This window comes from Equus asinus, chromosome 6, assembly GCF_041296235.1.
Source record: "Equus asinus isolate D_3611 breed Donkey chromosome 6, EquAss-T2T_v2, whole genome shotgun sequence".
Classification (NCBI taxonomy): Eukaryota; Metazoa; Chordata; class Mammalia; order Perissodactyla; family Equidae; genus Equus; species Equus asinus.
The window spans coordinates 5,800,588-6,012,415 of record NC_091795.1 but is presented as its reverse complement, the minus strand read 5'-3'; the positions used below and the strand labels follow the sequence as shown (position 1 = coordinate 6,012,415).

Sequence of the window (211,828 nt, the reverse complement as noted above, 5' to 3'; positions counted from 1 at the left end):
CTCCCCAAACATAGTCTTTGCGGTCTCCTTCTTAATGTATTTTTAATTTTCTCATATATGTCATTTAAAAAAGCATGAGTTTTAACATGTATGCTGCGTACGCACACGTGTCAGACAAATAGATTTAACCAATCGCCTCCAGAAAGGTCGTTCCAATTGACACGCTCACCAAAATGGCGTGAGAGTGCTTTTTACGTCCACAGCATCGCGTAACTATGATAAAGACGGAACGACCGAAACTTCTGAAGACTCCTCAGGTAAAACATCACGTCGTTGACCTAGCCCGGGCGCCGGGTTGGACGTCCCTTCCCCGCGCCTCTCGGCGCCGGCGCTCTCCACAGCCCGCATCTGACAGGGCTCGACAGACCGCGCGCGGAACCCGGGGCGGGAGGGCCGTGCGCGGCGGGAGCGCGCCGTCGTCGGCGTGGCGCACAGTGCTGACGCAACACGCACGCGGGTCGAGCGGCTCCTCCGCCGGCGACGGCGCTGCGTCACGGGCTTTCAAGCGCTTCGCTCCTGGAGACGCCGACCGCCGTGGGCCTCAGGCTGGCCTCCCGCGCGTCAGGAGCCGGGTTGGCGGCGCGATGCGGCGCAGCAAGGCCGACGTGGAGCGGTACATCGCCTCGGTGCAGGGCTCCGCCCCGTCGCCCCGAGAGGTGAGCGGGCCCTGGGGAGACGGGCAGCCTCCGCCCTGGCCCGGCCGCGGCCCCGCGCGGCGCCGGCGTCATGGCTCCCGGCGGCCGCCGCTCCCTGGCGCGTTCCGTTGAGGCGCCGGCCGGTTCGCGCGGTGTGTTGGGCGGCGTGGCGCTCGCGAGCTCCTGGGGACGGAGCAGGAGAGCGCGGCGGCCGTTGGCGCCGGCGCTTCCTCTTCCTCCTGGCCGCTCCCGGCGGTCCGCGCGCCGTCTTGTCCCGGGCCTCGCCGCGCCCGCGTCCCCGCGGCGCTCTTCCCGGCTCCCGGCCGGCTCCCCGCCGCGTCGGCGGCCCCCTGCCGGGCGAAGGCTGCGGGGACCGGCGCGGCGCGGACCGGGCCTTGGGCGGCGCCGGCGGGCCAGCGGGGCGCTCGGGGGCCGTCGCTGCGTCTGTGGTCTTGGGGCTTTTGCCTGTGCTGCTCACGCCCCGCTCCCATTCCCGGCGCTCTGTGGAAGCTGCTTTTATTTGCTTTTTTTTTTTTTTCCAACGGAATGTTGGGAATTCTGAATTTCTTACGGGGCGTTCGTACTGTGACTTAAAATTTGTAACCTTTTCAACAACATGCTCTTGTATTTTTCCTAAGATAAATAATGTGCTAGATATGTTTTGGATTCACCCAGACTTTAGTGACTGGAAGTGGAGGGTGAGGAGAAAGGCGCTGAGGGCGGGTGTGCACAGCACCTTGAGTCAGTTTGCCCGGTCGAAGAACAGCTGTGCCGTTGGTGAGCTGTGGACTTTGAGGCGGGTTAAACCTCCTTCATCAAGAAGACGCGGGTATGGTGGTGGTGGGAGTGTGCAGGGTGCTCGTTGTTGAACATCGAGGGCAGTGCTTCGCACATAGTAAGCACTCAGTAAATGTCGATGTTAAATGGATGTTAAATGGATGTTCAAGGCGTGTTTAGGTAAGGGCCTACGAGAGTAAAGGTGTGAGGAAACTAAAAAGGAAAACTCAGGGACGATCGTGATTGTAATAGAACAAAATTGTGCTTTTTATCACATACCAGGCCTATGTGATTGTGTTTTGTGCTCCCAACAGCCCTGTGGATGTTGAGACCTGGAGAGATTAAAGATACTTGTCCGATAGGTGGCTCAGCAAGGCTTTGGTTTCGGCCTGATTTAGTTTCTTTTAGGAATGAGGAGTAGGTTACAGTCTAGTCCTCTAGAGGAAGGGAATAGGTACTTACATGCAGGTTGTAATTTCAAACTGCCGGCATAGTCGCAAACACAAATGTAGTGCCAAAGTCTAAAACAGAACCTTATTAAGGGTTTTTGTACGCCTGGAATTATGGTTTTTTTTTATTGATATGACTTTTTTTTTTAAAGTAAGTTTAGAGCTTTCATGAGATTGTTAGTGGGCACCTGGCTCCCAAAAGATTAAGAACCATTGGTCTAGGCAGAAGTTAGAATGTTCTTTGAACTACCTAGTCAAATAAATAAAGAGGAGTGGGGGCAAAATTTTAAGGATTGGTTATTATGGCCACCTCTCTTTTACATTTAAAGAGTATTATTTTAATCATGTTTTTCTTCGGACAAGGAGAAATCATTAATTTTAGCACCTGGGAATTACAGTGGCATGTTGATTAGCAAGTAAGTAAGTTTGGAACATGTGAAGGTATTCTGTAAACTTAGGTCTAAGTGAAATGACAAAACAGGGTGCTGTGGATAGCTTGGAAGGGACATGGTGGATGGGGCAGAGACAGTGGCTGTGAAAAGTCGAAAGAGATTGGTTTCACTGGCTCCCAGTTTGGAGTGCAGTAATGGGTCCGTAGTCTATCTTCCCAGGCTTGCGTTGTGCTTTCATTTGTTCATCTCCTCTTGTTTTGCCATTTTCCAGCTCATTCACACTGCCTTTTGCCCTTGGTGAAAATGTCGCCTGTGTTTCTTTAACTTTTGTTTTTTCAGATGGCTTCTATTTAGTTTTCCTAGATTTCTATCTAGTTGAGTTCCTATTCCACGCCTTTGATTCCTACTCCACAGAGGCAACTTGACAGCCGTTTATGGCTGTACGTCGTACTTCTGAATAACATACATACCTATGTGCTTTTATTTCTTGTTCTCCTCCCCATTTTAGACACTTTTTACTGGCCTTCTAGTCTGTTCCTCCACACCTCTGTTGACAGATGTTTTTATTTCCCTCTCATTCATCCAGTTCTGTTATTGTAATTTTTAGTTAAATGTGTATTTATAGTTTATATAATTATAAGGTAAATATTTTTGCATTTGAATTGCCCTTATTGTGTAGTTTTACTTTTCCTATAGTTAATAATTGCTTTATTTTTTGCTTTCTTTAGTTTTCTGTGATTTATTACTAATTCTTTACCCAAACTCTATTTAAACTCTCTAGTGTGATTTAAATAAATCACATAACCCATCAATTTCAGATCTTAAAAAAATGTTTTTTTAAGAGTCTTCCTTCTGGAGCACTCTTCACTCTTGTCTTACTGCTCCATCCTGGACTGGTTTCTGCTTAGCTGTGTTCCTGAGACTTTCCTTTATCATCTTGAGAATTCCCTTTTCTGCGTTAGACACTTGGTTTCTTCCAACTCATGTCCTCTTGACTTACTTCCTCTGTTTTGGTGTAGCACAATCTCCAGTTTGCTTTGAGAAGGAATGGATGGGATTTTTTTTTTTTTTTTAACATTGTATATGAAAAATGTCTTTACCTAATTTAATTGGTAGTTTGGTTATTGAATTCTAGGTTCGAAATAATCTTTTGCTCAATTTTGAGGGCATTGCTTCATTTTCTCATCGTTTGTACTGTTAGAAGTCTGATGTGATTCTTTTTCTTCATAGCTCATAGGTTTTCTGGCGGTTTCCTTTCAATTGGCAAACTCATTTTCTTCAATTCTGGGACATTTCTTGTGTTATTTCTTTGAGCATTTCTTCTCTCTCTTTTTTCTATTGTCCTTCTCATGTTCTGATTAACTGAAAGTTGGTTCTGGTTTGATTCTCTGCATCTTTCTTTTTTGTGTCGTCTTCTGTTTTTTGAGAGATTTCCTTTAACTTTATCTTCCAGGGGAAGGGAATTGGGAAACTCACTGTTCAGTATCTGCACTTTGCTTATTCTCTATAACCCCTGCCATCACCCTTGTCAGGACTCCATAAGTGTGGAGCCCATCATTTTATGCTGAGAACAAACCCATTTTGCCTGAGCTTTTTGGAGGGGGTGTGGGGAAGGAGGGGAGTCAGTTGGCTGTCAAGAGGAAGATAATGTGGCATTTCTCAAGGTCTGAATGTTCCTATTTTCAGCCCCACATCAGTTCTTGATACTTAGCAGCTAAAGTGAATTCAAGCATTTGCTCATAATGGCATAGGTGTCATGGAACGAAGCACTGACTGAATTATGGATTGTCGTTGGCTCTGCTCCTTCCTAGCTATGCATCTTTAAACAAGGCACTTAACTCCCCTGGGCTTCAGTTCCCTTGTAAAATGAGCAGATTGGAGACAGAAGGTCATCAAGTTTCGCTCAGATTTTATGGTTCTGTATATTAGTCTTTAGTAACTGTTGTTTAATTATCTTAAGATAGTTCTCTTTAGTGAGATAGTTGGAAGCCTGAAATAGGTAATGGAGTTGATTTTTCTGTATGTATTGACATTGTACCTTGTGGGAATCTATTCATTTTAAAAAAGGGAAAGAAAACTTTGTTCCTATTAGTGCCATCTTGACTGTTGTGTATTGCTATTATTGTCGTAAACTTCCTGATAAATTTAAAATGTATGAATTCATAGGGGGTGGGAAAGGGAGGCTCTATCTACCCAATTCTGGTGTATTTCTTTCTTTGCTTTTTAAAAGTATTGTTAACTACAATACTTTCCTTCTTGACCTGTTTTCTTGGATGTTAAGAATAATGAAGTTTGATTGCTTGTAGCTTTTTAGTTTTAGAATATTTTCTGTTAAGGATGTGTAGTCAATACTGTCATACTAAGATCATTTGGAATAATTTTCTGAGTGTATAGCACTATTTTCACATAAAATTAGAGTATATTTTTAATGGCTTTATTGATATATAATTCATATATCATACAGTTCACACACTTAAAGTGTACAATTCAGTGAGTTTTGGTATACTAAATTGCTAATGTTTTAAATTGTGTAAACTATATGTAACAAAATTTGCAATTTTAACCACTTTTTTTTTTTTTTTTAAAGATTTTAGTTTTCCTTTTTCTCCCAAAGCCCCCTGGTACATAGTTGTGTATTTTTTTTTTTGTTTTTAGTTGTGGGTCCTTATAGTTGTGGGATGGCGCCTCAGCATGGCCTGACAAGTGGTGCCATGTCTGCTCCCAGGATCCAAACCGGTGAAACCCTGGGCCGCCGAAGCGGAGCATATGAACTTAAGCACTTGGCCATGGGGCCGGCCCCCTTAACCACTTTTAAGTGTGCTATTCAGTTGTATTAATTACATTCATAATGTTCAATCATCACCACTATTTCCAAAACTTTTCATCACCCCAAATAGAAACTCTGTAACCATTAAGCAATAACTCCCCAGGTTCCCCTTCCCCCTAGGCTCTGGTTACCTCTAATCTACTTTCTTTCTCTATGAGTTTGCTTATTTTAGATTTTTCATATAAGTAGGAGTATATAATATTTGTTCTTTTGTGTCTGGCTTATTTCACTTAGCATGTTTTAGAGATTTGTCCATGTTGTAGCATGTATCAGAACTTCATTCCTTTTTATGGCTGAATGATAATCCATTGTATGTATATGCCACATTTTGTTTATCCATTCATCTCTTGAAGGACGCTTGGATTTTTTCCACCTTTTGGCTGTTGTGAGTAATGCTGCTGTGAACATGAGCATGCAAATAACTGAGACATTGTTTTCAGTTCTTTTGAGTATATATCCAGGAGTAGAATTGCTGGGTCATATTCTATGTTTAGCTCTTGAGGAATTGCCAAACTGTTTTCCATGGTGACTGCACCATTTTCCATCCCCACCAGCTATGTAAGAGGATTCCAGTTTCTTCACATCGTTGCCAGGACTTGTTATTTTCTTTCTTTCATTTTTTTAATGTAGCCATCCTCATAGGTCTGAAGTGGTTTTTTATATTGTGGTTTTGATACACATTTTCCTAGTTACTAATGATGTTGAGCATCTTTTCCTGGCTTATTGGCCATTTACGTATCTTTAGAGAAATGTCTATCGAAGTTCTTTGCCTTGGGTTTTTTAATTGAATGTATTTTTGTTGTTGAGTTGTAGAAATTGTTTATATATTTTGGATATGATTTCCAAATATTTTCTCTCATTCTGTAGGGTTGCCTCTTCATTTTCTTTGTCAGTTGATTCAAAAAGTTTTTAATTTTGATGAATTCCATTTTATCTTCTGTTTCTTTTTTGTGCTTTTGATCTCATATCTAAGAATATATTGCCAAATTAAAGGTCATGAAGATTTGCCGGTACATTTTCTTCTAAGAGTTCCATGGTTTTTAGTTTTTATGTTTAAGTTGTTCATTCATTTTGTGTTAATTTTTGTATATGGTGTGAGGAAGGGGTCTAATTGCATTCTTTTCTATGTGGAAAATTAGTTGTACCATCCCCATTTATTGAAGACACTGTTCTTTTTTCACTGAATGGATTGGCACCTTTTTTACAAATCACTTGGCCATAGATTTATGGGTTTATTTCTGAATTCTCATTCCCTTCTCTTGGTCTATGTCTCTGGCCTTATGTTGGTACTACACTGTTTTGGTTGTTGTAGCTTCATAGTAATTTTTGAAATTGGAAAGTGGAGTCCTCGAACTTTTTTCTTTTTCAAGAGCGTTTGTTTTGGGCCCCTTGCAGTTCCATATGAATTTGAGGATTGTCTTTCCCATTTTGGCAAAAAAGGCTGAAATTTTCATTGACTCTATAGATTGCTTTAGGTAGTATTGACATCTTGACAATATTAGATTCTCCTGTCAATGACCACATCTGTCTTTTCGTCTATTTTGGTGTTTAATTTCTCTCAACAATGTCTTCCAATTTTCAATGTACTAGGCTTTCACCTTCTTGGTTAAGTTTATTCCCAGGTATTTTAGTCTTTTAGATCCTATTGTAGATAGAATTGCTTGCTTTGTTGTTTTTTTTCTTTTGTAAAGATCGGTACCTGAGCTAACAACTGTTGCCAATCTTACTCTTTTTTTCTTTCTGCTTTTTCTCCCTAAATGCCCCCAGTGCATAGTTGTATATTTTCGTTGTGGGTCCTTCTAGTTGTGGCATGTGGGATGCTCAGCATGGCCTGGTGAGTGGCGCCATGTCTGCGCCCAGGATCTGAACCAGTGAAACCCTGGGCTGCTGAAGCAGAGCGTGTGAACTTAACCACTTGGCCATGGGGCCGGCCCCTAGAATTGCTTTCTTAATTCTCTCTTGTGGTTGTTCCTTGCTGGTGTGTGGAAGCACAGCTGACTTTTATGTGTTGATCTTGTACTCTTCAGTGTGGCTGAGTTAATTTTTTAACTCTAGTAGTTTTCTTATGGATTCTTTGGGGTTTCCTATTTATAGGACCATGTTGTCTGTGAATATAGCTTTAGTTCTTCCTTTCAATTCAGATTTGGATGCTTTTATTTTTTTTTCTTGTCCAGTTTCTCTGACTAGAACTTCCAGCATGATGTTGAATAAGTGTTCAAAGCCATACCTGATCTTAGGGGGAAAGCCTTCAGTCTTTCACCATTGAGTATGATGTTAGCTGTGGGCTTTTAACATAATGGCTTTTTGTTGAGGTTATGCTTTGTTTTCTGACAGAATCCTTGTAGTCTCAGTTTTCTGAGAGTTTTTATCATGAACAGGTGTTAGATTGTGTCAAATGCTGTTTTCTTTTGGTGGCAATTGAGGTGATCATGTGGTTTTTTTCCTTTTGTTCCATTAATGTGATGTATTATTTCATTCATTTTCCTATGTTGAACCACCCTTGCATTCCTGGGACAAATTGTAGTTGGTTACGGTGTATAATACTTTTAATATGCTGTTGAATTAGTTTTGCTGAGGGTACTTTGTTGAGAATTAGAGTTAAAAATCTTTTCTTATTAGATTATTTTTAAAGCATTTTAGGTTCACAGCAATTGCACAGAAAATATAGAGGTTTCCCACATACTCGCTGCCTCCACACGTGCATGACCTCCTCCATTATCAACATCCCCCCAGAGTAGTACAGTTGTTACAATTGATGAGTCTACACTGACACATTGTTATTACCCAAAGTCTAGTTTACCTTAGGGTTCAGTCTTGGTGTTGTACAATCTATGGGTTTTGACAAGTGTATAATGACATATTATCCACTATTACTGTGTCATACAGAGTAGTTTCACTGCCCTAAAAATCCTCTGTGCTCTGCCTGTTCATCCCTCTTTCCTCCCTGGCAACCGCTGATCTTTTTTACTGTCTCCATAGTTTTGCTTTATCTAGAATGTCATATAGTTGGAATCATACAGTATGTATCCTTTTCAGACTGGCTTCTTTCATTTAGTAATATACATCTAAGTTTTCTCCATGTCTCTTAATGGCTTGATAGCTCATTTGTTTTAAGTGCTGAAGAATATCCTATTGTCTGGATGTACCACAGTTTGTCTATTCACCTATTGAAGAACATCTTTGTTGCATCGAAATTTTGGCTATAAACACCCATGTGCAGGTTTTTGTGTGGGTTTAAGTTCTCAACTCCTTTGTGTCAATACCAAGGAGCGCTATTGCTGAATCATATGGTAAACATTTGTTTAGTTTTGTAAGAAGCTGCCAAATTGTCTTTCAAAATGGCTGTACCATTTTGCATTCCCACTAGCAATGAATGAGAGTTCCTGTAGCACCATATCCTCACTAGCATTTGGTATTATAAGTGTTCTGGATTTTGGCCATTCTAATAGGTATGTAATGGTATCTTGTTTTTAATTTGCAATTAAACAAATTGATGTAGAGGATCTTTTTATATGCTTACTTGCTGTTTGTATATCTTCTTTGGTGATGTGTCTGTTCAGATCTTTGACCCATTTTTTATTGGGTTTTCTTATTGACTTTTAAGAGTTATTTGTGTATTTTTGATAACAGTCTTTTCTCAGATGTGTCTTTTGCAAATATTTTCTCCTAGTCTGTGGCTCATCTTCATTCTCTTGACAGAATTCTTTGCAGAACAGAATCTTTTTTTATTGAGGTCATAACAGTTTATAACATTGTGAAGTTTTGCATTATTATTTGTCAGTCACCATATAAACGTGCCCCTTCACCCTTTGTGCCCATCCCTAACTCCTTTCCCCTCGGGTAGCCACTAAACTGTGTTCTCTTTGTCCATGTGTTTATCTTCCACATATGAATGAAATCATAAGGTGTTTGTCTTTCTCTGTCTGGCATATTTCACTTAACATATGCCCTCAGGGTCCCTCGCTGTTGTTCCAAATGGGATGATTTTGTCTTTTTTCATGGCTGAGTAGTATTCTATTGTGTGTGTAAATATATATATATATATACACCTCGTTTTCTTTATCCAATTATCAGTTGATGGGCACTTGGGTTGCTTCCACTTCTTGGCTGTAGTGGATAATGCTGCAATGAAATAGGGGTGCAGGGGCTGGCCCAGGGTTTCACTGGTTCGGATCCTGGGCGTGGATGTGGCACTGCTCGTCAGGCCATGCTGAGGCAGCATCCCGCATCCCACAACTAGAAGTACTCATAACTAAAATAGACAACTATGTACTGGGCGGACTTGGGGAGAAAAAGCAGGAAAAAAAAGAAATAGGACTGCATAAGTCTCTCTGAATTGATTTCAAGTTCGTTGGATAAATACCCAGTAGTGGGATAGCTGGGTCATATGTTATTTCTATTTTTAACTTTTTGAGAAATCTCCGTACTGTTTTCTGTAACAGCCACACCAGTTTGCATTCCCACCAGCAGTGTATGAGGGTTCTCTTTTTCTCCACATCCTCTCCAACATTTGTTATTTTTTGTCTTGGTGATTATAGCCATTCTAACAGGGATAAGGTGATATCTCAGTGTAGTTTTGATTTGCATTTTCCTAATCATTAGTGATGTTGAACATCTTTTCATGTGCCTGTTGGTCATCTGTATATCTTCTTTGGAAAAATGTTTATATTCTTTGCCCATTTTTTTAATCGGGTTGTTTTATTTGTTCAGTTGTGTGAGTTCTTTACATATTTTGGAGATTAACCCCTTGTTGGGTATATGATTTGCAAATATTTTCTCATAGTTTGTGGATTGCTTTTTCATTTTGTTCCTCGTTTCCTTTGCTTTGCAAGAGCGTTTTAGTCTGATAAAGTCCTATTTGTTTATTTTTTCTTTTTGTTTCCATTGTCTGAGTAGACATGGTATTCAGAAAGATCCTCTAAGACTGATGTCAAAGAGTGTATTGCTTACATTTCCTTCTAGGAGTTTTGTGGTTTCAGGTCTTACCTTCAAGTGTTTGATCCATTTTGAGTTAATTTTTGTGTATGGGAAAGATAATGATCTGCTTTCATTCTTCTGCATGAGGCTATCCAGTTTTCCTAACATCATTTATTGAAGAGATTTTCTTTTCTCCATTGTATGTTCTGGGCTCCTTTGCCAAAAATTAGCTGTCCATAGATGTGTGGTTTTTTTCTGGGCTGTCAGTTCTGTTCCATTGTTCTGTGTGTCTCTTTTTGTATCAGTACCATGCTGTTTTGAGTACTATAGCTTTCTGATATATATATATAATTTTTGAGGAAGATTAGCCCTGAGCTAACTGCTGCCAATCCTCCTCTTTTCGCTGAGGAAGACTGGCCTTGAGCTAACATCCATGCCCATCTTCCTTTACTTTGTATGTGGGATGCCTATCACAGCATGGCGTGCCAAGTGGTGCCTTGTCCGCACCTGGAATCTGAACCGGGGAACCCCGGGCTGCCAAAGCAGAACATGTGCACTTAACCACTGTGCCACCAGGCCCGCCCTGTGTTATGTTTTGAAATTAGGGAGTGTGAAGCCTCCAGCTTTGTTCTTTTTTCTCAGGATTGCTTTAACTGTTAAGGGTCTTGTCTTGCCTCATTTGAGTTTGAGGATTCTTCGTTCTGTTTCTGTGAAGAATGTCATTGGGATTCTGACTGGGATTGCATTGAATCTGTAGATTGCATTAGGTACTATGCATATTTTAGCTATGTTTATTTTTCCAACCTATGTGCATAGAATATCTTTCCATTTCTTTATGTCATCATCACTTTATTTCAATAATATGTCATAGTTGTTTTTAAAATTTTTTTATTGAGTTATTGGTAGGTTACAATCTTGTGAAATTTCAATTGTACATTAATGTTTGTCAGTCATGTTGTAGGTGCACCACTTCACCCTTTGTGCCCACCCCCCACCCCACCTTTTCCCTGGTATCCACTAAACTGTTCTTGGTCCATAGTTTTAAATTCCTCATATGAGTGGAGTCATACACAGATTATCTTTCTCTCGCTGGCTTATTTCTCTTAACGTAATTCTCTCAAGGTCCATCCATGTTATTGCAAATGGAATGATTTTGTTCTGTTTTGCAGCTGAGTAGTATTCCATTGTATATATGTACCACATCTTCTTTATCCATTCGTCTGTTGCTGGACACTTAGGTTGCTTCCACGTCTTGGCTATTGTAAACAGTGCTGCAATAAACATTGGGGTGCACAGGACTTTTGGGATTGCTGACTTCAGGCTCTTTGGATAAATACCCAGTAGTGGGATGGCTGGATCGTACGGTAATTCTATTTTTAGTTGTTTGAGGAATCTCCATACTGTTTTCCATAGTGGCTGCACCAGTTTGCATTCCCACCAGCAGTGTATGAGGGTTCCTTTTTCTCCGCAACCTCTCCAACATTTGTTGCTATTAGTTTTAGATATTTTTGTCATTCTAATGGGTGTAAGGTGATATCTTAGTGTAGTTTTGATTTGCATTTCCCTGATGATCAGTGACGATGAGCATCTTTTCATGTGCCTATTGGCCATCAGTATATCTTCTTTGGAGAAATGTCTGTTCATATCTCCAGCCCATTTTTTGATTGGGTCGTTTGATGTTTTGTTGTTGAGTTGCGAGAGTTCTTTATATATTAAGGATATTAAACCTTTGTCAGATATATGACTTGCAGATATTTTTTCCCAGTTAGTGGGTTGTTTTTTTGTTTCAATCCTGTTTTCATTTGCCTTGAAGAAGCTGTTTAATCTGATGAGGTCCCATTTGTTTATTCTTTCTATTGTTTCCCTTCTCTGAGAAGGCATGGTGTCCGAAAAGATCCTTTTAATACTGATGTCAAAGAGTGTACTGCCTACGTTTTCTTCCAGAAGCCTTATGGTTTCAGGTCTCACCTTTAGGTTTTTGATCCATTTTGAGTTTATTTTGGTGAATGGTGAAAAAGAATGGTCAATTTTCATTCTTTTCCATGTGGCTTTCCAGTTTTCCCAGCACCATTTGTTGAAAAGACTTTCTTTTCTCCATTGTATGCCCTCAGCTCCTTTGTCAAAGATAAGCTGTCCATAGATGTGTGGTTTTATTTCTGGGCTTTCAGTTCTGTTCCATTGATCTGTCCACCTGTTTTTGTACCAGTACCATGCTGTTTTGATTACTGTAGCTTTGTAGTATGTTTTGAAGTCAGGGATTGTGATGCCTCCCGTTTTGTTCTTTTTTCTCAGGATTGCTTTAGAAATTCGGGGTCTTTTGTTGCCCCATATGAATTTTAGGATTCTTTGTTCTAATTCTGTAAAGAATGTCATTGGGATTCTGATTGGGATGGCATTGAATCTGTAGATTGCTTTAGGTAGAATGGACATTTTAACTATATTTATTCTTCCAATCCATGTACATGGAATGTTTTTCCATCTCCTTATGTCGTCGTCCAATTCTCTCAGAAAGGCCTTGTAATTTTCATTACATAGGTCCTTCACTTTCTTAGTTAAATTTACTCCAAGGTATTTTATTCTTTTTGTTGCGATTGTGAATGGTATTGTATTCTTGAGTTCTTTTTCTGTTGGTTCAGTACTGGAGTATAGAAATGCTACTGATTTATGCAAATTGATTTTATACCCTGCAACTTTGCTGTAGTTGTTGATTACTTCTAACAGTTTTCCAATGGATTCTTTGGGGTTTTCTATATATAAGATCATGTCGTCTGCAAACAGCGAGAGTTTCACTTCTTCCCTCCCTATTTGGATTCCTTTTATTCCTTTTTCTTGCCTGATTGCTCTGGCCAGGACCTCCAGTACTATGTTAAATAAGAGTGGTGATAGAGGGCATCCTTGTCTCGTTCCTGTTTTCAGGGGGATGGGATTCAGTTTTTGCCCATTGAGTATGATGTTGGCTATGGGTTTGTTGTATATGACCTTTATTATGTTGAGGTAGTTTCCTTCTATGCCCATTTTGTTCAGAGTTTTTATCATAAATGGCTGTTGGATCTTGTCAAACGCCTTCTCTGCATCTATTGAGATGATCATGTGGTTTTTATTCCTCAGTTTGTTGATGTGGTGTATCACGTTGTAATATCTCATAGTTTTCATTGTATAGGCCTCTCACCTCCTTGGTTAAGTTTTCCTTGGTATTTTATTCTCTTTGTTCTCGTTGTAAATAAGATTGTATTCTGGAGTTCTCTTTCTGTTCATTCATTGTTAGACTCTAGAAATGCAACCGATTTTTGTCAGTTGGTTTTGTACCTTTCAACTTTGCTGTAGTTGTTATTTCTAATAGTTTCCCAATGGGTTCTTTAGGGTTTTCTATATATAAAATTATATCATCTGCAAACAGCGAGAGTTTCACTTCTTTTTTTGCCTGTTTGGAAGTCTTTTATTTCTTTTTCTTGCCTTATTGCTGTGGCCAAAACTTCCAGTACTGTGTTGAAAAAGAGTGGTGAAAGGGGCACCTTTGTCTTGTTTCTGTTCTCAGAGGAATGGCTTTCAATTTTTCTCTGTTGAGTATGTTGTTGGCTGTGAGTTTGTCATATATGGCCTTTATTATGTGGAGGCACTTTCCTCTGTACCCATTTTATTAAGAGTTTTTATCATGAATGGCTGTTGGATCTTGTTGAATGCTTTCTTTGTGTCTATTGAGACGATCATGTGGTTTTTATTCCTTATTTTGTTAATGTGGTATATCTCATTGATTTGTGGATGTTGCACTATCCCTGTGTCCCTGGTATAAATCCTGCTTGATCATGGTGTATGAACTCTTTAATGTATCCCTGTATTCAATTTGCCACTATTTTGTTGAGGATTTTTGCGTCTGTGTTCATCAGCAATATTGGCCTGTAATTTTCCTTATTTGTGTTGTCATAGTCTGGCTTTGGTATCAGAGTGATGTTGATCTCATACAATGTGTTAAGAAGTGTTCCATCATCTTCCATTTTTTGGAATAGTTTGAGAAGGATAGTTATGAAATCCTCTTTGAATGTTTGGTAGGATTCTCCAGAGAGGCCATCTGCTCCTGGACGTTTATTTTTTAGGAGGTTTTTGATTACTATTTCAATCTCTTTACTTGTGATTGGTTTATTCAGACTCTCTATTTCATATTGGTTCAGTTTGGGGAGGTTATGTGAGTCTAAGAATTTATCCTTTTCTGCTAGATTATCCAATTTGTTGGCATGTAGTTTTTCATAATCTGGCTAAGGGTTTGTCAATTTTGTTTGTCTTCTCAAAGAACCAGCTCTTTGTTTCGTTGGTCCTTTCTTCTGTCTTTTTTGTTTTAACTTCATGTATTTCTGCTCTAATTTTTTATTATTTCCCTCCTGTTGACTCTGGGCTTTGTTCTTCTTTTTCTAATTCTGTTAGGTGTAGTTTAAGATTGCTTATTTGAGAATTTTCTTTTTTGTTAAGGTGGGCCTGTATTTGCTATGAATTTTCCTGTTAGGACTGCTTTTGGTGCATCCCGTAAGAGTTGGTATGGTGTGTTTTCATTATCATTGGTCTCCAGATATTTTATTTCTCCTTTAATTTTTCAGTGATTCATTGGTCGTTCAGTATCATGTTGTTTAGTCTCCACATGTTTGTGACTTTCCCAGCTTTTTTCTTGTAGTTGATTTGTAGTTTCATAGCATTATGGTTGGAAAATGTACTTGATATGATTTCAGTCGTCTTAAGTTTATTGAGGCCTGCTTTGTTTCCCAGGATATGGTCTATTCTTGAAAATGTTCTATGTGTACTTGAGAAGAATGTATATTCTGCTGATTTTGGATGGAGTGTTCTATATATGTCTATTAAGTCCATCTTGTCTAGTGTTTTGTTTGAATCCATTGTTTCCTTGTTGACTTTCTGGATGATCTATCTATTGCTGTAACTGGGGTGTTAAGGTCTCCTATTATTGTCTGTTGCTAATGTCTCTTCTTTAGGTTTTTAATAGTCTCTTTATGTGTTTTGGTGCTCGTATGTTGGGTGCATATATATTTATTAGTGTTATGTTGATGGGGTGTCCCTTTTAGCATTTTATCCTGCTCCTCTTTGTCATTACTTGTTTTGTCTTGATGTCTACTTTGTCTGAGTATAGCAACATCTGCTTTCTTTTGTTTGCCATTAGGTTTGAGTATCCTCTTCCATTTCTTTGCTCTGAGCAGCTAAGATGTGTTTCCTGGAGCCAGCATATTGTTGGGTCTTGCTTTTTAATTCATCTTGCTGCTCTGTGTCTTTTTATTTGAGAATTCAGTCCATTTACATTTAGAGTGATTCTTGATATTTGAGGTCTAATGCTGCCATTTTATCACTCATTTTCTGGTTCTTCTGCATTTCCATGGTATCTTGTCCCGTGTATTTCAGACTACCAGTTCAGTTTGGTAGTTCTCTATTATGGTTTTGTTTTCTCTTTATTATTTCTTTCTTCTGATTATTTGTTTAGTGATTACCATGAGGTTAGTATAAACAATCTCATAGACAGTCCAATTCTGATAACCTCATATTTCCTTAGATTAAGCCGATTCTATCCCTTTCCTCTTCCCCTTCTAACTTATTGTTGTCACAATTTACTCCGTCTTGTATTGTGAGTTTGTGTCGAAAATAACGAGATTAGGGCCTGTCCCTGTGGCTGGGCGGTTAAGTTTGCACACTCCGTTTTGGTGGCCCAGGGTTTCGCCGGTTTGGATCATGGGCGCAGACATGGCACCGCTCATCAGGCCATGCTGAGGTGGCATCCCACATAGCACAGCTAGAGGCTCTCACAACTAGAATATACAACTATGTACTGGGGGGCTTTGGGGAGAAGAAGAAGAAGAAAATAAGAAGATTGGCAACAGATGTTAGCTCAGGTGCCAAACTTTAAAAATAATGAATTAACATTGATATTTTCGTTTTATTTTTAATATGATAATTGGTTGCTAACCTGTTCTGATAGAGAGCTGTAAGTTTCTGGCTTTGTCTACCTATTTATCTCTTTGTTTGAGGCTTGTAAACCCTGTCTCTTTTTTTCAGGTATTCTTTTATTTCAGGTATCAAGAAATTTTTGAGAATTTCTTGTTGGGGAGTGGGGTCTTGTAGCAGTAAACTCCCTGAGGTTTTATCTGGGGAAGTTTCTCTTTCTCCTTCATATCTCAAGGATAGTTTCACTGGATAGAGTATTCTTGGCTGAAAGTTTTTGTCTTTCAGAGTTTTGAATATATCATTCTACTCTTTCCTGGCCTCTAAGGTTTCTGTTGAGAAATTCACTGAAAGCCTGATAGGGGTTCCTTTGTAGGTTATTTTCTTGTGCTTTGCTGCCCTTAATAGTTTTTGTCATTGGTTTTTGCCAGCTTTACTAGGATATGCCTTGAAGAAGGACTTTTTACAGTGATGTAAGTAGGAGATCTATTAGCTTCTTTTACTTGAGTTTCCTGCTCCTTCCCAAGGTTTGGGAAATTCTCAGCTATTATTTCTTTGAACAAGCTTTCTTCTATTTGAACAGGCATTCTTCTTCCCTTCTTCCTCTGGAATACGTACAATCCTTAGGTTGCATTTCCTAATTGAGTGGATATTTCTTGGAGAATTTCTTGATTTGTTTTTAGTTGTAGTTCTCTCTTCTTCATTTGAAACATTTCTGTATTTCTGTTCTCCAGACTGCTGATTCTTTCCTCTGTAACATCAGCTCTGTTATTCAGAGAGTACAGATTTTTATTTTGTTCATTGTGTTTTTCATTTCCAACATTTCTGATTGGTTTTTCTTTATAGTTTCTGGCTCTTTTGTGAAGAAGTTCCTGACTTTATTGAGCTATCTGTATTTTCTTGTAGCTCACTGAGTTGATTTATGATAGCTATTTTGTTTTTGTTTTTTTTTTTAAAGATTGGCACCTGAGCTAACAACTGTGGCCAATCTTTTTTTTTTTTTCTGCTTTATCTCCCCAAATCCGCCCTGGTACAGAGTTGTATATCTTAGTTGCAGGTCCTTCCAGTTGTGGCGTATGGGATGCCGCCTCAATGTTGCCTAATGAGCGGTGCCATGTCCGCACCCAGGATCCGAACCCAGGGCCGCCACAGTGGAGCGCGCCACGGGGCCAGCTCCATATGACAGCTATTTTGAATTCTGATTTAGATTATAAATTCCTTGGCCTTCAGGATTGATTTCTGAGTGTTTGTCATTTTCTTTCTCTTCTGGGTTATTAACATCTTTTTTCATACTGTTTGATGGTTTGGATTTGTGCCTCCACATTGTGATAGTATCTGGTCACAGCTTCCATCTGCTGCCACTGGGTTAGGCTCAAGAGCTGTGTATTCTGAGTCCACCGTGACCCCAGCTCACTTGCTCACAGCTGCTGCTTTTTTACCACGTGCACAGGTACTCTGGCTGACAGAGCTTGAGTGCCAGGTTGGGGGAGGGGCACTGTCTTTGGCCTGTGTGTACCTGGGGCCTGTTCTCGCTGTGCCCTCACTATTTGCCCTCCTGGGGTCCTGGCTTGATGAAGACACCCCTGCAATAGCCATCTCTGTGTGGGGCTTTCCCACAGGCTGTGAGGGAACTTGGAGAGCAAAGGTGTTCCCACAGAGGACCACCCCTCCTCTCTCTCCTCTCTGAGCCGCATTGTCCCACACCCTGGGTTGCTGCCGTTGTGGGAGGGAGAGGAGATCCCCTTACCTCCTTCCACTTCCTCCAGTGGGTCCAGCACATCAAACTTCAGATGTAGGGCTGCATGGGTCTCTCAGATGTCTTTTGTGTTCTGTGAATGGCCTCTGTTGGTGTATGAATGTCTTTTTCATTATGTCTTAGTGGGCAGAGTCTAAGGAAAGAGGTCACTCCACCACGATGCTGATGTCACTCTTGCCAGCACAGAAAATATTAATTTTACTGAAGTACAGCTTATCATTTCTTTTATGGATTGTGCCTTTGGTGTTGTATTTAAAAAGTCGTTACCAAACCCAAGGTCATCAAGATTTTCTCCAGTGTTATTTTCTAGGAGTTTTATAGTTTTGTATTTTATATTTATGTTTGTGATCCATTTTGAGTTAAATTTTGTGAAGAATGTAAAATCTATGTATAGATTCTTTTGTTTTTCTTTGCTAAGAAAGATTTGCTGTGAGCTAACATCTGTTGCTAACTTTCTTCTTTTTTTGCTTGAGAAAGATTATCCCTGAGGTAACATTCTGTGCCAGTCTTCCTCTATTTCTTATGTGGGTTGCTGCCACAGCTTGGCAGACAAGTGGTGTATGTCCACACTCAGGTTCCGAACCTGCAAACCTGGGCCACCAAAGCAGAGCATGCTGAACCCAACCACCATGTCATGGGGTTGGCCCCTGGATTTTTTTTTTTTTTTTTGCATGTGTGTGTCCAGTTGTTCCAAAACCCTTTGTTGAGTGACTATCTTTTCTCCATTATATTGCTTTTGGTCATTTGTCAAGGGTCAGTTGACTGTATTTATGTGGGTCTATTCCTGGGTCTGTTCTGTCCCATTTTACTATTTATACTCTTGCTAATACAGCAATCCTCCTTTATCCATGGGAGATACATTCCAAGATCCCTGGTAGATGCCTGAAACCACAGATAGTACCAAACCCAGCATATGCTGTTTTTTCCTATGCATACATACACACCTACCTGTGATCAAGTTCATCTTATAAATTAGGTGCAGTAAGAGATTAACAACTATTACTAATAATGAAATAGAACAATTATAACAATATACTGTAATAAGAGTTATGAGACTGTGATCTCTTTCTATCACAATATCTTGTACTGTACTTAGCATTCTTCTTGTGGTAATGTGAGGTGATACAGTGCCTATGTGATGAGATCAAGTGAAGTGAATGATATAGGCATTGTGTTGTAGTGTTATTTTTGAACTGCAGTTGACTGTGGATAACTGAAACCGTGAAAAGTGAAACCAAGGATAAGGGGGGACTCCTGTACTATGTTGTCTTGATTACTGTAGCTTTATGGTAAGTATTGAAGTCAGGCAGTGTGAGTCCTCCAACTTTGTTCTTTTTCAGTATTGTTTTGGTTATTTTCCCTCTCTGTATACACATTAGAATCAGTTTGTTAATGTCCACAAAATAACTTGTGATTTTGATTGGGATTGCATTGAATCTATAGATGAAATTGGGGAAAACTGACGTCTTGGCAATGTTGAATCTTCCTGTCCATGAATATGGAACATCTCTCCCTTTATTTAGTTCTTTGATTTTGTTGATCAGAGTTTTGTAGTTTTCATGTGGATCTTATATGTGTTTTCTTAGATTTTTAACTCTGTTATTTTTGGGGGTACTAATGTAAATGGTATTGTGTTTTTAATTTCAAATTCCATTTGTTTATTGATGGTATGTAGGAAAATGATTGGCTTTTTTTTTTTTTTAAAGATTTTATTTTTTGTTTTTCTCCCCCCCAAAAAAGCTCTCTGGTACATAGTTGTCTGTTTTTAGTTATGGGTTCCTTCTAGTTGTGGCATGTGGGACGCCACCTTAGCATGGCTTGATGAGCGATGCCATGTCTGCGCCCAGGATCCAAACTGGTGAAACCCTGGGCCTCCAAAGCAGAGTGAGTGAATCCAACGACTTGGCCACGGGGCCAGCCCCACGATTGGCTGTTTTATGTTAACCTTGTATCTTGCAAACTTGCTATAATTGCTTATTATTTCCAGGAACTTTTTGGTTGATTCTTTCACATTTTCTGCATAGATAGTCATGCCTTCAGTTTTATTTCTTCTTTCCTAATCTGTATACCTTTTATTTCTTTTTTGTCTTATTGTATTACTTAGGATTTCAAGTATGATGATGTAAAGGAGTAGTGAAGGTAACATCCTTGCCTTGTTCCTGATCTTAGAAAAATTTGAGTTCCTTATCATTAAGTATGATGTTAGCTGTAGGTTCTTTTGTAGCTCTTCTTTATTAAGTTGAGAAAGTTTCCCTCTATTGTCAGTTCTGCTCTGATTCTTATTGCTGTTAATTTTGGATTTAATTTGCTCTTTTTAATTTACTAAGGTGGAAGATTAGATGACTGATTTTAGATATTCTTTTCTAATATGTGTTTCATTGTTATAAATTTCCCTCTAAGCAGTGCTTTTGCTGCATGCCACAAATTTTGATGTTTTGTTTAGTTTTTATTTAGTTCAAAATAATTTAAAATTTTCCTTTGAACTTTGTATTATTTAGTAGTTTGTTGTCTCATACATATTTTGGGATTATTCAGCTATCTTTGTGTTATTGATTTCTAAAATTTAATTCCATTGTGGTTTGAAAGCATACATGTATGATTTTTATTCTTTAAATTTGTTAAGGTGTGTCTCATAGTCTAGAATGTGTCTGTCTTGGTGAACGTCCAATGAGAGCTTGAGAAGAATGTGTACAGTCACATGCCACATAACGATATTTTGGGTAACAATGCATTGCACATAAGACAGTAGTACCATAAGATTATAATGGAGCTGAGAAACTTTTCTCTCCTAGTGACGTTGTAGCTGTTGTAACATTGTAGTTTCAGCATTATTGGAACTACAATACATTATTCAGGTGTTTGTGGTGAATGCTGGTAAAAATAAATTTTCACTGCTAGTCATATACAAGTGTAGCACATACCATTATGTATGGTACATGATACTTGATAAAAAGTAACTATGTTATTGGTTTATGTATTTACTATACTATACTTTTTATTGTTATTTTAGAGAGTAGTTTTTCCAGTTATAAAAAAGTGTATTGTAAAACAGTATTCCGGTATGCCATGTTATGCCTGCAGCAGCCTCATACATCTTGTGATTACTGCATCTCTTGATTGCATCATTTTTTTTTGTGTTTGATTTAATGTCATGTTGTTTTGTTCATCGTGGCCCCTAAGCATACAGAATCTGCTAACATTGCCAGTAAGAGGCCATGTTGAGTGATTTCTTTAAAACAAAATTAAAAGTGATTTAGGACTACGATGGTGGAAAATAAGTGATTGTTACTGCTTGCCAGTCAGGCATGTCCAATTCCATCATGGCTACAATCTTGAAGAGCAAGAACAAAGTGATGGAAGCTGTTAAGGATCTGCTTCATTGAAGGCAATGAGACTAAGAGAAGTTCGAGAAGGGCCTATATCAGACGTGGAGAAACTTCTAATGCTCTGGATTGAAGAGCAGATTGCAGAAGTGTGTTTTTCTCAGCACCATGATGATTACAGCTAAGCTAAAAAGTTTGTTCGTGGAGCTGGCCCTGTGGCGGAGCAGTTCAAGTTCTGTGCACTGTGCTTCAGTGACCTGGGTTTGCGAGTTCAGATCCCCAGCACGAGACGTACTCCACTCATCAGCCATGCTGTGGAGGCATCCACTTTACAAAGTAGAGAAGGATTGGCACAGATGTTGGCTCAGGACTAATCTTTCTCAAGCCAGAAAAAAAAAAAAAAAGAGGAAGATTGGCTCAGGGTGAATCTTCCTCACCAAAAAAAGAAGAAAAAGTTGTTTGCAATGTTGAAAGAAAAGGTTGTGCCTGACTACAATGTTGAATTTACTGCTAGTTGGGGTGGTCTAAACAACTCAATAGTTATATAATGTGGACGTCAGCGGTGCATCTGAGAGTGCTGATGTGAAGGCAGTTGAAGAAGTTTTGGCAACTCTAGATAAGCTGGTTGTAGAGGAAGATTACTTGCCAGAGCAAATATTCAATATGGATGAAACCTCCCTATTCTGGAAATGAGTGCCTGAAAGGATTTTCTTCCATGAGTTGGACAAGTCAGTGCTAGATTTCAAGGCTTTTAAGGTCAGGATCACAGTCTTGTTTGGGGGCAGTGTTGCAGGCTATAAATTGAAACCCTTTATGATCTGGCACAGTGAGAACCCCAGGGCCTTCAAGCATATCAATCAAGCACACACTACCAGTATACTACGAGGGCACTAAGAAGTCATGGATGACCTAGCTTCTCTTCCAAGATGCCCTCCTGAATTGTTATTCCAGTGAAATGAAGAAGTACTGTTTGGAGAATAACATACTTTTAAAGATTTTGCTTATTGTTGATAATGTTCCCAGACATCTTCCTTGTGTTGATGAGCTTCATCCCAGCATCAGAGTGGTGTTTTTCCCTCCAAATACCACTCTTTGAGCCAACCTATGGATCAAGTCGTTATGGCACCTTTTAAGGCCTAATACCTGAGGAGGACCTTTGCCCAGGTTATTGCTGCAACTGAGGAAGATGCTAAGAAGACATTGATGCAATTCTGGAATGATTGCATCTATGACTGCATCAAGAACCTTGGTGGGGCTTGGGGCTCGTGAGACACTCAGGAGGTTCATCCATAACTTCAAAGGATTTGCCAAAGATGAGGAGATTGCAAAAATCAACAAGGCTGTGGTTGAGATGGCAAACAAATTTAACCTGGGTGTGGATGAGGATGACATTGAGGAGCTCCTAGAGTTGGTTCCTGAGAAATTGACTGATGAAGAGTCGTCGGAACTGGAATAGGAATGCGTAACTGAAGAAGAGGCAAGAGAAAAGAAAACTGCAAGAGAAGAAAAAGAAGACCCCCTACCCCCTGAGAAAATTCACAGTCAAGTGCTTAGTAGAAGCTTTTGCAGACCTCAAGAAGCTCTTTAAACAGTTTGAAAACATGGACTCCAACACCGGGGAATAGAGAGGAATGTTCATGGTGCATTATCTGCTTACAAGCAAATTTATGATGAAAAAAAGAAACCAAGCAAAACACCATGGACATATCTCTGAAAAGAGCGACGCCTTCTCAAGAAGAGCCTCAGGCCTCTGGAGGTATTTCAGAAGAAGCCTTGTTATCATGGGAGATGACAGCTCCATGAGTGATACTGCCCCTGAAGATCTTCCAGTGGGAAAAGATGTATAGAGGTGGAAGACAGTGATATTGATGATCCTGACCCTAGGCTAATGTGCTTAAACAAAAAAAGCTTAAAATACAAAAAAAAAAAATTTAGGAGTAGAAAGTAACTTATAGAATAAGGATATAAAGAGGGAAAAGTTTTTGTACAGCTGTATGATGTGTTTGTGTTTTAAGCCATATTATTACAAAGGAGTCATAAAATTAAAAATATTTGTTTACAAAATAAAGTTACAGTAAGCCAAAGTTAATATTGAAGAAAGAAATATTTCTTTATGAAAAGTTTTTGTAAATTTATCATGGTGTGTAAGTGTACAGTGTTTGTAAAGTCTACAGTGCTATACAATATGTCATAGGCCCTCACCTTCACTCACCATTTACTCACTGACTCACCCAGGGCAACTTCTAGTCCTGCAAGCTCCATTCATGGTAAGTGCCCTATACAGGTATACCGCTTATGTTTTATACCATGTTTTTACTCTACCTTTTGTATGTTTAGATATCTTTAGATACACAAATGCTTACCATTGTGTTACAGTTGCCTACAGTATTCAGTGTAGTAACATGCTGTACAAGTTTATAGCCTAAAAGCAGTAGACTCTGCCAGATAGCCTAGGTTTACCATCTAGGTTTGTGTAAGTACACTCTGATTGCAGAATGATGAAACCACCTGACGATGCATTTCTCAGAATGTATCCCCATCGTTAAGTGACGTGTGACTGTATTTGCTGTTGTTGGATGAAGTAGTCTATGGATTTCAATTATATCCAGTCGATTGATGATATTGTTTAGTCAGCTATGTCTTTACTGATTTTCTGTCTATTGAATCTATTTCTTATAGAGGGATATTGAAGTCTCCAAGTATGATAGTGGATTCATCTGTTTCTCCTTGGAGGTCTATCAGTTTTTGCCTTACATACGTATTGCGATGCTCTGTTTTTAGGTGATTACCACATTAAGGACTTTTATGTCTCCTAGGATAACTTTTTTTTTTAATATCCTTTTTTCTTTCTTTTTGGCTGGGAAAGATTTGGCCTGAGCTAACATCTGTTGCCAGTCTTTCTCATTTTTTTTTCCCTCCCCAAAACCCCAGGACGTAGTTGTATATTCTAGTTGTAGGTCCTTCTAGTTCTGCATGAGCTACCCCCACGGCATGGCTCCTGACAGATGAGGGGTGTGGTTCCGTACCCTGGAATGGAACCTGGGCCACCGAAGTGGAGCGAGCTGAACTTTAACCAGTTAGGCCATCAGGGCTGGCTTGAGAATTGACTTTTTTTTATCATTATGTAATGTTCCTCTTTATCTCTGATACCTGTCTTTGCTCTGAAGTCTTCTCTGTCTGAAATTAACAAAGCTACCCTTGCTTGCTTTTTTTTTTTTTTTAAAGATTTCATTTTTTCCTTTTTCTCCCCAAAACCCCCTGGTACATAGTTGTATATTCTTCGTTGTGGGTCCTTCTAGTTGTGGCACATGGGATGCCGCCTCAGCGTGGCTTAGATGAGTAGTGCCATGTCTGTGCCCAGGATTTGAACCAATGAAACGCTGGGCCGGCTGCAGCAGAGCATGCAAAACTTAACCTCTTGGCCACGGGGCCAGCCCCAACCCTTGCTTTCTTTTGATTAGTGTTAGATTGGTATGTCTTTCTCCAACTGGTATCTTTCTCTAACCATTTACTTTATTTATTTTATTGAAGTGTGATTGACATACAACATTATATTAGTTTCAGGCGTACAACTTAATGATTTGATATTTGTATATATTGCAAAATGATTACCACAAGAAGTCTAGTTTACATCTGTCACCATACATTCTTACAGATTTTTAGAACTTTTAAGATTTCCTCTCTTAACTTTCAAATATGCAATATAGTATTATTAACTATAGTCACCATCCTGTGCATTATATCCCCATGACTTATTTTATAACTGGAAGTTTGTACCTTTTGGAAGTTTGATTCCCTTCACCTATTTTGCCCATATCCCACCCCCCCCATTTGTTCTTTAGTATCTATGAGCTTGTTTTTTGTTTCTATGTTTGTTTTGATTCAACATAGAAGTGAAATCATGTGATATTTGTCTGTCTTTGACTTACTTTACTTAGCATAATGCCCTCAAGGTCCATCCATGTTGTTACAAATGGCAAGATTTCATTCTTATTAATGGTTGGATAGCATTCCATTGTGTGTACGTGTGTGTATGTGTATATATGTATATACATTCACGTGCCACATAATGATGACATTTCAGAAAATGATGGACCACATATGCAACAGTGGTTCCATAATATTAATGTCATATAGCCTAGGTGTGTAGTAGGCTGTACCATCTAGGTTTGTGTAAGTACACCCTATGATGTTTGCACAACAATGAAATCGTTTAACGATGCATTTCTTAGGACGTATCCTTGTTGCTAAGCAGTGGATGACTTGTGCCACATTTTCTTTATCCATTCATCTGTTGATGGATGCTTAGGTGGTTTCCATATCTTGACTATTGCAAATAATGCTGGAGTGAACATGGGAGTGCATATATGTTTTCCAGTTAGTGTTTTGTATTCTCCAACTATTTACTTTTAATCTGTATGTGTTTTATATTTAATTTGAATTTCTTTTAAACAACGTATAGTTGGGTCTTAATTTTTGACCCATTCTGAAATGCCAGTGTGCTGCTGTGTTGTCCTACCTAGATGGGATTCTTAGAAGCGTTCAGTCACAACTAAACCGATCTTAGCTTTGATTTAGTTGCTCCTCAGGCAAGCTTATGCACCAGTTGTCTGAACTACAGTTCCTCTTGTATTGAGCAGGATTAATAGGAAACAACCCAACATCATTAGAGTAAAACCAACCTGTCTCATGAAGGTCTAAACCCAGCTCATGTTGAGTGAAGATCTAAACCCAGCTCTGTTAGTGAGTGAACCATCCAATGATAGGTGAATTCTCCTTCACAGGAATAGCAGAAAGTGACATCAAGGACCAAAAAGTGAGATCTCTGAATGCTTGGCCGCCCAAAGCCAGTATGGTAACTTTTCTGACACCTCCTGCTTGAAACTAAAAAGATTAGAAGGTTGGGAGGCCCTGCTTTCAGGGTCTGTATTTCTACTGAACATCTAGATAAAGTGATTTTTTCTCCCTTCTGTTTCACTGGAGTTTACTCAGCTTGACTTAGGATACCTCTGCTATGCTTTTGACAGGTGTGCTAGACCCAGCCCTGCCTCCCCATGGTGTGGAGGAGAGGTGAGAAGGAGGTGAGTGGCACTGGGAGCCTCTCACTTATTCTACACTTCTCAGTATCTTCACTGTCACAGACTAGAGTCATGCTCAACAGGGTTTTCTTTGTAAGCTGATTCTCTCAAACTCATTGCCCCTTAGCCGTAGTTTCACTAGGATAGTGAGAATCTTGTTCATTCATTCATGCATGTCTCTAATTAGATGGTGGGGCATTTGTCTACCTTAAGACAGTTAATTACTCTGCCATTTACCTGCTTTCATTGAGTTTTTCTCTCTGACATAGAAAGCACTGGACAGAAATCACATTACATCAATACCCTCTATTGGCCTTTGTTTAAACAGTCAGACCTCTCGGGGCTGCCCCTGTTGGAGACATACATTCTGGTTTTAGTTACTGGCTAAACCATAGTATGCAAGGGCCACATGATGTAAAGTTGGAGATCTGGGCAGGTGCCATATCATGCTAGTCTTTGGTGAGAAATTTGGGTATTTTGAAAGTGTAATGGAAGCCATAGAAGACTTTTAAATTTTAAGCAAAGGCATGGCGTGGTTTTTCTTATGTTTTAAAATGATACCCCTTTGGTGAATGAATTAGACAGGAGAAAAAGTATACAGAGGGAAACAGGAAGGAATTAGCTTTTTCAGTAGTCCCAGAGAGAGATCATAGCAGGCTTGGACTTTGGTAGTAGCAGGAGAGAGATAACATAGAAAGTACAACTGACAGGTCTTGTTGATGGTATTTTGCACCTAGGTTTAGAGCTTGGAGAAACAAGAACCAAAGATAGATATTTGAGAGTCAACATATTGTCAGTTGTCAATAGGTGAAATCCAGGTTATGTTACAGATGAGAGATCCTGAGAGAGAAGAGGACTTAGGACCTCCTCTTGGGAAAGTCAGTGTGAGGATGAGCCTGTGAAGGAGTTGGAGAAGGAATGGCCACTAGGGTAGAAGTCAAACTAAAGAGAGTATGGTATCTTTGAAATAATGAGAAGAGTATTTTAAGAAGATACTTGTGTTTTTTTTTTTTTTTAGATTTTTTATTTTTTTTTTTTCATTTTTCTCCCCAAAGCCCCCTGCTACATAGTTGTATTATATTCTTGGTTGTGGGTCCTTCTAGTTCTGGCATGTGGGACGGCTGCCTCAGCGTGGTTTGATGAGCAGTGCCATGTCCGCGCCCAGGATTCGAACTAACGAAACACTGGGCCGCCTGCAGCGGAGCGCGCGAACTTAACCACTCCGCCACGGGGCCAGCCCCAGAAGATACTTGTGATTTAAGAGTATTTTTCTGGAGGTTTCATAAGAAGGAAAAATTGAAACTTTATATAGTGAACAATGGGGATTAAATTATTCTAGTCCGTCTGGTACCTAGTCTGCCCTAGATAACTACTTCTCATTTTATTCAGGTTTCTGATCAAATATCCCCTTAATGAGAGCTTTCCTGCCAGCCCTGTCTCTCTCTTATTTTATAGAATCTATAATACCATTATTTGTGCTCCACCACCTTTACCAACTAAGAAAGAAGAAACGCTCCCAACTAAATAGGCACGCTGTGGGCACAGTGTTAGGATACCTGTGATTTGTGAGACGAATACTGATTTTAGCTTAGTTAAAATGTGATATTCTGTAACTGATGAAATACTGTAAAATAGCACAGATAACTGTGTGCTTGTCACATCTCCTAAAATTCAGGTTTCGTGAAGACAGAGACTTTGTTTACTGCTGATTGTCCAGTGGCTAGAAGAGTGCCTGATGAATAGTAGGCAGAGTGAACAAATCCTAAATCTGCATTTTTTAGGAATAAAATGAATAAATTAAAACATACTGCTCTGTAGACTGTTTTTTGATTTTTTTTCTGTGTCCTTGTATAGTTTTCTAAAAGAGGATGTTTGGTGGCTGTGTACTCTTATCATTATCACATGTCTATAACATTATCTGATGTGTCCAACATTCTGGACTTTGGAGCTTATAGAAATAAAAGAGCTGGAGTCTGGACTTCGTTTATTACCTGAAGAATTCAGTTTTTATTTCTGCCTTGAGTGTGAAATACTCATCTGTAGAGAGAACGGTACCTGGACCAGGAATCCCCAGTACCTTAATGGGTCGGAAGTACTTCCATATTCTTCCCCATAAAGGCTTACACGTGGTGGGAGAAGAGAGGTTTCTGGTAGACCTCCTCCCCCCGCCCCCCCCATGTAGGCGGGTTTCTGTCTGTTTGCTTATCTGTAAAGTGGGAGAGTGGCACCACATGATTTCTGAGGTTTCTTGCTGATACAAATTCTTAATTTCTAATGTCATCTTGTCTTTCTGTTCTTAAGTTTATTGTCTGTTTTATTGTGAGAATTATAAAACATGGAATCATGACTTCTGGACCATATATGTATTTCTGCAGGGTTTTTGTTTTTGTTTTTACCTTTTAAGTGAACAAAACCCGATGATATTAACATAGGACAAATTTTTAGTTCTTGAGAAATTTTTGAAAAATTCACAAGATGAAAAATAAAAACTATTATTTTTTTTTTAGAAGTCAATGAAAGGATTCTATTTTGCAAAGCTGTACTATGAAGCTAAAGAATATGATCTTGCTAAAAAGTAAGTACCAAACAATAAATATGCTTTAGTTTTATGAAATCAATGCCTTTACCTCATGTTCTTCTTTGAAATGGGTAAAAAATATATTTTTTTCCAGCAGTTCTTCCTCAGTACAGTATATCCTGGAAATAAGGGATTCATCGCTCAGACTGATGTTAAGACTAGCCTAGACCCCATGGAGATTGAGCCTATAATGAGCGTTTTCTACATGCCTGCTGCTTGTTTATACCTAGGGCAAGAAATTAGGCTTAAAACACTTTTCCTAAAGATTGTCCTGGGTCCTAGAATAAGAGAGAGCCATGTTTATGTCTTAATTTCTTCCTGGTTAGATATCTTGTACTTTAATCAGCTGGAAAATAGCAGTGAATACAAGATTAAACTGTGATTCCTGGGCAGGAGAACAGCTTGTGTAAAAGATCTTTAATTAACTCAATAGGTGACACTGAGGCTTTGTCTTGGGTCTGGAAGGTTGATGATCTGATTTCCTGGTTTGGAGTGGCTTAAAGCAGGAAATTAGGAGGGAGGCAGGTTATTTAAAGGCATTGATGGAAAGATGGAAATGCTGATAAGTAAGGAAAATGGTAACACTGTTATTTAACTAGTAGCTTTGGGTCTGTTAACCCTTCTTCCTCATTAATATGATACTTTTTCCTCCAATTTTGGTCTTTGGTCTGATTTCTCTTATGATAACACTCACTGAGTCTAGAAGATGCTTACTTATTTGTAGTTGTTACTTGATTTTTGGGTTTTTTTTTTAAGGTTGGCACCTGAGCTGTTGTTACTGTTGCCAATCTTCTTTTTTTTCCCCCTTCTTCTTCTTCTCCCCAAAGCCCTCTGGTACATAGTTGTATATTCTAGTTGTGAGTGCCTCTGGTTGTGCTATGTGGGATGCCACCTCAGCATGGCCTGACGAACGGTGTGCCATGTCTGCGCCCAGGAACCGAACCAGCAAACCCTGGGCCACCAAAGTGGAGTGTGCGAACTTAACCATTTGGCCACAGGGCCGGCCCAGTTGTTACTCGATTTAAGAAATGGAAATTACCTGCATTTGGGTAGTGTATTTAGTAATTTTTCCACTACTCTATTTAGGTGGGTCCAGTACTGTTAGATACCATTTTCTTGTTTAAAAGGTAAGTACATTCACTTAGTTGTTATTTGGGGAATTGGTAGTCTTTAGTGTTTTGCATTATGATAACTTTAAAAATATTTGCTATAATCACTTTCTAATTCCTTTGCAAAGCTCTTTAGTGGTTTACCACAATGTAATCAGGAAGAAAAAGCAATTTATGTGTTCATTTCTTATGTGTAGGTAGCACTGGGAAAAGTATTTCATAACTGTGGTGTTTAATGGTAAAATGAGTATGTTGTCAACTTTGTATGTATGTTTGTGTTTAAGTATTCATTTTTTTCCTGTGGATACTTTTGAGTTATCTGCATATTCTAGTTTAAATAGTGGTAGTCTGACCGGCCCTGTAGCGTAGTGGTTAAGTTCAATGCACTCTGCTTTTGGGGCCCATGTTCAGTTCCTGGGTGTGGACCTACACCACTCGGTGGCGGCATGCTCTAGTGGCGACCCACATACAAAATAGAGGAAGATTGGCATAGGTGTAAATGTTCCTCAAGCAAAAAGAGGAAGATTGGCAATAGATGTTAGCTCAGGGCAAATCCTCCTCTGCAAAATAAATAAATAAATAGTGGTAGTCAGTAATTAGAATGACAATATAAATTAGTGGGTGCTTTGGTTTAAGATGAACTCTTCACTTAACATTTAAATACAATTTTAAATGTGATAATTTAAAGATTATTACTTCTGTATTGTTACTTTTGAACAGATACATATCTACATATATTAATGTGCAAGAAAGGGATCCCAAAGCTCACAGATTTCTCGGTCTTCTTTATGAAGTGGAGGAAAACATAGACAAAGCTGTTGAATGTTATAAGGTAAACTGCATAAGATTAAAGTATAGCCTTTGCACAGCCAAACATGCATGATGCCCAGAGTAATTTATGTAATAAATAATTTAAATATATTTTGTGGAAGTCATGAAAATAAACTTTGGTATCGTAGTACTATTAAGCGACACAGCTTGGAACAGATTTTAAATTATGTGACCAAAAGTACACTATAGTTTATCATTAAGAGGTTAGCACTTGTAAAAGATTAACATCTGTAAATTTTAAGTCTAACATGGTCACAAATGCTGTTCTTATGTGTCTGATTTTCTCTCTCTCTTTTTGGTGTTTATCTAATAAGAACATAATTTTTCTTAAAAAAAGTTCCAAGACAGTTTGAAGTTTAATTTTAACAACTTTGAAATAACATGTTGTCATTTAGGAAGTGTTTTTAATGGCACAGTGATAAATTTTTAACTTTTGTATATGAGTGTATAGACTTTAGTATTCCTACTAATCTATTTCTTTTCTCATATCAGCGTTCAGTGGAATTAAACCCAACACAAAAAGATCTTGTGTTGAAGATTGCAGAATTGCTTTGTAAAAATGATGTTACTGATGGAAGAGCAAAATATTGGGTTGAAAAAGCAGCTAAACTTTTCCCAGGAAGTCCTGCAATTTATAAACTAAAGGTAAAAAAGTGAACAAAACAAAACATATAATAAAATTAGTTGGGGAAAACTTAAGACACAGCTATTTCTAATATTTGGAGTTTAAGTGACTTTTCAGTAGCAAACCTTAAACCAGTGTTTGTAGAGGTGAGGAGTCAGTGGGAAATGGGTGAAGGTGGTCAAAAGGTACAAACTTCTAGTTATAAGATAAATTCCGGGCATGTAAAGTATAGCATGGTGGCTATTGTTAACAATACTATATTGTATATTTGAAAGTTGCTTAGAGAGTAGATCTTAAAAATTCTCATCACAAGAAAATTTGTAACTGTGTGAAGTGATAGATATTAACTAAACTTATTGTGGAAATCATTTCACAATATATGCATGTATCAAAACATTGTGCTCCTTGAACTAGTACAGTGTTATATATGTCAATTACACCTGTAAAAAGAATGACAAAACAAAATTGTTTTCTTCAAACCTTTTCTGAGCATATGTTGTCTTATTAGGCAGTATTATGCTTTATAAATGGTATCTCATTTATCCTTATGGAATCATTAATATTTTTGTAGCTAGATCTTGGAACAAAGATTTAAATTGAGCCCTGATATAAAATTTTTACTTTATTGAGTGAAAATTATCCATGACAGTTTAGGGTTATTATAAAGTTTTTTAAGAACAGTTGTCTAAAAATGAAAAGGATTGTCTTTGGGATAGTGGGGTTTTCAAGCAAAAGTTAAAAGATAGTTTCTCCAGTATGTTGTAGGTAGTTACTAAAAATGATAGGAAGTTGTTGCTAATATATTAACTGATTCTGATTGTTATTCTTTACTGAGTAAAATGCAATTTACTAAGTAACTCTTTTGGAGAAAGTCTTTCCAAATGTGCTAGGCAAACAGAATTTTAAGTGTATATTGTTTTTAATAGCTGCCCCCCCCATTATACATGTTTCTGATAAAAATTTTTTCAGCTTTTTATTTTGAAATAACTATCAATTTTTTCAGTGGAAGTTGCAAAGATTGTACAGAGAGGTCCTGTGTAGACTTCATCCAGCTTTCCCCAGTGGTTACATCTTATGTAACTATCGTACAACACCCAAATCAGAAATTTGACTTTGGTACAGTGTGTGTGTATGGTTCTTTTTCATTTTATCACATGTACAGATTTGTGTAACCACCACTGCAGTCAAGATGAAGAACTATTTCATCACCATGAAGATCTTCCTCACACTACCTACCCCTTTTATAGTCATCTCCACTGCTCACCCCATCATCCTTAACCTCTGGCAACTACTAATTTGTTCTGCAACTTTATAATTTTGTAATTTCCAAATGTTATATAAGTGGAATCATGCAGTATGTGACCTTTTGAGGTTGGCTTTTTTCATTCAGCATAATGGTCTTGAGATCATCCAAGTTGTGTGTATCAGTAGTTTGTTCCTTTTATTACTGAGTAGTATTTTGTGATATGGATGTGTTCTACAGTTCAACCATTTACTTTTGAGGGGCATTTTGGTTGTTTCAGTGTTTGGCTATTATAAATTTGCTATGAACAATTCTGCACAGATTTTAAAATCTAAGCTATTTTAAAAACTCCTAGAGAATGAATACTAATGTTAATTTAACATTGTTTTTTTCTCCCTCTGATAAGCAGCTGGGTTTTAAATATTAATGTAAAATATTTGGTCCAAGTGTGCAGATTTCTTTACCTTATCATCTTTGTATGCCTCAAACATAATTCCCTTATTGGTCATGACAGTCTAGTCCATGTGTGACACTGTCATTAAGGAAGATACATAATGGTGGAGGATTATTTTTCTTGCAGTGTAATAAAAGTTAGATGCCTCTGAAGCATCCTGATTTTGTTTAATAACTCTTTAAAGCTGAACCTTTCTTATATCACATTCCCCCCACCCCCATTTTTTGGAATTGAAATCCATAAGATTTGTAACTGTTTAGCAAAGTAATCGTTCCTCCTGAAATTTAAGGCTTACTTAAGGTAAATAGTTTTTTGGCATTTGTTTAAGTGAATGAAAATGTTATTGATGAGATGACTTTTTCTGTTGAGTATGAGAGTAGAATTTTTGAAAAGCATATGTAATGATGTTGATCTTTTACTTATTTATTTTTAAACAATCAAAGTGTGGAGCTCTTGTAGATATAGAAAGGCCAAGTGTAAGTTTATGGAAATGATCCAGAAGAAGGTGAGAGGGCGATGAAAACAGAGCACTGATGGAGAGCTTGGTCTTTGCTAGGTGGAGGGAGCAAGGAGATGAGTACAAGTAGGTAAGGTAAAGTGGAACTTACATCTGATGACTTCCGTTTTCTTAGTAAAGGATGAATTGTGATCGTAAGTTGAAAGTGAGAGTTGAAGGAAAGTGTGGAAAATTTGAGGAAAGAGTAGGAGTATGAAGTGACCTTTTCAGGGAATGGAGAAAATGAGTCTTTTAGAGGTAAAATAGGTTTTGGTCTAGGCATTACCAGTTTGGACGGTTGAGATTATGAAAGTAAATCAGCCTGGTTGTGATTTCCAAAATTCACTACCCCCACTTATTCAGCTGTTAGTTTATAGGCACAACGAAAGCAGGTGATAGGGTTTTTCTAAGGGAGAGTAGAGGAGGGAATTAATTGAGAGGAGCTGTAAGCAGTAATTACGGAGATTAGGGATTATGACATTTTAGATTGACAGAGAAGGAAAGTATGAGTGTGTGTGTGTTTTATGGAAAATTAAAACTTGGTGATGTCATTGTATTGAAGGGAGCTTTTCATGTGGTACAGGCAAATATGTGTGTCAGTGAGGGCATGTGAGCCCTGAGTGAGGTGGAAGAAGGGGTGTGGTGGTCTGAGTCGTATGACCAAAATACAGATTTTGAAGACCCGTGTCAATGCCGTATGGGTGGCTAGGCTGGAGTATAGAACAATGCCATGGAGGTGAGGTAAAGAACTGAGTAGCCAGGCTGCTGTATATCTTGTACATCTTTCAATTGCTAATACCAGTCACAGTTGTTAGGGATGAAGGAAAAATGTTTCATTCCAGTTTCTAATGTTGAGGAATGGCTGGAGTAGCTGGATAGCATGTCCTTTAGAAAACAGGATTATAAACAGATGTAGGGGGATGTATGATTTGGAGGTGACATTAGGAGTGAGTAGGTTACAAACCCCACTTCCTCTGCTTGTATGTAGGCTAGGAGAGAAAAAGCTACCGTGGCCAAGAAGTAATGTGGGTTATCTCGAGATGATACTGTGTTCATTTAAGGCCAGAAGGTGAAGTGAAGATTCTGAGAAGATAGCTGAACAACAGGAACTCCAGAGTGGGAGCAGAGGGGCTAGGGGATTAAGTCAGATTTAGGGAGATCTAGAGGAGTTTGAGGATAAGGATCGTGGTGTGAAGATTGACTGGGGAGGCCTAAACTTCTAATGGTGACTGAGGTGTACGTGGATGTGAGGCAATAGTCCTGGCAGTGTCTGAGGTGAGGATGTGCAGCCAGTGCTGCTATGTAATCCCAGATGTTTCTCTCCACATAAGTTTCTTGGGGTTTAGCTTCTGGGCTGGAAGCAGCTCTTTGAAGGGTCTAGTGAGGCATGTAGGATGGTACTTCTGGTGGTAATTTACGAAAGCTAGACACAGTAAAATGGTGCTCATAGGAACCATGATGTGTTTAAAATTACACCGATGTTTCTCTAAATTTACAACTTTTTTTTAACAGGAACAGCTTTTAGACTGTAAAGGTGAAGATGGATGGAATAAACTTTTTGACTTGATTCAGTCAGAACTCTTTGCAAGACCCGATGATGTCCATGTGAACATCCGACTAGTAGAGCTGTATCGCTCAAATAAAAGATTGAAGGATGCTGTGGCCCACTGCCATGAGGCAGAGAGAAACATAGCTTTGCGTTCAAATTTAGAATGGAATTCATGTGTTGTACAGACACTTAAGGTAGGCAAAAATTGTTGGGTCTCTCTATGCTTCCATATAGACAATTACTATGCATCCTGTTATAATTAAGCAGTACCCTCTGAGACTTAAATTTCTTTGATTACTGTACAGCAACTGTGAAATGCAGTTTTTACTAGGATGATTTTAACTTATAATAAGTAGATTGGAGAGATAAATAAGACAAATACATTTTTTTTTGGTGTTTCTATAGGCTGATGTAAAAATCAATATGGTTTTACAATATAGGAATGGGCAAAGGAATTTGTAGGCATAAAATGATTAATTTTGTAACATTTGATAAAATTTTTTAACTTGGTGTTCTTTCTGTGAAATAGGAGTATCTGGAATCTTTACAGTGTTTGGAGTCTGATAAAAGTGACTGGCGAGCAACGAATAAAGACTTACTTCTGGCATATGCTAACCTTATGCTTCTTACACTCTCTGCTAGAGATGTACAAGAAAGTAGAGAATTATTGGCAAGGTATGTTGACTTAAGGAGATTACATCAGTGTCAATTACAGATTTTCTCTTCATAGTAATTCAGTTCATTGGTCTAAATATTTTTACTGAGTCATTATTTCTGTAATGTACCCAGGGGTAGTAGTTAATACAGTGAACCACCTGGAAGGCATCTTTCTTCTTTTGTCGTGGTATTATGATTGATTTTGTATGACTGATTTTTAGAGGACTGTGTTATTGTTTAGGTTTGATTAAATTGTTTTTGTAGTTAAATATCCAGTTCTGGCATGCTTAGTAAAGAGTCAAGCCTGAAAATGAATGTTCTCACTGCTATTCCATATTTTGTTTCAAAAAATGGTAATAATCTTGAGTGAAAATCAGAGAATAAACTTCATCTGTCAGATGTTCTAGGATAAGCAGTTAACATCACTAGATTGCAGAAAACAATGTTTATTTTAGAAACAAGATAAGTAAAATATAATATGTGATTTTCTGTTTTCCTAAATTTTGATTTTGAGGACCAGTATTCCACTTCACTTAAATAAATTCCATTGAACAAAAACATCACTTAGATTTGTCTTAAGGATGTTGGTTTAGAGCAGAGGTTGACCAGAGCTTGTGGGCCAACTATAGTTCAGTGCTTGATTTTGTAAACAGAGTTTCACTGGAATACAGCCATGCCTTTTTGTTACATATTATCTATGGCTGCTTATACACTACAGTGGTGGAGTTGAGCAGTTGTGACTGAGATTGTATACCTGCAAAGCCAAATTACTATTTGATCCTTTATAGGAAAAGTTTGCCAGTCTCTGGTTTAGATTATCCATTTGTTTGAAAGGTAATTCTTGTTATCCATCTGAGATATGGAAAAAGTTCTTTTCATTGGGGTCTAGTGGGTAGATAGTTTTCTTGAAGAAGGACTTAGTGTCCTAAGAAGGTAGAGTACTGGTAGTGTCCAAAAAAACTAACTTAAACTTTTAGATTACATTGAAAATATTTAGGGTGTTTTCCTTTGTATGGCTTATATACTCAGAAATTTTTGGTCTCATGAGAAAATGAGGATGAAAAAGACAATTTCTTAGTAGTACTATAAAAATAATCTTATCTTCATGATCCCTTGAAGGGATCTTGAGAACCTCTAGGGTTCCCTAGAACTCACATGCTAGAAAAAATACCTGCTGCTCACATTTCTTATTATATCCTACTTTAAAATCATGTTTCACATTTCTATTAAGTGTTTGCTTCTGTTTTTCTTACGAAATGAAGACTCTGAGGACCATTAGAATTTGGAAGCACTAATTAGTATATGGGTTACAAATAATAGAAATACAATTTATTTAACTCTAGTTATCTATATAGTAAGAAGAGCAATTATGATACTGAAAACTCAAATCTCTTAAGTTTTTTACTTGTGTTTTGAAAATGGCATGTCTAACCTGAGAAATTCCAACTTTGAATTAAATAATAAAACCATATGATTGAAAAGCTAGGAAATATTTTAGCTCCCCGGTTTTATTCTGGTCTGTTATGAAACATAAATCATAATCAGTAATCTTATCATTTGATTTCTATCTTTTCTGTGATTGGAGGGCTGGAAATAATTGTTTTAGAATAAGACATCATTCTAGAGCTTAAGCTTGAAGTATAGGAAGTATGCAGAATGAAAAGGACTAGATGAGTCATAATTTATAAAACAGAATGAGGATTATAAGGAGTTGAAATGTGGAAGATGAAGCTGGAAATAAATCCCTGTATCAGTTTTATTTTGAATTAAGTAATGGAACCATGATTATTCACAATGCAATAGGTTTAATACCTGTTTAATATTTGAATATTACAGTTTTGATAGTGCTCTTCAGTCTGTGAAATCTTCTGTGGGTGGAAGTGATGAGCTCTCAGCTACTTTCTTAGAAATCAAAGGACATTTCTACATGCATGCTGGTTCTCTGCTTTTGAAGATGGGTCAGCATAGTGATGTGCAATGGCGAGCGCTCTCTGAGCTGGCTGCCCTGTGCTATCTCATAGCATTTCAGGTAAGCCTTTTACAGTTCTGGGTGCAATTGACATTTCACTGAGACTTTGTTGTGTTTCTCATGGAGGTTTATCCTGGTATATAATGAAAATATGAATAAACCTATAGAATTAAAGTTAAAATGAAATAGTTAATTTGATAGTTGAGAAATAAGATTTATACAGTACTGGTGAGGCTGGTGAAACAGGTACATATATGCATTGCTTGTGGCAGTCTACATTGCTGTGATAATTGGAAGATCAGTTTCGAGAGTTTGATCTTTTTACTTGACCATTTCTGGCACCTGTAATAGGGAAATAATCTCAAATATGCATAAAACTTTGTTCAAAAAGATATGTGTGTTCGCACAAAAACCTGAGTGAGTAAATTTTGTGGTATGGTTACATAAACTGTGATAGCAAAATGCACTTACTACAACCATTTTTACGTGTTAATTGAAAAGCAGTTGTACGTAATATGTATATAACATTAATGACAGTATATTATATATAGTATATAGCAGTATATTTATTCATCTTTGGAAAATAAAACCTTTCTTTATACATAGAACATGACATGAAGGAAATATGCCAAAATGTTAACCATTATTTTATTTTTTGAGGAAGATTAGCCCTAAGCTAACATCCACTGCCAATCCTCCTCTTTGCTGAAGAAGACTGGTCCTGAGCTAGCATCTGTGCCCATCTTCCTCTACTTCATACGTGGGACACCTGCCAAAGCATGGCTTGATAAGTGGTGTAGTGCTCCGCACCTGGCATCCCACTGGCAAACCCTGGGCCACTGAAGTGGGGCACTGTGCCTCCTTGCAGGCCCCATGAACCATTATTTTTAGATGATGAGATGCTGGGTATTATCCCTTCACCAATCCATTTTTGTCGTTTTAATGTTCTCTTAGTTCTGTAGTGAGCTTGCATTAATTCTGAAATGAAAAGAAGTAAAATAGTCTGCCAAAAAATGCATTAAACCCAAGTTATAAAAGTGATGTTAGCTCTAGAGCACTATCTTTTGCTTGGGGAAAAGAAAAAACGATTCACCGGAGAATTACTGTTAGAGAAGTCTCCTCCTTCTAGTTCATATTATATAGATCTTTAAAAAAATATTGTTGATATCCAGCCCACAATGTTAAGTGCTGCTGTTTGCTTAGCAAAAGCATTTAGGTTCATAAGGAATTATTTATTAGTTAAGTTAATGAAGTTTGATAATTTACTTAAGCACTAAAATGTTCTTGTGTTTAGTGTTTTTATAGAATCCTCAAGTAACTGACAATTTTCTTATTTTTAATGGAAACTGAAATTTACTAAATTTTCTTTTACTTTTTTTTATTTTATTGAGGTCATAACGGTTTATAAGATTGTGAAATTTCAATTGTACATTATTGTTTGTTAGTTACCATATATATGTGCCCCTTTATCCCTTATGCCCATCCCCTCACCCCCTTCCCCTTGGGTAACTACTAGTCTGTTCTCTTTGTCCATGTGTTAATCTGTCTTCAACATATGAGTGAAATTATATGGTGTTTGTCTTTGGCATATTTCGCTTAACATAATACCCTCAAGGTCCTTCCATGTTGTCGCAAATGGGACAATTTTGTCTCTTTTTATGGCTGAATAGTATTCCATTATATAAGTATACCTCATTTTCTTTATCCAGTCATCAGTCACTGGGCACTTGGGTTGCTTCTACTTCTTGGCTATAGTGAATAGTGCTGCAGTGAACACAGAGGTGCATAAGTCTCTATGAATTGTTGATTTCAAGTTCTTTGGATAAATACCCAGTAGTGGAATAGCTGAGTCATACGGTACTTTTATTTTTAATTTTTTGAGAAATCTCCATACTCTTTTCTATAACAGCCACATCAGTTTGCATTCCCACCAGCAGTGTATGAGGGTTCCCTTTTCTCCACACCCTCTCCAACATTTATTTTTTGTCTTGGTGATTATAGCCATTCTAATGGGCATAAAGTGATATCTCATTGTAGTTTTGATTTACAATTCCCTAATGATTAGTGATGTTGAACATTTTTTCATGTGCCTGTTGGCCATCTGTATATTTTCTTGGGAAAAATGTCTGTTGATATCCTCTGCCCATGTTTTGATCTTTCTTTTGTTTAATCCTGTGAATTCTTTATATGTTTTGGAGATTAATAACCCTTTGTTGGATATATGATTGCAAATATTTTCTCCCAGTTGATGGATTGTCTTTCTGTTTTGTTCCTGGTTTCCTTTGCCTTGTAGAAGCTCTTTAGTCTTATGGAGTCCCATTTGTCTTTTTTTCTTTTGTTTGCCTTGCCCAAGTAGGTATGTTATTCGAAAAGATCTTTCTAACACCTGTGTCAAAAAGTGTAGTGCCTACATTTTCTTCTAGGAGTCTTATAGTTTCACATCTTACCTTCAAGTCTTTAATCCATTTTGAGTTAATTTTTGTATATGGGAAAAGATAGTAGTCTACTTTCATTCTTTAGCATGCGGCTGTCCAGTTTTCCCAGCACCATTTATTGAAGAGACTTTGTTTCTCCATTGTATATTCTTAGCTCCTTTGTTGAAGATGAGCTATCCAAAGATAAGTGGTTTTATTTCTTGGCTTTCAGTTCTGTTCCATTGGTCTGTGTGTCTGTTTTTATACCAGTACCATGCTGTTTTGATTATTATAGCTTTGTAGTATATTTTGAAGTCAGGCATTGTGATCCTTCCAGCTTTACTCTTTTTTCTCAGGATTGCTTTAGGTATTTGGGGTGTTTTGTTGCCCCATATGAATTTGAGAATTCTTTCTTCTGTTTCTGTGAAGAATGTCATTGGGATTCTGATTGGGATTGAATTTAATCTATAGATTGCTTTAGATAGTATCGACTTTTTAACTGTGTTTATTCTTCCAATCCATGTGCATGTAATATCTTTCCATTTCTTTATGCCTTCTACGATTTCTTTAAATAGTGTCTTACAGTTTCCAGCATATAGATCTTTCACCTCCTTGGTTAAATTTATTCCTAGATATTTTATTCTTTTTGTTGGGATAGTATTCTTGATTTCTCTTTCTGTTAGTCCATTATTAGAGTATAGAAATGTAACTGATTTTTGTAAGTTGTTTTGTACCCTGCAGCTTTGCTGTAGTTGTTCATTATTTCTAGTAGTTTTCCAGTGGAGTCTTTAGGGTTTTCTATATGTAGAATCATGTCAGCTGCAAATAGTGAGAGTTTCACTTCTTCCTTGCCTATTTGGATCCCTTTTGTTTCTTTTTCTTGCCTGATTGCTCTGGCCAAAACCTCCAGTACTATGTTGCGTAGGAGTGGTGAGAGTGGGCACCCTTATCTTGTTCCTGTTCTCAAAAGGATGGCCTTCAGCTTTTCCTCATTGAATATGTTAGCTGTAGCTTTGTCATATATGGCCTTTATTATGTTGAGGTTCTTTCCTTCTATACCCGTTCTCTTGAGAGTTTTTATGATAAATGAGTATTGAATCTTGTCAAATACCTTCTCTGCTTCTATTGAGATGATCATGTGGTTTTTGTTCCTCATTTTGTTAGTGTGGTGTATCACATTGATTGATGTGCAGATGTTGAACTATCCCTCTGTCCCTAATATAAATCCCAGTTGATCATGGTGTATGATCCTTTTAATGTATTGCTGTATTCAGTTTGCCAATAATTTGTTGAGGATTTTTGCATCTATGTTCATCAGCAATATTGGCGTGTAAGTGGCTTTGGCATCAGGGTGATGTTGGCCTTGTAGAATGACTTAGGAAGTGTTCCGTCTTCTTTAGTTTTTTGGAATTGTTTGAGAAGGATCGGTATTAAATATCTTTGAATGTTTGGTAGAATTCTCCAGAGAAGCCATCTGGTGCTGGACTTTAATTTTTTAGGAGGTTTTTGATTACTATTTCAGTCTCTTTACTTGTCATTGATCTAGTCAGATTCTTTTTCTTCTTGATTCAGTTTTGAGAGCTTGTATGAGTCTAAGAATTTATCCATTTCTTCTAGGTTGTCCAGTTTGTTGGCATATAGTTTTTTATAGTATTCTCTTACAATCCTTTGTATTTCTGTGCAATCCCTTGTGATTTCTCCTCTTTCATTTCTAATTTTATTTATTTGAGTCTTCTCTCTTTTTTTCTTAGTGAGTCTGGCTAATGGTTTGTCAGTTTTGTTTATCTTCTCAAAGAACCAGCTCTCTGTTTCATTGATCCTTTCTACTGTATTTTTTGGTTTCTGTTTCATTTAATTTTTGCTCTAGTTTTTATTATTTTCCTCCTTCTGCTGACTTTGGGCTTTGTTTATTCTTCTTTTTCTAGTTCTGTTAGGTCTAGTTTAAGATTACTTAGTCGAGATTTTTCTTGTGTGTTAAAGTAGGCCTGTATTACTATGAATTTCCCCCTTAGATCTGCTTTTGGTGCATCCCCTAAGAGTTGGTATGATGTATTTTCATTTTTCTCCAGATGTTTTGATTTCTCCTTTAATTTCTTCAATGATCCATTGGTTGTTCAGTAGTATGTTGTTTAGTCTCCATATATTTGTGATTTTCTCAGCTTTTTTCTTGTTAGTTTCTAGTTTCATAGCATTATGGTCAGAAAAGATGCTTAATGTGAATTCAGTCTTCTAAAATTTATTGAGGCTTGCTTTGTTTCCCACCATATGGTCTTTGAGAATTTTCCTTGTGCACTTGAGAAGAATGTATATTCCACTGTTTTTGGATGGAGTGTTCTATATATATATATATCTATATCTACATCTATATATCTATTAAGTCCATCTAGTCTAGTTTTTTGCTTAAATCCCCTAATTCCTTGTTGACTTTCTCTCCAGATGATCTATTCCTTGAAGTAAGTGGGATGAGGTCCCCTACTATTATTGTGTTGCTGTTAATTTCTTCCTTTAGATCTGTTAATATTTGCTTTATGTACTTGGTGCTCCTGTGTTAGGTGGATATATAAGTGTTATGTCCTCTTGCTAGAGTGTCCCTTTTATCATTGTATACTACCCCTCTTTGTCTCTCTCTTTGCTTTTTTTATCTTGAAGTCTATTTTGATATACGTATGGCAGGAGCTGGTGGCCTGAGGGATGGATGAGACGAGCCCACTTGTGTCCCCCAAGTGGGCCCAAGCCCCGGACTACACCTTCCCGTCTGGCTCCAGTGCTCACTTTTGGCAGGTGCCGGGGGCTGCAGTCTGAGTGGTGGCAGTGGCCAGCCAGGGCCTCTCTCCACCTGTGTCGCCAGGCCACAACTGGGAGCGGCAGCCACTGCTGGCTTGGGCCCAGGGCCAGACCCAAACTGTGGTGGCGCAGGCCCAAGCCCTGGCCTCCCAGGCCACGGTGGCAGCTCACCCTGTGCAGGCCAACCACGAGTAGAACTAGTTCCCAGGGGACCCTGAGTTCGAGGCCGTGGTGCGCCAGGCCAAGTGGGCCATCAAGTGCTGCCTCTTCCCTGAGCACATCTACCAGGGCTCCAGTGGGAGCTACTTCGTCAAGGACCTTCAGGGGCAGATGGTTGCTGTCTTCAAACCCAAGAATGAAGAGCCATATGGGCACATTAATCCTAAGTGGACCAGGTGGCTACAGAAGCTGTGCTGTCCCTGCTGCTTTGGCTATGATTGCCTTGTCCTCAACCAGGGCTATCTCTCAGAGGCAGGGGCCAGCCTGGTGGACCAAAAACTGGAACTCAACATTGTACCCCGTACAAAGGTAGTATACCTGGCCAGTGAGACTTTCAACTATAGTGCCATTGACCGAGTGAAGTCCAAGGGCAAGCGGCTTGCACTGGAGAAGGTGCCAAAACTTGGGCAGCAGTTTAACCGCATTGGGCTACGGCTGTGGCCAAAGGTTAGTTCATTCCTGCTCTTTGTTGAAGACTACAAAGATGCAGATTACTGGCTACAGTGTTTTGAAGCAGAACCTCTCCCTGAGAACACTAACTGGCAACTACTGCTTCAGTTTGAGCGGTTGGTGGTACTGGATTACATCATCTGCAATACTGATCGAGGCAGTGACAACTGGCTGATTAAATACCACTGTCCAATGGATAGTTCTAGCTCTCGGGCCACAGACTGGGTGGTGGTGAAGGAGCCTGTTATCAAGGTGGCTGCCATAGACAATTGGCTGGCTTTCCGAAACCCTGAAGCATCCTGACTCCTGGAGGGCATATCCTTTTTACTGGGCCTGGTTGCTCCAGGCAAAAGTCCCATTCTCTCAGGAGATCAAAGATCTGATTGTTTCAAAGGTATTGGACCCTAACTTTGTCTAGGACTTAGAAGAGGACCTCTGTGAACTCTTCAAGAAAGATCCTGGTTTTGACAGGGGACAGTTCCATAAGCAGATTGCTCCTCTGCGAGGACAGATCCTAAATCTGAGCTAGGCCCTGAAAGACAACAAGAGTCCCCTGTACCTCGTCCAGATGCCACCTGTGATTGTCGAGACAGCCCGTTCCCACCAGCGGTCTGCTAGCGATTCCTACACACAGAGCTTTCAGAGTCAGAAGCCTTTCTTTTCGTGGTGGTAGCCTGAGAGGCAGATAAAGGCATGTTTTCTGAGACTTTGGCTGGAGGAAGCCTGGGGAGTGGGTTACAGGAGAAGCCAGAGAAGCCGGTGGAGAACAGTGCCCTTAAGATCTCTCCCTCTCTTGTCGCCCTGCTCAGGGCTTTCCCAAGCACAGGGAGAAGCACAGTCAGAGGAACATTGAGTGCTGGGGGCGTGTCTGGAGCTCCCTGCGAGTAGTTCAGATGCCTGGGAAGGAGCATCTCCCTTCTAGCGTCTCCTGGGGACAGGCTGCGAAATTCCCTTCCCTCCCTAACACCCTGCTCTGTTTCAATTCCTCACTGTATTCTGCATCAGGAAGGCAAACAAACAACAAAAACAAATTTAAATACTAGTGGCAAAACACAGGCAGAATCCCAGATTCTCTCATGTCAGAAACCTCTAATCAAGACCTATATTTGCATGGACCCAGACATTCAGATGCCTCTCAGTTCCTTACTCCCATGGACCAAGGCATCTGGGTGACTTGCAGTGCTGGGACAGACAGAAGTCGCACTTACTTTGGGTTTTTCCCAAGTCTTCTTCCCCTTGCCCTCCCCCCAGTGCAATAGGCTGGCTGAGAGACTCCGAACGCAATTCTCAGGCTGGATGCTTCTGCTCTAGATCTCCGAGCCAACGATCATGTTGGCTCTGCTCTCTGCCCTGCTAGGGACCCACGTTTCTGTGCAGACCTGCTGCTTGCCCATCACTCAGGCAAAGGCAGGAGGGAGGAAGCTGATTCCCCAGCATGTCAAAGTGGTCCACATGGCCCAGGTGTATCCTGGGAGCTGTAACTGGTCTATGGGCAAACTTACTCCGGCCTTGCTTCCTGAGTCCTTGGCCCTAGCCAAAGGTGGGAAAGCCTGCCAGTCCTCTCATTTATTCCTGTTTTAGATAATTTTTTCTCAACTCTTTTGACTTAGGGGCTTAGTTCTGGGTTCTGGGGGTGGGTCTCAGCTCAGAAAAGGACAGGATATTAGGTCCTTAGACTTCTTTTTATACTACAACTTGGTTGTAGCTTGGTGGAGGTAACAAGACTGGTATTCTGCCTCCTCACTGGCAGCTTCCCTTTGGTCTCTGACTTCTTGCTCCAGGCCAGTTTTTCCACAGCTTCTTGAGAAAGGCAGGCCCAAAGGAGAGAGGCCTTCAAACTGTCCCCCAGTGCCTACCTGGCTCAGTGTCATCTTCCTGCTTCCATGTCTCTTTTCCCTCAGCTGTCCCCCTTGCCAGGTGTCCAAGCTTTTTCTACACCAAAGCAAAGAATGGCCTCAGGAGGGTGCCATCTGTGGCTAAGGGGCAGCCCTTTGCTACTGGACACTTCAAGTTGCTGGCCCCCTGTGACTGGTCAATCAGCCGTGGAAAGAAACTATCTTGAAGGTTTGAAAAACAACCAAAGAAAAGGAGCAAGGACTATGGTTGTGTGCCCTCTGCTTGCCCAGCTCCTGCCATCCACGAGGCAGAGCAGAGATGTGCAGACTCTTGTCAGTTGGGCCAGGCTGATCCCCTTCCATTCCGGCCCCCAAGTTCCAGCTTCCACCCAGCTGAGAGGAAGATAAGGAGCTGGATATGCATGCCCTGTGGACCAAGGCACAGCTCCCCCACTGGCCCCAACCCTGACAATCCCATTCAGCTGACCTGGACTCTGGCCTGGGGGACCATGTTTGTGAGAATGCCTGCCCCCAGACTGCAGGAGCAGCATGGCTCCCAGAGGTCGGAAGGGGACCTGGGAGTCTTTAGCTCTCCACAGACATCTTTACACGGGTGTGTTGGTAAAGCTCCCCACGTGGGTGTCAAGAGAAGCTAAACAGCCTAAAAAGGAGCCGGGTTGCTTCCACAAGCCAAGTAGATGTGCACATTGCTCTCATCAAGACCAGCTCTGTGATGGGAAGGAAATTGGGATCAGTGGAAGAGGGAGCTGGTCCCAGCCCTGGCAGGTGAGAGTGCGGGGCATCCTCTTTTGGCCTGTCGCCGTTCTTCTTGAAGCCTGTACTCAGGTTGCCTTGAATGTGGTCTTTGGGAGAGCCAGGGACCCAGAGTGCCAGGGCAGGTTTCTGGGTGGCACTCGCAGAATGGCCGTGTCCCCCAGTGTCAGGGAGTAGAGGCTGGGCTCTGAGAGTGCTGCTGTCTCTGTATTGTTCTTCTAATACAATGTAGAAATGGTATGTAATGTATTTAAGCCAACGCAAATGTATGAATAACAAGTCCACTTCTGGGGGGGAAAATGTTTTCTTTTGTTTGCCATTAGCTTGGAGCATGATTTTCCATCCCTTCCCTCTGAGCTTGTGTTTTTCTTTAGATCTGAGATGTATTTCCTGGAGGCAGCTTATTGTTGGGTCTTGTTTTTTAATCCATCCAGCCACTGTGTCTTTTGATTGGAGAATTCAGTCCATTTACCTTTAGAGTGATTGTTGATATATGATGGCCTAATATTGCGATTTCACCAGTTGTTTTCTGGTTGTTCTATATTTACCTTCTTTCTTGTCCTGTGTATTTATGACTGCCATGATAGTTTGGTTATTATCTATGATGGTTTTCTCATTGTTTATCATTTGTGTCTCTGTTCTAATTTTTTGTTTCGTGGTTATTGTGAGGTTTCTAGAAAAGATTTGGTAGATGAGATAGTGCATTTTCTGATAGCCTCTTATCTCCTTAGTCTAAGCAGGTTTCATCCCCTTCCTCTTCCCTGTGTAAGTTATTGTCACAACTTAACTCCATTTTGTTTTGCGAGCTTGTAATTAAAAGGAAGTGATTATAGTTATTTTTGATGCTTTCCTTCCCTTTATCTTTAATGTTATAGTGTTTGCTAACCTGTTCTGATAGAGACCTGCAATTTTCTGATTTTGTTTATTTATCTCCTTACTCAATGCTTTGTAAACCCTTTCTTTTATTTATTTATTTATTTTAGCTATGAGGGCCTTGATCATTTCTTGTGAGTTGGGGGCGTCTTGTTCAATGAACTCCCTCAGCCTTTGTTTATCTGGGAAAGTTTTTATTTCTCCATCATATATGATGGATAGTTTCGCTGGATAGAGTATTCTTGGCTGAAAGTTTCTGTCTTTGAGAATTTGAAATATATCATTCCACTCACTCCTAGCCTGTAAGGTTTCTGCTGAAAAAACCGCTGAAAGCCTGATAAGGGTTCCTTTGTAGGTTATTTTCTTCTGCCTTGCTGTGCTTAATATTTTTTCTTTGTCATTGACTTTTGCCAGTTTTACTCATCTATGCCTTGGAGAAGGTCTTTTTGCATTGATGTAATTAGGAGTTCTGTCAGCTTCGTTTACTTGTAATTCCAGCTGCTTTGCCAGGTTTGGGATGTTCTCAGCTATTGTTAATTTGAACAAGCTCTCTGCTCCTTTCTTCGTCTCTTCTCCCTTCCACTCTTCTCCCTCCGGAATACCTATAATCCTTATGTTGCATTTCCTAATTGAGTCAGGAATTTCTCAGAGAATTTCTTCATTTCTTTTTAGTCTTTGTTCTCTCTCCTCCTCCATATTTTTTTTCTTTTTTTTTTAAGGTTGGCACCTGAGTTAACATCTGTTGCCAATCTTCTGTTTCTTTGTTTCTTTCTCCCCCAGGTCCCCCCAGTACATAGTTGTATATTCTAGTTGTGGGTCCCAGTTATGGCATGTGGGATACCACCTCAGCATGGCTGGATGAGCACTGCCATGTCTGCGCCCAGGATCTGAACCAGCAAAACTCTGGGCCGCTGAAGCAGAGCACGCGAACTTAACCACTCAGCCATGAAACTGGCCCCTCTCCTCCTTCATCCTAAGCATTTCTGTCTTTCTGTCTTCTAAATTACTAATTCTGTTCTCTGTAATTTCGGTTCTGTTTTTTAAGGATTCCAGATTATTTTCTTCATCATCAACATTTCTGATTTTTTATTTTTATAGTTTCGATCTCTTTTGTGAAAAATTCCTTCTGTTCATTAATTTTATTCCTGAGTTCCTTGAACTATCTTTCTGAGTTTTCTTAACCCATTGAGTTTCTTTATGATAACTATTTGGAATTTTGTCATTTAGATTGTAAATTTCTGTGACTTCAGGATTTATTTCTGGGTGCTTGTCGTTTTTTTTCTGGTCAGGAGTGTTAGTATACTACTTCTTGCTGTTTGATGGGGTGGTCTTTTGCCGTAGCATTGTGGTAGTATCTGGTTGCAGATTCCACCTGCTACCACTGGGAGGGGCTTGAGCTGTGTTTCTGAGCCTGCTGCAACCTGTGCAGCTGTGCCTGTCCATTGGAAGCTGTGCCGACAGGACCTGTCTGCATCTGCCTGCCAGCCGTCACTGCTTTACGCACATAGGCACAGGCGCTCTGGTGGGAATCCCCTGCTCTGGCCAACTGGCCAAGCTGACGCACCAGGTTGGAGGAAGGGAAAGGTGCTTTCTTTTGCGTTCACCATCCTCTGTGCTCCTGCTCTGCACTCACTGTCTTCCACCCAGGAGTGCTCGGCTTGGTAGGGATGCCCCCATGATTGCTTAGCTGCCTCGGTGTGGAGAGTTCCTGAGGGTTGAGGCAACTCTGAGATCAAAAGCAGAGGGCTGTCTTTTCCTTCTTCTCTCAGAGTTGCACTGGCTGCTGTGCAAGGTCCCATGCCCTAGATTGCTGCTGCTGGGGAGTAGGAGAGGTGATCTGCTTACCTCCTCCTACAGCCTCCCAGGGGTGTCCAGCACCCCCACCTTCAGCCGTATGGCTGCGTGGATCTCTCAGATGTCTAATGTGTTATGTGAATATCCTCTCTTGGTTTATGAATGTCCTTTTTGTCATTTCTTAGTGGGGAGAGACTAAGGGAAGAACTCACTCCACCATGATGCTGACATTACTCTCCTAGAATCTTCAATATGTATTTTTTTTTAAGATTTTATTTTTTTTCCCCTTTTTCTCCCCAAAGCCCCCCAGTACATAGTTGTATATTCTTCGTTGTGGATCCTTCTAGTTGTGGCATGTGGGATGCTGCCTCAGCGTGGTTTGATGAGCAGTGCCATGTCCGCGCCCAGGATTTGAACCAACGAAACACTGGGCCGCCTGCAGCAGAGTGCGCTAACTTAACCACTCGGCCATGGGGCCAGCCCCTTCAATATGTATTTTTTAACCATAACACATAAAATCAAGCTTTTTAAATTGACCTTTTTTAATAGTAAAAACTCACTCTCCCTCTTAACCCATTCACTAAAGTCTCCATTCCTAAAAGACAACCACTGTTATCAATTTCTTGGGTATTCAAGAAGTTTTCTGAATATGCAAGCATATAGTAAACCGTTTCTCTAATATTAAAAACTGTTTTGCCTAAGTGGAGGTTTATCTACAATCGAATACCTTGCTTTTTTTAAAACTATTTTTTCATTGTTCCGCTTCAGCACATAGACATTTTACCTCAATCTCTCTTTTTACCTACCATGTATTTCTATTGAATGAATATATAATGGAAATCTCTTAGATGTTTGGATTTTATATTGTCATTTGTTGTAAAGCTTAACTATCAAATAATTATAACAACACAAGGGAAGTGTGGACTGGCATAGGGGTCCTTAAGGAATCATGTGAGGCTAACTTCTTTAATGATAGGGTTTTCATACTCTTGATCAGGGGAATGCTGTGGTTCGTTCTGGTAAGTATATCTGCATTTCACCTAGTCATTAAAGTCTCTCTTAAAATCTTTTAATTAAGATAAGGAAAATACTGACTTGAGATGATGTGACTGAGTGGATTCATAACTAATCAAGTGGTCACAAATGATAACCATTGCATAATTTTGTGAAACAGACTAGTTTTGTGAATTGAGATCAATTTGAAAGCAAAAAGATTTATGTCACGTTTTGTTTCTTCTTTTTGTGGTCTTCAACATCTATAGACCACAAAGTTTGGCATCATGTTTAGAAAACTTGTGGGTAAAAGCATAGGTCAAACTAATGTTTCTAAAATTTCAAATCAGAAGCTTTTAGATTCATAAGGAATATTTTTATCTTGAAAAGTTAGTATTTTAGGAAAAATGACTATATTCACATGGTTTAAAGTTGTAGTGGCATATGAGAGTATACTGTGAAATCTCCTTCCCACCTCTGTTCCTTAGTCATTTACTTCTCCTCCCTAGAGGAACTAATTTTATTAGTTTCTTGTGACTTCTTCAACAATGTTTTATGCACATACAAGCAGATACACACACTCTCACTCCCCTTTAAAAAATACACATAGAAAATATTCTGTACATTCTATTTATTTTGAAATATATTTTGATGATATTTTCATATTAGTATAGAAAGCATAGGATGAGTATAGCATCCTCATTTGTTTTGATGATTACATATTATTCCACTCTATGGACGTACGTATTTTGGGGTTTTTTAAATCAGTGCCCTAGGGCTGGCCCAGTGGCGCAGTGGTTAAGTGCACACGTTCCACTTCTCAGTGGCCTGGGGTTCGCCAGTTCAGATTCTGGGTACGGACATGGCACTGCTTGGCACGCCATGCTGTGGTAGGCGTCCCACGTAGAAAGTAGAGGAAGATGGGTACAGATGTTAGCTCAGGGCCAGTCTTCCTCAGCAAAAAGAGGAGGGCTGGCAGTAGTTAGCTCAGGGCTAATCTTCCTCGAGGGAAAAAAAAAAAATCAATGCCCTGAACCCAAGGGGTTAGGTTACTTTTCCTTTTTTCTATGCTACTTCAAATGATTCTGCAATGAATAAGCTGTGCCATTTCACATGTGAAAATTTATGGGTAGAATGGATTACTGCAAGAAGAACTGCAGGATCAAAGTGTATGCGTTTATTATGCTTAGAGCTATTGCCCAATTTCCAACCTCACAGAGATTATACCAAATTATACTCCCATTACTCTAATTAAGAAAGTCATGAAGAGACTTAACAGCAGTTACCCCAGTCACCCATATAGTTACTGTTAGGATATCTCCAGTTAAGTGGTCATTGCCTGTGATTGAACATTTTCAGTGATTGGCATTCACTACTTTTCAAGATAGCCCATTGCATTTTTTGGTAATTTAGTTCTTGGTGCTTCCTTATATGAAGTAAAAATATTTTTGAAGCTGTTACTCATTGGTGGTGTTTTTTCTTCTGGTGCTATTAAAAATGCTAACCCTTCTTTTCCAAGATAATTTTCTTAATATCTGAAGGCACCTATCATGTTTTCTCTTCACCATTCTATTTATTCATCATTCTTTCAGTTCTTCATAGGTATGGCTAAGAGTCCTTTTACTCTCTTGGTTGTCCCAGTTTATCTCAGTGGTATTCCAAATTGTCCATTCTCTTTGAAAATCTGCTGTCCCACAGTGTGGCACTTCCAAGTATGATTCCACCAGTGCTGTGTTAAGTAGGGCTGTCATCACTTCTGCTATAGTTCTGTTTATGTAGGGTAGATAAGTTCTCCAAATACTCCATTTCCGCAAATGTAATTCTAATTTTTTTTAGTAGAAAGTAATTTCTCAAAAGTACTCTTTGTAGGCATTCCAGTTTTTTGCAGTTGGTTTTCTAACTCAATTTAACCATGGTTAACTGTTTATTCATTATCAAAAAAGCAGCACGTAATAGAAGGGAACATCTTATCATTAGAAATATGGGTATCAACAAATTAAGATTCTTTATTCTAAAATTATCAGGTTCCAAGACCAAAGATTAAATTAATAAAAGGAGAAGCTGGACAAAATCTGCTAGAAATAATGGCCTTTGATCGTCTGAGCCAATCAGGTAATAGTAATGTTTAACTGATTTTATTTTAAAAAGAAAAAAAGGAAAAATTTTCTATTGGAGCATCATATGATAATACCTTCTGTCTGTCCAGGAGATAATTTGTCCTAATCATTTGTTTCTCTTTGCCACATTGGATTTGTGCAAGAGATATAGAAAGAATTAGAAGAAATGGTATATTCTTTAAAAGGAATATGTGATATTGTTTGCTCCCAGATGAAGAAACTCCTTAACCATTTCTTTGTCTGACTGCTAGAGCCTGCATCTTGAATATTTTAAGGCACTTTCTGAACTAAGACTAATTACTGATTTGCCAACCAGTTAACATCAGTTGCTTGTAAAATACTGCTTTGGGGGGTATAAAGTGAAGAAGATACAGATTTATTTCTTAAGGAACTGACAACAACATAGAAAGATGGAAGATAGATACTCACATTCTCTTAGGCTCTTGGAATTTGTAGATCTCTTCCCTGTTTTGACTATTTGGGATGGATCCTAAAGGTCTGTTATATGTTATCTGGTTTTGCTAAGGCAAAAACTTCAAGGTGTTCACATAGCCAGTGAATCAAATGATGAACTGAAGAAGCATAATGCTTTTTGTAGGAAAAGTTTCCATAGGAAGCAGTTTTGATATAAAATTGAATGAACTTCGTAAAGAGCAAGAAGGTAGTATCAAGTCAAAGTTATTGTAAATTTTGGCCTGCAGTTAGGCTGTTGGTCAAAGCTTATATTGCTCCTCTATCCCGCAGCCTACGTTTTTGTGGGAGGTAGACTTTCAGTCCTTGAAGAAGTAATTTGCCATTTTTTTTCTTATGTCTCCCTTCTACCTTTGCAGGGCTGTCATAGATGCCTTTGCGGCGTGTAACAGTTAGTAAAGTGAACTGTGTTTTAATGTCTTCGATCTGGGCATTCCTGAGCTTGTCTCTGCAAATTTTCAGAGAGATAATAGTTTGGTGGTAATCAAACGTGACTGACTAGCAGAATTACTTCAAGAAGTGTTTTTTTTTTCTTTTAAACTGCTTAATTGAGATAAAATTCACATACCATATAATTCACCCATTTTAAGTGTACAATTCACTGGTTTTTAGTATGTTCACAGAATTTTGCAACCATCACCACAATCAATTTTAGATCATTTTCATCACCTCATAAAGAAACCTCATACCTATTAACAGTCACACCTCATTTCCCCCAAACCTCCTAGTCCTAGGCAACCTCTAACTTTTTGTCTCTTTAGAGTTCCCTTTTCTGGATATTTCATATAAATTGAATCATACAATATGTAATTTTTTGCAACTGCCTTATTTCACATAGTATATTGTTTTCAAAGTTCCTCGATGTTGTGGTACGTACTAGAACTTCATCCAAGCAGTGTTTTTAAAATAGATTCCTTACCCCAAACCTGTGAAATCAGAGTCTCTGGGAGTGGGGCCTGGAAATAAATATTTTTAAAGCTTTTTAAAGGATGATTCTGACCAGCTAGGGTTAGAAATCAGTGTATCAGATCAGAGAATTTGAGATTGGGCCTGCTGTCGTATGGCCATTTAAATCCCACACTTTTCCATCTGAAATGTAAATACTTTTGGCATTTTTCACACACATTCCTGTTTTCCTTCCTTTTACTCTAGCATGTAGACACAGATGTTTTAAACCTATAATCTATATTCATTTTTTGCATAAGCACCCTTTTTATTCTCCAGTTTTTGTTGTTGCTTTGGAGGCTTAGGTCTGATATAATTATGTTGTTTCTCCTTAAGCTATGTGAATGAAACTGTTGAGAGATGTGAGTAAAAATAATCTCTATGTTTTAAATGATGGAGATAATTTGTTTTTCAGGGCACATGCTGCTAAACCTAAGTCGTGACAAGCAAGATTTTTTAAAAGAGGTTGTAGAATCCTTTGCAAACAAAAGTGGGCAGTCTGCTTTATATGATGCTCTGTTTTCTAGTCAGTCACCCAAGGATAGATCTTTCCTTGGTAGCGATGATATTGGAAACATTGATGTACAAGCCCCACAACCTGATGATTTGGCTAGATATGATATTGGTAAGTTGTATCTTTCAAAGGAAACATTTTGCATCTTAATTCTTTTATGTTAGGTGAAAAATAAAAGCAAAAAGAGAAATAAATTTCCCATAATCTGTTTACCTAGAAATAATGACTTAATTTTTTTCGGTATTCCTTTTAGGTTTTTGGTGCAGAGAGGGGGTGTGAGGGGTTGGTGGTGGTAGTTGGTGGCACGTTTTTCTTCTAAATAGTTGTTTATACGATACATATGATTTGTCTTTCATAAATTCTCTCCTATTGTATATGTCTCTGTAAATATCACTTTTAATGGCAGTATAGTCTGTTTTATGAATTAGCCATAATTTGCTAGCCACTTTTTATTGTTGGACATCCAGGATGTCTCCAGTTTTTTCACTATTAAAAATAACAGTCTGATGAAAACTTCAGTGTCTCCATATCAAATGTTTTCCATAGAGAGTCCTAAAAACAGAATTATTGGGACAAAGTTGATGAACACGTTTTAAGTCTCTTGCAAATTGCCGTATTACTAGAAAGGTTCTACCTCTTTATGCTTCCAGAAGCCTGTAACTTTTTCAGTATTGAATTTCTTGTAGAAGAAAAGATCCCTTTATGATCTTAATAGATTAATGTAGTGGCATCCCATTCTTGTAATGACTCTTTAATAACAAAGTAAATTCATTGTTTCAAGATTTCTTATTGGGTAGCCATTTTTTATTTGACCTCTGTCAGTAGGTTTTTTAAATTAGAGTAGTAGTTTCTCCATCATAATGGTTTTTATTAAAATTCCTAAAGTGTGAATACTTTTAATAAGAACATGAGACTTTGCTTATCACAGAATTTCCCCCAGCTCTGATGTAGAAAAACAGTTATAAAATTAATAAACATTTAATGTGTTAGTTGTTTATGTTGGCACACAAAAAAATTTCCAAAACCTGAAGCTAATTTTCTCCCTTTATTTCAGGTGCCATTCGAGCACATAATGGTAGTCTTCAGCACCTTACCTGGCTTGGCTTACAGTGGAATTCGTTGCCTACCTTACCTGCAATTCGAAAATGGCTGAAACAGCTTTTTCATCATTTACCCCAGGAAACCTCCAGACTTGAAACGAATGCACCAGAATCAATATGTATCTTAGATCTTGAAGTAAGCAAAGATTTTAACAAATTAAATATTTTGAGTTTTGTTTAATTTTTTTCTTACTTGAGTTTTTATTTAAATAACATAGGTATTTCTGCTTGGAGTAATATACACCAGCCACTTACAGTTAAAGGAGAAATGTAATTCTCACTACAGCTTCTGTCAGCCACTGTGCTTGCCATTTCCTGTGTGTAAACAGCTTTGTACAGAAAGACAAAAATCTTGGTGGGATGCAGTTTGTAGTCTCATTCACAGAAAAGCAATGTAAGTAGTTAAAAATATTCCTTTAACTTATTGCCTAGGTTTTTAATTTAAAAACCTACTTAATTTAAAACTTATTGCCTAGGGATTTAATTGAATTATCATGTGGTGATTAACATACATGTAAACGTTGACCTGTGTTTGTAAATCAATTTTATCAAATAAAACTTTTTTAGACCTGGAACCTCAGCAAAATTACGACTTTTAGTTCAGCATGACATAAACACTCTGAGAGGCCAGGAAAAACATGGTCTGCAACCTGCTCTGCTTATACATTGGGCAAAATGCCTCCAGAAAACGGTGAGTTCATTAAAGTGTACTCATTGTTGAGAACATTACCATAACTTTTAAGAATCATAAACTTTTCATTGAAAGTCTTTTAGTTCTAAAAACAATAGCAGCTTGTTCATGTTATGCCAGGTAAATTGCATTTTTCTAATCTCACCACAATGTAGTTAATATATAAGCACTTAGAACAGGGCCTGGCACAATAAGTGTTATGTAAGTATTAGCTGTTATATTTTTGTCCAGCCTGAGAAATATTTTCCCTGTTAGGTATTACAAGGCTTTGTAGGTAAGGGCATTATACATCCTTCTAAAAATCTGAGGCCTGTTCTATGGCAAGATCAGGTATAGATGGTTAGCCTTTTGACAAACTGTGACACTTACAGAACAGCAGATTTCAGCTGTCTAAAAATGGCAATTTTTAAAACATAGATTCGGCTGCCTCATTAGATAGTATCATTGACAGTGTTTAAAAGTTGGGTCTCAAATGATCACTGGTATTAGGGTGGTTAGTTATTCCAATATTTGGAAAGTTGAGCATATGACTTCAGCGATTCTGTTGGGCCTTGATTTGAGATTTTAACCAGTTGTTCAGACCATTTATAAAGGAATTTTTAGATCTTATCATTTGTGTTCCTTAGGTTGTGTGCTTCTAACTCTCTCTTTTAGGGCAGCAGTCTTAATTCTTTTTATGATCAACGGGAATACATAGGCAGAAGTGTTCATTATTGGAGGAAGGTTTTACCATTGTTGAAGACAATCAAAAAGAAGAGCAGTATTCCTGAACCTACTGACCCTCTGTTTAAACATTTTCATAGTGCAGACATTCAGGTAATGGATGATCCCATTGTGAATTACTTGGAGATAGGGATTTCCAGTTTATAAAGAAATGGAGATATAAACTGCTTAAACTGATTGCCTGGTTGTTTAATGGTCGTGTTGTTTTCTAAATCCACTAGCTGTCACATATAGAATATGGCTAAAAAGAGTACTGAGATGTTAATCTCATTAAATCATACGAAAGCTTTGGGAAGTCATTTGAGTTTGATATTCTGAGTAGAGGCAGTTTGACTAAAAATTGCTAAATGTGTTTAGGCATCTGAAATTGGTGAATATGAAGAAGAAGCACACATCACGTTTGCTATATTGGATGCAGTTAATGGAAATATAGACGATGCTATGACTACTTTTGAATCTATAAAAAATGTTGTTTCTTATTGGAATCTTGCACTGGTAAGTAGATGTAGTGCTTTGAATTAAAAGTTTGTTTTTTTTTTAACTTTATTGCTTCATAAAAGCACTCTTTTTGTAGATTTTTCACAGGAAAGCAGAAGACATTGAAAATGATGCTCTTTCTCCTGAAGAACAAGAAGAATGCAAGAATTATCTGAGAAAGAGCAGGGACTACCTAATAAAGATTTTAGATGACAGTGATTCAAATCTTTCAGTGGTTAAGAAAGTAAGTTTGCAGGTTGTTTTACTTTCTTATTATTGATAACTGGGTGATAAGCATTTTTGCCTTGGTTTTATATTTTGATCCTTTCAAAAATGCTAGATAATACCTTATTATTAATGCACAGAAGGGGTATATGTATGAATATTTAATTAGCATTGCTTTGTCTTGGGTTTGGTGTTTCTTTAAGCTTGGGAATCTAGGTTGATACTCAGAAATACTCGCTGGGGAATTAGAAAAGGTTTCTAAGGCAGGACATTTATTTTTGTTATCTTGGCAAAGTAATCAAAGCAAATATCGCAGTCTAAGGACTAGTTCTTAATGAATTTGGCGGTTAAACATTTTACTGAAACTGGACGTAGTTGCTGACACCTTTAGAGCATTTCTTCTCATCTTCTTCATTTGCTATGGGCTGTTTTCCTGCTGTCAGCAGTTTGAGGCTGTCATGATGGTATTAACTTCAATTATATTCAACCTTCCAAGTATTTTGTTGATTAATTTATGTTACTGCTCTTAGGTTAGGATTTATGTTGTCTAGTGCATTCTAGCATCTATGTTTCTCTCACCATTCAGAATCAGTTAGTAAACACTAGTAATTTATTTTGTTCACGTGTCCCCAAGTTAACATTCCTCTACCATTGTTATGGCTAACAGAAGGAATAGAAACAACATAGGCTTTAGAATCAGAAGACATTAGATTACACAGCAGTTTCTTCTGTGTTATTTATATGTAAAGCATAAAATGCTTGTTATACAAAAGTGAGAAAAATGTAAGTAAATTAGTAAGATCTTTGTATTTATTTCGGAGTTCTTACTTTGGCATTTTTGCAAACTAAAGCCCTTGATTCATGCCTTTTGTTTTTAGTTGCCTGTGCCCCTGGAGTCTGTAAAAGAGATGCTTAATTCAGTCATGCAGGAACTCGATGACTATATTGAAGGAGGTCCTCTTTATAAAAATGGTTCTTTGCGGACTACAGATTCAGAAATAAAATATTCTACGCCGTCTCCCACCAAATATTCTCTATCACCAAGTAAAAGTTACAAGGTAAGTGGGAAAGAAATGAATTATTGCATTGCGAAATGTGTCTCTGTTCTAAATGTTTTAAATGCTGTTTTGTTGTTATTTTGTTAGTATTCTCCCAAAACACCACCACGATGGGCAGAAGATCAAAATTCTTTACTGAAAATGATCTGCCAACAAGTAGAAGCCATTAAGGTAAGTCACTTAATTTCTCTAAACTGTGCTTCTCTTATTCCAAGATTCCTTCCTTGACCACTCCCTCACTTCTTTCTAAAGCCCTTTGCCATGCTACTGTACAATTATACTATGTTGTACGTACCTGTATCTTGACACTTAGCATATTTTTGAATTTACTTATGTGTCTCTGTCCTCGACCAGATGTGGATCCTTCAAAGGCAGAGACACTTTTATCCAAAACATAGCGTCATTCCGGGCTTAGAGGACGTTCCCAAGTGATTGAGTTGAACTAGTGAAATATACTAATTATACCCTGGCCTATGAGTTCATTTCTCATACTGGCTGTGGTTGTGTGTGTCAGATTTGTAGTTAGGAATTGACGTGTAGTCTAAGCTTCAAAAAGTCTCTTTATCTTTTTCATGCTTTCATATGAATTTGATTTAGTTATATAAGGAAATAGTTATGTGTGCTTGATTTTACTTTACCTATATGAAAGTGACCTTTAACTATGGGGCTCCACAGAGCTTTTCTTTTTTGGAATTGCAAGTACAGGTAAGTTGTTTCATGCTCATTGGGCAAGCAGTAAATCACTCGTAGTTCTAAAGCTACACCAAGGAAATCGTGATATGTGTGTGATTATTACAGTACTATCAGCACTGTGTGAGATTTCAAATATGCTATTTGGAGGGGAACAAACTTTTGAATTTGCACAAAGATTTTGTATGTTAATTTTGTGTAATCGTGGCCTATTATGATATTACATATAATCTTGGCTTACAATACAGGTTTCTGGCACCCAACATTGTATTCTGTGGCAGTGTAGTGGATAGTCCATGTGCTCTACCACTAATTAATGATCTTGGGCCAGGCACTTCTTTATCTCTCTGACTTTTGCCTTCTCATCTGTAAAGTGAGAATTACTGAAACCAGTTCTCATCACATTTTCTAGTTGTTTGAATTTTTAAAGTTATGATGGTAGCATTAATTGCATGTTCAAAACTGTGGTCCAGATACCAGTGGTGACCAGTAGAGTTTTCCAGTTGATTCTACCAGTTTCTTATTTTTGGATGTGCAGTATCTCAACTAGACATATTAGATGGATGAATGGGGAAAATATATTTAGCTTGAAAATTTGAGGTATTTTTGACCTCAATAATTATGTCTTTGGGGAAATTTCTATTTGAAAGCACTTCTGCAAGAAGAAAGCAGATGTGCTGGATCTGTCTCTGAACTCACTTATAACCAGTCAGATAGCTGGGACCATATAAAGATATTTAGTATTATTTTCAAAAGTGACCAGTTGGCTGATAACCAATATAGTTCCTTTGGAAAAAGAAATAATTTCTTTGTAAGTGCCAGTTTTGTAAGGGATATTTTGTAGGTTCTGGAGTTGAGGAGGATGTTGTCATTTAGTTGTCTATAAAATGAGAGAGATCTGATAGCTAGCCACAAAACTCCCATTAGAGAGCAGTATGTCTCCCATTTTGTCTAGGCATCAGAGTGGTGCTATGAAAACATTTTTGGAGTAAGATGTGGTTTGAATTCTAGCTGTGCCGTTTCCTGCGGTTTTTTTTTTCATTTTAAGGTATGAGTTAATCTTGTTTACCTAACATGTAAGGATTAAGAACTTAAAAGTAAAGTGCTAGGAATATATTATTATATACATAATATATTCTGAACAAAAATTAGTTGTTTTCCTTTTCCTAGTGGAGCTTTTGAGCATCATCTTGAACAATTATTAGTGTTTTTTGTTTTTTGTTTTTTGTTTTTACATCAAATGTGGTAAGTGGAAAGCCGGTACTGGGCAGTAATTTGGAATGTTGAGTAGTCCAGGTTTACTGAAGAGTAAAGCAGTGTGGAAAGGACATGCTCGAAGGATGTTTGGGATAATACTGCTGAGGACTGAATGTCAGAGAAGTTTAATTTGTAGTTTCTTGTTTTTTTTGAGCAGGGAAGTGTCTTGGCTAGAGTTAAACTTCAGAAAGATCAATTTAGGCAAGTGTAGACTATTTAGGAAGTTATTCAGTTGTTTAGATTAGAGCTAACTCCAACTCTAACCTAGAGTGAATGAATTAGGTAATGAATGGTATGAAGGAATAAAAGAATGGGAGCAAATAAGTTTTGACAAATTAAGGATCATGTTCTTAAATCTGCACCTGGTACTCAGATCTTATTGAAATATAGAATCTTAGAAGGCATCAAGTATTTAAGTTTAAAATTTTTAAGTTTGTTCTAACACTATTTCTGGCATGATAGAATTACTTAAAATTGTTTTCTTTATTCTTCCAACAGAAAGAAATGCAAGAGTTGAAACTAAATAGAAGTAACTCAGGGTCTCCTCATCGTTGGCCTACAGAGAATTATGGACCAGATTCAGTGCCTGATGGATATCAGGGATCACAGACTTTTCATGGGGCCCCGCTAACAGGTGGGTTGGCAACTGGATAATTCCAGTTTTAGTAAAATCATTGTACTTCTCCCTCCTTTAAATAGATAACTTGTGAAGTCACTTTGTCTATGTACATTTGTTTACATACATGTCTATATATGTCTGCTTATGGGTTGCTTAAGCTATATTTGGTATTACTGAGATTTTTCTAACTCCAAGTAGAAGTAGAACAAGCTTTATCTGATCCTGTGTATATAAGCACTTAAACCTTTAATGCACATCTCAGAGGAGCTGAGACTGAGGTGGAACCATTCCTTATAATTGAAAAACGTTAACTGATATCATTATGCATTAAGAGATGACTAATTAACAACTTAGACTTCTTAGGAATTATTTTGACGATCTACTGAGAGATAGGACATTCATAGGAAATCTTGTTTATTTTGAAATACCATGGTCATATGTAGAAGGATTGAGTTTGGAGCTAGACCCTATTGGATTTTGAGGTTGTGCTTTTGTCACATACTGACCTCTCTCAGCTAGTTTTTCTATTCAAAACGTGGAGATACTTGCTTTACATGATTATTATAAGCATTTGTGTATGTGTGGGTATGTATTAGGCATTTACTTAATAGTATACAGTAAACACTTAATGAACTAAAGAGTACTAATAGTGCTTCTTGTGGGTTGTCTATGTGCTGAAGTGCTTTGTGTATGTAATTTTATATAATCACAATAACCCAGAGTGATAGGTACCATTATTAATCCCAATTTAATAGATGAGGGAATGAGTTTAGAAAGATTAACTTATCCATTATTGTATAGCTAGTTATTGATAGAGCCAGGGTTAAAACTCTGATGGCCTAAATTTAAAGCCACTTGCCAGTATGATCCCTTGCCCTCAGGCAGCTAGAAATGATGATAAAAATAGGCTTTGGGGACCGGCCCCGTGGCCAAGTGGTCAAGTTCGCACACTCCGGTTTGGCAGCCCAGGGTTTCCCTGGTTTGGATCCTGGGTGCAGACATGGCACTGCTCATCAGGCCATGTTGAGGCAGCATCCCACATAGCATAACCAGAAGGACCTACAACAAGAATATACAACTATGTACTGGGGGGCTTTGGGGAGAAGAAGAAGGGAAGGAAAAAAAAAAGAGATTTGCAACAGATGCTAGCTCAGCTGCCAATCTTTGTAGGAAAAAAAAGTAGCTTTCTTTTACACGAGACAGATTCCCAAAATAGTAGTAGGGCATTTTTATCTAATTGATTTTAACCCAGGAAAGATTTAGAATGGTATGGTCTAGTTTAGATAAGTATATTTGTGTGATGGTTCATAGGGGCATAGTTAAGTCAGCCCCACTATCCCCTCTGACAGTGTTTTCTAAATGCAGGCAAAATAATAGAAAGAAAATCTTTGTAAGGTCAAACTTACTAAATGTCATAAGTCATAGATAAAAATGAGATGCCATGAGTTCAAACATTGCTCATTTAAAAACCTTGTGCATTATATAGAGCCTTGTATAGAGAAGATAAGTAAACTGGCTAGCCTTGTCTAAAAGTGCTTTTTGTGTGCTGTGTGGAATTGATAATTCGGCACCTTTTGGGTTACAATTTCCATTTCTTCCTTTGTTTACAGGCCTAAAATGTCTTCTGGTGTTAAACATAACATTCACATTGTCTCATTTTATTCTTGCAATTACCCTATGAAATGTGTAAAAGCAGCACATCCTCATTTTACAATTGAGAAAAACAGAGACCCTAAACCGGTTAGTTGACAAGGTCACAAAGCAGCTTTGTGGCCCTGAAAGGAGAGCTCAAGTCTCCTGATTCCCATTCCTGTGTTCACAGATTTTGTTTTTTTTTAATCAAAGTAAAAATATACCAAAATAGTCCTTGTCTTTTCAAAATAAGATGATTAAAAAACAATAAGCCTAGAGAAAATATTCAGAAGTATTGAACAATGTAAAGAAAACTAAAAACTAACAATATCACATACAGTTCAATTAATATTTTGGAGTATTTCCTTCTGGTCCTTTGTCTTTGTATACATAAAGAATTTTTAATGAGATTTTACCATATTCTTACATTATAGATGGGTAAGCCTGTTTTTTAAAATATTACTTTAAGTTCTGAGCATTGTTTGAAAATGTTATCGGTGAATGCCAGGTGTCCCATCATGTGAAAGTAATGCAAATTTTATTCCCTTATTTTTGTTATTTACAGTTGTTGCTATTATAAATAATGCTGTGGGCACATTCCGAGGATTGTAGGGTATTTTAAAAATTCGTTTAGTTGAGCAATTGCTTTCCAGAAAAGCGATGCCAGTTTACACTGTTAACCACCAGTATCTGATAGTGCCCATCTCTTTGCACTCTTGCCTAGTGTTAACTATTGCTAGTTTATAAAAACCTTTGCCAGTGTTGAAAAACAAAAATAGTATCAGTGTTTTTTATTTTTATACTAGATGTGCTCAGCACTTTATAATCTTTTGTATTTCCTGAGTTATTTGTTCATCTGGTATTTTTTTCTATTAGATTATTTTTAGTAAGTTTATAAAAACTTTTAATGTTTTTACAATCAAGAGTCACTAGTCACTGATAAGTGACTAGTCAAATTTCAGACTTTATGATTCTTGGCTCATATCCATCAACTTGTTCTTTTTTCTATGCCTGTTTTCTCCCCATAATATTTCCAAACACAACCATCTTCACCAGGCAGTTCCATTAGTTTTCCAAATTCAAACTTGGGCTTCTTTGGCAGTATTTACTTTTCTAGTAACTGTATGAAGCGGTAAATAGACTGGCTACCCTTTTCTAGGTCTTTTTCAGTGCTTTCCAGAATCAATTATTTAGCACCTCTTGGGTCATAATTTCCATTTCTTTGTGTAAAGGCATAAATGGTCTTTAAGTTGTTTCGTTTTCTGGTAAAACTTTCATAAAACAGATCAAGCAAATGACTTTTGGTAGTTTTGCCGTCAACATGAGTGTCTTCTAGTCATTGGTCTCCTGGTAACACTAACACAAAACAGATTGAGAAAATGGCGTAGACATCAACCTGAGTTTCAGTCATGATGTGTCTTTTTTTTAACCCAAGGAACATGTTTTATGTTACTTGTGAGATCCTTTCCATGAATTTGTCAGCTGATTTTTGACCCAAACATTCTCAGCTTGAGTTTATAAAATGCAACTTTGTCATTGTGCAGGTTTTCAAGGCTCACTTCAAAAACAAGGTCATGAGGCAATCAGATGCTTTTTGGTTCCTTAAATCCTTCCTGTGAATAGTGTAGTCCCAATATTTCTGAGGTTGAACACAACTGTGCTTTCACATCATACCAGTCTTAAAAAATGAACCAACCACTTTTTCTTGGCTCCTTTTTGGATGCTTGTTGTGAGGCGCTTGTTCTTGTTGACCACTGTGGTGCGGCTCTCTTATTCCTCATATGTCATATTTAGCAGTTTTTCCTAGTTTGTCATTTGATAATCTTGTTTGTGGTATATTTTGATGTATAGAACTTAAGAAAAAAAATCTGTATAGTTAAATCTTTCTTTAATTTCTATTGCTTTTGTATTTATAGTTCTTGCCTAGATAGTCTTAACTGTAGTATAGACTTTTTTTAACAGTGTTTTCTTTCTTTTGTTGTTGTTTTTTTTTTTTTTAGTTGCAACTACTGGCCCTTCAGTATATTATAGTCAGTCACCAGCATATAATTCCCAGTATCTTCTCAGACCAGCAGCTAATGTTACTCCCACAAAGGTAACAAAGGAATAATTTATACATTTATAAATATCTCCTTTTTAACTGTTCAGACTTCCTTCAAAGAAATTCAAGGAATAGGTCAGCATTAAAACTTTATGTCCCACGAGATATAGATATTTTAAATTTCTCTCCAGATATAGAAGTTATGCTCCTTAGTCATCTTATTTTTATGTTAAGTGTGAACATTTAGAATATTTTTTAAATGTGGGTGGTGGTGGTGGTGGTGGTTGTGCTGGGTCCTTCCTCATTCTGTTTTGGCAGACATAGGACTAGAATGTCCTTGCTGAACCACTATGTGGTAAGTACTTCCAGACCTGAAGTGGCTATGTTACTGTCGATTAAGACCCAGTATTACAACAGGAATTCATTGTGAAACTTTGAAGACAGAGGGCTTGGGTGCATTTAGACCCTGGCTCTTCTGCTCACTGTGACCTTGGGCAAGTTTCTTAACCTCTCTATGCATTAATTGCCTCATGTGTAAAATGAGGATAATAATGCGTTAATTCATAGGGTTTTTGAGGATACTAAAATGAGATAATATATATAAAGTGCTTAGAACAGTGCCCAGTTGGCACGTAAGTAAAATGCTCAATAAGTGTTAGTTTTCATCATCATCATCATTATTGTTAATGTCATTTGACACATTGTTTAGGAATGAAGAAGATATTTATTCTATGCGTTTATTGTAGGAGAATTAGATTTTTAAGATGCTGTCATTAGTTAAGGCAATTTTCATTATATGCCAAGAAGGACCATAACTGTAAGTATCTTTGTAGTAATGTTGTCTTCTCTTAGTGATATACCATATACCCTAATGATATCTTTACCTTACAATATTCATGATTGTGGTTTGTGAGAAATGGTTTGTATCTAGTTATCTGTAGTTTTGTAGACAACCTACAAAAAATTTTAACTTTTTTTTCTTTCTTTTAGGGTCCAGTTTATGGCATGAATAGACTTCCACCTCAACAGCATATTTATCCCTATTCACAACAGATGCACACACCACCAGTGCAAAGTTCGTCTGCTTGTATGTTCTCTCAAGAGATGTATGGTCCTCCATTGCGTTTTGAGTCTCCTGCAACAGGAATTCTATCACCCAGGGGTGATGATTACTTTAATTACAATGTTCAACAGACAAACACAAATCCACCTTTACCAGAACCAGGTTATTTCACAAAACCTCCAGTTGCAGCTCATGCTTCAAGATCTGCAGAATCTAAGGTTCTAGAATTTGGAAAAACTAATTTTGTTCAGCCTGTACCAGGTGAAGGAATAAGGCCATCTTTGACAGCACCTGCACATACAACACAGCCAACTCCTTTTAAATTTAACTCAAATTTCAAATCCAATGATGGTGACTTCACGTTTTCCTCACCGCAGGTTGTGACACAGCCCCCTTCTACAGCTTACAATAATAGTGAAAGCCTTTTAGGTCTCTTGACTTCAGATAAACCTTTGCAAGGTGATGGCTTCAGTGGACCAAAAGCTGGTCAAACCACTGGACCTCGAAATACATTCAATTTTGGGAGCAAAAACTTGCCTGGAATTTCATTTACCGAAAACATGGGCCCAAATCAGCAAAAGAATTCTGGTTTTCGTCGAAGTGATGATACATTTACTTTCCATGGTCCAGGGAAATCAGTGTTTGGAACACCTGCTCCAGAGCTGGCCAACAAGAATCATGAAACAGATGGAGGGAGTGCCCATGGTGATGATGATGATGATGGCCCTCACTTTGAGCCTGTGGTACCTCTTCCTGATAAGATTGAAGTAAAAACTGGTGAGGAAGATGAAGAGGAATTCTTTTGCAATCGTGCAAAATTATTTCGTTTTGATGTAGAATCCAAAGAATGGAAGGAACGTGGAATTGGTAATGTAAAAATACTAAGACATAAAACATCTGGTAAAATTCGCCTTCTAATGAGACGAGAGCAAGTATTGAAAATCTGTGCAAATCATTACATCAGTCCAGATATGAAACTGACACCAAATGCTGGATCAGACAGATCTTTTGTATGGCATGCTCTTGATTATGCAGATGAGTTGCCCAAACCAGAACAACTTGCTATTAGATTCAAAACTCCTGAGGAAGCAGCACTTTTTAAGTGCAAGTTTGAAGAGGCCCAGAGCATTTTAAAAGCCTCAGCTGCACATGTCACCACCACAACAAATCAGGCTATGAGAATTGTAAAAGAACCCACAAGTCATGATAACAAGGATATTTGCAAGTCTGATGCTGGAAACATGAATTTCGAATTTCAAGTTTCAAAGAAAGAAGGGTCTTGGTGGCATTGTAACAGCTGCTCATTAAAGAATGCTGCAACCTCTAAGAAATGCGTATCATGCCAAAATCTAAACCCAAGCAATAAAGAGCTCCTTGGCCCCCCATTAATTGAAACTGTTTCCACTCTTAAAACTGGCCCAGAAAACACTCCAGATAGATTTGCATTGATGACTCCAAAGAAAGAAGGTCACTGGGATTGTAGTATTTGTTTAGTGAGAAATGAACCTAGTGTATCTAGATGCATTGCTTGCCAGAATACAAAGTCTCCTAACAAAAGTGGATCTTCATTTGTTCAGCAGGCTTCCTTTAAATTCGGCCAGGGAGATCTTCCTAAGTCTGTTAACAGCGATTTCAGATCTGTTTTTTCTATAAAGGAAGGACAGTGGGATTGCAATGAATGCTTGGTACAAAATGAAGGAAGTTCTACAAAATGCGTTGCTTGTCAGAATCCCAGAAAACAGAGTTTACCTACTTCTTCTGTTTCAGCATCTGCTTCTTTTAAATTTGGTACTTCAGAGACAAGTAAAACTCCAAAGAGTGGATTTGAGGACATGTTTAGTAAAAAGGAAGGACAGTGGGATTGCAGTTCATGCTTGGTACGAAATGAAGCCAATGCTACAAAATGTGTTACTTGTCAGAGTCCAGGTAAACCGAGTCTGTCTACTGTTGTTCCAGCACCTGCCTCTTTTAAGTTTAGTACTTCAGAGACAAGCAAGGCTCCAAAGAATGGATTTGAAGGAATTTTCACCAAGAAGGAAGGACAGTGGGATTGCAGTGTATGCTTAGTGCGAAATGAAGCAAGTGCTACCAGATGTGTTGCCTGTGAGCATCCAAGTAAACAAAATCAGCCTACTTCTGCCACTTCAGCACCTCCCTCTTCTGATACAAGCAAGGCTCCAAAGAGTGGATTTGAAGGAATTTTCACCAAGAAGGAAGGACAGTGGGATTGCAGTGTATGTTTAGTGCGAAATGAAGCAAGCGCTACCAGATGTGTTGCCTGTGAGCATCCAAATAAACAAAATCAGCCTACTTCTGCCACTTCAGCACCTCCCTCTTCTGATACAAGCAAGGCTCCAAAGAGTGGATTTGAAGGAATTTTCACCAAGAAGGAAGGACAGTGGGATTGCAGTGTATGCTTAGTGCGAAATGAAGCAAGCGCTACCAGATGTGTTGCCTGTGAGCATCCAAGTAAACAAAATCAGCCTACTTCTGCCACTTCAGCACCTCCCTCTTCTGATACAAGCAAGGCTCCAAAGAGTGGATTTGAAGGAGTTTTCACCAAGAAGGAAGGACAGTGGGATTGCAGTGTTTGCCATGTGCAAAATGAGAGTTCTTTCTTGATATGTGTGGCTTGTGATGCCCCCAAACCAACTCATAAACCTGTTGCAGAAACTCCTTCAGCTTTCACATTGGGCTCAAAAACAAAGTTAAATGACTCTTCGGGGAGTCAGGTGGGAACAGGATTTAAAAGTAACTTTTCAGAAAAAACTTTTAAATTTGGCACTGCAGAGCAAGGATTTAAATTTGGGCATGTGGATCAAGAAAATATACCTTCATTTACATTTCAGGGTTCTTCCAATATAGACTCTAAGTCAACAAAAGAAGGATTTAGTTTTTCTATTCCAGTGTCTGCTGATGGATTTAAATTTGGCATTCAGGAGCCAGGAAATCAAGAGAAGAAGAGTGAAAAGCCCCTTGGAAATGACACTGGTTTTCAGGCTCAGGATGTTAGTAGTCAGAAGAATGATAGTGGTGTGATTTTTGGTCAGACTGGTAGCATTTTTACCTTTGCAGATCTTGCAAAATCAGCTTCAGGAGAAGGATTTCAATTTGGCAAAAAAGACCCTAATTTCAAGGGATTTTCAGGTGCTGGAGAAAAATTATTCTCATCACAAAGTGACAAAATGGCTGATAAAGCTGACACTTCTGCTGACTTTGAGAAAGATGATGATGCCTATAAGACTGAGGACAGTGATGACATCCATTTTGAACCAGTAGTTCAAATGCCTGAAAAAGTAGAACTTGTAACTGGAGAAGAAGATGAAAAAGTTCTTTATTCACAGCGGGTAAAATTATTTAGATTTGATGCTGAGATAAGTCAGTGGAAAGAAAGGGGTTTGGGGAACTTAAAAATTCTCAAAAACGAAGTCAATGGCAAATTAAGAATGCTGATGCGAAGAGAACAAGTACTAAAAGTGTGTGCTAATCACTGGATAACGACTACAATGAACCTGAAGCCTCTCTCTGGATCAGATAGAGCATGGATGTGGTTAGCTAGTGATTTTTCTGATGGTGATGCCAAACTAGAGCAGCTGGCGGCAAAATTTAAAACGCCGGAGCTGGCTGAAGAATTCAAGCAGAAATTTGAGGAATGCCAGCGACTTCTATTAGATATACCACTTCAAACTCCCCATAAACTTGTAGATACTGGCAGAGCGGCCAAGTTAATACAGAGAGCTGAAGAAATGAAGAGTGGCCTAAAAGATTTCAAAACATTTTTGACAAATGATCAAGCAAAAGTCACTGACAAAGAGAGTAAGAGTTCAGATGTGGTTCCTGCCAGTACTCCAGACACAACCAACAAGCCAAATCCTGAGAACACTGGGCCAACATTAGAGTGGGATAACTATGATTTAAGGGAAGATGCTTTGGATGATAGTGTAAGTAGTAGCTCAGTACATGCTTCACCTTTGGCAAGTAGCCCTGTGAGAAAAAATCTCTTCCGCTTTGGTGAGTCAACAACAGGATTTAACTTCAGCTTTAAATCTGCTTTGAGTCCATCTAAATCTCCTGCCAAATTGAATCAGAGTGGGGCTTCAGTTGGCACTGATGAAGAATCTGATGTTACTCAAGAAGAAGAGAGAGATGGACAGTACTTTGAACCTGTTGTACCTTTACCTGATCTAGTTGAAGTGTCCAGTGGTGAGGAAAACGAACAAGTTGTTTTTAGTCACAGAGCAAAACTCTATAGGTATGATAAAGATGTTGGTCAGTGGAAAGAAAGAGGCATTGGTGATATAAAGATTTTACAAAATTATGATAATAAGCAAGTTCGAATAGTAATGAGAAGGGACCAGGTATTAAAACTTTGTGCCAATCACAGAATAACTCCAGACATGACTTTGCAAAATATGAAAGGGACAGAAAGAGTGTGGGTGTGGACTGCATGTGACTTTGCAGACGGAGAAAGAAAAGTAGAACATTTAGCTGTCCGTTTTAAACTACAGGATGTTGCAGACTCATTTAAGAAAATATTTGATGAAGCAAAAGTAGCCCAAGAAAAAGATACTTTGATAACACCTCATGTTTCTCGATCGACCACTCCCAGAGAGTCACCATGTGGCAAAATTGCTGTAGCCATGTTAGAAGAAACCACAAGAGAAAGGACGGATTTAATTCAGGGTGACGATATAGCAGATGCATCTTCAGAAGTTGGAGAAGTGTCTAGCACATCTGAAATAACAACAAAGGCAGTGGTTTCTCCTCCCAAGTTTGTATTTGGTTCCGAGTCTGTTAAAAGCATTTTTAGTAGTGAAAAATCAAAACCATTTGCATTTGGCAACAGTTCAGCTACTGGGTCTTTGTTTGGATTTAGTTTTAATGCACCTTTGAAAAATAACAATAGTGAAACTAATTCAGTAGTCCAGAGTGGATCTGAAAGAAAAGTGGAACCTGATAGTTGCGAAGAGTCAAAGAACTCTGATACCGAACAATCTTCAGATGGCAAAGTCAAAAATCTCTTTGCTTCTTTTCCAAAGGAAGAGTCCTCAACTAAATACACATTTAAAACACCAGAAAAGGGTAAGCACTTAGTCTTTAGATTAAGCAGAATTTTCCTTTCATTTTTTTTTTTCTTTTAATGTTTATCTTGATGCAGACCCTTTGTAGAATACTAATGTTTTAGTAGCAGTTGGGTCATAAACACAGTCCTTTGTGAACAGCCGAAAAATATTTGTGCAAATTTCTTTTCTCTCTAAATAGTTTACCTGTGCATGTTCAAACAGCAATAAAGAGTATGTGTATAAGTTATTTAGGAGATTTCAGTAACTGGAAGATATTTGTATCATGTTGAGAACAGATCACAAGAACCCAATACAGTACTCAAGTTCAGTGACTCATGTGTTTGAATCATGAGCGTTAACTCGAGTCTGATTTTTTTATAGTATTCATTCTTCAATTTATTGTTATTTTCTTGTCACTCAAAAAACATAGTACTGAGATGGTCACATTTTATGTGAGTTAGTCTTACCACTATTTATTGAGTGAGCAAAGAATGAAACTACTGGGATAAATGAATATGTAAGACAGCCAAATTGGTATAAATTGAGGGACTTTGGCTTTTTATATTTTAAAATCATATTCACTTTGATTCTCAAAATATTCAAAAATGAAATACTCTTTATTTTCTAGGATTTAATTTTAGCCTTTTTAAATCTAATCCAATGGCTTTTTGGACCAGCACCCCTTCCTTACAGCCTGAGGACAAAGGTATAGAGCTAGCATTCTCAGTATGAGATGACATCAGTTTTTTTTAGCAGCTGGTAGTCCTTAGCAAAGTAACTGTGGCTGTATGAAATTAAGTACTTAACACTACAATGTGCATGTTAAAGAATGTCAGTTTAAGCAAGTACCTTTTGACTGGTGGTATAACACCCTTTAATGCAGTTTTTTAATGTTCTTGGATGTCAGGTTTTCTCACTATTGCACAACATTATTTTGAGATAGACTTGTGTGGTTTTTACCTTTTGCTGCTTTGTACTTCATTACTCTATAATATTCAAGTCTGCTTAATGAAGACCTATATTTTATCTAACCTTTATCTTTAGCCACAATGTCTGCCAGTATCCAAACATGTGATGGCAGCAGCATGTATACAACATGGAACAGAGTGTCCCTTTAGGGCTATCCTTTTGCCCAAGGTTTAGAAAAATAATCCTATTTGAAAGTATTGAAAGCCCCATTTTTAACAGTCACCATTATATACCTGGTATGTTATATATGTAGTATAGATCATTTATTAAGAGTAGATGTTGATACTGGAGTATAATAGGAAGGGGGATCTGTTAAAGACCTTCGAGAGCAAGGTTAGGAGAATGAAAACTCCCTATTAGTGTCGAAGAACCTATCCTGAGCAACTCAACGATGTTTAGGTTGCCAGACAAGTACAATAATAAAATGACAATCCTTGATTTCTGGGGCCTTCAGTTTTAAAGCTTATCAGCCGTATTACTAGACAAAGCTGCTCTTAACCTTTATTTTTAAGGATGCATTCTTTGGGACATTGTGTGAAAAGTATGGATTTTTGTCTGTAAAGTGTATATTCTTGCACGTAGACTTCGTGGGCCCTAGGTTAAGAATCCCTGGCCTAAGAGCAAGTTTACCAATATGCTACTGAGGAACAGAGAGCCTTATTTTCCTTCAAGTCCAAGAATGTCATAGTCCCAAAGGACCTTAGAGATGAAAGCTTTAGACATAAGAAAAATGAGGCCCTGTGAAGCCGTCTGATATGCCCAAGTTGTCTTTACTAGTTAACAGCAGAACTGGAACAAGAATCTGTATCTTACAGCATTCTTTTACTCTCCCTGGCTAGGAATTGATACTAAGTTTTTGTAATGGAGGAGAGTGCAAGGCAAGTTTAACATTGTGAAAGGGCTCTAGTTCTCTAGATCAGGGTGATCCAAAGGAAAATATGATCTGTATGTGTAATTTAAAATTTTCTAGTAGCCATATTAAAAAATAAAAAAAAAAGTGATAAAAAGAGAAACAGATGAAATTAATTTTAATCTATTCAGTTTAACACATTATATCTGAAATACCATTTCAACGTCTAATCAGTATAAAAAATAATGAGATATTTTACATTCTTTTTTTCTGTACCAAGTCTTCAAAGTCTGGTGTGTATTTTTACACTTGCAACACACATTACTTTGGACTAGCCACATAGCAAGTGCTTAATAGCCACATGTGGCTAGGCTGCCTTATTGGACAGCACCAGTTGGTACATAGCATGCTTCACGATTTGCTTACTTTATCAGTTCCTTTAGCAGGAAATTCTTCTTTATAGACCAGAATTCCTTTTCTCTCCATTTTTTGCCTTTTTGTTGTTGTTGGTGGTGGTTTTTCAGCTATAGAAATTGTCTTACATTCTTACCCACAGGAAAACAGTTTTTATTTAATTTTATCTATTGTCATGCTTGGAAATATGCAAAACTGGATGTAACTTTCCTTGTAGGAACTAATCAAGGTTGGCTTTGCATTAGTTTCATATTTATACTAATCTTTGCTTATGATTTCTTTAATTTTTTCCATTTGTTGCAAATGCATGGATATTTTGCTAAACTTATTTAGTATGACAAATATGTTTACGGTAACACTTTTTAAATTAAAGCCATTAATAATTTTTTTGATGATCACTAAGTAAAAGCAGGATTTTTTTTTGTTTTAAATAGATTTTGTGTTCACTGAGAATTTTTGATAGAACATTAAATCAGGCTATTAACTCTAGTTCATGATTATTTTATAAAGCTCTGTTCACATCAAAGTATACATGTTCTTATCACTGTGCTATTATTTTAACCTAAAGATAAGTTCTGTGGTTTTTATTTTCAGTTAGAATATTTATGTTAATATATATTTAACACCTTTATCGATTTTTTTTGACTTGTGTTATAGCAGAAGAGAAGAAAAAACCTGAAGATCTTCCTTCAGATGATGATGTTCTCATCGTATATGAGCTAACCCCAACCCCCGAGCAAAAAGCTCTTGCAAGCCAACTTCAACTTCCTCCAACTTTCTTCTGCTATAAGAATAGACCAGATTATGTTAGTGAAGAGGAGGAGGATGGTAAATCTTCTGTTATTCTACAAGCATTCTGTTCATGCTAATCTTAGTAATTGAGGGTATGGTTAAATTATTTTAAGCCTGCCTCTTAGAACCCATTGTTGCTGTCCTTGCAGCTAGATATTTCTCCTAAATGTATGTATAAATAGTTAATGAATTTAACGATCCACAGAACTGCATTCATTCATTAAGTAAGCATGTTTTGGATGGCTGTGATGAGCAAGGCAGGCATTTTGAGGGAATTGGAAGCAATCATATTTTCCTCAGAGTTGTAGAGGGATGGGGGAGTGATGAGGCAGACAAGAGTCTGATGATGGATAACTTTGTGTGCTCTGTCAGAGTTTTTAAGCAGGGGAGTTACATGCTCAGAAAAGTTTGAGTAGGACCGATTGAGTAGTGGTATAGAGGATTGGGTTGTGGGACATGGCAATAGGAAGATGAGCTAAAATGATAGGAGAGCAGCTCAGACAAAAGGAGAGCCTGAATGAAAGTCCCAATAGTAGGAAAGGCATTTGGGATATAAAATTGGCAAAACGGATTGCTTTTTGCATATGGGGAGTAAGGAAACATGAAGTTAGAGATAAGTTCTAGATTTCTGGCTAGGAAAACTCCTGAAACTTAGTAGAAATTCTTTTATTTAATAAAATCAATTATACTTTAAGATGAAGATTTTGAAACAGCTGTCAAGAAACTTAATGGAAAACTGTATCTGGATGACTCAGAAAAATGTAGACCATTGGAAGAAAATCTAACGGGTATGTTAAGTTAAAATTACTAATTATAATGTTTTTTAAAAATCTTATATGTATTTAAAAGGAATTTCCCAATCTGGTTATTTCTGTCATTACCAATTTTACTTATGTAATATGCCCATGGTGATTTAAAATATTTAAAAATAATATGAAGTGAAAAACATTGTTTTCCTGGTGGTTCCTGTTCTCATTAGCATTCGTAGATTGCATGAGGACCATTGTAGAGTAGTTGGACTTAATCTGCTTTTAACTTTCTTTTGCTTGTGTTATATGGGATTTTCAGATAATGAGAAAGAATGTGTTATTGTTTGGGAAAAGAAACCAACAGTTGAAGAGAAGGCAAAAGCAGATACATTAAAACTTCCACCTACGTTTTTTTGTGGAGTCTGCAGTGACACTGATGAGGACAATGGAAATGGTGAAGACTTTCAGTCAGAGCTTCAAAAAGTTCAGGAAGCTCAAGTAAGAACATCTCCATTGTTTTCCTTCTGGTTAAGTTGCCTTTGCTGATGCAATAAACTAGAATGTTCCTACCATACGGTAATAATGGGTTGTGACTAGCAAATGGATTAGGCATCTACCAATCAGCTATGGCCAGAGAAGGAGGAATTTTATTCTACAGAGAGGCCTATAAAGGTTCACCCCTGTGTGAATGTTGGATTTTAGGGGGTGAGGGTATCTTGGACTGAGCAGATATCCCTAAGAATGTCTACCACAATACTGAGAATGGTAGTAAGTAGTTCATTTTTTCATGCATGTTAGTTTATTCTAGGATGGGCAAAGTGCATAGGAAATAGCAGCATTTGAAACTTAGTTCCCTTGGCCTTTGCTTTGTCAGTAATTTTATGATTTGGCTACTTTCTTAGCTCAAATGTAGTGATAATTTTAATAGCTGACAACACTTTGGTGTGGTAATTTGCATTCCACAGAAACTAGAGGACAAGATCCCTGTCTAGCAATTGTTTACAATCTAATATTGACATATGTTCAGAATGGTTCCTTACCCCCTCAAGTAATCTATTTTTTTTATTGTTGGAAAGGTGGTTAAAATGAAGTAGAGTCCTAGAATTAGTTATAAATGCAATGGTTTATTTAAAGAGTATGTGGCTAGAAAGAGATGTGATTCAACACATGGCCTGAATCTGTAAGAAATTTACTACTTTTCGTATTTCATCTGATTCTGAGGAGTCTAGCTGGCCTGTTTTTCTAGCTGTCCGTCTAGGATTTGCCAGCTGTTCAGTAGGTTTAAACTTATTCATCACTGTACCTTTAGCTAATGGCCATCAGCTGAGATAATGACATTACTTTCTCATTTATAACCAAATAGATTTATTTGTGGAAATCCTATCTCAAGTTTTTACATTTGTGGTCTTACTATGTTAGATCTAAAGTGTGTTTTAAATCAATCAACCGTTTCCCTGGACTCACTGGAAGTACACAATATGTAATTTCTGTTAATCTTTAATTGCTGGCTTTCAGAGACTTATGCAATTATTCATTCAGCAAATACATGTAGTCGTATTAATATACATTTGGATTATGCAGATTGAATCGAGGCAATTTAAATATGACCTTACTCTTTTAAGTGCAAAACTTAAACTTATTTATTTAAAATTTCTCTTAAAACTGGAAAAGAATTTCAACACTGATTCACAGACCAAATTGTACATCATCTATTCTTTTCCCACCTTGTGGTGCCACTGTAGCTGTTATAAAAGAACTTATCTTTTGTCAGTGTTTTGTGAACTTACTGTTTATAGGAGTTGAAATATCTTATTTGAGGTGACAGTTGTGTTATTTTAAAACGTTCATGGGGGCTGGCCCCATGGCCTAGTGGTTAAGTTCAGCATTCTCTGCTTCGGTGGCTCTGGGTCAGTTCCTGGGCACGGCCCTACACCACTCGTTGACACCAAGCTGTGGCAGTGACCCACAGTACAAAATAGAGGAAGATTGGCCCAAGGTAGCTCAGGGTGAATCCTCCTCAGCAAAAAAGTAAATAAAGTAAAACATTCATTATTGTTGTAACTTAAAATCTTTTTGTAAAATATCCTGTAACACTATCATAATATTTATTAAATAGCAGTACTAGGGGCTCTTGAAAAATACCTTTGGTGTAGAAGTGAAATGTCATAAATCAATATAAAGGTTGAAAAAAGTGTCACAATAAATGGTAATTTTGGAGAAGAGCATCCTTTGATACACAGAGATGAAACAGAATTAAAACCCATTTAAGCTAAAATATGCTGTATGGATGTAGATTTACACGTTCTTAGAATGCATCCTTCCTACTTTACACTCAATCTAATTCTAATTCATTTTGGATTATGCAGGGTCTTCAGATATGCATCCTTTGCATAAAATGCCTAAGGGTACTGTATTTCTAAGTGTTTACCATGAGTTAGCACTGTGCCGATGATTGGGCAACAAAACAGTTTGATTTGTCTTCCTGGAGTTTTCTATTCAAGAACTCTAACGGAGGATGCATTAGGAGCTGAGTTAAAACACTCCCCTCCCCTAAGTACTCTAGCCTACATTTTTTGGGTAACATTTGTTGTGATATGATATAATTCAAATACCATACAGTTCACCCATTTAAAGTGTACAATTCAGTGGTTTTTTAGTATATTCACGTGGTTGTGCAACTGTACCACAATCAATTTTAGAACATTTTCATCATCCCCAAAAGAAACCCTATAAACCTCTAGCAGTCACTACCCTTCGCCATTTCCACACAACTCCTCTAGCCCTAGGTAATCACTTATGTATTTTTCTGTCTCTATATTTCTGTTCTGGACATTTCATATAAATAAATCATAATAATATATGGCCTTTTGTGTATGACTTCTTTCACTTAATATTTTCAAGGTATATTAACATTGTAGCATGTATCTATTCCATTCCTTTTTATGGCCAAGTAATATTGTATTGTATGGATATACCACATTTTCTTTATCTCTTTATCTGTTGATGGCTATTTGGGTTGTTTCCACTTTTTGGCTTTTATGAATAGCCATACTATGATAACCTAAGCTATTTGACACAAACATAGTATGAATTATCTTTTCCTTGTGCTTCAGTAAATTAAGAGATAATGACTTTTCTCATTTGTATGAATTTTTTTTTATTTACGTGAGTAAAATTCACTTTTTGTTGTGTGTATGTGTGTGTATGTTCTGAGTTCTTATGCATGCCTGAATTCTTGTAATCCCCACCACAGAGTGGATATAAAACAATTCCACCACCCCAAAGAATTCCTTCATACTGTCCCTTGGTATTCAGATCCTCCCATAACCTCTGGCAACTGCTGATCTGTTTTCTGTTTCTGTATTTTTGCCTTTTCGAGACTAACGCATAAATGGAATCATATAGTATGTAACGTTTGATACACTAGCTTTTTTCACTCAGCATAGTGCTATTGAGATTATCCAAGTTATTGTGTGTAGTAATACATAGTTTATTCCTTTCTATCACTAAGTAGTATTCGATTATATGGTTGTACCACAGTTTATTCATTAATCCATTGAAAGTTGTTTCCTGTTTGCTTTTTTGTAGTTTCTTAAATTAGAAGCTTAAGTTGCTGATTAAATCATTCTTCATTCTAATATAAATGTTTAATGCTGTTTCTCTTTATGAACTGTTTAGCTCCATCCCACAAGTTTTAATATGTGGTGTTTTCACTTTTCATTCAGTTCAAAATATTTATTTGCCTTGAGACATTATGGTTTTGATGTTTGTTTTTTTTAAAGATTTTATTTTTTCCTTTTTCTCCCCAAAGCCCCCGGGTACATAGTTGTATATTCTTCGTTGTGGGTCCTTCTAGTTGTGGTGTGTGGGACGCTGCCTCAGTGTGGTTTGATGAGCAGTGCCGTGTCCACGCCCAGGATTCGAACCAACAAAACACTGGGCCGCCTGCAGCAGAGCACGGGAACTTAATCACTCGGCCACGGGGCCAGCCCCAAGACATTATTTTTGATACATGCATTAGGTAGTAGTATGTTGCTTCCACATATTTGGTGATTTTCCAGATACCATTCTGTTACTGATTTCTAATTTAATTCCATTATTGTCTATGAACATATCTTGAATAATTTCAGTTCTATAGATTTAATGAGGGCTGTCTTTGTGAATGTTCATTGTGTCCTTGAGAAAGATGTTTAGTCTGCTGTTTTTGGGTGGAACATTGTATAAATGTTAATTAGATCAAATTAGATGATACTGTGTTATCCAGGTCTAATATATCTTTGATAATTTTTTGTCTGCTTGTTCTATTGATTATTATTGAGAGGACTGTTGCCAAGCATAATTGTGGATTTGCCTATTTCTCCTATCAATTTTTCCTTCATGTATGTTGTTAGGAAGTATTCCCTATGCTTTTAAATTTTTTGAAGACATTGTTGGAATTGATATTATTTCTTTCTTAAATGTTTGGTAGAATTCACTACTGAAAACACCTGGGCATGATACTTAAGTTTTTTAAAGATATTAATTGATGATGCATTTTCTTTAACAGATATAGGCCTATTCAGATTATCTGTTTCTTCTTGTGTGAGTTTTGGTAGGTTGTGTCTTTCAAGGAATTGGTCCGTTTCATCTGTTATCAAATCTGTGGGCATAATGCTGTTCATGAAGTTACAAAGTTCATTAAAATTTGTTAACTTTTTGGGGCTGGCCCCGTGGCCGAGTGGTTAAGTTCGCGCGCTCTGCTGCAGGCGGTCCAGTGTTTCATTGGTTCAAATCCTGGGTGCGGACATGGCACTGCTCATCAAACCACACTGAGGCAGCATCCCACATGCCACAACTAGAAGGACCCACAACGAAGAATATACAACTATGTACCGGGGGGCTTTGGGGAGAAAAAGGAAAAAATAAAATCTTTAAAAAAAAAAAATTTATTACCTTTTTAGTGTTCATGGATTGGTACTGATGGCTCCTGTTTCATTTCTGATATTAGTAATTTTTGTTTTCTTTCGTGTTTTCTTGGTTAGCCTGGATAGAGGTTTATCAATTTTATTCACCTTTTCAAAGAAGCAGCTTTTGATTTTGTTGAGTTTTTTCTCTATTGATTTTCTGTTTTAATGATTTCTGCTCTACTTTTCATTATTTCTTTTCTTCTTTTTGCTTTAGGTTTGTGTTACTTTTCTTTCTTTAGTTTCTTTTCTTTGTTTTTTTTGGTGAGGAAGATTGTCCCTGAGCTAACATCTGTGCCAGTCTTCCTCTGCTTTGTATGTGGGACACCGCCACAGCATGGCTTGACAAGCGATGTGTAGGTCCACACCTGGGATCTGAAACCACGAACCCTGGGCCGCCAGAGCGGAGCGCGTGAACTTAACCACTACACCACTGGGCCAACCCCTCTTTCTCTAGTTTCTTAAGATGGAAGTTTATTGATTTTAGATCTTCTTTTTAATATATGCATTCAGTACTAGAAAGTTCCCCTTCCTTGCTTTTGCTATATTCCACAAATTTTGATAAGCTGTAGTTTCATGTCTATTTAGTTCACAATTTTTAATTTAAGATTTTTTGATGTGTATTATTTAAAAGTGTTTTGTTTAATTTCCAAATATTTGGGGATTTTTCCAGCTATATTTCTGTTATTGATTTCTAGTTTAATTCCATTGTGAACTGAGTATACTTTGTGTGGTTTCTGTTCTTTAGAATTTGTTGAGGTGTGTTTTATGGTTCAGAATGTGGTCTTTTATGGTAAATATTCCATGTGAGCTTGAGAGGAATATGTATTCTGCTGTTGGATAAAGTCTGTAAAGTTTTTAATTTCTGTTACTGTACTTTTCAGTTGAAAATCTCTATTTGATTCTTCTTTATACCTTCAATTTTTTTTGCTGAGGATTTGTCTTTTCATTTCTGTTAAGTGTATTTGTCTTTACCCCTAGGAGCATTGTTAGAATAGCTTCTTTAAAGTCTTCTTCTGATCATTCAACACCTGGATCATTTCATGACGTCCCCCACCCCCTGGCCAGAGAGAGTCGGCTTTTCTGGGACTTTTTCCGTCTGTGCCATTTGCAGCTCCAGTTTTTTGGGCTGCTGTAGTACCCCACTGGTTTGTGGGTTGGAGGTGGGGCACAAAACAAACCCCACAAGGTTCTCATCACCAGATTATCCCTCATGTCTTGAGATTCTTAATCTTCCTACTTTCATCCACCTTTCAGAGGCTTCTTACAGTTGCCTTATCTGTTTCAGTCTGATTCAGCTGTAGGTATTGGGAGAGAGGGTGGAGTACGGCATAGGACAGAGAGATAAGGTGAAGAAGTGTGCTTACTCCATTTTGTCCAGAACTCCAGGTCCTCAGTTTCTTTTAAAATAGGGTATACAATCCTTTTGTCAATCAGTATTTAATGGCATAGTTATTTTTCGTTTCCTGTTTGCAGAAATCCCAGAATGAGGAAATAACTAGCACGGCTGACAGTGTGTGTACAGGTGGGACTAAAGTGACTGTACCGTTTTTATGTAAGTCTGAAGAACCTGATTTTATTACCAAATCTGTTAGTTCACCACCTATTTCTTCTGGAACTGTGGACAAACCTGTAGATTTGTCTACTAGAAAGGAAAATGATGCAGATTCTACAAGCCAAGGTAAAGTTTGATGTATGTTTACAAAAACCTTCTTTCTAGGCATATATTACAAAAGGTATACCTATATTTTTGAGAAGAGAGACTTTTAAATGCAGATCCTAAAAGTTCCCTTTCTTAAATTTTGGGTTGTAAGATATTTGTAGTAATAAACAGAAAGTCATACTGCCTTGCCAACAAAGATAATAAACACGTATCTTTATTGTTAGAATGGTAGTTATTAGGGCATACAGAGCATTGTGATTCTCACCTATCTACCTGAGCATAAATAACAATAGTATACTTACAGAGAAATTTTATGATAGAATTTTCATTCAAATATTGTTTGAATTATATTATCACTGAAGTATATTAAAATTGTTGTAAGTATATATGAAGTAATTGTAGGCATTACAGTAGGGGTGTTAAGTTTTTATGATGTCTTTCTTTTTCTCTACTGGCTACATTAAGTTAACTATTCAGTTATAGCAAACTAATATTTGACATGTTTTCCCCCTTGGTTTTCATTTCAGTTGATTTTAGGAGGTGGGGACATCTTTTAAATTATTGCTTTATATGGGTACATTGTCTATTTTACCTAATTTTTTTCAGAAGTAGTCCTGAATATGTCACAAATACTACATTTATAATAGGCACTTTAGAGTCGTAACATGCTACAAAAGAAAGGTAACTTCAGACCTAAAATTATGTGTTTTCGCATGAGGAAAGTAAGGCATAGGACTTTTGGAGATCATGTAGCTGCACGTTGGCAGAATTAAGACAAGATCCCAAAACTCCTGGTGACCAAATATAAATAAAACATTCAGTTTTTGTGAGCTTATTATTGATAATAGAGAACAAAAAAAATCTTTATGCAGTTGTTTCCTAAAGTCCTGCCTTTGAATGAATGCTTGCTTTAGATTATAGAAGACTGTATAGAGCAGAAACTATATAGCTCTCTATATATGGCTTAGGATAGATCTATATCATTTTTTAAAAGTGATTTTTGGCGTGATTTTAGTGTAGTGTTCATTGAGAATAGTACCTGTAAACCTAATAATACTGAGGGGACTCAGCATTGGATGTGTTTTCTAACTTTTCTTCAGAGAAATAACCAGAAGATCCATACCCCACTCCCCACCCCCTCGGCAGTGTAGAAGGTCCTACCCTCATTCTTTCTGGGGCCTGGGTAAAACTTTGATATTCAGTGTATATTAAATGAAGTATTAAATTGCTCTTTTCTTTTTGCCAGTGGAAAACAAAACAGTTGCATTTGGATTTGGAAGTAGCACAGGGCTGTCATTTGCAGACTTGGCTTCCAGTAATTCTGGGGATTTTGCTTTTGGTTCCAAAGGTAAGATCAGGAGGAGAGGTTTTAATGATCGTACTAGAGAATCAAGCAAAACTGGGAGAACTAGTCCTTTGCCCCAGTGTCGTAGCTCAGTTGGATGTTTCTTCCCTCATCCCCACCCTCCAGTTTTAGTTTTTAAATAAGGAATGGCTTCTGTATGTTAGTATTATTTTGACATTTATTAATATAACCATAAGAATTTTCTCTTAATTCATCATAAGTCATGGTGATAGTCCTCCTCATCCTGAAATGCAAAACTGTCTTTCCAGTTTTGGGATAACCTTGACTTTGGTATATTCTTCTTTTAATTATAGTTTTAGATTTGATTTATTAATATTTCAAGATTTGTGCATCTGTATTTTTTAAGGACATGATTTTGTAGTTTTCTATTTTTGCAGTATCCTGGATTGAATTTTAATATAATGGTTGTGCTAACTTATTGTTCTAATTTATAATTGGTGAGCTTTCCCATCTTTTCCAATGGTTTTTCTATTTTTAGTCCATTTTGGTATAATTTGTAGAAAATCCATTTCCTTGATTGTTTCAAGTTTATTGGCATATTTTCTTATTCTTATAATGTCTTTCATATATCTGATTATAGCACCACCTGAATTGTTCTTGTACAAGAGATTTGATTTATGGAATAAATTTTATTGAAGATAAATAATATACTTAACATGATTAATCTAATTCAGAATAGTGTTTCTTCCTTCTCACATATTTACACTTGTTTCACAGCTCTTGCCATTTATGGAAATACATATAAAACTTTTAGAAATTACCTTCTGATACTACATTATGTTGAAATTCATAGCTTCACTGATACCAAGTTGCTTTATTTTTGTTTTATGAAGTAGCCTGAAGTCACAGGATAAGTGAGCAAATACAGCAGTATAGTGGATACAATTAGCAACAACAAAAAACCACATGAAAAGTGATGTTAGGTTGCCTGTTATTCAGTACCCTTTTGAGAGTACCCTGTCAGTATTGCGAAGTATGATAGGCAAGACTGAGATCTCCTGAGGGAGGCTTGCTTTAAGTCTTCCCCGCTGACACTGACTCCTCATGGCTACAGGTCATTTTGCAGTCATTATTTACCAGGCTCTTGTTTAAACTACATTCCTCACTTTGTTTTGTTCTGAGATCTGACAAGAATTTGTGTTGTGTCTTTGAAAAGAAACAGCTTTTGGTTTTATCAGTTCTCCTTTTCTTTGTGTTTTTTATTCATCTCCAGATTTTGTCATTACTTTTCTTTAAATCATTAGTTTTCTTGTGTGTTGGATTGTGCTAACAAGCACAGGATAGTATTTGAATCTGTAAATCCCCTGGAATCAAGTGTGTTTGTATCCCATCGGTTTTTATAGGGAATTTTCACACTTTTGTAAATTTCTTGATAATTCACAATTTCAGTCTTGCCTTCGTCTTTGGTTAAGAGCTTGTAGGACTTTTTTTCTTTTGAGAGAAGTCATAAATTTCACTAGAATGATGGTATCTTTTTAAAACTTGCTCCTGTTGTGTGGACCTTTTTGATCTTAAACTTTTTGTTTTTGTTGGGTTTAAAGAGTTTTTTTTGTTCTCTTACATGTTATTTCTGTGGTGATTACTTTTCTTCATCTGTTCATTTTATTGTTGTTGCTCATCTCCTTTGTTTTATTTTTGTTTCATTTTGTTTTCTTTTCCTTTTTTTCCTACTCACTTTCTTCTGAAAGTCCTGTTTACACAGATCTATTAATCTTTCCATGTCTGTTGTGTAATATTTCATATGGAAACTAAGAGAACATAAGAAACACCTGTTCAGCCACCACCGGCCTTTGTCCGTGATTGCCAATTTATCATATGTCCTTCAGATTTTGTAATGTTTTCAGTAAACGGCTAGTGGAAGCCTGCTATGTACTATTACCTAGCACTGTTATTGTGAAATTTATTATTGACATGCATATCTTTATACTTTTACTGTATAAATTCTTCATCCTGGTCCCTTTAGAGCGGTGGTTTTCAACACTTGGCTTCATATTAGAATTTCCTGGGAACTTCAAAAAAACACCTGATAGTTATATTGGCTCTCTGGGCATGGTACCCTAGGCATTGGTAATTTACAAAAAGCTCTTAGTGTGAGTGTAATATGCACCCAGCTTTTTGCTTTCAGAATTATTGCTTTAGAGGAATTTTGAAATTTTCTGCCACACCCCAAGGGTATTTGGGATAATTTTAAAAATTTATCTGCTTGAGAGTTCCTGAAGCAGTTATTTTTGAGCTCCAAATCTGTGTATCATCTAGATCTGTGGTTACTATTCTCAGGAAGCCCCCACACAACTTGAGGTTGTGCTTTGTTTTCGAAGCATTCTTTTGCAATATCTTCCTAAGAATTTTCTTCTTTTTTTTTTTAAGCATTTTTCTGTTTTTTGTCCCTATTAAATCTGGCCTAGGAGGCGTTACTGTTTTATTCATTTTGTTCTTTCTTCAAGGTGCTGAGTTACTTTTTAAATGATCTGTGACATTTTTCTTGTCTTATTTTTTAGCACCAGATGTAGGGTTCTCTAAGGCATTAATTTATTAGCAAGCCATGAAAAGTTAAGAGGTGTTTCTTTCTTCTAAGATAGTGGGGAATGTATTAGCAGGCTGGGTCATCTCAGTTGAGAGGAGAATGAAGAAGCTTTTTGTTTTCACCTTCTCCAGGGTGTGAGGGAGAATAATAGCCTTAGTTCCTTTGCATGGGAATTGAGAGCTTTTTCATTCCTAACAGTCTGGTATCCCATCAGCTGGAGTCAGCGAACTTCTCACAAGGCTACCATGTACCACCTGGCCAGGAAATCTAAGCTCCAACACTAGTTATGAGGTAGAGAAATTATAAACATGTTTAGGCTGCTTTGGCTAATTTGGAAGTAGCGGATTTGGCCTCTTTGAGGACATTTTTAGGTTCAAAGTTATTTTTATCACGTGATAAAATGTTTTATGAAATAAACTACCTTTGGAACTGAGCTAAGTTTTCAGAGTTCCAAGGTATGTATTTTTAAGAACCTGATTCATTACCGAAAATTCTTGTGTGGTTTACTATCATGAAGTTTACCTAAGACTCAGATGATCTTATCTTTATATCTGCAAACATAAACAGTACTAAACATACTGTGTGCTCACTGCATGAGTTGAACTTGCTAGAATAATGTAATTTTAAACATTTTTACTAGATGTATATGTTGCATCGTTGGAAATTAGATGCATTGATAAAGTAATCTAACTGGATTAAGAATTTATAAAAATAGATATCACTGTTTAAATATTCTGATTTATTCATCAGATAAAAATTTCCAGTGGGCAAATACTGGAGCAGCTGTGTTTGGAACACAGTCAACCAGTAAAGTTGGTGAAGATGAAGATGGTAGTGATGAAGAAGTAGTTCATAATGAAGATATCCATTTTGAACCAATAGTTTCCTTACCAGAGGTAAATATTAAAGAACAAAAATCTTACTAATAACTTAGGCTAGATTTTTAAGCTAGCTTTGTTTGCATTTCTTTCAGAATATTGACAATTTTAATTAGAAGCTCTTTGTTTATTAGAAGTTCAGCCTTTATGTATAAAGTGTCTTTGTTCAAATTTATATGTAAATATTGTTTATGAATGTTCTATATGAAATTGTTGGGAAGAACTAAATTTTTTCATATGTTGTTTGAATATCATGTTTGCTTTCATATCATAAATCTGGGGGCAAAAACAATCTAATCTCCTATTTGTCAAAGTCTTTTCAATCAAAAGTAAACTATATTTTCTGGACCGGAATGTTGTCTTAGGTAAATTACTTTGTCAGTTTTCAACCTTAATCAGTAGTTAAATTTCTCTTGAAAAACAAGCACTTTTTTTCCCTTTTTTTTTATTGAGTTCATAATAGTTTACATCAATGTGAGATTTCAGTTGCACATTATTTCTTGACTATCACCATGTAAGTGCTCTCCTTCACCCCCTGTGCCCACCCCCATCTCCCTTCCCCTGGTAACCACTGAACTGTTTTCTTTGTCCGTGTATTTGTTTATATTTCACATAGTAGTGAAATCATCTGCTATTTGTCTTTCTCAGACTGGCTTATTTCGGAAAAACGAGCTCTTTTTGAAATTGCTTCTATCCTGTTAAAAAAATGTGTCTAATTTCCAAAAAGAAAGAATACTACATAAGAGAAAAATATTTAATGACAAATCAGGTCTTCACCATCTCACCCAAATCAGATGTATGCTTAGTCCTAAGAGATTACTGTCTATCTTGATACTGTTAATGTCATTACAAAGACAGTATCTTAAGGAATTTGAATCTTTGGAATTTGTTATGGAATATGTTATAAGCAGCAGCTTATAGATAATTTCATATACTATCATAGGTAGAAGTAAAATCTGGAGAAGAAGATGAAGAAGTTTTGTTTAAAGAGAGAGCCAAACTTTATAGATGGGATCGAGATGTCAGTCAGTGGAAGGAGCGTGGTGTTGGAGATATAAAGATTCTTTGGCATACAATGAAGAATTACTATCGGATCCTAATGAGAAGAGACCAAGTCTTTAAAGTGTGTGCAAACCATGTTATTACCAAAACAATGGAATTAAAACCTTTAAATGTTTCAAACAATGCTTTGGTTTGGACTGCTTCAGATTATGCTGGTGAGTTATACATTCAACTACTTTTCAGTTTTTGGACTTTTCTAAAATCTATAACAAATACATAAAAAGAAAGGTATAACAGTTAGTTTAATACTAAGGTCACTGTGTTTTTTGTTGTTGTTTAATAGATGGAGAAGCCAAAGTGGAACAGCTTGCAGTAAGATTTAAAACTAAAGAAATGGCTGATTGTTTTAAGGAAAAATTTGAAGAATGTCAACAGAATTTATTGAAACTCCAAAAAGGACAGGTGTCACTGATAGCAGAGTTATCAAAGGAGACAAATCCTGTGGTGTTTTTTGATGTTTGCGCAGACGATGAACCCCTTGGACGTATAACTATGGAATTATTTTCAAACATTGTTCCTCGAACTGCTGAGAACTTCAGAGCACTATGCACTGGAGAGAAGGGCTTTGGTTTCAAGAACTCTATTTTTCATAGAGTAATTCCAGGTTTTGTTTGCCAAGTAAGTATTAACTATGTCTCACAATTGAAGTCTACAAAAGTGTAACACACTAACTTGGGAAATTTGAGTGTTTCTCCTCACCTATAGTTTTCTTAATATTTCTTTAGCTTCTCCATACATTATTTGGTGTCAACACCCCAATTTCCTATCCCCACAGATGGTTCAAATTTCTAATACTTTGAAACCTGCTAGAAACTGAGGGTGGGAAAAAGACCTTTTCATTTTTGTCATCTTTTAAAAATGCATTATTTCTTAGTTTCAAAACACATTCTCAGGGAAGCTGGGTGTTTAGGACTTATTCTATAGTGGTTAGTTCTTTCTGTATTTTAATATTTTATTCAGGATTCCTATTAATTTAAATCTTTTTTCAGGGGGGAGATATCACCAAACATGATGGAACAGGAGGACGGTCCATTTATGGAGATAAATTTGAAGATGAAAATTTTGATGTGAAACATACTGATCCTGGCCTACTCTCTATGGCCAATCGAGGCCAGGATACCAATAATTCTCAATTTTTTATAATACTGAAAAAAGCAGAACATTTGGACTTGAAGCATGTGGTATTTGGGTTTGTTAAGGATGGCATGGATACTGTGAAAAAGATTGAATCATTTGGTTCTCCGGAAGGGTCTGTTAGTCGAAGAATTAGTATCACAGAATGTGGACAGATATAAAATCATTGTTTTTCATAGTAAATTTTGCCTGTATAAACAGTTGAATTGAAGCTTAGCCATTATGACAATATGGTAATTATGTTCAGCTTTTGAAAATGGACGTTTCCAATGTATAAATGTAAAATTGCAGCTTATAGCTGTTGTCACTTTTTAATGTGTTATAATTGACCGTGCATGGTGTGAAATAAAAGTTAAAACACTGGTGTATTTCAGGTGTACTTGTGTTTATGTACTCCTGACATATTTGTATTAAAATGGAATACTAATCTTGTTAAAAGCAATAGACCTTCTCAAACCATTGAAGGAATATGATATATGCAATTTAATTCCTTTTAAGATATTGGACCTCTTGCATGCATATACTATTTGAATAAAGGGACCACAACTTGGATAATTTTTATTTTAGATTTGAAATATATTTGGTAATTTTAACTATTGGTGTGCTCATTTATGCGTAGAGATTCTTATGAATGGATAGAGCCACAGAGGGTAGAGACTTAACCAAAGTGCTCTTCTATAATCCTTGCACCTCCTGTATAGTTAGGTTAACTTTTAAAGTAGAGTACCTTCTTTTCTTAAAATGATATGTAGCTTCCTCTGCCCTTTCAAAGGTATTGAATTAATTTTTACATCTTAAACAAGTTGAGTTATTTCCTTAGTTTTTTTTTTGTTGTTGTTTTTTACTTTTCTGTCATCTGTTTCTACTACCTCAAACTGCAGCTTGGTTCTGTGATAGAACTTGAACTTTTCCTTGCAGTTGTTGTGATAAAGTATGAATATTTTTAAAAGGTCTATACCATGTTCTTTGGTTAAAGATTTGCTTTATACTAGATTGTTGCAGTACCTTTTTCTGGTGAATTTTGTAGCAAAAATAAAGTGACAATTGTTAACAGCCATGACATTTTAAAAATTCATTACTTGTGCATCTAGTTGTTTGTTCATTCTAGAACCAAAGTAAGGAGAACAACTAAAAGTCTGTAAACTCAAACTGCCACATAATTTCTAGAGTTCCCAAGGAAATGACCCTTTTCAAGTTTGATACACTTAAAATTTATTTGGAAATGGCAAGTGTCAAAAGTTAGAAAAACTGGGGGCTGGCTCAGTGGCATAGTGGTTAAGGTTCACACGGTCTGCTTCTGCAGCCCAGGGTTCGCTGGTTTGGATCTCGGGCACAGACATATGCATCGCTTATCAAGCCATGCTGTGACCCCCATCCCACATAGAAAATAGAGGAAGATGGGCACAGATTTTAGCTCAGGGCCAATCTTCCTCAGCAAAAAAGTAGTATTGTGGTGGATGTTAGCTCAGGGCTAATCTTCCTTATCACCCAACTCAATATAAAACTACAAAGAATCTACTTAAAGCACCAAATTTTGTATATTCCAATCCTTAACAATGACTGCCTTCCACCCTCCTGTGTTCTTCCCAGTGAAATCACTTCATTTTGGTTAGTGAAAGATGGGTTTATTCCCTTGTTTGGGGATTTGAGAAATAGTCTATCCTGTAATAAATACATGTTCAGCTGCCAGTCAAAGGAGGGAAAGGATGTCATGGGTGGTTTGTGTGAGTAATGAGTGATGGAACACCATCACTAAGTCCATTTGGCCACAATGTCAGGTAACCTTTTTTGGTATCAGTTTGAACCACATGAACCTTAAAGAGAACCATGGACTACATACATGCACACTTAATATGAAGAACTCCTTTGGCAACCTATGTAACATAAGTTGCTGTAAAGCGTGTTGTAATTTTTCAGCTGGGACAGCTGATGTGTTTGTCATGATTTTAGAATAAATAAGTAAATGCACTTTAGAGATTCTTTTAGAGAACAGTTCTATACTGATTGCTATCGTAAAGCATTAAAGTTATGAATTAAAAAGCTTTGAAAACTAATACTTTGACCAAAAAAATTCATAAAATGACACGCAAACCAACTTTCCTAAAAGTATTAGTATTCCAAAGATGCTTACAAGTGGCCTGAAGCATTTATAAGAAAGACTTTGTGTCACATTTCACGAAAGGACTTTGTGATTTCTCTTTGTTATTTAGTCACTAATGTGCTATAAACCCACAATGAAATGTACTTTTTTTAACTGGCTGGATTTTTTATATTCTCATTAAAATTTGCTTAACGACAGACTATAAAATTATTTGTGCACTTTAATACTTTATGGCAAAAAGTATTGGTTTAAATAATTTCCAGATAATGACTTTAAAAGTTTGATCTTATATACAATTTTGGCATTTGTGGAACTTTAAAGATAATCCAATCTAGGAGTTGTTAATCTAGACGTGCTGTTGAACATCACAATTTAGAAAAGTAAAGGATTACACTAGTGTAATTGTATACATGGGAGAAATTAAGTGGATATTCAGTTATTTCCCTCCATCAGTCCCTTTTTTTTTTGGTGAGGAAGATTGTCGCTGAACACACACCTGTGCCAGTCTTCCTCTATTTTGAACGTGGGATGCGCTACAGCGTGGTTTGCCGAGTGGTGTGTACGGCTGTCGCCGGGATGGGAACCTGCGAACCCGAGGCGGGCTGGGGGAGCGCAGAAGTGACTTAACCACTAGGCCACCAGGCTGGCCTCTTGTCCCGGTTTAATAGAGGATTTAGGTTGAGGCAGCACTCCAATAAATACGGAGCACCTGCTAAAGGCCAGGCACCGCTGTAGGCCCCGGGGGAGCTGTCAAAAGAGCCAGCAATGCTCTCGGAGCCTACATGCCACTACTGCCGTTGGGCCACGGTGGAACACAGGCCGGTGGCGGGGAAAGGGAGCCGCCGAGCCTTTTCCAACTCCGAGGCTTGGCAGCAATCTGGATCGTCTCCTCCTGTGGATCACAATGAGCAGGGGCCACCCAGCTGTATTTTCCTGCGTCCAAAGGCACACTAACACACGGGTTAGACACGTCCTGGCGGTGGTCCTCCCAGGCAGGCTGGGCCCTCATGCGGAGCGCCTGCCGCAGATGCGGGGGACTGCCCCGGGGGCGGGCTGCGACCGCTGCGGACGGCCGTGTTCTTCGACACGACGCAGGAAAACCCAAGGAGCAAGAGCTTAACTTAAGACACGGAAAAGAACATCAGACACCATTTATCAGCCCCAGCACACGAGCGAACGAATCAGCCGCGACACCGCCAAGCAGGACAGGCAGCCATGACGAGCGCACGTCTGCAACGCCGCGAGCGCGAGGCGGCCCCAGCGCCCAGCTCCCGGCTGCGCCAGCGCCCACGCACTTCCTCCCTGGATCCCGCCCCGCCGCTCCCCGTCGCGCCGGCGCCCACGCACTTCCGCCGCGGAGCCCCGCCCCTGCGCCTGGCGTTTCCAGGCCGCTCCGGGCACAACGGCGCCTGGGCGTCATGGAGCCCAGACTCGTCAAGCCGCCGGGCCAGGACGTCGTGGTGGAGCGTCTCAAGAGCCGCTACGGCCTGGGCGGTGGCTGCCCCGCCGAGGTGAGGCCGCACCCTCGTCCGCGGCCGCGGAGGGAGGGGGCGGGTTGTGGCCGCAGGGCGCGGGGAGACGAGTTTCCCGTGAGAAGGCCGCGGCGCCGCAGACTGTGGAGGCGGTGGTTTATGGATGGTGGCACGGCGCTGCTGAGCGCAATTTTGAACTTGAGTGGAGTTCAGAAACAATTCCTTTGGAAAGCTGCTTACTTTGAAATAAATCCGAAGTTAAAATAGTTGCAATCACAATAGAAAGAGCTCCTTTGTGCCCTTGGCGTGGGGTCGCCGTGTGGCCGCGTGCTTCCCTTCTCCCTCGCTGACTCCTTTCCGTGCGCGCCTGTTTGCCGGGCTGCGGGTAATGCGCTGGCGTCTGTGACTCTCCCTCCGAGTGTAAATAGTTGAGTGTGTTTTTCTAGGAATGAGGACGTTATCTTATACAAGCACAGCAGTAAACTCAGGAAAGTTCTCATTGATACAATAATATTCTATAATGTATTGTCCGTACTCAGATTTCACCAATTAGTAATGTCGTTTGTAAAAATTTTTTTCCTGGTGCAGATCCAGTCTGAAATTGAGCATTGCGTTTGGTTGTCTCTTTTGTTGCCTTTAGTCTCGAACAGGTTCTCAAGTCTCTCTTTTTGTAATATTGATTTTTTTTAAGATTATAGGAGAAGTATTTATTAGAATGTCCCTCAGTTTGGGTTTGTCTGATGGACACCTCATGATTAGATACTGGTTATGCATTTTTGGCAGGAATACTGCATAGATACTACATGAATGAAATACTACCTAAGATTGCATGCCTTCTGCATGACAGAAGTGCCAAAGCAGCATGCATTTGAACCTCACGAAGACAGAAATCCCACTGTGGAAGAACTGCACAACTTTAACGTAGACAGTGAAGACACTGAAATTGTTAAAGAATCTGTCTGCCTTGGTTCAGTCATCGATTTAAACGGAGGCTGCAGCCACGGAACCAAGGGAAGGCTGGGACGCGGAAGGGCAGCAATGGAAGAATTAGGGAGGATCACCGGGTGTGAGGAAGTGTCATCAGACACCAAGGCCAAGGTTGTCCACACCCTCTGCTCCCAACTACTGTGTACGCATGTGAAAGCTGCACAGTGAAGAAGGCTGCAGGAAAAAATGGGTTTATTGGAAATATGGTGTTGGGGGAGAGCTCTGCGGACACCCTGGACTGCCAGAAAGGCGACCAGTGGGTCCCAGAGCAAATTAGGCCTGAGCTGTGGCTGGAGGCAAAGATGATAAAACTGAGGCCGTCCTACGTTGGGCACACCATGAGAAGGCAGGACTCTCTGGAAAAGACAGTAACGCTGGGAAAAGTAGAGGCAGCAGGAGAAGAGGAGGACCAAATAGGAGACGGGCTGACCCCACACGGGAAGCCGTAGGCCCGAGTCCACAGGAGTTGAGTGGGGCTGTGGAGGACAGGACGTTGCGGACGTCACTCATTCCTAGGGTCGCCAGGAGTAGGAGCTGACTGTGTGAGTGACATGTGGCTTGCTCTGTTAGTCACGAGACATGGTGTTGCTTTGATCCATTACTGGTGATATTAACTTTGATCACTTGATTAAGGTGGTGTCTACCAGATTTCTTCTCTCTAACCTTTGTAATTAATACGTAATTTGTGGGTAACTATTTTGAGACTGTAAGTTGATTCTTAGTATACAAATTAAATATGTCATCATGTTTGTTTTTTTTTTTAGTATGATTTTTCACACTTTGATCCGGCTAAATGTAAGAGATCTTTAACCTCCCCAGGTAAGCCAATAGAATACTTTGTATATTTGGGGTTTTTAACATATTTAATTTGAGAGGAAGGATTTAAAAAAAAATGTTTAGGGATTGGCCCCATGGCCCAGTGGTTAAGTTCGCGCTCTGTACTTCGGTGTCCCAGGGTTTCGCTGGTTCGGATCCTGGGTGCGGACATGACACCACTCATGAGGCCATGCTGAGGCAGTGTCCCACATGCCACTGCTAGAAGGACCCACAACTAAAATATGCTACTGTGTACTGGGGGGACTCGGGGAGAAAAAGCAGGGGAAAAAAAAAGTTTGGCTCAGGTGCCAATCTTAAAAAAAAAGTTTAGAGTTGTGGCTAGTGCCAGATATCTTATGATACTGAGCTTTTTTCATTCTGGTGATGAACTAACTAATAATAATTGTGATTTTGAGAGTAAGTGTGTAAGATGTCTTTAAAAAATCAAATTGAGGGGCCAGCCTGGTTGAGTGGTTAAAGGTCTGTGCTCCCTGCTCCAGCGGCCTGAGTTCGCAGGTTTGATCCCGGGCGCGGACCTCCTCCGCTTGTGGGTCATGCTGTGGAGGCACATCCCAGGTGCGAAGTAGAGTAAGATTGGCATGAATGTGTGAGCTCAGGGCTAATGTTCCTCAAGCTAAAAAGAGAGGAGGATTGGTAACAGATGTTAGCTCAGGGCAAACCTTCCTTACAAAAAAAAAATCAAATTAGGCTTTTTGTGTCTTTCAGTTACAGTATTTCTGCCTTTAAAGATGTTAAAAATTAAACAGAGTATATCCAGTAAAGGAAACTAATTGTTGTTTTTTTAGGCTTAAACTTTTCCAAATTATTAAGATGATAATTATTTCACGGGAGGAATTTATCAAATTTATCATCTTGATAAAGATAGCTACACCATGGGATTGGGTGGGTTAGACCATCATGTGGTAGTCTGTAACCAACGTGTGTAACTAACCATTAGTCTTTTGATTTGTTGATAGTTCTTAGGGAATGTCTTTATTGGTATAGTCATTAGATTTTGAGATGATTGCAGCAGAAACAGTAATTAATATCTTTAAAAGTTTACCATATAGTGGATTATGGAATTTCATTTTGAAATTTTGTAAACACTCTTCTGAAACATTCCTTCAGTATGAAAAAAAAATATTTCAGTTACTCAGTCTAGTTTCTTAAAAATATCTTAAAATTGTATATTGGTTTTTGAAATTTGCCCTAAAATTTCCAGCCTTCCAAAATATAGCTAAAAAGTATAGCTCATTAAATTTCTGAGGGACTAAAAATAAGTGTTAGATAAGGGTGCATACATTTAAAAGTATTTCCAAATTTCTTATCAGAGAAGCTCTCTTTCTTTTATTCACTGACTTTAGATAATGCTAACAGTTTATTAAACAAATATTTAATGGTTGAAATATATAAAATTTAAAAATGTTTAAACTTTGAGAACTGACAAGGTATCGTGATTAGGTAGAAAGAAGGCTGGATTCTGAATTTTAGTCATTCCACTTGCTGGTTGTGTTACTTGGAAAAATTCTCATGACTTCTCTGGTGCTCAGGTTCATAACCATTAGAACAGGGTTAAAGGCACCTGTTCTGCTTATTTCACAGGGTTGTTGCTGGGTCAAATAAGGTGATGAATGAAAGACCATTTTGTAATCAGTAAATCAGTAAAGTGCTAAATAAATAGAAGATTTGATGCCTATTTTCTAGAAGTTTGCATTGGGGAGACAGATAAGAAATCGCTAAGTAATTTTGCTTTCTTACCTTTAGGAGCCTAGAATAAGATCATTAGGCATCTGATCTTAGTAAGTAATCTCTGCAATTTTTTTTACCAGATGATTTGGCTATCTACTCATCTGGAGATAAAGTCGGTTCATCATTAAGATGTTATTCTGATGAAAGAAAGCATTATACAACACCTCTTTGTAGTTCATTCAAGTACTTAAACGTGAATTGGTAAAGTATCCTGAATCCTTATTATTGCCATGCTCTCAGTATCTCAAAAATTGAGGAGGAGTAAAGGGCAGTTTAAGTGTTTCCTTTTCTCTGAGAGGAAGTATAAGCAGTCTGGAGTCTGCCGAATAGTTGAAGAGACATTAATTTTTACTGAGAATCTCTGTGATAAAAGCATAAACCTAGCATTATGTTTGGTTTTATAATGGAAAGTTATTTACACAGTATGAAAAATGAAAAATTATTTTTACGGTTATTCATCCAGGACCCAAATGAAGATTGTACTCTTTTTTTTAGGAAAAAAAGGAACTACGGTCAAAATGAATATAGCTTTGTTAGGCATCGTTATTTAACTCAGTATCTATTGTGTGTCTGGTAGTGTGGTAAGCACTGTATGTTGAGTAGTTGAGAGAGAAAATTGAAGTTGGTTTGGGGAGATGGTAACTACAAAATATGTATGTTATAATACTTGGCTATGAGGGGTTAGCAGTTTTGTAGCGGAGATTTTACGATGGGTAAAACCAGTATAAAAACAGTGGAAGCTATGGTGAAATAAGCATTTTGAAATAATGTTAAATCATAAAGCTGTATACATACACAAAATAAAATATTGAGATAATTGTGGAGAGATAAAAGACAATTGTGCCTAAATATTTCTAAATTATTAATGTAATTAATATTTGGGAGCTTGAATTTTTCATGTAATTGCGTCATTCTCTACTTAAATGAATTAATCCATGTAAAGCACTTAGAACAGTGTTAAGTACATAGAAAAGCGCTCAACTATGCTATTATTATCATCATTGTCATTATTACTATTTCATTTGGCACTCACAAAGTAACCTTGTTGATCTGGATTCAAAATTTGGACATGAAGTTAAGGAAAGTAAAAATGGCTTTAAGATAATTATGAATTCATGAAGATTATTTTCTTATATTTAACTGATAAGTTTTATCATTTTTTGTTTTTATAAATGATCTGGGTATAATTTCAAGTTATAATTTGAAGCATTTGGACTATGAAGGTTTTTATAGCATTGGATAGTTTTATCACAATCCATAGTTATGGTCTAGTTTAGAATTATAGTACTGTCCAGCACAGGAGCCACTGGTAACATGTGGCTGTTGAGTACTTGAAACGGGGCTGGTCAGCAATTGAGATATGCTGTAAGTGTAAAATACATTCTGGATTTGGAAGATGGATAAAAGGGTGTGAAATAGCTCAATAATTTTTGTATTAATTATAAGGTAAGTGATAATATTTTAGATATACTAGGTTATATATAATATATTAAAATTTCATGTCTTTGTGTTTTTAATTTGGCTACTAGAAAAAGTTTAATTACCTTATGTGACTTGCATTGTATTTCCTTTCAACAGCACTGCTTTTGAAATTGTAACTTTGAGATCATCTTTTTGGCAAGAACACTTGGATTTTAGTTCTGCTCCACATTTTACTAGCTATGTGTCCTGTCAATTATTTAAGTTCTTTAGGGTTCAGTTTCATCATGCTAAACATTATTTCCTTTAGCTAAAATTACAGATAACAATACCTGTTATATTTACCTCACAGAAGTATTGGGAATCAAAACAAAGATTTGGGCAGTTGTAGAGCATTCCAAAGGTATATGTAGTTTTAAATTAAGCCATTTAAATTTGTAGAAGGATACTTGTATTGAGTTTTCAGGATCAATGACTATTATTTTTTATATTTTTACTTTTTGCATTCTTAAAAATGTTTACTTGTTACATTTTTCTCAATTGTTATGCTAAGAATATTTGAAAAGTAGTTTTATCTTTTTGAAATGCTATAGAAAACTTCCAGAATGCTGTGATAGACCTTTTTTTTAAAGCCTAGATGATGAACTGGATTCTTTTCAAGATTTGAAGCAACAGGAAACAGAAGAAGATTTGATTGAGAGTGATGATAGAGTCAGTACCTCCAAAATAACCAAGGAGTCTTTTAGAGAAATAGAAAAAGGTAAAGGAAATATGCATTTTAGAACAATTAACTTTGTCAAGTAGAGCACATAAAGCTTATCCCATAGTAATAACACTGGTCCTCAGGTGTCTCTAAATTTCTGTATTCTGAATTTTGGTAAGCCGTGAGATAGTTTCTGTGCTTATTACTAAACTAAAGGAGAAGAGAAAAATAAACTTCTTTATTTTACAGTGTTCCTACACTCCCAAAATGTATCAAAATAAGTTAAGCAACTGAGTCCTTTTTATAATTTCTTCAGTTCTTTTTCATGTCATTATGTGTTAGAGAGTGATTAAAAGATTGTGGTAGTCTTTGAGTAATCCTTTAATATTTTAAGAAAATACTCCAGATTACTTAAGGTATGGCTTCCTTAGGCACTGAACTAGTAGTTACCGTCTTACCAGGCTGCCTATCAGAGTTTTGTCAGGATTCCAAGGCAAGAGGCAACCAGAGGTGGTGCCCTCCCCCTCTTAGCTGCAAGACTTTGAGAGCACTTTTGCCCCATTGATAGACTGTCTGCATCTCTTCTCCTGGGAATACATTGTCTACACACAACGAACATTTCTCCCTTACTGTTCTCGTTCATCTTCTTTATCCCATTCATCTCAGCATTTGAGGAAAATGAAAAATAATTCTGCCTTGATTTGTGTTTCTTGCTACATGGTGGAAATTTCCCACCAAAAACAATTGAAAATATAGGATAACCTATAAAAAAAAATTGAATGTATTTAAAAGTTGACAAAATTAAGGAATATTCAGGCCAGGGATTGGTGAGATGGGAACCTGGAGAGGCAAGGAGAATAGTAGAAGTATCTTTCACTTTAATGGCATTTGCTGAACTGAGTGAAGTGGAACATTTTTCTTTTTTAAAAATTCATATTATTTTTAATTTTGGCTCCCCTAGTTCTGTACAGGATGAGAGACCTGTTCCTTAAAGCTAGGGCTCCCAGGAGGCTAATGGAAGTTGAAGCCACTGCTCTTTGTATTGTCAGCATTTATTTTCTGCTAACAGTGTTGGCAAGGAAGTGAAGTAAGAGGAGCTCACTCATCCACTGCTGTTGGGAAAGTAAATTAGTAGAACCACTGGGGGGAAAAATTTGGCATCAGTAATAAAATTGAACCTGCACATATAACGTAAGTCCCAGCCATTTTGCTATTAGTTATATACCCTGGAGAAACTCTTGAACGTGTGCACCAGGAGCCACGTGCAAGATGGTGTAGCATCTGTATAGCTAAAACAGCTTAGATATCCACCTGTTGTAGAATGTTGGCATGTAAAAATATAAAATAGGATAAAGCAGTGACGATTTGTGAACCTGATTCTGTCATTAACACAAGAACATAGTATTTAAAGGAGGAGGTTATAGAAATTACCTAATTATATAACTATATAATTACATTATATAAAGTTGAAAAACAAGGTGCATTTTTTAACACAAATAGTAAGAATTAAAAAGAAGCAAAGCAGTGATTAACACTATATTTGGGTTAGTGGTTAATTTGGTTTAGGGCAGAGAAGGAAATTTGATCAGGGATTTCTGAGGTAGCTTTCCGTTTCTTGGCCTAGGCAATTAATACATGAGTGTTTTCATGCACTTTAAAGTCTATTTTGAAATAACCTCAGACTTACAGAAAAATTGCAAAAAGCACAAAGAGTTCCTGTACAGCTTTCACCCAAATTTTCTAAGTGGTAACATTTTACTACATTTGTTATCATTCTTTCTCTCTGTATGTAGTACTTGAAACTTTTTAACAATAATACAATTCATATTTAAAGTAACTCTTCTTGAAGATTACTCCATCAGAGAATATTTAAAACTGTAAATTAATATAGTTTATAATTAAAATTTTGTTTTCTTAGCAGTTGCCCTGCCAACTAATTTTGCCCCAAATTCAGGAAATTGGACTGAAAGTTGTAGTGGTGCAAGTGACTCTCCTTTGAAACATGTCAGCTATCCACCATCTAAAGCGTCAAACAAGCAGAGTTTACTTCCACATCAGATCAATCAGATATATGATGAATTATTTCAGATACATCAGAAACTGCAGGTGAGAATTGAATACTGAATTGAGAATTCAGAAATGTTTGTTCTAAGCATCAGACATTTACAAAATTTGAATACAAGTATTTGATCTTAGTTATTTTAGATAAATGTGTCAAGACAAGGTCAGAAGGGAGCAAACACAATTTATTGGAACTACTGAAGGGAAAAAGGTATGGCTGAGAGAAAAATATGAACAGTGGTGTTTTTATGTGTAGGTGTATTTCTTAGATTTCAGATTGCCTTGTGTTTTATTCCCATCCCATCCCATCCCTGCTTAAGAAATAAAACAAAACCTACTGGTAACTGTGCTTTTTTAAGTAGGTGTTCTAGATTCACTGTTTTAAATACCTATATGTAAGAAGTTCTCTTGTCAACTTTCACCAAAATTCAATTCAGAACATTGGCCTTTATCTATCTTCTTTGGGACTTTTTTGTCTCCAAAGGATATAATTTGTGTATTATCAAGCATCCACTAGGTGGGCAGCAAAAGTATATATGTAATGCGCAGTTTCTGTTTGAAATTCTTCTAGTTGGAAATATTTCTATACACATGAAGTAAACATTTTTTAGAAACCAATATCTTATTTTGTCTAAATAATTCAGATTATAATTAGCATAGCGTTTCAGAAGAAGATTGTTTTGGCCTAAGTTCGCTGGGGAGAAGTTCAGGAAGAGACTTAGCTTAGTACTTCACTGAGAGGTAGAATTTACAGGGAAGGAGAGGACTGGGAAAGGCATTCCAGGCGCAAGAAATTGGAGGTGAGAGGCTTTTAGAAAGGAGTGATTTGTCAGATTGTGAATTTATCAGCCTATCGGGGGAAAGAAAATAGTGAAAACTCAGGCTGGCTATCACAGATCAATAAAGGACAGTAGAGGAAGCAGAGCCTGCGAAAGAGACTGAGAAGCCCTGGCCAGAGAGGGAGGTGGAAAATCAGGAGAATGTGGTGTCATGGAAACCAATGAAAGAGAGTATTTTAAGTTGGAAGAAAGGGACAATGGTATAAAATGCTGCTGAGAGACAATAAAATCAAGACTGAACAGTGACCTTCAGGTTTAGTAATAGGTAAACCATTTCAGTAGGGGAATGCACACTGACGCCAGATTAAAGTACATTGAGGAGTAACTGGGAGGTAAAGAAGAGGGCTCAGCAAATGACAGTATTTTAAAGAAGTTTGTGAAGGGGAGGAGATGAGGGCAGAGTCAAAAGAGATTTCATTTCCGATGAGATGGGAGAGATTGAAAATATTAGAGGGATAATCAGCATAGCAGTCTCCAGGAGAAGGCAGAAGACAATGAGATCCTGAGGCTACCTTTATATTAGGGAGGGGAGGAGAAAGGTGTGTGTCTTGAGGGCAGGAGGTTGATGTTTCCTTCTGCTGTCTTCTGTTTTCCCTGTGAAGTTAGAGATGAGGCTGTCTGCACAGAATTGTGTAGGACGTGATGTGTTCAAAGTAAAGAGTGGAGAAGGTTTGAAATAGACAATGGAGAATGGGAAAGCCAACCATGAAAATATAAAATGATCTCTGGGCTGCATTGAGAACATGTTTTTTTTACATTGTGTGTGGTTTTTCTCCAGTAATGTTTAGCAGTGTAGCATTGGGTCAGGGAAGGGGGTTAGTGCTTTAATGCAGGACTGGAGTCTTTCAGCCTAAGATGATAGACAAGAAGGGGAGGGAGTGGAGAAAATATGTAAAAGAGTGGACCATGAAGTTGAAGTAGAACATGGATAGGAGATTAATTCTGTATAGTACTGATCCATTGGGAGCCCAAATTCTCCTGAGTCGTCATAGTGGAATCTCACTACAGTATCATGTCCTTTTGCAACAAGATAGAATTTCTTTGCAAGTTTACTTGCTGTACTAGTTTAGCTGTAATGTAGTCCAGATTTTACTTGGTACCAATGTAGTCCTAAACATCGTTCAATTAAGCTACAATCTCAGTAAATATATAATTTGTAGAATTTGTGAATGTGGTTTTTAAAAATGCTTAAATCTGACATTTTGATACAGTGTGAAACTGCAGCACAACAGGAATTTGCTGAAGAACTTCAAAAGCGAGAACGTTTTTTAGTTGAAAGAGAACAACTGCTTTTCAGACATGAAACTGCTTTGAGTAAAATTAAAGGTGTCGAAGAAGAGGTTCTTACAAGATTTCAGAATATAAAGGAGGTAACCAGCATTTGATTTTAGAGTAATATAATTTTTTTCCTCTTAATTTAGATTTACTAGTTATTAGCCTTTTTTCACATTTGCTTTATTTCTCCTCCTGCCCCATTTTTTTCCTGAACCATTTGAAAGTAACTTGTAAAAATCATGACATAACACCCCTAAATGCTTCCTTAGTGTTATGAATCCTTATTTTTAGGAGAGACATTCTCCACACCATTATCATATTTGAAAATTAATGCTAATTAAATAATTTAACAATATATTCAATATATTCATTTCCCATTCATTCATTTTCCCAATTGGTCCCTGAAATGTCTTCCATTGCTTTTTTGTATTATTTTCTGATCAAGGAACTAGACAAAATTCATACCTTATATTTGATTTTTGTATCTTTTTTGGTTTCTTTGAATCTAGAGTATCAAGTTCACCATTTTTGTTTTTTGTAAGACTTTTCTTTGAAGACTCTGGGCCAGCAGTCTTATGGAGTATGTCATAGTCTGGATTTGCCTGATTATTTCCTAACGGTTATGTTCAGATTAAATATTTTTGTCAAGAATGTTATATAGGTAGAATGGGATCCTTCTTTGTTTCATATTGAGGATGTTACTGTAGGTGTAACTCACATAGGGTAAAATTCATTCTGTTTGTTTTGAAAAAATGTAATACAGTCTTCTGATCACCACCATAATTAAGATACAGAATAATTCCAGCACCCTGAAAACCTCCTTGTGCTCCTTTGCGATTATCTCTTTCCCCATCCTCTGCCCCTGGCAGCTACTGGTCTGTTTTTGTCCCTGTAGTTCTGCCTTTCCCAGAATGTCATGTAAAGAGAATCATTTCATGACTTTTCTTCCTCTTTGGTTTTCAGCACTGATTTAATTATGGTGTATCTCCTTGTGCTTTTCTTTGACTTTATCCTTTTTTGAGGTTCACCAAATATCTTGAATTTGTAAATTTGTCTTTCACCAAATTGGGAATTTTTCAACTAATATTTCTTTGTAATTTTTTCTGTTCCAGTTGCTTTCTCCTCTCCTTCTGGGTCTCCAGTGACTCACGTTAGGTCTTTTGCTATTATCCCACAGATTTCTGAGGCTCTGTCCCTTTTTCCTCATCTTTTGCTTCTGTATTCTTCAGATTTGATGTCTATTGCTCGATCTACTTTCATTTCTATGTTGCTGCTGAGCTCATCTAGTGACTTTTTTTATTTCTGGTACTTTAAAGTTCAAAAATTTCCAATTGTGTTCTTTTTAAACTATTTTTAATTTTTATCATGAGAATTTCTTTCCACTTGCATTCATTTGCATCTACTTCAAATTAATATAGTTTAATTCATTTAAGGAATTAATTTAGTTCCTTCATTTGCTATAGAAACTTGCTTGTTCTAATACATCATGAATAAATTGCGAGTAAAAAATGAAAGAAACTACAAGTATTCACACTAAATCTAAAAGGTGCTATCTCATTTAAATGTAATTAGAGGGGAAATTGATTTGAATCATTTATAAAACTAATTAAGGAAAGTCAAATAGTTTGGGGTTCAGAGAAATTTTATTATGTATTTAAATTTTTTGAGATGAAAACAATTTTAGCTACTTTATGAGAACAGGAAATTAGTTTGTTCTATCTATGGAATATTGTGCTGCTTCTACTCCCTGCGGGTAACTAAAACGTTAAATTTTAATTTATAAAGCTATGAATAACTTTCTTAAGCAGGATGAGAAATCCTTCATTGTTTTATCTTTCCATGATGTAAGATAGAAATTATCTTAGTGAGTTTCTGAGCAGAAGCAGAAAATAGCCTTATTGCTACTTAATTTGTATAGTACGTCTTTTTGGGGGTTTTTTTGAGGAAGTATAGCCCTGAGCTAACTACTGCCAGTCCTCCTCTTTTTGCTGAGGAAGACTGGCCCTGAGTTAACATCCGTGCCCATCTTCCTCTACTTTATATGTGGGATGCCTGCCACAGCATGGCGTGCCAAGTGGTGCCACGTCTGCACCCAGGATCCAAACCAGCGAACCCTGGGCCGCCAAGAAGCGGAATGTGTGCTGGGCCGGCCCCATATAGCACGTTTAAATAGGTGTTTAACAAATACTTCTTTTTGGTTATGACTTTGGTTGATTACACAGTTTTTATAACTTGCAGTATTAGACATGTATACTTAAATGCACTGATTAAAGTCCTTGTAATTCAAGGAGTTCTAATTTTTAATTAATTTATGTTCAGTGGCATTATTGACATTTGGAATCCTTACCTAATTTTCAGATCAGATTTTTTTCCCTCTTAGCAACACGATGCAGAAGTTGAGCACTTAACTGAAGTTCTTAAGGAAAGAAATAAAGAAAGCAAGAGGCTAAGGTCCTCTTTTGATGCGTTGAAAGAATTGAATGATAACTTGAAAAAACAGGTAAGACCTGTTTTAATATATATTAGTTTACAAGACATTGTTAGAACTGTATAGCTTTTATTTAACAAATTATAAGTCAAAATCCTAGAACACAGTCTAGCTAGAGAAATTTTTGATTTATTTGTTAGCTTTGTTATAAAGTACTTCCAAATATAAATAAAGTATTCCTAAGGTCTTTGTTTCTCATCTGGCAACCAGCTGAGATGTTGGACAATTTGAAATTGTTTTACAAACAAGCAAAAGATAAAACAGGATATCCTGGGGACTTTTAGGTATTGATTTCTAGCTATAATACTTCTCCTTGTAAATGCTGTTACATGCCACTGCTTATTTACTGTTTGTTTATTTTTCTGAGTATCTGTTATATGCTAGGCACTGTCCTAGAAGAAAGCCTTCACGTTGCTCATAGTCTCAGGAGTATAGATTGGTATCATATTGCCGTGCAATTTTTCATTTATACAAATGGTATAATTTAGGCCAATACTTAATAGTACTACAGTTGCATAACTGAAATATTTTTGTGAGTTCTATCTTCTTTCTTTTTTTTCCCTTACTTTCCTTTGCCAGCTTTTGACTGAAAGATGTGAAAGTGGAGGAATATGTTGAAGAGAGGAAGAAGAATGATTATGTGTATATTTGTGTGGGGAGAAGTAGATGAGCAGAAATTGGGGTAAACCCAGTCACTTTAAAAATTGAAGCATGGGCTGGAAAACTTTATGGATTCTAGACTGTAATTAAACTCAAACTCTCAGAGATAATCTGCCTCCTGGAATTCCTCAGCTAGCTGTGTGTTCTTCTGTTTCTGCTTTTGATTTCCTGTAGTCACTACTTGTCATAACCTTTCTCCTTGGCAGTGATAACTAGGTACTCTATTTCTCACTTAATTTAATTCTTTGGCTTCCCTGAATTCGTTTGTGGCCTCCTACAATTGGAATATGACTTTGACTTACTTTTGTCTGAAAGGCAGCTTTATCCCTGGAAAGATTTCTTTTTCCCTTCACAATATTAATATACCACTCTTTTTTGAGAAGGGCTTCTTTTAGTTGCTAACATAGGTACATTGTTAACTATACCTATCTCTTAGTTTTATATAATGCTTAATAGTTTTGCATGTGTTTGCATGAGTGTGTGGTGATTGAAGTGGCTATGTGCGTTAGTAAGTGATTGCGCCTATTGATAATTGGATTTATGATCCAAACTGAAAGAGCTTGGGAGAAACTCTTTGGTACCAAGTGTCAGAAAGCTTTTTTATGGTTACTTTGTTTAGTGTAGATCAGGGGTCAGCAAATTTTTCCTGTTGAGGACCAGATAGTAAATATTTGGGGCTCTGTGGGCCATATTGTCTCTGTCACAATGACTCAACTCTGCTATCATAGTGCAAAAGCAGCTATAGGCAATAAGTAAGTGAATGAATATGGCTGTGTTCTAATAAGACCTTATAAAAATAGGCAGTGGTCAGGTTTGGCCTACAGGCCATAATTTGCCAACTTCCGGCATGACGAATGATACATACTTTGAAATTTCTATTTAGCAAAAATAAATTTAAAAAAAATAAATTATTTTTGTGACTGACTTATATAGTAATTTATGATAGCACTGGATATAAATAAACTTCCTGTAATAATAGTAACATTTCCCATTAAGTCTTGCCAAGCTGAGGAGACAAGGATTAATGTCCAAGACTCATTGAGGATGAGAGTCCCAGTGAACACCCCAGGCTCTCAGTTGAAAGCAGTAGGGTTGCTCCCTAGGAAAAGGTGAATTAGAAGTAGATAGAACCCTCCTCAAACTGAAACCTGGCCTTGACTGATCTCAGTTCCTGATCAGATTAAGGTGATCAGTCCTCATTTTAAATACGTACCAGAAGAAAGGATGAGCCCTCTCTGAAAAAAGATATTACAAGTATAAAAATTATAATTTTTCTGTCATTCTATATAAAATTAAGCATATTAAAAAAAAAAATCACATGACTAAATATGAAGAGGAAAAACCCCAGACAATATGATCATACCTGCAGGTGATTCAGATATTAGAGTTAATAGGCAATGACTAAAATAATTATTAATATGTTCAAGAAAGTAAGGAAAAAGATTGAGAACTTTATTAGAGAATTAGAATCTAGAAAAAGGAATTAAATTGAAATTCTGAAATTGAAAAATATGCTTAATTGAATTTCAAAACTCTGAATGAGTTTAACAACAGATGAGACACAGCAGAAGACAGGATTAGTGAACTGGAAAATAGTTTCATAAAAAATCTTTGAATGAAAACATCGAGTGGAGAAGAATGAAAAACTCATAAAAGAGACATGTAGGAAATAGATAAAAAGTTTTAACGTGGGGGTTACAAAAAGATTTAATAGGTCAAAAACAAAATATGTGAGGGAGAAGAGCCAAGATGGCGCCGTGAGTAGTCCTCTTTGTCTCTCGCCCTTCGAGTCTACAATTATTTGGACACTTATCGCTTGACAAAGGATATCCAGACAGCATCTCAGGACGTCTGAGACACCCACGCGACTATACATCGGAAGGCGGATGGACTTTCCTCCGGGAGGATGTGGAAATAGGTGAAAACTCTCCGACCCCGACGGGCAGCCTAGTACCCGCAAGCGGCTTTCTTCCAACGGACGCCCCCAGAGGATCCACACACATCTAGGGCAGGAGCGAGAACACAACAGAGGAGCGACAGTGGAAACAGGTGACCAGAACCCTACCTAAACCCCCTGCAATTACTCCTAAACGCAGAGGGAAACTTTGGAGTTGCACACCTGAGCCCGCGGGGAGAGTCTCTCCCCGCCATTGGCGGGGAGTCCCAGCCTGGTGCTCGGGGCGCCCGGAGGGTGCCAGAGAGAGACACGGAGGGCACGGAGATCTCCCAGCTTCCGTTGCCCGCCCCGTGGGACTAGGGATTGCCGGAGATCTCGGAGAGGACCGGGGCCGGGAGAATTTTCAAAGGCCGGTTCTGCGACCCGGAGGGGAAGCGCCGGAGCTCCGCCCGGGCAGCAGACAAAACTCTCTGTCTGCCGTTAGCAGAGGGGCCACGCTGAGCATTCACGGCTCCGGGAGAGGCCCGAAGAGAATCCCAGAGGGCGGGGCGACCCCCAGCTGCCGTTGCCCGCCCCGTGCGGCTAGGGATTGCCAGAGATCTCGGAGAGGACCGGGGCGGGGGGAACTTTGAAAGGCCGGTCCTGCGACCCGGAGGGGAAGCGCCGGAGCTCCGCCAGGCAGCAGACAAAACTCTCTGTCTGCCATTAGCAGAGGGGCCACGCCCAGCATTCAGGGCTCCCGGCAGAGGCCCGGAGAGAAACCCTGAGGGCGGGGCGACCCCCAGCTGCCGTTGCCCACCCCGTGGGACTAGGGATTGCCGGAGATCTCGGAGAGGACCGGGGCCGGGGGAACTTTCAAAGGCCGGTTCTGCGACCCGGAGGGGAAGCGCCGGAGCTCCGCCCGGGCAGCAGACAAAACTCTCTGTCTGCCGTTAGCAGAGGGGCCACGCTGAGCATTCACGGCTCCGGGAGAGGCCCGGAGAGAATCCCAGAGGGCGGGGCGACCCCCAGCTGCCGTTGCCCACCCCGTGAGGCTAGGGATTGCCGGAGATCTCAGAGAGGACTGGGGCTGGAGAGAGTTCCAGAGACCCAGCTTAGTAGCCTAGGGGGAAACCCCACAGGCTCACAGCAGCCTTAGGGAAAGCCTCTGCACAGCACCAGTAGAAGGCACCCAGCCGCCAGCCACAAGGCTGGAAGACCCCAGGGCAAAAGCAGCATAGCTAGGTGTACTAACCACAGACTGTAGAAGATGCCAATAGTTCTCCTGCGACCCATAGAGGACAAGTGAGATTTGGTGGGTGCCGACAGCAATGGAGCGACAAATATAAGTGATCCCACCCCTGGCCGCTGGAAAAGCCCATAACACCGTTGCAGACCCCAAGGAGAGAGCACATCTAGGTGGGCTGCAACAGTAGGCACCTGCAGCCTGAAGCCCCCCTGTGACGGCCCCCACGGCAGAGGAGGGAATCCAAAGGGCCACTGTGGCTACGAAGAGGGGCCCAGGCCCAGGTAGCAACTACGGACAGGGTTCCTGGTTGGTGAAATATAAACAGCTGCTCCTCCCACCGCAGCAGCTGAAACAAGTGAAAGGAGCAACTAAACTCTGTCTCCATGCGGAGGCACAAATCAACAACATCAAGCAATATGAAAAAATACATTAAATCTCCAGAACAGAAAGAAAGCAACAAATACACAGAAAACAATCCCAAAGAAAATGAGATATATAACCTAAATGACGATGACTTCAAAACAGGCATCATTAAGATTCTCAATGAGTTAAGAGAGAATTCTGACCGACAACTCAACGAGTTCAGGAGCTATGTCACAAAAGAGTTTGATACGATAAAGAAGAACCAAACAGAAATATTGGAAATGAAGAACACAATAGAGGAGATTAAGAAAAATCTAGATGCTCTGAACAGTAGGGCCGATAATATGGAGGAAAGAATTAGCAATTTGGAAGATGGCAATATAGAATTGTTGCAGGCAGAGGAGGAGAGAGAAGCAAGACTTAAAAGAAATGAAGAAACTCTCCGAGAATTATCAGACACAATTAGGAGATGCAACGTAAGGATTATAGGTATACCAGAGGGAGAAGAGAAGGAGAAAGGGGCAGAAAACCTATTCAAAGAAATAATGGCTGAGAACTTCCCAAATCTGGTGAGGGAGATGGATCTTCAGGTGACAGAAGCCAATAGATCTCCAAACTTTATCAATGCAAGAAGACCAACTCCACGGCATATAGTAGTGAAGCTAGCAAAAGTCAACGACAAGGAGAAAATATTAAGGACAGCCAGGCAAAAGAAACTAACCTACAAAGGAACCCCCATCAGGCTATCAGCAGATTTCTCAGCAGAAACTTTACAGGCTAGAAGAGAGTGGAATGATATATTCAAAAATCTGAAGGACAAAAATCTACAGCCGAGAATTCTCTACCCAGCGAAAATATCCTTCAAATACGATGGAGAAATAAAAACTTTCCCAGATAAACAAAAATTAAGGGAGTTCATTGCCACAAAACCTCCTCTTCAGGAAATCCTCAGGAAAACCCTCATTCCTGAAAAATCCAAAAAAGGAAAGGGGCTACAAAACCAAGAGCAGAGGAGATAAGTAGAAGGACAACAACAGAGAGTAGCAGCTCTACATCAGAACAGATTAAACCATGGGACGAGAAACAAAGGAAACTGAAGAAAACCGGAAAACAAGACACAAAATGGGAGTGGTAGGCCCCCACGTCTCAATAATCACTCTAAATGTAAATGGATTGAACTCCCCAATCAAAAGACACAGAGTGGCAGGATGGATCAAAGAACAAGATCCAACAATATGCTGCCTCCAGGAAACACACCTCAGCCCCAAAGACAAACACAGACTCAGAGTGAAGGGATGGAGAACAATACTCCAAGCTAATAATGAACAAAAGAAAGCAGGTGTCGCTATACTAATATCAGACAAGGTAAATTTCAAAGCAAAACAGATAAAGAAAGATAAAGAGGGACAGTATATAATGATAAAAGGGACTCTCCACCAAGAAGACATAACACTTATAAATATATACGCACCCAACACAGGAGCACCAAAATTTGTAAAGCAACTCTTAATAGAACTAAAAGAAGACATCAACAACAATACAATAATAGTAGGGGACCTCAACACACCATTAACACCAATGGACAGAACATCCAGACAGAAAATCAACAAGGAAATAATAGAATTAAATGAAAAATTAGACCAGATGGACTTAATAGATATATATAGAACACTTCATCCAAAAACAGCAGGTTACACATTCTTCTCAAGTGCACATGGAACATTCTCAAGGATTGACCATATTTTGGGAACCACAGCAAACATCAATAAATACAAGAGAGTTGAAATAATATCAAGCATCTTTTCTGATCATAACGCTATTAAACTAGAAATCAACTACAAGAAAAAAGCAGAGAAAGGTGCAAAAATTTGGAGACTAAACAACACGCTTCTCAACAAACAATGGATCATTGAAGAAATTAAAGAAGAAATCAAATATTATCTGGAGACAAATGAAAATGAGAACACGACATACCAAATCATTTGGGATGCAGCAAAAGCAGTCCTAAGAGGGAAATTCATCGCAATACAGGCTCGCCTCACTAAACAAGAAAAAACTCACATAAGCAACCTCAAACGACACCTAACAGAACTAGAAAAAGAAGAACAAACAAAGCCCAGAGTCAGCAGAAGGAGGGAAATAATAAAAATAAGAGCAGAAATAAACGATATTGAAACAAAAAAGACAATAGAAAGGATCAATGAAACAAAGAGTTGGTTCTTCGAAAAAATTAACAAAATCGACAAACCTTTAGCCAGACTCACCAAGAAAAGAAGAGAGAAATCGCAAATAAATAAAATTAGGAATGAGAGAGGAGAAATCACAACAGATACCAATGAAATACAAGGGATCATAAGAGAATACTATGAAATACTATATGCCAACAAATTGAACAACCTGGAAGAAATGGACAAATTCCTAGACTCCTACAATCTCCCCAAACTGAATCAGGAAGAAATGGAGAATCTGAATAGACCAATCACAAGTAAGGAAATAGAAACGGTAATCAAAAACCTCCCCAAAAACAAGAGTCCAGGACCAGACGGCTTCTCTGGAGAATTCTACCAAACATTCAAAGAAGACTTAATACCTATTCTCCTCAAACTGTTCCAGAAAATTGAGAAAGATGGAGAACTCCCTAACACATTCTATGAAGCCAACATCACTCTGATCCCCAAACCTGACAAGGACAACACAAAGAAGGAGAACTACAGGCCGATATCACTGATGAACATAGATGCAAAAATCCTCAACAAAATTTTGGCAAACCGATTACAGCAATACATCAAAAAGATTATACACCATGATCAAGTGGGATTTATACCAGGGACACAGGGATGGTTCAACATCCGCAAGTCAATCAACATGATACACTACATCAACAAAATGAAAAACAAAAACCACATGATCATCTCAATAGACGCAGAGAAAGCATTCGACAAGATCCAGCACCCATTTATGATAAAAACCCTCAGTAAAATGGGTATAGAAGGAAAGTACCTCAACATAATAAAGGCCATATATGATAGACCCACAGCCAACATCATACTCAATGGACAAAAGCTGAAAGCCATCCCTCTGAGGACAGGAACAAGACAAGGGTGCCCACTTTCACCACTCCTATTCAACATAGTACTGGAGGTGCTGGCCAGAGCAATTCGGCAGGAAAAAAAAATAAAAGGAATCCAAATAGGTAACGAAGAAGTAAAACTCGCGTTGTTTGCAGACGACATGATCTTATACATAGAAAACCCCAAAGAATCCACAGAAAAACTATTAGAAATAATCAACAACTACAGCAAAGTAGCAGGGTATAAAATTAACGTGCATAAATCAGTAGCATTTCTATACACTAACAATAAACTAACAGAAAAAGAACTCAAGAACTCTATCCCATTCACAATCGCAACGAAAAGAATAAAATACCTTGGGATAAACTTAACCAAGGAAGTGAAGGATCTATACAATGAAAACTACAAGACTTTCTTGAAAGAAATAGGCGATGACATAAAGAGATGGAAAAACATTCCTTGCACATGGATTGGAAGAATAAACATAGTTAAAATGTCCATCCTACCTAAAGCAATATACAGATTCAATGCTATCCCAATCAGAATCCCAAGAACATTCTTCACAGAAATTGAACAAACAATCCTAAAATTCATATGGGGGAACAAAAGACCACGAATTGCTAAAGCAATCCTGAGCAAGAAAAACAAAGCCGGTGGAATCACAATCCCCGATTTCAAAACATACTACAAAGCTACAGTGATCAAAACAGCATGGTACTGGTACAAAAACAGGTCCACAGATCAATGGAACAGAATTGAAAGCCCAGAGATAAAACCACACATCTATGGACAGCTAATCTTCGACAAAGGAGCAGAGGGCCTACAATGGAGAAAAGAAAGTCTCTTCAACAAATGGTGCTGGGAAAACTGGACAGCCACATGCAAAAGATTGAAAATCGACCATTCTTTTTCACCACACACCAAAATAAACTCAAAATGGATCAAAGACCTAAAGATTAGGCCTGAGACATTAAGTCTTTTGGAAGAGAATATAGGCAGTACACTCTTTGACATCAGTTTCAAAAGAATCTTTTCAGACACTGTAACTCCTCAGTTGAGGGAAACAATAGAAAGAATAAACTCATGGGACTTCATCAGACTAAAGAGCTTCTTCAAGGCAAGGGAAAACAGAATTGAAACAAAAAAACAGCTCACTAATTGGGAAAAAATATTTACAAGCCACTTATCCGACAAAGGGTTAATCTCCATAATATACAAAGAACTCACACTGCTTAACAACAAAAAAACAAACAACCCGATCAAAAAATGGGCAGAGGACATGAACAGACATTTCTCAAGATATGAATATGGCCAATAGACACATGAAAAGATGTTCATCATCGCTAATCATCAGGGAAATGCAAATCAAAACTACACTAAGATATCACCTTACCCCCGTTAGATTGGCAAAAACATCCAAAACCAAGAACGACAAATGTTGGAGAGGTTCTGGAGAAAGAGGAACCCTCATACACTGTTGGTGGGAATGCAAACTGGTACAGCCACTATGGAAAACAGTATGGAGATTTCTCAAAAAGTTAAAAATAGAAATACCCTATGACCCAGCCATCCCATTACTGGGTATCTATCCTAAGAACCTGATATCAGATATCTCAAGAGTCCGTTGCACCCCTATGTTCATCGCAGCATTATTTACAATAGCCAAGACGTGGAACCAGCCTACATGCCCAGAAACTGATGATTGGATAAAGAAGATGTGGTATATATACACAATGGAATACTACTCAGCCATAAAAAAAGACGAAATTGGCCCATTCACAACAATGTGGATGGACCTCGAGGGCATTATGTTAAGCGAAATAAGTTAGTCAGAGAAAGACGAACTCTATATGACTCCACTCATAGGTGGAAATTAGTATATTGAGAAGGAGATCTGATCGGTGGTTACCAGGGAAAAGGGGGGGTGGGGGGAGGGTACGGAGGGGGAAGTGGTGTACCCACAACATGACTAACAAAAATGTACAACTGAAATTTCACAAGCTTGTAATCCATCATAACATTAATTAAAAAAAAAAAAAACAAAATATGTGAAGAGATAATGGTCAAGAATTTTGCAAAACTGGTGAAAAATGCTAATCTACAGATTTAAGAACTTATGTTAACTCTAAGCATGATAAATATTGAGGAAAACCATACATAGGCACACTGTTTTAAGACTGCTGAAAACTTTAGTTAAAGATAAAATCTTAAAAGTGGTCAGAGAAAAATAAGACAGCTTGCCTTCAAAGAAGGAACAAGTAGGACTCATAGCTGACTTTAAAGGAGGAGTATCATGTACTTTAAACATAAATAGAAAAAGGAAGAAAATCTGTCCTTGTTGTATGAGGCCAGCATAACCTTGAAACTAAACCTGTCAAGAACATTACAAGAGAAGAAAAATGCAAACCAGTCTTTCGTGGATATAGATGCAAAAATTTTATTTTACTTTATTTTAGAGGAAGATTAGCCCTGAGCTAACTACTGCCAATCCTCCTCTTTTGCTGAGGAAGACTGGCCCTGAGCTAACATCCATGCCCATCTTCCTCTACTTTATACATGGGATGCCTACCACAGCCTGGCTTTTTGCCAAGCGGTGCCATGTCCGCACCCAGGATCCAAACCGGCGAACCCCAGGCCGCCAAGAAGTGGAATGTGCGAACTTAACTGCTGCGCCACTGGGCCGGCCCCAGATGCAAAAATTTTAAATATCAGTGAATTGAATCCAGTGATACATAAAAAGGACAATACAACTAAGTGGATTTAGTCCAGGAATACAAAGGTAGTTATCATTTGAAATTTAACATGTTATCTGATAAGAGGAGAAAAATCATAATTTTGTGGATATAAAATTCAGCACCAACTCATGATAATAACTAGCAATTGAAGAGAACTTCTTAATTCTGATAGAGTTGTTGCTGCCATTGAATCGATTGTGACTCCTATCAACCCTGTGGACAGCAGAGCAGAACCCTGCTCGGTCTTTTTGTGCCATCCTCTCGCCTTCTGGCACTGTATCAGACAATGCTCCGCTGCTATTCATAGGGTTTTCATAGCCAGTTTTTCAGAAGTAGGTGGCCAGGTCCTTCTTTCTAGTCTGTCTTAGTCTGGAAGCTCCTCTAAAGTCTGTCTGCCATGGGTGACGCTGCTGGTATTTGAAATCCTGGTGGCATAGTTTTCAGCATCACGGCAACGTGCAGCCACCATGGTATGACAACTGATTGATAGTATGGTTTCCTGACTAGGAAGCAAACCCAGGCTGAGGTAGTGAGAGTGATGAATCTTAACCACTAGACCACCAGGGCTGGCTTTTAGTAGAATATCTACAAAAACAAAAACTACCCCTCAGTGTCTACAAAAAAAAAATCCAAAATCAAAATCATACTTAATATAAGTCATTGGAATCTTTTCCCTCTGAGATCAGAACAAAATAAACGTGCTTACTGTTACTATTTCCATTGAACATTGTACTGAAAGTGCTAGTCAATGTACTAAGGGAAAAAAAGAGAAAGTAAGGATTGGAAAGGAAGAAAGAATTATCCACAATGACATGCTTATGTACCTATGTATGTAGGTATCCAAACAAGTACACAGACAAGTTATTAGAATTAAGCCAATTTAGGAGAATCTTTGGATGTAAGTTCAGTATACAGAAATTAAGTGTATTTCTGTACACCAACAATAATGAAATAGTAAATATTATTTACTGAGAGACACCATAGGTAATGACATCAAAAAACATTAGCTATCCAGGAATAAATCTAAAGAAGGATGTGCAAAATGTAGATTGAAAAGTACAAAACATTATTAAAAGAAAATAAAGAAAACCTAAATAAATTAAAGGATATGTTATGTTTATGGATGAGAAGACTCAATATTGTAAAGATGTCAGTTCCTCCCAAATTAATATATACATTTAATCCAATCCCATTAGTTTATTATACTGCATACTTAAATCGTTTGTATGCTTTTCTGTTACTACATCATAGTTAAATAAAAAGTTCAATTAAAAGACGTTTCCCATTAAAATGTGTGCTTGTAAGATTTCAGGAGACTTGCAAATTTTTCGTAGAGTGAAGTAAACTTCCTTAGGTACCATTAATGTTTTAGAGACAAATGATGATTTTAGCTGTGATCTTTAATCATGAATGCTACCTCTGTTTTGTTACATCGCTTGGTTATACAGACTAGATAAGATAGATTATGTGGGAAAGCTTTAGTATGAAATCAGCTTAAGGTTTATATTGAAATATCTAACATTTTCCTGCTTTAGTTAAATGAAGTAAATGAAGAAAACAGGAAGATGGAGATTCAGGCTAAAAGAGTTCAGGCTCGTTTAGATAATTTACAGGTAAGTTGCCTGCTCTTCTCTTGCAATTCAAGTGAATTTTAAAATGATTTCCTTTGGATTTTCTCACTTTTAATATAATTGTTCTTTAATTCATGGATATGTCCTGTTGCAGAGGAAATATGAGTTTATGACCATACAGAGATTGAAAGGAAGTTCCCATGCTGCTCATGAAATGAAAAGTTTAAAACAAGAAAAAGTACTAGTTTCAAAAACTTATAAGGTATGACATGATTGAAAATTTCTGCAATGGAAAGCCAGGAAATTTTCTCTTTGTTCTTTAATCTTTTTCTTACATTTAGCAAACATTATTTTTGGTATGAAAAGATTAACCATAATAATTCCTTTACAGAGATATATCTGCATAATATTTCAAATTTGCAAAAGCAAAACAATATTTAAGCAGTATTTCAGGCACAGTAACACTATCACAGGAACTTAAGCTTAACAACAGCTTCCTCGTTCATTGTTTTGAGATTCCACAAGCCTTCAGTGTTACTTTTCTATCAAGACAACAATCCTTCCCATTCATTCATTCACTTTTTTTCCCTAAGTTTTTTTACTTTGAGGTATATTACATACAGGAACATAATGCACAGATCCTTAGGGGTACAGTCTGATCAGTTTTGACAAATGCCTACAACTCATGTAACCTACAACTATGAAGAACATTTCCATCACCCTAGAAGGTTCCCTCATGTCACTTCCCAGTTCTTTCCTGCAGCAAGTAGTTGTTGATCTGATTTCTATTACCATAAATTAATTTTGCCTATTTTAGAACTTTGGTCAATGGAGTTTTACGGTATGTACTCATTTGTGAACGGCTTATTTTGTTCCTTGTAATGTTGAGTGCATCAGTAGTTTGCTCCTCTTAGTATAAATATATATTGTATAAATATATCACGGTTTATTGATACTTCTATTGATAGACACCTGGGCTTTTTCTAGTTTTTGTCTATTATGAATAAACCTGCTAATAATGTTTGTATACAAGGCTTTTTGTGGACATCTGTTTTCATTTCTTTTAAAAACAGAACCATGCTATCTGCTTAATGTTACCTTTGTATTAATTTGCTTTTTTTTTAAAGATTGGCACCTGGGCTAACAACTGTTGCCAGTCTTTTTTTTTTTTTTTTTTCTTCTTTATTTCCCAAACCACCCCCAGTACATAGTTGTATATCTTAGTTGCAGGTGCTTCTAGTTGTGGTATGTGGGACGCCGCCTCAATGTGGCCTGACCAGTGGTGCCATGTCTGCGCCCAGGCTCCGAACCGTGGGCCGCCGCAGCAGAGCGCGCAAACTTAACCACTCAGCCATGGAGCCGGCCCCTGTATTAATTTGCTTTTATATTTCTCTGTCTTTTCAGATTTTTAAAAAACTAATTAAACCTAGCATAGTTCCCTGCTTAAGGTAGATGTGTGATAAATGTTCAATTAAATTGATTAAAAGTGGTTTGAAGGCTGACTAAAATCAGTCGAACTGAATTTATAAATTTTTTTTGGCATTTTGTTCTTATTTTTTTCCCTCCCATTTTGGTAGACTCTCAGAGAACAGGATTTCCAGGAAAAAATTTTCATATTCTCTTTATAGAATGTTATAATGTAAAGACAAAGAAAGAAACAACTTCTTTGGGAAGAAGAAAATATGAAATTCCATAGTGGAAATTGTTCAGCTTTTGAAACCTTTAAATTTGTTAAAATCTTTTCGTTATGTTGCTTCATGCTCTGGAGTTGAGGCCAATTTTACTCTTCTGTGTTATCAAACTTAGAAAAAGAATTTTTGTGGAAATTCTCAATTTTAGTAATACAGTGAAGTTCTTTCAATTTCTTTATTGTGGTGGGTTTTCTCCCCTTCTCTCAGCCAGCATTTAACATGTTTCTAATATTAATTGGAGATACTTGATTTGAAACATCTTTCGTTTGGAAATGCTTTGTCATTCAATATATATTTTAGTGAAGTGGTTTAGGTAAATTATTCTATAATCACTTACCAAATTTAAAGCTTGCTTTTGAAGTTTTATAGGATTGTGAACTGAAATAAAGGTTTGATTTAATTTTTTACATATAGGTACCACTTAATGCACAAATTTATGAACTTTTAACTGTCTTCATGGACTGGATTTCAGATCACCACCTTAGCAAATTGAAAAATGAAGAATATGGAATTGATGGTGGAAAACCAGTAATCAAATTTGCTTCTCAGAGAAATGATATTCAGGAGAAGTGTGTGAAGGTTTGTTTTCTAATTGAAATATGTTACTCAATAGACATGAAGATTAAAAAAGAAAGCCTATGGTGCATTTTACAAGAGAAAAAAATATTGAAAGTATTTTTGATGGAAAATTGACCATACCAATAGTCATTTCCAAAAAGATTTATTTTAGACTTAATTAAAGTTAATTCATACTTAGATTTTTCTTAACTTGATGGGGATCAGAAATTAAAAACCTGTTGGGGCCAGCCTGGTGGCGCGGCAGTTAAGTGCTCATGTTCTGTTTTGGCGGCCAGGGGTTTGCTGGTTCAGATCCCGGGTGCAGACATGGCACCGCTTGGCACGCCATGCTGTGGTAGGCCTCCTAACACATAAAGTGTAGGAAGGGCATGGATGTTAGCTCAGGGCCACTCTTCCTCAGCAAAAAGAGGAGGGTTGGCAGCAGATAGTTAGCTCAGGGCTAATCTTCATCAAAAGAAAAAAAACCCTACTCCTAAAAGGGCAAAATAATTGTGTATTAGAATTATGCAAATAATCAGTTGATTTGAACAATTCCTGTCACACATCAGTTTAGAATTCAAATCCCACTAAAATAATTTTATTTTGCCTTTTTCACAAAGGGATAAAAAGTCTGTTTTCAAGGGATTTCTTATTAACAAAGAGAAATGACTATTTTCTTAAATTACAGACATTAATTTGTATATTGGTACTCATGATTTCTAGTTAGTATAAATGGTCATTAGAGATTGACAGTTATGTGTCACAAGAAATACATTAAAACTTTGACGAGTAGACGTGTAAAATTGTTTCATTTAATGTTTTCAGAAACAGTTTCATGATTATTAAATACAGGCTAGGGTTTCTTTTTAGGAAATTATTTCCGGTTTTCATCTTCACTTAAAATGTTTCTTCTAAATGCCTTTTGTGATAGGCAGAATAATGGCCCCCAAGATGTTCATATCCTAATTCCTGGAACCTGTCAATACATTATGTTACATGGCAAGTTAAGGTTCCTAATTAGCTGACCTTCAAATAGAGATTAAGATTATCTGGGTGAGCCCAGTAATCACAGGAGCTCTTTAAACCAGACAAAACAGGCAGAAGAGTAGGTCATGGAGTCAACCCGTCCTTGCTGGCTTTGAAGATAGAGAAAGAGGGCCATTAACCAAGGAATGTGGGTAATTTCTAGAAGCTAGGAATTATCTTCAGCTGACAGTCAGTTAGGAAACAGAGATCTCAGTCCTACAACTACAAGGTAGTGAATGCTGCCAACAACTTGAATGAGCAAAAAAGTGGATTCTCCCCTAGCCTCCAGAAAGGAACACAGCCCTGCTGACACCTTGATTTTAGCTGGTTGAGACTCATATCAGACTTCTGACCTAGAGAACTGTAAGAGAATAAATTTGTGTTCTTTAAACCAGTAAGGTTATGGTAATTTGTTATGGGAGCAATAGGAAACAAATACACCTTTGTTTAGAACTTTTTCTCTTTTAGCACCTATGTTGCCTATTCGCTCTATATTTAGCCTTACTTTAGAAGTAGCTGTTAATTAGGAGGACCTGCAGTATTAAAGTTCTGTAGAGAAATTCCATTTGTTAGAACTGGATGTGATAGGGCAGTCTTAAGATATTAAGGCTAAAAAATGACAATTTTAACAAATGGAATATGGATCATGTAATATTCTGTTTTTATATCAGATTAATGGCATAAGAGGAGAATATTTAGCACATGTTTGGCACAGGATTCTTTTTAATCATCCTTAAAGGATTTTTTGACTTATTGGGGACTAATTTTTGTTGAGCCTAGATCCTTAACTGAAATATTGTTTTCAATTTATGGTTACTAATACATCAAAAAATGTAAAGTAATCTTAAAGCTTTTGAATAGCCTTCTTAATAGAATAAGAGAAGGATAAATAGTACCAAATTAATGAATTACATAATTGTATATTCTTGTGGCCAATACAAGCAAGTATTCAGGTTTTGTTAGGAATGTGTACAATTTGTGCTTTAAAAATAACGCAGTCTTTTTTAAAACGCTTTTTTGTTAACAGCATTATTGCATGAACCCCTTTGATGATCACTATATTTATTTTAAAAATATTGGTGTAGCTCAAAATATTTTTGCACAATAGTTTCTTCACAAATTACCTTTGGAAACTTCTGACACTTTTTGTTGTATATTTTATCACAATTGTGACCCATTAACATTTGAGGATCATTAATAATTAAAAACACAAGAAGCCATTGGGAACTAAATATGGTATATTAGGTAGATGACCAAACTGGGTATACCTTATAAAACTGATTTTCTTGTATGGCTCAAAAACAGATAGATGGAATGTTTTCAAAGTAATTGAGAAAAAAGTAATTCAGTAAAACCTGCACTGGAATCTGCTAAGATGTGTTACAACTGATGGTGGAAAAAATATCTGTAGAAGATTAATGTCAACAACATGCAGACTAGGTAGGAAGCAGAAGCACCAGGCCCTTGTTCCCCGATGGAGATGTTGAGTTAACAACAGTGTACAGACGAAAACACGTTTCTGAGAATTCTAGAGACCAGTTGAGAAGCTGCAGCACCCAGGCCAACACGTAACCAGGAAGAGACTCCATCCAAAGGGATATGAAAGCTTCTGGAATTTTGAATGCCTGTGCCCCTTCCAGCATAGCATGGTGCAGTCAGGAGGAAACAGTCCTACACCATGGCTCCACCTTTGGTGCTGAAACACAAGTGGACTCTGTGTCCAACATTTTAGCCTGTTGGGCTGGCTGCAGGACTGGTTTCTGTTTCGCCTGACAAACACTGTGGCATAGTTTGGAAACCACGGAAAATAGATGTGAGTGCTGCAGTATATTTGAGCTGCATATATCTGCACTTCCACAGGCCGATACCACAGGGAGAAAGAGATTATGGGCTCCTGAGAAGAAGTGGGCAAACCACGTTGGAAATTAAGACAGTTAAAAGCACATGCAAGCCCAGAGAAGACACATCCATAGAAAAGAGGTCCTAGAACCACTAGCAGGGCTGATTGGTGAAGGTCTTCACTTGCACAAAACCAGGCATAAAATCATGAAGGTGATTTTTTTTTTTTCAAATGCCCATATCAAAACAAGATCACAAAGCATACAAAGAAAAAGGGACAATCAGAGGAACAGAACAGAGCTCCAGCAACAGACCATAAAGAAATGCAGATCTCTTAACTTCCAGATAAAGAATTTTAAAACTCTCTTAAAGATGCCCAGTAAGCTAAAAGAGAACACAAATACACAACTAAGCAAAATCAGGAAAACGATGCATGAGCAAATGGAAAATACCACCAAAAAAAAATGTATAAGAACCAAACTCTAGAGCTGAAGAATACAGTAATTGAACTGAAAAATTCATTAGAGAGGCTCACAGCAGACTTGATCAGGCAGAAGAAAGAATCAGCAAAGATGAAGACAGGTTATTTGAAGTCATCAAGTCAGAGGAGCAAAAAGACAAAAAGAATGAAGAAAAGTGAAGAGAGACTAAGGAACTTACGGGATATTGTCACGTGTCCTAAATAGACTAGTATACACACTATGGGAGACCCAGAAAGAGAAGAGAGAGAAAGAGGCAGAGAGATTTTTAAAATAAATAATACCTGATAACTTCCCAAATCTGAGGGACTTAGTGTACATACAAATTCAAGAACCTCAACAACCTCCAAACAGAATAAACCCAAAAGGACCCACCCTGAGACAAATTATAATCAAATCTTTGAAAGTCAAAGACAGAGTCTTGAAATCAGCAAGGGAGGAGCAACTTTTCACATACAAGTGAGCTTCTATGAGAATATAAGTGGATTTCTCAACAGAAACGTTGTAGTCCTGAAGGTAATAGGATGATATATACAAAGTGCTGAAAGAAAAAACCACTAACCAAGAATACAGTATCTGGCAAAACTGTCCTTCAAAAATGAAGGCGAAATTAAGACTTTTCCAGATAAACAAAAATTTAGGGAGTGCATTATTATTAGACCTTCCCTACCAGAAATACCAAAGGGAGTCCTTCAAATTTAAATGAAAGGACACTAGACAACAACATTAAGCCATATGAAAATAGGAAGTTTTCTGTTAAAGGGAAATACATGGACAAGTATAGTAACCTGTATTGTAATTTTGGTGCATAAATCCACTTTTAATTCTTGCATAGAACTTAAATGACAAAAGCATAAAAAATAACTAAATGTATGTTAATGGGTTATACAATGTATAGAGATGTAGTTTGTGACATCAATAATATAAGTGGAGTGATGGAGCTGTAAAGGATTAGGGTTCTGGCTTATGACTAAAGTTTAGTTTTTATCACTTTCAAATAGTTTCTTTAGAGTTTAAGATGTTTTATGTAATTGTATTGTTAACCACAAACAAAATATCTAGAGTATACACAAAAGGAAGTGAGAAGCAAAGCATGTGACTACCAAAACAGTCAATGGAATGTAACAGCAGGTGGTAAGAGAAGAAAGGAGGGGCAAAAAAGCTACAAAACATACAGAATAGAATTAACAAAATGGAAATAGCAAGTCATTTCTTATTAGTAATTACTTTAAATGTAAATAGATTAAACCTCCCAATTGAAAGGCATAAGATTGAATGGATTAAAAAAACCCATCAAACTATTTGTTGTCAACAAGAGACTCACTGTAAATCTAAGCATACATATAGGCTGGAAGTGGAAAGGATAGAAAAAGATATTTCATGCAAATAATAACCAAAAGAGAGTAGGGGTGGTTCAAACAAAATATCAGACAAAATAAACTTTAAATCAAAAACTGTTACAAGAGATAACAAAGAAGGACACTCTATAATGAGAAAAGGATCAATTTGCCAAGAAGATATAACAATGATAAATATTTATCCATAAAACATCAGAATTCCTGAGTGTAGAAAGCAACTGTTGACAGAATTGAAGGGAGAAATAAATAGCAGTGCATGTGAGGTTGCTACTAGTAAGACTTCAGTACCCCACGTTCAGTAATGGATACATCATCCAGACAGAAGGTCATAAATGAAATAGAGGACTTGAGGAATACTATAGACCAGTTGGAACTGAAAGACATATACAGAACATTCCACCCAACCACAGCAGAATATACATTCTTCTCAAGGGCACATGGAGTATTCTTCTGGATAGACTATATGTTAGGCCACAAGACAAGTCTTAGCAAATTTAGAGACTAATATTATACACGGTATCTTTTCTGATCCCAATGAAATGAAACTAGAAATCAATAGCAAAAGGAAAACTGGACAGTACACATATATGTAGAAAATACCACACTCTTAAAAACCAGTAGGTCAAAGAATAAATCAAGAAGGAAATTAGAAAATACTTTGAGGTAAATGAAAATAAAAACATACCAAAACTTAGGGTATGCAGCTAAAGCAGTACTAAGAGGGAAATTTATAGCTTACATTAAAAAAGAAGAAGGATCTTCAAACCAACAACTTAACATTACACCTCAAAGAACTAGAAAAAGAAGAACAAACTAAACCCAGTGTTAGCAGAAGGAAGGAAATAATTAAGATTAAAGATAAATAAGACAGAAAATAGAAAAAAATGAATGAGACTAAGAGTTTGGTCTTTGACAAGATAAAAATTGGCAAACCCCCAGCTAAATAAACTAAGGAAGAAAGGAAGACACAATTAAAATGAGAAGTGAGGGGATGTTACAACCAATGCCACAAAAATAAGAAAGATTATGAGAATACTGTGAAAAATTGTATGCCAATAAATTGGATAACCTGGAAGAAAAGGATGAATTCCTAGAAACACAGAACCTACCAAGACTGAATCATGAAGATATATAAAATATGAACAGAGCAGTAACTAGTAAGGAGATTGAATCGGTAATTAAAAAGATTACCAACAAAGAAAAGCCAAGTACCAGATGGCTACACTGAAGTATTCTACCAAACATTTAAAGAACTCACCCCAGTCCTCCTCAGACTCTTTCAAAAAGTTGAATAGGAACCAGTGCTTCCACACTCACTCTGTGAGGCCAGCATTACCCTGATACCAAACCCAGACATAGGCATAGGCACAGGAAAATAAAACTACAGACCAATATCCCTGATGAATATTTGTGCAAAAAATCCTCAGTGAAGTACTAGCAAACCTAATTCAATAGAAGAAACAGAAATATAGAATAAATAAATGGATATAGAAGAAATAGAAGGAAAATATATTTTTTGAATTATTCATTCTGACAGTCCCTGTCTTTCAACTGGTGTATTTAGAACATGGATGTTCAAAGTAATACTGGTATAGTTGGATTACTATTACTCTGTTACTGTTTTTATTGTCCTTGTTATTTCTTTTTGTTTTCCACACTTTTTCTGCCTTTTCTGGTTTTAATTGAGTTTTCTATATGAGTGAGTTTTTTTCTTTTAGCATATCACTTATACTTCTTTTTTCTTTTTTTTTTTAACAATTACCCTTGAGTTTGCAGCGTATGTTTACCAACTGATCCAAGTCCACTTTCACATAACACTCAGCCGTTTCATAGATAGTGCAGATACCTTATAACAGTGTTCCCAGTTCCTCCTTCTAATCCCTTAGCACGTTGTTGTCATTCGTTTCATTGAGCCATGAGATATGTAATCACTGAATACCTCTTGCTGTTACTATTTTGAACAAATAAATATTATTTGTTAGATTAAGAATAAGAAAAATGGATAGTGAACCAGAGGAAATGCCTCCAGAAGCAAAAATGAGGATGAAGGCTATTGGAAGGGATACATCAGCGTCAGCAGGACCAAACTCCTGCAGTACAGGGAATCATGGGTTTTCTGATAACCAAAAGCTATGGGAGTGACATGTAAAATCTCATGTTGGAAAGGTCCTGACCAAGACAATTAAATAATGTGTTTTGAAATTTGGGTGTGGGGTGGCTGTCAAGCTAAAAAGAACCATTTTCCTTTTTTAAAGAATGGTATAAGACTATCTTTGGAGCTGCCTTTTTTTTTTTTTTTAAGATTGAGTGGTACACTAATAAATGAGAGTTTGAAATTAGAGGTAATTTATGTTTTATATACAGATTTCAAGACATTTGCTAATTTTGCAGTTTCATGTGATTAGTTTCCAAGGGTTACAGATAATTCAAAAAATCAGAAATTGTATCTTTCTAAGAATTGAATATTTTTTTAGACACAACTGTTAGCCCATTAAGAGAGAAGCAAAAACCTATCATGTACTTCAACTGCAAGCAGTTACTCTCTAACTTAACTCCCTTCTTACCTAAACCATCTGGATCCTAGGAACAGCCTTTTAGAGAGGAAGGAGTATTGTATTGGGAGGAAAATGTTAGTGGAATATTGACTGAAAGTAAATTAGATAAAATATAGCTTTCTTCCTAATAGGCATTGGTTTTGTTTCAAGTCTTGATAAACCAGGTATTGCATTGCTGTCAGTGGACACAGATGCTTAGCTCTTTCTAAAAAACATTTTAAAATCTTATGTAAACTGTTGAGTATTTGAAATAGCCCACTTACCTTAATGGATCTTGTCTACTTTCATTAGTCTTCAAAGAACAACCGTTTGTTACCAGAGTAAGTCAGTATTTCAGTTGTGCTTCTCTTGATTTTTATTAGCTAGTTTCTGTAAGCATCTCCACCAGAGCTTGAGGCAAATCATAAGGAAGCTTTTCTTTTAAAATATAAACCACAACCAAAAATGTAAATATATAAAATACTTAAATATTTGGCTACTTTTATTTTTTAAAAGAGATAAATACACCCCAAAAACGCAACATTATATGACAATGGAGAATGAGAAAGATGCACTTTCTGTAACTTTGTCAAAGCATTTGAGTGACTAGTGAAATCCGGTTTGGTTTTAACTTACTGCAGGAATTCTTATTTAATACAGTAGCATGGTTTATTTTAAGTGTATACATATTTGCCAGTGGCCTCTCAAAAGCACATTTTAGGTACTGAAAATTGAAGGAAAGAAAATGCATATTTTGTGGAATCTTTGACCACATATACTTTGTTAGATCTATGTGTTAAGGGTTGTAGGTTTTTAAATTTTTTTGTATATGAATTTCTTTTAATGTGACAGTTAAATACATCTTTAAAAGTATAGTCACAGACGGGCCGGCCCAGTGGCGCAGTGGGTAAGTGTGCACGTTGTGCCTCGGCGGCCTCGGGTTTGCCAGGTCTGATCCTAGGTGCGGACATGGCACCGTTTGGCACACCATGCTGTGGTAGGTGTCCCACATATAAAGTAGAGGAAGGTGGGCATGGATGTTAGCTTAGGGCCAGTCTTCCTCAGCAAAAAGAGGGGGATTGGCAGCAGTTAACTCAGGGCTAATCTTCCTCAAAAAAAAAAGTGTAGTCACAGATAAAAGAAACATACAGTATAATGATTCCTTGAAAACTCCTACAATTTTAAGTTTAGAGGCAGCTTCAGACTCTTTTTTGCTGGTAACTACTCGCTGAGCTCTTTAATAGGTAATAACTCCAGAGAAGCAGCCTGTATATATTCCTAACACTATGTTCACTTGCATTTAAGTTTAGAGTAAGCCCCAAGTAAAATGATGGAAATGTAAATAGAGCTATTAGTTCTTACTTACATGATTTAATTCTATCAAGATACTTGAATTTAACTTGCTTTAAATGGAAAGGCAAACTTTCCGTTTTTGTCCATTTTACTTTTTATGTTAAAATAACATCTTACATATTCTTTTCTTGACTCAACTGAAATATTAACCTAAGGTCAAGATGGGAGAGAGAAATGACTGAGGTGAATGTCTTTACTAAAGTACCAATAAATTTGTCAAAACCACCCCCCCTCCAAAAAAAAGAAAGAAAAACAATCCCATTTTCAGTAGCATCAAAAATAAGAAAATACTTAGGAATCAGTTGTTCAAGAGAAGTGTAAAACTCATACTCTGAAAACTACAAAACCTTGTTGAAAGAAATTAAAAAGATCTAAATAAAATGGAATGACATACTTAATCCTGGATTAGAAGATGTAGGCTGCTAATACTTTGTAAATTGATCTGCATATTCAATATAACCCTTATTAAAATCCCAACTGGCTGCTTTGCAGAAATTGATAAGCTGACTTGAAATTCATATGGAAATGCCAGGGACCCAGAATATCCAACACAAGCTTGAAAAAGGACAAAGTTGGAGGACTCACACTTCCTGATTTTAAATCTTACTACAAAGCTGCAGTAACAAGTAGAGTGTGATATTGGCATAAGGGTAGATATGTAGATCAAGGGAGTAGAATTGAAAATCCAGAAATGAACCTTCACAGTGCATCAAAGTCCTAAACATAAGAGGTAAAAGTCCAAAACTCTTGGAAGAAAACATACAGGTAAATCATCATGCCATTGGATTTGGCGCTGTTTTCTTAAATATGACATAAAAAGCACAAGGAACCAAAGGAAAAACAAACATATAAATTGGACTTTATCAAAATTTAAAACTTACCTGATGAAAAAAATGTGTAAAGGATCTGAATAGACATTTTTCCAAATAAGATGCACACATGGCCAAGTGGTATGTGAAAAGATTAACATCGCTGATCATCAAAGAAATGTAAGTCAAAACCTCAGTGAGATATCACCTTGCAGCTGTTAGGATCTCAAGTGTTCTTACCCACCTCCCCAAATGGTAACTATGTGAGGTGATGCATATGTTAATTAGCTTGATTGTGGTAATCATTCATTTCATAGTATGTACATATAGGAAAACGTGTTTTTTCTTTGAGTGACGAACATTGGCTTTGAGCTAACGTCTGTTGCAAGTCTTCCTCTTTTTGCTTGAGGAAGATTGTTGCAGAGCTAATGTCTGTGCCAATCTTCCTCTATTTTATGTGAGATGCTGCCACAGCGTGGTCTGACGAATGGTGCTAGGTCCATGCCCAGGATCTGAACTTGCGAACCCCGGGCCACTGAAGCAGAGCACACAGACCCAACCATTGTGCCACTGGACTGGCCCTCAAGACATCATTTTTTACAATTTAAATATATCCAGTTTTTATTTGTCAATCATACCTCAGTAATGTTGGGGGGAGAAAATATAACACATGAGAAAACATGGAATTGGGAAAAAGAGCTGTGTATTCTAATTGTTTGCAAAAGTTCTGTATGACTAGAGTACTAGATGTGAGGAGAAAAGGGGAAATACTGGGAAAAGAAGGAAGTGTTGAAGCATGGTGATCTTTGTGGGCCTGGACAATGAGTTTGGGTTCTGTATCTCTTTGCAGCCCTAGCACTAACAGTGCCTTAATAAAAGCAGATGTCCAATAAGTATTGGTTGTTGAGACCAAAACAGAAGACGAGCAAACCTTCATTGTTGAGAAAATTCTAACTAATTAAAAAGTGAAATTTGAGTCAAAACATTGTTTTAACTTTTGTGCTTCAAAGGATACCATCATGCAAGTCAAACAACAACCAACTGAATGGAGAATGTATTTTCCAAATCATGTATCTGATAAAGGGACTTCCATCCTGAATATTAAAAAAAAAAATTTACAACTCAAAAAAGACAACCTGATTAAAATGCACAATGCATCCGAATAGACATTTCTCTAAGAATTATATACAAATGGTCAATAAGCACGTGAAATGATGCTCAACAACATAGTAATTTGGGAAATGGGAATCAAAACCACATTGATATATGACTTCATACCCACTGGGATGGCTAAAATCGAAAAGTCAGATAACCCTAAGTGTTGACCAAGATGTGAAGAAATTAGAACTCATACTAGTGGTAAAAATGTAAAATGGTATAGCAACTTTGGAAAATAGTCTGGCAGTTCCTGAAAAGATTAAACGTGGATTTTCCATATGAGCCAGCAATTCTACTCCTAGGTATGTACTCGAGAAATGAAAGTGTGTGTGCACACAAATTTGTACATGAATGTTCATAGCACAATTCATGATAGCCAACAAGTGGAAACAACCCAAAAGTCCATCAGCTGACAAATGGATAATAAAATGGTGTATGTATACAGTGGAATATTATTTGCTGACAAAAAGGAATGATGTATTGATGCATGCTACAACAGGAATGAATTTTGAAACTATTACAAGTGAAGTCAAAAAAGACCACAGTGTTGTAGGATTCCATTTATATGAAAAATCCAGAATAGGTAAATCTATATACAGAAAGTAGATTAGTGGTTGCCTAGGGCTGGGACAGTTGGGTCAGAGTGTTGGAGTGACTTAATGGTTAGGGTTTTTTGGAGAAAGGTGATGAAAATGTTCTAAAACTATGGTGATAGTTTCACAACTCTGAATATACTAAAAATCATTGAATTGTACACTTTAAATGGGTGAATTCTATGGTGTGTGAATTAAATCCCAATAAAGCTATTGCCAAAATATTCACCACCATCACCACCACAACAGAAACAGCATATAACCAGGCCTATATGTTACTTTTGGTCTTACTGTCTCCTGAGTCTCTTTAAACTTGGGATGCTTTGCTTTCTCCCCCCTTCCCTCCCCATTTTTTTTTTTTTTCCTTGAGGAAGATTCACCCTGAGCTAACATCTGTTTCCAATCTTCCTCTTTCTTGTTCCTTTTTGTATGTGAGCTGCCATCACAGCATGGCCACTGACAGACAAGTAGTCTAGGTCCGTGCCTGGGAACCAAACCCAGGCTGCTAAAGCAGAACGCGCCGAACTTAACCACTAGGCCACCAGGGCTGTCCCCACTTCACATTTTTATGCTAATAACTTTTTGAAGAGCCTGGGTCTGTTGACTATCTCACACGTTTAATTTTTTCGCATGCTGCTTTGTGGTGTTACGTATCTTGTTTTGTGGCAGAAAAACTTTATAGGTAATTCTGTGTACTTTATCTTGTATACATAAGTGTAGTCCCATTTGAAAGATTTCCCTCTGAAATCACTTTCATTCTTTACCAATTTTAAATCTTATATAAAAATACAGAGGGGGGAAATGAAGTATATAAAATTTTGCTGGAATTATGACCTTAACAGAGTAGGTAATTATCAAATTCCAATCATCCACAAAAGTACAATTTAGATATTTCTCAACTTAAGGTGTAATTTTTCAATTTTGCTTGAAATTTCATTCTAGAAAATAACTTAGACTATGGGAAACCAATGAAGAGTTTTAAGGAGAAAATAAGATCAGGTTTATGCTTTAAAAGGATCATGTTGGTTGTTATGTGGAGATAGCATTGAAGGGATGCAAGAGTAGATACTGGAAAAGAATTAGGAAGCTCTCACATAGGTGAGGTGAAATAAGATAGTAACTTGCATTAAGATGGTGACTATGGAATTAGAAAGGCACTATTTAGGAGGTAAACTTGATGAGGCTTGGTAATGGATCCAGTATAAAACTTGGAGTGTCCAGATTGGCTTCCAGGTTTCTGACTTTTGCAACTGGATGAATGTTGGTAGCATTCACTCAAAGTAGGAAATGTTGGAGGAAATCTGGGTTTGAGCCTCCTCCATCTACTAAGTTTGTTTTAGACAAGTTGAGATATCAAAATGAATATCTGGTAGGCACTGAAATATGACAGACTAGAGCTCAGCAGAGAGGTCTGAGCTAGATAGATAAATATGGGAGTCATTAGTCTGTATTTACTAATACCGAATTTAAGGAATGGCAACATTTAATGATAAGGTGAATGAGAATGAACCAGCAAAAGAGACTGATACTGACCAGAGAAGTAGAGGGAAAATTAGGAGAAATTGGTGTCACAGAAGCCAAGGAGAGTATTTCAAAAGGAAGGAGTGGTCAGCAGTATCTAGATTTTGCTCTGAAAGATCACTTATGTCCTTCCAAACTCATGTTTATTTTCATACCTTATTTATCACATCTGTGGCCCGGTTACATATGATTTTGTATCCTAGCTGTTACTGTTTAATTTATTATTAATATTTTTCCTTTTGTTCATAATCTTTAGCCCACTGAGTGTATATACACCTGATTTAACCATTTCCTTATTGCTAGGCAATTAAGTTATTTTCACGTATTTATTCTTATAAACAATGTAACAAATACTTCTGTGCATGTGCTTTTGGAGGGGTATACTTTAGGTTATTTTCTTAGGCTACCGTACTGGAATTGGGGTTATTCCACCAGATGCTTAGAATATATCTTTATGGTCTTGAAGTCTTTTAGCAAAATGATATACTCTTGAAGCAACATTGATAAACATCTTTTCAGAATATATGTACAGTCATGTGCTGCATAATGATGTTTCAGTCAATGACAGACTACATATATGACAGTGGTCCCATAAGACTAGTACCATATAGCCTAAGCGTGTAGTAGGCCATCTAGGTTTGTGTAAGTAAGGATGTTTGCACAATGGCACACTCGCCTGATGACGCATTTCTCAGAATGTATCCCTATCATTAAGCGGCACATTATTATTTTTACAAATTGACATTAATTATTAAGATATTTATGCAAAACAGACAAAAAAGAGGAAAGTAAATATCACCCCAATTATTAAAATCTCACTGTTGTTTAAAACATCCTTTCGTATATCTTTTTTCAATATAAATTCATGTAGACATATTTTATATAAATGAGATCTTATTACACTTGTTCTTTTCAACCTGCTTTTGTTGCCCTGGAATATGCCATGGCAATAAATATAGATGCCGTTATCATTTTTAATGATAATATATGCACCATAAATTCATTTAACCATTTAAGATTCAGAGAGTATGTTTGTATAGGTTGATCTCCTGAAAATCCTAGATGTGCTGTTGCTGGGTCAAAGGAAATAGATATTTAAATTTTCAAATACGTATTTCCATATTGTATTGTGTATGATTTTAAAGTGACTGTCTTTTGTTAGAGAACTTTTTTTTTCTTTTGGAAAAAAATAATTTTTGGAAAATTATGGTAATTGATTTCAGACATCTAAAAATACTGTGCATTTATATTTTCCATCATTTTATCTTTAGCTTTTGCCTGTGTTGACAGAGCAGCTACAGTGGATGCCATTTGTGAGTGCCAAACTTCATGAGCCTTTTGTAAAATTTTTATATTGGTCTGTAAGGCAGCTGGATGCTGGAACACAGGTAAATGATTAATGAGTCTGTCTTTAAATAACACTCTGTTAGCATTATTCTCTTGATCTTTCACGGGTTTTTTTTTGCATGTCTTCTATTTTTATTTTAGGACTTCTCCTTGCTTCCCTTGCTTTATTCACTGCTTTCTTTTCTTTCTCCTTTTATATATCTTATGTCTCAATGCTGTATATTAGATTCACTATATGACATTGTTTTTTGAGTTTCAGAATTGTATAAATTAGGAGTTTTGCTGTTAGATTATTGTTAAAACCAACTGCCACCCCCATTGTTTAATTTATAATTTTTCATATCCTACTAACAGTAATATAAATTAAGCATTTGGTCTGTTTATGCTAATAAATATACACTAACTGAATGGGACAATGATTATTAGGGTAACCTAATCAAAGACAAAATTATTTCAGCTTTTTATAAAATGAATGGTATGTATTACCTACTTATATAAGGGTCATTTAATTCAAATTATGACATGCATATGTAGCCATTTGTTCTATGAATTGTAGTGAGTTTGTTAAATTTTATTTCCCTAGTTAGTATTGATAAATGCTGTTCTAGCTTTCAGTTGGTTAAGGAAGGTGAAAAACAAATTTGTGCTTGTGTAGTTTAATCTTGGTCCTGTGGAACTTAGGAAGCACACAAGTAAACTGCTCAGTGCAGTGCTGATGATTAAGTAGTATTGAGTAGTGTGATGGTTGAAGTTAAGGAAAGATGCCTTTTCCTGAGGTGATATCCTAAACGTTTTGCCTCTGGTGGACATGGATAAGTACAGGAGCGTGTGTGTGTATGTGCTTGCATATTCAGAGTGTGCAGAGAATATAATTTTTAATTTGTTGATCTTAACTATGTACCTCACCAACACTATATAAATTATCAGATTGTTAATGTCACTGTCTTCTTTTTACAATCTGTTTGATTTTGCTGTTTGTATAATGGTTTCAGAAAATGATTGGGTGAATGCTTGCTTTTAGCCACAAAAGGCTAAACTCACAAAATTGAATGAAATTTTGTTTTACCTTCCTTCCAAATGTTTTTCTCCTTTTCTTTCAGGTAATTTAGTTTATTTTTGTTGTCTTCAAATATATACTCAGTACCCCACTCTGTGTGCTGTTTTAGACAGTACTGCCAGCCTGCATCTACTTTTGCAGTGAAAAGTAGTGTTCTTGCCCCTCTCTATTTATTCAACATTTATTGATGGATTTCTAATATTTTAGTTTTAATAATTGTCTAATTGCATGTACTTTTTAAATTAAGCTTTTTATTTTAAGATAATTATAGGTTCACCTATAGTCATAAGAACTAATACAGAGAGATCCTTGTATCCTTTGTCCAGTTTCCCCCAATGGCAACATTTTGTAAAACTAGTATAATGTCACAACCACAATATTGACAGTGATACAGTGAAGATAATAGAACAATTCCGTCACCATAAAGATTTCTCATGTTGCTTTTTTTAAATTTATATATGGACTTTATTTTTTAGATCAGGTTTAGGTTCATAGCAAAATTGAGCACAGAGATTTCCCATATACTCCATACCCTCACACATGCGTACCTCCACCACTGTCAACATCCCTCACCAGAGTGGGACATTTGTTATGATCAATGAACCTACACCTACATGTCATTATTGCTCAAAGTCCATAGATTACATTAGGATTCACTCTTGGTGTTTTACCTTCTGTGGGTTTTGACAACTGTATAATGGCATATAACCACCATTATCATATCATACAGAATAATTTGATTCTAAAAATAGTTTGCCCTAAAAGTCCTCTGTGCTCTGCCTTTTCATGCCTCCCAAACCCCTAACTCCTGGAAATCACTAATCCTTTTAATGTCTCCATAGCTTTGCCTTGTTATTTTTTTTTTTAAAGATTGGCACCTGAGCTAACAACTGTTGCCAATCTTCTTTTTCTTCTTCTTCTCCTCAAAGCCCCCCAGTACATAGTTGTATATTCTAGTTGTGAGTGCCTCTGGTTGTGGCTTGTGAAACACCACCTCAACATGGCTTGATGAGCAGTGCCATGTCCATGCCCAGCATCTGAACTGGTAAAACCCTGGTCCACTGAAGTGGAGCGCATGAGTTCAACCACTTGGCCACGGGGCTGGCCCCAGCTTTGCCTTTTACAGCTTGTCATATGGTTGGAATCATACAGTATCTAGACTTTTCAGATGGGCTTCTTTCACTTAGCAATATGTATTTAAGGTTCCTACATGTCTTTTCATGGTTGGATAGCTCATTTCTTTTCAGTACTGAATAATATTCCATTGTTGATGTGCCACAGTTTATTTATCCACTCACCTGCTGAAGGACATCTTGATTGCTTCCAAATTTTGGCAAATATGAATAAAAGTGCTATAAACATCCATGTGCAGGTTTTTGTGTGGACGTAAGTTTTCAGCTCCTTTGAGTAATTACCAAGGAGCATGCTTGTTGGATAATATGGCAAGAGTATGTGTAGTTTTTTAACTGCAAACTGCCTTCCAGAGTTGCTGTGCTATTTTTCATTTCTAGCAACAATGAAAGAGTTTTTGTTGTTCCACATCCTCATCAACGTTCGGTGTTGTCAGTGTTTTGGTCATTCTAATAGTTGTGTACTGGTGTCTCATAGTTTTAATTTGCAATTGCCTAATGAAATACACTTGTGAACATCTTTTCATATGTCTGTTTGCCATCTGTATATCTTACTTTGTCCAGGTCCTCTGCCCGTTTTTTAATTGGTTTGTTTGTTTTCTTATTGTTGAGTTTTTAGAATTCTTTCTATATTTTGGATAACAGTCTTTTATTTATCAGCTATGTCTTTTGCAAATATTTTCTCCTCCCAATCTATGACTTGTCTTATTCTCTTGACAGTGTCTTTGGCAGAGCAGGAGTTTTTGTTTTAAGAATGTCCAGCTTATCAATTTTTTTTCATGGATTGTTCCTTTGGTGTTGTATCTAAAAAGTAATTGCTGAGGGGCTGGCCCCGTGGCCTAGTGGTTAAGTTCGCGCGCTCCGCTGTAGGCAGCCCAGTGTTTCGTTGGTTCGAATCCTGGGCGCGGACATGGCACTGCTCATCAAACCACGCTGAGGCGGCGTCCCACATGCCACAACTAGAAGGACCCACAACGAAGAATATACAACTATGTACCGGGGGGCTTTGGGGAGAAAAAGGAAAAAATAAAATCTTTAAAAAATAAAAATAAAAAAAAAAATAAAAATAAAAAATAAAAAAAAAAAGTAATTGCTGTACCCAAGATACTATTATATATTCTTGGAGAATTGACCCTTTTATCATTATGTAATGCCCCTCTTTTCCCTGGTAGCTCTCCTTGCTCTCAACTCTGTTTTGTCTGAAATTAATATAGCTATTCCATCTTTCTTTTGCTTAATGTTAGCATGGTGTATTTTTCTATCCATTTACATTCAATAAATGTGTCTTTATATTTAAAGTGGTTTTCTTGAAGACAATCTATAGTTGGGTCTTGTATTTTGATTTACTCTGACAGTCTCTTTTAATTGGTATATTTTGACTATTGTTATTTAAAGTAATTTTGATATCATTGGTTAATATCTACCATATTTTTACTTTCTGTTCATTGACATTTGTTCTTCCACTCTTTTCCTGCCTTTTATGGTTTTTTAATTTTATTTATTTATTTATTTTTGAGAAAGATTAGCCATGAGCTGGTATCTGCTGCCAATGCTCCTCTTTTTGCTGATGAAGACTGGCCCTGAGCTAACATTCATGCCCATCTTCCTCTACTTTATATGTGGGATGCCTACCACGGCATGGCTTGCCAAGCGGTGCCATGTCCACACCCAGGATCCAAACCAGCAAACCCTGGGCGCCTGAAGCGGAATGTGTGCACTTAACTGCTGTGCCACCAGGCCAGCCCCGGTTTGTTTATTTTTAAAAAAAATTATTTTATTGAGGTCATAATGGATTATGACATTGTGTAATTTCAAGTGTATATTATTATATGTCAGTTTTTGTAAAGACTACATCGTACTCACCACTAACAGTCTAGTTTTTACCCATCACTACACATATATTCCCCTTTACCTCTTTTGCCGACCTCCCCACCCCTTTCACCTTTGGTAATCTATTCTCTTTATCCCTGTGTTTGTTTATCTTCCACATGTGACTGAAATCATATGGTATTTGTCTTTCTCTGTCTGGTTTGTTTCACTTAACATAATACCCTCAAGGTCCATCCATGTTGTTGCAAATGGGGTGATTTGTCCTTTTTTATGGCTGAGTAGTATTCCATTGTATATATATCACATCTTCTTTATCCATTCATCAGTTGATGGGTGCTTGTGTTGCTTCCACATCTTGGCTATTGTGAATAATGCTGCAGTGAACATATGAGTGCATAAATCTCTTTGTATTGTTGATTTCATGTTCCTTGGATATATACCCAGTGGTAGGATAGCTGGGTCGTGTGGTATTTCTATTTTTAATTTTTTGAGAAATCTCCATACTGTTTTCCATTGTGGTTGCACCAGTTTGCATTCCCATGAGGGTTCCCTTTTCTCCATATCCTCGCCAACATTTGTTGTTTTTCATCTTGTTGATTATAGCCATTCTAACAAGTGTAAGGTGATGTCTCAGTGTAGTTTTGATTTGCGTTTCCCTAATAATTTGTGATGTTGAACATCTTTTCATGTGCTTGATGGCCATCTGTATACCTTCTTTGTAAAAATGTCTGTTCATGTCCTATGCCCATTTTTTGATGGGGTAGTTTGTTATTTTGTTGTTAACTTGTATGAATTCTTTATGTATTTTAGAGATTAACTCCTTGCCAGATATATGATTTGCAAATATTTTCTCCCAGTTGGCGGGTTGTCTTTTCGTTTTGTTCATGGTTTCCTTTGCCTTGCAGAAGCTTTTTAATCTGATGTAGTCCCATTTGTTTATTTTTTCCTTTTTTTCCCTTGCTTGAGTAGACATGGTGTTCAACAAGATGCTGCTAAGACCAGTGACAGAGAGTGTACTGCCTATTTTTTTTGTTCTAGGAGTTTTATGGTTTCAGGTCTTACATTCTAGTCTTTAATCCATTTTGAGTTAATTTTTGTTTATGGTGTAAGATAATGGTCTGCTTTCATTCTTTGGCATGTGGCTGTCAAGATTTCCCAACACCATTTATTAAAGAGACTTTACTTTCTCCATTGTATGTTCTTGGCTCCTTTGTCGAATATTAGCTGTCCATAGATGTGTGGTTTTCTTTCCGGGCTTTCAATTCTGTTCCATTGATCTGTGTGTCTGTTTTTGTGCCAGTACCATGCTGTTTTGATTACTACAACTTTGTTGTATATTTTGAAGTCATGGATTATGCTGCCTCCAGCTTTGTTTTTTTCCCTCAGGATTGCTTTGGCTACTCGAGGTCTTTTGTTGTTCCATATAAAAGTTAGGATTCTTTGTTCTATTTCTGTGCAGGATGTCATTGAGATTCCTGTTGAGATTGCATTGAATCTATAGATTGCTCTAGGTATGTGGACATTTTAACTATGTTTATTCTTCCAATCCATGAGCATGGAATATCTTCCCATTTCTTTGTAGCTTCTTTGATTTCTTTCAATAATGTCTTAGTTTTCAGGATATAGGTCTTTCACCTCCTTAGTTAAATTTATTCCTAGATATTTTATTCTGTTTGTTGCAATTGTAAATGGGATTGTAATCTTGACTTCTCTTTCTGCTAGTTCGTTATTAGTATACAGAAATGCAACTGATTTTTGTAGGTTGATTTTGTACCCTGCAACTTTGCTGTAGTTGGTGATTATTTCTAATAGTTTTATGTTGGTTCCTTAGAGTTTCCCATATATAGAATTATGTCATCTGCAAACAGAGTGTCACTTCTTCCTTTCCAATTTGGATTACTTTTACTTCTTTTTCTTGCCTGATTGCTCTGGCCAAAACCTCCACTACTGTGTTGAGTAGGAGTGGCGAGAGTGGGCGACCTTGTCTTGTTCCTGTTCTCACAGAGATGGCTTTCAGTTTTCCATGGTTGAGTATGATGTTGGCTGTGTGTTTGTCATCTATGGGCTTTATTATGTTGATGTATTTTCCTTCTATTCCCAGTTTGTTGAGAGTTTTTCATAAATGGCTGTTGGATCTTGTCATATACTTTCTCTGCATCTATTGTGATGATCATTTGATTTTTATTTCTCATTTTGTTAATATGTTGAATCTCATCGATTGATTTGTGGATGTTAAACTATCTCTGCCTTCCTGGTATAGTGTGATCCTTTTAATGTATTGCTGTATTTGATTTGCCAATGTCTTGTTGAGGATTTTTGCATCTATGTTCATCAGCGATATTGGCTTTTAACTTTCCTTCTTTGTGTTGTTCTTGTCTGATTTTGGTTATCAGGGTAATGTTGGCCTCATAGAATGAGTTAGGAAGCATTCCATCTTCTTCAAATTTTTGGAATCGTTTGAGAATCATAGGTATTAACTCTTTGAATGTTTGGTGGAATTCGCCGGAGAAGCCATCTGGTCCTGCACTTTTGTTTTTTGGGAGATTTTTGATTGCTGTTTCAATCTCTTTACTTTTGATTGGTCTATTGAGATTCTCTGTTTGTTCTTGATTCAGTTTTAGGAGGTTGTATGAGTCTAAGAATTTATCCATTTCTTCTTGGTTATCCAGTTTGTTGGCATACAGTTTATCATAGTATTCTCTTATAATCCTTTGTATTTCTGTGGTATCCAGTGTAATTTCTCCTCTTTCATTTTTAATTCTATTTATTTGCACCTTCTCTCTTATTTTCTTAGTGAGTCTGGCCAAGGGTTTGTCAATTTTCTTTATCTTCTCAAAGAACTAGTTCTTAGTTTCATTGACCCAATTTGTTTTTAGTCCGTATTTCATTTATTTCTGCTCTAATTTTTATTATTTCCCTGCTTCTACTGACTTTGGGCTTTGTTTGTTCTTTTTCTAGTTTTGTAGGTATAGTATAACATTATTTATTTGAGATTTTTCTTGTTTGTTTAGGTAGGCCTGTATTGCTGTAAACTTCCCTCTTAGAACTGCTTTTGCTGTATCCCATACATTTTGGCATGTCATATTTTCATTTTCATTTGTCTCCAGGTATTTTTTTATTTCTCCTTTTAGTTCTTTACTGACCCAATCATTTTCAGTCGCATTTTGTTTAATCTTCACATATTTGTGCCTTTTCCAGTTTTCTTCCTCTAGTTGTTTTATAGTTTCATACTGTTGTGGTCAGAAAAGATGTTTGATATTACTTCAGTCTTCTTAAATTTATTGAGATTTGTGTTGTGGCTTCACATGTGATCTCTCCTGGAGAATGTTCCATGTGCATTCGAAAAGAATGTGTGTTCTACGGTTTTTGGATTGAATGTTCTGCGTATATCTACTAAGTCCATCTGATCTAATGTGCCGTTTAAGGCCATTGTTTCCTTATTGATCTTCTGTTGGGATGATGTATCCATTGGTGTAAGTGGAGTGTTGAAATCCTCTACTATTATTGTGTTACTGTCTATTTCTCCTTTTGTTATTATTTCTTCTGTTAATAGTTGTTTATATATTTAGGTGCTCCTTTGTTGGATGCCTAGATATTTACAAGTGTTATGTCCTCTTGTCGGATTGTTCCCTTCATCATTATGTAGTGCTCTTCTTTGTCTCTTGTTACAGTTTTTGTTTTAAAGTCTATTTTGTCTTATATGTGTATTGCTACCCCAGCTTTCTTTTCTTTGCCATTTGCATGGAGTATGTTTTTCCATCCCTTCTCTTTGTTTTGTGAGTGTCTTTAGGTCTAAAATGTGTCTCGTTTTTTGGGGGTGTATTTTTGAGGAAGATTAGCCCTGAGCTGACATCTCCTGCCAATCCTCCTGTTTTTGCTGAGGAAGACTGGCCCTGAGCTAACATCTTGCCCATCTTCCTCTACTTTATATGTGGGATGCCTACCACAGCACGGCTTGCCAAGCGGTGCCATGTCCACACCCAGGATCCAAACTGGTGAACACTGGGCCACTGAAGCAGAACGTATGAACTCAACCACTGCAGCAGCAGGCTGGCCCCTGAAGTGTGTCTCGTGTATGCAGCATATGTATGGGTCTTGTTTTTTTATCCAGTAAGCCACCCTGTGTCTTTTGATTGGAGCATTTAGTCCATTGACATTTAAAGTAGCTATTGCCATTTTGTTACTTTTTTGTGGGTATTTTAGTACTTCTCTCTTCCTTTCTTCTCTTGCTCTCTCCCCTTGTGGTTTTATCACTTTCTTTAGTATTATATTTGGGTTCCTTTCTCTTAATTATTTGTGTGTTTATTCTAGGTTTCTGGTTTGTGATTATCATAAGGTTCGTATATAACAATCTACCTATATAGCAATGTATATTAAGTTAATGATCTCTTAAGTTTGACCTCTTGCTAAAAGCTCTTCTCTTTTATGCTCCTCCCACATTTTGTTTTTTATATCATATCTAATATCTTTTTTGTGCATATGTACCCATTACTCTCTTATTACAGAAATAGATAATTGTAATACTTTCATCTTTTGACCTTCATTTTAGCTTTTTAGGTGGTTGATCTGCTACCTTTATTGTATATTTGCCCTTACCAGTGATTTTATTGTTTTGTTTTTGGGGTTTTTTTGGATAATTTTCTTATTCCTATTTGTGGTCTTTTCTGCTTACTAAGTCCCTTAGCATTTCTTTTTCTTTCTTTTTTTTTTTGAGGAAGGTTAGCCCTGAGCTAACTGCTGCCAGCCCTCCTCTTTCTGCTGAGGAAGATTGGCCCTGAGCTAACATCCGTGCCCATCTTCCTCTAGTTTATACATGGGACGTCTACCACAGCATGGCATACCAAGCGGTGCCATGTCTGCACCCAGGATCCGAACTGGCCAACCCCAGGCCACCGAAATGGAATGTGCACGCTTAACCGCTGCGCCACTGGGCTGGCCCCAACATTTCTTATAAGGCTAGTTATTGGTGATAAACTCCTTTGGTTTGTGCTTGTCTGTAAGACTCTCTGTCTTTCCGTTCTGAATGATAGCCTTGCTGGGTAGAGTATTCTTGGCTGTTGGTTTTTTCCTTTCAGCACTTTGAACATATTGTGCCACTTCTTTCTAGCCTGTAATGTTTCTGCTGAGAAGTCATCTGATAGCCTTATGTTGTTTCCTTTGTATGTAACTTGTTGCCTTTCTCCTGCAGATTTTAGGATCCTCTCTTTATTTTTAATTCTTGATACTGTAATTTTAATGTCTTCACGTGGGCCTCTTTGGATTTCTCTAGTTTGGTGCTCTTTGTGTTTACAGTACCTGGATGTTGGTTTGTTTCCTAAGGTTAGGAACGTTTTCAGCTATTATTTCTTCAAACAGATTCTCTGCCCCTTTGTCTCTGTGGAATACTGTAAGAGTCTACATTATTTTAGAGGTACTTATATGCCATTATTTCTGTTTTGCCCATTTTCTTGCTTTAATTTGTTGTCCATGAGAATTAGCCGTGATTCTAACCCAGGATTTTATTCTTCTGAAATTATTAAAACTCATATAAGTTGTGACATTTATAGTCACATTGAGCTGTAAAGCACTGAGGCCCCAGATCATGACTTTGTAAGCTAACACTGTAAGATGCTCCTGACATGCCAGTTGTCAGGAGTGGTGGAGCAATAAAGAGCCATAGCATCTACCTCCTTTCTTTGATTTCTCTATGTCAGAAATATATCATGATCTTCTGTTCTTAAATGTTTTGAAATTGAATCTTGTCTCTATTGTTCTAATTTTATTCTTAGAAAATAACTTTCTAATTTCTTAATTTTTCTGTTTCTAATAGATGCCTATTTCTTTTAGAAAAATATATCATAATTTTTAAAAGTTGATTGTAAAATTAATACTTAGCAATATTGCACATCCGCTTTACTTTTTTAATTAGCCAAAAATTGAGTCATTTTTAGGTCACAAGTTTGATTGTAGTATTCAAAATATGTATTTTCTGGACATGAATAAGTATACTAAGATGGTACATATTTTTAACAGCATACAACTATGACATCAACATTGAGGAGATTGGGTGAAGACCTGTTCAAAGGAGTAGTAACTAAGGGAATGCCGGATAATTCTTCAGAACATTCTGTGGAGAATAAACCAAAGACAGCTGCTTTTTTTAAGAGTTCCAATTTACCAGTGAGATTCTTATCAACTTTAATTGTTCTCAAAACAGTCACTCAAGGTAAGCTTTCAAATATGCTTATGGTATAATTTTCTGTAAACAGCTAGAAGAGAATACTATGATAATGAAGCAATTCTTATGTAGTCAAATATGTTTTACATTTTCAGAATTAGATTTTAAGTTGTTTTATAATGGTGGCACATTACAGAAAACTACTTTTAGTCGCTGAATTTGGGGAAATAGAGTCATCAGTCGGATGGTTGCCCCCTCCTGGAAGCCTTTGTTGATTCTCTTAGCTCTTGTTCCTATAGCAACCTTTGCTTCCCACTATTTACCATATAGTGTTTACCATAGAGTGTTGAAATTTTCCTGTTTTTTAAATTATTTTCCACTAGAGTAGGTGTTGGCAAACTATAGCCAATGGAGAAAATCTGGCCCCCACCACCTATTTTGTAAAGTTTTATTTGAACATATCCATGCTCATTTGTTACCTATTATCTGTGACTGTTTTTGCCTTACAATGATAGAGCTGAGCAGTTAGCAGAAAGTGTGTAGCTCCCAAAGTCTGTAATGTTATTATGTGGCCCTTTACAGAAAAAGTTTGTCAATCTCTACACTAGTTTATAAGTTTACTGAGGAAAAAGTTGCCTTTGTGTCCCCCTGTACGTAGTATAGTGCTTGATATATAATAGTGAATAAGGAAGTGAATGAATTAAAAATAGTTAATCATTTTTAATACAGTTTTGATATATAGCCATAAGTAGTTCCCTTTTTGGGTTATGAAATATGAAAATTTTGTTAAAGTAAGTCATACCAGTGTAGTCAAACAATAACTATACAATCTTTCTATCTTCCCTCTTTGTTAAATTATATAACCCAATCTGGTCATTTTTTTAAGTGGGCAGTGGCAATAATTTCATTTGACTATTTTCTGTGAAATATGTTCTGTTTAGTTACTCCTGATTTGTATGAAATTAAAGCAAAGCAAAACAAAACTATAACTTTGTGTTCTTCATTAGTTTCTTCCTTATGGTTATGGTTCTTAAAGTTATAACAGATTGGGTGATAATTGTTTGAAAGGTCATTTGTGAGAAGGGGATATTAGTCCAAAATAAAGTTCACCACATATCAACATCATTTGATAAATATAACATTAAGTACTGATAAGACTAATGAAATAGAGAAATAAAACAGGAGGAAATTAGGTGCTCCCTGTCACCACTTTTGTGTAAAACAGTATTGGGCATGCTGATCATCGGCAATGAGCCATAAAAAATGAAGGATGAATGTTGAAAGGAATAGAGAAAACTATTAATTCTTGGCTACTCTAACTATATAAATCAAGGACATTCAAAGAAACTGGCTGAGAGGTTTACTGAATATAGTGTGCTATGTCTGAATATTTGTGTCCCCCCAGAATTCATATGGTGTAATCCTAACCCCCAGAGATGATGGTATTAGGAGGGGGGCCTTTGCGACATACTTAGGTCATGACAGTGGAGCCCTCATGAATGGGATTAGTGCCCTTATGAAAGAGAGTGCACAGAAATCCCTAGCCCCTTCCACCATGTGAGGACACAGGGAGAAGGCGCCCGCTGTGAACCAGGAAGAGGGCCTACACCAGAATGCCACCATGCTGATGCTGTTGAGTTGGACTTCAAGCCTCCAGAACTATATGCAATAAATTTCTGTTGTTTATAAGCTACCCAGTCTCTGATATTTTGTTACAGCAGCCTGAATGGACTAAGATATAATTTGTGTTTCAAAAAATGAGCTCCAGAGGAAATTGACAAAAATCTATTGACTTTCAATACTATCATGACTATGTATGACTACCTATGACTATAGTATTACTACTATGACTGTCAGTAATAAGCAGCCATAATATATGTGGGAAAAAAGTCGTGTTCGTGTAAGCAAAACAAAAGATGTAAAATCCAGATATTAATCGAATGTGTGTGTGGAACCTTATCCTTTGAAATATAACAGGGCATAAATAAAGATATGAGTAAATAGTGGGTGAATGAACAGGTTAGTAAAGATTATGTCTGAAGTTAAATGGCAGAAATAAAGGACTTTTATACTTCTTACCTGGGAAGACCAAGTGTATTAAAAACTTTAACATACCTCAAGTGGCTTAGTGGAATAATACTAACTAAAATTCCAGTATAGTTTGTGTAAGTTGAGAAAGTGGTAGGAAAGTTGATTTCAAAAATATTTGCAATGAATATGATAATTTAAAACAAGTAAAACAACAACACTGGGACAGAGGCTTGCCTTAGTAGATTTTAAAATAATTGTGACATATAATAATAAAAAATGAGTAATAATTGATTTCAAACATCAAAATAGGACAATAGAAATAGTAAGTCCAGAAGTGACACAAGATTTTCATTTCATATATACTTACTGAATTAATGATTGCCTCCTTGTATAAGTCAGTGTTTTGGGTTTTTTTTTTGGTAAGGTAGGTTGGCCTTGAGCTAACATCTATTGCCAGTCTTCCTCTTTTTTTTTTTCTTCCCAAAGCTCTAATACATAGTTGTATACGTACATAGTTGTATATCCTCTGCATGGGATGCTGCCATAGCATGGCCTGACGAGTGGTGTATAGATCCGTGCCCAGGATCTGAACTGGTGAATCCTGGGCCGCCGAAGCAGAGTGTGCAAACTTAACCACTCAGCCACGGTGCTGGCCTTGCAAATCATGTTTTTGAGAACATAGGAAGAATCATAAGACAGTCCTTGCTCTCAAAGACATTAGAATCTAGTGGTTAAGTAGACTGTAAATATTGTCTTCTGCTTCATCTTATAATTAATGACATACTAGAAGTTTAAATAGTGTACTACTGGTAAGAGAGAAATGATAAGTTACTTCTGGTGGTATGAGAGAGGGGATCAGGAGAGGGTTTATTATAAAGGAGTGAGCATTTGAGCTGGACCATCAAGGGTATGTAGGATTTCATAGGCAGAAAATAAAGAGAAAGGCCATTCCTGACGGAACAATATGAGCAAATGCTTGGGATTGTGAATGAGCTTGGCATGCGGGAAGACCAATGCGTTATCAAAAGTGAAACCATGGTGGGCTCACAGATGGTCCTCCAGTGCTGTTTATATGAACCTCTAAAAAACATTGCTTTTGGTTTGTCTTCTCTTGCAGCATACAAATTCTGTTTTACCATGTTTTTCTACAAGTTACTATTTTCACTCAACAATGCGTTCGCGATTTATTCATATTGACACAATACCTAGAGAATTTTAAGCTCTGGTAATTGATAGTAAACAACGGCTCTAGCCAGAGTTACCATAATAACCCATCCTAGTCACTTCGTAACTGTCTCATTTGTTTTTCTTATGAATTTTGTCCAATTTCTAAGTTATTTTAATTTTTAAAAATTTAAGTTCCTTTTCAGCCAGAGTGCCTCTTTAGAAAACTGCTGTAAGCATTTCTCTATCCTGTACCCTTTTTGGTAAAGTCTTTGTGAGAAGATAGACAACTTCTGATAGTCTTTAGTCAGGTTTTGTGTTATTGGTGGGTATTTCTGAGAAGTGTGTATTTTTAAATAGAATCTTAACTTTAGGATATAAAATGGAAGTTGAAAAATCCCACTAAATAATTCTCCATTGTTTACTTTAAGAAACTTTAAGAAACATCCACATTTATGTTACCTTTCATCTAAATATGTGAATATAGAATTGATGCTACTTAGTTTGAAAAATTTAGGTTTTTTTTTTATTGTGAAAATTGATTAAAAATTTTTTTAAAGAAATATCTGAGACATCACTCAAAATTCACTTAGAAATATGTCTTAAAGCTTTTAAAATCACCTAGGGAAAGTCCAGAGCTATTAGTATATAAATTGGTTGTTGAAAGTAATCTTTTAGGTCTAATTTAATATTGGACAAATACTATTAGACAAATATTAGACAAACTTGGAGAGCTAGAATAAAAATTTAAAAATTTGTTAAGGGGCCAGCCCCGTGGCCGAGTGGTTAAGTTTGCACGCTGTGCTCCTGTGGCCTGGGATTTTGCTGGTTTGGATCCTGGACCCGAACATGGCAGCACTCATCAGGCCGTGCTGAAGCGGTGTCCCACATAGCACAACCACAACTAGAATATACAACTATGTACTTGGGGACTTTAGGGGGAAGAAGAAGTTAAAAAAAAAAAAAGAAGATTGGCATTATGAATCTCTAAAACTCAAATATACTGTATGCAGCACTTCCCAACCTTAAACTTCCAAACCCTTTGTGGAAGAGCAATATACAGGACTAGTTTTCTGAAGAAGACAATTTGGGAAATGCCATCTGACAGTTTATGAAGTGCTATTGTAATAACTTAGGAAGATTCACATTACCCTGAGGAACACTTTCCTACCCCTGTGTTTCAGGGAGAGAAAATTAATGTTAAGAAAGGTGTGTGGCTCCAAATTCACGTCAGTATCAAATTCCAGAGCTGATCAGTGGATTCCTTTTTGACCTAGTGTTTTCTGCCTTCAGTGTCAGATGCTCCAGAGAGGTTCAGCAGGCTGAGGGTTGAAGGGAGGCTGTTGGATCTCAGTTTGTATAATTTTGGGATACAGCAAAGCAAGCCAAGTAAAAGAGCCAAGAAAGGAAAATGACATCTAGTAAATACTATTAGGATAAATGATTAGAAGTATGGAGAAAAATAAAATTTAGATATACTGTCTTATGCACTGCAACAAATTCTGGGAGAACTAAAAATTGAAACATTAGAAATACTCTTAAATCAGAACAATAGGCTTGTCTTAACTCTGGTAAGAAGATATTTCCTATTTATAAAATAGAAGTATCAGTTGCAAGATGGATAAATTTAATAGAAAAAATAAGGAGAAGATAGATAAATGTGTTGGATAATAAACATAATATTAAGTGCTTAATAACCCAGATATATAGATCTGTAACATTAATACCTGGTTTCCATTGACTGGCTAGTGGAAGTAGATTGTTCATAAGATGAACATAGATGATAATACTTGGTGTGAGTTTGACTCTATAGTGCTAAGCCCTTTATACATTATCTCTGAATATTATTATCCCCGTATTAGTGGTTATTAGTTTACAGAAGTTACATAATTGTGCCAAGGCCGCATAACCAGTATTTGACAGAGTCTGATTCAGCCCAGCCCTATCGATTGCTAAAGCCTAGCCTCTTGACCCTGCTGTGACTTCCTAAGAGCATACGCTTCCTGAGATAATCAAAGAAATGATAGTAATAGCAAACAATTAGCTAGTGCTCACTATGATATGGGCTTAGCACTCTACATATACTAACTCATTTAATTCTTACAACAAGGTTATGAGATGTTAGTGATATCTCAATTTTATGAATGGGAGAGTTGAGGCATAGAGAAGTTAAGCCTGCACTCTTAATCACTATGCTATGTTGAATCTCTGAAATAAAATTTAGGTGTAAGATATAATCTTATATCTATTACACTCACAAAAGTAAAATGATTGAATATAATGTTTCACTGAGAGGAAACAGGTACAATTTTGATAGTATTGTAAATTACAGTTTTTGAAGTGCATTCTGCCTGCAGGATCCACCAAAATGTATTATAACCTTTAATAAAATTTATTGCAAGGAAATAATTCAAAAGGGAAAAAAGCTCAAAAGTATTAATGTGCTGTTTGTAATAATGATAAGGATAAATAACTGACAAATCCACAATTGGAATAGTGAAGGAAATGAACATTAAATGAGTTCTTACACAGTTGCTGGCATTTTTCTAGTCATTCACCTGGTTATTTCTTATTTATTCCCCACGATAACCTTATGAGGTAAATGGTGTGTCATTTTTACAGAAGAGCAAACTGAGGGTCAGGCAAATGGAAGGGACCCATATCTTGACCCCAAATAATCAGGCCCTTAACAACACCATCATGAGGATAGTAGAATGTTACATGTCATTAACAATTATAAGTTTGTAGATGTGGGAAGCAACGTCAAAACATTTTAATTAATAAAATCTTCAATATGTACACGCTAATTTTATCTTGGTAAAGATATCATAAAAGAGGTCATAATCTTATCTGATAGAATTATTTGTTTTAGGGACAATTTGTCTTTTTAATCAAGTATTCTCTCTTTTTTTAATATGTGCATCAAGGCTAGTTCTGTCCTGCCCTACTCAACACTTGGCCCTCAACTTTATGCAGATTTATATTTATAAATTATGGGCTTGTATTTAAGGCCTAGAGAAATGTAAGAAATTACTGCCATACTCAGATAACAGGAAGGATTGACTTGGTAAGACGGCAGTATAAGGTAGTAGTTAAGAACTTCAACTCTGGAGTCAGACAACTAAGGTTCGAATCTCAGCCCCATCACTAGCTGTGTGACATTGGACAGGTCACTTCTTTCTGTTTCCAGAAATGTTTTTTGAAGATTAAATGAGAATTAATGCGAAGGTTAATCAAAGAATCTGGCATACATAAGCTTCTAATAAGCCAGGTGCTATCGTTGTAAACATTATTATTTAACTTAAAAGAGTTGGTTTTACTTGAGGTTAGCATTGAGGTCGTTAGACTGCATTAGACTTCTGTTGCTGCATAATAAGCCACCAAACATGTAGTTGCTTAAAACAATGCCCATTTTATTTACTAGCTCACAATTCTTTGGGTTGGTAATTTGGGCTCAGCTCAGCTGGGTGGTTGGAAGCCGGGCCAGCCTGGGTGGACCCCCCTGTTGTTGGTTGGGCTTGCTCTCATATCCGGGGCCTCTCCACGTGGTCTCTCATTTTCAAGCAGGCTAGCCTGGGCCTGTTTACATGGTGTCAGAAAACTGCCCAGCTGGAGAGGAGACACGGCATGGCCTCTTTGAGGCCCAGGCTCAGGCTTCTAAACACGTTAAGTGTCATTTCTGCTGTATTCAATTGGTTAAAGTCACAAGATTAGCCCAGATTCAAAAGGTGGGCAGTAGAGTTCACCTTTTGATGGGAGTTGCTGCAAAGAGTTTCTAATCATTTTTTAACATGCCTTATAGACTAAGTAATGGAAAAACCCTGATTCATGCTGATTAAGATCAACAGATTGACTTTCGATAAGGAATAAAAAGATTATAGTTGAATGTTTAAAGACTTTAAAGACTCAATAATATAGCATATTCATAAAAAGATCAGTTTTGGTATAATTGGTAACTAAAATTTTTTAAAATACTCTTTTAGAAATTAAATTGGTCTTCTTTTTAGAAAATCTTCACTATTAGGGAAATTAAAATAAGGATACAGTTTTTATTCTCCCTAAAAGATAAAGCCACTTAAAAAATATAACCAGATGCCATTTTTCTACCCTCCCCCTCAATTAATAAAGGACTAATTTTTAAGTTTGCAAACTTGCTATATCATAGCATTCAGACTGTTTAGTCTAGGACGATGTATTAATAAGAAGTGAAGCAATTTGTGTCAAATACAGTAAGTGGCACTGTGATATAAACTGTTCCTGTGAAGAACTGAGTTCAGGATTCATTTATATTCTTCCACCTGAGTTGTTGCTATATAAAAATAGGTTTCTAAATAAGGCAAGTCTGAACAGAATCTAGCGATTTTGCTTAACCTAAATATTTGCAACGTTTTACTTTATTAAGTACAATAATGTTAGTGTTCCTTGAACTAAATTCTACCAAAAGTAAATTCTACCAAAAGTATACTATAAATTGATCCAGTGGCACAGATCTTATTTCTCAACATTCTTTTATACTTATTTTAATTTCACACAGATTATTCTCAGTTTCTCATTCTTAATAGAGTTTTAAATTATTTTCTTAGTTTATATAGGCTGAAACAGCAGAGAAGAAATGCAACATGAGGCAAGAAGACAGTAAATTTTAATGGGGTGATTCTGTCATATTTTCAGTGTATTTCAAGGCACTCTTAGGCCTTTTTTAAACAGAGAGCTCAGTAGAAAAATTAACTCTAGCGCTTGAACAGCCTAAACAGTTTTTTATTCCTTTGAATAGTATGTTGAAAGAGTTTTACAAAACTGGAATATTCTTGTATATTTAAAAGCACAATGTAAAATTGTTATAAGACTATTGACTTGGGTTGTTTGGTGTATTGAAGTGTAATGATATAAGTATCTTAATATTTCACATGCATAGATTCTGGTGAAATTAGTGCTTCTCTCTCCTGGCTTTACAAGCTTCCCAGTCATCTGTGGAACATCTGTAAGAAAGTTCCAGGGATTCTGATCTAGCAGGTGCCATCATAGCGTTGGCCTTGGTAAAATCTTGCTGACGTTCTTAATGGCAGATGTATCACAAAAAATAACACACCAGAGCATATCCAATCTTCTGAAGTTGTCTTTGGATGACTACTGTTTGATCTTTATTAGAAGTCACAAATCCTCCTTTAAAACCCATTTAGCAAGTTTGTATAAAGTTACATTCTGAAATAGGTGAACACTCAGAAAGCAGCAATAACAAAAAATATAATTTCAGAAGCTGTTGTAAAGATAGAAATATTAATACTGTTTAAATTTTTCTAAGCATGTGATAATATAATCAAATATGGAAAATAAACATTACTTGTGGCATTTACTATTAAACATTGTTTTCTTTGTTGATGTAAAAAGAAATAGGGTTTATTGTTATTTCAGTGTTAAAATATGAAAATTCTGAATGAAATTGACCCTGTTATAATGTAATTCCTCTTCTCTCCTGTTTTCCCGTTTGAGTTGTAACAAATTTGTTAGGGGGAAATACCTCAATTTAGCCTGTAAATCTCTGGTTATTTAATAAATGATGGTAGTCCATCTTACCTTCTGTTTCTGATTACCAACTGGACTACTGACCTGGCAGTTGATTTTCTATCTTGTTTTTCAGCTGACTACCTGGCTCAGGCGTTTGACTCTCTGTGTTTGGACTTGAAGACAGACGAAGGAAAAGTCTTGTTTTTGGAGTGTCAGGCTGTTCCAGTGGTGTTAAGTCACCTAAGAATATCCAGCAAAGGGCTCCTGTCCAATGTCATTGATAGCTTGCTTCAGATGTCGGTGGAATCCAGTAAGTTTTGAAGTTTTATGTAACAAAGAAATGACAGTGGGATGACTTTTCTCACCTGTTCTCAATGTGTAACTATATCTCAGACATTTGCATTTTATAATACAAATGCTTGAAAAACATTTTGGCAGCTGTGTAATAGAGTCATTAATAATATCACCAAAAGTTATAAAGCCTAAGCTTTTGTCTAAATTTTCACTGACTTAGCACAGTTTCCAGTAGTTGTCTCAGTTATGTGGATATACTCCACAAATGTGGCTTGTGTATTTGAGCCTCTTTCTCTGTTCTCTTGTCTCGTCATTCTGACAGATCTAATCCCATATTCCCTATTTGCTTAGAGGGAGTCGCACCAGCGGATGTGTCTCTCCCCACAGTGAGAGAAACAACAGCCATATTCCTGGTGTTGCCTCTTCGACTTTCCTGTTTTATTGGACAGACGGCAGGGAGGGGCTCTCCAGCTGTATGTATGGCTCCTCTTTTTAGTTCTTATCTGTACTTTTTGTAGTCTGTGGGGTGTTTTTTCGTTTTGGTTTTTATGTTGATAGAACAAGTTCTTTTAACTTGCTATTGATCGTTCCTAATTTAGCCGAAACATGTGTAGGGCACTGGGACAAATGCTGTCCTTTGCTTTGATTGGCATTGCTGTTTGAACCTCAAGTAACCCCTTGACTTGTAACAAGCAGCCATTTTGCTTCAGTGGTTTTTTTTCACTTGTAGTTTGTCCTCTTCCCTCTACATCACTTCTTAAAATAAAATGTTTATACCTTCCAGAAGGTGGAAACTGAAAATGGAAAGCCATTGCTCAGCATGGTAGTAAGCAACCTGTGGTGCTTGGTGCTGCTTGCGGGTGAATCCCTTATGGCTAGGGCAAAGCATGGTTATGCTTCTAACTAGGTGCATTTGGTATATGGTTTCACATTTTCAAGTGATTTTCATATACAATCTTGTTTTTCCTTTACCTTGTTTTTCCCCGTGAAGAAGGCCAGATAGAAAAATTGAGGCCTAGAAAAGTTAGGCAACTTATCCATAGATTCCACAGCTGGACAGAGGTAGAACTCAGACTTGAGACCAGGTCTCTGATCTAGACTTAAGGTGCATTCTACCAGAGCACTATGGTTAGGTTTTGCCGGTTTGTTTTCTTCTTCTGCTCCAAAATGTCTAATTTTCTCTGACATCTTATTAATATTTTTAGCCATTTATAACTGTTAAAATATTAGACTTATAGTTGGGGATCTAGCTACCTAGATGAGTAATTTTGGAGTTTTGTATCTTGATTTACTAATTTAAGGTGTAGATCAAAAAGTGAAAAATTAGTAAACTGAGACACAGAGACCTAAGATTATTTGTTTAAGTGAGTAGATTTCCAACTAGTCTCACAGGATTTTTTTTTTTAACGAGGAAAACAGAAATCTTACCAGATGCAAATTCATCAGAAACAAGTTTGTCTGAATATGTCTAACAGATGAAATCTTGTAGCCACAGGAAAACTAAGTATAATTTTATGAAATAGTGGACCTACTTGGGTGAAAGGACTGTGACAGTGTGACTTTCACGTTTGGAGAAATAATATTAGGTTAGATAGTCAACAGATACTCAGTTCATTCACATTTGTTTACTTTTGTTCAAGTTATGCTCAAATCCAAGGTTATCCTTTCTTGCTGAGGTTGAATAAATAAAGCAGTTTCTGATGCTGATTCCTGGAAAGCCACGTTGTTCTGACTGATGGGAAACTTTTCAAATATCGGAAATGGGTGGATCTTTGATGATATGTGACTGAGGTGTATTTATTTGCTTGATATGTTTTCCATTTTTAATGTAAATCCAGTGCCTGGTGTTAGTCAAAAATGGATGATATAGATCAAAATGCAGTGAATACCTCTCTAGTTGTTGGTTTTATGTTTTTTTTTCCTAGATTTGCGATAGGAAACTAATTTCACCCTATCAAAATTTTCACATGCCATTTTTTTTTTAATTCATAGGAAAACCTTGTTGGAAAAGAAATCTCAGTAGAATTGATTTACACATGGCTTATCTTACCCAACTCGTGGGCATTGGTGGCTAGCTGTGTGTGAGGCACTGTGTTTCAAGCATGTGTTTGCAGTGCTCTGCTGAGCCATGAGGCTTCCTCTGAAGCGCATAGGAGCAAGGGGCTGGAAGGAGGTGTCAGTGGGCTGAGCTGGAGCCCCAGACTGCAAAGTGCCTAGGACTGGTTCACTAGGAAGTCCACAGAGACAGTGTTGAGAAAGCTGTGTAGCAATTTGACAGTAATTTTGTATCTGTTAAATCCAATAATAATTTAAAACATTTGGACTTTGTTTTATTTCATTTTCTAGTGTTTTTAATGGTATTATAAAAGGTAAACTGAGACACATTACATTTTGAAAAATGTATTTGAGCAAACGACGATTCGAATGGAGCAGCACTAAAACTGAAAATGGTTGGGGTGCTCTGTGGCCGGGCCTGGGGCAGAGATTTTCACAGAGAAGACATGAAGCAAAGCAGTTATTTAATTGGCTATAACTTAAATGTTGCCTTCATGGGAAAATTTGGTTATTTGGCTGTTAGGATAGTTGTTCTTAAGTCTCCTTTTCCTAGATTCCAGTGCACTCCCTCTGGCATAGGTTTTGGTTTGTTTAGGTAGGCTGACTACCCAAGGCACTAGACCTACCCTAGTCCAATAACCTCCTTGTTTAACTATTTTAATAGTGTTTTGTAAAAGTGTGATGGATTCTTCATGTGATGGAGTGGAAATTAAAAAGACTGGTCCTTCATCACATTTTGAAGAGCAGTTGGACAACACTGTCTGTGCTGGTCACTTTATATTAAGCTGTATTATGGTTAGTGCTCTGCAGAATGGTTTTTTTCCTCTTCTCGCCTTGTGCTCTTCCCCCAGATTCATGTTTTCAGGTATGAGAAATATTTCCAGCTGCATAGATATTGTTTTTTGAAAGCTGCTAAAATGTATTTCTCTGAGTGTGAGTTAAAATCTATGCATTGATTTACTTCAACATGTATTATGAGCACTATGCTGTTTTTAGATTGAGGGCTTCTTGTTATATCTGTTCTGGGCGTGGGTATATATCATATAATAACTTAGTGTTGCTTTTAGAAAATTACTGTGTGGTTTCTTTCTCCTCTCAGTGGTTGAAAGCCATTATTCACCTGTTTGGGTTTACCTGTATAAGAACTTGAGTCTTATTTTATTTCAAAGAACACTTTCCTTTTCTTGTCAGACTTAGTTTAAATAGAGGGATTTAAGTTTGTATTTGTATTATATATTCTCTTTCTTGGTCCAGAAACTGCCTTGTCTAAGGTAAACATGCTACCGTTTAACACTTGAATGGCAAAATGTACATGAGTACATTTTGCAGAACTTATTTTTTTAAGTAAAGTTTATTTTTATTACAAAAATAATAGAAATTTGGAAAACTCCAAAGTAACAAAAAAGAAAGTCTTACTATACAGAGATATGTACATTTACTTTCTGTGAATATTGCTTCCTGTCTTTTTTCTGTGAATAGTTTTCATGATGTTGAGTTTTTCTTTTATTTTTTTTAACATGGTTAAGTCCTAGTATGTATACAGTTGTATCAATGTTTGTTTATCTGTCTAAATATCACTATAAAAAAGATAATAGATTTTGCTAAGAAATATGCTTGAGTTCTGTTTAAATTATCTGTGAATATAGGTAAGAAAAATTTAATAAAGTTAAAGAATCATCCAATATTTTGGACTATGCTACATGCGTTAAATTTGTTCTGTGGATCTGAAACTTACTGTAGACCTATTCATATTTCTTAGTATGGTGCAGCTACTATTTTCCGTTGGCAGTTAATTTTTTTTGATTTGGGCAAATCATTTCTTCCCTTCTTGCTATTCTTTATTGTCATTCTCTTATGTTTTTATTAGTAAGGAGATTAAAGCAAGGACAATTTTAATGAAATGATAAATGTGATATTTCCAATAAAACATAACCTAGTATACACACACCCACGTTTCTAGTTCAAGAATCTTACATACATATGAACCTGTTCTATCAGTTAAAAGTTTTCACATGAAAGAATATTCTCTGTAGGAAACACAATGGGAAGATTATTTTTAATAACTGAACAACATAAAATAATATTTTTTAAAATTTAAAAGAAGTTGACACCCCTCTTAATTCTACCACCTTAATATAACATTTATAGTTTGCATATTGCCTACGATATATATACACACATATACATATATATGTTTTACATAGTTGCAGTCATAATCTACATACTTTGTTTTGTAAGTAATACATATTTGTTATAGAAAAATTAGAAGATACAGATTTATTTCAGTCAACAAATATCTTATCTATAGACGATACATTCCTCCCTGATGCTGAACTGGGCACTAGGGGTACAACAGAGAGCAAGGCAAGTGGTCCCCTGTCATTGTGAGGCTTATAGTCTAGTTGACTTTTCTCAAATTATTGGTATACTGGGGAATGATGATATCAATATCACAGGATTATAAAAGGTGGTGAGGGAGTTAACCATGCAAAGATCTGGGAGAAGACTGTTCCAGGCAGCGGGAGCAGCTGGAGCAGCTGGAGCACAGGTGTTAGGGCAAGTATTAGTTGTGTTAGGTGTGGTAATTTCAAGAAACAGCAGGGAAGCCAGGGTGGTGAATCAAGTGAGTGGAGGGAGTAGAGAAGAATCAGAAAGGAAGGGCCTAGGGCACTCATTGGGAGGGGCTTGTTGGCCATCATTAAGACTGGGGATTTTGACATAATAAAACTCCTTGCGCTTCTCCTTTCTATTCTGGTTTGAATGTCATATTATGAGATTTTTTGTACATTTCTGCCTAGCTCTTATTTGTTGCTTAATATTTCATTATATTCATTTGTTGTTGTTACCATTTATTAAGACATTTCTTGTGGGAAGTTTTATGAAATTTGCTAAGGAAATTGATTCCTTGGCCTTCCATCTCAGCACAGGAGAGTTTTCAAGGAGTTTGTGGCCAGTCCTTTCAGGGAACTAACCTAGCAGGTCCCTTCCATAACCTCTGAAGTCTACTTAAGAGTCATTTGATGTACACAGGTAGTCATATATTTTTCAGTGGTCTCTGAATGCTGCCAGATCTACAGCTGTACTAAAAATTGCAGAATCACTTCAGTGATGCTTGCATTCCCTAGTCTGACACTTTAACAGAATCTCTTTTTCTCAGATGTAAGGCTGGTCTTTCTACTGTGTAAACACTAGGTGATATGAACCCTTTCTTGGCCAAGCTTTAGGTTTGTGTTATATAGCCTGTCTTGAGGAAGTTTGTTCTGATATTTTGTGAAAAACAAAACAATAAAAACGTGTGTATGATGGGGAGTAAAATCTGACCTGCTAATCAATGTGGTAGAGAAAGCTGAGAAATCAAATAATTAAATATACAGATAATAAATATACTATTTTTATTTATTTTTTAAAAATGAGTTCTCTGGGGGCTGGCCCCGTGGCCGAGTGGTTAAGTCCGTGCGCTCCGCTGCAGGCGGCCCAGTGTTTCGTTGGTTCGAATCCTGGGCGCGGACATGGCACTGCTCATCAAACCACGCTGAGGCGGCATCCCACATGCCACAACTAGAAGGACCCACAACGAAGAATGTACAACTATGTACTGGGGGGCTTTGGGGAGAAAAAGGGGAAAAAAAAAAAATGAGTTCTCTGGCTATTTAACTTAAGGAATTTTTTTTCAAAACTATGTTTATTATTTAAAACACTCACATAGCTAACAATTTCCAAGGTACAAAAGGGGAAAAATCTTCTTTTAGTGAGTTTCCTTCCCAAGCCAATTTTACTAGTTTTTTCCATATCCTTTCATAGATATACTGTCTGTGTACATACACACACACAGAAACATACACATATTATTTTTCTCTTTTATCATCTTTTTATCAAGAGAATGCTAGCATCCTATATGTGTTGTTGTGAACGCTGTATCTTGGAGATCATCCTGTATTAGTACATGAAGAGTTTCTTCAATTAAAATTCATTCATTTAAGCACATCACCATTGATGGATATTTGGATTGTTTCTAGTCTTTTGCTAATAGAAACAGTGTTTCTTTATAAGTTCACTTATACAAAAGTAAATTTGCACGTGTGGGAGCTTATTTGGTAGAATAGCTACCTGGAAGTAGAATTATTGGATCAAAAGAAAATTTCTCAGATTATGAAAATGACACGGAGTAAAAAGTGGCTAAAATAACAAAAGGAAAAGAGCAAGGGGAGTCAAAGAGACGGGTAACAAATTATTTAATCATTTATTTTGTTTGTTTTTTACAAATGGATGTTTTCTATTAGATCATAGTTCAGAGACTCAGAAATTGAGTCTAATATAGATGGATACGATGATAGGGATAATTCAAGAACTCTTACATCCCATACCCTTGTGACTACATCCTCCCAATACCCAGCTCTTCACCCCTCCTTTCCCCACTCATAAATCCATCTACCTGGTGCTCAGTATAGTATTGAACAGGTAAAGGGAGCCCTGTTGTCTCACTAGGACAGCAGCCCTGCTGACACGGAGCCTTTGGCTGGCACGTGGGGCCGCCTGAGGTCCTTGGCAGTCTAAGTGCCGGAGGAGGTTTATGGGCTTCAAGATGTAGTGTCTGGAAGTTGAGGACTGCCTGAATAAACATCTTATTTGAAGTTTAATCATAGACTGGCAAGAAGCAGATTTTTTTTTCCTGTTCTCTACAGCATTTTTAAAATGACATCTCAATATCAGTTTTAGTTTTTCTTCATTTTCTTTGAAATAGTTTTTTTAATTGTGGTAAAATACAAAATTTACCATCTTAACCATTTTTAAGTGTACAGTTAGTGTTAAGTACATTCACATTGTTGTGCAGCCATCACTACCATCTGTCTCCAGGACTCTTTCGTCTTCCCCAACTGATTGTCTGTACCCATTAAACACTTAACTCCCCATTCTCCCTCCCACCAGCCCCTGGCAACCACCATTTGACTTTCTATCTCTGTGATTTGACTACTCTAGGTACCTCATCTAAGTGGAATCACATGGCATTTGTCTTTCTGTGACTGACATTTCACTTAGCTTAATGTCTTCAGATTTGGTCCATGCTGTAGCATGTGTCAGAATTTCCTTCCTTTTTAAGGCTGAATAATATTTCATTGTATGTATATATACACCATATTTTATTTATCCATTCATCCATTGATGGACACTTGGGTTGCTTCCACTTTTGGCTGTTGTGAATAATGCTGCCATGAACGTGGGTGTACAAATATCTGTTTGAGTTCCTGTTTTCAGTTTTTGGGGGTCTTTAAAATAGCTTTCAGTCTTCAAATGTCTTTCATCAGAGTGAACAACAATGTTTGAAATTGTACTGAAATTAAGACAATACTTTAAGACAAGAGCAATAAAACTTGGTTTTGTTTATCTCCAAAGCCCATTCAGCCGCTAAAGCAACATGCAGACTGTTTTCAACATCTAAATTTGTTGTAGTTTAAAAAACTGTTTACAGGCTTAATTTAAACCCAGAGAACATAATTTCATATTGGGTCCCTGCTCCAATATCACTTCCTCAGAGTGTCCCTCTTTGACCATGCTGTACAACTGAGCCCCATCCACTCTCGTTGTCCCCTTGACTGCTTTATTTGCTCTCAGATGCTTAGCTGATATACATATATATGTGTGTGTGTGTATGTATACACACGTTGGTCTCTAATTCATTTGCAGTTTATCTTGGTGAAAGGTATGAGGAATGGATTAAACTATTTTTCTAGATAGCTATCTAGTTGACCCAACACTCTTTATTCAATGAACTTATCTTTCTCCCTTTGCTTAGGAAGTCTCCTTTGGAAGTATTTTAAGTTTTTTTTTTTTTTAAAGATTTTATTTTTTCCTTTTTCTCCCCAAAGCCCCCCGGTACATAGTTGTGTATTCTTCGTTGTGGGTTCTTCTAGTTGTGGCATATGGGACGCTGCCTCAGCGTGGTCTGATGAGCAGTGCCATGTCCGCGCCCAGGATTCGAACTAACGAAACACTGGGCCGCCTGCTGCGGAGTGCGCGAACTTAACCACTCGGCCACGGGGCCAGCCCCAGAAGTATTTTAAGTTTTTCTCCATTGTCTTATTGTTTGTAGTGGCTTTCCATTTCATTCTCTTGGGGTTTCCAGAGATATATTTATGTTATCTGTAAATAATAATTTTATTTCTTCTTTAACAATTTTTATATTGTCTTGTCTCATTGAGTTTGGGTGTCTCCTCCAGCGCGATGCTGAATAATAGCAATGATAGTAAACATTTTCATCTTAGTCCTCATTTTAATGAGAATGGTTCTAGTGTTTTCTGATTAACCAAAATGTTGCTGGCTTGAGTTGAGGTAGATAATATCTTATCATTTTAAGGAAGTATCCATCTGTTCTGTACAATTATGTTCAAGGGTGCATATTGAATTTTGTGAAATGCACTTTTAGTGTCTTTGGAGTTGATATATCTAAAAAGGATCATGTGATTAATGTAGTGAATTAAAATGGTGACTTTGAACTGTCTTTAAATTCCTGAAATAAATGACATTTGGTCATGGAACAATTTTCTTTTAATGTTCTGCTGATTTTGTTTGTTTGCATCACAAAGGAAAATAATAAACTGATCTCACTCATGATTACCCATGCTAAATCCTAGACTGGATATTAACATTCATATTTACTCTAACAATGGGATACTCAATTTTATTCCTTTCCACTTTTATTTTGCGTGCTGTTAACATGTTGTTTCTTCTTTTTCCTTTCTTTTTTTCTCTTCCTCCCCTGGGATGTGGGCGTGTTGGTATTTGTATTAGGTTCCTGTGGCTGCTGTAACAAATTACTACAGATCTGGTGCTTAACAGAAATTTATCCTCTTAAAATTCTAGAAGCCAGAATTCTGACATGAGTTTCACTGGGCGGGAATCAAGGTATTGGCAGGCTGCGCTCCCTCCAGAGGCTCTAAGGGACAGTCTGTTCTTCCTTCTTCTAGCTTCTTGTAGCTGTTGGCTTGTGGCTGCATCACAGTAATCTGTGCCTCACATTTGTTTTAAATGTGCCTCACATTTGTTTTAAATCTCACATTTGTTTTAAAATGTAGGTTTCATTATTATTCAGATATGGTGAGGCCAAGAGATTGATGACCCATTGTAAAGAGTTTTTGGACCAAGTTTTATACTAAGAGAGGGAGGCACACCATGCCACAGGGGCCCACATGGGGAGGCACCACATCAGTCAGGAAGCAGAAGGAAAGGGGAGAACTGTGGACAAGACCCTTTATTATGGTTTCCATGGGAAGGTATGGGCAAAGCAGGGTAACCAGGTTTGGGATTGGCTGATTTGAATAATTTCAACAGGTGCTGGGGCCTAAGGGTTATTCCTAGTTGTCTGCTACCTGGCCCTGGAGTAATTAGGGCAGGTGGATAGTGACCTGTTACGTGAGAGCCGCATAGAGAGGAGGTGGTTGCCGGGTGTGGACCAGGATTGGTTAGTTTGCATATGAAAGATGTGCTCACATGCAAGTCATTTACTGTCTCTAGGAATTGGCTACCTCTGGGAGGGGCAGTCTCTCCAGGGTCAACAAGGCCCCAGATGTCAAAGCATCAGAACCACATGGTTAATACAACATTGTCTTTCCTCTTCTGTCTGAAATCTCCCTCTGCCTCTCTTTTATAAGGACACTTGTGATTGAATTTAGGCCTACCTAGATGGTCCCGGATAATCTCCCTCATCTCAAGATCCTTAACTTAGTCACCTCTGCAAAGCCTTTGCCATATAAGATAATATTATAACATTCACAGATTCCAGCAATCAGGATGTGGACATCTTTTGGGCAGCCATTATTCAGCCATCCACACTGTTCTGTCCTTTTTTCTCCTCATTAATTTGAGAGTTCCCTCAGCACCAGTTTGCATGTGTACTTGTTGCATTCATGCTGATTCTCTATATAGATACAAACACACAACCACTTCATTGTGTCTTACAGTGCAGTTTCAAGCATTGATATTGAAATAATATTACTTTATTATAAATTAGTTTTTATTTTTCCTTTATGTTACATATAGGGCATTCTTGATTAAAAATCTGTGTGTAAGTATGTTATTTGCCTAGGATAGCATCAAGATAGTAAAGGGGAATTATAAAATATTTGTTATAAAAAAATGGCATGAGTCACTGGGTTGGAAACTGCTCCTCTAGTCAGCTGCTTCGTTTAATATATAGACAGATGGAAAACTTAGGGTTCTGAGAAATTAAGTGACTTGTTTAATGTCACATGGCTAGAGCCAGGGGAGTGATGAGGATTAGATAAGTCTTTCAGAAAAAGAAAAGATAGAGATAAGGGAGAAACTTCCTCTGGATGTTAGGACCCCAGAACTGAGGGGTTCCAGAGCAGAAAGTAGTGGCAATGCTCATGGTGTCCAAGAGATCAAAAAAGAAAGAAAGGAAAGGAGACAAACAGATTTGGAATTCTCTCAGGAATGAAGAAGTAGAAGGAGGAACAGGGGTTTGAAACTGTGGGAAAAGGGCAGACCAGGAACTTTTCTTGGAGTGTTATTGATTATGGATATGGATTATCCTGCTCCAGAGAGAGCCTTTGTCCCTGGACTAGCACTTCCCCACATCAAGCCTCTAGAAAACTCCTAGTCATCTTTCAAGAAATAGCTGACCTTGAGAGCATTTCCCACCTTGCCTTGTTCCAAAAAGGAATGAAGGTGGACTTGAAAAAAGTATTAAAGAGGGGGAATTTATGTACAGTTGGGTGTTTTCAAAAGATTACCTATGTATATCCTTCTTACTGTTGCTTTTTTTCTTTTTAAATATTAGTTGACCTATATTCAGTTTCAGGGATGGCAGCTGAAGTCTTTTGGTTGACATTGAATGTTGCCATATTTTTATAACTTTTGAAACATCAGACCTAGAATAAAACCCTTACTTTCTCTGATTTATTTTGCTTAGCATAATACTCTCAAGGCCCATCCGTGTTGTCACAAATGGCACTATTTCGTCTTGTTTTGTGGCTGAGTAGTATTCCATTATATATATATATGCACCACATCTTCTTTGTCCATTCATCCATTGATGGGCACTTAGGTTGCTTCCAAGTCTGGGCTATTGTGAATAATGCTGCAATGAAGATAGGGGTGCGTATATCTTTTTGAATTGGTGTTTTCATGTTCTTTGGATAAATACACAAAAGTGGAATAGCTGGATTGTATGGTTTTTCTATTTTTAATTTTTTGAGAAATCTCCATGTTTTCCATAGTGGCTGCAGCAGTTTGCATTCCCACCAGCAGAGTATGAGGGTTTCCTTTCCTCCACACTGTCTTTAACACTTGTTATTTCTTGTCTTTTTAGTAATAGTCATTCTGACAGGTGTGAGGTGATAATCTCATTGTAGTTTTGATTTACATTCCTCTGATAATTAGTAATGTTGAACATCTTTTCATGTGCCTGTTGGCCATCTGTATATCTTCTTTGAAAAATGTCTGTTTATATCCTCTGCCCATTTTTCTGATCAAGTTGTTCATTCTTTTGTTGAGTTGTATGAGTTACTTGTATATTTTGGAAATTAACTCCTTATCGTATATAAGAATTGGAAATATTTTCTCCCACTTGGTGCATTGTCTTTTCATTTTGTTGATGGTTTCTTTTGCCATGCAGAAGCTTTTTAGTTTGGTGTCGTCCCATTTGTTTATTTTTTCTTTCATTTCCCTTTCGTAAGGAGACATGGTATTGAAAAAGATACTGCTAAGACTGATGTCAAAGAGTACTGCCTCCTTTTTCTTCTAGGAGTTTTATTGTTTCAGGTCTTACATTCAAGTCTTTTATCTACTTTGAGTTAATTTGTGTGTGTGAACAGTCTACTTTCATTCTTTTGCATGTGGCTGTCCAGTTTGCCCAAAACCATTTATTGAAGAGACTTTCCTTTCTCCATTATATATTCTTGGCTCCTTTGTAGAAGATTAGCTGTCCCTAGATGTATGGTTTTATTTCTGGGCCCTCAGCTATTTTCCATTGATCTGTGTGTCTGTTCTTCTGTCGGTACCGTGCTGTTTTGATTACTATAGCTTTGTAGTATATTTTGAATTCAGAGAGTGTGATGCCTCCAGCTTTGTTCTTTTTTCTCAGGGCTATTCAGGGTCTTTTGCTATTCCATATAAATTTTAGGATTCTTTGTTCTATTTCCATGAAAAATGTCATTGGTATTCTCATTGAGATTGCATTGAATCTTTAAATTGCTTTAGGTAATATGGACATTTTGAGTATGTTTATTCTTTCAGTCCATGAGCATGGACTATCTTGACATTTCTTTATGTCTTCTTCAGTTTCTTTCAATAATGTCTTACAGTTTTCAGTGTGTAGTTCTTTCACCTACTTGGTTAAATTTATTCCTACATATTTTATTCTTTTTGTTGTTAATGCAAATGGGATTTTATTGTTGATTTCTCTTCATGCTAGTTTATTGTCACTGTATAGAAATGCAGCTGATTTTTGTATGTTTATTTTGTATCCTGTAACTTTACTGTATTTGTTAGTTATTTCTAACAGTTTTTTGGTGGGTTGGGGTTTTCCATATATAAAATTATGTCATTTGCAAATAGTGACAGGTGTACTTCTTCCTTTCCAATTTGGATCCTTTTTATTTCTTTTTCTTGCCTAATTGCTCTGGCTAGGACTTCCAATACTATGTTGAATAAGAGTGGCAAGAGTGAACATCTTTGTCTTGCTCCTGTTCTTAGAGGAATAGCTTTCAGTTTTTCACTGTTGAATATGATGTTGGCTGTGGGTTTGTCATATATGGCCTTTATTATGTTGAGGTATTTTCCTTCCATATCCATTTTATTTGGAGTTTTTGTCATAAATGTATGTTGAATCTTGTGACATGCTTTTTCTACATCTATTGAGATGATCATGTGGTTTTTATTACTCAATTTTTGAATCATTTCTACATTTCTATCTATGAGCTCTCTAATTCTCTCTTCCATGTGGTCTGCTCTGCTTCCAGTGCTTTCTACTTTATTTTTCATCTCATTAGTTTTGTTCTTCATCTCCAGAATTTCTGTTTGGTTTATCTTTGAGTTTCAGTCTCTTTAGTGAAGCACTCCTTCTGTTTGTTAACTTTATTCCTAAGCTCATTGAACTTTCTGGGTTTTCTTGTAACTCTTTTGAGTTTTTCATGCCGTCTAGTTTGACTCCTCTGTCAGTTAGACTGCAGTCCTCTGTGACTGCAGGTTTTGCCTCTGGAGAGCTGTCGTTTGCTTTCTGTGCTGCCATGCTGCTGTGCTTCATGGTGCTTGATGAGCTGATCCACTGCTGGCGCATTGGTGGTGGTCAACACCTTTCTTGTTTGGGTGAGGCTTTGATTTCAAGCTGCTCCTGGTTGTATCTGAGAGCCTGCACTGTTCACCCTCCACTGCCTCTACCAGAGGTGTTGTCAGTGCCCTCCTTGTGCAGCTTGTGCCTCTGAGGTTGCTGGTGCCTTGCTGCTTACGATGTTGCTGTAGTCTCAGGTGTCGCCACCGGGGTCACCAGACTCTGAACACTTCTGCTGCTTCTGGGATCACCTGGGTCTCCTGTTCCTCCACTAGCTCTCCACAGGCTTGGGTGCTGCTGCCCTGTGCACCACCTGCACTGCTGCTCCTGGGTTGTCTCGGTGCTTAGTAGCACTGCTGCCTGAGGCTCTAGGTTCACAGGTGACACTGTTGCTGCTGGTGGTCCAGAGTCTTACATGCAGTCCCCGCTGCTGGTAGAGCCACTGTCAGGGATGCCACCACTGGTGGCTGGGTCTTGGGTTCTACTGTGGTTCCTGAAGCCTCAGGTTTCAGGTGCCACCTGCCACTGCTGGGGGAGGCACGGGGCTAAGCCAATAGTGTTATTGCTGGTTCTGCAGTCTCTGGTCACTGGTGTGCACCAGTGTGCTTTTTGAAACCTCAGGTCAGGGCACTCCACCCTTGCCAGGGAAATCCACATTCTGGATGCTATCCTCACTGCTGGAAAGAACAGCACCACTACTAGGGGAGGAGGAGAGGGCTGGGTCACTGGCAGCACTCTGTGTCCTGAAGCGCAGTACGTGTGTGCCACACGCTACCGCTGTGATGGGACAGGGGCTAAGCCACAAGTGCCGTGTCTGCTCCTGCATCCTCTAGCTACCGGCATGCACCACTACCAGGAGGATGTACGTTTTGGATTACCACTGTCTGGGGAGGTGGAGGGGAAGGGGGCTGCTCCTCAAGTTCCACTGCCTCCTGGAGGTCCAGTCCACCCACCTTCAAATGTATAGATGCATGGATGTCTCAGGCCTTCTGGTGTGCTGTGCAGGGAGTCCTTTGTTAACAATGGTTGTCTGACTGGTTGTAACTTAGAAAAGACAAAGGGAACAACTCATTCCACTGTGATGCTGATGTCATTCTCCCAAGAGAGACTCCTGAAACAGCAAGAGAAAAATGTGGTCTATACATAGAATGGAGTATTATTCAGCTTTAAAAAGGAAGGAAATTCTGACACATGCTACGACATGGATGAACCTTGGGTACATTTCTAAGTGATGTAAGCCAGGCACAAAAAGAAAAATCTTCTATGATTCCACTTATATGAGCTGCCTAGAGTAGTCAAATATGTAAAGACAAAGTAGAACGTTGGTTGCCAGGAGCTGTGGGTAGAGGGAAGTGCGGAGTTAGTGTTTAATGGGTACAGTTTCAGTTGGGGAAGATGAGAACTTTCTGGAGATGGATACGTGCACAACAATGTGAATGTACTTAACACTAACAAACTGTACACTTAAAAATGGTTAAAATGGTAAATTTGTGTGTGATGCATATTTAATGACAATTTTAAAATTAAATATAATAAACCTTTAAAACTTAAAGAAAAATATTCAAGCAAAGAAGAAATGTAGAAAGCATAAGTGTTTTTTAAAAAAATCACCATAAACCTTATCAGTTAGAAATAACCATCATTAATATTAGGTGAACATTGTTTCATATAACTTTCTACAGTTGTGTTCATATGATAAGATGTCTGAATGGTTAGACAGATGAAAGTATTTTCACAGAAGTGTGATTTATTACATACGTTATTTAAGGAAATGTATTTAACAGGAAAAATGAAACGGATTTGAGTTATAAATACTGTCTTATCACAAGTTTCTTCTGTTAAGAAACAAGGTAAAAAACATTGAGTCTCTCTTTTTGTTAACCTTTTTTATTGTAAAATATATATAACATAAAATTTACCATTTTAATCACCTTTAAGTGTCCCCTATTTTTTTAATACTGTTTCAGTTTTAGATGGTATTGTTCCCAGCGATGAAGATGAGGACACTAGCACTGCTGCAGTTTTCATCTCCCCTTCTTTCACTTCCTGACATTTAGTTATGTCTTTTTTTTTTTTTGAGGAAGATTAGCCCTGAGCTAATTGCTGCCAATCCTCCTCTTTTCGCTGAGGAAGACTGGCCCTGAGCTAACATCCAGGCCCATCTTCCTCTACTTTATATGTGGGACGCCTACCTCAGCATGGCGTGCCCAGCGGTGCCGTGTCTGCACCCGGGATCCGAACCAGCGCACCCCGGGCTGCCGAAGTGGAACCTGTGCACTTAACCACTGTGCCACCGGGCCAGCCTCTATGTCATTATTTTTGCATTATGTTGTTATTTTTACATTCTGTTCTGTGACCACAATTTACACATTTGCTTCATACTAGTGTTTTTCTTATTTCTTTGCTTTATATTGGTTTTATATTTAATTTATTCAGTCTCAAGACTAGTCCTTTTTACTGTAACTTCTAAATTTCTGTGTTCTTAATTTTGAATGATCTCTTAATTGCTCTGTCTCATGTGCACCCAACACCCCCCCCCCCAAATTTAGGAAGTGCTTGTGGGTAATTAATGAAATGTAATTACATTTGAATATTGTAGTATTGAAAAAATGTTAAAACTCCAATACTTGAACCTTATAATTAAACCTAACCAAATGTGTATAAGAATTCCAGAATTTTCTTTCTCCTGTATTTTATGTCTATCTCACAGGTTTAAAAGAGAGACTGGAAATCAAGCCACTGAACCTCTTTTACTTCTAAAAGAACTTTACAAGCTTCACTTTTTAAAAAAGCTAATATATTAAAGTCTTCGGATGATCTTGGCTTTTTTCCACTACAGAGGTTATATAAGGAAGTTCACTTTTATTTGGCAATGTTTAGTTGGAGTTTTTTGTAATACCCTTAAATGTGTGTGTTTTGTTCATGCCAAGACCTGATTTACATATAAAGTATAGTAAAATAAAGGAAAATACACTCTCTTTCATGCTTTTGCAATATACAAACAACCATCAGACTTTCTTATGTGCTTTTTAGGATTTTAAATTGAAAATATTGATATTATAGATTGTAGGTATGTTAAGAACCATCAGTGGTCTTTCTGGAAATGACTTATGATTGTTCTTTACCCATTGATTTCAATTCTGTTAGCCATATGATAGTTAACTTTCTTGTTTAGAGTTGATATGAGCCATATGCTTCAGGATCTAAAATAAGAAAGCTATGTACAATTGTTTAATGAAGCTGCTTGAAATTTCAGTCAATGTATTTGTAATGCTATTTGTAGATTTTGTGATAATGTTTGTAACTTAAATTTTCATTCTTTAAGAAGATTTTCTGTAACTGGGATTGAGATTTATGTGTGTGTGAGAGAGAGAGATTGAGGTATATGTGTACACACGTACGTATATAGACACACACACACACATACAACTTGGTGAGCTAAGTTTACTTCATACTTGGGTTAGACTACTGTGGGGCGAGTAATAAGTTTTTTCTCCTACTTTTTGCCACAGGGTTACATGCAAAGTAATTATTGTCTCTTGTGCTCCATTACTAGCATATACCACCTTTCATTTTCTATTATCAAAACATTTCTCTGACTTTATTATTTTGGATTTTGTTGATTTCATCATTTAATAGTTTATTTTACTCAGTACACTTATGAAGATACTGACATAGTGTCTTTTCACGCTGTGCTTTTGGATTCAAACAGAATGATGAGTCCAGAGCTGTTGTATTTTCATGTCCTTTATATCTCCTACCTCATCTGTGTTTGAAAGAAAGCCCTGTCGTGATTGTGGAGCCTCTCAGCTTTACAGAGGCTTTTAACTAGTTTTTAAAGACCACAATTTAATATTTTCGTGTGGTTTTTGTTTCTGTTTAAGCTTCCCTAATTACCAATAATAGTGGTTTACACCTTAAAAAGCATTTTTATACATTGTCTTGTTCAACTCATAGCAACTTTAACAGAGCCTTCAGTTTTCACTGTTAGAAACTTCACTGTGGCCCGTATTCATTAACCTGTGCTGCAGCTCTATCAGACACAGTTTTAGAAGCAGAATTGCTGAATCAAAGGAGCTGCGGACTTTTAAGGCTTTTGATACAAATTTGCCAAATTCCAATTATTTTATTCCTACTAAGGTTAAATATTTTTACTGTATTTATTCTGTTGTGAATTACTTGTTTGTGCCTTTTGCTCATTACTAAAAGTATTAGTTACATCTTTTTCTTCATGATTTATAAGAGCTCTTTTTATAATAATATCTTTTGGCAAGTATATTACAAAGGGATTTCTCCTCCTCCCCCCTAAGTTTGATATTTCCCTTTGATTGACTGTGTTTTATTTTTAAGAGCTTTTGCCTTTTAATTGGGGGGAGGGGGGTCCTACATAGACACTTAAGGTTTTTATTTTATAAAATTTTTAAATCTTTTGCTTTTATGCTTAAAAAGTTATTTCCTATGCAGTGATTATGTAAATTGTCATACACTTAAGTGAAATTCCTAAATTTAGGTTTTTAAAAAAATTTGCTACCTCAACAAAATTCCTTATTGCTAATTATTTAAACTCAGTGTTCTGTTATGAACTTATTGAAGAAATGACTTTCCCTCTTCTTTTCAAACATGGGATTTCTGCCAAATTCTACCAAATGAAAGTTTGATGTTAGGGGAAATAATTTTATCTTTGGTGTTCCTTGTTCAACAAAAGCCAGTGGGTTTTCAAATGATGATATTATTGCCCCACAGTTTAAGTAGGAAAAGAATGGAAATCCAAGTCAATATTTATAAATACTTCACAGATTTCTGGTTTTATTTTGTTTTTAATTTCCTTTTAAGCTACTCCCTGACAGTAAAGCACTGGTGATTTGTTTTGCAGAATCCTTGCAGCCATTCCTAGAGGCCTGTAGCAACACTTTATTTTTTCGTACTTGCTCTGTGCTGCTTCGAACTCCTAAGCTTGATCTTCACATACTAGAAAAGCTCAGTATTATTCTACAGAAACTTTCCAAAATCAAGTAAGAATTTATTTCTAACATTTTTTATTGAAAGATATTTTATTGTGATCATTTAGACTTTTATGAATCCTGTACTAGTTGAACTTTGACTATTAATCAAAATTTCCAATAAACATTCATAAAATTGAAATTCGTGAATATTAATATTCTATATATAATATAGATATCTATATAATATAGATATCTATAACTATATTAATATAATATCTAAGACCACATACTTAGTGATAGACTAGAATTAGAGTGCTAATCTTAGAATATCTTATTGTTTCTGCAGCTCATTTCTGCTAAATGAACTTTAGTACCACAAAAAGTATGTAAGACTAAGAGCAGTTTTTAGCAACCAAGTGATAGTATCAGAATAAGTTATTACAGATTGGTATTCTGTAAAATAAAAAAGATAAAAATATATTTTGCAGATGTTTATTAATATACTGAAGTGAGTTTAGGAATGAGAATGAAGCAGACAGAAAAGATATAAAATGATGTTAGTATTAGTAATTGGGTTTATTTTAGGAGACTATTAGGGGCTTCCTACTGCCACTAATTTGGATTTTATCGTAAGACTCAAGGGCTTTCTTTTTATATCCTCTTCTTTCCCCTGACACAAACATAGGTATAACCAGTATTTAAATTATAAATAAAGGACATAGAATTTAAGCTATATTTTCCTTGAGTCTTGCTATAGTCTAGTGTTTCTTTTGAGGCAAATCTGAACACCTTCTATCTTACCTCATTTTTATAACAGTAAAATTTTGGTTCTGGTTCAGCTCTGCCCCCTCCCTTTCCACTCATCCATGAGTTCCATGGTGTGAACTTAGGTATCTTACGAGGCCTCAGTATACTTGAATAGTAAATAAACTACATCTTAAGGTTATATGTAGATGTGTGGTAGTGGGTCCATATATTCTATATGGTGCCTCACACACTGTACCACACCATAGTAAATTATTAATTGTGAGATTATAACCTCATACTCAACTCACCAAATTATTAGTTTTGGTCTTGTATTGGTTAAACTTAGCAATTCATTGTCTTCTTCTTCTTGCAGACTGACTATGCCATGATTGTCTTGATTTGTAATCAGTAAATTCTCAATAAGGCCCATTCTGTGTTATCTGTGATGCCATGAAGCCACAAGAACAATTCTTAGATTTAATTCTATCTTAGCTCTTAATTCATGGGATTTTTAAAAATAGTCCCAAAGTGCAAGTATATCCTTGGGCCAAAGCATTTTTCTATTCATGATGTGTTTTATAGCTTACGTTCATTTCAGACTTCAAGAACTAGAACAAAGCTTGAACAAGAGGGTTGGGAATAATTGATGCTCAAGCAAGTCATCAAGTAAATCTGTAAAATCACAAAGATGTAAATTCTTTTTGTCAAATGGATGGTTACATAAAGTTACTTGATAATTTCTCTCAAGAGGTAAATATATGTAGATAAGGAAATAAGAAATAGGTTATAAGATATAATTCTAACTGATTGGAAATGAAATTACTGACTGGTTATTAGAAAGAGGATGGTCGAAAAGGTATTTTGGAGCTAAGTCAGAAGGTAAACCAATATCCTGCTTTTTAAAAAGTCTGGTTTACTTAAAATAAGTTGATCAAGTATTTGACTCTTTCTAAGCTGTGAAGGGAAAAAAAAAAAAAAAAACCCTCAAACTCTGTAACAATGAATAGGGAGCAGTTTTCAGGATTATAAAACATTTTCCTTTTTCCTTGAATACTTTTCCACTTTAGGCCTATCTCATAGAACCTATTTCATTTCTCTTGACACGTTAGTCCTTTAGTTAACTATTTTCAAAAATAGATGCCATTTTCCCACATTTACACAGGTTATCTCTAAATATCATTACAGTTAAACTCCCTGAGTGTGTGTAATTAAATTAATCTACCCATTCTCTTACAGGAGTAATAAAAAGCTCTTTGAGCTTTTTACAATTCATCTGATGCTTCAAGAAATACAAAGGACAACACATCCAGAGCATGCCTTTCTCTGTATTAACCTAAATTCAACTCTGTTCAATTTGGGTTTAACAAAATGCAACTCCCTGGCTTCCAATGCAAGCCATGAGACTGGCTGATTATTTTATATATATTATATATGTCTTTCTTATTTGTGAGATTGTAAAAATCACCAGAGTAACTAAAAGTCTACCAAGTAAAGTTATCAATAGCATTATTCATCATGAAAAATAAATAGAATTTTTAAAAAAAATTTTTAATGTAATCCATAGAAGCTCTGGAATATTTGGGATGTTTCAGTTCAACTAAGGTAGTACTAATGTACAAGATGGAATTTCCAGAATTAATGAGACTAGAATTACTTTTTGTAAAAGTGTTTTAGGAAAATTCTTGAAATTATGTGATTCTTTGGAATAAAATTGGTGTTTATGTAGGAACAGGATTAGATCATGTTGTCATTCTGTTTTCTTAATATATTAGAAATCTCCCCTTTGGAAGCAAAAGTACATAATTTTTAACTACCATCTTCATATCATAACTCTTCCATATATCTTAGGTTCACAAATAATTGATTTTTTTATTGTGCTATTCACAGTACTTTAGAGAAAGAATTTTTATTTTTTCTGTATTTCTATATGTATTTTAAATATAATTTTTACCAAAGCGTATGTGTACAGCATAAAAACTTGTTTTTAAAACTGAAAAGTGAGCCACAATAGCATAGTCCCAACACCCAGAGATATCTCTTGCTATAGCAAAAGATGAGTGAATTAGCTCAAGTTCTGAGTGAGGTAAAAGTGGTGGAACTTGGACTTAGGACAGAATACTGAGAAACAAAGAAAAGGAGCATTGTCCTAAAGACTCATAAAATTATACTCTACCAGCATATAATCTCATTTTCAGGATCTGGAAGAAATTTTCCAGAAAATTTTGAGTCTTTTCAAAAGAATATAAGAAAATGTGCTATTTGTGATGCAGAAACAGAAAGCCATAAAGAGAGGACAGGCTAAGGTGAAGCTTATAGGAAATGCAGAAGCAAAAATGCACATCAGAAACAAAAAAAATACCATCATTGATATTTCAGAAGATAGAATCAGTGTTACAAGAACAAAAGACCAGTTATCTCAGAATGCAGAGTCCTAGTGATGGTGTGAGTAAGAGCATGGATGGCAGATGGTAGAGCAGAGGTTGGCACTCCAGCATGTGGTATTTGATGTTGCTGAAGAAGAGAACAGAACAAGTAGAACAGAAGCATTAGTAAAAGATACAGTTGAATAAAGATTTGGGAGGCTAAAGAAAGAGCTGGAAAAATCAGTGAGCAAAGGACTATATAATTAGCCACATCCTGTAATTCAGACACAAATTATAATTAGAATTTAATTGTATGTGTTAAATTATAAGGATAAAGGCAAAAACAAACAAAAGCCAGTTACCTACAAGGGAAGAAAAACCAAGCTTCATACACTGCCAGAAGTTGATAGGGAAGTATCCTCTTAAGTTCTGAAAAGGGGAATTTTTAATCTAAGAATTTATACCTTCTGAAGATGCCTTTCATGGGTGAAGACAATGGAAAGACATTTTCAGATATGCAAGTGTTCAGAAATTCTACCACTTACGTACTGTTCTTATGAAAAGAAACTACTTAGACTATTCTAACCAACTTAGAGATGAAGGGAAATTGAGACTATTAAATCAATCTCGTACAAAAAGACTGTGGCAACCACTGAAACCACTTAAACATAAATAACTTTAAATAATTGTTTATAAAACAGAGTGAAGTGTTAAATTGTTCAACAGGATAAAGAACGGAAAAAGCAGTACCTTAGTAGTAAGTATTTGGATAAGACTATATTAACTGATGCTAAAAACTGAGAATTAATAGGTAGATTGAGGTAGAGATGCAGGGGCTAATAAGTAAGAGTTTTCTGTATTTTCATCAGAAATAGAGTCAAATGTTCTATTTCAATATTTGACAGAAAAATGAAGGATAAAAGAATGCTTCTGGAAAATGTCAAGGTAACTACCATTAAAATTAAAAACAGGATAAATATTCTCAAAACACTGAAGAAAAAACCCAAAATATATAGACATAGCAAAAGATAGAAAGCCAAAAAGATGTAAAGAAGAAAAATATTTAGGGTAAGTGAGAGGTTTTTAAAATTATAAATAAATTCTGTATTGCCCTGTTCTGGTAAATTTGAAAATCGGGATAATGGACTGTTTTCTCGAAAAACACAAATTATCAAAATTAGGAAATCTGCAATAGGAAATCATTGAAGTCTTTTATAAAATTATGAAAGAATTCTTTTTAAAAATGACATCATGTACAAATGTTTTTACTGATGACTTGCTTTAACATTTCAAGGAGGAGATATTTAAAGCTATTTAAACTGTCCTAGAATGTAGAGGAAGTACCCTAATTCGTTTTATACAGTTAGCATGAACCCAGTACCAAAGATTGTCAAAGAAAGTAAGGAAGAATAAAATAGATTCAAAACTCTTAAAGAATTATGAACAAATTAACACCAACTATATATTACAAGAGCATTAATCCATGACCAAGTAGGCTGGCATACATTCCAGAAATCCAAGATTGACTTTGTGGTAAGAAAAAAATATTATACTATAATTGTAGAGCAAAAGAGGAAAGCCATACCCTTAATAAATGCCTAAAAATATGATAATTCAACTTATACTCCTAATGAAACTTATTACAGTGTGTTTAAAGGAATCTGAAACCAAGAACAAATTTGTTGTGAAATACTAGAGACCTGCCTATTAAGAATAAGATTAGGGAGTCCGCTAACCATTCTTATATAATACACTAGAGTATTTAAGGAAACATAACTTTGGGAAAGGAGAAAAAAATCATTTGCAGATGATGTAATTACCTGGATAACTGTAGGATTCTTAGAAAACTTCAGCAAGATGCCCAATTATAAAATAAACATATAAAAAGCAAAGCTTTGAAATATTCCAGGAATAACTAATTAGAAATTAATATTTCACTTACAATATTAATAGTAAACAATAGTAGTTTATATAATAAACTTTTATGAAATAGGAATCAAACAAAACAAATATTCAAAACCTAAATGAGGGGCTGTCAAAACTTTGGTGAGGGTGGAACTTAGGTCAAGATGGCAGAGTAAGAAGATCCTTAGCTCACCTTCTTCCATGGACACACCAAAACTACAACTACATAGAGAACAACTGTTTCTGAGAACAACCTGAAGACCAGCGGAACAGATTTTCCACAACTAAGAGCATAAAACACCAGATCAGAAAGGATATCACAACCATGGAGGTTCTCCTGGATGAGTGAGGGGCCCGAGCCCCACATTGGACTCCCCAGCCTGGGAGACCTGCACTGGAAAGATGAGCCCCCATAATGTCTGACCTTGAAAACCAGTGAGGCTTACGTCCAGGAGAGCCAGGGGGCTACAGGAAACCAAGACTATGCTCATAAAGGGTATGCTTACAAACTCACTTACTGTGAATCTTAAATACAGAGACAGCAGTTTGAAAAGTGCTTGGGTTATACATGAAGGATATTTATTGACTAATCTTAGGGTGTGTGCTGGAGGGGCAGGGATCTGTTGGCACTTTTGCTGGAGATGGAAGTACTGGTGAGCACTATTATTATGTCCCAGCCCTGGTAGGCACCATTTCTAACACTCTCCGTCTACCTTGCTAGCACTGCTTGCCCTGCTCCCGTGTTCCCTTGCAGACCTGCCTCAGCCAACACCCTTCCAAAGCATCTCCTGCCCCTGGGGCCAGCCCCACACACCAGTGTGCTCACAGAAGTTGTGGCCCAAGCACAACAGGAGGACAGCTGCAGCCTACACAGGGGACACACCTGGAGCATCTGACTCTGGTGACCAAGGGAGATTGTACTATTAGGCCCCACAGAACACCTTCTACATAAGGCCACACCTTCAAGATGATGAGACATAAATGATCTGCCTAATACATAAAAAAATCCAGAGAGTTAGGCAAAATGAGACAGAGGAATATGTTCCAAATGAAAGAGCAAGACAAAACTTCAGAAAAAGAACTAAACAAAAGGGAAGTAAGCAATCTACCAGATAAAGAGTTCAAAGTAATGGTTGTAAAGATGCTCACTGAACTCAGAAGAAGAATGAAAGAACACAGTAAGAACTTCAACAAAAAGAAAGAAAATATAAGAAAGAACCAATCAGAGCTGAAGAATACAGTAACTGAACTGAAAAATACACTAGATGGAATCAACTGAAGATTAGATGATGCAGAAGAATACATCAGTGATCTAGAAGATAGGGTATTGAAATCACTCAATTGGAACAGCAAAAGGAAAAAAGAATTTTATTTATTTATTAAAAAAAATTTTTTTTGAGGAAGATCAGCCCTGAGCTAACATCTGCTGCCAATCCTCCTCTTTCTGCTGAGAAAGACTGGCCCTGAGCTAACATCCATGCCCATCTTCCTCTACTTTCTATGTGGGATGCCTACCACAGCATGGTGTGCCAAGCAGTGCCATGTCCGCACCCGGGATCCAAACTGGCAAACCGCAGGCCACCAAGAAGCAGAATGTGCGAACTTAACCGCTGTGTCACCAGCTCAGCCCTGGGAAAAAGAATTTTAAAAAATGAGGATAGGGCCCGGCTCCATGGCCGAGTGGTTAAGTGTGTCTGCTCTGCTTTGGTGGCCCAGAGTTTCGCTGGTTCAGATCCTGGGTACGGATGGCACTGCTCATCAGGCCATGCTGAGGCAGCATCCCACATGCCACAACTAGAAGGACCCACAGCTACCATATGCAACTATGTACTGGGGGGATTTAGGGAGAAAAAAAAGAAAAAAGAAAGATTGGCAACAGATGTTAGCTCAGGTGCCAATCTTAAAAAAAAAAAAAAGTTTAAGGGACCCCCGGGACATCAAGCATACTAATATTTGCATGATAGGGGTCCCAGAAATAGAAGAGAGAGAGAAAAGGACAGAAAACCTGTTTGAAGAAATAATGGCTGAAAACTTCCCCAACTTGGTGAAGGAAGCAGACATCCGAGTCTAAGAAGCATAGAGAATTCCAAATTAGGTGAACCCAAAGAGACCCACACCAAGACACATAATGAAAATGTCAAAGTTAAAGAATCTTAAAAACAGCAAGAGAAAAACAACTAGTTACATGCAAAGGAAGCCGCATAAGACTGTCAGCTCATTTTTCAGCAGAAACTTTACAGGCCAGAAGAGAGTGGTACAATATATTTGAAGTGCTGAAAGAAAAAGCATAACCAGGAATACTTTATCTGACAAGGTTATCATTCAGAATGGAAGGAGAGATAAAGAGCTTCCCAGAAAAGCAAAAGCTGAAGGAATTTATTACCAACCACCCTTGCCAGAAATGTTAGAGAGACTTCCTTAAATGGAAAAGAAAAGGCCATAACTAGAAATAAGAACATTATAAAAGAAAAAAATCTCACTGGTAATGTCAAACATATAGTGAAGGTAATGGATCAGTCATCTGTATAGCTATTTTGAAGGTTAAAAGATAAAGGGAGTAAAATAATCTATATCTACAATAATTAGAGGATACACAAAATAAAAAGATGTGAAATATAGCTTCAAAAACATAAAACATGGGAGGAGTAAAGTTGTGCTTTTAGAACATGCTCGAACTTAAGCAACCATCAACCTAAAGTAGACTGCTCTATACATCGGTTGTTATATATGAACCTCATAGTAACAACAATCTAAAAGCCTATAGTAGATAGACAAAAAATAAGGATGCAAACAGAACACTAAAGAAAACCATCAAATCACGAGGAAAGAGAGCAAGAGAAGAAGAAAGGAACAAAGAACTACAAAAACAACCAGAAAACAGTTAACAAAATGCAATAAGTACAGTCATGCTCCACATAATGACATTTTAGTCAACTATAGACTGCATATATGACAGTGGTCCCATATGATTAGTACCATATAGCTAGCTGTGTAGTAGGCTATACCATCTAGGTTTGTGTAAGTATGCTCTATGATGTTTGCACAATAACAAAATTGCCTGATGACACATTTCTCAGAACATATCTCCATTGCTAAGCATCACATGACTGTACATAGCTATCAGTAATTTACTTTAAATGTAAGTAGACAAAACGCTTCAGTCAAAATACATAGGGTGGCTAAGTCGATTTAAAAAAAGGAGACCCATATCTAAGATGCTGCCCACAAGAGACAGACTTCAGATCTAAAGATACACAGATTAAAAGTGAAGGGATGGAGAAAGATACTTTATGCAAATAGAAATGAAAATAAAGCTGGGAGAGCAATAATTATATCAGACAGAATAGACTTTAAAAGAAAGACTGTAACAGACAAAGAGGGGCATTACATAATGATAAAGGGATCAATCCAACAGAAGGACATAACACAAATATCAATGCACCCAACATAGGAGCACCTAAATACCTAAAGCAACTATTAACAGATGTAAAGGGAGAAATTGAAAGTAATACAATAATAGTGAGGGACTGTAAAATCCCCTTACAATCAATGGGTAAAGCATCCAGACAGAAAAGCAGCAAGGAAACATTGGCATTAAATGACACATGAGACCAGAGGGACTTAATAGGTATATACAGGACATTCCATGCCAAAACAGCATAATATGCATTCTTTTCAAGTGCACATGGACGTTCTCCAGGATAATCACATATTAGGCCACAAAACAAGTCTCAGTGTATTTAAGAATGAAATCATACCAAGCATCTTTTCTGACAACAGTATGAAACTGGAAATCAATTACAAGAAGAAAACTTGGAAAAACACCAACCCATGGAGACTAAACAACATGCTACAGAACAACCAATGGGTCAATGAAGAAATCAAAGAGGAAATGAAAACTACCTTGAAACAAATGAAAATGGAAACACAACATTCCAAACTCTATAGGATGCAGCAAAAGCAGTTCTAAGAGGGAAGTTTACAGGGATACAGACCTACTTAAGGAAACAAGAAAAATATCAAACAATCTAACCTTACACCTAAAAGAACAGGAAAAAGAGGAAAAAACAAAGCCCAAAGCTTATAGAGGAAGGAAATAATAAAGATCAGAGTGTAAATAACTAAAATAGAGATTAAAAAAAATAATAGAAAAGATCAATGAAAGTAAGAGCTTGTTCTTTGAAGAGATGGATGATATTGATAAACATTCAGACAGACTCATCAAGAATAAAAGAGAGAGGGTCCAAATAAATAAAATCAGAAATGAAAGGAGATGTTACAACCAACACCACAGAAATACAAAACATCATAAGAGATTACTACAAGCAATTATACACCAACAAATTGGACAACCTAGAAGAAATGGATAAATTCCTAGAAACTTACAGTCTTCCAAGACTGAATCAGGAAGAAACAGAATATCTGAACAGACCAATTACTTGTAATGACATTGAATCTACAATTAAAAAAACTCCCAACAAACCTAAGTCCAAGACCAGACAGCTTCACAGGTGAATTCTGCCAAACATTTAAAGAGGAGTTAATACCTATCCTTCTCAAACTAATAGAAGAAGGAACACTTCCAAACTCATTCTACAAGGCCAGCATTACACTGACACCAAAACCAAAGATACTACCAAAAAAAGAAAAAAATTACAGGCCCATATTTCTGATGAACATAGATGAAAAACTCCTCAACAACGTATAAACAATCTGAATTCAGCAGTATTTTAAAAGGATCACTAATATAATCCCAGGGATGCAAGGGCTGTGCAATATGTGCAAATCAGTCAACGTGATACACCACATTAACAAAAAGAAGGATAAAAACCACATGGTCGTCTCAATAGATGCAGAAAAAGCATTTGACAAAATTCAACATCCATTTATGATAAAAACTCTCAGCAAAGTTTGTATATGGGGGCCAGCGCCATGGCTGAGTGGTTAAGTTTGCACACTCCACTTTGGTGGCCCGGAGTTTCACTGGTTTGGGTCCTGGGCACAGACCTAGCATTGCTCATCAAGCCATGCTGTGGCAGCGTCCCACAGAGCAGAGCCAGAGGACCTACAACTAGAACACACAACTATGTACTGGGGGGCTTTGGGGAGAAGAGAAAACAAAGATTGGCAACAGATGTTAGCTCAAGTGCCAATCCTTAAAAAAAAAAAAAGTGGGTATAGAGGGAACATGCCTCAACATGATAAAGGCCCTATATGACAAACCGACAGCTAACATCATACTCAGTGATGAAAAGCTGAAAGTATTTCCTCTAAGATCAGGAACAACACGAGTATCCCCACTCTTGCCACTTGTATTCAACAAAGTATTGGAAGTCCTAGTCGGAGCAATCAGACAAGAAAAAGAAAAACATCCAAACTGGAAATGAAGAAGTAAAACTGTCACTATTTGCAGATGATATGATAATATATAGAGAAATCCCTAAAGACTCCATCAAAAAATACTGGAAAGTTGTAGGATACAAAATCAATATACAGAAATCTGTTGTGTTTCTATACACTAATAACAGAGAAATTAAGAAAACAATCCCATTTACAATTGCATCAAAAAAGATAAAATGCCTAGGAATAAATTTAACCAAGGACGTGAAAGAGCAGTACTCCAAAAACTATAAGACATTGAAAGAAATTGAAAATAACACAATTAAATGGAAAGATATACTGTGCTCATGGATTGGAAGAATTAATATTGTTACAATTTCCATACTACCCAAAGCAATACATAGATTCAATGCATACCCAATCAAAATAACAAAGACATTTTTCACAGAACTAGAACAAATCATTCTAAAATTTGTGTGGACCCACAAAAGACCACAAATAGCCAAAGCAATCTTGAGAAAGAAGAATAAAGCTGGAGGTATCAAGCTCCCTGATTTCAAACTACACTGCAAAGCTATAGTAATGAAAACTGTATGATACTGGTACAAAAAGACACATAAATCAATGGAATAGAATAGAGAGCCCAGAGATAAATCCACACTTATATGGTCAATTAATCTATGACAAAAGAGACAAGAATATACAATGGGGGAAACACAGTCTTTTCAATAGATGGTGTTGGGAAAACTGGGTAGCCACGTGCAAAAGAATGAAACTGGACCTCTGTCTTACACCACATAAAAAATAAACTCAAAATGGATTAAAGACTGAAATGTAAGACCTGAAACCATAAAACTCCTAGAAGAAAACACAGGCTATAAGCTCTTTGACATCAGTTTTAGCAATATTTTTTTGGATCTCTGTCCTCAGGCAAAAGCAACAAAAGCAAAAATAAATACATAGAACTACATTAAACTAAAAAGCTTTTGCACAGCAAAGGAAACCATCAATAAAACGAAAAGGCAAACTACTGAAGGGGAGAAGATATTTCCTAGTTACATATTGGATAAGCTGTTACTATCCAAAATATATAAGTAACTCATACAACCCAATATCAAAAAAAACAAAGAACCTAATTAAAAAATAGGCAGAGGAACTGAATAGACATTTTTCCAAAGAAGACACACAGATGGCCAACAGACACATGAAAAGATGCTCAACATCCCTCATCATCAGGGGAATGCACATCAAAACCACAATGAAATATCACCTCACACCTGTCAGAATAGTTATCATCAAAAAGACAACAAATAGCAAGTGTTGGCAAAGATGTGGAGAAAAGGGAACCCTCATGCACTGTTGGTGGGAATGTAAATTAGTGCAGCCATTATGGAAAACAGTATGGACGTTCCTCAAAAAGTCAAAAATAGAACTACCATATGATCCATTAATTTCACTTCTTGGTATTTATTTGAAGAAAACGAAAACACTAATTTGAAAAGATATATGCACCCCTGTGTCCATTGCAGCATTATCTTACAATAGCCAAGATATGGAAGCAACCTAAGTGTCCACTGATAGATGAATGGGTAAAGAAGATGTGTGTGTGTGTGTGTGTGTGTGTGTGTGTGTGTGTGTGTATACACAATAGAATACTACTCAGCCATAAAAAAGAATGAAATCTTTCCATTTGCGACAATATGGAGGGACCTAGAGGGTATTATGGTAAAGTGAAATAAGTCAGACAAAGACAAATAGTATATGATTTCACTTATATGTGGAAACTAGAAAACAAAAGAACAAACGAAACAGAAACAGACTCATAGCACAAGGAACAAACTGATGATTGCCAGAAGGGAAGGGGGTGACGGGATGACTGAAATAGGCAAAGGGGATTAAGAAGTACAATCTTCCACTTATAAAATAAATAAGTCACGGGGATGTAATGTACAGCATAGGGAATATAGTCAAAATGTTGTAATAACATTGTATAGTGACAGATGGTTATTAGACGTCCTGTTGATCATTTCATGATGTATGTAAATGTTGAATCACTATGTTGTACTCCTGAAACTAATATAATATTGTATGTTGACTATACTTCAATTTAAAAAAAATCACTTTGCTGAGGGATATCAAAGAGGACTTAATGGAGACATACACCATGTTCCTGGATGAAGAGACTTGATTTTCTTGGGATGTCAAATCTCCCCAAACGACTTTGTATATTTCAACCAAAATTAATTTCAGTCAGAATTCCAAAAGAATTCTTTCTAGAACTTGGAAAAATCATTCCAAAGCTCATCTGGAAAAATAAACAGGCAAGATTAGAGAAAGAAGTTTTGAAAATAAACATAGCTGATATTTGTTGAGTGTTTTAAGCCTAATTAAATACTCAGATACTGAGCTAACTTTTTACATGTATTATTTAATCTGCACAGTGATGGCGTTCAGGGAAGGCCGCCCCAAGATACACACTCTGGTATATGGATTATTTCGAGCTGAAGACAATAAAGGCTCAGAAGACACAGGAAGAACATTTGGCTTCCCCTCAAATTGCCTAAAAAAATTTACTATAGAAGGCCAGATCCAGGAAGGAGCTAATACCACAAGACGACTATAGTAGAATGTAAAATGGTTGTGATAGGAAAGGTACCAACAAGCCCATCTTATTGAAATCCTGTCTCTTGGGCCACATTCTCTATAGGTGGCCCAGTAAACAGTTGTCTAACAAACATTTGCTTTTCCATCTCCATGGGAATTGCCTTCCTTCCCAGTGAAGTCCCAAACCACTTCCCACAACATCTGTCTTTAGTTGAGATGATATTTAAGGGGGCAACTTTGGCCATTGTAGTGAGTTGCTGTTTTCCTGGGTTTCTCCCATGTATACAGCTTATTAAACTCTTCTATTTTCTCCTGCTAAGTTGCCTTTCTAATTATTTGACCAACCATGAGAACCTTAAGGGAAACGGGGGGAGAATTTTCCCTCTTCCCCTACAATAGGAACTTTGAGATGGGTCTTATAACTGTTACCATTTTACAGATTAGAAAAGACAGGCTTGGAGAGACCTGAGCAACTAAACATCGCTGTGACTTGAGCTTAATCTACCATATGAAGGGGAATGAGAGTGAACTTGCAATACTAGAGTTTTACCCATATTATAGTTGTGGCTCAAGTCTTTGAATTTTCCTCCTCTCTTCCAACCTCCAAATCTATTGGAATAAGAGAAGAAATCTTTCTAGAATAAGTAAAGTTAAACAGAAAATTTTTGTTCCTAGTGGTGTAGTGTACCAAACTTATCCTCCAGGTGCAGTATAACTAAGAACTTTGGGGAGACACACACACACATCTGAGCAGGTGGCAAAGTAAAAAGATTCCATGGAGACCGGAAATGACAATGAAACGTAAAATGAGAAGGGTAATTGAGAATTGGAGCCCACTGTATTTCCTCAGGTACCTTCCAATCCCCAGTGGCTCTGAGCCAGGGTGGGCATATGGGGCAGAAGGCAAAGACTAGGGACAACCAAGATGGTAGGCTGAACCCGTGATCCCTGCATAAAATCAGGGCCCCTGAATGGAAACGTGTGATAAAATTAGGGAGAACCCTACTCTGCAGAAGGAGAAAGTGGGAATGCCTGTCTCAGCTTTGGGGAGATTGGGGAGGAAACCTCCCCTTGAGTTCCTAACCGCTAGTCCACATTTCTATGGACGGGGCTTGAATTCACACTATGACGGCAGCCAAAGCAGTTAAGCAGAGAATCTAGTCTAAAGCAGTCCCAGACTGGGTACCCTCAGGTGCCTGATGGAAGCATCCCAGACCCTACAAGTTTCCTCAGATAAGATGCCAAGGAGCATGAGCACACAACGAACACAGACACACACATGAGGTTATAAGCCACTACAAGTGGAGCAGAAATTATAAACAACAGAATAGACTCACAATTGAGATATCATAATACAATATAAATTATGTTCAGTAGGTTGAAGAAAACAAGAGGTAATTCTAAATATAATGAAAAAAGAGACTAATGAAATTGACCAGGAATATTTGAAAAGTAACTTCTAGAAGTAAAAATACTGTAACCATTGAAATTAGAAACTCAACAAATAAGGTTAAAAAGAAAATTGGTTGTAGAAATTACACAGAATTCCCATAGAGAAACAAAGAGAAGAAAGATCTAAAAGACTACATAAAGGATAAAGCATAAAGAGATCTAATAAACATGTAAATGAATTCCAGAAAGGAGGGAATGAGACAGAGATAATATCTGAGAAAATAATAATTGAGAATAAATTATTGAGAACTGATGAAGAATATGAATTTCCAGTTCAAAAGGCCACATGAATTTAAAGCAAGATAATACAAAGAAATCTGTATGTAAAAAGATCATCTTGAAAGAACTCAAACACCAAAGACAGAGTAGAAGCTTAAAAGCAGCCAGAGAGATAAGGCAGATTAATTTCAAAGGAGCAACATAGACCAAAGATGACTCTCAACAGCAATTGGTCCAGTAAATAGAATATATTCAGTGTACTGAAAAACGATGGCTGTCAGTCTAGAATCTTCATACTTATCAAAACATCTTTCAAGAACAATGGCAAGATAAAGACTTTTCAGAGAAACAAAATATTTACCACCAATATACTTCATTTAAAAAGATTTCTATGGGGGCCAGCCCTGTGGCCAAGTGGTTAGGTTCACATGCTCCATTTTGGCGGCCCAGGGTTTTGCCGGTTCAACTCCTGGGCGGAGACATGGCACCACTCATCAAGCCATGCTGAGGCAGCGTCCCACATGCCACAACTAGAAGGATCCACAACTAACAATATACAACTATGTACTGGGGGGCTTTGGGGAGATAAAGGAAAAAATAAAATCATTAAAAAAAAAGGTTTCTAGATTCAGGGGTAGAGCAAAACAGCGGGGTGAGCTGACCTGGGACTCTCTCCCCTCCAAACTACAACAAGGAACTGGAAAAAAACTGAATTTCAGGTAGTACACCTAATGCCAGGACTGAGAGAACTACAGCAGCAAAAAGATGAGGAGGGAGCCCCTGCAGCCAACCTCGGAGGAGCTGGAATGGGGTAGGAGAGAACTTCGCTCCCTCCCCTAGAGACCTGGATTGCTGCATGAGTGAGGGAAGGAGCAAGGGAGGGGCCGCGCGACCGAGGTATCGTCCAGGACTCCTGCCACCGGAACAGTGGAAACCCACTGACGGGGGAAAGCTTCCATGCACAGGGACCCCATAAACCCAGGGCCCTGGGATACCAGAGAACAGAACGGATCCAAATCCAGATCAGCACGAGAAAAGCCACCCCTCCCTCCTGGCAAAGCGCACTGGGTGCCACCATCTTGCCTGACGGCGGAGAGCTCAGAACACGCTGCTCTCGACCCCCATCTAGTGGCGACAGGCTGTAACTGCAACCGAATTCTACCACCATGCGAAAACACCGCTCCTCTACCCTCCAGCAATTTATAAAAGCCGCAGACCAGAAGGAAAACAATAAAAACACAGAATTAAGTCCTGAGGACTTGGAAATAGGTAAACTAAGTGAAAATGAGTTCAGAGCAGCTATAATCAAAAAACACAATGTGTAGAGAGACAGATAGAGAAACAAGCCAATGAGTTCTGGAGTTACTTCACAAAAGAGATTGAAATTATAAAGAAGAATCAAACAGAATTACTAGAGATGAAAAACACAATGGACCAGATAAAACAGAAAACGGATTCCCTGAATACCCGGGTAGACACCATAGAAGAGCAAATTAGCATAATCAAAGAGAGACAGGCTGAATGGCTCCAGACAGAGGAAGAAAGAGAACTAAGAATTTTAAAAAATGAGGAAGATCTCCGAGAGATAGCAGATTCAATGAGGAGAAAGAATTTAAGGATCATAGGCATTCCCGAGAACATGTAAAAGGAAAATGGAGCAGAAAGTGTGCTTAATGAAATTATAGAAGAGAACTTCCCAGATCTAGGGATTGATGGAGAAATGTGTGTAGAAGCGTTCAGATCTCCTAGATTTGTCAATGTAAAAAGACCTACTGCAAGGCATATAGTAGTACAAATGGCAAAAATGAAACAAAGAAAGAATACTCAGGGCAGCAAGACAGAAGAAAATAACCTACAAAGGAACTCCTATCAGACTTTCAGTGGATTTCTCTACAGAAACCTTACAAGCTAGGAGAGAATGGAGTGACATATTCAAAACTTTAAAAGATAAAAATCTTCAGCCAAGAATACTCTATCCAACAAGAATATCCTTCAGATATGTGGGAGAAGTTAAATCTTTTCCAGACAAACAAAAGTTAAGGGAATTTGTAACCAAAAGTGCTCCACTACAAGAAATCCTCAAGAAGGCTCTCATAACTGAAAAAAGAAAAAAGGGAGAAAGGGGTCACAAACCACAGAGTAGGGAGACAGATGGATAGAACTAGAATAGGATAGCAAATATTCAACTGAGCATTAGGATAAAGGTAAGGCAACTACCAAAGCAAAGACGATCTTATCACTCTAACTACAAACTCATAACACGAGTTGGCATAAGAAATGAAAATAATAATTTAGGAGGGGGAAGAGCAAAGAGACTAAATCAGTCTAGGCCAAGCAAGTAAGAGACCACCAGAGAATAGACTATATTATACACGAGATTCTAAATACAAACTTCAGGGTAGCCACTAAACTAAAAAACAGAACAGAGACACAAAACATAAATAAGGAAAAATCTAAGAAACCCAGCATAAGAAATTGCAGTATCAAATGGGTAGGCTAAAGCACACAGGAAAAGAAATGCAGGAAAACCGGATAACGAGCCACAGATTGACAGCATTAAGTCCACATGCATCAATAATCACTCTCAATGTAAACGGATTGAACTCTCCAATAAAAAGACACAGAGTGGCAAAGTGGATTAAAGAACAAGATCCAACAATTTGTTGCCTCCAGGAAACACACCTCAGCCCCAAGGACAAACACAGGCTCAGGGTGAAGGGGTGGAGGACAATACTCCAAGCTAATAGCAAGCAAAAAGGACAGGTGTTGCAATTCTTATATCAGAGAAAACGGATTTCAAAATAAGACAGATAAAGAGAGACACAGAGGGACAATATATAATGATCAAAGGGACACTTCATCAAGAAGAAATAACACTTATAAATATCTATGCACCCAGCACAGGAGCGCCAAGGATCATAAAGCAACTATTAACAGACCTAAAGGAAGATGTTAAAAACAACACAATAATAGTAGAGGACCTCAACACCCCACTCACATCAATGGACAGATCATCCAGACAGAAAATCAACAAGGAAATAGTGGAGCTAAATGAAAAGCTAAAACAATTGGACTTAATAGACATGTATAGATCACTTCATCCTAAAATAGCAGAATACACATTCTTCTCAAGTGCGCATGGAACATTCACAAGGATAGACCATATGTTGGGAAACAAGGCAAGCCTCTACAAATTTAAAAAAGTTGAAATAATAACAAGCATCTTCTCCAATCATAATGCTATAAGGCTAGAAATTAATTACAAGAAAAAAGCTGAGAAAGGCACAAAGATGTGGAGACTAAACAATACACTATTGAACAAGAAATGGATCATTGAAGAAATTAAAGAAGAAATCAAAAAATACCTGGAGACAAATGAAAATGATAACATGCCATACTAACTCATATGGGATACAGCAAAAGCTGTATTAAGAGGAAAATTCATCGCAATACAGGCACATCTTAACAAACAAGAAAAATCCCAAATAAGCAATCTTAAACTACACCTAACTGAACTAGAGAAAGAAGAACAAAGCCCAAAGTCAGCAGAAGGAGAGAAACAATAAAAATCAGAGCAGAAATAAATGCTATTGAAACGAAAAAGGTGGTAGAAAGGATCAATGAAACAAAGAGCTGGTTCTTTGAGAAGATAAATAAAATGGACAAACCCCTAGCCAGACTTACAAAGAAAAAAAGGGAGAAAGCTCAAATAAACAAAATCAGAAATGAAAGAAGAGAAATAACAACAGACTCTACAGAAATACAATGGATTATAAGAGAATACTATGAAAAACTCTATGATAACAGAATGGATAACCTAGAGGAAATGGATAAATTCTTGGACTCCTACAATCTTCCAAAGCTCACTCAAGAAGAAGCAGACAATTTGAACAGACCAATCCCAAGGAAAGTGATTGAAACAGCCATCAAAAGCATCCCAAAGAATAAAACCCCAGGACCAGATGGCTCCCCTGGGGAATTCTACCAAACTTTCAGCGAGGATTTAACACCTATCCTTTTCAAGCTATTCCAAAAACATCAGGGAAGATGGAACACTTCCTAACACATTCTATGAGGCCAACATCATGCTGATACCAAAGCCTGACAAGGACACCACGAAAAAAGAGAACTACAGGCCAATATCACTGATGAACATAAATGCAAAAATTCTAAACAAAATTTTGGCAACCAGAATTCAGCAATTCATCAAAAGGATCATACATCATGATCAGGTGGGATTCATACAAGGGACACAGGGATGGTTCAACATCCGCAAATCAATCAATGTGATGCACCACATCAACAAAGTGAGGAATAAAAACCACATGATCATCTCAATAGATGCAGAGAAAGCATTTGACAAGATCCAACAGCCATTTATGATAAAAACTCTGAACAAAATGGGCATAGAAGGAAACTACCTCAACATAATAAAGGCCATATATGACAAACCCACAGCCAACATCACACTCAATGGGCAAAAACTGAGCACCATCCTTCTGAAAACAGGAACGATACAAGGATGCCCTCTATCACCACTCTTATTTAACATAGTACTGGAGGTCCTGGCCAGAGCAATCAGGCAAGATAAAGGAATACAAGGAATCCAAATAGGGAGGGAAGAAGTGAAACTCTCGCTGTTTGCAGACGACATGATCTTATATATAGAAAACCCAGAAGAATCCATTGGAAAACTCTTAGAACAACAGCTACACTAAAGTTGCAGGGTATAAAATCAATTTGCATAAGTCAGTAGCATTTCTATATTCTAACAATGAACTAACAGAAAAAGAACTCAAGAACACAATACCATTCACAATTGCTACAAAAAGAATAAAATACCTCGGGGTGAATTTAACTAAGGAAGTGAAGGACCTATATAATGAAAATTACAAGGCCTTTCTAGGAGAATTGGACGACGACATAAGGAGATGGAAAAGACATTCCATGTACATGGATTGGAAGAATAAACATAGTTAAAATGTCCGTTCTACCTAAAGCAATCTACAGATTCAATGCTATCCCAATCAGAATCCCAATGACATTCTTTACAGAATTAGAACAAAGAATCCTAAAATTTATATGGGGCAACAAAAGACCCCAAATTACTAAAACAATCCTGAGAAAAAAGAACAAAATGGGAGGCATCACAATCCCTGACTTCAAAACATACTACAAAGCTACAGTAATCAAAACAGCATGGTCCTGGTACAAAAACAGGTGCACAGATCAATGGAATAGAATTGAAAGCCCAGAAATAAAACCACACATCTATGGACAGCTAATCTTTGACAAAGGAGCTGAGGGCATACAATGGAGAAAAGAAAGTCTTTCAACAAATGGTGCTGGGAAAACTGGAAAGCCACATGCAAAAGAATGAAAATTGACCATTCTTTTTCACCATTCACCAAAATAAACTCAAAATGGATCAAAGACCTAAAGATGAGACCTGAAACCATAAGGCTTCTAGAAGAGAACGTAGGCAGTACACTCTTTGACATCAGTATTAAAAGGATCTTTTTGGACACCATGTCTTCTCAGAGAAGGGAAACAATAGAAAGAATAAACAAATGGGACATCATCAGACTAAAGAGCTTCTTCAAGGCAAATGAAAACAGGATTGAAACAAAAAAACAACCCACTAACTGGGAAAAAATATTCACAAGTCATATATCTGACAAAGGCTTAATATCCATAATATTAACAACTCAACAACAAAAAAATCAAACAGCCTGATCAAAAAATGGGCTGGAGACATGAACAGACATTTCTCCAAAGAAGATATATGGATGGCCAATAGGCACATGAAAAGATGCTCATCATCGCTGATCATCAGGGAAATGCAAATCAAAACTACACTAAGATATCACCTTACACCCATTAGAATGACAAAAATATCTAAATCTAATAGTAACAAATGTTGGAGAGGTTGTGGAGAAAAAGGAACCCTCATACACTGCTGGTGGGAATGCAAACTGGTGCAGCCACTATGGAAAACAGTATGGAGATTCCTCAAAAAATTAAAAATAGAACTACCATACGATTCAGCTATCTATCCCACTACTGGGTATCTATCCAAAGAGCTTGAAGTCAGCAATCCCAAAAGTCCTATGCACCCCAATGTTCATTGCAGCATTATTTACAATAGCCAAGACATGGAAGCAACCTAAGTGCCCATCAACAGATGAATGGATAAAGAAGATGTGGTATATATATATACACTGGAATACTACTCAGCTGCAAAACAGAACAAAATCTTCCCATTTGCAACAACATGGATGGACCTTGAGAGAATTATGTTAAGTGAAATAAGCCAGTTAGAGAAGGATAGTCTCTGTATGACTCCATACATATGAGGAATTTAAAAATGTAGACAAAGAGAATAGATTAGTGGCTACCAGGGGAAAGGTGGGGTGGGGGGTGGGCACAAAGGGTGAAGTGGTGCACCTACAACATGACTGACAAACAACGCACAACTGAAATTTCACAAGATTGTAACCTATCATTAACTCAATAAAAAAAAAGGTTTCTAAAGAATGTACTTTAGGAAGAAGCAAAATGGTCTCAGAAAGTTGAAGAGGCAAGATGAAATGTCAAAAAAAAAAGTTAATATCTAAGTAAAACTAAACTCTTGGAAGTAGCCATATTTAATTTGGTTAAAAAAGAACTAAAATCCTGGACAAAAATACCAAGTCGGGAATGGGGTAACTAGAACTAGAGCTAAAATATTTTAAGGTTCTTATGTTACTTAGCAAGGTAACTCAACTTTAAATTAAACATGGATGTTAAAATTTCTAGTTAAAACCACTAAAAGATTAAAAACAGAATAATTTATAAATTAATGGTGGGAGGAGGAGACTCTACCAATGAAGGCAAAAAAAAAAGTGAGCATGGAAAAATAGGACAGATATACAAAATAAGATAGTAGAAACGAATCCAAATATATCAGTAATCACAATCAATATAAATGAATTAAACCCACCAGTTAAAGACAAAATCCAGCTATAAATTGTTTTCAAGAGTCATTCTGAAAACAGAAGAACACAGAGTGAAAGTAAATTAATGGGAGAAAAAAGATATACAGATAAAACCTACCCAAAAGAAAGGTGGCACAGCTGTAAAATACAACATATGAGTAATTTTTAAAAAAACAGACATAGAAGGTCATTCTCTATTGATAAAAATCTCGGTTCACCAGGAAAATATCACAGTTTCATACATACGTGCTTAAGATAGATACAGCAAAAATTTTAAAAGACTCAGAGTAGAACAAATCCATTATCATAATGGGAGATTTTAATACATCTCTTTCAGTAATCGATAAATCATGTCATAAAAATTACTAAGCATACAGAAGATTTGAACAAGACAATAAGCTTAATATAATAGTAATATATGGAATGTTGACTGAACAACTGGAGAATACACATTCTTTACATGCACACAGAACATTTCCAAAAATTAGCCATGTACTAGGCCATAAATCAAGTCTTAATAAGTTGCAATGAGTCATTAGCAGAAAAGCACATTTTCTGACGACAGTGCAATCGTTAGAACTCAATAACAGAAAGATAACATAAAAATTCACACATTTAGGGGCCGACCCGGCAGCACTGCAGTTAAGTTCGCATGTTCTGCTTTGGCAGGCCAAGGTTCACGGCTTCCAATCCTGGGTGCGGACCTACGTACCGCTTGGCAGGCCATGCTGTGGTAGGCGTCCCACATATAAAGTAGAGGAAGATGGACACGGATGTTAGTTCAGGGCCAGTCTTCCTCAGCAAAAAGAGGAGGATTGGCAGTGGATGTTAGCTCAGGGCCAGTCTTCCTCAGCAAAAAGAGGAGGATTGGCAGTGGATGTTAGCTCAGGGCCAGTCTTCCTCAGCAAAAAGAGGAGGATTGGCAGTGGATGTTAGCTCAGGGCCAGTCTTCCTGAGCAAAAAGAGGAGGATTGGTGGCAGATGTTAGCTCAGGGCTAATCTTCCTCAAAAAAAAAAAAAAATCACACATTTAGAACATTTAAAACATCCTTTTAAGTGGCAGAAGGCTCAAAGACACAATCATACTGGAAATTAGAAAATACTTTAAAGAATAACGTATGCTGTTTACCAAACCTTGTGTTATGCAGCTAACTAAAGTAATTTCTAAAGAGAAATGTGGGGTCGAATTATTAGAAAAGAAGAAAGGCTGAAAATATATGAGCCAAACATCTCAAGAAGATAGAAAAAGAACAAAGTAAATATAAATAAAGTGGAATGAACGAAGATTAAAAAGATCAAAAAGCAATGAAACAGAAAATAAAGATATAAAACAGTGATCAGTACTGAAAGGTGATACTTTGAAAGACTAAAACAAACAAATCTGTGACAAGATTGATCAGCATAAAAAGAGACAACACAAAGTAGCAAAGTCAGTAGGAGTGAAAAAGAGTGCATAACTGCAAGTCCACGGCAAACTTGAATTTTGTTCCTTTGAGGAACAGAACAAAGCAGTGCACAGATGCATTAAAACTGAGAAATTTCCTCAGGGTGTCTAGGAGCCCTTAGTTTGTCTGACACTAAGATCGGCGTCCTTCTTCACTTTTACTCTCAGAATACTTTCTTTAATGCTGTTGGATTATTTATTCTATTCCAGTTTTTCTAGTTTGTTTAAATATTTACATCTTTTAGGTCTTATTTCTCTTTCTTCCTTCATCATCATTAATTTTTCTCTCACCTTTTCCCCTCCTCTTTGTCTTTTTCTTCTCTATTCTTGGAGAGCTTCTGGAGTTTTCCCTTCAGGACTCAATGCTCCGATGTCTCATTTCTGGTCTCTATTGGTGTCAATGAAGGTTTACCTTATTAAATTGCGGTTTTTAGTTTCTTTAAAAATCTTCATTAAACCCAAATTTCTTTTTGCCAAAGCTTTTGCTTTTTCATCTTAATGACTTGTTTTTTTTATGACTTCCTACTCTTGTTTCTTTTTGTTTCTCTGTAGCAATTAAGTTTCATAAATATCTTTGTTTTCTGAATATTTCAGATGGTGTTCCATTTCCCATTCTGGTTTTTCTGGATATTCATCCTGAGAAGCAGATGCTTTCTCTGGACTCTGTATATACCCCCAAACATGTTAGATCCCTGCCCTGAGGCGTACGTGGAGCCCATGAAGGTGCTGATCTAAGTCAGTGGCCTCAAAATGTGGGGTACGCTCATCCCAAGAGTTACAAAAGCAGACCTTCTAGGATGCAGAAAGAGAAAGGTAGAACTTCTACTTTCATTTTTAATCTTTTGTTTTTGTTTGAATTTACAATTTATAAATTTATACACACACATACAGCTTGGAAATATGTTCTAACAATTTTTTTTAATCACAAAAGCTTGGAAGCCACTGGCCTTCTTTCCTCATAAATCCACAGCTGGAGAGTGGGTTGACACTCCCAATTGCTTTTCGTCCCATTTTCCAGCAGTTAGCAGTCATTCATCTAATGCAGTGATTTTCAGTCTTGGCTGCACATAATAATCACTTAGGTGGGGCCTTTAAAAAGAGTACTGATGCATGGGTCCTACCCCACCTGTCTGATTTAATTGTCTTGGGTATGTTCTAGATGTTGTAAAACTCCTCATGGGGCTGGCCCCATGGCCGAGTGGTTAAGTTCACGTGCTCCGCTTCAGCGGCCCAGGATTTCACTGGTTCGGCTCCTGGGCACAGATGGCACTGCTTGTCAGGCCATGCTGAGGCTGCATCCCACATGCCACAACTAGTAGGACCCACAACTAAAATATACAACTATGTACTGGGGGGATTTGGGGAGAAAAAGTAGAAAAAAAAGAAGATTGGCGACAGTTGTTAGCTCAGGTGCCAATCTTTAAAAAAAAAAAAGCTCAGGTCATTCTAAATGTGAAACCAGGTGTGAGACCTGCTGATAATACAATCCAAGGGAAGACTGAGGTGAGGATGGTCTTATGCCCTGACCTGTAACCTCTGCTAATTTCCATGCTGTAAATACCCCCACCATTGCTCTAAAGAATAAAGTCTATTCAAAAGAAGAGAAAATACTCCCATCTGTTTTAAGCTACAGACAAGACATTAACTGGCTTGCAAACTTTCTGAAAATTTAACAATCAGCTTTCATAAAGTGGGAGGAGTCACATCCAACATGCCAATGGATAAGAGGTAAGATGGGGGGGTGGAGCAGAGGGGGCTGTGGGAGCCAGGCATGGAAGCCAGCTGTCCTCTGCGCTAGCACTGGCGTGAGAAACCACAGCTGCACGGTTGGCATTTGTTTGGCTTCTGATCCAGCCATTTTTCTGATTTTTCTTATTAATTCTGACATTTTTTCTGGGTAGATAATCAGATTATCCACAAATAATTTTGTCTCTTCTTGGTTATCAGGTATGCCCTTAATTTGCTTTATGTTTTATTGTGTTAACAAGATCTTCCAGAACAATATTAAGCAATAGTGATAGAGGGCATCTTCAATTTGTTCCTGAATTTAAAAGAAATGCTTCTATTTTGTAAGTATATCACTATACATACATTTATATACAAAAACCATTTATATATGTGCTAACGTTTATACATACATGTCTGAGCTCCATCAGTGACACTGAGTGAGGTGTGCAAGCTCCCTGCACAAGGGAGTTCAGACAGTGAAGGAGGCTGGTTTCCCTCTGCATTGTTCTTTGTGAGGTTGAACTGTAGTCCAACCTTGTCTGGGCCCATGTGCAGGTAACAGCCACAGTCATTCAGAACGGAGAAGAACAAAGCTCCATACAGGATAATGTTCTTATCACTTCAGGAAGCTTACAAAGAATAATATTTTAGAACTATACAGCTGGGAGAAAAAAAAGTGTATTAGTTAACTATTTAAAAAGTGATTCAGGAAGGCCTAAAGCAAAGCTCTTTCTCATCGTCTAGTTTTGTGTTCGGTGGGAATGTGACCAGGAACCAGACGAGGAAAGGGTTACTGAGAGTCTGATCTGTAACAAACATGTCCTGTCAAATGTTTTCCAGACAAGGAGGAAACGAAATGTTCTGTTTTTCAGAAGTTGATGTCCCCGTTTTTGCAGATGTTGCCATCTTACAGTGAAACTGACACAATTGCAGAAAGACCCCTGCAAATTGCTCCCTGAGTGTCCAAAAGTTACCGTGGACCTGCTATGTAGTGACGTGTTCCTTGAACTCGTTATGTAATGGCATGTTGCCTTGACCTTGTGATGTAATAGCCTGCACATACCCCTGATTGAGCAGTTGTTACTCAGGTGTAACATATCCTCCACACTCTTTGCATGTAAAGTCTCCAGTGGCACTGAGCTCGGAGAGACACTGCTTTTGAGAACTGTCCCAGGTGCTCTTCATTGCTTGTGCAAGCAATAAACCTTTTTCTTCATCCACTTCAGCCTTGGTTATGCCTTTTGGCTCCACACTCACCAAGAGACAGACCCATTGAGTTAGACTACAGGAATGCTTGTCAGAGCACTGTGGCAACGTGAGGAAAATCACAAACAAGGCTTGTTCAACCCAGATGTGAATGTTCCAGCTCATACCTCTACTTGTCAGCCTACCACCTAAAGTAGCCACTCGTTTCTTAGAACTGCAGAGCAAACTGATTTTCACTGCCCAGGTTTCTGAGTGAGAGGTTCCTCCAGGTCAGCAGAGACTTCAAGAGTTGCTTTTGTCCAGGTGTGAAGGTGACAGCTTGGGTGGTGTGTGGAAACGCCCAGCCCATAGTCTTATATGTACAAGTGGTGGGTTGGCTGGAAAGTGCTTGAGATGTAAAGGAGATGACAAGGTTTCATTTGGGTCCAGGTGGTGTGATCCCGAGCAATCACATTTCTGAGTCACAGTTTATTTATCTAGAAAATAGAGGGTGGGGTGTGTGGGTGGGGAGAGGTTTGTGATTGGAGGGTGTCTGGGGACCGTCAATGTTCAATTGCATGACATGCGAGGTGGTTACTCAGGCATTCACTTTATGATAATGTATGAAGCCGTGTGTTTATATGTGAGGCACTTTTGTGCATATATGTTATATTCACACAAAGGTTTTGTTTAAATAAAGAAAATTTGGGATTACTTGGAAGATGGCAGTATAGGAGTAATCTGAACTCACCTTCTCTCATGGACACAACAAATTTACAACTACCCTTGGAAGAATTACCCTGAGAGAAAACTGAAAACTGGATAAAAAGAACTCTTGCATCATGAGACTTTCCTGAATGGGCCAGAAATTCCTGTCTGGAGGGGAAAAAAACCATGCCATGAGCTGCAGAGAGGAGCAACCCTAAGGTACTCAGCCTTCCTTGGAGGAGTGGGGGATCTGAGAGGGAGAGTTTTGCCACAATAAGAAACTTTTGGACTCAGCACAACCAAAATGTGTCTCATAATATCTGGCTTTGCTGGCCACTAACAACAAAAGGGAATACCCCTAGATAAGCTACCAAACACAAGAGAAAGAAAAGCATGTTCTTAAAAGGCCCATGCACAAATTCACCTGTTTCAGACAGCAACCTAAAATCACCAGAAAGGAAGGTGCACAGTCCTTTGGTGAAAAGAGACTCACATGATAGGCTCTGTGTGCATCTTGGTGAGAGGTGAGACCTCTCAAGGCTGGGATAACCTCCCCAGGGACTGAGACATTGGCAGATTGGCAGCAGCCATTATTGTGACCTAGTACAGGCATGCTGACACAGACACTGGCAAACGCTATTGGAGTCCTTCTTCTGTCCTGTTAGCACAGGCATCTGCCCCACCCAGTAGAGCACTGATTTAATCCAGTTCAGCCAGGACAAGCAGCCCGATCCTAGGGATTGGCCCCACCCAATAGCAAGCCCTCAGGCAACTTGTGGGATGCATAGGTGGGGTATATGAGACCTCTGCAGCAGGGTGAGTGGGTCCACCTCTACAGAGCAGGGAGTGTGCAAGAGGCGGGTCTGCAATTGTGGAGTGTGTGGGTCCTCTGCAGTGCAGCAAGTGGGTCCATTTCAGTGGGTCAGGGTGTGTGCAGAGAGTAGGACTATGTTGACAGTGTGGGTGGGCCTGCAGGTGGTGTGTGTTATCTGCTGCAGCAGACCTGTGCTTCTCAAACAGCCACATAGAGGATTAGACCCACTTTCCAATTCCTGAAACAATTGTGTGCTGACACGCCTGGGGCTTGACCCCACTCAGCTGCACTACTGAGAGAGCTGACAACAGCCTTGCAGGCCAGAAGCCTACAGCAATTGTAAGCTCCTGTGCCTAGCAACGAGCCACACTGGGGGCCTACTCACTTAACAGAAAAACTGTAGGAGGAGTGTGCTATTAGACCTTTCCTCCAACTGTGCTGGGGATCCCCAAACCCAACAAAGTTACTGAAGGGTCCATAGCAGCCACACGCAACTAAGCATTACAACCAGCTGGCTAAGGGGACAGACTAGCCTCCCTGTGCACCTGCAGCAAGAGCAACTCTGCCACCACAATAGGAAGGACCCATGTGGCCCACACAGTGTTCACACCTGGAACTGGTGATGAGAAGGAAACACACTGCTGGGCCTCAAAAGGTGTCTCCTACATAAGCCCACTTCTCCAAGATCAGGAGATGTAGCTGACCCACCTAAAACAGATATAAGCACAGAGAAAGAGGCAAAGTGAAGAGGCAAAGGGATATGTTCCAAATAAGGGAACAAGACAAAGCCTCAGAAAAAGAACTAAACAAGACAGAGATAAACAATCTATGTGACAGAGTTCAAACTAATAGTCATACAGAAGTTTACTGATCTTGGGAGAAGAATAGATAAATTCAGTGAGAATTTAAACAAAGAATTGGAAAATATAGAAAACAACCAATCTGAAATGAAGAATACAATAATGGAAATGAAAAATTCACTAGAGGGACTCAATAGCAGAGTAGATGATACAGAAGAATGGATCAGTGAGCTGAACAAAAGACTAGGGGAAATCACCCATGCTGAACAGATAAAAGAAAAAAATTTAAAAGAATGAGGACAGTCTAAAGGACTTGTGGGACAACATCAAGCACACTAACATTCATATTATAGGTGTCCCAGAAGAAGAAGAGAGAGACAAAGGGGCAGAGAATCTATTTGAAGAAATAATAGCTGAAAACTTTCCTAACCTAAGGAAGAAAATGGACATCCAGGTACAGGAAGTACAGAGAGTACCAAAGAAGATAAACTCAAAGAGGCCCACACCAAGACACATTATAATTAAAATGTCAAGAATTAAAGATAAAGAGAGAATCTTAAAAGCTACAAGAGAAAGCCAACAAGTGATATACAAAGGAAACCCCATAATGCTATCAGCTGACTTCTCAGCAGAAATCTTTCAGGCTAGAAGGGAGTGGTATGATATATTTAAAGTGCTGAAAGGAAAAAACCTACAGCCCAGAATATTCTACCTGGCAAGAGTATCATTCAGAATGAAAGGAGAGAAAAGAGTTTTCCAGACAAGCAACAACTAAAGGAGTTTTTAAACTCCAACAACTAAAGCAAAAAATAAAGGAGAAATGCTAAGGGACTTATTTAAGTGGAAAAGAAAATACCACAAGTAGGAGTAAGAAAAATACCAGGAAAAAAACCCCAATATCACCAGTAAAGGCAATAATACAGTAAAGGTAGTAGATCAACCACCAATTATGATAATATGAAGGTCAAAAGACAAAAGTACTAAAATTTTCTATTTCCATGATAAGAGGATAATGGATACATATGCACAAAAAAGAGGTTAAATATAATATCAAGAACATAAAATGTAGGAGATGGGGAGTAAAAGAGTAGAGATTTTAGCAAAAGGTCAAACTTATGAGACCATCAGCTTAATATAGATTGCTGTATACGTAGGTTATTATATATGAACCTAAGGTAATCATAAACCAGAAATCCATAATAAATAAACAAATAATTAAGAGAAAGGAACCCAAACATAATGCTAAAGAAAGTGATCAAACCACAAGGGAAGAGAGCAGGAGAAGAAGAAAGGAATAGAGAAGAACTACTGAACCATCCAGAAAAAAAAGTTTAAAAATGGCAATAAATACATCCTTATCAATAGTTACTTTAAATGTCAATAGACTAAATGCTCCAATCAAAAGGCATAGGGTGACTGATTGGATAAAAAACAAGACCCAAATATATGATGCAAATGAGAGACACACTTCAGACCTAAAGACACTCACAAACTGAAAGCAAAGGGATGGAAAAAGATACTCCATGCAAATGGCAATGAAAAGAAAGCTGGGTGGCAATACTTATATCAGACAAAATAGACTTTAAAACGAAACTATAACAAGAGGCAAAGAAGGGCACTATATAGTGATAAAGGGAACAATCCAAAAAGAGGATATCACACTTGTAAATATCTGTGCACCTAAATATATAATATAGCAATTATTAATAGACATAAATGGAGAACTAGTAACACAATAATTAATACACCACACACACTCCAATGGATAGATCATCCAAACAGAAAACCAATAAAGAAACATTGGTCTTAAATGGCACAATAGACCAGATAGACTTAGTACACATATACAGAACCTTCCACCCAAAAACTGCAGAATACACATTCTTTTCAAATGCTCATGGAACATTCTCCAGAGTTGCTTACATATTAGGCCACAAAACAAGTCTCAATAAGTTTAAGAAGATTGAAATAATGCCAAGCATCTTTTCTGACCACAAAATTATGAAACTATAAATCAACTACAGGAAGAAAATTGGAAAAGCCACAAATAGGTGGAGATTAAACAAAATGCTACTGAACAACAATTGGGTCAATGAAGAAATCAAAGGAGAAATAAAAAAATACCTGGTGACAAATGAAATGAAAATGCAACATGCCAAAATTTACAGGATACAGCAAAAGCAGTTCTAATAGGAAAGTTTATAGCAATACAGGCCTACCTCAACAAAGAAGAAAAATCCCAATAAACTATCTAAGAGTGCATCTAAAGGAAGTGGAAAAAGAAGAAGAAACAACACTCAAAATCAGTAGAAGGAAGGAAGTAATAAAAATCAGAGCAGAAATAAATGAAATAGTGACTAAAAAACAATAAGAAAAAAATAAAAATAAGAGCTGGTTCTTTGAAAAGATAAACAAAATTAACAAACCTTTAGCTAGACTCACTGAGAAAAAAAGAGAGAAGGCTCAAATAAACAAAATCAGAAATGAAAGAGGAGAAATTACAATGGACATCTCAGAAATACAAAAGATTATAAGAGAATACTATGAAAAGCTATACACTAACAAACTGGATAATCTAGAATAAATGGACAAATTCTTAGAATCATCGAACCTTCCAAAACAGAATCAGGAAGAAATAGAGAATCTGAATAGACCAGTCAACAGTAAGGAAATTGAAACAGTAATCAAAAACCTTCCAAAAAATAAAAGTCGAGGATCAAATTGCTTCCCTGGTGAATTCTACCAAACATTGAAAGGAGATTTAATATCTATCCTTCTCAAAATCTTCCAACAATTTGAAGAGGAGGGGAAGCTTCCTAACTCATTCTACAAAGCCAACATTACCCTGATACCCAAGCCAGACAAGGAAAACAAACAAACAAACAAACAAACAAAAACCCAGAAAATTACAGGCCAATATCCCCAATGAACATTGATGCAAAAATCCTCAACAAAATACTAGCAAATCGAATACAACAATACATTAAAAAGATCATACACTATGATCAAGTGGGATTTATTCCAAGGATGCAGAGATGGTTCAACATCTGCAAATCAATCAATGTGACACACCACATTAACAAAATGAATAAAAATCACATGATCATCTCAACTGATGCAGAGACAGCATTTGACAAGATATAGCATCCATTTATGATAAAAACTCAAAATAAAATGGATATAGAAGGAAAGTTCCTCAACGTAATAAAGGCCATATATGACAAACCCACAGCTAATATCATACTCAATGGAGAAAAACTGAAATCTATCTCTCTAAAAACAGGAACCAGACAAGGATGCCCACTTTCACCACTCTTATTTAACATAGTATTGGAAGTCCTAGCCAGAGCAATCAGGAAAAAAAAAAAAAAGAAAGAAAGAAAGAAAGAAAAAGGATCTAAATTGGAAAGGAAGAAGTGAAACTGTCAATATTTACAGATCACATGAATTTATATATAGAAAACCCTAAAGAATCCACCAGAAAATATTTAGAAATAGTAAATGAATACAGTAAAGTTTCAGGATACAAAATCAACATTCAAAAATCAGTTGCATTTCTATACACTAACAACAAAGTAATAGAAAGGGAAATTAAGAATACAATCCCATTTACAATTGCAACAAAAAGGATTAAATACCTGGGAATAAATTTCACCAAAGAAGTGAAAGACCTGTACACTGAAAACTATAAAACATTGTTGAAAGAACTTGAAGAAGACACAAAGAAATGGAAAGATATTTTCTGCTCTTGGATATGAAGAATTAAGATAGTTAAAATGTCCATACTTCCTAAAGCAATCTACATTTTCAATACAATCTCTATCAAAGTTCCAACGACATTTTTCACAGAAATAGAACAAAGAATCCTAAAATTTATATGAAACAACAGAAGACCCCGAATATACAAAGGGATCCTGAGAAAAAAAAAGAACAAAGCTGGAAGCATCATACTTCCTGATTTCAAAATATACTACAAAGTTATAGTAACCAAAACAGCATGGTACTGGCACAAAAAATGACACACAGATCAATGGAACAGAATAGAGATCCCAGAAATAAACCCATACATCTATGGAGGGCTAATTTTTGACAAGGGAGCCAGGAACATACAATGGAGAAGGGAAAATCTCTTCAATAAATGGTATTGGGAAAACTGGACAGCCACATGCTAAAGAATGAAAGTAGACTATAATCTTACACCATACACAAAAATTAACTCAAAATCAATCAAAGACGTGAATGTAAGACTTGAAACCCTAAAACTTCTAGAAGAAAACATAGACAGTATGCTCTTTGACATTGGTCTTAGCAGCATATTTTCAAGTATGATGTCTGACTGGGCAAGGGAAACAATAGGAAAAATAAACAAATGGGACTCATCTAACCAAAAAGCTTCTGCACAGCAAAGGAAACCATCAACAAAATGAAAAGACAACCTCACAGTTGGGAGACGATATTTGCAAACCATATATCCTGTAAGGGGCTAATATTCCAAATATACAAAGAACTCATACATCTCAACAAGAAAAAAACAACCTAATTAAAAAATGGGCAAAAGATCTGAACAGACATTTTCCCAGAGAAGATATACAGATAGGCAACAGGCACATGAAAGATGTTCAATAATTCTTAGGAAAATGCAAATCAAAACTACAATGAGATATCACCTCACACCCGTCAGAATGTCTATAATTAACAAGACAAGAAATAACAAGTGTTGGAGAGGATGTGGGGAAAAGGGAACTCTCATACACTGCTGGTGGGAATACAAACTGCTACAACCACTATGGAAAAGAGTATGGAGATTCCTCTAAAAATTAAGAGTAGAACTGCCATATCATCCAGCTGTTCCACTGCTCTGTATTTATCCAAAGAGCATGAAAACATGAATGCATAAAGACATATGCACCCTATGTTCATTGCAGCATTATTCGCAATAGCAACGTAGGAGCCCATCAAGGGACGAATGGATGAAGAAGATGTGGCATACATACACAATGGAATACTACTCAGACATAAAAAGATGAAATCTTGCCATTTATGACCATATGGATAAACCTTGAGGGTACTATGCTAAGCAAAACAAGTCAGAGAGAGAAAATCAAATACTGTATGATCTCACTCAGAAGACAAAAACAACAACAACAAACACATAGACACAGAGATTTGATTTGTGGTCACCAGAGAGAAAGAGGGGAGGGAGGAGGGCGAGAGGGGTGACTAGGCACATGTGTGGTGACGGATTGTATTTAGTCTCTGGGTGGTGAACATCACGTAATCTACACAGAAATTGAAATATAATCATGTATACCTGAAATTTATATAATGTTATAAACCAGTGCTACCTCAATAAAAATAAAGAAAGAAGTAAGGAAAGGAGGAAGGAAGGAAAGAAGGAAGCAGAAAAAGAAGGAACAAAGGAAATTAGAGTGATGATACCCCACAGGGTTGTCGTGGAAATTAAAGGCAAGGTCAGCACTAGGTGGGCAGTAAACAATGCTATGCAGGTGGCAATACTGCATGAGTGTGAGCTGGTCACTGTCACTGATCTGACTGGTGCGCTGAGATATCACAGGACCAGACAATGCCAGGGGAATGGATGCAAAGTCAGGCTTGGTACCCTTCTGATAAAGACACACAAGTCTCAAAGCCTTTCCTGGGCCCACCAGGGGTTTTAAGAGTTGGGAATTCTCCAGAAGTGGAAGCTCCTGGAAAAGTATTATTGGCCAAAGCTGCATACTTTCTCTCTTTCCACCCATTGCGGACCCATCAGCCATGTCATAACAGGTGAAGTCCCCTAAACCCCTTTTTCTACCCTCCTTCTGTCCACTCCCCATTCCCTTTCCTTCTCACGTCACCCTCCATACCCTTCACTTTCCTCTCTTCTTCGGCCTCCTCTTTCTCTCTTGCCATCTCTTTAGAGCCCCTTTATTCCTTAAGTTATTGAAATCCTAAACTGGCCTGGCCAGGCACTGAGAGGTGAGCACCAGAAGGAATGTCCGTCTCCCCACAGCAGACGTGACCACACAGATCTGCGCGTGCCGAAAGGGTGTGAGGTTGGGGTCCCAGGTGGTGCAGGAGGGGCTTGGAGAAGGACGAGCCTTCTCTTTCTCTGCAGAGTGCCAGTGAGATAAACTCGTCACTGACTCCACAAGTGCTCAGCTCCACTCCTTATTTTCTCTATATCTCACTTCAACCACTGCCCTCCCTTTCACAAGTCAGAAGCCCTTAGAGGTGTCTAGAGGAAGGCATAATATATATAGCTTTCAAATCCATGAAATTTGCCCAAGTAAGCGTTTGTATCACAGCTCTAAAGTTGTTTATACAAAGCTTGAAAAGCATTTCCTGGCACACATGTAGCACCCAGTTGAAATGAGACCAAACTGGAAGAAAATCTCAGTGGCTGAGCTCTAAGTTATGTCAGACCAAGATGGGATCAGTGACAAGAATCTGCACCGTTTGTTGAGCACTTCTCTGGCCCCGAGCCAAGTGCGTTTGAGATATTAGCTCTTCTAATCTTCAGCACAATGTAGGGGTAAATACCTGTATTATCCCCAACGTACAGATGAGGAGGTGAAGGTTTAGAGAGGTTAAATGTAAGCTCTGCCCAAGGTCATACACCCAGTAAGTGGCAGGGCTCGGGTGGCACCTGCGTGTGTCAGCTTCCAGAGCCTAGTGTGTGTACAATACTCTCTCCAGAGTCCTTTGGCTTAGTGAAAAGAGACTGGATTCAGGATGTCCAGTTGTAGCCTCACTGGCTGTGCTGGAATCTCCCATTTGCCCCTCTGGATCCACTCTCCATCCTTTCCTGGGCCGGGGAGGCTGACCTGTTTGGGGGCTTCCTGCTGAGTTTGACCAACAAGGAGCACCATCAGGAGGCTGGGGGCGTTCATTCCTCCAGCTCTCTCTTGGAGGGTTCCTGAGGCCAGGAGTCTCCCTGCCTAAGGTCACAGCCCCATCCAGCTGCCCCTCTGCACAGCGCCCTCTGGCTCCAGGGTCTGGTACCTGCAGCCTCCCCTGCCCATCCGGGTTCCCCAGACCCCATTCCTGTCCTTGTACACAGTCCCGTAATAAATCATTCACCTGGAGTGCCACCTGTTTCCTGCTGGGAGCCTGACTGACTCACCAGTTTCACTCCCAAATTCCCCGAACTTGCAAGTCACCAAGTTCTCTGGGCCTAACTTTCTTCCCTGTGAAGCCAGGAGCATGATGCCTGGGTTCCCTTGCTGTGCATGCTGAAGAAAATAACGGTGGAAATGCACTTTGGAAAACACGAATCATGTGAGCTGGTAATGGAATTCTGCGAGGCACAGAGCCTGACTTGAACTAGAACACCCTTCGTGAGGTCGGCTCCATCTAAGGGGACGGTCTTGGCCGAGAAGCAAGGTCAACATGCCGCAGCCGTCCCGCAGGTCCCTGTGGGCGAGTGTGTGCCAGAGGACATCTCCTGTGCCTGCCGGGTAGAACTCACCGGTGGCTGCAGCTGAGCTCTTCAAGCTCTTCAAGGGCCACTTGGCCTTTTTTTTTTTTCTCTTTCAAAAGCCAGGTGTCCGTGTGTCCAGGCATGCCACCCCTGGGTGCAGGCGCAGGAGTGGGAGGTGTGCCTGCCAAGCCAAACTTCCTCGCTGGAAATCCTTTGCTTCATGGCCAGGTGCTTCAGCTCCTCCGCAGCTCCCTGTCAGCAGAGGCTTCTGGAATTTCCCTGTCTGTAGAACGAGAACAGCTCCACCAGCATTCCTCCCCAAGGAGCTCGTCGGAACACTGCCGAGAAAATCTCTGCAGAGCACTGATGCTGAGAGTCCGAACTACCGTTTGGCTGGTGTGGTTTACTAGTCAGTATCACCTTCCCAGGAGATCTGTAAGGCAGCCCGAACCTCCAGCCCTTCCTCCATTCACTCCTCAGGGCTGGACTCCTGAAGGTGAAATCGTGCTGGAACAAATGACACATTGTGGGACATTTTATTGTTTTGGAACCAAATACATTTTTTTAAATTATCATTGAAAATTGCTCCTAAAAAAGTGTTCCATATGTTCTAAACAAATAGGCTTTAATTCTCATCATAAGCAGCGTATAAATATTAAAGAACAAAAATTTATAGCTTCTTAACCAGTTTTTCTTTATTTAGATGTGTTTTGTCTACCAACGTAATAATTGAAGTTGATTTCTAGACATCAGAAAGTTGGAGCAATTGTCTAACTGCATTTCGTGTGCACAGCTGTCCTGTCTCCTTGGGGAAGATGCTCTGAGTGAGGGTGGTTGGTTTCTGTCCCAGATAGGATTTCCCCATCTTGTTTTGTTACTGGAAAGAGTAAGTGCGGAGTGCTACTTAGTGAGCGCTCATCATGGCAGACACTACCACTTGCCTCTACCCATTCTCCCCTTCTGCCTCCCTAACAGAATTCTGAGTTTATTGAGGGCAGCAATTTACTCAGCTAAAATACTCAGCTTCCCAGATCTCCTTGCTGTCAGGATGGCTGTGTGACTCGCTCCGGTGATGGCGTCATGTGGAAGTTGGCTAGTGGGGCTTCCAGAAGATCTGCTGGGACTGGGTCCTTCCCCTTGCCTGTGCATCCTCCCGGAGTGGCGGCTGCTGCCCTCTGTACATGCATAAAGATGACAGGAGCCTGAGTCCCTGCCGGTCACGGCCTGGACTGCCACCTCCCGACCTCCCATTGCCTGGGAGAACAAAGCCCTCGAGTTCTGCCACTGTGCTTGCCTTGCTGGTCCAGGCAGCCGCGAGCAATCTGGTACAGAGGAGCATTCTGGGATGCCAGGCCTTTCCAACCTGAACCACAGAAGCAAGTTCACGGTCAACGCAGTGACCCCTACACCTGGAGGAGATAAATAGTTAATGTTTAGCAGCACCAGGAGTATTACAAAGTAAGAAGTTTGTACAAGAAGTCCAGCTACCTCCCCCTCCTCCCCTTGGGCAAGCTACTCCACATTGGTCACCCTCCCTTTGAGCCTTGAGCCCACCCCCTTCCCCCCACCTGGCAGGACTGCCTCAGCAGGGCCGGTGGTGAGCCCGGGCTGGAGGTTGGGGAGAGGGGGACAGTGAGGTGGGTTATTTATTTCCCCGGTTCCTCCCTGGGGGTTACCTGACTGGTTGTGTCTCTCAGCCAGAGGCCACTGGGCTCTCAAGGCAGCTTTCTCTTCACAGCTCTCTCATTCAGGATCTGGAAACCACTCCCTGCCCCACCTCTTGGGTCCAGGAGTGGGAACAGCTGGGCTGGAACTGCATTTGTGGCTCTACACCCTGGCCACGTGTTGGTGACTGACCTTTTATGAAACCGTCCTTTCCCAGTCCTGATTTGGATCCCATCTTGTCCTGGGGGCTCTGACAGATACATAGACTGAAGCATGGGGAATTCAGTACAGCATCAGCTTTGGACAGCTCATCTCTCAGTGGTGCTTTGTCCTGTCATGCTGTCCCCTTCATCCAAGATCGTAGATGGAAGAGACCCCTAATCAGCACTATTTAATGTGTCCAGATATTCCATCAACACAAAATTTGCATCTGTTTAGTTACGACACTGATATCATCACAATTGTTTTCCCTTCCACATCTAAGACAGCTAAGCTACTCTTCCTAACTTCCCTCTCCCTGAACCTGTGCCCCCTGCTTCCGTCCATGTAGCCTTGCCTTCCTGGGCTGGTGCTTCTCCTTTTCCAGGGAACTGCTTTGTGCGGGCGCGTGCTGAATGCCTTCTGTAAGAAGTAGTCACCCATTTTGCCTGCTTTCTTCCTAATCTGGACTAAGGTCTCTGGGCTCATTTGGACTAGTGACAAAGACTTATATTAGTAAAATTTGCTTGCTTAGATTTCAAAATATCATTCTTTTTAATTCTCTTTTCTTTTACCTGTTCAGCTTGGGTGATTTCTCCTAGTCTTTCATCCAGCTCACTGGTCCATTCTTCTGTATCATCTACCATGCTATTGAGTCCCTCTAGTGAACTTTTCATTTCCAGTATTGTATTCGTCATTTCAGATTGGTTCTTTTTTTGTATTTTCCAGTTCTTTCTTGGCTTTCTCACTGTGCTCAGCCATTCTTCTCCCAAGATCAGTGAGCATCCTTATGAGTTTTTGCTTGAACTCTTTGTCAGGTAGATTGTTTATTTCTGTTCCATTTAGCTCTTTTTCTGAGGATTTTCCCTGTTCCCTTGCTTGGAATATATTCCTTTGCCTCCTCATTTTGCCTCTTTCTCTGTGCTTGTATCTATGTATTAGGAGGGTCAGCTACATGTTCTGATCTTGGGGAGGTGGCCTTATATAGGAGATACCTTTTGAGATCCAGCAGTGTGCTTCCCTCTCATCACCAGTTCCAAATGTTCCAGGTGTGACCCCTGTGTTGGCTCCACGTGTCTTTCTGTTGTAGCAGGGTGCTCTTCCTGAAGCTTCCCATGGAGGCTAGGCTGTCTCCCTGGCCAGCTGGTTGTAATGCTCAGCTGCATGTGGCTGCTATGGATCCTTCAGTCAGTTTGTTTGGTTTGGGGAGCCCCAGCACCGTTGGCTACAAGGTCTAATAGCACACTCCTGTTGCAGTTTTTCTGTTAAGTGAGTAGGCCCACAGAATGGCTGGTTGTAAGTCTCAGTGGATTACAATTGCTGTAGGCTGCAGGCCTGCAAGGCTGTTGTCAGCTCTCTCAGGATTGCAGCCAAGTGGGGCTGCCCCAGGCACTTGAGTACCCAATTATTTCAGGTTTTGGATTGTGGGGACAATCCCCTGCATGACTGTTTGTGAAGCACAGGTCTCCTGTTGCTGATTAAGCCCCACAGCCCACAGGTCTACACACACCATCAACACAGTCCTGGCCCATGCACATGTTTCGGCCCCCTGACGCCTACCCAGTCATCCCACTGCAGAAGTTCCCACACACTCCACCAATGCCCCACACCTCCACCCACTCATCACACATGCCCTGCCTTACAGAGGCAGATCCACATGCCTGGCTGCAGAGGATCCAGGCACCCAGTCTATGTAGGCCGAAAAGTTCCCCAAGCACTTGCTATTGGGTGGGGCCATTTCCTAGGGCAGGCTGCCTGCCCTGGCTGAACTGGATTAAATCTGCACTCTAGTGGGTGTGGCAGACGCCTGGACTAACAGTCCAGGGGAAGAACTCCAATGGTGTCTGCCAGCATCTGTGTCAGCATGCCTGTACTAGATCACAACAATGGCTGCTGCCAATGTCTCAGTCCCTGAAGAGGTCTCACCTCTCACTGAGATGCACCCAGAGACCATCAGGTGAGTCTCTTTTCATCAAAGGACTGTGGACTTTTCTTTCTGGTGATTTCAGGTTGCTTTCCTAAATGGGTGATTTTGTGCATGGGCCCTTTAAGAGTGTCTTTTTCGTCTCAAGACAGGAATTTCTGCTTCTTCCATTTCTGTCAGGACTGTCCCTTGTTCCAGGGGTTCTTTTTATCCAATTTTCACTCTCTCAGCAGTAATTGTTCCAAAAATAGTTGTAATTAAGTTGTGTTTGTGGGAGAAGGTGAGTTCACAGTCTGCTTATGCCACCATCTTTATTTTGAGTCCTTTTTAATTTTAATTTTAATTGTTTTTGAGCAATCCTAGTTACTCCTCTGCTGGCTTCCCATGCTTTCTTTTTCTTTTGAAAGATTGGCCCTGAGCTAACATCTGTTGCCAATCTTCCTCTTTTTTCTCCCCAAAGCCCCAGTACATAGTTGTATATTTTTAGTTGTGGGTCCTTCTAGTTGTGGTGTGTGTGACACTGCCTCAACATGGCCTGATGAGTTGTGTCATGTCAGTGCCCAGCATCCAAATTGGTGAAACCCTGGGCCACCGAAGCAGAGTGTGCAAACTTAGCCACTTGGCCACGGGGCTGGTCCTGTAAGGAGTTACATTTTAAAAGCTCCTACTAACATAAAGGAGGAGTTTTGATAATTTTATTACACTAATCCTGAAGTGTTTACTGAGTAAAAGCCTACAGCCCCTTTAACTTGAACTTCAGAAAGTGTCATGCAGACTTTTTTGATGTCCTGTAGCTCTGAAGTGCTCTCTTCTATCTGTAATATATACTAAAGTTTGAATTGCAGATGAGTTGAAAGATGTTTCCTTTGTTCTTAGGTATCAACATCAGTTAACATTAGTTATCTATGATGTTCAGGTAGATGGTTTACAAGCCAATCCCATCTCTGCATTATGAGAGACCCCTTCACCTCTTCCTCAGGGTGTCATCAATCCAAGCAGAGCAGCTCCAGGGCCCAGAGGCACAGGCCTCCTCCTGGTGTAAGGTCGCTGGCCTCTGCTCTGGGGAGCTTGCTGCCCCTTCTCCAGGTCCCCACCATGGACAGCAGAAATCTGCACACCAGCATTTTCTCTGATTGGACTGACGTCCTCTTTTCTCTCGTATATTCATATTTCTCCTAGTAGTAATATTTCTCCTAGCAGTAATCATTGTAAGACTTATAATCATCTTCCTATCTGAATTCCATTTAGAAAATTCTCTGCAGTTAGCTTATTAGCTTCCACACCTTCAAGATGAGATAATAATAATGTGATGATAGCTAACATTTATTGAAATTTATCATGTGCCAGATCGAGTATTTTATACTTATTACTTAATTTAATTCTCACAACAATTCTAAAAGCAACATAATACTATTATCTCCATTTATAGATGAGAAGACTCAAGCATAGAGAAATGACTTGATAGTCTCTTAGAGGAGTTCAAGGCAGGTGACTGTGGGTGAATAGGAGCATTTTCTCTAAGTGAAGTAGTCATCCTGTGTACAGGATGCTCATCGGCTCTATGAAAATAAGGAAGAAAAGAACATGAATAACCTTGTTTAATTGGAACCACTAGGTGCTTTTAGTTTGAATGACAAGCCAGGCTCAGGATGACCCTCAGGGAAATGATTTTAAATCTTCTCCCTCCATTTTTGCCCTCTGGTTATCTCTCTGCTGGGTTTTAACAAATGAAATACCTACAAAACTTCAACTTCTCACAAGGTGTCACGGCACCAGAACGTGTAGCTGAGAAGGACTCCTCCAACCCTCAAAAGTGGCTTTTTAAGGCAATGATTGTACTGTTTCCAGATTTTCCTAGTTTATAAAACATTTCAACATGCTGTATGGGAAGAGGTATCAGGACTTTAACTTTTTACTACAAAATGCAAGAAGTATTTGCAGGGCCCCAATGCATTGACTGAACAGCAAAAAACAGCTTGGGTGCTGGTTGTACACAAAGCCAATAATTCATTTAGGATTCAAATCCATCATTGTTGCCAAAGTGAATGATTTGCTAGAAAATTTTTTTAAAAGTCTGATTAAGATTTGAATAAAGAGATACCCTCAAATTCAAACTGAGGGGCTCATGTGACTCTGCCACATCCCCTCTGGACCACTGGGGATGGAGGTGGAGGAGCGCAGAGCTTGTGTTTCCCAGCTGGAGAGGAGCGGGAGGGCAGGCCAGTGGAGCCCTTGTCGCTGAGCACCTGCGGACGGCGTGTCCCTCCTCTCTCTCAGGCCCCAGCAAGAGGCAGCTACTGCGGTTTACATTTTACCTACACGATAAAATAGACCTAGCTGGAAAGTACCCTTTGGCAGAGTGCTTCTTCTGATGTTGTTCCATTGTTATAGTCCACAACCATTCACATACTTATTGTGGTCAGCAGAACAATGGCCCTTCAAAGATATCCACCTCCTAACTGCCAGAACCTGTGAGTATGTGACTTTACGTGGCAAAGATACTTTGCAGAGGTGGTTAAATTAATGATCTTGAAATGGAGAGATTATCCTGGATTATCTGGGTGGGCCCAGTGTAATTGCAAGGGTCCTTAAAAGGGAAAGAGGGAAGCAGGAGGGTGAGAGTCAGAGAGGAGCTCTCATAGTGGAAGCAGAGGTTGGAGCAATGTGATTGCTGGCTTGGAAGATGGAAGGGAGCAATGAGCCAAGGAATATGGACAGACACTAGAAGTTAGAAAAGGCAAGCGATAAATAAATAAAAAACAATAGGCTATATTGGGGTATATGAGGAAGACATTTGGGTTAAAACTGATTCGGCCTGACCTTGTTTTTCCAAAAGGACCTATGTGGCCTGTTGAGCATGCATTATACATCTGCTTTAAACATTTACCATGTCCCAAAGACAAGAACAATGCCCTTAAAGATAAGGATGTACCTTCCCCCCATATCGGCATTTCTTTAAGGATAAGCATCTCTTCCTGGGAACAGGATTAGCTACCCACCTGCTGTGGTCACCTTGTGACCACTGACCTGTGGTGCCAGCTAAGCATCTCATGACAATTGTAAAAGGAACATTCCTATCATATGTGATGTAAGCTCTTGTTCTATACAGTATGCAAACCACTCTGTACATCCCACGTCTTTGGTGCCATTCCTTCCTTGGGGAAGGAAGGCCCCAGGCTAGTCCTCAGATCTGGCTCATAATAACTCACCCCAATTTTGATTTATAGATTGATTACGGGTTATTTGTGTTGACACAAGGAAACAAATTCAATTCTAAAGTCTCTGCAAGGAACACAACCCCGCTGAAAACTTGATTTTAGGACTTCTGACCTGCGGAACTCTAAGATCATAAATGTGTGATGCTTTAAACCACTAGATTTGTGGTAATTTATTAGAGCAGCCACAGGGAAACTCATATACCT

At 37.7% G+C, this 211,828-nt stretch overlaps 2 protein-coding genes and 1 pseudogene across 28 annotated transcripts; all 3 read left to right on the top strand.

Moving 5' to 3' along the window:
- The first annotated feature begins 441 nt into the window (after nucleotides 1–441).
- LOC106823941 (E3 SUMO-protein ligase RanBP2) lies at nucleotides 442–88,132 on the top strand. 4 transcript variants are annotated; one of them, XM_044773106.2, is made up of 30 exons: nucleotides 442–656; nucleotides 28,590–28,657; nucleotides 30,490–30,601; nucleotides 31,093–31,245; nucleotides 34,931–35,161; nucleotides 35,497–35,642; nucleotides 37,461–37,653; nucleotides 51,754–51,841; nucleotides 53,678–53,887; nucleotides 54,831–55,012; nucleotides 55,095–55,270; nucleotides 55,444–55,567; nucleotides 56,222–56,383; nucleotides 56,648–56,785; nucleotides 56,865–57,011; nucleotides 57,871–58,050; nucleotides 58,138–58,221; nucleotides 60,496–60,631; nucleotides 64,249–64,343; nucleotides 65,280–70,434; nucleotides 71,044–71,121; nucleotides 73,309–73,476; nucleotides 74,136–74,228; nucleotides 74,509–74,687; nucleotides 80,609–80,813; nucleotides 82,042–82,143; nucleotides 85,436–85,581; nucleotides 86,507–86,780; nucleotides 86,909–87,243; nucleotides 87,615–88,132. In XM_044773106.2, the coding sequence occupies exons 1-30, from the start codon at nucleotides 585–587 to the stop codon at nucleotides 87,918–87,920; spliced, it is 9,738 nt and encodes a 3,245-aa protein (XP_044629041.2). In that variant the 5' UTR covers nucleotides 442–584; the 3' UTR covers nucleotides 87,921–88,132. The 4 variants fall into 4 exon arrangements, with proteins under 4 accessions (XP_044629041.2, XP_070367591.1, XP_044629045.2 ...); XM_070511490.1 differs by having other exon boundaries at nucleotides 73,306–73,476; XM_044773110.2 differs by lacking the exon at nucleotides 71,044–71,121.
- LOC106823942 (phosphatidylinositol 4-kinase type 2-alpha pseudogene) lies at nucleotides 42,567–44,258 on the top strand (annotated as a pseudogene).
- Nucleotides 88,133–88,962: 830 nt separating the features above from the next.
- CCDC138 (coiled-coil domain containing 138) lies at nucleotides 88,963–171,260 on the top strand. Of its 24 annotated transcripts, XR_011503802.1 has the most exons (16): nucleotides 88,963–91,371; nucleotides 93,084–93,138; nucleotides 94,965–95,085; nucleotides 96,936–97,063; nucleotides 98,925–99,112; nucleotides 101,118–101,276; nucleotides 103,562–103,681; nucleotides 115,159–115,236; nucleotides 115,349–115,456; nucleotides 117,300–117,464; nucleotides 131,385–131,501; nucleotides 141,490–141,682; nucleotides 150,468–150,644; nucleotides 150,980–151,101; nucleotides 168,841–168,979; nucleotides 170,894–171,260. XR_011503802.1 is itself a non-coding variant. In XM_044773112.2 (15 exons), the coding sequence occupies exons 1-15, from the start codon at nucleotides 90,868–90,870 to the stop codon at nucleotides 171,066–171,068; spliced, it is 2,427 nt and encodes an 808-aa protein (XP_044629047.2). In that variant the 5' UTR covers nucleotides 88,963–90,867; the 3' UTR covers nucleotides 171,069–171,260. The 24 variants fall into 24 exon arrangements, 23 of the variants coding, with proteins under 23 accessions (XP_044629047.2, XP_044629052.2, XP_044629049.2 ...); XM_044773112.2 differs by lacking the exon at nucleotides 150,980–151,101; XM_044773117.2 differs by lacking the exon at nucleotides 170,894–171,260 and having other exon boundaries at nucleotides 168,841–168,980.
- The last annotated feature ends 40,568 nt before the right edge of the window (nucleotides 171,261–211,828 follow it).

What these genes read in the sequence shown, in the direction of transcription:
- CCDC138 (XM_044773112.2), top strand. Translation starts at nt 90,868, where the DNA reads ATGCGGAGCGCCTGCCGCAGATGCGGGGGACTGCCCCGGGGGCGGGCT. An exon ending in AGCTGGATGCTGGAACACAG is followed by an intron (nt 131,502 to 141,489) that starts GTAAATGATTAA and finishes TATTTTTAACAG; the next exon opens with CATACAACTATGACATCAAC. An exon ending in CAGAAACTTTCCAAAATCAA is followed by an intron (nt 168,980 to 170,893) that starts GTAAGAATTTAT and finishes ATTCTCTTACAG; the next exon opens with GAGTAATAAAAAGCTCTTTG.
- LOC106823941 (XM_070511490.1), top strand. Translation starts at nt 585, where the DNA reads ATGCGGCGCAGCAAGGCCGACGTGGAGCGGTACATCGCCTCGGTGCAG. An exon ending in AGTAGAGAATTATTGGCAAG is followed by an intron (nt 35,643 to 37,460) that starts GTATGTTGACTT and finishes TGAATATTACAG; the next exon opens with TTTTGATAGTGCTCTTCAGT. An exon ending in CTAATGTTACTCCCACAAAG is followed by an intron (nt 64,344 to 65,279) that starts GTAACAAAGGAA and finishes TCTTTCTTTTAG; the next exon opens with GGTCCAGTTTATGGCATGAA.